Below are 286686 nucleotides of genomic sequence, written 5' to 3'. Positions count from 1 at the left end.
GAAGCGATACGAGTTTTGGGAATTCAGAGGGCAGCAGAGTTTGAGTCTCCTTAATGCGTGGATAGGTCGTGTTAGATGATACCCAGGCTACGCCGCACTACACCTCTGATGACTCTGCGCTCCTCTCTTCCAACCTGGGGAGTTATTAACTCATTTGGCACGAGGTCTATTGTTGCCATTCCGCAGAGAGCCAGAGAATCTTGGAAGCACGCAGATTTTGGAGGGACCTGCCGACAGCTGCTGTACGACTTGGGCAGAGTCCAGGCCCCTATCCTATCTTGTGGCCTGTGAACGCTCCTCCAAAGCCCTAATTGCACTTCAGATGTTGAGTGTTGTTTTCGCTCAGATCTCACCCAACATAAACCTGCCTAAGACTATCCCCAAAAGCCCATTTACAGAATAACCCCCCCCCCCCCCCCGTCTTCCTCTCTCCCTGTTAAGACTCTCTCGGTGCCTGGTGTCTTCATTTCCAATTAAAAGAATAAGGGCGTGCGACACAGCTCGAACGTTTGCACCCATCTTTTTGTAGCTCCAGTCTAGTAGTCGGAGCATGCCTTTAGGTCCGAGGGAGCCGTGTGTCTGTGTTTCAATGGATGCTTAACTAATTGCTTCTGGAAGTCCATGTGATGCCACACTGAAAGAAGTAATAAGTGTGCAGCCTCAGAATTCAACTTTTTTTTTTTTTTTCTAGGACCAGCTTGTTACAATGAAGGATTTTATGCTCGGCAACAGATATGAAAACGCCACATGGTTTACGTTACAAAATAATTTCAGTGTGAACCAAATCCATCCACATCCAGTTTATTACCAGCTTGTTGTGCTGTTCAGGCAAACCAAGGCTTGTCGGGAATAAAAGTTTTGTTTTTCCAGAAATCAAAGACTTTTTTCCTTGGAGTCGCAAATGGGGGAAGATTTATAAACAAACTGAAACTGTTGACTTGCATACGACACTGTGGTGGTTACAGTCCAAATAATGTGTCAATGTTGCTGTTTTATTTAGCTATGCTTGTTTGGTCCAAAATAAAGTACTGCAGCATCTAGAAGGATTTCCCCTAAAGACCAGTACAGCTGTTCACGGTCGCTACATGATGACCCCTGAGGTTGGTGATGCCCTGCTGTTTTCGCTATTACAATCACATTTGGTTTGGTAAGGAATTACCCTTTCATTTAGACCCAACCTCAAGCCAAAACTTTAATCAGCTCCCATCAGTCTCAGCTGTGCTAGTTTTAATGATGATTAGCAAAAGCTTGCACGCTGAACTAAGATGGGGGAACAAGGCAGACGCTTAACTTGCACGCTGTCTGCGTGTGGCTTAGCGATAGGAGATACTGGCTTGGAGAGGATAAGTAGTGCTGTTAAATGTGAAAACAAACAATACCTTTCTTTTTTTCTTCTCAGTATTGAGTTAGCGTTTAGCTCAAAGCACCGCTGCACCTTTATCTGCAACCTCACAGAGCTGCACAAGCACAAATGTAGGCTGTTAGAAAAAAATGTAGAAAAATGTCCACCGTTGTTCCGTGTGTGTGATTAATATTCCTCGTTTCAGTTTTTACTTCAGCTCATTTCATTTTCCTCTCATTGCCTCCATTAATCACTCTTCAACACCACAGTATAACACAACGAGCCTGAAGCGACCCATTGGTCTGAACAGTTTAAAATGCTCTCCGATTCACTGCGTGGAGATACTGCCTGGTAGTGAAGGGAAGTTCAGTTGGCCCAGAAAGTCTGCCGGGTGGGGGCAAAGGGTAAAAACCGAGTAAAAGGCAATTTTGAAAGTGCAACAATTAAAGTGTATCTCTTTGAAATCCCAGGCCAGGCTTGGCTACTTCATTCAAGCTTTCCGCTCCCTATCTGCCTTTTATCAGATCTGGAAGGGAAGTGAAGTTTACTCTGCTGATAGCTGCTCTGAATGATGCTGCCTGCGCACAACGTAGGAAGAGTGACGCTGATGACCTCAGTGACCACCATCCATTGAGAACACACGCACGCCCATGTGGAGACACCCGCGGCTACAGCGGCCGCTCCATTGAGAAAGACGGACTCGAGATGAGCTCACTGAGCACTGTGGCCACAGCTGCAGTTTAAGGTGCCTTCTCACTGCCACATGTTGGCAGTTTGACTGAGTCAAATGACCATTCATCGAGATCTTGGCATGGTTATTCTTAGTCTGAAATGATGGGTGTCTGTAATAACTATACAGCAGCTACAGCAACACATTAAAGAGTAAATGATCCACTTAAAACTGCTGCACATGAAACCGCTGCCTTTGCACAATTTCTCCCAAGTGTTCTTACGTACCTGTGACCCCTGCCCTGCAGAAATGTTTTATGGAGGAAGCTGGGGAAAGGGGTCTAATTGTGAATGAAAGGCTGTATTTAAACAGGTTTGTGACCTACAGCTGCCTGCGTTAATGATTTCGTTAACCCCCTTGAGATTTCTGAATGGGAAGAGAAAGCAGCTCCTGTGTGAAAGTTTGGGGACCTAGGAGCAATGACATGAGGTATTCTCAGGACCCGAAGCGCCTGTAATTCGTTACAACCAGTCAATCTCAAGAGCTAACATTTCAGTGACCCCAAGAATCTACTTGCTTAATCAGGTCCATGATACTGGAAAATGAGCACAAACTGTTGCAAATGGGTGGCCCTTAACTTCTTTAGCGTGTGATGTTGATTTTACAAAAGCTGGCGTGAATTGATGGCTCTTAAATTGATACGATGTTCTCTCCAAAACACGGTGCTAACTCTTTACGCCACCACAGGCCTGCACATGGAAGGCACATGGAGGGCTTTTCGACCTGCAACTCAGCAAGAATCCTGTGGCTATGCATCCTCCTCCCTTTGTAACTTTGAAACCTGTGTGTCAAAGTTACATGTAGCCTCTTTAATAACAACGCATGTTTGATGTAAACAACAGATGAGCCATAAATGAATGCGCCAGCTGATAGCATTTAGCTCCAAATGACTTCATATGGGACAAGGACCATGCTCAGACGACTGCAGCGATCTGACTAATCCTAACCCTCTGAGAGAAATTACTCTTAGAGACTGACAAAGCTTTCAGGACTGGAATATAATATATATGCTACTTAAAGTACTAATCATATATATATTCTTATTAGGTTAGTATCGTTTTACGGAAAAACAAACCATACATAACCTAACATATTCTAATTCTAGGGCTCTGTATATTTTATGTTATTACTTAAAAAAAAGACCATCTTTATTTTAGACAGTGAGTCTTAAAACACGTTCAGTCTCATCTTGGAGACAGCACTGGACCTGGACATTACTATGTGTAATAGCAGCTGTTAGTGTGGTAACATTGCATTCATTCGTATTTTCAGACCCACTTATATCTGGCTGTCAGAGAATACTCCCTTTCCATGGTTTAAAAGCAGATTTTGACCTTTTGCTGTGTAGTTAACATTAACGTGTTGCCTTGTACTTGTTGTGTTACTGTTACACAATCTTTGCAGTTTCACCTCATTCATCCATGAAAAAGGTAGGAGAACGCATGGTAGCTGTGATAAACTTGCCTTCAGTGAGAGACAAAGTGTAGTTTGTCATTGTTAATGATTTGTATCATTTTTGAAATAAATTCTATATCATCAAAGTTGTAATTAAAAAAAACTTCAGTTTAACTGCCATCATTTAGCCAAATACATGTGGCTACACTTAGGTTAGACAGCAGGGTACTGATCGTTTTGGTTATCTATAGATGTCCTTGTGAGATTGCCTTCATATTTAAGGGCATTGTTCAGCAAATCTTTGTATCAATAACCTTGTAATTGCTCATGAGAAGGATTATTTCTTGATCTTTGATGGAATTTTGAGAAATTAAATTTCAAATACGACTCTTCCTGGTTTTTAAGTTTAAGATACATGTTCATAATAAGACACCACAATGTGGCAAACTGAATTATTTTCTCAAGTTATTTCAGTGTGTGAATTTATATACATGTGCTAATCAGCAAAACTGTATCTGGTTACTGGTGGACTTGGTAATGACACATGGAACTACACAAGCTATGGCAAAGAAGAAAGGCGACAGTCAATCAGAGAGGTGCTGATAGATTGCACAGCCTAGATGCAATAAAACAAAAACATTGCTGGTAAACTTTTGTTTTTCACCAAGTAATTTTAAATACAAGACTGTTTTGGACGTGCCCTTGGGTCTTACCAATCACAACTGGACAGCTCTAAGTGCAGCTGTGGACACACCCAAGACACATTGAGGACACATTGAGGTCAATTGGAACAAACTGAGGTCTCTTACAGATAAAAATGTATCTGGTGCATGCATCGCGTCGAGTTACTGAGACTGAATGTTCAGAGGCAGTTCTTCTCACAGTCCGTTCTCATGACTACGTACAAAAATGGTGTTAATAGTTGTAGAAATTAAATACCACAACTTAGACTTTAACTGTGGTGCAGTAAGTTCATTCGGCGTAATCATTGCAGAATATATTTTTTTAATTTGCCATAGTAGAGGAACGACTGTGGCATTAATGAGGCATGCATTTCAGAGTTTGTCTTTATGAGACTAATGAGCGACGTCTACTGTAGCATTATAACGCAATATGGCAGTCTGTCTGGGAAACGTTACTCAGGTGTGAGTTGACCTCCAGCTAATGTTGTTAGGCATGGGCTGTAAACTCAAAGTCTCCCGTGGACTTATTCAGTCGACTCTTAAAATGAACTGAGTGCTCAGTTAAACCTTTTTCAGTTGGTTTGGATTTAGCGAAGTAGTGAAGAATTAAAAGAGTGAAAGGCTCTCCCACACTGTAAGTCATGTAAAGACGGGCGAATGACAATACAACAGGTATCATCCTCTTTGCCTCTTTGCACGAGCAGAACACCTGCAGCGCACGCATGCACACACACATCGTCCTGGGAGCAGTATATGCGCTTTGGTTTTGGTTCAAATCGGCATTTAAGTGCAAAACTGTTTTTCTATGTAACCAAGAGGTTTGAGATGGGTTCTCTGAATCAACCTTTAAGTGCAGACAGATACAAATCTGTCTGCGACTGCACAATCACATGTAAAGCCAAGAGTAACTGACTGACAGATGGAATGAAGGAATGCCTAAAAAAATAATGTTACCCTAGTTTTATTTTCTTCAAATTACCAAATAAACATTGAATGGACCACTAGAGAAATTTTTCAATAATTTACTAATTTATTTAGTATTTTTCAACCGATTAACAGTGAAAACCATCACAAATATTGCATTACTTTAGGACTATGTGCTCCTTATCCTGAAGCAGGTGTAAAGGACCAGTTTTCTTGACATTCTTGGGCAAACGATTCGGCAAACAAAGCACAGCAGGCAAAACCACAGGTGTGACAAATAGCAAGAGCTCGTGACATTTCTTTTATATCATTTTGCATGTCAGGGTCAAGGTTTCGTTGCGCGGCCGTTCACATGCCTCGCCGCACTGAGATATTTTATTGGGATACAGTGAAAATATTAGTGGCACCTGTGCCATTCCTGAAAAGTCGAAATGTCTCGTGTTTGGTGAGAAACGGTTCCTTGGCATGTGTGGTGAATGTTATCATACTCCTGATATTGGGCTTGCCGATGACGATACACTAATTTAAACTGTATTAGAAAATGCGTGCAGAAAAATTTGTGTATTCTGTCTGTAGCTGTGTGTGTGGGTTTGGGTGGGGGTGGCTTGCATTGCATGAATGGGGTAGGAGGCAGACTGGATAGACCACTCTTTGATCCTCTGCATAACAAAGGCACCTACAAAGGCTTCCATGCAGCCTGTTGCATTGTTCTGCTGAGGAGACTATAGCTCATAAAACCATTACCGTTATCCCCACACAATACCTTTTCCAGCACCTACTTAAGACCCCAGATCACGACTGTATGTGGCTGTGCTGCTTGCCAGTTTGAATTTTGTCACTCTGTGATCCCATGAACTTCTAAGTATACAGCCATGCCCAGATTATCTCACTTGTGGCCCCAGGGCAGGCATTTCCTACATGGGCCCCACCTCACTGTCATTGTGACTGATCTGCGCTGCACACTGCAACTGCCCAACCCTTCAAAATCTGAATTACCCAATCCTAATGAACTATGCCAGTGGGTCAAGCTGTATTACATGGGATATGTAATTGTAGATTTTCTGAAATTCCTGGATTCGCCGCATGGTGTGAGCTCAGCTTGAGCAACACACACCCGTATTATTCCTCCAAAGTGGGCATAGACTATGTGGCCACCCTTGTCACTATTCTATATAACGGAAGTGACTGGACTGCACTGTTGCAGTGTACCTTGCTTGGTTGATCCCGCCCCTCGCTGGGGGAGAGAACTGGTTCACTGGGGCTAGCGGAGCCCATCGCAGTTGACTGTTTGAGCAGCCCACCCCTCTCTGCAGTATGCATGTTCGCCAGGGAATCCGCGAAGCGCTCACGTCCCAGCAGTGTACTTCACCGGCCAGAAACCATCTACTCAAGAGCCGAGGATAATAAAAAATTGGATGTGGCAGACGGACCGGAGGAGGAAAGCCCAGAGTGACCGCAGGAATACAGTATTACTACAGGAATACAGGCTGCCTCTATCCTCTGAACGTGGACAATCATGCATGTGCTCTTCTGGGGCTTGGGGTTCCTACTATTCCCTGATTTCTTGAATGTAGTCGCATCTTCGGGGACACTGCTTTTGAATTCCAGCGCAGGTAAAGTATCCCGTTCTGACAAGCCCGCGTCTTTCACCCCGGGAGTTATTTTGTAACTCTGAAGGCAGAGAATGAATGAGTTTTGAATCCAGTCAAGCACATGACCTGCAGCAGTTCTAGGTGCCTAACGTTCACCGGCTGAATGCAGTTTATTTGCAAGTGCTGTACAGCTGCTTTTTCACATTATATTGTAAAACATCCGGATTGTCTGTTTGATGCTGTCGGGCTGTTGCTTGATCCCTCACCGCACTGTTATTCGTCTGCCTTTATTCCACAGTAAAAGAGGAGCTCGGCGCGTATGAGATTGTAACACCGGTGCGGGTGAATGAAGCCGGTGACAAGTTTCCAACCAGTGCGCACTTCAAGAGGAAAAGGCGAAGTTTGAGCGAGGACACCGGCAATACTACGGACCACTGGGCCTCGGCAAATATCCACTACAGGATATCTGCTTTCGGACAAAACTATCACCTCAACCTCACGCTGGATTCGGGGTTTATCGCACCTCTCTACACTGTGACAGTACTTGGAGTACCGCGAGGAAATAACATAACGGACTTTGCCACAGATGGGGAGGGAGAGGAGGAGGAGGACACGGAGTTAAGGCACTGCTTCTACAAAGGGCATGTAAATGCACATGCAGAACACGCCGCAGTCATCAGTTTGTGCGCCGGACTGGTGAGTTTTTACGCACAGCGATGCATTTACGACCGGGTGGTTTTTACTTGTCCACCACGGATGCTTGATGCTGTTGCTTATACAAACCTTGAAATGGTGCTCCTCAATTGTCTTAGGAGATAATAATAATACTAATAATAATACATTTAAAACTTTTGCGCGCAACCTGCCTCTGATATTGACCGTGCAACAAATAACATAGTTACTGCATTCAGTAAAGTTTCACTAAGAATAAAAAGTTTTAGCTATGTATATTTTGTACTCATTTATGTGGGCGCTCATTCGATTTTGACGATTCTTTTAGAAAAAAAAAACTTTCTGAGTCATTGAGGGGTTTATTTCCAGTAGGATCGTGTCGTAGGGTGCCGTCAGAGACTGAAGAACTTTCAAAACAAAAGAACAGCCGTGCCGACTTGCGATGACCACACAGTATCATCAAGTTTAATAAATACATACATCTTACTCCCATGCCCCCTCTCTGCTCTCTCGGTAATCGGTGACGTCTTTACGCACGCTGGCGGAGCGGTAGTACGGGCGGTACTGACGTCATCACAAACTCGTCCAACTCCCAGGCTGAAGCACGAGTTTCGGCACAGAGCAAAAGTGCACTTATACACAGAAAGTCTTGAGGTGACAGATGCGAACAAGGGGTCAATTCCTTCCCAAATGACAAATCAAATACAAAACGCCCTGAGTGCTCGGCTCCACAGAGGGCTTTCGGGAGCTGAGCTGACATTTATGGAGCATATCTCATTATTTATTCAAGACCTCTGCGGGTACATATATAATAAAACAGACTGCCTTTTATTTTTTTTACATCCTTTTTTTTTTTTTTTTTGAAGGAACTTGTTGAGAGGTTCTCTTATGCCTTGCCAACTCACCAGGTCAATCAAAGTGCAGGTCCTACCACAGTAATAGGAATTACTGATGGCAATGTTAGCCGGAAGCATCCCTTGCTAAACCACAGTCTCCCTTTCTGCACATTTTTGCACATGCAGCAGCATTCAACGCTTGCCTGATAATAAGTCTTGTCGTAGTTTATCATCAGGAAACACATAATATGGCTTTCCACTGAATTTTTATCAGACCCCCCTCAGCTGGCACGTTGGTTCTCCTCAGTCAGATGTGCTTGGCTTGGCAAACGCCTTATCTGGAACATCACAGACCTCCAAGTTAACCAGTCACGCTAAACGTGCCATGCGAAATACATAAAACAAGGATTTACGCCTGCTTTCCAAGGACATACAGTATGACTCTTGATAAACATCACAGGTCTCACTGGCATTATCCATTTTTGTACTTATTTCACCGATTTCTGAAAGCCCCTTTCGGCAAAATGTTGCTTACTTTCTCTCTAAATAATCAGTAAGCCATATTGCATTGTGGATTACACTGTGGACCCATTCCAAAACGATCTTTAAAATATGATTCCCTTGGACCTCTCTGTGTTGAAGTTCTATTTATGTTTGTGGAAACAGGAAAGTGATTGATGGAGACTAACTGCTGTGATTTTTTCCCCCCTCTTCTACCCAGTTTGGCACTTTCAGGTCTCCAGAAGGGGACTATTTTGTGGAGCCCCTGCACAGCTATCAAGGGGAACACTATGAAGAGGAACACACAAAACCTCATATTGTATACAGGAAAAGTGCCCCCAAGAAACAGACATCTGGGGAGACTTCAAGTTGTGACACTTCAGGTACGGTGTGTTGTGTGAAGAAACGATGTGTGTGCAGTTTAGACTGACAAGTTCCTTAGAAATATACCCACCATATACACGCATACTTGCAAACCACATCACGTACGTGCAGAGCTCTCACCCACTATCTTCCTCCTGGCAAAACAAATGTGCTGCTGCTTTTGAGCATGGATGTCCGAAACAGCAAGCGTACGCAGCCACACGAGTGTTTGAGGCTTCGCCCACATGTGGATTGCCAGCACAGACTTTTTCATATTTCATTCACGTGTCCGTACGTGCGCGCACCCTTTAAACTGGTTCCCACAGACGTAATCGGGCATTATCATTGCGTCACCCAAGTCTCCGCTATCAGTTGCAACAGGAACCAATTATGTAATAGTAACTGAGCTTATTGTGCTATTACAGTGATTGTACCAGGGTACTGCAGAATCACATGTCGCTTGTCGTGGTATTATGTCTGGATATTGAGGGAGGAAATTTACTCAGTGGTATTGATTTCTAACATGAAATGCACTTTTTTTTTTAACTATTTAGTGATTTTGTGCTATTTATAAATAAAATGGTAAACTGGCATTATAACCTACTTTTTTTCAATAAGTAGGCAGTGAGAGGTTTGCTGTCAGATATAATGTCAGAGCCTGCACGATGTAATCCCTACAGCCATTAAAGTGCAGCAGTGAGGAAGCCTCCCAACTCTCACTCAGGAAAAACCATTTGTAAGTTCACTCTTGTATCTTCCCCATCTCAGTTTACTGGCTGGACTTCCTGTTGACTCTTGCACTTCCTCTGCCTCTTTGATAAGAGAGCTGGGTAGACCCACTGCCATGAACATATAGTGTAAATTGTATACTGGCAGAGTGATGCCAACGCGAAGCGGTCAAATAATCAAACCTAACAAAATAAATCAGGGAGTATTTCTCTTTGTCCACGAGAGATCTCTCCGGAGATGTTTGCTTTCGCTGCTTATGTACAGTAAATATTTGTGTTTCTCTTTTGATTCCGCCGTACTGTATGTGTGTGGGAGCGCACACGTACACTTGAAACAAGGCGGCCACTTTGGCAGATTCAGCATTTTGTAAAGTTTCATTTAAGACACGTGTCTTTGCAGTGTTCAAAATCGGGAAATGAAAAACTGGTTTGTTGCTTTCTTATGCGTTTATGAATAATGTCCATCCTGGCTTTAGCATGTGCACCATAAATTGGGCTGTTCGATGCAATCTGTGCGTAGATTTTAGCCTAGCATGTGATTGCTGCAACTTCTCAAATGCCATGCACACAAAAGCAGGTAACTTCATAGCCATCTGATCGTAGTGTACATATACAAGTGGATTGGCCGCCATGCATGTCTATGTATTAGAGTGGTCTAGAGAGGGCGAGCTGCTGGAAAGAAGTGCTGGTGTTCTGCAGTTTTGTTGCGGATGATTAAAAGCAGACTAACATCTCTTCACTGTTGAGAAGTTTTGCTGCCCAGCTGTTGAACTGCCCTCCTTCGGAGTGTGCACAGCATTTGTGTATCGTTCATTTAATGGCCGGCTGCCAGGTTTACCTAGGCTGAACTCTATACCCTCTTCTCTTCCCTCGCCTGAAAATGGGGAGGGGAGGAAAAAGCCCAAGCAGCAGTGTTCATTTATCAATGCACGCTTACAGAAAGAGAAAACGTATTTTAACCGTACCCACTTCCAGACGCCCATAATGCGTCACCGACTTTGAAGGCACAAAGCACAAATTTGGCGTGACTGCAATCACATCCGCTTCATAAACAGTAACTTATACGTTGTCTTTTTTTTTTGACTGAATACACTTCGCTTCAGCCCTGTACCTTTGTGTATTTACCCATGCTCCGTTCCCTCTGGCTTCTCACTCTAGGACACAAACACAGACAAAAGAGACACAAGCAGAAGAGGAGGCCAGCGGCTGGGGTCACCGGAGTTTTTAATGCAGCCCCTGTGGTCAGCGCTGACATATTCAGTGACGTGGAGTCCCTGAGTGCTGGCCTGGCCAGATCAGAGAGCAGCAGCGCTAGACCGTCAAACGATAGCAGCGGTGACTCAGGACCTCACAGGAGATCAAAGCGCTTCCTCTCCTACCCGCGCTTTGTTGAAGTCATGCTGGTGGCCGACAGCAAAATGGTGGAGCGTCACGGCAGCAACCTACAGCACTACATACTCACATTAATGTCTATAGTAAGTTGCTCTATTTACCCATGTATGTAGACAGAGAGGCTGAGAGGAACCTAAGTACAGTACCTGCTCCAGTTTGCTGTTTGTGTTGCAAGCCGCTGCGCCTGCTTTTTTTTTTTTTTTGAGGAGGGCTGTGGGAGGGTAAAGGGCAGCCTGGGGCAGCGGTAAACACCACTTTCAAACGGCCAGGGTGAAGAGAAGGCAGCTTGAAGGAGAGCCTGTGTGACAGCTGTGATGAATGTTAAAAAATAAGCTCAGGTATGTCACATAGGCCGCATACTCTCAGCCACTTCAAATACCGGCTTCCTCAGGCGTCTGGAGCCGACAGTCCTCAGGGGGAGGCTGAGATGACCTATATTCTGTTCTTGCCAACGGCTGCCTTCTCCACAGGGGCTCGGGCTATTATCAACTTGATCCTCCAATCAACCAAATTCCTTTTTACTTAAAACTGCAAAAAAAACCTGCCTATGGGAGCTGACTTGGGATGGCATACTGATTCTGATATTGACTCATCCTTGCAAGTTTTCATTCAGAGGTGTAAGGTGATGTTTTCTTTCCGTTATTCAGGTATCTTCCATCTACAAGGACCCCAGCATTGGCAATCTGATCAACATTGTGATTGTAAAGTTAGTCATAATAAACAATGAGCTGGTAAGTCCGCTACTTCTTTCATTTAATCTCAGTGATAACAAGTTATTGGTTGCACCACTGACTATTTCTTTTTGCACGTTCGTCAGGAGGGTCCGGTCATTTCCTTTAATGCAGAGACGACTTTAAAGAACTTCTGCATCTGGCAGCAGAGCCAGAACGTCCTGGATGATAACCATCACTCCCATCACGACACCGCCATCCTTATCACCAGGTGCGAGAACAATTGTCAAGTTTTTTTTTTTTTATCTGAATGCAGAAGGTAATTTAAGTACATCAAACGATTGGAATAAGTATATAAAGCGATGGTTCAGAAGGTTCAAATGTGGTGCGAACACAGAGAATCCCCTATGAGAGGATAACCGTTATTCTGCTATGCAGCGCCATTGACCCTGACTCATTATCTTTAACTTCGCCACAGGCAGGACATCTGCAGAGCCATGGATAAGTGTGATACTTTAGGTAAGTGGATTTTAAAAATTAAGTTGATAAACTTGCAATGATTATAATCACGCCGTGAATTAGGGAGAACTTAAGTGCTCCCCTTGTTGTTCAGGACTTGCAGAGTTGGGGACAGTTTGTGATCCATACAGAAGCTGCAGCATCAGCGAGGACAACGGACTCAGCACTGCCTTCACCGTCGCCCACGAGCTTGGCCACGTGTAAGCATCGTCCATCACCCGTACTGTCAACACTTCTTGCTAGTGAAAGTTTTAGCTTAGGCTGGACCCTGACACACTGTCAGGTGTCTCTCCAAGAATCCATTCAAGTCTTACCAGCAGATGGAAACCAAGGCGAATCACAGCATTTGCTGTTTTCTCAGTATTTAGTGACACTTGTGTGTGTGTGTGTTCTGATCACATTTTCCAAAATATGTGCCTGCCTTTTAATTAGAGAAGAGATAGACTGTAAATTAGAGTCTCAGAAGTGAAGTCAAACCACTGCTTGAGGACACTTGCGTTTCAGAAAACTCCAAATCAGTGTCCAAAGTCGTTAGTCAGTCAGAGATGGGGGTGTTGGCCCTCCACAGTGGAGACTGTTACAGCCCTCATTCTTCTTACAATGCCAATACTCTGCAATATTTGCAGTGGCAACCTTGAATTAGTTTCAAAAAGCCAGTAACACAGTAATACAGTTGTGACAGAGGAAGTGTAGAATCACAAAGAACCACTATTTGTCTTAGTCTGAGAAACTCAATTAAAAGCGGCCTTTGTTCCATTTATCTTATTCAGAGCTGTCAAACAACAACGAGCAGAGTTATTGGAAAAATTAACAAAATATCAGTTCATTGTCCCACACAATACGTTTTCTCTTTTCTTTCTGCTAGGTTCAATATGCCTCATGACGACAACATCAAGTGCAAGGAGGATGGAGTTAAGATTCAGCAACATGTGATGGCACGCACGCTGAACTACAACACAAACCCTTGGATGTGGTCCAAGTGTAGCAGGAAGTACATCACAGAGTTCCTCGAGTATGTCATCCTATTTTCTTCATCATTTGACCCCGTAGGAAGTTGTAAAATACACTGAAACTGACCTTCAAAGCTCCAGCCAGATATGTTTTAAAACGTTTGCATTTAAAAAGGATGTGTGCGATTCCGTAAAAGCCACTTTTGGCGACAACAGCATCATTTCAAGGTAATGAGGACAATACAATGCCTTCGTTTCTCAAAGCTGTTGCATCCTGTAGTTTCTTTTCTTCCAACGGCTCATCTAATGGCCGGGAAAACAAGAAATCTATATAAAAGAGTAAATGGGCCAAACAGTATGTGGTATTATGGGTATTATGACAAGGTTTCCCTGCTTACAACACACTGCTGGCTGCATCTGCATATGTCAAGATTCATATGTACAGAGAAATGACCACTCCGGCTGTACTGAGTGTGCTTTCTGTCTGTTTGTGTCTCTTGTTTTTCTCTTTTTTTCTTTAAGTCATTTTATTTTTATTTCTTAATAGCACCGGATATGGTGAGTGCTTGCTCGACGAGCCCGTTTCTAGGCCGTACAGTCTCTCGCAGCAGCTGCCTGGGCGGATATACAATGTCAATAAACAGTGTGAATTGATATTTGGGCCGGGAACGCAGGTGTGCCCTTATATGGTAAGAGGAGCCGGCGTGTGATTATGAACTGTCATGTTGCACATGTGGGTTTGTGAGGGGAAGCCTCTAGAGTTGGGATGAAGTGCTGCAGGGGTCTGCGTCTGAGTTTGAAGCCTTTGAGATCACTTTGTGTGTTTAGCACCATGTTAATGATTCCGTCTGTGAAACAAGCAAACAGAAAGACATTTAATGGGCGGATAAACATGAAAATCTTTTCATCTTAAGATTTCTGCCAACTCCTTGAAATTTGATGACGCAAAGTGATTAAATTAAATTCTGTCTATTTATGTTGGTACAAATACTGCAGACGTAGATCTAAACTATGAGTGCCACTGTGGAATATTTCCCTGACCACAGGATTTATGCCCCGACTGAAAAGTCACTGGCTAAGGAACACATAGCAAATGAGGTGCTGGCACAGCACTAACACTTAGTGTATGTGCCCGTGTGTGTGTGTTTTTATTAGACTCAGTGTCGGAGGCTGTGGTGCACTAGTCCAGAGGGTGCCCAACGGGGCTGCAGGACCCAGCACATGCCGTGGGCAGACGGCACCGACTGCTCCCCTGGAAAGGTAAGCTGCTTAAAAGAGCAAATTTAATCGTAGTTAAAGGTAATCTGTTTTAACAACCGAATTCCACATTTCTTACGTCTTTTACTCTGAACACTCATATGGTTCTCTGTTATGCTCTAACGTCCCTCGCCACATTATTTTTTCTTGTTTTGATTTTACTCCTTTTCCAGTGACTCATGACCATCAAAATTGTTCGCAGGCGTTATAATCCGGAAAGCGAAATGACAAAAGGAAACAAGTTTCCAAACACAGACCAAAAAAAAAAAAAAAAAACATCCTGGTGTTGACACACGTGTAAACTGTAGTAATTGAACATGGCTGACATGTAAGTAGGTGCTGTAAAGTTGTGAATGATGGTTGCTCTCCAGGCCACTGTCTTAACGTAGCTTTTAATTAGGACTTTCTCACTAACCCGTCTCTTCCTGCCACTGAGGGTTAGAGGACATGAAAGCGACATGGGCTAAAGATACACACACACATGTTGAAACCTCTTGTGTTTACACCAACCTCTCGTCCCATGTCTTGCCAGAGTGCACCGCACTCAACACTTAAAATGAAGTGCGTTTTTTTTGAACAGTGTAAGATTATCCTCTTGTTTTGACTTGAGACATATTTATTGACTGTGAGCGTGACATTTTCTGCATTGTCTGCTCAACAGTCAGTTATGAAAATGGCTTTTTATAGTTCCTCCTCAAAGCACAGTTGAGTTGATAGATGTTGCCACTTTCATTGGTAACATTGTTTTTCCCCTTCTCTCCTTTTTATGCTCTCCTAACTCATCTGTCTTTCTTTCCCCTTGCAGCACTGCAAACATGGGCTGTGTATTGCCAAAGAGCATGACGCCACACCTGTGGAGGGAGCATGGGGAGTGTGGAGTCCTTTTGGTACCTGCTCACGGACATGCGGAGGAGGCATAAAGATTGCCATTCGCGAATGCAACCGACCCGTGTGAGCAGTCCATTTCTTTGTAGTCGTGCATGCCCAGTGGACCATGTCTCCATCTAAGCTGCCAAAGTCAATGTTCCATAGATCAAACCTCCTTGAGGGAATTCTTTCCATAGCTAGTGTTCATAAAACAAGCTCCCATAAAACAGGCTGATCTTACACGGTTGTTTCCTGGAGATATCTCAATGTCCCTGAATGTCTCCTTTCATCCCAGATTAATGGACAGATAAAGAGGAAAAATGGGGCATTATGAGAATGAAACAGAAAAAAACGTGGCAGTTACATACTGTAGGTGTGTGCGACGGTGGGCGGCAGGCTGAAAGGACGAATGGTCAGATAGATGAAGTACACCGGCATGCTTACTATAGCGTAAATAATTTCCTGAATTACTCCAGTGATGGGCCACTTTCATGTTTTCACTGTCAGGCCCAGGAATGGAGGAATGTATTGTGTTGGTCGCCGCATGAAGTTTCGTTCCTGTAACTCGGAGCCCTGCTCAAAGCAGAAGAAGGACTTCAGAGAGGAACAGTGTGCTGCTTTTGATGGGAGGCACTTCAACATCAACGGTCTACCTCCTAATGTTCGCTGGGTGCCTAAGTACAGCGGAAGTGAGATTCCTTTTCCTTTGTTTTTCACTGACACACTATACAAAGTGACTGATTCCAACCGGTACTAAGTACTTCCTTTTGTCTCCTCTGTCAGTTCTGATGAAGGACAGGTGTAAGCTGTTCTGCAGGGTGGCCGGCAGCACAGCCTACTATCAGCTCAGGGATAGGGTCATTGATGGCACGCCATGCGGACCCGATACCAACGACATCTGCGTCCAGGGCCTATGCAGGGTGAGCGTTGAGAACACACTTCCTGTGCAGTAACTGTCTCATGTTACTTCATCCTTACAGTGAATATGTTCCCCAAAAAATATTTCAGTCTTTTGCCAAACCAGACTGTTTATTGGCGCAAACATGTGAAAGATAGATTTTTAGCTTGAAAGCATGATTGCAAACATATTCTACACATCAGTATGGTTATGGAACGCATCAGTGGGCTGCTTTGTGTACATGGCGAACAACACACGGAGTCTCCTTGGCTGCTCCAAAGCTAAGCTCTACATTCTTGACGGATCACAAATGTGTCTCACTACAAGCAGTTTTCGTGCAGAGCAGCCCATGCCAGATTGGAGTGCGTTTGCTTGATGGAAATGTTTAGCACATCCGTGCCAGTGAAACTGCAGTACATCAATAAATTTACTTTAGATCAAGGGTCTTCAACATTTTTCAAACCAAGGACCCCCAAACTGATGGAGCGATTAAGTAGGGACCTACTATATGTGTTGTATATTAGACTCGGCCTACTGCTATTTATAAATATACATTTTTTATTATCAGTTTAATAAATAAACACCGTGAAGCTATTCCTATCCCTTTACTACAATATGTTGGATTCATTTAATGTGTACTGAAATGAGGGGGGAAATAAGAAAAAAATTATACAAAAAATGTCTAATCAACCAAAGATTTTGCGACCCCCATACAGTACCTAGGGGTCCCCCTGTTGAAGACCTATGCTTTGGATTATTTTTTTTTACATTTTCTATATTCTATTAGCATTAACTTTTCATGTGGCATATGAATATTGCAGTTTTGAACATTTGTGACCTTTATGAATATCAGTCAAATCTCCCCGTCCATCAACTTTTTCTGATATCGTGTCTTCCTCTCCAAACTTATTTTACGCTGTTCTTCCCTGCTGCCTCTCTGCCGAGCAGCAAGCGGGCTGCGATCACGTTTTGAACTCCAAAGCCAGGAGGGACAAATGTGGCGTGTGTGGAGGCGATAACTCCTCCTGCAAAACTGTAGCAGACACCTTCAACATTGTACGCTACGGTGAGCTACAGCCACTTTTGCTACACCATCACTCTCCATTCAGTACACATAACTGACAACAGCAGCTGTTATATTGCTTCAACACATTCGTGCCTCTCCTGGCTCATCAAAAGAATAGCACTCGGGCTCACTTCTCAGCGAAGGACCTGAGCCTGGTATGCTAATGATCTAAACACGCTGCATGCAATTTGCAGGCTATAATGAAGTTGTGCGAATACCCAGTGGTGCTACAAACATAGATGTGCGTCAACACAGCTACTCAGGGAAACCGGAGGATGACAACTACCTCGGTAAGGCATCCAAAATTTAGTATTGTGACTATGTATATACACTGATGCTGATTCAGGCCATTGCTGATGCAATGTGCCACTAATAATGTTGTGTCTCCACCTGTTCATGCGAAAGACTGTGTTCAGGCTCAGTTACCTTCCGTATTCCTCAGTAACGTGAATTTTATTTTCCATTTGCCACCATTTGTTGCGTAAGGGTGTTCATTTCGGTTATGGGCGGCAGTTTGGGGCCCAAAGTGGGGATGACTTCTTAGGATTTTAACGCTACTCTCCATGGCCATATTAGTGTAATGTGTGAAATGATGAGGAAAGTAAAGGCAGGAAATTAGCTCCATAATCGCATTAGGTTGAATAAGTGCAGAGCACTGGCTATTGAACAGAAAAGAATGTCTCTGGATTGGACTTCTTCAGGAAGAGAGGATTATTTTAGTCCATTAAAGCTTCCCCGTTGCCTACTGTACAATTAAAATGCCCCTGTGTTTCTAAGTACCATGTTACATGCAAAGTTAATGCTTTTTTTTTTCAACGTAGCTGGTTGCTCTCTTGAATACACCAAGATTTCTACCGGCTAAGCAGCAATAGTTTGATCTTGCTTCAGTTACTCTGTTTGTGTCCCTGTAGCCATATCGAATAGCCGTGGAGAGTTCCTGCTTAACGGAGAGTTTGTGGTCAGCATGTTCAAAAGGGAAATCAAAGTAGGAAATGCCATCATTGAGTACAGTGGCTCTGACCATGTCATTGAGAGGATCAACTGTACCGACCGCATCGAAGAGGAGATCATTATCCAGGTAAAGCGTCCATATCAATAATAATAACCAGTTTAAGACACAACATGAGACAAGAGGAGCTTAGGTGCTTCTACAGGCTCGGTTTCCAAAAACTCACTTTGGAGGATGTGGATCATCCGTGATATTAAAAATCTATAATCTCCCTGTATTGAAATGTGTGTCATATTGCCTGCGATTTCCCCAGGTGCTGTCCGTGGGGAACCTTTACAACCCAGATGTCAGATACTCCTTTAATATCCCTATAGAGGATAAGCCTCAGCAGTTCTTCTGGGATGCCTATGGGCCCTGGCAGGAGTGCAGCCGCCTGTGCCAAGGTGAGGGGGAGGCACATGTGGTTGGCAGGGTGGGGTGATGATAAACGGTGTGGTGAGAGTAAAGAGAATCCCCAGAGATAGACACGTAGAAGAGAGAGGATTGTTTGGCTAAATTTGACGGGCTCGTGCTAGACATATAGCTTTCAAACGGGTGATTGAGGTGCAGCTTTTTAACATGCTATGGTAGACCACCTTCTGTGGCACAGCTGTGGATGTGCCCGAGTGTGTGGATGTGCGGAGGCGTATTGCAGGTAAACTCGAAAACTTGCGTTACAACTTTGCTTTAAGCATCCCTTTCTGGATGTTTTGACACTGCTCCGAGGGATCAACCAACAGTAAATTCCAAAGAGAAACCAAGAACTTCACAGTTCAAAGCAGGATAAGCAGCTAATATGTAACACACCCAGCAGGGGCCCAGGTTCTCATAGCACTGAGCTGCAAAACTTGGTAACACCAGGTATTGATGTGTAAAGGTTTATATCTGTCTTCATGTATGCAAGCAGTAAAACATTCTGTTTTATTTGAGCAAGATGTCGACGCACATAATTCCTTGCACGGTCTCACAGTGTCTGAGGTCAGGATGCACTGTTTTATTTGAGGACGAAGTTAACCCAACTCAAGAATTTCATTACATTACCAGGTCAAATTAAACATGCAACATGAGCAGAATAAAAAAATTAAAAGCCCAAACCTTAATAGTCACTTAATAGTTGTGGCAAAAAAAAAACATGAGGGGGGCCTTGAGTTTTGAAATGTCCTTCATTTTTGTCTGTACAGGAGAGCGCAAGCGGAAGATTCTCTGTAGCAGAGAGTCGGACCGGGTGGTGGTGTCGGACCAGAGGTGTCACGGTACAGCTAGACCTTCTGTCATCACCGAGTCCTGCAACACCGAATGTGAACTCAGGTTTGTATCACTAGTTTAACCAGCCTTTAGCACCTGTATGAAGCTTATTTTCAGGGTTTAATCGACATACCTCTCTTGTCCCAGGTGGCACGTGGCTCGTAAAAGCGAGTGTACGGCCCAGTGTGGCCTGGGGTATCGTACCCTGGAAATATACTGTGCCAAAATCAGCCGCACAGATGGCAAGACCCAGAAGGTTGATGACCGCTACTGCAGTGGCCAGAGGAAACCTGACGACAAGGAAGCTTGCCATGGGGACTGTAACCCGGGTGGGTGGGAGTACTCATCCTGGTCAGAGGTACGATTGTTGTCTCGCAGGCCAAATGTTTGCCAGGGGTTTACCTCAAATTGTGTTCGTGTGTTTACACTTGCTCAAACGTTTGCATTGCAGTGCTCCAAGAGCTGTGGTGGGGGAACCCGCCGTCGAGGGGCGGTGTGTCGAAAGGCAGCTGATGCCGGTGGCGATGAGAGCAAATGCAGTCAAAGGGACAGACTGACCGTCCAACCCTGCAATGAATTCCAATGTCCACAGTGGAAGACGGGAGACTGGTCTGAGGTCAGTAGCGTAGTATTCTCTATTTCTGTTGAAGAAGACAAGACTCATTATTTACTGAGTGCGTGTAGTTGTAATAAGGAAGTGGGGACATTTTGATGATATGTTTCTTTAATTTCCTGTTACATAACATGTATACTGTACATGGTGTGTATATAGTTTACTCAAGTAAAGTTTACGTAAAGCAAAACAGACTCTTGTGTAAGTGCTATAGATTTAAGCCAGCAGGGTTCTGAGCCAAATGTTAATTGTGCACGTCTTAGCTTCTGGAGACTTACTCCGCTCTACAAATGAGTGTTGGGAAAGTGGTGATTGCAGGGTAAAATCGTACTTAACTGCTGCACAGTTTGCACATCGTAGAGCGAGGGGCTTGCAGAGCTGTGGGCTGCATTCCAGGAATTTTTTAGATCTCCCATGTGGTGCTGCCAAAACACTTACTGTACTGTATACATATGGACTGTACTCACACATAAATAAACACCGTGGACCTGGTTTTTAGTCTTGTACAACCATGGTTTAGTGCATACCAAGAGATCTTGGAACTTGAATGCTAGCAGGCTCCACGCTGCTAAAAAATACAGTTGCTATGTACTGTATCATGCTGCACACAGAAAGTATCGATGTATCATGAAATGTTCCTCCTTCAGTGCCTTGTGACGTGTGGGAAAGGCTACAAGCACCGTCAGACGTGGTGTCAGTTTGGTGAAGACCGCCTAGATGATCGCTTTTGTGGCTCGTCCAAACCCGAGTCAGTGCAGATGTGCCAGCAGCAGGAGTGTGCCTCTTGGCAAGTCGGACCGTGGGGACAGGTGAGCCACCCCAGTGCTTATAGAGTGTACAAGTATGCAGGAGACAGCAATGTATTCTTTCTTAACCCTCTGGAGTCGACAGACGCGCCGGTGCATCCAGATCACATGACCAATTTAAGACGATGTAGCAGCAAGATGCAGCGTCACTGAATCTCCATTTCAACTTTTGTAGAAAGTGCTAACTTCAAACTATAGACCAGATTTTAAATTGTGTTGATAGGCCAAGTAAAACTAGAATTATTAGAAATAATTTACGCCACACTTTTTTTCTGAATATTGCAGTCGTGTTTGGTGTGGGTCTGGTGCACAGAAGAAACAGTGAAAAGCAAAACGCTAGCAAGCCGAGATCGCTAGCCAGCTTTCAATGCTCGAACAACAAAAAAAGATACCCCTTTCCTATTGGTGGAAAAATGTATCACATCAACCAATCAGGAAATGATGTGTCAGTGGATAGTGTTGTAAATTGTCCTAAGTAGCTGTGCCAAAACGGTGGCATTTTAATAGAAATAGTTAACTTTTTCCCTACTCTGATTTTATGGTTTTAGTGTGGTTTTAGGTCCAGTGTGTTGATACAGTTTGTCATTTTTAAGATGAAATAGAAAAGTTAAACCAAAAGTAGTCAAAAACAGCCGATTATACTCTGGCCTCCAGAGGGTTAAGGTTTGTCAAACAATGTTACGCATGTAATTCATGAAGCCAGTTGGTGCTGAGATGCCCATGCATAGACTTTGTGCTGCTGTGATAGGACGTTACAGAGTGCATCTTACTGGGTACCTGTTTCCCGTTGCTTTGATGAGCGCGTTCTGTCAGTTTCGGCATGCCTGGATGTGGGGGAAATCATAACGGGATGATTACAAACAGTGACAAATTGACTAACTGTATTATTCACAAATCAATGCGTATACGTGATGTCATAAATGACATCTGCACCTAGTATAAAATTAGGTCAAATTGAGTCACTTACAATATCATAAACATTTAATAATTTCGGTTAATTTACTGCAAAAAATAAAAAATTAAGCTAAGTTCTTTTCCCTGGGCATTTAAGAAGGTGTCCTGCATATCTTGATCAACATGCGCTGCTTTCATGTACTGCATATGAGATTTGGGAGTCTACCCAATTGATGGAAAGCAGTGCAGCAGTTGTTTCTCGGTTTAATTCTCCCCAGATGTAAACCACGCAGAGGACTCAAATAAGCAAATCTCACCATTTAGCATTGACAAGTCGCTCTCCTGTTCAAACGCCAAAGCAATTCTTGGAAAAATAACAATACAAATTCTCTGGACGAATTATTACAAAGCTTTACACGAGAAGGCTCACGGCTCTCGATGTCTCGTTTGTGTACAGCATGTGCGCAGGACACCCAGAAATGTGAGATATTTTTGTCTCCACCGCCCGCCTCTCCCTAAAGGATGAGCGCACGCTAAGATATATTTGAAGCACTTTAATGAAGCGTGGTCAGATGGTAGCTGAAGTTGCTGCCACACAAGTTTGACCCTGTTTCGGTGAAGGCAGTGAACCAGAAGAAAAAGAGCCGGGCAGTACCCACTGGAAAACAACCAGTGCGATGTAGACGAGCATCTTCTTGTGTATTAGATCAGTGAGTCTGTTGTCTGTTAAAAACTCAATTGTCAAAACCTTTTTACTTAATTTATTTGAACCGGCTGTATTTTGCTTGCTTTGCACAAGTTTCTTTTTGGCTCATCTTTGCTAATGTTTCCCAACCACTCTCCCTCTCTTTTTTTTTCTCTCTTTGAACCCAGTGCACTACCTCTTGTGGGCCAGGCTACCAGATGCGAGCAGTGAAGTGCGTGGTCGGGTCTTATGGCGTTGTCATGGATGACACTGAATGTAATGCTGCCACCCGGCCCACCGACACCCAGGTAAGGAGGGGGGGTTAGCTTCCTTCCTTTCTCGCCCATAATCTCTTTATCTGCTCCATGCTGCGAGAGCAACGGTTTTTGCATGGTTCAGTGTGATGAAAGAAGAAAGCATCCGTGTTCACGCACACTTCTAACAGACCCAGATAAGCACACGTATTTCATTTCCACCTGGTCTCAATAAAGCTATTTTTCCTTATCTGATCTGGTAAGAGAAAGGCAGAGGGAAGGTATAGCAGCCTCACTGTCTTCACATAAAGACGCACAGATCTCACAGAGAATCCCTCAAATCTAGTGTGTTATTTTTCTTGCATGTTATTTTTCAAAATCACCTTACTTTCATTATGTAACAGACACTTGAAGCATGGCATGTTTTTGTCTTAAGTCTGGTAAAGCATAGACCGTCGACAGGGGGTCCGTGGAGGTACTGCAGGAGGGTTGCAAAATCTCTATATATTTTTTAAGTTTCTCCCGCAAATTCAAATTTCTTTAGATATACATTAATGTGAATCCCTCATATTCTATAAATGGAGGCAGAAGACGATCTCTTTCAGTCAGAACTCATTTAGCGATACAGGAGCCACTGTTTCACACAGAGCGCCACCTGAGACCTGTCAATCAAAGCCTTATATGCGTAGTAAGACCCACCCCATCACTGCTGAGCCAATCACGAGGCCGCATATTACATGCTAAGTCTGTAAGGTTCCCCACAATTGGCCGAGAGCCTATTTAGTCCCCAGGTGAAATCCCAGGGGCATGCTGCAATATTAGCAGAAACGAAGCTAACAGTGCACTAGCACTAGGCCAAGTTTAATATAGAACAGATATGGTAGGTAGGGTGTCCCTCCTTAATCTCATTTTGGGGGTCCTTGACTTTAAAAAACGGTGACAAATATGTTTAGCTTAGTTTTCAGCACATAAATAACTAGTATTTGAGGCTGTTTCCGTCAGCTAGCTTAGTCTTCGACTAAACCCAGGTAGGAGCATACTTACGCTACCAGTCAAAGGTTTGAACACACCTTCTCACTGAACTGAATGAGGTGTGCCCAAACTTTTGACTAGTAGTGTATCCCATATGCTAATTGAATAAGTTTAACACACACACTGTTGGGACCAACTAAAATGTGAAACAAACCATATATTTTAACATATGATGCAGCTGTTCTTTTGTCTCTGCTCTTTTGTCAAAGCAACTTTAGTAACACTTTATTTGAAAATGTAGGAAATATACCCAGTGTCAGCATAATGAAGCAAGCGCAAATAATATTGGCTGAAAATGGTGGTTGGCCCGATGCTTCAGCCAGAATAATGGTCAACGCAAGAGCCATTCTGGTCCTCTAAGGTTGAATCTTCTTTTCAAAATTTCACTTAGTTGCGACAGTGATCCACAGAACTCAGTAAAACATAATTCAGCGACATATTTCAAGTTCAAGCTCTTAATGGACCTTCCTCACACGTTCTGCTTAATCATTTGTGCTGGTATATCTGCATGTTAAGTGTGCGCGCGCACACACACACATACACAAAGTGACACAGAAACACCAAAGAAACTGTAGTTCCTTTGAGCTGAATGAAAGTTTTGTTTGGTCAGCATGGGGCGTAGAGCCATTTGAGAGGGCTGAGCATGCAGACCCAGGATGAGGCCCCTCTCTAGTCGCAGCAGCTCTTAATTCCGGTGCCTGGGTCGGCAGAGACCGGTGACCAGTGACCCTGAAGCAGTTGCCCCACCTCGTTGTGATTCTAACCAGCCAGCCATGAAGTGGGCCACCAGGCCACTAGTCCCACCACCACCCGCCACCAAGCGGGGCTTAGAAAAAGAAGGGCAGTTAGACAGAGAGATGGAGGGTTGAGTACAAGGAGAACAGCCGCGGAGATGCTTTCCTCGATATTTAAACACAGATACTGGAGAGATGTGTCCGAGTTCCTTATGTCATCTATAAAAGCCTTTGTTTATACATGCACAATATGAATACAACAGGAAGCGTGTCCAGAGATACAGAAATCCTATTTGTTTCTGTTAGGAGGCAGAGTGTGGAATGTGTAGTCTACTCAGAGCCCGTTCGACCTGATTAAGGCCCTTATTTCTAGAGACAGGGGGTCAGAGGGCATGAGAGGGCATGGGGGAAAAAAGAGGAAAGGGCGGAAGGTGAGAGACAAGGGGGTGGATTAGGGGTGGAGTTTACAACCACGCCAGCATGGGCATTGGAGCCCTGAATACCACTCCACTATGACCTGTTATGACAGGGATCAGGGCTTTATGCTGAATGGCTTACTGCCACAATCCATAGTTTGAACTGACGGGGCGGACCTTGTTAATGTTGTTTTGGTAAGGTAGGGGGAAGGGACTGATGGGAAACATGCTCTCAAATGTAGAGCCTAAAAATATAGTTTAAGTCGCTGACGACTGTTTCATGTTAGAAGAGCTATCTCTGATATTCATGGTATTTTGTGGGCAGGAGCAGGTGTTGTTACAGTATATTCATTTTGTTAATCGCTGCATGAATGAGTGTATGTGTCCCTTCTTCCACAGGACTGTGAAATAGCCCAGTGTCCCAGCAGCCATCCTATTCCCCCAGGAACCAAAGTCCCTTCCCACCAGGGCCACAAAACCCAGTGGCGGTTTGGTTCTTGGACCCAGGTTGGTGGTCCTGGCGCATCTTTAAATTTGATTGTATATTTATTGCTTTCCACTGACTCACCCTCTCCCCTTCCCACAACAGTGCAGTGCCAGTTGCGGCAAAGGGACGCGGATGCGCTACGTGAGTTGCCGTGACAACCAGGGTGGCGTGGCAGATGAGGCGGCATGTGCCCACTTACCAAAGCCTCCGGCCAGGGAGGTGTGCCTGGTGGTGGCTTGTGGGCAGTGGAAAGTGCTCGAATGGACAACGGTAAGAAAACCCCACACAATCAAGCTGTTGTACATTATCTCAAAATGTTATGCTGCTTGAGTCCAAAGTTATACTCACACTTGCACGGTGTTTTACAGGACAGATTTAAAGGAATGAAAACATCCTGTTAATCATTTCCTCTCAGGTCTGCATTGTGTTATTAAGACAGTCAACAGAGTTAATTAACCTAATTTGCATCATCAGTATTTCCATACAGCTGTTTTTCTTCCTTTAAAAAAAATTAACCCCCCCCCCCCCGATGCTGACAGTGGCTGTACATGCTATGTAGATGTTAGTGCGAGCAATGATGTGGAGACGGGGAGGCGGGGCTGGGGGGGCTGGAATGCAAGCGTGGATTGAGGACAGGAGGAGGGCTGCAGCGAGGCTAGACGAGGAGTGGGTGTTTGTGTGCATGCGAGAGAAAGAAAGACAGAGAGAGGAGAACTGAGGCTGAGGCACGAGTTTCTGGGGCTGGTAGATGTGAGGGGCTGCAGCGAGGGGCTCTGGTCTTGTTTACAGATGTTTCTCATCATACAGTGATACAGCACAGTCAGCTTGCAGGTCTGGTCACCATATACATGCACATGAGTGCGCGCAGACACACATGCATGCACGCCGACACACAACAGTACGGAGCCAAAGACACTCATTGACCCCCTCAGAGGAAGCAGTCCAATCCCAAGGCCAAAAAAGATTTCAGAGGCCTATCCCAGCCACACACAGACGCACAAGCAACACACACTAGATTTACTGCCTAATACCAAATATCCTTCTCTGTCTGGCAGTGACAGGACACTCCCACACGACAGGTTGTTACGGTTTGCAATATGTTGCCTAACAGTTTCTCTTAGTGTCACATCATATACCTCAACTTTATGTACGTGGAATCGCCTCAATGTATCTACAATCATGTGAGACGTTGTGACAGAGCTGTGTAAACCTCTGGATAGTGTAACTAGGCCAGGTTTTCGAGGAGAAGGCTGTTGCATAAACATAATAGATCATGTTATGCAACGCAGAAAGTGGACTCTGCTAGGGAGAAGCTAAGGGAGACACCATTAGGGCTTGATAGAATATCCGCCCTGGGTTATTTTCCCAAAAAATGTCTTAGTGCTTGGGTCCGTCGACCAGTGCAAGAGCCTGTTAAAGTGGAATGACAGATATGTCTGAATCCTGGACACCAAGTCAAGTGTTAAGTTGGTGATGGAGCATTTTCTGCTTTGGTTTGCTATGGTTATTAGTTGTAGTTGATCCTAGCATACAGTGAAACAGGTCACCAAGCTCAGTGTTGTTCCTGGTGAATTTCCTGGAAAGTACGGTGTTTCTGTATTTGAAGCTGTTTTCTAAAACTGAGGCGTATTAGGTCGTTGCCGTCCGTTTGGCCCTTGTCGAAGGAAAGGTATCTGAACCTGGATTTGAAGTACCTAACCAAGTGTCTCCAGTTGTCACAAAGATCCGTTTACATCCACACAGCTTTATCGATCTATGCTCAAAACTCGACTTTCTGAATGTGGTCATTGCCCCAGTTTACATGCAACGGAGAAAATCGAATAACTGACGGGAACATGTCCTCCTCCTCCACACTAGGTGGCGATATGTGTCTCGTCAGCAGGTTAATACCATGTTAATACGGCCCCCTTTCCAGTTGACCTATTACATCATACAGTAAACAAGAGTAGTTCATGTGGCAGACTGGCATTTAAACAACAATCAGATGGATAATAGTACTCTTTTTTAATCTCGTATGTAATGTTCACACTACTTGTGGTGCAGAGAAGATGTGCGCTATCCCTCAGGTGGTTCTATTACAGGCACTGTTTACCTTTTTCTTCTGTGACCGAATTTCTTGTATGTTTTTGTTTCGGGGTCATACGCCAGCAAGGTATTGTGGTGCATGCACACACGCGTTATCCAGTTCAAGTCTGATTAAGCGTATACATGCGGGAGAAAATGGATTTCTAATCGCATTATCTGGGTGTCTTAATCGGATAAGAAGAACTCTAATTTTAGCCGGAGTAATGGGTTTACATGCACTGAAGTTGTCCAGTTAAAGTTGGATTAAGGCAATAAGTGTTTTTTTTTCACTTGCATGTAAACGCACCGATAGAGAAAGCAAAGATAAAGCAAGATGTAGTTTGTTTCTTTAATAACATGTTTCAGTATCTGGAGAAAATGAGGCAAAAACAAAGTCATACAAATATATATTTTTTTAAATTTTGATTTGAGAAATAATCTACATGCTTGTGTTTTCAGTGCTCAGTAACCTGCGGCCAGGGAAAGACAACGAGACAGGTGCTTTGCGTCAACTTCAGTGACCAAGAAGTAAACGTCAGTGAGTGTGACCCAGACGATCGTCCTTCCACGGAGCAGGACTGTGCCATGTCTCAGTGCCCGTCCCGCTCCAGTGAGCCCCGATCTTTGCCGTCTTCACCAAACACCAGCACCAGGAGCAACCTGCCTCGTAGTCAATCCCACCAGTGGCGGACCGGACCCTGGGGCGCGGTGAGGCATCTTTCACTCGAAACGCAGTACATCTCTCTGGTTAATAAACCGTATGTGTGGGGTAGGGACCATTTGAAATGTTGCATTAAATCTTGTGCAGACAATCCTTCAAAGAAAGTAAGAAAATGAGGTGGCTGTAAACCGAGGCTGAGATGGAAGTTTGGGAAACTACTGTCCATTCAAGGCTGTTCTTTCCATGCACACACTTTTATTTGTGTATTTCAGTGAGCTGACTATATTTTCTCACAGGACCTTAAATCTAAAGAGCAATGTTCTGTCATGGTGAGGTCTTGGAGTTTTAAAGGTTCCTGTAGGTAGATTTTGTTACCTTTGGACAAAATGAGACGAGCTGTTTTTCCCCCTTTTCCATTTCTTTGTGCTAAGCTAAGCTAACCTTCTTCTGGCCATAGCCTTTAGCCATCTAAATATTCCTTTGAGATCCTAATGCAGTCTTCAGATGGGGTTGTACTTACCATGCTCACAAGAAAAGCCTACATGAACGGCCCCCTCTTGTGGTAATTATAACCTCATAAGTTGAAATTGTCCATGAGGTCCAAGTTGTGTTTAAGTCTGCTGGGGTTTTCAGAAATGGCGGATGGTTAATTATTATATTGTAAGTTTTCTTTCTTTATAATATAGAAAATGTTGACGTTTCCACAGGCCAATGATGCCTCTGCTCTTCCTTTGTTAAGTAACCTGGTCGGTTGTCAAACTGTTCAGTGGTTTCTAGACAACAGTCACCTTGCAGCAGTGTTCACACGACTTATAGCTCAAGTTACCACTGGAACGCCTTGTGATGCCAATATTTCCTCTGTTCCTTATTTTGTGTGGATGGATATATGGTAACTTAAGCACTAAATTGTAGATTCCAGCTGTTCCGATAACACACAGAAAATTAACAATATTTTGATGTGATGTGTTCATCTTGTGTTTTCAGATGAGCCCTTGACTTAGCTTCGCTCATTACCAGAGTCCATCCATGCCCAAATTCATCGCTGTGCCCTTTTTTTATTTATCTTTTCTTTTCTAGTTAGTTATAATTCTCTGAGAAAAAATGTCTCTGACCTTTGAATAATCCTGGGAAGTGATTAAAGCTATTTCTGGTCACCCTTCCTTCCTCCGTCCCGAGGATGTGAACTTTAATATAGCAGCAGAAATCTTCAGTCATTCGACACAATACGTCCGAGTGAATCCATTGTGATTCCGTTGTGAATCCGTTGCTACGTTATTTAATTAAATATGATATTCTCGTGTGCGCTGGTTTAAGTATTACCAGCTGGGAGTTTTACTTTGTTGTGACCGTTGTTGAGTCTAAATGGATTATATATTCCTCATGTACTCATTTACAGCCATGCACGAGCATCTGTTTTCGAGAAGCGTCCTTTTGAAAGTGTCTGTTTTCGTCTCTATAAAAACAGTGCTCGAGCACATGTGCAGGAGGCTTCCAGAGGCGCGTAGTCGTTTGCCAGGACGAGAACGGCTACCCGGCCAGCAGCTGTGAGGATCGCAGCCGACCCAATGAGCAACGGTCCTGCGAGTCCGGGCCGTGTCCGCAGTGGATCTACGGCAACTGGGGAGAGGTAAGACATACACCGCTTCAGACGGTTACAGACAGTTGGTTGCAGACAGCCGTAGGGCATGCCTTAGAAGTCAGCCATTATGCTTTATAATACACAGATCTACTTTTCTTAGTTTTCTCATACGCAAGTGGAACGCAAACGTTCTGCTCTCGCTGTCAACAGTGCACTAAGCCGTGTGGAGGCGGGATAAAGACGAGGCTGGTGGTGTGTCAGCGTCCAAACGGCGAGCGCTTCAACGACCTGAGCTGCGAGATCCACGACAAGCCACCAGATCGCGAGCAGTGCAATACTCAGCCATGCCCGTCTAGCCCCCACTGGAGCACAGACCCATGGAGCTCGGTACGCTCATAAAAAATACTCTATGCCTTGTTTCTCAACCTCACGTTTTTTTTTTTTTCTTCGAACACCTGTAGTCTTACTCTTACGCAAACTTTAAAGTCTTAAAGGGGCAGGATGAGTGTGGAGCTCTTAGGCTGGGGATGCTACACTCCAGCTTCTCTATGTTTACCTTCAGCCCTCTCCTCTTCCTGTTCCCTCAGTGGTGCGATTGGTGTCTCCGAGACATTCGTAAAGTTAATTTCTGTCGCACGTGAATTGCAAAGAAACGCTCACTTCTCATTACAAAAACACTTCAGTGACAGCTCTGACCATAAGAACGTTTTTGGGGTTTTTTTTGTCAGTCCTAGTTACCATAAAACTGTTGTTGAGCCTTGTGTTAGTTTTTGAAAAATTCAGGATCACTTTGTATCGCAATCAAAGTTAGCTTTGTAAAATATTGTTTTTAAAGATAATTTATTATTATTATTATTATTAAGATATTTTTTTTCCTTTTTATCTCTTGTATATAGCATTAACTTTAAAAAGTGATTTATTTTGTGTCTTAGCCTTTTGTATTCGCACATTTAGCCAATCATTGTTTATATGCAAATACTGATGAATGTTTTTGTATATCAGGAATATACGGTAAGATGCCTTGTTCTTTTATTATCCAAAGAATGGCCCATTATCTCCAAATATGTGGTGTAACACAATATAGTCGATGTTCTGTTCTGAACATTAGGGGCACCAACTTACGTACGGTAGGATTGTACTACGTATACATCTTTGAAATGGCTATTGTTTTAAGAATTCAATTTGTCTCAAGGCACATGTGGTTTTTAGAGGTTACTAATCTAATTTAGACACTTTATTTTACAGTTTATGCAAAATACCAAACATGCAATGTTGTCGCTTCAAGGTTTCGCTCACTTGAAAGCTCTTGAGACATCCGGCATCAGTAGTAGTAAACACCAACAAACAGCAGCAGTACTAGCGCTGTAAAATGAAGTGTCTCTCTGAGTTTGTGGTAGTTAGAACTAATAGCCATTGTATTCCAGTTTTGCGGAGGCCTATGACCCAGATTTCCTTAGTATGGCCAAAACGATAGTTTTAAAGCTCTCTGCTTCAAAGGTGCTTGATATGAGTGTATTTATACAGTGTTAGTCCATGTTTGCTTTGTACAGTAAGTACTTGGAGTTGCTAAATATGCTATGCTATGCTCAACAATACCTCACTTGGAACAAAACACAACTCAGCTAGCCATTTAACAATGAGAACATAGAGTACAGTGGTGCTTTGGCCGAACAAGGGAGATACAGGATATACAAATCAGAAATGTATCATCACCGTGGCACGATGCTCTTTCATGCTGCCTCTTTTTTTTTTATTTCTTTCCATGAGCAGTTTGTGTGTGTGCACTGATCGCACTGATCAGCTGAATGCAAAGTGTCCCAGAACTGATGGAACAATGTTGAATTTCTTTGACTGTCCATAAAATACGTTGCTTAACCTTTATGAGAATGGGCTGTTTAAATGTCGTACATTGAACATGTGATACCTGTGACCACAGGGGAAGTTATTGGTGTTTTGTATCCAGAGCTCTTACTCTGAGCCAACCTAATGTGTCTACCTCAGTCCCTGTTATGATTGCCCCCCTGCCGTATCTTTCTCTCCCTTGCACTGGAGGGATTTTGGCTGGCTAAGATTAAGCATGAGTTGTTGAGGCTTCCCAGTGCAATCGATGGCCCTAAACACAGATCTGAAGTGCGTGTCATTGCTCGCTTTGTTATCCATACTGCCCCTTTGAGGACGGTGAAAAACCAGGCCAGAATCTGTGGTTAGGGGCAACTTTGCCTGCAGCCCACCCAGTTGACTCCTCCTGGTCATAAATGTCTGTACTGACATCACACCTTATTTTAAGGGCCTGTTAACACAGCAGTGAGTACACCTTTCTACCACACATCATTTACTAATTCACCATAATGTCTCCCATGTGTGACTAACTGCAAGGGTGCATCAAAACTAATCGGTTGAAAAGTTGGAGCGCAGTGTCAATGCGAATTGCCCCCGTAATCACATTTAGTTTCACGTTCAGCCTTTCACTTTGACTCCTTGTGGTCGACCTCTCGGTGCAAACGGCAGCACAGCACAAACGCCACATCAACAGGCTCTTGAAATAAGCACAGTGTGTGTCTGTTCACAAATGGCAGTATTAGTCTATGTTTCAAGGACATTTCTGTATATTTATGTAATTACTTGTATTTATTGTTCATTCATTATAATGTTATGTCAATATTTAATTTTTTTATGGATTTGTTGGATTTCTGTTCATTTCCAGAAAAGGTTACGATTAAAGTGAAGTAGAGGTACTATCAAAGGCTTTTTTTCATTCTTACCTGAACCGAACATTTCGTCACATGCGGTGACCGAGGCGAGGTCGCTCAAAAAAACAAAAAAATCAAAAAAACAAAAACTCCAAACTCGCTGGCATTTTACATGGACTAGTACAAACAATCCAAGAACCGGCCTTTAACAACCGTCATTAAAGATAATAGCAACACTGTACCCTGCTGCTATGCCCTGTGTTGAAATGTTTAACAGATCACCAGCCCCAGCTTTATGGTAATTACAGTGTGTTTGTGGATAAGGATGTGGCGTGTCGTGCTTCACCTATGCATTTGGCTAAGAGATTTAAAGAGAGGCCTGGCAAATAGCTCATAAAGCTGCTTCATTCAATGGGGAGTTTTTCTTGAATGAAAGGCACAAATCAACGAGCAATAGCCACGTCTTTTTACGAGGCCGGGGCCTCTGTTCGACCCCTTTCAGTGACCCCTCCTTTACCATCTGTGTCAGGGGCTTCAAATCGGTTTCCGTCAAGGTAAATCTCCGTCCTATGCGACAACGGTCCGTTTGCTTCCCATTTCATTTTACGGTGCTCATTCAACTCTTAACGCATAGCCAGGCCTTTTCCGGAACGCTTGGTGACGTGTGCTCGGCTATGAGGTTGCTAGCGCCCGTTTTACTCCCGCTCTGGTCTAATGCAGGCTGATGACAGCGTACCATTGTGGGGGCCACTGACAGTGACTCGGATACGGTGAGGCGTCAGCAAGACAATGCAGTGGTGTATTGGCAGGTCAAAGGTCACGTTTTGATCTGGAGAGGGGCCCCTTCCCGGTACATCCCATCAGCACAGGCAGACTTCTGGGAAATTGCATGTGATCCCGACTTAAAAAAACAAAACTGAACAAAAAAAAGGCGCTCAATAGAATTCCCAAACACTGCACTGACGTCGGAGTGGGTAGATGTGGTCTGACTGTGTGCTTGTGTGTGTGCATAGAGGTGTTCGTTCCACATCGCGCAGAACTGGGGCTCTCCTCTGTGGAGGGATGTGTGCCTGATCATCATTCATAATATCACCTGCATGTTTTCTCTTGAGATGCTGGCTGAGGGTGCAAAACACCTTTTATTTTGTGTGAAGTGCTCCAAAACTCGGCTTGGTTGGGTGGTGACAATGTGACCCAGGATGCACTTTACGTTCGAACTACCAACAGAATGTCGTTGCAGACGGCCTACACCACCTCCAAAATTGTTCCCAGCAATCACATCTCAAATGCACTGCATCTCAAGTCTCACGCCTGAACTTACAGCACCCAGTTAGGACTCCCCCAAGGAACTCTTCTGATTTGCTTTCACATGTCAGTTATAAAAGGTCAGACTTGCATGCAAATAAAACGTTCCTTCGTCACTGCAGGGGGAATGTTAACAAGTGTGTGTGTGTGACGAGTGTGTGTAACTAATGATGTTTGTGCTTGTGCACAGAATAATCACAGAAGCCCAGGGAACTAGTGGGGAAAATGAATGAACCTCGCACAGGAGGGGGTCGTCATGATAAAAAACGCGGTTCGATTTAATTTGACCCGCCTGCGCGCATTCCCGAGGTATTCTGAGGAGATGACAGCACAGGGGAAGAACAGGGAAGCCCTTGCAACAAATGTATGAAGGAATTACCTCATATTTGAGGAGAACAGTCCGGATTGAGGCCTCAGACTGGCGTTTACTATCTGAACCTTTACTGGAAAGGCTGCCTTCCTATGAGGTTACCCACTTTGCCTCCACATCAATGGTACTTCTTCATATTTAGACCCCAAGTCACTCACTGACACATTACAACTACCATTAAGTCCCTTTATACGTGCTACTATTTGCCATGGTTGATGTCCCAGAAAATACAAACAAACAACACATTCAAGGTAATTTATTTATTCATATTTAACACAGTGTCCTCAAAACCATCACATGGTGTTGAGACAATTGACTAAAATGTTTTTTTTTTTTATTGAGGAGATAAATCAATAGCGTTGCCATAGCGTTTTTATTATTTTTTTTTGTATGAGCCGCCCTCCTACCTGATGGAGGTGAGAGGTCACAGCATTCTCCTGCCCTGTACAGTCCGGTGCTGGTCAGGACAGAACCACACGCTGGGCCTCGCACTCGTTCACCTCTGAGCCTGTCGCTTTCCATCCATCCCCACGTGCAACGCCCCCTTTGATTATCCAAGCAAAGTCCAGCCCTGCTCCACTCCTGTAATGCTGCTGCTGCTGCTGTGTGTGTGTGTGTGTTCGTGTGTGTGCATGTGTGTGTGTCTGCCTGTCATGCTGAGTTAGACTTTCAGTAACTCGGTGAACCCGGAGGTGAAACAAACTGCTGCCGGGGTGATCAGGCACGCTTTGCCATTGGACAAGCCCCGAAAAAAAATTCAAATTACTCAAATTACGTGTTTTTTTTTTTGTGCCGATTCTACTTTAAATCTGACTTTCAACAAATGAAACCCCAGAAAAGATAAAGAAAAAAACATTACTGTTGCAATTACTTAACAAAAGACACATTTCCTTTCTATTCATTTTCTTTTTGTCCAATTTGCAGTGCTCAGCCTCCTGTGGAAGAGGTTTCAAAACCCGAAAGGTGACCTGTGTGACCGGATCAGGGCGTCCTGTCCCAGAGGAAAACTGCCAGCACCTGTCCCCCAAACCCGGCAAGCAGAGGCGCTGCCGAGGTGGACGATGCCCCAAGTGGAAGTTCGAGAACTGGGGAGAGGTAGGACTTGCTGACCCTGCATAAAAAAAAAAAAAAAAAAAAAGCGCTATTCTTCTGTTCTCACGCTGCCAGACATGTTGCCTTATTTTCTCTCTTTCCACTTTAATGTTTACCAGCTTGCTGACGAGTGTGTCCATGTGTGCGAGGCATGTGTAGCTCAAGCTGACTGTATTTATGCGCCACGCCAGGCCACTAACTAAGGCAGGATGCTTTTACGCGTCACGTGGTGGTTTGCTTGGCTGCAAGGTTGCAGCTCGGGCCCGGAGTGACAGCAAACATAGAGCGAGAGGTGGTGCAGGCTGGGGTTACGACTCCACAGTACAGTGAGTTGGACAGTGGAACGGACGCGCACCCCTCTCTTTGATCTGAAGCCCAGCCAGTATAAATCCCCTCTCATCTCTTTATTTTCTCTTCCTCCGGCCCTCGCCGTCCTCTCCTCCCTGTCCCTTTTATCCTCCCTCTCGCTGCACCCGCCATCACGTTTTTCTTCGAAGCCCTCTTTCCTTTCTTTTTTTTCTCCCTCTGTCTTCTGCCACAATGCAATTGGAACCACGTGTTAGCCGTTTCTTTGAATGCCCTTCTAGAGGCAGTTAACTCACGTCACCATTCCAGACAAACTCACCTAGTGCACCTGGGCTGCAGGAGAGACTGCAGTTGTCTCTTTATTTGAGTACAGGGAGGGCCTTTTCTCTCTCTTTCTTTCTCTTTCTCCTCTCTCCCGTCCTCTTTCTCTAAATTCGCCCCACTGAGGCACATCTGTGCTCCATGCGTCACAGAGGATGTGTGTCTGCTCCAAACAGCTGTGGCGTAATGACACTCCATCAGAGGCTGAGCTGCTTCGGGATGTGCTGTGTGAATGAGAATCTAAACAGATATTCGCTGGTACAGATTCAATATAGCAATCTATATGAACTCCAGAACACAGAAGCAAATAATGCATGTACCTCAATGAGCCCTCCCTCATTATAATAAAGTATCATGCAGAACATGACGTGTGTAGTTCAAGGTATCCACTATTTAAAAGGAGTTAAAAATTAGAATTAAATTTCTGTTTCAAAAGCGAAATATATGATAATAAGCAGAAAAAAGCAAAGTCACAGTTCGGCCTCAGGTCAAAACAGAGCTGGCACAAAATAAAACCTTTATTCGTTCTTCACCCCGCTCTCATTCATTTTTGTTCTCTTCAGAAATGTGCTTTGCATTACAGCATATGAAACACATTTGAAGCGTCACTGCTATAGATTAGACACAGACGGATGAAACCGACCACTTTCCAGGCTCCAGTGTCATTCTCTCCTCATTTCTGTAAAACCAATATAAATATGAACCATATTAATTACACAAACACAGGCTTAGTTAAGGTAGTTTTAATGTCACAGTGTTCGATAGAAAATATGCCTACGATATGGAACTATTCATTAATATTGTGAAAAGATTCAGGCGAGACATCAGAGACTTGGTTGAAGAAACAAATGTAACGTTTAGATAAAAGCTGGCAGTTGAGAAGAAACTTGAAAAATGTGGTAAAATCCACAGCACAATTGAACATGCAGCATTAATGGCAATAAACCAGAATTCAAACTATTTTAATGAATAAAATACCGTGCCCATGAGGCTTTTCTGTGTCAGTACGGTTACAAAGTTAAAGGAATATAAACTTGGCCTTGACAGAATAATCTACATTAAATGAGTAATAAAGTGTTGAATTATTATTTTTTTTTACCTTTCAGTGTTCAGCATCATGCGGAGACGGCGTCCAGAGCCGGGAGGTGTTCTGCCAGGTCGGAGACCGACGGAGTCCTCAGGAGACCGCCTGCCCCCAGCGCTCCCGACCGGCGTCCAGCCAGAGCTGCCGGGTCGCGGAGTGTCCCTCTCGATACCGGTGGAGAGAAGGGGACTGGCAGACGGTGAGCCCTCAAAGCCTGCACGGTTTAACACTGCGTGTCGATTGAGACGAGAAGTTTCGCTTCGCCGACTCTCTCGCTCGGCCCAGGATGAATTAGCTCTGTCATATCTGGTGCGCTCTGAGAGTCGCTGCTTCCGCTGCCTTCCCGGAGGCCAGGGGGGAGGAGAGGGGAGATAGGAGACACATGCCCCTGATCAAATTCACATGAGCCGTTTTTTTTTTTTTTTTTTTTTTTTTCATTCAACAGAACCTAATTCTTGATTGGAAAACGGTTAAGTTAGGAAATGTACACCTGGGTGCAGAGGCGCAGCCGAGAAGGCGGTCAACTGCCTTGGGCCCCGTGCCAATAGGCCCCCCCACTAGGGCTGACAAGCTTTAACCTCCTGAGTCCTGGGCTTTTATTTGCTATGCTTTTTTAATTTCCCCAATGTATATGGGATAACACAAGAGGTATAAAAACTAAGCATCGTCTTTGAACATTAAGTGTTTTTTTGGGGGGAAAAAGTCTTCATTTGTGGACACAGGGATTATTTCACTCAATATTGTAGTAAAGTCACAAACATGTACTTGCTTATTAGCGAAGTTTTGACTTTTGAAATAATTTACATGTTATATTAAATTAGAAAAGTAAATAATACATATAAATGAACAAGTTTCAACAGTAAAATCTGATGAGGTTTTGTACGTTTTCCACTTTTGTCCGATGATCGGCTGCAGAATGAATCCAACGAAGTGACCGCTGTCATGTTTTTACATCAACTAGTATCTAGACAACAAGTTTAAACGAAGCAGAATAAGAAACTGCCTCAAACCTAAAACAAAATGTCCCCATATGAGGACACAGGATCTCAGGAGTTTAAACCAGGGCAGTGGCAATGTGTCAAGTTTCCAAGTTTGCATTAACTTGTCCTAGGGAATCAGTGGCGAGTGCAGGTGTGAACACAAGACACTGCTAAATGAAGCAAATGATGATGATTAATGACAATACTGTATAGCTGTATAACTGCATGCTGCCAGTCTAGGCTTAACTATGGGCTTATGAATAAAATAACTCACGCTAGCTTTACAATATTGCGTTAGTTTTTTCTTCAAACATTAGTTAGCTTAGCTAGCAGAGCTGGTCTTGTCTATGACCAAGTCTAGTCTTTGCACCGCCGGCAAGTCAACTTGTTAGCTTTGCTTGGAGGCTGGAAGAATGTAAATAAGCCAGTAGTTAAAGTCAGAATATTTATGAGATAATGGTGATGAATGCCGGTTGGAGAGGCCCACCTGGAATTTGCTTGCCTAGGGCACCGTAAACTCGAGAACTGCCTCTGCCTGTGTGGCAAACCTGTTAATTTAGGAGCCTACTGTTGCACTTAAAGCTGCGTAGGCTAGCCTAAAGGCCTGGGAAAAAAAGATGAGCGATGCAGTCCTATATGACCGGTTCTAATATTGGAGGATGATCTGTATCCTTCAGCCAGCTGACTGAAGGATACAGATCATCCTTGTTGATTCATTAGAACGGGCCCCTGCAGGAGGACTTTCTTCTTCGTCTTGTTCCAGTGATGTTGAATCTGGGTCACTGAGCGCCATGAAATGCTTTTGTGAGAGGGGAGTCTAATTAGTGTAGAGAGGTGTTTGCAGGTCCCTGCCTGTGTGTCCCAGTTAACAGCTGGATGTAATTAAACCAGCTCAACTGGCAAGGGTTAACACGTCTGTGTGTTTTATGCTTTTACACAGACCCCACAAATCTGATACTTGCATCTTACCCCAGAGCCCTTTCTTTTGCACACAGAGATTATATTGTTGTTCCGATAAACCTCGACTGTCCTTTGTGTCAGAATGCGAGTATTTTTTATTGTCTGCCGTTGGTCTTACCAGAACATACTAAAAGTGAAGTACCTGTCAGCACACCACAACTCAACAGAGCAGTCCTAGGTATTTCAGTGTTGTTTGACAGTGTTCAGCGTATTAAGAGCGATGAAGACCATCTGGAGCTGGCTGTTGTCGTATAGCACCACGTTCAGCAGTGAGTGTTCGTGACGCAAATCCTTTCCGAGCTCTTCCTAGACTGTTGAGCGCTTGCGTTATGACTCCGAAAGACCAGAATGTTGTAACATTTGAGATGCCACGTCAGTCTGGCTTCCATGAGACGATGTGATGGTGCTCCTTAGACTGTGGTACCGCTAGAAACACAAGCAGTAATCTCATAGTGTTATTCTTTGACTAAAAAACAATTGGAGATGTTGCGTTGTAGATGCGTCTCTCTCAAAGTTGTCTGGATATAAATAATGGTATTATTGTGATATTCTTCTGGTGGAAATGTCTGGGTGTTAAGTTTGGAGATTGTTGCTTACTGTTTTCAGGTCAGAAATTTCATTGCTGGTGTGTACACCATTTCAGGAGTTCTCAGGACCTGGCCATGTCCTTCTCTTAGGTTCTTCTTCTCAACAGCACACTGCTTTCCTCTCAGCTCTTATCAGCTGTTTTGACGTTTGTGCTCCATAATCCAGTGTAGTAAAAGCACAGTTTGATTACTCTCTGTTCTTGTTGCTGTGCAGTGCTATTACCTTAATGGGTAATAAATAAAAAAATAAATAAATGGCAGCCCGTCTGTAATTTAGACATGTCTCTTAATCTTGCTCATACATTTCTGTAAAGCTCCAGCCTTTGTCTTGCTTTCATTACAGTGCAGTAAATCATGCGGACTGGGCCACAGGCAGCGCTCCTTGCAGTGTGTGGACCACAACCAGCGGGAGGTCCATGATATGTACTGTGTGAATCTGATCAGGCCACCAGACAGAGAGAGCTGCAACGCCCACGCCTGTGAATTCATTTGGATCACAGGGGAATGGTCGCAGGTGAGAGTCAAGCTTAATGTGTGCCACCTAGAGGATGCAGTTTCACTTTCAACTTTAGATCTCTTTAAAAAAAAGTTAGTTTGGGTTCAGTGGGTGTTGCCTCACTCTTTAATAGGAGCACCCGAATAAATCAAAATCCTCAAATCCAATAATGCCTTTTTTTTTTTCAGAAATGTTTTTATCTCATGTCGGTGATTTATCTTCTCTTGCAGTGCTCTGCCACCTGTGGTCAGGGCTACCGCCAGCGTCTGATCTCCTGCAGTGAAGTGCATGTGGAGAATAACAGCTATGAATACGGCCATCAGTCTTTGTCCAACTGCCCAGGGACCCCCCCTGAGAGCTACATGCCCTGTAATCTGGAGCCGTGCCCGGAGCCGCTGGAGTGGAGGGTTGGAATCTGGGGGCCGGTGAGGGAGTCCGTGCTCCTAAATTTTATTTAGTAATTTATCAGCATTTTATCAAGAGGGACAGTTAGTTTTTGTACGAAAAATCATAAGATCATATTTGTTCAAGAATTTTTTTTTTTTCTTTTTTGAAGTTGTGGATTTGAAGTCCACTGTCAGCCCCTGCCAAATCTCTCAGGAGTAGCTGACTGCTCACTGTCGCTATAATGTTTAAGATAATCTGTTCAGTGGGTAAACTGAAACTGCACAGAAACAGAACAACTGTTTTTTGTTGTTCAACTGACTTAGCAATACCATCAGTAACCACTAGATGGCAACACCCCATAAATATGTTTTCCAAAGCTACAGACGTTGCAGTATTTCTTTGAAAAGTTCAAGACAGTCTCTGTATGGAGTTTATCTGGACAATGAATAGACATTATACGATTATTAATAACATAGGTTGGAGATTTGGACGTAAAGTGAACTAGTTTAGTGTTAATGAAAAATCAACTGACTCCTCACAGTCATCTCAATCAGTACATCAGCAAGTCCAGAAAAAACAACAGATGCGTGATCAGTTTCTCTTGCATTGCAACTAGGTAACTCCCTAACTAGTTCCCTTTCCATGAAAAACATAACCAGACTGATTCTTATCAGGCTGCCTCAGTGATCTTAAAAGAGGAACGCAAGTTATGCATGATCAAGTAATGTTAGGGCAAGCCCTCTTTAAACCCTTTCAGACTGCGTTGATACATCTGCAGCAAACTTTCTTGATAGTAGATCTATGAGAATAATTTGGGTGATTTGTTGCCATACTGAAACTTTCCCCATAGGGGCGTGCCAGCAGCGCTTTATGCAATACTTCTTAATGTTCACTGGACAATATTCAGAGTCTACAACAGCAACAATTATGTCTACAACAGCGACAGTCACTGTCATCACCGTGATTGAATGTGGTGAACTAAATACCTATTTTTTCCGTCCAACAGTGCGATACCATAAATCAGGGTTGGGGTTAGGCCAAAACAATAAAGAGACATTTCACCTGATTGAAAACTAAGTGAATGTGCAGACAGACTGTTGTCTGTCAACAGTGTTTCACACTGCTGCGTCCTGTTGCTTCCTTTTCAGTGTTCAACGAGCTGTGGGGATGGAGTGGTGGAGCGGACGGTTCAGTGTGTGTCGGCAGATGGTCGGGAAAGCGAAAGGTGTTCCCCAGAGGCAAAGCCAGAAGCCAGAAAAGTCTGCACAAATCCCAACTGTGAGTTCCGCAAGACAAGTCCGTTCTTTTAGCAAAGGTCACTTCTGCCAGGATTAGATAAAAGCCAAATGAAAGTATATCTAATTACAGTATGGCAGGTGTGGCCCAACATGACCCGTTCAACTCAGAGACGTGTCCTTCAGTTGAATATTTAGGATCAAAGATTTACTCATCGGTGTATTTACTTCCCTAGACATCAAAGAGTGAATGGCTTTTTTGTTTTCTTTGATTCGATGAAGTGATTTGTCACACCTGACTTAACTGACGAAATGTGTGTGTGTGCATGCGTGCACATCTGTGTATACAGCCTGGTGCCTTTCAAAAATGCACGTCTGAATACTTGCTTATTTCAACCTCTGTTGTGTCTCCAAGGCCGTTTGCCTTCTAGCTGTCAAGACGTCCGGAGCGTAAGTGGCCCCATTCCAGACGGCGAACACTTTCTCGGCATTCAAGAAAAAGCTCTCAAGGTGAGATGATATCATCTTATTGTTTCCCCCGAGTACACTAAGCACAGATTATAAAGGCATGGCAGGCATTTAATTCATGACGGAAAAACAGACACTTAAAAAGAAAGTAGGTTTCTTTTTTGAATACTAACTAAGATGTTACCTGGGATGGGTTGCATGTTCCTCTGTGTAGGGGCCTATATTAGCCTATACACCAATCAAGCATAACATTATGACCACCTTGCTAATATTGTGTAGGTCTCCCCTGTGCCTCCAAAACTTTTTGTGACTCTTCAGAGAATGGACATTGTCCTCTGTGGATCAGGCTTGTTCCAGTGCATTACAACAGATACTTGATCCATTTGGGATCTAGTGAATTTGGATGTTTTTTGAGTTATTATTTCACCACCACCATTATGTTTTCTTTGTTTTCTAATCCGTGCATCTTCTGCACTTTAATAATTATTTTTTTTACCTCTCCTTTTCACCTCTTTTCACGTCTTTCCTTTCTCCCTGCTTCTCCTTAATCTCATCGTCCAACTCTAAACTCCCTCTCGCTCCTCCTTTGCCTTTCTCCTTCAGGTCTACTGTGCAGGAATGCAGACGGAGACTCCACAGGAGTACATCACCTTGACGACCGGCGAAGGGGAGAATTTTTCAGAGATCTTTGGCTTCAGGTAAACAGCCAAAAGGATAACAATAAGAACCTGTTTCCTCCTGGCGTTTTTTGTTTTTTTCCCCTCTTTAAATGAACAAATTCCATTGCAGCTAAGGTATCTTTTGCATGTGTGTGTGTGTGTGTGTGTCTGTGTGTGTGCTTGTGTGTGGGGGTTTCCCAGGCTCAATGACCCCACCCAGTGTCCATCCAACGGCTCCAGAAGAGAAGACTGCGACTGCCGGAGAGACTACACTGCCGCGGCCACCACCACCTTCTCAAAGGTCCGCCTGGACATCAGCAAGTTGGACATCATTAGTGAGTTGCTCACACTCTCACAGACACGACGGGACACACACGAAACACACACACACCGGCAATAACATCCTGTGCCAGTGTAAACTCTACATTAGCCTCAAATGAGCACTTCCTTTGCCATTTAATTATGTCCATGCTCAGGGACGGTTAATGGGCTCAAGATGTCTTTTAAGTTCATTTAAGCAACACACAATTACAAGGCTGGAGGGAATGAAATTCTCTAACTAGACGGAGTTATACTGATATTGTCATTTGGCCGAGCCTGAGACGAAGGCCACATTTATCCGTGAATAACATCAAATTTGGTCATTATGGCAGATGTAAGCTATCATTATAAAGGTTCAGTATAAGTGATGAGCTTGTCGCTTTATCTTTGATGTCTAGCTACAGACTTGCGGTTCGCTACAACTCGTGAAGGGAAGAGCGTTCCATTCGCTACAGCTGGAGACTGCTACAGTATGGCCCGTTGTCCACAGGTGAGAACACAAACAGCTGTCAGGCGCGTTCGGGTTGTCATTAAAGAAAAAAGATTTTCCATCTGAGGTCGGGAAAGCCATTCAATATAGAACTATGACCTTATCAAGCGGCGTAGAAGGAATGTAGTTGTTATTAATTAGACATGTGCCTTTCTCGCTGAAGCACGTCAAAAGCTTCTGGCCTTTAGCTATGGAATATATGTCCTTTGAAAGCTCCTAAAAATAGTACAGTCTAGCACCAAGTCAACTGTATTTTTTTTTTTAAGAAAAGGAAGGTGTATGTGCTGCCTAGGCACAAAGATGAAGTGATTATGTGCTTTTCTGTATGTATTCGCCTGTTGTCACATTACATATGTCTATGTCGTATTTGTTTGTACCCCTACATGAATAAAGGTACTAAAGATGTTTCTTAAAATGAATAGCCACGTTAAAAAGACCTCGTTATTGATTACTAGAAGCACTTCTTTCTGTGGACCCTGCGATGCTGTGCTTCTTCCTGCAGTTTCCTCCTTATTGCGCATCAGGCTCTGAAAAGTCTCTGCATCTAAGCACATTTCAGTATCAAGACTTACCTTTTTTTTCTCTTTGTCTTTCTTGTTTCAGGGCCGCTTTAGGATCAACCTGTCAGGAACAGGTTTCAGGGTGGCTAAGGACACCTCCTGGATCTCCCAGGGCAACTATGCAGTGGCTAATATACAGAAATCACAGGTAATTTTTCACATACACAGTTTAGGCCTAACATTGTGTGTTACCGTGCCTCCAAAACAGTTGTCACTCATCCGAGAAGGGACGTGGTTCTTCTGAAGGGATCCTCCTATGAGTTGTGGTCTGTGGATCAGGCTGCATCCCACCAATACTTTGACTCAGTTTGGGATCTAGGGAATTTGTTGGCCAGGTCGAGCTTTTCCGTTTTGTGTGTGTCAGGCTGCATCCTGCTGGGGATGGCTGCTGCCATCAAGGAGTGTCATTGCTATGGGGTGGGGGTGCCTGGTCTGGTATAGGTGGGTTGTTCATGTCTAACCACACAAATGCCAGGTCCAAAAGATTCCTAGCAGAACACTGAATTGTCACAAGATGGTCAGAGTTATTTACTTCTACCATAAGTTGTCATAATGTTATGGCTGATTGGTGTGTAATAAACCATTAGCACTGACTGAACGGTCAATGTCAACCATCGTTTCTGTGACCTTAGGAGTAATGGTTGAGCACAATGACTTCATCCCTGATTCATGATGATAGATAATAGAATCTATTCACATTCCCACTTCATGTCCTCGGGGCGTTGGACCACCATTCTGGGTTCAGTATTCCCTGCTCCACTTTTGTCCTCAAACCTTCCTTGGATAGCTGCTCTCTCAAGTGCCCTCTCCCTCGACAAGCCGACTTTTGAAATGGAGATCAGCCTGGAGAGCGGCTCCTTGGCAAGGCAAAAACAGGAGGCAGCGGAGATGCCAAGAAGTGTTCACAGTCTGGTACCCAAAGCCAGCTGGCCCTCTCGGGGCACTCGATGCAAGTTTAAATAAAGCCTTGTTGTGACAGTGGGATGGAGACAGCACTCGAGTAAAGATCAGACAAACCACTCGCTGCACGCTGTGGCTTTCATGTCGTGGGATAGTGATTTCGGCGTACTCGGCTGATGCAATGTCTTTCTTGTTCCTAGATGTTTATTTGAAACCGCCATTTTGTTGCATGCAAATGATCATAGTGAGGGGCTTGTGAGCGATTAGCTCGCATTTCTCCGCTTGTTGATGAGGGTGCTTGCCCAATTCATACCTTGGGACAAACTCCTGGGTGGGCTTCGGTATTTGTGTGCCTTTGAAAAACAAAAGCAACAATTTCCGAGCTGCCAAAACACCCCGGGTGGCAAATAATTGCTATAAATAAAAAATAAATAAAAAAAGAATCTTGATATTCCCAAAGCGTGAATTCTTTAAAGATTCTTAAAATCCCTTTTTACATTTAACATGGAAAATATGACACAAAAACACAGTAAGCAGTGACACAAAGTAATTTTTTTCTTAATTTTTCTTTAAATGACAATTAACTTTTGAAGAAACAGCATCTCATTTTTTTTATGTTGTGTTCCTCTTGTGTCCACAGGATGGCAGCAGAGTGTCAGGGATGTGTGGAGGCTATTGCGGTAAATGTACACCGTCCTCTGGCCGCAGTCTACCTGTAACACTGGAGTAGATCTACAGACTTCAAACAGGTGTGGGATACTTTATATGTATGACATTTAACCAAAATATTGGTATATGAATAAGTTCATATTGTAAAATTATAAAGCTCAGATTTCTGCTCAGCAGTCTTTTCGTTGTGCACTAATTAGTAGTTTTATGAGCTTTTAGCGATGATGTGTGCTTGTATGTCTTTTTCCACAGTCTTCAGGTGCTCATCGTATGAACGAATCCCTCCTCTTCGTGGTGCTACAATTTCAAATCCATCCTTCCCTCAACCTCAACATGTTTGTATAGTGTAAATGAGTCTAGTGTAAGTACTGTATATAGCAGGAGAAATGTCTTATTTATTGTACTCGCCATTTATTTTTGTAATGCAGTGTAATTTAAGGCTTTCGCCGTCAACGGCAAACACCACACAGTTGGCATTTATCATTGGGATGGTCAGCAGTTCTGTGATTCTCGTGCAGTGAGGTGTCTCCAGGCAGTGGGTCTTTTTCAAACCCTTCATGGTTTATGGATGAACGATGGGAAATACAGCTCTTTAGATGGAACGCATTTGTTCTTTTTCTGAGGTGTTCTCTTTCCTTTTGACAGGACGTTTTTTTTTTGTTTGTTTTGTTTTTCCCTGCTTTGTTGATATTTCTGATTTGCAAAAATATGCGCTCCAGTCTATGCTGTGCTGTGCTTTTTTTTTATTGATATCTTTTTTGAGCTTGTTAGTTTAGTCTGCAGGCATTTAGGGAACATCGCCAAGTTCTTGCTACTGAAAATTATCCTCTCTGAACTGTACCAAAGTGCCACCCATCACTGCAAGTAAATTCTCAGACTGTGGGAAACACTGCAGTGAAATTCGGGCACAACAGCTCTCACCAAGTTGAGCAGTTGACGATAATTTTCTCATCATTTTAATGGAAATGTGTACAGTATTACCGCTGTTAGGTACTGAGCAACTCCATGAGAGGACGTCTTTGGGGCAGTTTTGTTCATTTTCTACTCCAAAGGTAGTTTTAGTTGGACGTCAACATAGTCTTTGTAAAACAGATGGATTGAAAGCTTGAAGTTTAACATTTGCTATTTAGAATGGTTGTTGTCTTGGATGTTTTGGGGCCAGGAGTGGAGGTGCTGTTACGCTTGTCTACCGTGTCTGACCAGACACAGCAGTCCAGCCAGGCATGGTTCAAAAACATACATTTATCTGGGCCCTAAAATCTACTTAACTGAGCAGAAGAAGTGAATTTAGCTAAAATTTACTTATTATTTCACAACAGAAGACAGGACTTAACCTCACTTCTGGCTACATCCATCTTTGATACTCAGTATGTGACAGTCTGGCTTGCATACATTGCAGCTCAGGCTACAAACTTCACAGCTTCCCTTGCAAGTACACTTGAGGTCTGTTTACTTCTGAGAGGCCGTGCTGGTAGCTGATCACGTCTCAAACCAACCGGTCAGTGCTTTCCAGCTGTTAACTGCAGATGGAAGTCCTGAGGTCCTGAGAGGAGCGTGCATGCTTGTGAGCTGAGGTTTACTCTCATTAAGAGTCGAGTACCGGGGTCAAGTGCATCAATTACACCATGTAGGGGAGGACCAGGTGTAGCTGCTATGCTGCTTTGCCAATTTGAAGTACTGGGTTTGTTGAATGAAATTAAGGATAGTTAATGCACATGTTACTGGACCATAAGGAGAAGGGTATAGGTCACAAGAACCATAGAGAATATGCGCTGCCAGACATCAGAGAGACCCAAATTCCTCGGTGCATATCTCTTAGGTAGCGTGCTGTGACCAGGGAGAGCCATTAGCCTTTAGCTTTTTACACAACTGTCAGGTTATCTTATCTGGGACAACTTGAAAGACAAAAAAAACAAACCAAAACAAAAACAGACTTCACCTCAGGCCAATAAAATTCCTCCGGATGCTCTGGAGATATAATGCAGTGGTCTGATCCCGGAGACCTGGAGGCACCTCTCATGCTGCTGATCTCACAGGCCCCGCAACGGGACTTCTGTCCACATGCTGCTGCTCGCAAAACCATTGCATCCTGAACCTCACGCCCCTTTTTCTCCATGTTTGTTCTTAAAGCGCTGTCCAAACCGTGCGCTAGTGTTCAGAGAATTCTGATTTGACCGTTCTTTGTGAAGATTTCAGGGTACTTTTTATGTTGTGTTTAAGTTTGTTTGTTTTTTTTGTACCTCTTGGCCACTGTTTTGCAGTATTATGAGCTGATTTGTTATTTTTTTTTCCAGAACACTTTTTTTTTTTGGTGCAAAAAGAGACAGAACATCTAGAAGGAAATGCAAAAAATATACCTATATATTCTTTGTATTCTTTAGTAAGTTTGGATTTGTTTAGGTTTGTATGTGTAACTGATTGACTAAGAAGCCATATTTGCTTTTATAAGCCATTCTGTAAGGTGCTGCGTCACTGCTCTTCGTGGTAGCTGTGCGCACTTCAACCAAAGGGACTTCAACACACAACCTGCAACTGAACGAGTACAAACAACACAGGGAAGAAAACATTTTGTGCCTTACTCACGCTCACAGCTGACAAATGCATTTCCCATTGTGAATGTCAGGATGTACTTACGTCGCCAGAGCTCTCAGGTGTCATTGATGAAGGGATTATTATATTTAAGTGTATTTATCTTATTTTACACACGTGTTTATCATGCGACCACACCTGTATTATTCGCATTTAACAATGTCCAATGCCTCTGTATTCTTCCTCTTATTTTTTATTTTATATGCAAATATTTATTTGATCGTTTCTCGTGAATGTACATAAGCCTTGGCCATAAATGTTTAAGAATTACCACACAGTATTGCCATAAAATGAACCATCTGGCAGCACATTTCCTGTCTTATGAATAAATTTATTTATACGTCTATGCGTGTCATATCTGCCTGGATTGCATAAGCAGAGTTGGGTGATGCCTCATGAAAGTAATGATTTATGTATGAGACCAGATAAGCCGACGATTGGAGAGAAATAAAAAGCCCGACGCCCGCCACATTTTCCTGTCTGCTTTTCACGCTGGTGTACAATTTTCACTCAAATGTGTCCTTGACGTGTCACCTGAAGGTGACGGTGGCTGTGAAAATATTAAGGAAAGATGATGGTCCGGTTAATTTCCGGACCATAACAGCCTCACTCCGTAACGCTAATGTGTAACTATGATTACACAGCATCACAGCAGCCTGGCTGTTCAGCTGACAGAAGTGTTTTATGACACTAGTGTCTGTCTGTGCTCATAACAGTTCATTATCAGACCGTTTACCTTGTGTCGCCCCTGGTTCTCCTAAATAAATATGACTCGCTGCTGAACGCGTCACATAAGAAAGTCGGATGGGATTCGTTGTTAGTGGATGTGTGTGCCTGTGCAAAAACAAATATTGTTTCATTTAATAGTAAGTGTAAGGTGACTGACTTACTGCCACATTTAAAGGGAAGCAGATACACATCTGTCCATTGATCTGCGTGAAGAAAGTCGAACGTCCCAACAATTCAATTTTTGACTGGAAATATTACTGTAGCATCATATGATCAAGATTCAAGATCACTCTATTGATCCCCACAGGGAAATTATTTTGTCCAAGAGTCACGAGATAAGAAAAGAACATATGTGAACATAAATGTATCTTTTTTAATTGTATTGTTTTAATGTGGAAGACTAGCAGTTCTAATAAAATATTAACAAGACATAGACATAAGAAAAAGAATGAGGTAGAAGTAAAAACTACAAAAAAGTACAGTCCATTGCATGCAATTTGTATGACATATACAGTATCATCATCATCATCATACTACACAAATCTAAAAAGACAATTAGTAAAGAAATGAGAAAACTGCTCACCAAATTGCACATTGTGCTTCTTCAGTTTCACTCTCTATATCTATGTCTTTAACATGCATCACAGCGCACCTCCAGGGTGTAGTGTTCAATGCATCTTTAAAAGTGGACGTCTTGAGCTTATTCAGCAGTCTCCCGTCACCTTGTAAGTAACCTAATGTTAATTTCCAGTGGAGTGTGGAATAAATTGCCAACCGCGTGGCAGGATGAATATGCATTTTGGCACACACAAGCTCACACAATCTATACTATCCCAGCAGCCTCAGGTGGGCTGTAGCAGCGCGTTCCGGTCGGTGAGTTTGAGAAACGACACCTCGAACGTCTGTCAACAGCTTCGGTTTAATCTGCTGCTTGAGAGCGGTTGTCGAAGAGGAACTGGGAAGGAGCGCTGGTGGAGAAGGGAGCTTTCAGCAGCTCCACGGGGCTTGACTAAACCTAAGAACCTGATTCAGATGTGGATCTGCAAACATCCCAGAGGTCAGCTTGCAGAGAAAAGCTGGTGTTCTTTCTCAGACTGTAGTTTTTCCTCCTGATCTCGCAGGTCAGGGAACTCAACTATGCAGCAGCTGATGATGATGAAAGACAACTTGCTTTTTCCTCTCTAAAAATCTTAAGATGTGTACGAATGAGATACAGAGGAGGGCCCGGACAGAGAGCGTTGGATACATTGAAAACAGTTGCTTTGCTAAAATACAGGGGACATCAGACATTTCCACTGTTGTCATTTCTGCGATAAATACCGCAAACAAACACTTGAGCGCTCGCATGCCCAGACTGGAGTCTCCGGGTATCTGAATGCCTAAATACTACTGACTACAGTATGGTAGTTTTTCCCACTCTAGTCTCACAGACTTCCCACAAGGATTACGTCTAAGCTGCCGCGGTTGAGGCTGTACTAGACGTTCCCAACACATCTGAACATCGTGTCCACCACCTTGTAAGCTGATGCCAACTGAACCCAAATGAGATCTGGTGGACTTCGGCAGGTCTGAGGTTCACAGGCAAAAATATTTTAGATGATACGAGGCAAAATACGCACTGAACTGAAGCAGCACTAGAGAAGGACCAACATCGGCTCTCAGCAAACTGTTGACCGCAACCAAAAAAGGAGCTTTTCATCTCATCTCCCACCTGGTTCTTGCATGGCTCTTCGCGGAAGCTGTTTTCGATTCTTTAGACTCCAAACTTAAGACTTAATGAGGAGAGTTTTGAAGCCTCGAGTCCCCAGGGTCAGCTCCCCCTGCCATCATTATCATCATCATTCCTGAAGGTAATCTGGGCTGACTTTGAACTGAGGCTCAGCAGTAAGCCTGAGGCCCAGCATGCACACACAAATAATCTGGACGCCCAGATACAGTATCCTGTGTGTTTATCTGAGTGTGGGAAGAGTGCATTAGTGTGTGACTACGCGTCTGTTTGGTGAGTACGCTCGAGTTGGTTTTTCCCCTTCGTTCCTCCGCCGCGCTGCCATCATTTCCCTCCAGGCTCGTCAAGCCTAACAAGGAGGTTCGTTTTGTTTTGTCTGAGTCTCATTTGTCAACCATCTCAAGGCCGCCTGTCTGTCCTTGAGACGAAGCAGAGCTCTTCCCACAGTTTGTCTGCCTCTTTTTGTGTTCAGTTTATTCCGTTTTGGTTTAGCAACACCTGCACTTTTTTTTTTCATCTCTGTGCTTGTCATTCCTAACGAGGAATACAAATTCATTGCTCCATGTGCTGGTAAAAAAAAACTAAACACATCTTGTCAGTAGAGGATTTTTAAGGAAGGAAAAGTATCAGTCATGGATAAAAACATTCAAACTTTTGACTTTCAGACACTGTCTCACTCTGGCCAAAGTGTTCATTTGACCAGCAGGGTTGCTGGTTATATGTCCAAATTAAAAGATGATGTGTTAGGCGGCACTGACATTTGTGCAATCTTCTTTCCCGGTCTGAAACCAAAAGGATAAAAATGCGTAGCTTTTGCCCAAAGGAAAAATGTAAAAATGTAAAAGGCAGCGGCAGTGCACGCATTCCACTTTAAAGTGGCTGACAGAGCTGCGTAATTGGGTATTTAGTAAGGCCATGAGAAAAATATGTATCTAGAAATTATAGAGTACATTTTGGTAAAGCCGCTGATGTTGAATGATGTTGCCCCTCTGATGCTCCTTTTTTTTTTAATTCTACTGCTGATAAATAAAAGGCATTTGCTGGAGGAAGTCAACACTGTCAAACCACAGGGAAGAAGAAAAAACCCATTGGGGATGGTGGCAGAAGTTTCTGATGAAATAAAAAAAGAAAATATGGAACGATTTTTTTTTCTGAAGGAGACACTGGTTATAATTATTTTAATAATGATGGCACTGCGAATAAAAAATGGTTTGGGATGTGTAATATTTTCAAACTGTTATTAACATTAACAGCATATTCATATTTCATTTCAGGAAGCAGCTTGAAGACGGACATAAAACATTTATTTCCTGAATGATGGGGTGGACACAACTCGTTCGCTCTGTCATTTACCAGTGGCTCTCTGGCCTCATCCAAATATAATTACAGTTTGTCTTTTTTTTCTTTTCTTTTTTTATTCCACCCATGTTCTATTGGCTGAGAGGAAACAGGGTGGAGCTGCTAACCGGAACAGTGCAGCTTCATTCATTAATGAGAGGGTTAATAGGACAGAGTGTAACCACGGCTCTTTGCGTTTGGACAAACTGTGAGGTTCCTTTTTTTTCTTTTTGTCTAAACGGACGAGTCTCCAATTTCATCTGTGCGAAGTATACGGCTGTTCGCTTCAGTGTCCTGGATTCAGCTTGTCATGTTCAGCCGCGTCTCCAAGAGGAGAGATTCTAGCAGATCGGTAGGTTGGCGAGTCAAACTTTGATGATTTCCATGGCGCATGTTTTAACTCGCTCCTACGATTACGCATGCGATTTATTCTTGTTTGTTGTGCGTCCCACCAGTCCCCTCCCTAGCTAAGGGGATCAAGTATCATCTGAGCTGTTAAGATTACTCCCTGGCACAAGATTCATGATGAAAATCATGATGAGAGATAGGTTGTTTTTACTTTACTTTAGTTTAGTTTAGTTTAGTTTAGTATTTGCAGTGAGTTGTGCATCTTCTCCTGGTGCTATAAACAGCAACAGTTTTTTATTGCATTCAGTTTTAAACACTCATTCCTGGTTTATTTTACAATGTCCTATATCATAGGTCTTCAACAGGAGGTCCGTGACCCCTAAGAGGTACACGGAGGCACTGCAGGGAGGTCGCAGAATCTTTGGTTGATTAGGCATTTTTATATATATATATATATTTAAAATTTTCCCCCACAAATTTAAATTTCTTTCAACACGCATTAACATGAATTCAACATATCTTTGTAAAGGGATAAGGGATAGCGAAATGCAAAATGATAATAATATTGTACATTCATAAATAGCACTAGGCCGAGTTTAATATAGAACACATGTAGTAGGTGGGGGTCCCTACCTTATCTCCTGTATCGTATATCGTCCTATGTCGTGGGGTTACATTAATTCAAAATGTGAGTTGAAGTGGCAACATTGCTGATGATTTGAACTTTTTTGTAGGATTTTTCTAAAATGACAATTAATTACTGACTGAAGCAGTCTTACTGTATCTAATTCTGCCAGTTGTGACCTCTTAATTCTGTGTCTTGTGTTTAACCCAAGCTGAACCCTGCAGATGAGCCACAGAGAGGACAGCCCTGCATAGCCTGTGGAGAACAGTGCCCCGGCTTCGCCCTGCACAAATGGAGGTACGGCACTGCTTCGCTCCGTGCACCGAAATCACACTGAGCACCAGTGTTAAAATGCACGTGCACACATCATTGAATTAAGTCACAAACAGAGTTAAAGTAAATTGCTGCAGCTAATTATTCCGCCACCAGTTTGGCTAAGATCCCATCCTCTATACTCCTGGGTTCCTTCTTCAAGTGGAGGGGCTTTAAGCATGAAGATGCTTGGTGCTGTGAATAGAATCAGCCACGCATGATACTGTGAGGAAGCCATTGTTCTGCTCTTGTGTGCTTTAAGATAATAGCTTTTACAGTAAAGACCATTCATTCAGGCTTTCTGCTTCTACCGGCTACGTAAATGTTCCTATGCTGTGAAACACATGATATATCAAAAGAAGTGATTGTGCTGCAAAGTGCATGTAGTTAGTTGGTTTAAAAATGTGAGTAATGTGTGCAACTCTGTTACAGGAATGCAACAGGAAAAAAAACAACAACATTGCATAAGGTGTAGGACCGCATTGAGTTAGTTTATCAGTGTCATCTGATTCTTATAGCTTCCAGTCACTCGGCTATTTTCTTATTAGAGAGCTACACCACATCTCATTTTATTGTATACTGGCTGATGGAGCACAATTTGTGGAAACGGCAAAACCCCAAAGCGTATTATGTACTGCTTACAAATCCTCGCATTGTATTCACGAAACAAAATAAGCTGCTTGACCCGGTCCGTTGAGGATTACTTGGTGAAGAGTGTGGTCCAGCTTTTTAAGCTCGGCAACACTGAAAACTGAAGAAAAGAAATCAAAAAGTTGAACAGAGTTTGAATTTTTGACCCCCGCTCAACACGCGACTGAAAAGGCCCACGCAAGGCTGTTGTGTGCTGGCGAAAGAAAAGTCAGGCAGGTTGGAGCCGCCTCATCCGGGAGCCATGGCAGCCGTGGATTTGCCAGGCATTTTGACTCTAGATGGGCATGCACAATAGGAGGGGAGTGCCTGAACCGTAAACTCTCTTTTTGCTGTAAAGTAAACTATTACAGGGGCAACAGCGGGCTCAGGAATGCGGCCTTTAAATTGCTTTCCTTTGCCGTCTCACAATAAAAAGTAAACTTTTCCCCTCCAACAAGCTGGGATAAAATGTCAGTGGACACACAGACTTCAGGAACCCCGCTTTGTGTGCTGAAGTGGTTAAAAAAAGCCATTTTACAGCTTCGACAAGTGTTTATTTCTGGGGAGAAAACATAGAAAGAATTTCCTGCTTCTTTCTCCGGAAAAATATAAATGTGTTTCCGTTCCAGCACGGAAGCATTGGCGTGTTGTGGAATGTAATGGACTTTAAGTGACCCTGAGGTCAGAGATAGGAAGATGAATGGAACAGGTGTACTGTCTCGTCTTGTCGCATACCAGATGCTGTTTATCTGTTGCTCGGTCAACAAAGGCAGCAGAGCGGTTTCAAATTGACTTGAAGTCATGGTGATGGTAGCTGTGGTCTGTTGCATTCTTTCAAAGTAACTAATGGCGTCTTTGGTACTGGTGAGCTCCATGTCAGCCTTGCTAGAGGTAGAACTGTGGATGGTGTTGATGATGTTTGCCTCTCTCATAAACCACTGGTTGAGCTGCCACTACAGTTGGACCCTCCTCCTCCTTGAGCACCACAAAGAGTGTGATGTTTGTAGTTTTGTGTGAAGTATTTTTACGGTTATTGGAAAGACTGCACTACTTTTTCCCTTTTTTCTTTACACAGAGGTCCCCTGGATGAACTGTAACCACTCTGTTAACTTTTCTTTTTCCTTTACTTGCCCAAAGTGTTGAGCATAGGCTCAGCTGTGTTTTATGGTTAGTGGTATCGGCATGTTCCCTGATGGTCGTCTTGTGCTGTTCATTCTTTTTTTTGTACTCTGTTATCACAGGTTAAGGCAATGTGACCTCTAGCTGCTGTTGTTTCAGAGACGTCCTTTGAGTCCTATGATGTTTGGACCAGTGGCGTCGTTAGGCCTGTTTTAGGGGGTGCTAAAGCCGCCCTAAAATATTCTTAAGCCCCCCTAAATAGTTTGGTGTCATTTTATTTAAAAAAAAAAAAGCCAACAAGTTCAATTTAAAGCGGCCAGCATATCAGTTTAAATAAATATTCATATAACCTCATTAAGGACTTAAATGTCATCATAAATCTGTCAGTTTTTTATTTTTTTTTTACAGAGATTTGTTTTATTTTGGACATATGTTTTATTGTTGGTTGGTTTCCAGTTGAAGTAGACCACACTCTAGAAGCAATACTGAATAACGAGGAGCAGCAGGGAACACTCACCAAAAGTCACCTCTCACAGTATTTTATAGATTGTGTATCATTGTGTGATATCCAGTGCTGCCACAGTTACCTTGAAAAAGTAATAGCTATAAGTGATTACTGATTACTCCTTTAAAAAGTATCTTAACAACTTTACTGATTACTTGATTTTAAAAGTTAGATTGCCAGTTACGTTATTAGTTACATTCAGCCGCTATCCCCTACACTAAAAATAAATAAAAAATCTGAATCAAAAATTCTTCAATTCTCCACAACTTACTGGTTTTGCTCTGGTTCTTTCCAGGGAGTTGAACCTCTGACCCTTTGGCCTCCAAATTGTGCCTCTAACCACTACGTAACCACCAGCTCGAAATCTCAGTTCATCTCTCTCCTCCCTCCATTGTTGTTTACGTTTTTGTCGCTGCGTGGTATTACACGTCAGTTGTAACGTAACTTGTCGCATACATGGCGTCACTCCCCGAGTAACGCACAGTATCTTAGATAAGTGGTTTGGAAATAGTAAAAATAGTTAAATTAGTAATTACTGGAAAAAAGTGGTCAGATTAGAGTCACTGGTGATATCTGAATTTACTAGCCTCACTAGTCAACTCTACTACTACTACTACTACCCTACTAGCCTCGTCACTAGGTTATGCAAAGTTTGTTGACATTGCTTGTTGAGGCATACGCAGGAGAGTCGAGATCTCACTGAATAATTAAGTTACAGTGAATGTAACCACACACGCGAGCACACACATCCACGCGTCTCCACACTTTTAACGTGGGTTTGCCACAGAATCTGCTGAAATATTAAAGCTCCTCTAAATATTCAACGTTTTTCTCCCCTCCATTTCTTCCTTTTCTCTCTTCTCTTCCGTACTGCCTCGAAACGACTTCCAGTAAGCCAAGCGCCTGCGTGAGTGTCACACTGGTCTTTTGTAATAAGTTGACAGAGTGTGTTGAGGCATTTCCCATTCATGGTGAAGACAAGACCCAGTCTAGTGTTGGGTATTTAACATCTCCCTGGCCTACCAAAACACTACTTTCAAGAATTTGATCTTAATCCTGTTTTACTTAAATGTTAATCCACATTTAGGGTTTGGTAAAAGATCCATGACGTCTCTGTGCCCTTTGGGATCTTTAAAGTGGTGGAAGTTGGAAAATGCCGGCCAGCTCTGCCTGCCCTGATGTGGCTACAAAACAGACAGATAAAGAAAGCGTTTGAGATTCCTGGCTGCCTGTGTTGCATTACTCGGTAAACTGAGTTGGCTGCTCTGGGCAGGTTAGCAATAGGAGCAGGAAATTCTCCATGCACAACATGCTCCTCCTAAATTATTAATTCCCGCCTTTGGCCTGATTGATTTTCCTTGTGCTAATGAGACTCATTACCAGACTTATTAACATGAGCCTTGAGTGCGAGCGCGCTATCTGATCGGCCTGATCACATGACTCCTCCTCCTCCTCCTCTTCTGCACCCTCTAATGTAACGCCTAAAAGCTTACACTGAACCTGTTTTGCTAGTGTCACGGTAGGCCAGGTCAGTCAGACATCCCTACGCTGGGGGGGATTTATGCAATGAGGGCCTGGCATTAGCAGTTTTTCATTTCCTCTGTCCAGCAGCAAAGCATAAAACTTAATTTAAGGCAGTAGGTTTGCTTCAGGTTTTTCACCGGAGCCGACTGGTTCCCGGACAAAGGCCGTCGTTGTGTGCAGTGGGGCTTTAGCTGTAACTTTAGCTGGCTGAAAGCAGCGCCGAGGGGGTTGAAGAGAAGGAAGGGGAGGATAGTTGCTGCGGAACGAGGAGGACGGGTTGAGTTTTAACCTGGCCCTGAATGGCTTACTGACGTCTGTCCCCTCGGTAACCCGCTCTGATCTGCATAACACAGGGCGGCCGCGCTATTCACCGTGTTAACAAGACGGCTTGGCAAATAAAACTGTCAGCGCGCCCAGGCATATGAATGGCTGCCGGCTATTGCGGCGGAGAAGAAGACTCAGTTTGAGGGCGAGGGGGGAGGGAGCGAGGAGCCATTGGTGGTCGGTGTCAAACAATTGAAACATGTAGATTTATCACTAAACCCCTGTCTGGGTATTAGCATGGCGACGGTAAGCCCTCCTTGCTTGATAGTTTCCAGGAATGACAACCTGCTGTGTTCTTTCACTCTGAGGGCCTGTTTGGAAGCAGAAGGCGGCGACCGCATCTGTGAAAGTGTTCGATTCAGGAGGCAGATGAAGTTTTTAAGCTTGGCTTTTTAGCACCTAAATGCCGCGTTTTGTCTTTGTCATTTAGAAAAGATTAATTTTGATGGGGGTGTATTTTGACAGGGCTTCGGCCCCCTGATATATGACTGATGATCACAGATAATGCAAACGCGGGGAGCTGTGAACCTGCAATATAAATCATAGTCTGACCTTTAGGTTCTCAGACGGTGTACGGCTGAACTTGTCCTTTCCAATCTCTTTGCTTTCTTGCTGCTAACTTTGTCTCCCATTTGTCCTCGTTTTCATTACATTCTATTTGAATCCCACATGCTGCGCTCAGGTGGAGAGCGTTTGACCTGACTATGATAAGTTGGCCTTGGTGGGGATTGTGCATGGCGGTCACAGAACCTAAGATGGTCTACGCATTAACCCAGCCGAGATCCCCAGGGGCCCTGTCGCTCGGCGCTGTTGAATACCAATGAAATCCCAGCATCAAAAATTAAAGAACGGGTCTGATGAGACACAAAGACACAGACAGAGGTTACAGATAGAGAGAAAGGACCACGGCTGAATTATTGTAGTATTCTTGAGTTTCTCTCTTTATCTGGGGATTTTAATAAACAGCACAAGTAATGAGAAATTTTGTTTAAATACCATGTGCAAGTAAATACTTCTATTGCTTGTATCTCTTCGTTTGAGTTGGTGCATTACAGCGGCACTACGTTAGATGTTTATCTTACCTGGCAGTGTATTTGAGGATGGTTTAGACATATCTTGTAATCATGTTTTCAGTCGGTGTACTGTATCCGGCGCCGGTGTATCAGATCATCGTGTGTTTATATGAATGATCGATATGAGGCGCAGCCTCAGACGGCGTCATCTCATCCACCAGGTGGGTTCTGGGCGTGTAACCAGACACCCAGCGAGGTGTTGGGTTCCTCTAGTGTTTTGTACTTGCAGCACTAATGATGGTAACAACATACCAGCAGCGGCCGTCATATCGACCTGTTGACTGAAAAGTTTTGGCTGCTCATTTATCTCAAAAAAGCTGCAAGTTAACTATATTTTTACTGAATATTTTTGCTGTGGTTCCTTTTGTTTTACATTTGTACATCTTATGTTTTGTCCTAGGACATAGAAACATTCTTAAAAACCACAAGTAAAAAGGGAGATAAAATAAGATAAGGTTCGATTAAAATAAAATAAAATAAGTAATATCTAGTGAAATGAAATAAACGGTGTAATCAATTTTATTTTCTATTTATCTATTTAAAAGTCAGTTTCAAATCATCAACATACTTTTTTCCCTTTTATGTTTCGAGATAAGATAAGATGGGACTTTTTTTTTATCTCCTTGTGGATATTAAGGTGTTACAGCAGCAAAGAACAACAGTGCAAAATACTTAAAACAGAATAAGATAAGACAAGAGAAACTGTGAAAGATAATATGTAGGTAGGGAGCTCAGTGCTCAGTTTTTTTTTCTTCTCTTGAGGTGAAACACACTAAAGTGGCCAGCAGAGGGCAAGCATGTTTAACTTAGACGCTTTATTTCTAGAAAGGTCACTGGATTGCACAAGTCCAAGATCACAACTGCTGCAAAGGAGACCAGAGATTTGATTCCACGGTGAGTCTAGAATGGTAAAAATCCCTCTCTTTACATATAGATTTCAGTATTGTCACAACCCAGCTCTTAAATAGTGACAAAATAGGAGACAACACAGACTCTTAGAGTGCAGACCATACTTTTAATTACAATAACAAAGTGCAAAGGCATCAATAGGATGGTTTAGTGAGTCAGACAGTGGCGAGAGAAAGAAAATCTTGTGGGCCTAGTTTATACTGTAGGCTCTTGCTCTTAAATACCACTCTGCTCAGGTGTGGTACATGTCAATTAAAGACTCAGCTCTGCTCATCAGCCCCCTGAAAGGAGGAAAGGGAACCCAACCCCACACAAAAAGACAACATGGGAGAAAGCCGACCCTGTGGCCGTCACGTTAAATTGACATATTCATTTCATACCTTAAGGTCCACCCTCTTTTTTGTTTCTACGGTAGCAACAGAAACACAAAGGGCTCCTCTGGCTGGTAGAAAAGACTGTTAATGCGAAAATCTGTATGCATGGATTTATAACCAAAGGGGCTCGATGAAGATGTATTGACGAAAACTGCTCTCATTCAATCTAAGAGCCCATTTAAAGATGAAGTATTGTGAATTGATTTAACGGGCATGCAGAAATACCCTGAAATGTTTGAAAATGCTTGATTATAATTTATTTATTTAATTTAATCTCATCTGGAACAATGGGGCTGAAATGAGGAAGTTTAAACCGCAGGCACACTTTGCCAGTGTAATCTCTTTCAGAGTTTAATTAATTCCTGCAGTTCATTGACTCATACTGAATCTATTTTTTTTTTTGAGTGTGCAATAATAAACCATAATACTGAACCCAAACATCATGAACCACATTGCAATCTATAAAAAAAAAATACATCTACTTAATCTGGACAAAGTGCATCAGGGTACAGCAGCAGTATTGTATGGTCTACTTTATCTCATCAGATCTCTGCATATTTTCTTTAATATGCAGAGATTTATTGGATGGGACAGCTGTATGAGTCTGTTTCCTGGCAACTTCTAAAGCCGGCAGCTTTACTCTGATCCACATCTTTAGTGTTTTCGCTGCCATTTTTATCAAGGTCATCAGTAACAGGTGCTCGTGTGCTTGGATCAAGACTGATAGGCATCAGAAAAGTCCTTTTAGGTCAACACAGAAAATGCCACGGTACACACACACACAAAGTCATTTGACCCCTTACTGAGTGACTATGACAGCAGTCCTTCACGTATGTCCATAAAATACTGTCTAGATCCAGAACTGCTCAGTCTTTAGACATTGTAGTATGTACTGCATGAGTTTACCCAGAATTGAGATGAGTGAATGAGGGTTAACAGACAAATCACTTTCATTATAATACTGTACAATAACTGACAAGAGGATAAATTTGCCCGGCTGTTTTGCACAACTGTGGCAGTCTCTGTTGTTGTAGCTCATCGTGCTTGTAGCCTTGTGCGGCTTTTAGCTTGTTTTTACCCTTCTCACCTAAGCAGACATCCGTAATTCCCCCTGACTTGTGCGCCAGCGATGCTAATTCACCCCGATTTTTACCCTGGTGCTGATCCATGCCTTAATGAAGGCTTAGCGTGCTAAGCTGCCTTTGAACTGTCTCTGAGAATAAAGGGAGGCAGGCTCAAAGCTGTCAGATGCACAGCAAGTTAGCCTTTACTGTGCACAGGCCTACAATGCCATCCCGCCCACCCTGGTTAGAGAGTTAATTCATGTCATCCTGACCGTTCCACTCGTTCGGGAACTGGGGTTTGCGTGAACTTTGGGTGGCTGGTGTGTAGCTTTAGACACAGCTACTGTAGCTGGAATCACTGCTCTGTAGAACTGCACGTGCATTTGTTCCCTTTCTTCTGTTCATTTGTGTTACATAAAGCGGCCTTTTTACCACCAACTTTTTTATCCATTACTGCTGTCCACATACGCAGTGAATTCACACTGCACAGCTCGTCAGCAGGCTAAATGGCCACACACAGATTCATGGGTGGCTTGCAAACCAACACCCGGATTAGATTTGAAATAGTATCATGAAAGGCATCATGGCTGCAATTCATGGATGAGGTGATCAAGACAACTTGCTGAAGTTCAAGTTGACTGTTAGAATGGGGAAGAAAGGGGATTTAAGTGACTTTGAACGTGATATGGTTGTTGATTTCAGACGGGCTGGTCTGAGTATTTCAGAAACTTCTGACCTACTGGTATTTTCACGCACAACCATCTCTAGGGTTTACAGAGAATGGTCTGAAAAAGAGAAAATATCCAGTGAGCAGCAGTTGTGTGGACTGTAGATAACTTGTTGATGTGAGAGGTCAGGGGAGAATGGGCAGACTGTTTGGAGATGATAGAAAGGCAACAGTAACTCAAATAACCACTGGTTACAACCAAGGAATGCGGAATACCATCTCTGAATGCACAACACGTCCAACCTTGAAGAAGATGGGCAACAGCAGCAGAAGACCACACTGGGAAACTGAGACTACAGTTCACACAGGCTCACCAAAACTGGACAGTAGAAGACTGGAAAAACGTTGCCCGAACAGTCTCGATTTCAGCTGCTACATTCGGATGTCAGGGTCACAATTTGGTGTAAACAACATGAAGGCATGGATGCATCCTGCCTTGTATCAACGGTTCAGGCTTGTGGTGGTGGTGAACTGGTGTGGGGGATATTTTTCTTGGCACACTTAGTACAAATTGAGCATGGTTTAAATGCCACAGCCTACCTGAGTATTGTTGCTGACCATGTCCATCCCTTTATGACCACAGTGTACCCACGGTGAGTGTATTTGAGCTGGCTATGGTGATATTGTATGTCGGTTGGTAGTGATAAAACAGAATTTAGGAAGACTAACTTATTACAAATGTTCTCTGACATACTGACCAAAACCCAAGGACACATTTAGGTTCATTTTTAATAAACATAAATGTACTGAAGCTGCATGATTACATACTAGGAATGATGCGGTAGTATTTAGTAGTAGTTAGTATAATTAATACAGGCAGGTCACAGGATCAAAACATCATGGCAATATATTCAGTAGTTGCATATCAGCACATAAGTTCAGTTAAGTTGAGAAACTACTTCATCTGGGAATCATGAGTGTCTGCAAAAAAAGTTGGTGCCAATCATCTAAGTAGATGTTGGGGGATTTCACAGGATGAGACGGTAGAGTGCATCTCACTCACTCCTCCCTACTATCCTTTCTGTCTCCACCCAGCCAGCCTCAGGCTTCACCCTTAAGTGCCGGGTTCTCGCCAAGGCGTCTGTTAAAGGGGAGTTTTATCTTTGCTGTTTGTCCTGGGGATTTTGCGCTTAGGTTACTGCAAGCCTCTCTTCAGACAGTTTGTATTTTTGATGATGCTGTATAAATAGATAACACTGAATCAAATTCTGTTCCCTTCCCAGTTTAAGGAAAATATAGGAAAAGATGATTAATCGATGTGATTAATCCTCTGGGGTACTTTGATATATGTACAGCGTTACCGTGTAGCTGACTAAGCGGATGTTCAGACTGATGCTATCCCTTTTTACAGTTTAGCTGGAGAGAGAAACCACAAGCATATTTCATTTAACAACTTGTTTCCAGCAAAAGTTTGCATTTTTGTTCTGTGGGTTAAAATGTTGATCGGTTGTTAGCAAAACATTCTCTGGCCTTCAACCTATGTGTTGACTGATGTATCCGTTCAGCAGATGGAAGATGAATAGATGGAACTTTTTTTTCCTGTTATGTTATTTTCTTTCAGTTTCTTTTTGGTGACTTGCTTTTATTTCCACTTTTCCATTGCTTCCAGTGTCATAAATCTCTGCCCATTCATTCTCATCACTGCTTCTCCTCAGCTCACTAACCCCCCGCCCCCATCCGTTCAGACCCCCACCTCCCCCCTTCTCTCTTCCTCCCAGCATCCTTCCATCCATGCATCTCCTCATCTGTCTTGTTTAGAGACTGCCAGGTCGGTGTAGCGGTGGTTTATGCAGTGCGCCACTTCAAAGACCTCTTTGATTCTCTCCTCCTCTTGTTTTTATCCCTCCCCGTTCTCGCCGTCCAGCCACCTGTTCCTGTCGGGGGTGAGAGTGGAAGAGAAAATCCTTGATCAGAGGTGTGCTAGCAGCACGGTTTGAACACACAGTCCTAGGTGCATTTCACGTGCTTTGAAGACGCTCTCAGTGGTAGGGATTTTGCAAAAGCAGGGTGCCTAGTTTTATGTTTGCAGCGGCCAAGAGAGGTCAGCACTGTGCAAGTGGTTTCATCCTTGTAGCCAAGATAATTATCAGTTTTTCCACAAGAACAGTGAAATGCTCAGACCCTCTTAGCTGTAGGGCACTGGGCATTCATCATCTCTCTGTGCATTAGGTTAAACTCATACATTGACAGTTTCCCTCTGACTCTCCTATTACTTTAATGACTTGTCCTGTTTTTATTACAGACCCAAAATCCCACTGGAACCCAAGGCTTCATTTGTCTAAACCGCGAAAGAGGAGCTTGATGACTTTGCAGTGTTAAAATATTTGATTGGTTTATTGATTGAGCCGCCCTACTGATTATAGGTTGTCTTAATTAGCGCGTTGACCTTAGAGAATTGACCGTCTAATATTGGAGAAAGGATCCAGACTAGGCACTCCATTGAACAGCGCTGAGCAGAAAACACGAGGCCTATTTGTTGTATCGACGGGGCTTTTAGACGCCTCGCTTGGAAATCTGAAACAAAGAATTGTAAAATGAACCTTGTTTGTCTTGCATGAGCTCATCATTTTGACTCAATTAAAGCACTGACCGGATTGCCTCATGCTGCCACAGCTGGGATCTTTTATTATCTTTCTGTATTCTGCAGCCATCTGCCTTTCTCCACCTCTTTTTCTTCTTCCCTCAACGCGTCTTTCTCTGTCTGTGTTTAATTTGCCGTCATCGGAAGAGTGGGCGAGGTGTCGTCAGCTCGCAGTCCTGCATGAGTCAAGGCTGAATCTAATAGGCTAGATCGGCTGTGATGCCGCTCTGCCTTGTTTCTGCACACTTTGCTGTGTACTTGTCTTTTTGTGTTCATGCGAGCGTGCTCGCCAGAGTGTATTAATAGCAGGGACTCTCTTTAAGTGACACCTGCATTTCATGGATGAGAGAGTAGGGTGGCTAATCAGTACAGGTTTCTATCATCTGATCTGGTGCCTTAGAGAATTTACAGAGCAGGAAGCAGGGAAGAAAAAAGGCTCACAGGCATGACCAGTTTCCCTTGATCAAGGCGTGAAGCTTCACAGAGACTTTGGGGCTGCACAATATAATGTTTGGCGTATTCAGAGTATTTTTAAAGTCTTTAACAGAACTGAAAATATATATAAATATCAAATCAAAACTGCTTCATTTGCCATATGCACTGATCAGCGACAACATTAAAACCACTGATGGGAAAGTAAATAACACCAACCATCTTGAGACAATACAATGTCGTGCTGGAAAACTTTTGGACCTGGCATTCACACGGATGTTACTTACATGTACCACTCACCCAGACCAGATCAGACACCCCTGACCCAAAGAAATGACTCTCATTCAGAGCTGCGCAGACACACACACATGAAAATGGTTTAGCAACAACTCAAAAAAAAACAAAACATGAAAAAGCTAAATTCTCTAGTTCACAAATGTATCAAGTATCTGTGGGATTCACTGGAACAAGCCTGATCCACAGAGGCCCCTCCCCTCAACCCATACGACCCAAAGGCCCCCGCTAACAACACTCTGTTGCCAGGTATCCAAAGCAACTTTGCGACCAAAGTCGGGCAGATCACTGTCAACACCAAATCGTTTTTTGAAGGAATTGTAAGACTCATGTTAGTCATTTAAAAGTTGCTGAGACGTTAGAATTTGGAACAAAGAGGACAGATGTGATTTCCCTCTGAAATTTCTTGTTGTGAGTTACGATGCACTGCTGAACCAAATTACACAGACCCGCCATGGTGTCTCGTGTTCTGCTGGATAATGGATCTCTGAAGGTGCTCTCTTGTATCTAACACCAAGTCATTAACAGCAGATGCTTTAAGTCCTGTAAGTTATCCAACTTGTTCCAGCGCATCCTCAACATTCAGCTGCTGGGTCGTGGTTTGTCCCTCCCCGGCGCGCCGTTCATAGGCGGCTGCCTCAGTTTCCTGGTCCTGCCAGTTTGAGTTTTAGGAGTTTGATATTTAGGGCTTAGATATTTGGGCGATGGATAGTTTCCTCTCAGTTAACACTACAGTGTCTTTGTTTAACTTATTTGCTTGACAAACACAAAGTGTTAGCTTGCTTATCGACAGGGTATCACAGGGAGGTTCCACCTATTTTGCTTCTCCACTTGGACCGTTTACCTGCCGGCAAACAAAGACTGCTCAAAGGTGATTGTTTAATACCAGACAGCAAACAGCAACCAGGAAACATCCCATGCAAAGTCTTGTCCCTCTCCCTGCAGCTGTTGCCTATTCATAGGCAGCAATCTGTATACAGAGATGATGTTATAGACATGACTGTATATGTACAATGACCCAATGTTGATAAGTTCTTGTGTTAGCGTCTTGTTCAAGTTTAGTTTTTGCTTTTATTTATCTGCCCTCCTCTTCAGTGAGGGAGTTCGGAGACATGCGAACCGGAAGAGACAGACTGATAGATTCACACTATATGACAAACTTTCAGGCTTAATTTAAACCGATCACGTCTCGCTTCCGGGCAGTTCAGACGCGAGGACGTCAAGCGGCTTGGCATGTGCTTATAAGGCTGCACGTTGCGAAGAGACAGCGTGGGCACAACCTAGAGGCACAGACACTGCGTCACGTCGATTAAGACGGACAGAAACAGGAGTCAGCGGAGCAGACGCCCGACAAACGTTACCACCGTGACTCAGCCGGAGGGACGTCGAAATGATGCTGCCGCTTCTCCAGCAGCACGTCGGAATCTTAGACTAACGCTCTCTCTGTTGTCTGTCTTCCATTGTCACTCGTCTGGCTGAGTTTATTTGTGCAGGTTGACCAGTTGCCAAGGTGATGAGTGTGCTGCAAGTTTGCTGCTGCCCTGACAACAAGCCACAGATTACTGCATTATTAGTACTGTAGAACAAATTATATTAGACAGAGTGAGCATGCATAGAAAGAAAAAGAAGAGGTTGGTGTGAGAGAATTAAAACAGGGTAATTATTATTTTGTGGTTCTTTTAGTTCTACAGCATATAATGCTGTGGGCCATATTGCACACAAGGCATTATTTGTGGAGTAAGACAAGAACATCATTTGGTTACTTCAGACCCCTTAAAAAAAAATAAGTAAATGAATAAATAAAATGAGGCCGTTAATATTGAATGCAAAATAATGATAATAATGTATATTAATAAATAGCACTAGGCCGAGTTTAATATAGAACACATAGAGTAGGTAGGGGGTCCCTACTTAAACTCCAGAGTTCAGACAGTTTCAAACAGAGCAGCTATTTATTTTCTTTACAGGTTCATTTATTTGTGTCCTAATTCTAATCAGTGGGGAAATCTTGTGCTTTCCTTGATACCAAATAGTTTGCATTTTCTGCTGACATTCGATCAGCTCCCCACTCTGAAGTACAAAACAGACCCATTCATCAACTGAGCAAAACTCAGACTTTTGTGGATTTTGTGTGTGTTAAGGAACGATTCATTTTTTTTTTACTGAGCGGCGTGGCCCCGAGTGTTCTTGAATGGCGGGGATATGCCTTCTATTTGTAACATTTGAAAATCTTGTGAAACCAGAGAGCACAGTAATTCACCAGCGAGTTGGCCGTTCTCTGCGAACCCCGTCTGTGATTTATTTCTCAACTCGATACTCTTGTAGTTGTGGCTAGCAGACAGCCTGTAACAGTTCTTGAACGCGATGTTGAAAGAGCTCATTTTAGCTTTGACTGTGATTAGGATACCCGACACTGGAAACTTTTAATGGTCTATTAGGTTAGGGTAAAGAAATATGCACATGAAAATACAATCGAAACGAGAGGCCGCGGACGAGTCACGTGAGCAGGGTCCGGTGTAATGCGCGGACTCTGCAGCTACCTAGACTGACAGCTGTCCCGCTAGTCTCCTGTCACATACCAGGCCCTCATATAAGCCCCTTGTTATCCTGTTCAGACATGACACTGGACGTGACGCCGGCTAAGTGACAGCCCGACTGCAAAGTCCAGAGGCGGAAAACCGAATGAACCGATCTGTTGAATCAAAAGGCCGTTGTATGCATGTCAGAGGTCAGCTTTTAACCAGCAAATCCGCCTTTCTCCCATCTAATCCCCCTGCCCTGGGGTTTTCCCACACCACAGAGCTCATCTCGGACCAACCAGAGTGCAGACAGACAGGCGTGACAGACTGTGACTTTTCCCGGTGGCTCCTTCAAGCCTCAGACAACATATACAAATAGTCACATTTCCAAAAAGATATTCTGGCCCGCAGGTAGAGCCGAGACGCCACGTTAATTAACTAGCATAGAATGTCTTTTTCTATTGTAATACAAAACTCAAGTTTTGCAACGAAATGTACACAGATACGGGCAACATTTGTGGTAAGAAAAGAATGTGCATAGCATGTCCCATGATGCAGTTTGTAATAAAAATAAAAATAAAGGCCCCATTATGTTTTTTTTATGTTTAGCTTGTATCTGTGGTTTCTTATTTGTGGCTCTGGATTCACAGATAGCAGCCACAGAATGAAACTTCTAGCCACGCAAGCTTTTTCAAGTATGTGAGCTAAAAGAGCGTCAACTTCATTTTTATTTTTATTCATTTTTTATACGTGTTCATGTTTGTATTTAAATTATGCAGGTAGTTGGCCGTGAAGCTGCTGAAAGCTGCCCATTTTAAGGCCGTGCTAACCAGCTCCAGTTATTTATCATTTTGCAGGCCGGTGCCACATTCACAAAGTTTTGCTCAGGCTTCCGAGCTGCCAGAATGTGGTTTACTTCATCCTCTAATAGTAATTTCTGATTAATGACTGGTTTATTTGTGGGGAAAAAAATACTACAAATATCAAACTGATAATATGTTATTTAAGCTGTTGCTGTATATAGTGTATGTAAGCACACATCCATTTGACCCATCTACTTGTTCGTATAACCTCCTCCATGAACCCCCAGTCTACAGCCCCGCCCTGCAGCTATGATAACGATGCATGTGATGATGGGATATTTTCTCGTCATTCTCCTAAATGTCATGATGCAGAAGGGCAAGAGAGCAACATCATGCGCGGTAATCCGTTTAGCACGAAACTCTTGACTATTCCTTTTGTGTTGGCTTCCACTCTGATACAATGGACAGTTGTCGTAGAGCTCAATCTCCCCAGTTTCCACGTATGGCAGTTATATCAGTAATTTTCACATATTTCAGTTAACTGTAATTAGTCTGGATGTTTGCAGCATTATTGTACGAGCTGCAACAGACCGTACGTTATTAAACTTTCACCCCTCGCTCGTGGGGATCCCCTTTAAAAACCTGAAAACTGCTTTCGTGCTCTTCTTCTTCTCCTGGCTTGACGGGAACTTTTGTACAAGAGTGCACACGCACAAACCCCAGCAACGAAGCTAGTATACATCTCTCTCCTGCGGTGTATCATCAGTCCACATTTGTTCACAGAGAGTCAGCAGTTTAGGCCAGTGAAGCTGACTGGACTTGCTTAGTCAGGGAGGCTTGTGATTTGCACTGTGAATCTCTGCATTCTTCAACAGTGAGCTTAGCTTCGCCTCGATTCAACCCCTTTCTGTAAAGCTGCGTTGCCTGTGGCAAACACAGTCTACTTTACACTCTCTGACACACTCATCATTTCCCCCCACAGACCGAATCCCTCATTTGGTGTTTGGATCAAAGGCTCCAATATTTATGAGTGGTCTTGGGGTGTAATTTGTTTCTCGTTTGATTCCGACGAGACCATTCCCCGTCCGCCCTTTATTTATCTGTGTGTTTATTTATTTATCTGTTTAAGCCAAACTCGGTCCTCCTCATCACTGCCGCTTTAATGTCCTCGCCGAGCACAGAGTAATTGAGATATAATGGACGCCGTGCGAGCAGTTTGGGAGTAAAATGTAAATTGTTTGCCTGCAGCTCTGGTGATGAAACAGGGAGGGGGGGAGACGGATTGGATAGCCCGCAGTGTATGGAAAGTCCTGTCTCCTGTCATGTGGGAACGCCAAGCTCACACTGCCTGGGTTTCGGGCCTGTGTATTTTTTATGGTGCTTTTTAAAACTTCCATCTGGTTGGCTTATGAGACTCTTGGCTTTGTTTGTTTGCTTATCTTCTAATGTGTTTTAAGGCCATTTTCATCTTCTCAGCCCTTCATGAGGCTGGCGTTTGATCCACATCTGTCACGGCTGTGGGTAATGAAGCCGCAGCTCTTTCCTAATGCCCTCCACAGCCAGTCAGGTTGAGGCTCTCGTCTCTGATTGACACATGAGAGTAAGCATCTTGCCATGACAATGGGTCCCGAGTGCGTTTCCTGACATAATGCGCGCGACAGCGGGGGCAGCAAATGGGATATTTGATACCCTACCCAGGTGGAATGCAGGGTTGTGTGTGACAGACGAGGTTGAGGTGACAGATATGGCTCGGCGTATGCGCGTAACAGCAGGTGCTACGTGCTGGACACTCATTGTTTTAAACTCGAGGGATGCCTGAAGCAGGTGTCAGCCCGCGCGCTCCTCTGTGTGTTTGTGCACGCCGCCGCCGTCGCTGCCACCGCAGCCGCACGTGCCTGCCTGTGCTTACCGGCATACGCACAACGGCTGCAGTGAAGTTTAGACCTGTAATATTTAATAGCTTGACACCCGAGCCAGAAAGCGTGCCTCGGTTTCTGTCAGCTGGTGTTCAGCCAAAATCTCATGTTCCAGTTTTTCTGCTGTGCAAGATGTGGCGGGAGTCACAGCAAGCACACGTGTGTTGTTAAGGAGGCTTTGTTCTTGTCCCAGCATCTTGACCTTTTTATTGTTTGGTTAAAAGAATCTGTCTGCACTTTTATTTAGAGCAGGGGTCTTCAACGTTTTCTAGGCCATGGACCCTCAAATTGATCGAGAGATTAAATAGAGACCCCCTACCCACTATACGTGTTCAATATGAAACTCGGCCTATTGCTGTTTATAAATTTACACTATTATCATTTTGCATTCAGTATTAAGCTATTCAAATAATACACAGGTTCAAATATATATGTTTTTTTAATTTCAAACATGCAACAGTAGGGTGGCCATCCATTAATGCGTATTAACATTTATTTATATATATATCATGCACTTTTAGCTTGTCTTCTGCTAATATTGCAGTGTGCATCTGGGATTTCCCACGTGTAATATGCGACCTTGTGATTGGCTCAGCAGTGTTGGGGGCGGGTCCTACTGTGCACGGGAGGCTTAGATTGACAGGTCTCGGCTAGTGTGCAATGTTCAGACAACTCCTGTATCCCTGAATGAGAATAATGCCTTCTGCTTCCATTTATCCCTTTACTAAAATTTAGTAAGTACCTCCGTGGACCCCCTAGAGGTCGCGGACCCCCTGTTGAAGACCCTATGATTTAGAACACATATACTCTTTTAAGGTTTACAGTTTGTTTCAGTCCGTCTCACTGTGTTTTGTCTGTGTTCTCTCTTCAGGTAAGCCCGTCACGTCTTGGTGTGTGTGGTTGCGTGAAGGTGCAGTTGAAGGTACGTTAGGCAGGCAGGTTGTGGAGGCTGGCCGCTCAGCTCCAGCTCCACCTCTGGCCTGTTTTGAATTGCAGATTGTCTCACTCAGACAAGCTGTGCTCCAAGTTCCCCCTGAATAATGAATCTCGAGCACAAGGAGAATGTTTGATGTGAGCAAGTGTGTGTTTGTGTGTGTGTTTCCGTGTGTCTTGTTTGTGGACTTTTGCCACTGCCCGCATGTGCTGGATGTGATTAGTATCCTGTTGTGTTTGTCACGCTGCCGCTGTGGCTGATGGTGCAGCAGAAAATGCCTCGGCGCTGACGTTTACGAAACTGAAATGTTTTAATAGAATGGCCCAAACTTAGACCTGTAGCAGTTACAGTTTTATAGTATTAAAATATCATATATTTTATGTCCACAAATCCCTCGAAAGGGCCAAATGCAGATGACGTTAGTCCCATATTATCTACGTGGCCTTTTTCTGTACACCATAGACCTCTATTGTTAAATTCTGGGAAATGCAAATATTTGCTTTTTCCGAAGAAGATTAGTATAATTTTCATAACTGTGCAATAAAGAAAAAAAAAACTTTCATGACACTAAATGCTGATGCTGAGAAAAACTGATCCTGGGCCATGTCTGTCTCACGACCTGTTTTTTTTAAGACATTACATATGAAGCTTTGAGATTTAACGGTGCTCATGAATTAGCTTCCCGCAGCCAGACTCAATTAATTTGAGGATATGAGTCCTGTAACACACCACTTGGATTTCATTATGTGTTTTTTTTTTTAAACTGATGCATAGAAAAAAAAAAAAAAAAAAAAAAAACTCTGCACGCAATCGGATAGTCCTACAATCAATCAGAGCTGTTTCGTTGTAAACAAATTCAACTCCATGGCGCTCAGATGACAGAATGACAGTGTTGTTGTTGCTCTTTTCTCCATCACCTCAAAAAGACCGCCCAAATGGTTTGATTGGCCCAGCAGTTCCCACCGGCGCGAACAACTTTTCCACCACATAAATTTAGAGGGCGTGGGAAGTCCGGCTGCCTTCCAGGCGTCTAATGGATTGGATTTGTTACCTTTGGACCGTTCAAAGCTAAACCAAACAGCGGCTTGCTCCAGCTACGTATTTACTATATGATTTTTTTTTTTTTTTTTTTTTTTTCATCTAACTCTGTCAGGAGTGAGAAGAACCCCAAATACCGAACCACTTCAAAGAAACATCCTGGTGCTGTAAAGACTCGTTGTCATCCAGGGTATTACTCAGCAGCAGTTAGCTGTCTCCAGCAAATTGTCCATTTATCCCATTTGAGTTATATTCATTTTAGGAAATTACCTGAACTTTCTTAACAGTGAATCTATACAGTCATGAAACCATACGCTCTGTATTTTATGAATGATTGCCATAGGAAAGTAGTTGGTGACAGATTAATACATTGTTGGGTTTGGTCTTTACTAGGGAGTGGTCGAGGGTAAGAAAATGTTTCATTTTAGAACCAGGACCACTGCTTCTTAAACAACTATTTTTTTTTTTGTATTTTCAAGATGAATAGATTAGCAAGAAACATGGCAAAAAAATGAGGGAGTTGCAAAGAAAGGGAGAAATAAAATCATGTATCCAAATCGTAACAGTATTCTACGTTCTGTGTGTGTTTACGGAGTGTGTGAGAAGTGTCATTTCTGTTGCCTAAGAGCCAGTGGTGCATATTATTAGCAGGGAGACTATCTATCGTCTGTCTTTTTGTCCTGATTAATGATGTGGGATGACAACAGGGAAAGTGGACGCGTCAAACACAATAGACCTGCACTGGCCAGTTGCTGAGAGACCCACACGTCCATGCTGCACCCAGTCACACACAAGTCATTTGCTCTCACCTCACTGCCTCCCTGCCTGATGCAACTGGATTTTTGTTAGTCGACACCTGTGAGCGCCAGCAGGTCATAATGGCGGGAAACTGATAAAAAAGGTGTACGAGGCTGAGAGAATCTTTGCTTTGCCACCTGCTTGAGAAAGATCTAGAGTCAGGGGGAGGGTCTCACCTGAGCATATGGTTGCACATGTAGATTAATCCCGAGATGTCTATCTGCTCTGAACTGGAAATTCACCCCAGAGGGGACAGAACCACAGTGTTGGCTGACTGCGAGTTTGAACAGTCTCTGTGGAAATGACTGGGATGATAACGGCCTGACAGCTGCGAAGCATCCCAAGGCTCTTGGAGGATTTGGCAGGGCCGATGGAACGTGAGCGTGCTTGGCCTCAAAAGTTGTTGCACAACAAAGACGGACCATTAATGCCTATACACGCTCATGTTCAGCATCACTTGTGTTGCGAGGCGGTTCTGACTCGCACTGTTGCTTGGAAGTGTCAGTATCATAATCAGGAGAGTTGTGTTTTTATTGTAGCTGACATATCTGTGTCAGTGTGGTTTGTTTTAGTAGTGCTACACTCGTGCTCGATAATACCTGAGACGGAGAGGTTTATAACAACATCCGTCAAATCAGCGCATTTTCCCAGAAGGTTTACCCTCTACTGCATAAACGGAACTCATTTGTCTTCATCATTTATCAGATGGTCTTTCTGTGGGCTGACATTGGCTGACTAACAATCTGATGACTGAGTTGCATCAGATAACTTATCAGTGAATCTCTTATCCGGCATGTACTTGGATATGATTGTTACAGTTCCCACCTGATATTAATATGCATCTCAAGTGTTCCCACTGGGATTAGATGGAGATTGGATACCTCTGTCCCAAAAACAAACCAGTTGACCTCTACGTCTGCTACATTTCTTACTGCTGTCCCCATGTACTCTATATTCCAATTCCAGTTTTCCATTTTTTGTTGACGTCGCAATGAGGATAAGTTACAGTCATTTTTCCACCATTTGCTTAGCCACTGCTTTATACATATTTGTAATAAATAATATGTTTCTGGATTAACGTTGAGAACTGCTTTGTGTTTCATGTACAGCTAATGGCTGCTGTTATGGAACATCTCAACCCAAATATGTGTATATTAAAGCGTTTTAAGATTTACCTGTGATTCACATGGAAAACAAACTCCCACTTTGAAAACCACTGAGGTATAATGTTGTCAATTCCATGATTTAAAAAGTTAAAATATGTGTCTTTTTTTATGAAACTTGAGTATAAATCAGGAATCTTGATTACTTATTCCATGGGGCAACATTACCTGATAGTACTACTTTGTGTGAGTGTGTGTGTGTGTGTGTGTGTGTGTGTGCGTGTGTGTGTGTCTTTGCTGTGTTTGACTAGAAGTTGACTGTGACACAGAGTCACACTAATCCTCTGGATGCCATCTGTTGTTTGACCACCTCCTTATCAACACACATCCAGCCTCCACAGGTCCAGTGTGTGTTTGTGTGTCCATGCCCAGTAATGAGGTATGAGCGTGACTGTCGGTCAGCCAGTATAAACTAGAAGAGGTTTGAGTAGAGGTGGAGGAGGGAGGGGGGTCATTAGCAAGACCTAGCACACAGGCCTTGTTTGGGGTTAATAGGGTCATGCTGCTGCCAAAGGTGCACATGTGGGACTTATTTCAGTCCATAGGTTAGCCTGGTAGGGGCAGGGGTGGGTGGGGGACTAGTTTTGGGTCGACTTGCTTAGTGGGCATCCGTCATGATCATATTTCGGAATGCACTCATGCACTGATGCAGGACGGTTTCCATTACAATTCAGGAAGCTGATTGAAATTCATTCCATGAATCTGTAAAACTGGCATGAAGAAATAATGAACAGCCAGCACTGAGAGATGAATTGCTTTTTTTGTTATGATCATGATGAAGCCTCATGACTCTCTCTTTTTCCTAACTGTTAGCTTCAGTTATTGTCATACTCTAGTGCAGTTAAAGCCTGGAACATTAAAGATGGAATATGAACACATGGGATCAACAGGAGGACTGGGTGGATTGCTGCCAAAACTGTAACGGTCTTAGCACATTCTATCATCAGATACTTTTCTTTATTATTCATGTTAAATTACTTTTGAATTATGTTGCAGTAGCAAGAACAATTTCATTGCCTTAGATGAAAAATGGCATATATAAAAGAGCAAGTGGTATTTATATATGTATACCAGTGCTGTGCCGTAAGGGCCTGGATGGCCTTCTGTGCTGGCCTAAAAAAACATCTGACTTAATTATATTTTCCATGAATACCTATTAAATAATTCCTAAAGGTCTGTTCTCTTCCTTTCATAGCTTTACCCCTGGTTGCGCTGCTTTCAAGCGTGTATTTTCATATAAAAGCTTTTATCCAATCACATTTCAGCCAAATTTGTTGCTATGTTCAAAGAAATCTGCCTGGAGGCCTTCGGAATCAGTTCTGCAGGCATAAAGTAAGGGCAGTTGGTTGTATAAAGCTGGAGGGCATTGAAGGCCCAGGTCAAAAATGCATGGCCTGCCAGTAATATGTACTCCAATGCTTTAAATAATACAAGTATAGTTAAATATGAGAAGATATAAATATATTTGGCCACATAGTTTCTTGACAATATTTTCGCTTGGACTCATTAGCTTATATACGTTTCAGAGGAAGTTTCCTCTGTGTTTCCCCAATCCTCTTTCCTGTTGCTTCCAAGACTATAGATAATTTTGTTATTCATACCACATGGGGAAAACAGAAAAATCCAGACCCACCTTCATGTACAATGTTATTATCAGTTATACTTGTACATATTTTACATAATATGTTATTTTTTTTTAAATATTTTTTACTTTGATGTGTGTATTCTTATTCTAATTCCCTACCTATTCCACATAGTCTTACTGCCTGGATTTCTCTTTGCTCAGAACACTGGTTTACACTTCCTGAGTAGGAGCTGCTGTAACCAAAACTAATTTCCCCTTGGTATCAGTAAAGTAATTCTGATTCTGACTCTAAAATAACACAGTTTTGTATTGCGTGCCTGTTGTTGTTCAAATTCAATCCTAGCTGTCCTATTTAAGCTGAAGAACAGTTTCATTTTGCTTAATATTCCATGCTCGTTCATACGTTCTCTGAATGGTCGGAAAACTAAGTTTTATGTGGTAATTCTCCTTAATTTCGGAGGCGATGCATGCTGCCGCCTCTTTTCCTGTACAGCTTATTTTACTCACTATTTTCCCATGCGTGTGTGCCTGTGTTCTCTCTGTTCTCTGTCACACTATGTCTTGTTTAATTTGTAAGGAAAGAAATGTGTAACACAGTGTATTTTGTTCTTGTCATCACTGTGAAGGTGTTGGGAAACTGTCAGAGATTCCGAGAATTGATTTAGCTTTGGTGGAATTTGTTACGTTTGGACAGACTTGTGGTTTCTCGCAGTTACTGGTCTGACTGAGTTTTTCAGACTGTGAGGGGCTTCTCCCAAAGGGGGTGTGGGAGAGCGGAGGCATGGGATGTGGGATGATGGAGATGTCAAATGTTCAGCCTGTAGTGCTGATCTCACACGGTAGTATTGTGCTGTGAGTGGACAAGCTAACACACTATTAGAACCCAGAATTGCTGTATTCTGTCTCATGACCCCTTACTGTAGTCAGTGGGTAATCAGTCAGTCCTCCAAACAAGCCTTTTCCCCAGTATACACGGTCTCCCTGTATATATAGATTTCACATTCATAGATTGAGGCGAGCATCACCTCATCACGCTGTAATAATGTGATTTCTTCAATTCAAGCTAATGTATTTTTACACCGGCACGGCTGCTGTTGTTCTCTCCTTTTGCACGTCTGCGTCACGGCATTTTGTTCCTCAGCTATTCCCGGTGATATTTCTGACAGCTTCTGTGGCATGAGTCATCCCATTTCACTTCAGTTTTGCTCTGAAATAGGTTTGAATTGCGACAGCACAAGTTTCTTTCTTTTTGGAGACCGTTTTTAGGTCCTTTATGGAAACTTTTTTTTTTTTTTTTTTTTCAGCAAAATGAGGTCTGGCCCTGAGCTGCTGTGTGGGATGTACTCTATTTGCTATTGGCACCCCTCTTTCACAAATCCCAGTCTTTATGTCCTGTTGTGCTTTTCAGTGTTGGGGAACACAAATGGTTTAATGGTTCTTTTTCAGGTTTTATTATTAACTGAAGTAAAGACTCATTCCTTTACATTTCCAAAATGCTAAACAGAGCATCCTGCCTTAACACAGCAGTCCTACAGTCCTGGCAGGTATGGACAGTTCCTCTCAGCATTGTTCAAATCCCACAGCTGGGGAAGCTTCCAAGGCCAGACAAACACACCAGACTTCCCAGTGATTTGTGTGGTGTCTAATTTGTTCTCCATATGGTGCATATACACACACATGAGCAGGCGCATACATACTGGCTAATGTTCCATATACACACATTTCACACACACATACATGCATTGTAACCTGTCTGACCTTTGTTCCAAGCAAATATTATCTGTGGATAATAACAACTGACTCTTATGGAGTGGTTTCTAGTGGAAGGTGCACTTATCAATGACTATTAATCTACTAGAGGTCTGTGCAGCATACAGTGGGAAATTCAGGAGGCATCCAGATATGGGTGGAAACCTGCCTGCTGGTTTGTCCAAGCGGAGCACCTCACAGCGGTGGGTCTTTGATGTGGCTGAAATTAGGTTCAACGGGGAGACAGACCATCACTGGATGATCTTGAGAAGATGCAGAGGCAGGGCTGTTCAGCAGGTTAAACTCTTGAGACCGGCTAGGATCTACACAAAAGGAAGGACGGAAGGACAAAAAGCAGAGAGAAAAAGTGTGATTGTATCTGCACTGAGTCTGCTTTGTACCTACGGTGGTGTAAATTGGCTGCCGGCCTGTTGCACCACCACCAGAAGGAATGATTACTTTTCCACAGAGCAACACTTTGAAGTCTTTCTCCGTGTTTATTCATCTTTTCTCTCTTGATCATCTCAATTCGCCCTCACTTGATTTACATGTTTTCAACCTTTGTAGTGCAAAAGGTAGGGCAGCCTCACCATAATTTTATCTAATGAGTGCTGAATTTGAGACGGGAATATTTCTTGGGGATGAGGCAACCTCGTTTTTCAGGTGAAAATTTGCAATGCAAGTGGTGTGGAGAGCAAACTGTGGAAAAATGGGGCGGCAAGGCGCATTTAGAATATTCTCTCCCAAAATAAAAGCACACAGAAAGATTTAGGGCTTAGTAAAAATAGCACCAAGTCGTCTGACTTTAAAATTATCACTTTTCACTTGTTCACTTTTTGTATGTTGCCGCCCTGTCTGTCCATCTGTCCTATATGAATACCTTGAGAGAATTCCTTCACTGTGGCACAAATATTCATTTGGAAGAGAGGACGAACTGATTAGAATAATTGAAGAATTAATGTGCCAATCATGACAAACTTTCAGTCTGTGACAATGATGCAAAATGCAATGTGATAACTGAAAAATAAGTTTGTAGTTGACTTGAGCTTCAAAGTTATGTTGTTTAAGAAAAAGAGGAGATTCATAATTATATTTAGAAGAAAAAGATGCATATTTAATTCTATCTAAAAAAAAAATGGCACGTTTGATTTTTAAACTTTGAGTTTTAGGCTGGTTTGCAAATCACTGCAGATTTATGTCATAATCACATCCTATGCAGTGTCACTGAAACCAATGTGATAATGATAAAAATGGGATTTAAAAAAAAGAACAGAATGACCACTGAATTTACTGCGTTCACCAGTTGTGACATGTTTGAAATATGCAGAGGTGGATGGAAAGTTAGTTGTTAATGGTCGGTCATTGTCTTCATAATTTTATGATTCATCCGAGGCCCCAGTGACCCCATTGAATACATAAGATGTTAATGGCCTTATTAGTGTTATATTCAAATCTTTTTTAGAAGGTATTATTCAGATAAGGATGAATAATAGGAATGTTTTAAATCAACTGTAGTCTTAAATGCACCTGTTCCTTTTCTCCTGTGAGGTGACTAATGTCTATTGTGGGTGTTGACGCTGAGACACTTTAGTCAAGCTAGAAATTAATGTTATTTGTTCCACATGTGCATTTTCTTCTATATCTTGTAATATCTAGCATAACATGTTATATGCACTGAAATACCATTTAAATTTAGATCTTTTTTAAAAAAGAGAGAAAGAGAAACAATTCTTATTTTTCCTCACATTTCCAGCTTACTTTTTTGTCTTCTGGTTTGTAGTCTGTCTGATGTAAGCGCACATGGCGGCTTTCTGTGGTCTGCTTCAATTAATTTTTCTTAACTGCTCCTGATTCAGTGGAGTTAAAATATTCAAGGCAGTTATTTCCATTTGTTCTACTGTTCAGTGGGCGTTCACAGTCTTTCTTTTTTAAGAATCTGCTCTGTCCAATATACAGCTGACACAACGCAGTAGGCATCATGGCATCACTCCAAATTACTGGTGGGTCTTTCTCTACATTTGTAATTTCTCCATGTCCAAGCTCGGCTGGGGCCGCTACGGTAGTCGATAGTAGACGATCCCTTTTTTAATGAGATTTTTTTTTTTCCCCCTCTCCTCTCTCCGTCTCGTGTCATGGCGCCACAAGGGAATCATCTTAGTCAGATGGAAGCCCTGAACCATGAAGAGAAAATCCTGGATGCAGACGGGACACCAGCAAAGGGGCAGACAGGGACGGAGGAACAGAGGGGAGGATAGGAGGATGAAAGGGGGGGATGCAGAGAAACACAGGGGCATTGAATGTGAAGGGAGGGGGAGAGAGAAAGCAGAAGTTCTAGTCATGCTATGTTGGCAGCCACAGACCTCCACTCATCTCGTCCAGGTCTTGATGTTCATTTCAGATTTAAATGTGAGCTCAGACTTGCACCGCGTTTTGTTGTTTGAGTTCACTGACACAATCTACTTTTGGAATAACTTTATATAACCGGTGTGCTTTGCTTCAGTACTTAGTAATTATCCTAGTAATCATGTACTGAACATTTCAGCCCTCTGGGTTGTCAAGGTGATGTTGAGACTTCATCTGAATACATTTACTGCAAGATGTTGGATTTCAAACACATGTCACGGCTCCACCATCCACCCATCCATTATTCATCTGTCACATTCAGTACAGATTCAGTCTCCTGCTGATGCACTTGAACCTTTATCTTTTCCTGCTGTTGAGCTTAGTCCAGAACCTAATCCAATATACATTAGGTGGATGTTTCTGTTCGCCTACAGCTACATGTCCACCCAGATACTATTAGGTGTAGCTGGTGTACAGCTGCTGCATTTTGATTGGCAATTAATGAATAATACATTTAAGTTATTTTGTTCTAATTCAGTTTGTTCTGTTTTTTTTAAGCTCTTTATCAAAACACATAAAATTTGGTATGTGAATATGAGATAACTCAGTACTTTGGGCTAAAATATGTCCGAAGATATGTGTAACTGACATGGCTTTAGGGATAGCGGATAGCGACCAGCCCAAAATACAGCACATCAACAACGGTTCATTGCTCCTGAATGTTGGACAGACGTCTGTGGTCCCAAGACATTTCATTGAGTTTTCGTTTCAATTTCATCAGGTAACCTGTTTGAACAAAACTTCAACATTCCCAGCTTTATTAACCATTTAGTGTTAATTAACAAACACTGGCACACTCATGAGCATTTAACCCGGCTATACGCTTGGTTTTTGTTTTGTCACTCCTATACTTTTAGCGCATAGGTCTTCAACATGGGGTCTGCGACCTTTAGGGGGTCCGTGGAGGTACTGCACAGGGGCCCCAAAATCTTTGGTTGATAAAACATTTTTCATATATATATTTAGAAATTTTCATTCACACACACACATTAACATGAATCCAACATATTTTATAAATGGAGGCAGAAGACGTTGTCTTTCAGTCAGAACGTCACTCATTCAGACCTGTCAATCTAAGACTACCTGTACACAGTAGGCCCCGCCCCTTCACTGCTGAGCCAATCAGGAGGCCGCATATTACACGCTGACTCTGTCAGGTTCCCCGCAATTGGCCGAGAGTCTATTCAGTCCACAGGTCAAATCCCACGCATGCAGTATTAGCAGAAGAGAAGTTAATAGTGCAGCTCGCTCCCATTCAGCCAACTACTAAATAAACAAATGAATATTTTAACCTGTGTTTTATTTGAACAGCTTAATGTTGAATGCAAAATTATGAAAATAATGATTTTTGTGAATGGCACTAGGCCGAGTTGAATGTAGAACAGATTTATTTGAAGAAGAAGAAGAAACGCTGGCTGCTGGCCCGTGGTTTAGCACATAACGCTGTAAATATATAACAACTGATTTTGTTATGAGATATTTCTCAGTGAATTTGCATCTGAATTTCATGCACGTCTCCCCTCTCTAATTACCCAGGCTCCGCGTTAACACCAGATGTATGGGGTTCATTTGTCTGTCTATTAAACTAGCCATCTATCTAACCGCTCCATGTACTCATACTGCCAGCCAACCCCCCATTTCTTTATGACTGATGGCTTCTGGTCTGGACCAACAAATCATAATGAGCCCATCTGACAACCTTTATGGGGCATTTTAGCCAGAAAGAAAAATCACAATGGGAAGTCTCTCAATGGAAAAGTGGGCTCACCGCAAATTACTTACTTTATTGTTTATCAGAGAAAGTCTGGAGCGATGGGAGGAAGGAGAGGAAAAGTAGAAGCAAGGACTGTGTGAGTGTAAAAAAACAAAAAAAAGTTGTAGGAAGGTTACATAATGGTGTGGTGGCCACATCCTGACAATTGTTACACTGTTTGTGTGTGCTTGCATTGTGGCATGTGGGGTCTGACATTAAGCTGCCTGCTGCTTTTCAAAAGCCTTGCTCATCGTTCCTTTGTTCCTTCTCCCCCCCTCACTCCCTTTCTCTCTGTCTTCGTGTGGCTTCCTCAGAGAGCGCTTGATATATGACATCTGTTTGACTGGAATTGGATTGTGGACATCCCTTGTGGCGCATGGAAACGCATCTCCGGTATTTCTCGATGCGTTGTGCATCTGGTGAAAAATGGGGCTTTCAGAGAAGGAAGAAAGTGGTTTGGATTGAAAAACTAAAAAAAAAAAAATGTACTTGCTCATTCAGCAGTGGCAAATGACTCCCCGAACCATTAGCTATCCCAGACAGGAACAGAAAAAGAGAACAAGCCGGTGAGATATAAAAACAGAAAACATGAGAGAATCAGTCAAACAGAAACGCAGGAAAAGTGAGGCCGTAAAGAGAGAGGAAAGCCAACACCAAGCCTCGTTAAACTGACAGGCTGCTGCCAGAAACCTTATTGTCCCGTTTCCATCCGAGTGATAGACCATCTTAAACCCTTGTCTTCCTTAAGTATCCACTTTGACTCCGTTTCCTGTCTCTGTGTTCATTTGCTGATAAAGTACAAGAATTAGGTACTTTAGTAGCTTTCTGTTAAATCCACTAAAAAGATGGGATTTCCTTTGTCACAGTGACTTTCCTGATCTCATTCTAGTCGCTGTGTTCTGCTGAGTGTTAAGTCGGAATACAGAGGATGTCGTGCCGTGGGCCATGAAAGCCTTTCTGATGGGACAAGTAGCTTGGCTTCCTCACAGAGAGGCTGATATGCAACACATGGCTGACAAAAAAAAGTGCATCATGCACAAGAGAGGAATTCGAAGAAGAGGGCCATTAGTTACTCCTTAGGGAATTTGACAATTTAAACTTTCTGCGTAGTAATCTGCCTGTCCTCCCCCAAGCGGAGCATTCCACTTGATCCAACTTACGACTTGGTGTTCGTTGATGTGACAGCGTCAGCACTTTAGTAACTGTGGAATCTTGCAACAGAGCGACATGATTAAGTTCAGCGAGCCCCACAAGTTGTCAGATGAGCATGCAAGTTGTCAACAATCTAACCAGATGATCAGAACCAGGGCAATAAAATTTTAATGCGCAGAAAATGTGTGTGTAGGTCAAAGTTGAACCGTGAGGTCTGTGTAAAGATTCATTGTCGCTTTGGCTTCCAGGGTCATAAAGACAGTGCTAAAACGTTGATGTCACACCCCGTCCTAGTTTAGCTAACATGTGCTTATCAGAAAATAATGACAACCTATATTTTACTCCGAGCTACAAATGTCAAGCTTATTGGCTAAAGCTGACATCATGCTGTGGTGCACTGTGGTCATAAATGGATGGACAACAATACTCAGGTAGTCTGTGGCATTTAAACCATGCTCAGTTTGTACTAAGGGGCCTAAAGTGTGCCAAGAAAATATCCCCCACACCAAGGCAGGATGGATCCATGCTTTCATGTTGCTTACACCAAATTCTGACCCAGCCATCTGAATGTTGCAGCTGAAATCGAGACTCATCAGACATGGCAACATTTTTCCAATCTTCTATTTTCCAATTTTGGTGAGTCTGTGTGAACTGTAGTCTCAGTTTCCTGTTCTTAGCTGATAGGAGTGGCCCCCAGTGTGGTCTTCTGCTGCTGTAGCCCATCTTCTTCAAGGTTCCACGTGTTGTGCTTTCAGAAATGGTATTCTGCATTCCTTGGTTGCAACCAGTGGTTATTTGAGTTACTGTTGCCTTTCTATCATCTCCAACCAGTCTGTCCGTTCTCCTCTGACCTCTCACATCAACAAGGCATTTTCGTCCACACAACTGCTGCTCTCTTGATCGTTTCTCTTCCTTGGAGCATTCTCTGTAAACCCTAGAGATGGTTGTGCATGAAAATCCCAGTAGATCAGCAGTTTCTGAAATGCTCAGACCAGCTCGTCTGGCACCAACAACCATACCACGTTCAAATTCCCTTTCTTCCCCATTCTGTTGCGTGGTTTGAACTTCAGCAAGTTGTCTTGATCTCTTCTACATGCCTAAAAGCATTGAACTGCAGTCATATGATTGGCTGATTAGCTATTTGTGTTAACAAGAAATTGAACAGGCGTACCTAATCAAGTATCAAGTCAGTGTATATCAAGACATTTCAGTAAAATCAAAAATGTCTGTTTGCTATGCTGTAAGAACAACATTCACTAAGGCATTGACAATCAGTCTTAAAGCCACAGTTGGATTTTATTTGTCTTGGTTTCTGGTCCTCATTTTGACACGCTCTTTGTAACAATGTGCTAATGTAAAGTAAGTAAGTAATGCTTTTCTTGTTCCACTTTAGAAACAAAACGGTATTTAAAACTAAATACAATGGAGCTATTAATTTGTTCATGAACCAAAATTGGACAAAGTCATCCTCAAGGAGGCCCATGAGGAAAAAATCAAGGGCCCACCAAACGATTTATCTTCTGGCGGCCGCAAATGTTTGTACAGATTTAATGATAATGAAGTGGTCGACTGACCAACCTCCCATCATTGCCATCTCTGGAGCCAGCATGGCTTGAGGAAAAAGCACTGGTGTACTTTTTAAACTTACCATTAACGTCTACACAAAGACTTATTGTTGTGGAGAAGGAATCTTTGCTTCCCAACACCACTCACTGCCCTCCGAATGAATGGAGATGATGGTCCACTTAACACATCGTCTACACCACATGTAAACCCTCCTTTGGATTTAAAAAAAAAAAAAAAAAAGAGGGATCGCTTCGAATTACTCAACCATCTTTCCTTTGTTCTGATTAATAGCTCGGAGGCAGACTTTGAGTCTGGACATCGGGGGTGCGCTAACACGCTGCGTTCTTATTAGCGAGTCATCGACTGTTAGCTGGTGCTATCTCATTTTCCATTTCATTTCCCCGATTTAAAACCCCTCCCTCCGAGGCTCATCCCTGAACTGTGTCTACATTATGCATAGACCAGAAAGTGTATCTAGTGGAATGAAATATGCATGAGCCTTTGTGCTCGACTCCCCTCCCCACCCCTGCAGTCCCTCTCCCTCAAAGGAAGGAATCATTTTGTGTTGTCTGATTGGGTTAGGGACTGGGATCAATGAGTTGTTCTTCGGGGCGATGCCTGTCTATCTGTTTGGTTGTGTGTGGCATTTCTTTAAATGGCAACAGGAATGAATGAGGGGATGGGTTTGCAGAGTGAATGGTGGTGACTGAAATACGGGATGAAAGAGTGGAAAGAAAATGGATAAAGACTTAAAGGTCGGTGTAAGACTAAAATGAAGGAATGAAGGAACCCAAGACAGGGAGGAAGACAAAAACAAGGGTGACGGATCATCAAACAGAAGGAGACTCTTCTGGGGACTGTCAATAGAAGCAATATCCAGTGATTGATCGTGTCACTGTGTCACACGGAGCTCGTCCCTGGAGACCCTTTGTATTTGTGTGTGTGATGAGGCGGGGGTCTCGCGGCCTCAGCTGTTAGAACGGGGGGCCACGCGCGTCTTTTGGAAACGCTCCAAAAAAAATCCCATATTGTGAAACCGCGGTCCCCGCAAAGGGAGCGTCTCCATTTTGTGGGAATGTTTTTGCTCCTCCGCCCTGTTCTCAATTTATGATTTTATTTGTTTGGGCACACAAGAAAGAGAGAGGAGATGGCTTTTTAATGAGGGCGGAGAGCAAAGCACGTGTTGTGTACACGGTGAGAGGTTTAGCTCCGGAGTGATACTCTTTGAGCTGGATATTGAGAGGAGTTTGAACCCCCTTTAATTTTTTTTTTTTCTTCCCAAACCTCTGAGGTCTGAAGAGAGCAGACTCATTTTTAGGATTTGCATGGCATGACGCTTTCGGCCGCAGTTGGGGCTGCGGTGATAAACAAAAGCATCATCTCGCCCACGCAGACCCACAACTGTGCAGATGAACCGTACACGGATGACACAGGCACAAATCCCCTGAGGAGATATTTAGAAAGATCGGTTTTAAAAGTGTGGTTGGGTTATCACTTACAGCTTGAGGGATCAAACAGATATCATTCAGAATGTGCTGACTGTAAATGTTTGTATATCGCATATACACGCATTTAAGCACACACGTACAAGTAGGAGCCCGAACACAGATAATACAAATGGGTTAAAAATCTTGAAGAAAATACTTTAGATGGACCGTGCAGTCACAGCCAGTGACTCAGTGCTGATGTGTGTATATGGTCTTATATTCTTCATGTTTTTTATGTCTTACACATCATATCATGGGAATAAAACACCTTCTAGAAACTAAGAAGCTTCCCCATAAAGTCAGTCATTACATTTTAGATTATGTAGTATATAGTTAGAATATAGTTAAAATATTTATGTTCCCTGAAGTCTGTGTGTGCGTGTGTGCGTGTGTCTTCAGGACTCCTACTAAGGAGATTCTGACAAAAACAGACCTTTAGCCGACGATGGATCAGATAGTTTTCGCGTGAGTTTTCGCACTAATTCCTCAATGATGTATTAAAAAGCATTCAAAGGTGTAAAGCATAACTGCACTGAGTTTGCTTCTTTAGCCCAAAAAGCAAAAACCTGACCTTAAAAGAACCAGTGTTGGGAATACATCATCGTCAATCTTTGTTTCAGACTCGGATCGGCCCATAAAAAACGTAAACACAAACAGCAACAGGAAGAAAAGAATAAAAACATAAACATGCGCACTGCCACTCTCCCACCTCCGTATTTATAGTTATGTAAATATGCAATAATAGTGGTTGAAGAATGGATCTCTGGGGCACACCATCTTGTACGAGCGTTTTGTGAGAAGGGGCAGCTGCTGTCTGAGCAGTTTTTAAAGGAGCCTCGCTAAGAGGACGCCACAGGTCTTTCGCCTTAGTGCTGGTTTAAGTTGTGTAAGTCTAAACGTAGTAATCTGCTGGGAGTCAGATATCCTCATTGGATGTGATATTAGCTGTGTTGCTTTTGCTTTTGCTTTTGCTTTTGCACTACAGAGTGAGCTCAGTATTATGAAAGCATATTCTTTCATTCTGGAAAACACGATTAAACTAAATTGGTTGTTTCCATCTCTGTCAGCGATAGAAAACTACTGAATTTACATTTATTCAGCTATTCGGGTACAACTACATCATTCAACTTTGCTTCCTTTTCAATCTTTTCCACTCAATGTATTCAGCGCCTGCAGAGAAGCGGGGCCTTATATCTCTCATCTCTTGTTCTATTAAAACCCCACTGGGGTGATTGCAGTGAACTTTTACCATTCCACAGACAGCTGCTGTTTGCTTTATTTTAATGTGCTGTCTTCTTCTCTCTTTTTTTTTGGGTTTGACTGACAGCTCTATCAACCACGGTGGACAGGCTATTAGCTAATGTGTGCTCTGCCGCTGATGAAGTGAACAGTTATTATTAGAGCAACTGAACTGGGAGAGCAGGGAAGTGCATTTGGGTGTGAATGTGCAAGATGCATGTGTCTGTCCACTATTCCCTCGAGCTTTCCCCTTTGAGTGGATGAGGGGAAGACAAATTGAAAGGTGAGAGGAGAGAGGAAGGGGCTGAGCGTGTCTCGGTCTCACCCTGCCTTGAACTCCTTCCTCTACATAAGCATTGTGTGTCAGTAAGTGTGTGCATCATAAGCAGGAATTTTCACGGGCTTTTCTTGTGCAAGTGAAACAGCTGTATGTTATGAAATCCAAGCCTCCCCCTAAGTAGTGGGACTGGCTATTGAGAGCTCACTGAGGACATTGTTAACTCCTGGAAGAATGTTAGTGCGTGGAGTTAAATGGTGATTGGCTGTTGAGTTATTGTCAAAGCGGCAGCCAGCATCTCGGCCCTTTCGCTTCTCCCCGTGCCTCTCTCGTGTCCTTCCTTCCTCCCTCCCTCCCTTTAACTTCCTCACGTTTCCAGTCCTCTCCCCTCCTCTCTTCTCCTCGGTCCACGTGAAGCGCAAACAGATCGGAAACAGCTGTGAAAATTATTCTGCCTAATAAGGGCCAATCATGGCTTCTTGGTTAGCCTCAGACTTAAAAAAAAATGAAGAAAAGCACCCTGCCTTGAAAATCCCCTCAAAGTTTGCAGTGAGGCTTTAACTTTTCTCCCTTTATTTGTGTGTGTGTATCTCTACAGGGCTACCCATTTGCAATGGATACCACATACTCTGCCAAAAGGCAGCCTGCCAGGCCATAGAGGAGAGAAAAAGGAGCACTACCTCTCTTCTCATCCCCCCCTTTTGACATCTCTCCCAGTAACACAGTCCATTAATTTTCTTCTCTTCCTCCTCATCTCTGTCTTCTCCAAACAAAAGCACACATATTTCTGCCTGTCTCTTCTTCTCTTCTTTTAGTTCCCTGTCCGTGTTTCCTTTTCTCCCCATGTCGTTCTTGGCTCATTCTGCTCCCGTGGTCCTCGGGCCTCACCACTCCTCTCATCACCTATCGCGCTGTATGAGAAAGAAGGAGTGAGAGAGAGAGAGACAGAGAGAGAGAGAGAGAGGGGTAGAGAGAGATGCAGCCAAGCTAATAAGCAGAGAGAGCTGACAGCCAGGAACCATGGGATGAAGAGTTCACTGCTGAGCTGTGAGGACATGCTCGGTCACAAGGCAAATTCCAAGCCTTTTTGTGGCTACGTGAGATAAGCGCGGCCTTGAAAAGTGTCTAGACGACTCTCGAGACTCACACTGAGGCTTTACTGATTTCATCGAGCAGTCATTCAGGGCACGGGTCTTCAACGTTTTTCAGGCCAAGGACCCGTGAACTGATGGAGAGATTAAGTGGGGACCCCCTACCTATTATATCTGTTCTGTATTAAATTCTGCATAGTGCAATTCATAAATATACATTATTATTATAATTTTGCATTCAATATTAGGTTGTTCAAATAATGCACAGGTTCAAATACTCATTTTTGTATTCAGTAGTTGGCTGATGGGAGCGAGCTGCACTGTTAGCTTCTCTTCTGCTAATATTGCAGCTCGGCCAATTGTGAGGAACCCGACCGGGTTCGGCGTGTAATATGCGGCCTCATGATCGGTCATGATCATGATCAGCGATAGGGGCGGGGCCTACTGTGTACAGGAGTTTCAGATTGACAGGTCTCATTTAAAGAAATTTCAATTTCTGAGGGAAAGTTAAAAAAATATATATATAAAAAAAATGTTTAATCAACCAAAGATTTTGGCCCCACTGCAGTACCTCCCCGGACTCCCTAGGGGTCTTTTGAAGATGATTATGGGTGTAAGTCTTAGTTTATATTCTGCAATGTTGTCTAAATCTGTTGACATACGCAAATTCCTTTCCACTGAAACATTTTAAGAGATGAGGGTTTAGCTGTGATTTGGACGCTGATCTCTTTAAGTCCCGTCTGTAATTAGCCAAAACCCAATTTCAGCATAACAATGACTTTCACAATTGACTGAAATAGTCCCAGCCCTCTTTGTCTGACAGTGGCCTTTCAGTGCCTCGGCAACACTTGAGACGGCAAATTGATTCACATAGGAAAGGTAGGCATGGCAATCACTGTATTCGCTTTATTTTGCTTTTGCATTTGCATGCATTTTATAATGTGCAAGTTCTGAACAGCATCAGCGTGTCATCACAAGGTTTGTGTCTAAAGTGTATAAGAATATGTTGCCTTTTGTTGCCATAGAGGGTGAAAACACAAAACTGATATCTGTGTGTGATCAGACTTACGTCTCTCCTACTGTGCAGCTTCCTTTAGTCCTTTTATTCTCTGCTTTTGGCCGATTCAGCCTTTACTCTCAGCCTGCCCCGGCCCTCACTTCCCTCTGTCCGTGGGACCGTGTGATTGATTGATAACTTCATTTGTTCCTGAAGGAAACAGGGAGATGAGTACATGACTTATCCTCAGTCTGCATGGAAGGAAGGATGAGGGGGCGCCCGCTCCTCCTTTCCCCCCCTTTTTCTTTGTATCCCTGGCCGTACCTCAGGCGCTCTTCACGCGCGTCTTGTTTTTAAGCGTGACAAATGATCTCATTTTGGAAAAGGCATTAGGTCGGTCGTTAGGAAAGAGAGGTGTGACGGTTTCTTTTTGTCGCCACAGCGCTTTCTGCATGCAGGGACGGGACGCCCCGTTCCTGGTCATTTCTGCGATCTTCTTCTAGTGGACAAATGGCACAGCAGGGTGATTCTCGGCACATCACGGGCATGACTGCAGGCTTTTTTAGCCGGCTTGACTGATGTGGACTGCGGCAGTTCAGTTTCCATAGTAGCAGGAAGGGAAATGGGAGAAGTTGTGGCTTGTTGACTGTAACTGATTGAAGATACATAAATACTGTCAGACATTGTGTGCCGTGAATCTGGCAGCGCACAACTGTCCCCACTTGATCATGTTGTTTTTTTTCCTTGCGCCTTTGGCTTCTTTTTGCTTTGTGTGCATGTGAAGTATAAGGTTTAGGGGTAAAGCTGTACGCACACTCCACCGTGACTGCACGAGTGTCGGTTGTGGCGCAGACGGTAGCCTCTTCTCTTGGCTGCAGCTGCGGCTGCTCCCCAGAAATCCCTCAAGATTTACAGCTGTAAATCTGGCCATCCCACACTCCCGAGAACAGTAGGTGCACAGTGCGTGCACCACAGTAGAAGTGATGACATCACCTCTTCATCAAACCTCCAGCTTGTACCGCGATGGGAGGAATCACTCTTTCCTCTGTTCCCTTTCTACCTCAGCGTTTCTCTTCCTGTTATTTATTTGACATATGACTGGCACTGAGGGGCGGGGTTACCTCCCTCCAGAGTCACGGGCTACGGTTAGTTTAGGACTCAGCATCTTGAGACCCATTACAAGGACACAGTCAGCCTGGGCTGATTTAAGTTATCCGTTGCTCACTGACTGAACGTTAGTGCAAGTCTGACGAAGGACTGCGCATGGAAAGTGCTCTAGCAGATGTTTCAGTTGTTTCCATAGACTGCTCCCCCTGTGGAGTGGAAGGAGGGAAAGTAGACTGATTAACTGCTGAACAGGGAGTCCTACAGTAGTCCTCTACTATAACAGTTATTGTAAACCAAAAGACGCCTAATTATATAAAAATTTAATTCGGCAAGGCACCGTTTTTATTCAGTCAGCACACTTTTTGGGCCCAAAATAGTGAACTGCTCTGTAGAAAAGACCAAATGCGTGACCACTCTGCAAAGTCTGCCCGGCTCATACGTTCATGTGCTGCCACATAACTCACAGAATCCCAGGAGACGGGCACGCTTACTTCCATTCAATCAAGAAGATATCAAGTTTATTAAACTTGAGGTTTGCTACGTCATGCTAACACAAGTGCTCCACTCTACAGTGGCAGCAGTTCATTGTCTTGCCCACGGACATGTTGACACCAGGATTTGCCCAAGGATCTGGTTGCCAACCTCTTTATTGTGTATTATCCAACGTATTTGATCATATTGAAATGCTAAAAATCCAGTGTTATCTTAAAACAGTACTACTCATTAAACGAATAATTTGATGTTCGAGCCACGTCCCATCACTAGCCACATGGAGACTTCCTTCTCACTCCGCTTGAAGGTTTCAGGTCAACTGTTTACATGTGAGGTGATCTGTTCTCATCCGATGTTTACACGCACCTCTACTTTTAATCGGACAGCCGCTTTACAGACGTGTGACATGCGCAGATCGATGAAAACATCATGTGACTGATCAAAGATGGAGGTCTCTCGTCTAATCACTAGTTGTTACTGTTGTTTTTACACTTTTATTATTAAGCTAATGGCTTGATTCGGAAAGTCTGTGGGGTTATATCCTTATAGTAGCCGGTCTTCAAGGTTTTCAAGTGGATCTGAATTTGTTCCACGTTCTGGCTTATCTTGGCTTGAAGTCATTTTTAATGGCGCGTTTTAAAAAGTTCAATATTGCTATATTTTTCTTTCTTAGCGGCGCCGCAGACCAGTTGAGGAAACGTCACTGCGCATTTACGTTGAGGCAGAGCATGCTCAGACAGGACGGAGCCTGACTTCATTCTGATTCCCCATTTACATGACTTTTGATCAGTTTGGGAAAAGGAATATTCCACCCCTGTGTGAAAAATGAAGTTTGGGCTTCTAAACCGATTATAACTGGAATATTTGGCTCCATGTAAACCCAACTACTGTTCCGAAATAATTTGGACATTTCTGTCCTAAAGAAGGGGACTTTGAGTCGACAAATCATGAAAACACTTTGGTATATAAGCTTATGCAAAATCTCCACTTGTCTCCGTATACTTAAAGCGCCATCACATCTCTCACTTCTTGAGTCGACCATCTTTTTTATTTGCCTGCTTTCTAAACAAAACATAATTTGCACACACTGCCTGGCATTTTTTATTTTAAAAATATTTGTTATGGTTATTATTCCTTCCACTTGCATTACAGTCCAACATTAATTGAGACCTAGCATGGTCCTGTGAATCTTCACACGTGGAGTCGAGCCTGCATCCTGTTCCCACATGATGTCAGCGCAGAAAACTGCCAGAACATTTACGGGTTTGGTGCAAGTGGGGGTAAAAAAAAAACGCTGACTGCTGCTGGCAGGCCGTGGGTGGGGCTAATGTTGTGGAGTGTTTGCCCCTCTCAGCAGCCAGGTTGGTGGTCAGCCCCGACTGCATTCGCCTGTTGAAAAACTCTGTCGTTCTGTCACTTCCTCTTGGTGTTTCACTCGCGCTCACCGCTCCCATCCTGTTGACTGTCCGCAGGCAGGATCGCTCGTCTCCTCCTCATCACCTCAGCTCAAGGCAATCATTATTACCCCCCCTCCAATACACACACACACCCCTTTCCTCTCTCTTGCACTCACTGATCAGAGGGAGATGAAAACAGACTTTTTCAATTAGGGAGTGCCGTTGAAAGTGTTTGCTCCAGGCAGCTCTACCGCTGCTGCTCTCTTTGCCCCCCTGAGATCTCCTTGTCGGTTAGTGTGTTTCTTCCCCTCTTCCCCTCCCACCTTATTCCCAGCACAGCCAGGGGGAGGGCGAGAAGCGGTGAGTAACTTTTAACCATTTTCATCCTTTTAACCCCGCTGCTGATTTGTCCGTGACGGATTCAGAGGCGCTGATTGGCAGAGAAGAGTTGTCTTTGGCAGGGTGTCAAGATATTTCCCCTGGGTGGTGTAAATTTGGCATCTTGACACCTTTTTTTTTTTTCCTGGACGCCTCATCCTCTTGGGGATTGGCTAGTTTTTACTTATGGATACTGTTAACTTAAAATTGAGGCTTTATGGAGTGGTTTAATACTAATACCACAACAAGCGATAGTGCACATGTTCTTTGTCTTTGAGCGTAATTTGAAGTGACTGCGCCAGGGAGTTAGTTAGCGTGGATTTGAAATCATGACTGAGTAGTGACAACTGAGCAAAAACGTCACTTGCATCTTGTCTTCCCCGCTCCCTCGGGTGCTGCTTTGTTAGGCTGCCAGTGTTCGGGAGTGGGTGGAGAAAAGACAAAAGTGAGGATATGTCAGGGGAGAGATGAATCAGAGCGGTTTAAGGTGGAGTGGTGGCTTGTGCTGCAGGGGCACGGGAAGTCGGTATTAAGTGAACGATAGAAGGGAGAAGAGGAAGAGGCAGTTGAGAGACAGCGCCTTGTCATCTCAGCTGTTGTGATTTAAGTGGGCTGACAACACACAAAGCTCCCAGCATCTCACAGCTGTGCGACATGCCTTTCCACATTTTATTTTTAACCCAGAGACCTATATTAGGCTGCTAGCTCCAGACTATTGTCTTCCAGGGTCTGTGTGTGTGTGTGGTTTCATGTGTTTGGGTGTGTGCATGTGCCAGGGTGGGTGTGCTTCCCTCTGCGTGTGCGGGTGACTGTGTCAGCAGATGCCTATATATGTCGGTTCTGCCAGACGCGTGCTCTGAGTCGAATCACGTATGATGTGACAAGTTTAAGAACAGTTTACATGTGCGAGATCCAGCGCTGGCTCAACGGTCTGCGTTGGCCGCGCGAGTGTGTCTGTAAATTGCCAGAGTGCATTCCACACAGACGTGCTGCCAGCTCTGCTGATGGCACCCTTGTGTGAGAAGGCTGGTAAAAGACTAACAAGAGGGGAGCATGGGGGGGAGCTTGGATTTAATGCACAGTGAGTCCTGCAACTTTCTACACGCAGTGTCTTGGCTGTGAGCCCTCACCTACAGCGAATACGTCTAAAAAAAAAAAAGGAAAAAGGAAAAAGAGAATGTTATCTGCGCTGACGGATTGAATGCACTGCTCACATATTGTGTATTTTTTGTGTTTGTGTAAGGAAATGGCACCCTCAGGGGAATGGCTGGATCAGATGGATCTGTTGACAGTTGTGGAAATGGCTATCCTCTCATTCTATTAACACTTCCTTCCTGAGCTTAAGACTTCATAGTTTCTCAAGAGTGGAACACTCTCAGGGTCCGCTTAGCTCGCTAAAGCAACCGGATGGCTAACATATGGAGCCAGCGAGGGTCGGAGGGGGATGGACGACTGAGGGATGAATGAATGAAATTCTGAAAGTGCATCCCGAGCTTCTCCTCATGCTGTTCAGTGTGGCAATTGATTTGGTAAGTGAGCTGTGCCTCATCCACCCCCTCCCTGCGTCCTCCTGCTGCTGCCAGTCCAACCGCCCGCGTTTATGCGCTGTGAACGGATCAATATCGAGGAGTTCGCTCACAGCAGTGCATCAGCTTAAAGCTGCATCGACCGCTGCCATCGATTCTAATCCTGATTGTCTTTCACCGTGTGAATTCCTAAACGGGGTTTAAATGTAATACATTAATGTAATCTCACCAGTGTAGACCCTGATTGAAAATGATTTCTATCTTTCTCGCAGCACTGCACGCAGTTTATCAACCACTATGCCATATTAATAGGTGACAGATTCAAAGATACGTTTCATGTTGCACTTCACCTGTGATTTTTCACCTTCCATGATGTTATGTATTATATATTGTATTATAGACGTCATCTTAGGGTGAGGTGGCATCATAGCAGTCTGGAAGCAAGGTGCATTTTTAAGAACAAGACTTGTGCAGCCTTGATAGGAGCTCTGCATCTGTTCACTCTGTCTACTTGGCACTTGGCCAGTGTATGGCTGGGCACCGTAGTAAGTCCAGTGTCAAGTTTAATGCCACTTGGATGAGGGGTTGTCATATTACTTGTGTTTTCTGTTCACCACGGTGCATCTCTGTTGCCAGCGTGCCTTCGTCATCAGGGGGCTCTGACAGTGTGTGTCCACAGCAGTTTTCAAGTACCGTAATTTATTAAATTAAGCTGCAGTCGATCCATTCTGAACAGGCACATGAGCGGGGACGACATTATTCAAGGAAACATGGAGCTCACTGAAGCCCCCCAAGTCATGCTTGCCTCTTTCGGTACTGCGCGAGTTGACTTTAATGTCAATTCAAGCATGAGCACATGCTCATAATCACTGTGCTAACATGAGTATGTTTAGCAGGTATGATGTTTATAATTTCTACTAGACTGCATTCAGATTTTAACATTTCCCACTTGGATCTTATTATGATGTTTTTATTTGGTATTAGAGAAAATCAGACAGTGGCCTTAGGGGAAAAGGTTTTTACCAAATTCATCCTCATCCCGAAGGGGAGGAGCTGTGGTTTAGTGGTAGAGAAGCAGCTTTGGGATCATGAGGTCACTGGTTACTGGGCATCTTGCATGGTCATAACATTGACCATCTTATGACAATTCATTGTTCTGGCATTCATGTGGATGTTACTTAGACATGTGTCACCCACCTAGACCTGACCAGACACCCCCACCGCATAGCAATGAACCACCTTGATGGCGGCAGTTATCCCCAGCAGGATGTGGACACACACAAAAATGGTTTAGGAAAAACAGAACATGGCCTCCAAATTCCCTAGATCACAAACCGATCAAGTATCTGTGGGATGATCCACAGAGGGAGGCCCCTCCCCATAGGACCCATAGGACCCAGAGGCCCCCACTGACTAACACTGTGTTGCCAGACACCACAGGGCACCTTCAAAGGCCCATTTACATTCTCGGATGAGTCTGTTTTGGAGGCAAAAGGGTGACCTACACAATATTAGGCAGATGGTCATAGTGTTATTCCTAAATAAAGATGGATTTGTTCTATGAATGTCTAGGCTAATCTGTCTAGTAGCTGTGTAGATGTTTGGCAGGATAAGGGTGGGTGGTTTATCACCAAAGTCAATGGGATATTGCCTCTGGGCACCATGATATTTTTCATATGCAAAAGCATTTCAAAGGTTTATGCAAGGATCCAAATTAAATTTTGTGCCAGCGCCATGCTCAATTTTAGCATCACGAGAACTCTGCTGCTAGTTTGGGTTATAAACAGACTGCAGACAAGATTTTTGTAAGGATGCGCCGAAGAAAAAAAGACAGAAAAAGTGAGTTCCCTCGTGTGCAGTAGTTCACCTGCTTCCTCTCCCTGTCTTCCCTTCCTCTTTGTAAACTCCCTGTTACAGAAGTTGTATTTAACTTCCATCCTGTACTGGTCGACATCACAACACCGTTCTTCTGATACATGGCCAGATGTAAGCTCTGAGCTCCGGTCAATCAGACAGCAGATGATAGACTGAGAAACACGAGAAAGAGGATAATGGGGTTGTGTTATAGTTGTTTGGATGGGGGTTGAATTAAATGTCCAATTTAAAAAAATAAATTTGCACGACTCAAATTTGAAACAACAGAATGCAATTATAATTCTTAATGTACCCAGACATTCAATCAGATGTTAACTGGTTTGGGGTGCGTCCGAACACACACACACACACACACACACACACACACACACACACACACACATGTATGTACACAGTGCCTTGGAGACTACTGCAGGTGAAGAGTGCAGCCAGAATAAACAAGCTACCACTCAGCTCTGCCAGGCGCAGCCACCGATAAGGCCAACCACGGGGAGATGTCTACACTGAGGACCTGTCCGTCAAACACAAGTGTCCGCTTTCCCCCACTTCACAAGAGAGTGATGGGAATGACTGGGGACGGGCGGGGGGAGTGTTTCAAGTGAGAAAGATGGAGAGGCGGCGAGACAGATATAGAGTGGCTTGGGAATAAGAGGATTGAGGCGGATGAGTAAGAAGAGTCACAGAAAGAAAACTAGAGCAGGACAGAATCAATGAACATCCATAAAAAATTGGCAAAATGAGGAGGACGAGAAAATAAAAGGAGTGTGTGTCTGTGCGGTTTTTGGGTTGGGGGGGGTGGCTCTATAAAAAGAATGCGCCCCTCTTGTCATGTGGAAGCCAAACCACCTATCTGCAATGACGCCCCATACTTTCATTATTGTCTTGCTGTTTCCTGCCTAAAGCCTTGATTAAGTTACAGAGATTAAGTCAATTACCATAAAAATCTCATGGAAATCAAGTTATTGTCATGCTGAGACCGCGGACGGAACAATAGCGCTTTGTTCGCCGTTCACAGCGCAAGACGTTCATGGTAAATACAACCCAGATTCAGAAATGTAAAACGAGTGACTGTGTTGTCACATTGTTACTAGGGTAAGGAGCAGAGGCCTGCAGTATCCTCTAGTTGAACTTTTTCTTTCTGTCTCAATTCTGCTGACAAGGGAGGAAATTAGTTTTTGCCTTTGCCATATTTTTTAACAGCGGATGGATGTGTCACTATTTAGACATTTCTGTCCTTGATGGCAAAGATACACAAAGAGAGAAACATGTTCACACTCGCGCTCTCTTTCCTTTTTTCTTTTCCTTCTTATTCCTCCGGTCTCCCACGTAGAGCCATCGGTGATCAAAGGGACCCCAGATGTTGTTCTTCACCTATCTCCTTTCACCATCTCTTGACATCGGTTGGGAAAGTGGCCCGAGTAGCGTTCATTAGGCTGAGGGCTGCCTCCACTCCTGCTAAGTGTTCATTACACGCGGGGAGATGGATTGGAGTTGCATGGGATGCGGGGCGGCTTTAGATCTCCTGCAAGGGTCAATAAGGAAAAGATACGCGCAGCTGAGCCACGGCATCGGTGACAATTTGATTTTGTGCCACACCTCCCGCTGTTTTTCCATCGTGTCCCGGTGAAGAACACAGAGCCCCGTAAAGGCACCAACACGCCGCCTCTGTCTGTGGGAAATTAAAAAAAAAAAAAAAAAACCCAGAACGTTCCATGGTGGAAAATTTGGCAGTGGAAATTCTTTGTTTTTGATCCATCTGCTGCAAGTGCCACACGAAACAAGAGTTATTTTTGGTTTCACAGCCAGCGCAGGAAGTGCCGGCTCTCGCACACTTGATTAAATCCCCAATGGAGGACTGAATTAAAGAGAGAGCAATGTTTGCTCATGCTCTTAGCTGTGTTGATAGCAGCTCCTTCATGTTTGCCAGCACATGACATGAGGTTTTCCTATGCGTTTAGTCTAAGGGCGGCTTCGTTGCACTGACCTCGGCCAGTGGGCTTGGGCTTATGTGGTAATGTATCAGTGTCATATGTCCTCTGTTCAGGTCACGTTTAGCTAGGCCCAGGGGTACGTGTGCTAATTTGTTTTGGCTCTCTCTGAAAGGGAAAAACTTTGTAAATGTCCGTACTCATTTATTTCCATCTTATAAAAATCCATCTTTATGACAGCAAGTCGACTGAGAGACATTGAAAGGTGAAATCACAGTCTTACATTACGGCGCCACTATTTACGGGCAAACTGTGAGCATGTACTGTGAGCTGGCATTGCTAGTTAGCTCTCGTGTTGCCTGGGAACTTTACTTCTGTCTCTATGGCAACGTGCAGAGAAATCCGACTTTGTCTCTGTTCTCCTTTTATCCTTGTTTATAATGCCAAGTTGCCATAAATACAGGACTTGGAGGAGCACTTATGGTAATACACCCAGTTTGTGGGGCAGCAAAAGCTTTCATTAGGCTGAATGCCAACCATATGGGACAGCAGGTAGGCTCCCCACTCGTGTGGTCTAAACACACACACATACACACACACACACAAATTTGCGTTTCATGCACGCATTCAGGGGGAAGAGAAAAGCAGTGTAAAAGGCCAACCACCAGATTCTGTGCTGTAGGCTCATTTGTGTGCTATGGAATTTATTAAAGCCTCCCCCAAGTCTGGATGATATACGATCTTAGGCAATTACCACACTAACCGATAGTTTGACACATTGGGTACTGCTTGCTTTGCTTTCATTCTTAGAGTCAGAAAAGTAAATTGATACCATTCTCATGTTTGCCTCACTATTGAGCTGTTGTCAGTAGTTAATTAGCCTTAGCACGGTGACAGGATGGAGAGCAGAAAAAAGGTAGTCGGTGTCTCTCACAGTCAAAAGTTAGCTGTTGAATATTTGCAAAGTTCACTTTTTAGCACCGAGGGAACACCATTGGGACAAAGCAAACCAAGAAATTGTTTGGGACCTTGTGGGAATAAAACGAAAAGGATAAACACACCAAAATAGCTACCTTTTGGCAAATTTTGCAATGATAACCATAAACCACCTTAATCCTATGAGGAAGGCCCTATAGATTAAATCAATCGATTTAATCTTTGCAGACACAGAAATGTAGAAGTGATACTTCCTATGTAGGGTTTCACTATGTAGTGCTCTATATAGTGAGCTCAATCCCAGCACCTTTCAGACACTGCACATATCATCATTGGACACGCAGTTATAGACGTCACTATTGTTGCTTCATTTTGTGTCAGACGTCCGTGCCTTCTCTGGTTATCCATTTCTAATTTACACATTACTAAGACGTGATTATTTTGCAAGCAAATATGTGTGTTGTTCATAAAATAAAAAGTAAAATTATGTTAAAAAAAAAACAGCAGCCATTAACGGCGGCACCGCTAGAGACGCAGTGCATGATGGGATATCCACCACCCGTTGAGTGACCATCAGATAGTCACTACTTTTTGCAATGCTTTATGGGAAAGTTTGAGTCCCCTGTGCTGGGTTTTTTGAATTTGATCACTACAAAATGCCATAACCCCTATATAGGCTGCCTTCTATTAATAATTTATTAACAGTGCTTGTTTAGACACAAGTAAAAAAACAGTTTTCATCTTTGTGGTTTCTATGGTACTAACCAGGCGGTGGCTCGGGTAGTTGAGCTGGTTATCCACTAATGACCACAATGACAGGGTTGGTGGTTTAATCCCTGGCTAACCAACGGCCTACCAAAGGTCCATGGGCAAGACACTGAACTTGAAGTTGCTCTTAATGGCTTAAAAGCGAGCATCCTGCATTGGAGAGAGGTACTCAGAGTATTGTGTACCGTGGGAGCCTTTTACCGTTTACCGTGGTCACACAGCAAGCAGTCAAAGAAATAGGTCGAGGCGCCTCATGATGAGGAAGGCCAATTCGGTCTTTTCTGCAAAATTTTGGGAACAATTTCTCTGATTCAGTGGAGGTCAATAGTAGGAAAAGGGGCGGGAGGAGTGCAAGGAATGACAAATGAACTGAGCTGATGGAAAAAGGGAGGATAGCGAGAGAGGGAGTTAATCAAAGCGTGGGAGGATGGGTCAAGAAAGGGGGACACAGAGGATTAGAGACAGTTAATTAGAAATAGAAGGGGGTATAGAGTGAAGGGTAGACAAAGGTAAGTAAGGCGAGAGTCGGAAAATACTGGAAAGGAGCAGCAAGCAGAGCAAGAGGAAAGTATCTGACCCGGAGAAAGAGGAGTAAGAAGCACAGAAAGTGTATTGATGGAGGAAGACGAGGTGGATGAGAGCGAGGGGTCTGTGCAGCCGTGTAGAGGTGAGGTTAGAGGAGGGTAGGAGGAGAAGGAGGGTAACTGAGTTTGGAGCCAAGCTGTCCCAGAGGTGATGAATGAGGCCATAATGAAGTAGCTGTGCTTCTCTGCCTCTGCCGCTGGCTGGAGAATAACCACAGGCTTGGCACAGCAGCAAGGCCTGCTCAATCATGCCAGAGCAACACACACACACAGAAAATTTACAAAAGTAAAGTTTGCATGAAACGCACACACACACGTACCGTACACACCAAAGTTTGTGACAAGCTCCAGCCTTGCAAAGCACACGCACACATATTTACACGCTCACTTTTGACAGATGATCTCTCTCTGCCTACCACCCACTGTGTCTGACACACACACACACATCCACACACATCCAAATTTTTTTACCTTCATTCTGTTTCTATCTCTCAACCCAGACCAGGGGAGGTAGGAGTGAGGGTTCTGTAAAACAAGCCATTGTTCAGTATAACAGGCTCGTAGTGCAAAGGACAGTGTGGTCGTCCACAGACACACACGCACACAGCGAGTGATGGAAGTCAAGACAAATGGTGAATTCCTCCCCTGCAGTAAACAAGTCATGCTGTCCTGCGGTTTCCACCGCTGTCACCAGAACAACGTAATGTCGGCCTGCCGGTTTGTCAGTGTGGCCAAACAATGCATCTTCAGTGTGCGAGGAGACAGTGGCTAACAGTCCCCGACCTCACTTGCATAGTGTACGTCTGCACATGCGTCTGCATGCTCATGCGTGAAAAGATGGGAAAGTATTTCTGCATTGCACAAAAGATGCTAACTCAAGTGATGGAAGAAATTTTGCTTTAGTTTTATATTGTATGTGAGAGAACTGACCATGACAGTCCATTCAGAAGGATTAAAAGCAGATCATAACTACTTCTCTGAAGCCCATATAGACACCAGAGTGGATGTTGGCAGATGCAAGTGAAGGCCATAGCAATACAGGCACAAAGCCAAAAAAACAAGCACTGTGTCCATGAGGAATGTACCCAATACGTGAGTGTGCGGGTCATTTTTTATGGAGGTACAACTGAAAAGCTCTTGTGAGCCATCTTTGTGTTGCCTCTCGGTGACGCATCCTACAAGAGAAGACCTTGACTTTAAGATTCAAATGAAATTCAGAATTCCGTGACTTTCCAGTGTGTTTCACCTGCAAAGATCTGCACGTAGGTTAAGATCAACAAACTCCGGGTGCATGGCAGAAGATCTGAATGTGTAACTTCCTACCAGTATCTCTGCTTGTGGTTGCCTGCCTCTTTGGTTGTGCAACACCCGTATCTAGGAACCTCTCATTCACCCCTCAAATGTAGTGATGATATCAAGGCAAACTTTGTTGCACAACTCAACGTTTGATACATTGTGGTGTTCTTCATCCTTGAATTAAAAAGAATCTCTTTTAAAATGACTGAAGCCATTTTTAGTAGATGCATGTAGGGCAACAATATGCTATTCACATGTATGGTTTGGGTTGACATGCTGTTTAGTTTTTGCAGTGACTACATTGGCAGTATTACGTATGGGTAGCTGTGGATTAGGGGGAAGCAGTTCTGGATGTACAGTATAGGCTGAACTTCACTGACGGGCTGTTTTTCACTGATACCTCCCAAAAGACTTGAGCCTAGAAAGTAGGACAGGGGCAATGGATCTCTCTCTCTATCTCTTTTTACTTTGCCCTCTTTGTGTAAATAACTATCTAAAGAATCTCTTCTCTGTGCTGGTGCTCACTTTGCATTGCAAGACACATAATCTTGTACATTTTCATGTAGAACTATTTGTAATTCATACCTTGAACTGGTAGCCATGTTGAAACTAAAGGCCTCCACAGAGTCAATACCTGAAAGTAACACAACTTTGTCTGGTCCTGATTGTCCAATTATAGAATGATGGGGAGTAGGTGGTCTCCAATACAGTACATCATACATGTTGTGTACAAACAGTAGCTGAAACTACAATAAACTAGAACAAGAAACAAACTCTGTTTCACTTGAAAGCCCCTATGATGTGTCGTATACTGCGTACTGCTGTTGGCTAGGCTAGTTAGCTGGCGTCTTCTTTTTGGTTGCTAGTTGGTAGCTGACGTGTAGCCTGTTGGTCGGTTTTTCAGTTGGACTGGGCTTCTAAATGTGTTTTGCCTCGGATCTTGGCACAAGGAAGGAGTGTTGGTTGAAATGTAGTCTTACCGAACCCCCCTACTGTCAGGGTGGTTTAAACGCTGGCATTTCCCACTCACACTCTTGGCACAAGGGATGAAACATCTTATCCTGTGTAATAATGACTGTTTGACATAGGAATCATGTTAGTCCATTTATTTTTATTCTTTTGGAGGACGTTGCCTTCCGAGTTATGAGCGGCAGTAGAGTGACGCAAATCATTAACATTTTAGGTTTTAAAACCAAAAGCCGTAGCTGAAAGAATCTATAACAGTAGAGTTAACCCTTTACGGAGTGAAGAATAATATTTGGTTACTTTTTACATTGCGTTCCTGTGTCTCTCAGTGAAGTTGAGAACCATGTGGTCTTCACCCAGCCAATCAGAAAAGATCAAGGAAACATTCTCAGGTCGAATTTTTTTGCAGGGTCCATCTCTGCATGAACGGTGAGTGTAACTGCTTTGTTAGGTTCCATGGAGAAGTGACCAAACGTTGTCCAATGTGGTAATGTGTATGTTGACAAGTGCCTGAATCAGCACTCTAATGGTCTGGATACATGTTTATATATTTATTATACCACTTAACAGAAAGGAACCATATATGGGAACTTCAGTGACCTTCTACGTGAAAATGAAACATTTTGAAAAATGTCACAGTTGTAAAAAAAAAAAAAAAAACCTCTTCTAAGTCTCCACAGTAACACTCTAGGGTTGACATTTTCCAATTTCCAAGCATTTTATTGAGTGCCCTATAAAGGGTTAAAGAGTTCAGTGCTAATTCTCTGTTGGCCTGTTGCCCTTTTGCAACCCCTTGCAAGCCCCTCGCTGATAGTCATTTGTTATATTTGTCTATTGTTATAAGTAAAATATTAATTATAGTTCATTCCTTTCTATTTTCTTGGGTAGATATGATTGTAAGTAGGGCACTGTAGTCCCCCACTGTCGTCTTCTCTTCTGGTCCACACTCTGGAACTTGGCTGGTTGCTGCTCCACTGTGGCATGTGGCCTATTTATCTATAAGAGCCTCTCTTCTCCATAATAGCAGTGGACGTGTTAACTCGCACACAGACATATACAGAATGAATCCCAAAATACAAACGTAATTCTAGCTCTTTCGGCTCTGCTGCTATACCCCCAAATAAATACATAAACACACATTCAGAGTCACAGTAGGGTGTGTCCTGGGTTATCGTGCTCAGGGTGGTGGCGGTCACTGGAGGCCTGTATGTGTGTATTTTGGCAGCGCTTCAGACAGACAGCCATTAAACTGGTCTCGTTCCAAACAAGTCATCTTTCCAGCTAACCAGCTTAGGTGCCATTCTCTGTATCTTGTCTCTTCACCACTGCTCCGAGTCGTCCTTTTCTCACAGGACTTTCTTTCTGTCGTAGCGTCTTACTGTCTTTCCCTCTGTCTTTCTGAAATATAGCCACTGATGGTTTAGAGCGTAATTCCCAGCAATCGGTGATGCGTGTCTCCTCCTGCCGTATTTTACCCAATCTGTGCAAGAGGAATGCCACAGAGCAAACACACACATTGACATCGCATTCTTGCGCTGTCGCAGCGAAGCGTTGAGGTTTTGTCGTGTCTCTTTCACAGCAAGAGTTTGCATGTCGACTTGTGTTTGATTTTTAAAAGAAGGAAGGAAGGGCTGAGAGATAAACATCAGCGGTGATCAAATACAAAGGAATGCGGAGCAGAGGCTGAAGAGAGTGAATGTGGTGGAAAGGAGAGAGAGGGGATGCTTGTGTCCAGAAATGTGTGTATTTGTATGTGAAAACTTTTGCGTTGCTACAGTGGGATGTCTGTGTAGTTTTAGTATCGCCATTGTGCACCCGTAACTTCCACATCCACAACTGCAAACAGACACATCTTGAGAACCGTGCTCCATATTTCTTCTAAACAGCATTTTAAAAGTTTCCTCCGTTATAAATGACTGCTGGGGGGTGGGATTTTATTAGGAACACGTGTGGGTGGTGCCCACCTGCAACTCACACGACCAAGGTTGTTTTTTGGGGGATGCCATGACCTGGATGACTTAGACTGAGTTGACTTGCTTTGTTAAGAACCCTGTAATCCCTGAATCTGTAGAATCTGCACAGTGCTGCAACTATGGTTCTGCAGAACGCGTGTGTGAGTGTGTGCGTGTGTGCAACCCCAGCGGAGCATATAACATTAATGAGAGGGCCGGAGACGGGCCTTATCACCAACCTTCCAGCCAGACCTTAATTAGCACGTAAATACTTAGCGCAGACCTGGCTGCAGCACTGCAGCGCCAAGCAGAGTTACATGTCTGCACACAGACGCACTCACACGCAGACAACAAACGTGTAAAAGCATACGCTTCACGAAGACTTGCTCAAAAACCTCAAAAATCATTGTCAGCGTGTCCAGTGGGGGGAGAATTTGGAGGACTTCCAAACCAAATAAACACCTACGGGTGTGTGCGTGTGTGTGTGTGTGTGTGTGTGTGTGTGAGAGAAGGGTTGGAAAGTTGTGTTTGGCATTTGGTGATATTTTAGCGAGTGCTTGTTGAGTGTGTGTTTACATTACGAATGAATTATTCATGCAGTTAGGAAAGGTTTTCAGTTGACATTTTGTATGTACATTGTGTTTATAATGGTGCTTGTACATATGCATTAGCTCCCACCAGACCAGCTACCCGGCCTATCAGTGAACCGCAGCCCTCGCCGCTGCATTGTAAGCCCATTATTATTATTATTAAGTCTCGGATGCCAGATTTCATTCTTTGGAAAAACTTTGGATTTTCAGACCACCGCTGAATGTTCCCACAGACTGTAACAAAGCCCTCACTGCAGATAAGATAGCCCCAGCCCTCACTCGGAAGGTTCTTATCTTTAGACGCCCACTACTGTGTGGCAAAACTTTTTTAAAAATAAAGCTCAAAGCGCTGCTTCTCTATCAGCAATGTCCTTTCCCCCCCTCTTCCAGGCTCCACTTTCTCACGGTTGCAAAGTTCTTTTATAGTAGTGGTACCCCTGGCCCTCTCGCACAAACACACACGTATGGCTGGTGACATTGACGTGTAAAAGCGGCCGCTGCCTTTAACCCCCAACCAGAAGTCAGAAAGGGCCCTACTGTTTGCTTCAGGTCAATGCTAGTTAGTGGAGAAAGTGTGGCTTCCCCTCCTCCTCCTCCTCCTCTTCCTCCTCCTCCTCCTCCGCCTCCTTTGCCCATCCCCCACTTTCCCTCCATCCATCCATCCATCCATCCATGCAGGAGCTTGCGCCAGACCCGACGCCATAGCCATGAAACACGCATGCTGCCAGAAACTTGATGGTGCCTGTCTGCTTCTGCATCGTAAAGTCTGAGGAGGTTTTTTTTGGAGGGGGGATGGGCGGGTGCTTTGAAGTTGGACAATGACCTCCAACTTGTTGGGTACTGACAACCCCCCTTCAAAAGGAGACACTTCCTGGATGCACTGTGTGTGTGTGTGTGTGATTGGCTCTGTGTGTATAAAAATGCAGAATCTCTTTAGTTCTAATTGCGGCCTGCTGATCTGAGATAAGTTATTGCTGCCGGCTATTGGGGCATCATGGAGAGAGAAAATGATCCTTCATGGCCCCCGCTTGGATGGAGCAAACCGCAGGCCCCCCACACGGCCCTGCATGTGTGCTGAAGGCCCCCATCAACAAGCATTCAAAGATAATAGGAAACAGATCCAAGCTATTAATTAATCTGGGTAATGCAGTTAGGCGTTCTGGTATCTGGTACAATAAGTTCCTCCCCTCTTCTAGACATAGACGCACACAGACCCAAGAGACAGTCACGAGAGTTCCTCCACTCCCCGTTAAATTAGTCATTCATCGTCTCCAGTCACAGGAGGAATATGACAGTGGGCCACACATCTCCAACAGAGAAAATCAATGTTGTAAGGAACAAACCAGACACAATGGTTAAACCCTCAGCGACGCGGAATACAAGCTCTCTTGTTTGGCCTCGGTTCGACGCGTTGGAAACACACTCGCATATCTCATCGGGGCTGCTGGAGTTTCCTCCGTTTGTCAGCGACTGTGTTCGCCCTCCCTCTTTCTCCATGTGTTCGGCAGCGTGTGCATGTGCGTCGCTGTCTGGCAGGTGGGTGGTCTCGGGTAATGAAAGACACTGAGATGGAGCGGCGGGGATGTGAATCTCAACTTCTCGGTTTTGTCCTTTATTTGTCCAGCCCCGCTCGCTGCGTCTGCCTCACCCTTGCAGTTTTCGGAATCCTGCACTCAATCACGCCGAGGCTGTTCCCCCCCCACGTACACTTGCTTGCACCTGCAGGCACAGGCATGTCCTCGGGCTGGCGTGTATCTTCCCTCCAGGCATCTCATTTAACCCAAATCTGTCACATTCCCCACTAAACTAAGATGCAACCACCTGGAGTTATTTCAGATCAGGCATTTTTGTCCTTTAGTCAAAAACCAGAGGAACTGACATTGCTGCCATCCGATACCCTGCTGTGCTGCGACATCTTCATTCAACGCCACCTTTGTGCATCATTTCTATTTACTGTTTTGTCATTTTCAACCAGGGACACACACTAGCACGTGCACACACTGCTCATGTATCTACTGATGCCAGATTTGATGTCTGTCTAGATATGACACATCAGCGACCACCTGCTTCCTAGCTTAATTGTTCACAATCTGTGCAGCGACACATTCCAAATCTGGTTGCTGCCTCTCTTGTCATTCTAAAAATACCCCCCTTCCACACAGTAATTCTGGCCTTTAGTCTATTTGTCTGTATAAGGTAAACCTCCACGTGTTTCTTTTCAGCTCACACTCACCAGGTAAGGTGGACGGCAACATGGCTCAAGTTCAGATTACGTATGTGAACTGCAACAAAGCGCCACAATACAAAAGTGCTGACTGTTCAAACAAACCTCATGCTCATATACTGTACACCTCGCAGTTTAATTTTTCTGTTGTAACGCCCCTGCCACCACGGAGCTGCGCCCCAGTTCCATACTAGCATGCTAATTCTGAAGAAAAGGAAGGCCCAGAGTTTCCTGCGTTGGTCTCAGAAGCGTGTGTGAACACGCACCCCTCGCCATGTTTTCCTCGACGATAGCACGTCTTCATAGTGGCGCTGTTTCTGAAAGCTGTGGGTGTACTTGCGGTGCAGATTGAAGGCTGAGGGATAAAGTTCATTCTGATGGTGACAAAACAGGCTGATGCTTGCTGTAGGTCTTTAGCGACTGCGATTGTGTCATGACTGCACATGCTGATCGCATTAGCACTGATTAGGATTAGATTCTGATTTGAACTTCACAGTCTGTAAGGCTCTTAATAATCATGTTCACATGTGGAGATGTTGGTTGCTGGTGTATTTCTTGCAGCACATCAATTGTGGTTTGCTCAACAATGGGGTCGCTAATATATTTATAAGTTTTTATTTTAGCATCGGTTCACTGACTCTCACCTCCTTTTTTTTATCCTCAACCTAGCCCACATAAATCCAAGTCCTTCAAAAAAAAATAGATAAGTGGCTATCTTTAATCTGGCATTCGAATGGGAACCTTGTATTTATTTAGGGCAGAGCACAACCGCTTTAAATTTACATCCAGTTTCTATTTCTGCATGAGGGGGTTAGGGGTGTGCACAAATAGACGAATACATACACACACTGAAGTACACACACACCCAGTTCTCTGGTTGTGTCCCCGACCTCTGAGGTTTGGCTGAACAGTAGACCACGGTGGAGCTCTAAGTGGGAGCAGGCAGACCAGATGTGTCTGTCTAACGCCACAGACCTAACAAGTGGCGGCTTGGCCAGTAACCTCACCGCCGCTCAGCAGCTTAGCATTCTGCCTAGAAAGCCGCTGGACACGGTAGCGAGCCACCAGTTAGGGAGCTGACTCCCAACAGAGGAGGTTTTCACAAATCGGAGGGAGATCTTAAATCTTCGCGTTAACTAGGTTTATTAAAGCCACGTCTTTATGTCTTTGTTGGTTTGTTTGCTGCCTGTTAGGATTTAATGTGGCTTTGGGTCAGTGGCTAAACCAGGCTGGTTCTTTGCATTCATGCTGTTCTTGCTCATTACTAACAGGACTGGATCGCAATGTGCATATGTTTTGCAAGGAAATTATAGCTTTTTCCAGCAGAGGCGCCTAATGAAATACCGGTGCAGTTTTAGTGCATAATCTCATAATGAATATTACAACTGAAATTCCACAAGAGCATCTCGTCAAAGGCACTCATTGTTTTCTTTCTTTTGTCTAGCGTAAAACGGCACCATCGTCATGGCAGATTTCTCAATGTTGAACATCAATTTTGTATGGTTCCTGATTATTCATGCGGCACAATAAATGGAAAGTAGTCCTTAGGTCTAAGTTGGACAGTCTTCATTTTATATGGTGTACAGGGACTAAAATTATGTTACTGTAATCTTAGTGTTAAAGGAATGTTATTTTTTAGATCATTATTGAATCTGACATTGGGTAAGATGTACAGTATTTGAAGTTAAATTAATAATAGACATTTTCAAGATTCCTACTGAAGCCAGCTAGCAGCCAGTTTTTTTTGCCCCACAGAACCATCCGGCAGGCAGTCCTTTCAAACCATAGCCTGGATATATATGGACATCAACTCGACACTTCCTTGCATTGGCCAAACTGACGCTATTTTCCCAGGGGGAATGCGCAGTATGGTCCAAGAGTTGAGTCACGCAGAGCCGCGTTATCGGTGACCCTCCCACTCTTCTACCAGACTCACTAACACGGTCCACTGTGCCACACTAACACTTGAACTTGCATCAACATCATATTTAACTAGCTAAAATGACTGAAACTATCCTTGAAAAATAGTTTGAGGTGTATTTTAGTCTTTTATTTTGGCCCGTCCGCTAACATGGAGGAGGTGGCGCTTATGACCTATACTGCAGCCAGACACCAGGGGGAGCTCTACTTGCTTTGGCTTCATTTTTGAGGAGCAGTTCTGCCGTCCACAGCTGTGCAGTCTATGTTTCAAACTGTTTGAAATAGGGCAACTGCTGATTTCTGTCTATCAAGGGTTAAACACATCTGCACAATGAGAAGCTATCAGTTAGTCAGTTTAGATCTAGTCATCATTTAGGAAGCCTAGAGTCTTTTTAAGGGTAGTTTGACATCATGCCTAAAACACAACCACAGTTACTTAGTCAGTTATTCTCAGGATGCTGACTGGTCTGCCATAAATCTTTTGAGAATCCTGCTGTCTTAGTAAGTAAGTTGCTGAAATTTTTGTACAGATTAAACAAACAAGACGTTAATTCAAGTGACAGACAGGTTAACCGTTTAACCCTCTTTCGGTTTCCTCCCGCGCTCCATCTACCTCACTGCCAAGTTAACCAGGGCTCCTCAAGTTGATGATCAGAGCCTGCAGGCCGACACAGGAACTCTAAAGTTTGCCCAGCCTGCCGACCACCGGGGTGCCGAATTTCACCCCTCTACTCTAAAATAGTCATTTGCAGCCGAGACTTTGAAAAGGCTGGTAGAGAAAAGGCTACAGGGGCTTTGTAGAATTGTTAGTTGATTTTGTTAGCTGACATTGTATTTTTTTTCTTGTAGCTTCTCCCTCACTCCCTCTTCCCTACTCCATCGCCCCTCAATCATTCTTTGTCAGCTCCTCTCAGAAAACTTTGCTGACCACGCTAAAGTCACAACAGACCAAACCATGAACAACAGGAATAAAATCCCATCAACAGATTACAGACTCAAGCGTGGCTTCGTTTCCAGAAATGTGTAATACGTTGCACATGGGCAGTAAATGTGTCCCAGATGCGAGGGGTTTATGTGTTGTTCAGGCCGTGACGCCTGCACCCCGAGATCCGTGCTGTGTCATCAAAAATTCTCTCGCTCATATCCACTTTCCAGTGCGGGAGACATTTTTATAACCTATTGTTTATGTGTATACATCTATCTATTCATTTTGTTCAACTGAGCTCCAGGGAAGCTTGTGATTATTCTCAGTAAAACCAACTGACTCATCAAAAGTATTGATCAGATATTGTTTGAGGAAATGAAAGTCAGTCCCAATAGTATCAGCCCTCTCTAGATTTTTAAATTTAATCAATAAAGTTCACAATAGTGAAGCGGTACACTGATCTCTTGGTGGGATCTGTGGCCTTTAGAGGATCAGATGGACACGCCATGGCAGCAAAATGCAAAATAGGCCATAATCAATAGAAGTCTGTCTCTGTCTTGTTGTCATGGAGTTGCCTTCAAGGCTGGAATCCTGCCACTGGCCATATTGACTTAAGACTCCGGGTGACTGAGACTGTGTCCATGCTAAGTTTGGCTTTTACGTAAATACATATTTCTCTCTCAATTTTGGCCCTCCATCAAGACTAAAACAACAAAAAGCAGAACTTGCCCTAAATATGCGCGCAAAGAAAAACAGCAGCTTGGCAGCTTGTGTACAGAGAAAAAAATTTGTGGCATTTCATTTTCTCTTTCAACTAAACCAGGAAGACAAAGAAGCACAAACACAATGACAAAAAGAGCACTTTGCCAAATTTATGCTCACTGGAAACTCTTAAAATAAGTGCAGCTTCTGGTTGTTCTCTTGCAAAGCCTCTATAAACTTTCCCTCACTAATTGCTGTAATCTGTTCACTACTCTGTGAACAACTGGGGCTTAGTCGCTCATCTGTACTTCAGGTCAGGAGAAGCAAAGTTACCCATTTTAGCCATTTCAGTCTGAATGGAAGTATTTTCTAACTGAAAATCGCCAGGTTTACTTGCGACAAATTAAATAATTGCTACTTAATGGTGATGATTTCAATCCTGCTGTTACCTGATGTGCAAGGGCAAATACATAGGACTGTAGTAAATGTACTAGTTCTTAGCAGGGCAGTAGCCTTGCATCACAGTGTATCATGAACTAGGCCAATGGGGAATTTTCCTAACGGTGCTTTCTTCATTGAAAGAGGAAGGAACCAGCACTTAGACAAATCCATAGGTTAATTCTAGTGAATGTATTGGCATGTTGCTTGGCTGCAGATGGATGGGCTTGGTGACACCGTGTTGCTCCCCCACTCTGTCTTGTCCTTTCCCTTCCTTATTGTGTTTCCTCCTCGAGCTTTGTCTCACAAGGCCTCCTGCTTTTCACACTCCCTTTTATGTTTCCCTCTCCTGCCCGCTTCATCACCCATTGATGTTGCTTTTATGATCTCTTTTTATGATCTCTCTCTGTCTCTCCCTCTTTAGAGAACCTCTCGGTGCGCTGGATAGAATAGCGGACTGATTCATGCTGACGCCAGCACCATTCTTGTGGCTGGCACAGCCTTGGCATTCAGATCCTGACACATTCACACACGCACACATACACAGCAGCAGCAGCAGCAGCAGCAGCAGCCTTTCCTGTCCAGAGTTTATTCTACTGCCTGGTATGCTGCCCCAGATACCAGAGAGGAGCCAAAACAGGCACCAAGCACATTTGCGCTGCAGTGCTGTGATGTGATTAGACACGGCGGATATCGACAGTGCTTTGCTACAGATTAGCATATCACTTTCTGTTATACTAACAGTAGCTCGTTTGTTTGCTCTGCTGTGGAGTATCACGCCTTTGCCCGTTCTCCGTTTATGTTTATATGCAACCAAGATGTGTATTTATCTGCAGCCGTAACCAGCAACGCAACAATGAGCCCAGCGACAGAGGAAAGAAGACTTAGACTTGGACTCGATTTAATTGTCATTCGGTAATAAACATCATGGAACCAAATATCGATGCACTGCTCTATAATAAAAATGTTATAATAATAACAACACAGAAAAAAACATAGAATAAGATCCTGTTAAAAACGGCTTACAAACTTTATATTAGGCATTGGCAAAGACTTCACGATACGATACGTATCATGATACTTGAGCCATGATACGATACACTGTTGCGTTATTGTGATATTACGATATATTGCAATATTCTACATAGTTCACTGAGAAATTTGTAATGCAGCTTAAACTACAAGTTGTATATATGTACATCAGATGACAGTGATAATTCATTGGACAAATAGAGTCAAACAACAGTATTAATCCAAATGTTCCATTTCCAATTTTTTGCACTTGTACAGAAAAAGTGGTGGTGGAGGTGTGGAAATCGTTCATGATCGTCCCAAAACATGACTTTTTCCTTTTAAAATCCATATTAAGACATTCAAATTCGATACTGCATCGGAAGAAGAAATATTACGATATATTACCATATTGATATTTTTCCCACCCCTACTGTATCTGCAATACAATACACAATAAATAAATAACTAAAGGCATGGGATATTGCACGTATGAAAATGCTTCAGAGAAGAAATTGCTACCAGATGCTGCAACGTATTCTATACTGCACAGTGCTTTTCTATCATTTTGTGTTTGACTGTCTGATTGGCAGTTGGATAAAAGCTGTCCCCGAATCTGCCGGTATTCTACCTCAGGCTGCGGTACCGTTTACCTGAGAGCAGGAGAGAAAACAGTTTGTTAAAGGGGTGTGAGGTGTCCCCGATAATCCTCCTTGCCCTGGCCAATTAGTTCTGCCAGTTCAAGAAGAAGATTTATACACAGTGATTAGATGATCCATGCTTCAGAGAGCAGCTGCAAGATTTTTGGCTGCAAATCAGTGGTTTAAAGACTCTCTGGATTAGCCATTCTGAAGTTTGTGTGCATACTTGTCAGGGATGCTGCTGATCTTTTTTTTTTTTTAAACTTAAACCGTGATTTGGCTGCCGCTTTTCGTCTAATCTCCCGTTCTCTTCTGCGTGTTTGTGCTTCACACACATTGAAATCTGGGTTTAAACGAGGCGATGCTACATCATCTTCACTGTCATTTTGACATGTTTATGAGCAGGGCTACCCGTGCTGCTAATTCAGCGCCACACGTACGTGAGCTGAACTGAAAAAGCGCCACATTGTCCAGCAACAGGTAAAAGAGAGGGGTGTTTCAGCACGTACCTGGAGCATTTAGTTCTCCGTGTATGTTCATTTTTTGAACTTTAGATGATCTTATTTCATGTGCATAAAAGTGTTTCATTAGAGGCTGCCTTTGTTTCCACGTCTGAAACCTTGGCAGCCTTTCATACTCCTTGTCGTCCTTCAAGTCTGTCTCTGCCTTTTAAACAGTGACTTCATTGATTCTTCTTATTCCTCGCTGCCGCCTCGGACAGTTTTACCCAATGCGACACTGACCTTCCTGTTCCCCGGTTTTGTGTGCAAGGTTGTCTAGAATCACCTTAGCGGCTGCTTTGAATGGAAATCCCTATACATGCATACAATTGCCTGAGTTCTTGCTCGTTAAGCGTGTGACTGCTTCGTAGCGGGGGTGTCTGCGCGCTTTCTGTGAGATACTGTGTGCGAGCGTATGTGAATGTGAGAGAACCGGGTTGTGACGTCATGCGTGGGTCAGCATGAGGACATTATTATTGTGTCTGGGGCTCCACGGGGGTGTAATAGGTCTGTTTTTGGCTTCGTCGTGGCTGAGGAGCGCGGCCCCGAACGAGCCGCACAGAGGCCCAACTGTGGCTTGGAGAACCCGAGGGGAGCCGGGAGCTCATGGGGCGAATAAATACGCCGTGAAAAGCGCGTTAGGAGAGGTGTGAAAGAAATCAGAGGACGAGACACTGGGTTTTGTGTGGAACCGTTCCCTCCCCGTTGCCTCTGCACGCACGCTCACACTTTTCCTTTCACACACACCTCACACGGAGGTTCACAGTTCAAATAAACAGTGGCTCGAGCAGCGGGCCAGGTCTGGTGTAAACAGCAGCAGGGCCAGGAAGATTCTCTCTCAGGGTACTGCTCTCTTCCACTTCTTCCTAATGGGCCGTGCTTTAAAGAGGGAATGAAGGGGATCAGAAGTAAGAGGAGAATAAAGTATCTGATGAAAACCCTACGGACTGGTAGAAACTTGACTGCCTGTGCTCTGCGTTTGTCTACACAGTACATTTTAAAAGTGACAGACTGAAGGCCTGTCTTCGCCCTGAGATGTATTCACAGAGAAGGTTTGACCTCGGTTCGATCAAAGTTGTTTAATGGGATTTGTCTGTGTGTGAATCGTTCGGTGTGACTCATCCCTCCTCCAGTGCTCTCCCCGCAGCCTCGTCTGTCCTTGTGCTCCCGACAGTCTCCGCTCTCCACACCAACCTGCCAATAAAGCTTCGAATTCAACGGCCCGTGATGAAACACACCGATGGTCTGTCACATTCTGGAAATAGCATTTTATCCTCTAATCCACAGCGACGACAAACCTTCAGGAACTAGTGGGGAGTAGACTGTGGTGGACCCGTTGACAGGGACATGCTGTGCAGTGTTACGACAGATCAAGTGTTCATCTGTCCCCATTCGTTGGAGTAAACAGAATAACAAGACAAAGTGGTTTATAAAGCAAACCAAGCCTGACTTTGCTGACTCGGTGTACGTTCTGGCATCTCAACTTTCCTATTACATGTAGCGTGTTCAAGATTAATCTGTTCATTATTTAGGGTCCGATCCGAAACCGGAAGGCGTTGATCGCTCGTGTTGGTTCATTTGGGCTTGTGTGAACACAGCAAATGCACTCCATTATGGAACAAATGACCCAAGCTGAGCCCGGTTGGAGAAAGTGATCTCAGCTCGATTGCAGTCGCTACCGAGAGCGATTTGTTGGCAGCATGAGCGCATGAATGAGCATCATGGCCCGATACGACTACCATATAATTATATAACCGGTTTACCTGACACTGGCAGCACATGGCCGTTCCTTGCCAGCAGCAAGTGTGCCCAGCTAAAGTTGAAATTCACATTGCAACAATATTGCATCGTTAGCTTCCTGAATCGGAACAAAATATAGGGTCTGAAAACCCTTAAATTATTATGTTTTTTTTTCTTTCTTTCTTCTTCATAAATGTATTTCTGTGCGTGTGTGTGACACAAAGGCTGCAGCAAAGTTCCAGTTTAATACAAACATATCCCCATTTAAATGCCCCAGAAGATCTTTTCTCAACCTTGTACAGACTATGAGGCACATTGTCCTACATGAACACATACTATTCTGCCAAATGAAAGCATAGAAGAAAACGATACAAACAAATTGAAGCCTTGTATTTGAGGACAAGTTTTACAGATGTCTTAACAAGATGCACACGCTTAGTTTCCATATTTTTCCATGTCTATTCAGGGCCCGTAACCATAGCCTTTCCATTTGCATGTACTGATTCGTTTAACAGGCTCAGTGTGTTTGTATTGTGTTCATAGATTGGTCTCTGGGAATGCGAAGCAAAGTCATCCCTCAAGTTTCAATTCCTAATTAAATTCCCTTCACTGAAGGACTAAGAAGCTTTGAACAATAGCAGCGCTGCTCCTCCCACCACAAATATGCTGCAACTTGTAGTTAGGCTAAACAAACATGAAGGTATATTCCTGTTGGCCTGCGCTGAAGTATTTTTGTTGTCATTAATTATTTTACCCAAAACCACACTCACAAACACAGACTGGTTTCCTGATGTGAAAACTCAGCCGTCCAGTTACGGTGTTGAAAGAATCTCCTTTTTTTGTCCAAACCTAACCTTTGGTGTAATTTTACAGACGTGCAGCCCCCTGTTCATGTTAATTTTTTGCGCCTTGTATCAGAGTGGATCGAACTCCCTCGGGGCCGAGCTCTGTTTGGCGGACTGATTGCATCTGTCGCTGCTCTACCCACAAACCCTCTAAAGCTAAACATTTAAACTTGTGATTTATTTAACCAAAAAATTAAATTAAGTTTAAACCATTACAAAAGAAAAAGAATCCAAACACAATCTAGGATTATTAGTACAAAGACATTTTGTTGTCTCTTTATTCCAAAACTTCCTTTCTGGGATCCTCTGCTTGTATCTGCCAGAACTTTGACTTTCATGTATTTCACTTTTATTGCACGCTATCTCGACATCGAATAGCCCAAAATCCCAGCTAGCACCAGGCCTTCTCCCGACTTCCCTTCTTTTTTTGTTGTACTTTCAAGCCTCAACTGGTTGTAGTCATTTTAAGGGCTTATTTTAACACTGAGTATAAGCCCTCAACCCTTTCTTTAAGGCTTGTATTGGCTTTGCATTATGTAGACATCTGATGACAAGAAGATCATATATCAAGTTCGTGGCGGCTCCTTCTGCAATTGTGGTGCAGCTAATTAGTATGCTAACATTCCTTATTAATGACTGAACATCTGGTCAGTCGGCGTGTGAGGGCTCAAAGGTGATTTGTTACCAGAAATAAAATTACCAGAGGAGATTAAGTTGATGGGGTGACGTGGTGAATGAAACAAAAACTCAGAGAGTCCACAAATCAGCATTAACACCCACGCCTCTCATTTGGGTCATGATGACAAGGTAAGGAGAAGGAACAACGGCGGAGGCTGAATGAGAGCTGAGTCAGAGGAATGACTGCACGGCGCTGAATGTGGGAGGCTAGGAAGTGGGAGGTCCATTCATGGTGCCACAAGTTCATTCATTGCCTTCTTGTGTTGTTCATGACTTCACAACAGCTTTTAATGTAGATACTTATTCATCATATTCACCTGTAAACCAGTATCTTCATATGAATATGCAGTATTTGTCTATTCTAATCTCTAGAGTCTGGTAATGTGTAGATTTTGGACACGGTTGGAAGTCACACAGTTGTAAGGTGGCAGCGTGGAGGGGGGTGACTCCAGGTCACTGGAACTCACAGTTTTGTCTTCTTGAGGTGTCGTGGGCCTAACTTAACAAAACATTGGTGAAGGGAGGTGCCCACTTGAAAACTCCAATGATGTGCCGTATACTGCCTACGGCTGTTGGCTAGGCTAGTTAGCTGGTGTCTTCTTGCTGGTTGCTAGTTGGTAGCTGACTGCTAGCCTGCTGGTCTGGGCTTCTAAATGTGTTTTGCCTCAGATGTTGCCACAAGGGCTTGTAACATCTAAACAGCTAAACTTTTGACTCATCAGAGTAACCATCTTTCACTAAGTTAACATGTGAACACTCATGCTTTCTTTCTAAAATGGAAATCAAATATTTTTCAGAGAGTTCTTCATCATAATTTTTTTTTGCAGAAGTTCCGAGACACGTGTAGAGCTAAGTAATCAGACAGAAAGCTCGAACATACCGTATCTCCTCTGCCAAACTGTCTCTATATTTCTATATTAGAGGCACATGAATAACAATAATGTCAACACTTATTTTTCATTGTCTCTTGTTCACCATATTTAACTGCTACAATATTTCTTCGCTTCTTACAACTGTTTCTCCCACTACATTCTTGAATGCCATGAACTGACCTAATTATGTTTTGAATCAAAATCCACATGTACATTATGGCTGAAAAACGGTCATTGACAAACCGCAGTTGTGGGGCACGGCCAGCTGGAAACGGAGCTGCATCGCTCTGGAGAGTGCTGTCTACATGGGAGATGGATGGTCTGATGGATAGACAGAAGTAGAGGGGTTAGAGAGTGTTTTTCCTCTGTGCTGAAGAGCCCTTGTGTAAGTGGGCCAGGAGGGGCAAAAATAGCGCAGAGTCCCCTTGAGGAGTCAGGCTGCAAGGTCACCTCTTTGCCCTGGGCCTTTATGCGTGAAACTAAGTGTCCGTACTTTCTGTCTCTCCCCCGCTGTCTTTTTCTTTCCTTCTGCCTCCCTCTACATTCCCTCTGTGGCTTAATGGCTTACACAGGCCTTCATATCAGCAAGGCCTCCGCAGCAAGAGTAGAGTTTGTGTGCTAACGAACCCCCAAGCTAATTAGAATTTCAGCTAAGCTGGCTACTCTCCTCATTTCCTTGCCATTTCCCTCCCTTTGGACAAATACAATTTCACCCCTCAACCCGTGCAGAATTAATCCAGTTAATGTTCAACACAGGGTGAATAATGGCTACTTATCTACTGGGAACATGGGTACTGAGGGGCTTTTGGGTATGGCACCCACAGTGAGCCCACAGACTTGTGTTCATTTAATTCTGCTTTCTGAGTTGTGGTGAAAGGGAGGTCACTGTGTTTGAACTGAACATCCAGCCTGTGAATCTTCACTCTCACTGGCAGCTCCTCTTCCTCCTCTTTTGTAACTTGATGCAAGTGTTCACATGAACCGTTACACGCCTAATGTAGCGTGGAGGCAGTTACCCAGCAGCATGTAAGCAAACAACAATAAAGGTCCACGGCCGTCCTAACACACTCAGGATTATCTGCAGTGGTTGACAAAAACTTCCACGTTGCCTCGAACGTGCCATTGACTGAGTTTAATGCCCTGGTTGTTGCGTCGCCCTGCAGCCTGGCACAAAAGTGTCACCAGGCTAGGCGAAGTGAAAGGTGGGTCCACATGACAGCTTCTAAAAGTGAAGCCAAAGCAAGTGAAGCTCCCCCTGGTGGCAGGTTGCAGTATAGTTCATAAGCTCCGCCTCCTCCATGTTAGTGGGTGGGACTTGGGCCAAATTAAAACACTAAAATACACGTTAAACTATTTTTGTTCAAGGATGGTTTCTGCCATTTTAAGTAGATAATATAATGCTGATAGGCCTACCTTCTCTTTTAGTTTCTTACTTGATGCTTTAAAAACAGGATGTGATATCATAATGACTGACAGTTCCCATTGACAACTGTTTTACGAAGCGACCCTGTAAGTAAGTAGGGTCATTGCTAATGTGACTCTACTATCTCTGAACTCTGCAACATAGCACTATCCGTATCCCCGGGATACTAGCGTCAGTTGTCGCTTTTTTTCTATAGTCTTGGGTCCAAACAACCACACATGAAGGTGGATTTGCTATCAGAGTATATCACGGGACAAAGTGCAACAGAAACAGTTTTTGTGAATAAATAACATCCAGCATGACCTGCAAGTCCACACGAGCTGCCCCCCTGCAGAGACGAGAATTAGGGGCAGACTTCAGGTCTGTGCAATGAGGAAACTGTAACATTATACTTCATATGTCATACTCCAGTGCTTTTTCTGCCATTTGAGCTTTGACTAGCACATTTTAATTACGTCATCTTGTTGTACCCTCATAGCGGCACCAGCGTTTTTTCCCAATAGATCCCAATAAAAACATAAACTGCTAATATTCGCGTATTAGTAGAGCATGCAAACTTATGTTTGCGTGCATAATGCTATGAGAAGAACAGGGCAGCAGAGGAAGGATGTGGCTCACACAGTACATTACATACGACGCATAAAATGAGATTCAGGTTTACTTTTCTGGCTTGTAGCGGAGACAGTGTCAAGTTTTGGCGCCCGTGCAGGAACAGAAACCATGAAACCATTAAAGTAGCCAGTGTTTTGCTTAAGAAACCTTCTGAAACAGTGGGAAGAAAAGCTATACGGGAGAGGAAGTTAGTTCCTTCCCTCCCTCCCTACATGTCTGAGGTATCAGCTGTTGGGGTGAGTCCCAGCTGCCTCGTGTGTTGACTCTGGAGTGATAGCCATCAGCATTTGCCACATGAAAGGAGAGAAGACTGGTGTTCCTAAAAAAGCAGATGAGAAGTAAAAACGGGGAGGCCGTGTTGGGATCCAGGCTACATTTTAAATCGAGATGAAGGCGCTGATTTATCCACAGTGTTTTTCTGACCTATCAGACAATATATAAATCAGTTCCTTCCCCGGTGAGACATGAATAATGTCCTTGTAGGATAAGATCCTCTGAGCCAGTACAACTTTCTTGCATACTTCAGATAGGCTCCTGGCCCCCGGGAGCATGTATTTACAATATAGCTCATCCTGTGCTTTGATAACGACAAAAGCCACAAAATGCTTATGCATGCTTGGGAAGGGAGTAAACCTGTTTGACTCACTGTCTAAAATTACCAAGCAGAGGCTCACTGAGCATGCCAAGAGTCCATGCAGGCAATGCTATCTGTGGTATGTCCCCCAAGCTGGCCTCTACGCTTTTATTCAGCCCTCTCGTGGCATTTGAAACAGCTCACTTCAGGTCTGAGAGCAGTTTATTAAGGGAAAGGGAATGACTTATTGAGCAAAATGGCCGGACCCAAACCCAGTTTACTGGTTCTGTGGTTGCTATGAGTTCCGGAGTGTCACTTAGGGCTCCTTGTAAAATCTGGTCCTGAGCAAAGCCTGAGCTGTAACTGATATCCTTATGTTTGCAAAGAGCCTGCAATTATACATTCTTACGCGAGAGTCGGCCACGCCACACCACGAGCGGATACTCTGGGTCAGAAAGACGGCTTTCAGTGAAAAGAAAAGCAGAGCTATGGTCCGACTCCAGGGAAGCCAGAGGAACAGTTCCTGAAAGGGGAAAATAGACTGCAGCGCTGTCCTCAAAAACTGAGCGGGACGTTCAGAGCTGCTGGCAAAAAAAGTCTTCCTCATGCAGCTTGGCAGAAATTTGAAAGCAGGCTTTTTTTTCCCCCTTTCCTCGTCTTTCTCTCTCTCTTTTTTTTGCTTGTGATTGACCAACAGGCAGCAGTGGGATTACTCTCTAACCCACTTCCATGTTTTCCATCCTGCAAGTTGCCTTTTTGAAACCTTCCACAAATCTGTTAAATTTTGACACATCGTGCATTACATAAACAAATGAAGAGCAGAAGTGGGATGATGTTAAACACTACACTTCTTTGTAGGAGGAGGAGGAGAAGAGCGATAGCTCCACAGAGCTTTGAGCCAAGAGAGTTTTCAACAGCTTGAGGGAGAAGTCAAATTTGCTGAGATTGGTGGCAGCATGTTAGGGAACAATGGAGTGTCCATGGATGGTAACTAATAGCTGAACTGTTGCTCATTTAATTCCCTTGACTGTATTTTGGATGTTATAACAATTTTCAAATAACACGAAATACCAGCTGCATTTATGCTGATAAATTGTTATCATCTGTGAATCCCTGCCCAGTATTGTACCCCGATGATACACTAGGTTAGGTTTTAATATCCTGCTAATTTAGCTTCACATTTGTTTTGGATTTTCTTCGGTCTGTAAGTCTTTTGTCTGTCCCCCAGCTAACATCAGTTTCTTATGTTAAACGGCTCTGTTTTGTTTACCTCTCTATTTCCCCACGCAGGTCAGCATCCTGCTGCTCCTCTCTCCCCTCCCCTCTCACCCTTCCCTCCCTTCTTGCCCCTAGGTAGTTGATTCAGGGAAGTGGTTTAATTCACATGCAAATCCTGCCAGAGCACCAGCCATTCACGCTGCTAATTACACCAATGCTGGGATGCTGACTTGCTGACATCACACCGGGATATTAGCATGCAGGGAGGACAGAGGAGAGTTTGTGTTTGTGAAGTCAACCAGAGAGGGCCCGGCGGAAGACAGGAAGCCGACAAAATGGCCTTCAAATAAAAGTTTTAACTGAACTTTGGTGGACTTCTGATTTCCGCTCTGGCCAAAATTCAACTGAAACCAAATCCAAACTATTAATGTGTGGTTTATCCGGTAATAGCCCCCACCTTGAGACAAATTGGAATCTTTTTTTAAGGCTGTATCAAGTTCAAATGGACGTCTTCTAAAAGCATACATATTTTTAATGTTTCAAAACTATTTGACTGTTCGCTCTTGTGTTCAAGTACCATGTCATTTCACACAAAATGCCTCTTAGATATATATATGAATGTTTCTTACGATTACCTATTGTCCTGAGCTTTTCACCAAACGTCATTTGCCCTCAGTCGGTGTCACAAGTTTAGTGTTTTTTTGTTTGTTTGTTTGATATCACAAGATAATAATTAATAATATACACATAAAACTTGAGTACATTGTGTGGATTGTGTGGGCTACAAAATACAATCCAATTTGGTAAACGAACGAATTTTATTTTGAAATGTCAAACCGGACATCGTTGCAGCTATTGATGCTCACTTGACGTCAGTTCAGGATTAAAGCGCTGCTGTTCAGTGGGTCAGTCACCAGCAAGCGGAGCAGCCCGAGCGCACCGAAAGTCTGGGACGATTCTCATTTACACGGCGAGAGTGTTTGACGTTACAAGCGAAGGGAATCTGTTCGTTGGGATTGAACGTATTTTTTGGTGGAACCTGCGCCCTCGTTTGGACCTGTGACTAACAACGAAGAGGAATCTCTCTCTCTCTCTCTCTTTTTTTTAAACACTTCGAGTTGGCTCTTCGTGTGCGCTATACCCCCCTCGCTTGCAGGACTCCTGAGTGTGTTTGCGAAGAGCAGAGGGTTGACAAACGGCTTTCGAGCGGAGGGGATAGATGTAGCAGAGGGGTGCGGGTCACGCAGCGGGTGAGACTGGTGTGTTTTCGTGGCAACTCCGTGGCGCTGGAGTGGAGTGACAAATTCTGCAATGAGGAGCACGTATTTTAAAACCCGCATCACCGCCACAACCGAGGACAGGGATATGACTTCTCCGAGTCGCGCTTTGTAAGAAGGTAAGAGCCGGATCATTGATCGTGCGTTGTTGTTTTTGTTTTTCCTTTTTCTAAAGCACAATCGAATACGCATTTTTGGGACTTCGTGCGCGTAATGGAACGGAGCGTGTGCCGCAGATTCTTTCTGAATTCGAGCTTGTGTCGAATTTTAACCCCTGCTTGCTATTTTAAATGACTGGACGTAAAGTGGCCACAAGACTAAATATTTGAGCGCTCTGTTTATTTTGCGGGCGTGTGTGTGTGTGGGCTTTTCACAAAGTTTTGTGCGCGTCGAGGTTCTTCTGGTGGGATCGCGCCGGTGCTTTCCTCATTCTGGGTGTTATAGAGCAATAAACATGCAGAGCAGTTGAGTTCGCCCCTCAGCTTTCTCTCTATGGACGTGTTCTCTCTGGTTTAAATCCCCCACCCCACCTCCCGTGGCGCAATGGTCAGGCTAATGTGTGCCGTGCACCGTGCGCCTCCGTGCCATATGGATCGTCTTCTCCGAGGTAAAAACAGATAGGAGATACTTTAAATGCCTTTGTATGGTATATATTTCCAAACATTAACTTGTTTATGGGTGTTTATACAGTTGATTGCTATGAAGTTCAGTTGTCTCGGTTAAATAAAGGAAAGGAAACAAGTGGCATAGCTCCATGCCAGTTATTTTAAATAATAGATTAGACTCAGTGTAGGCTAATTGACCCGTTAAGATAGTTTACTTATTACATACTTTTTTTAAAAAAAAGCTGTGAAAGGGGGCAGTGAATTAGCACATGAATGGGCTGAGGGGCGGTAATGAATAATGTGGTTTTAGCAGCTGGCTGCATGATCCAGTGGGCTCCTCCGGCCTGAGAGCAGCCCAAACATTAACTGACAGGAGAGTAAAAGCCAGACCAACATTATTTCTGACATCCTCAAATGCCTCTGGAAAAAAACTCCCTTTCTTTTATTGCCTTTTCCCGCTAAAAGGAAAGTCAACATACTTTTACAGCAAAGTTCCTAGAAGGCGCTGGCAGAAGCACTCAGATAATCTCCAGAAAGCATACCAGAGGTTAGCAGACCGACGCTGTTCAATATATGTCTTTGGCTCACAAATTTTACCAGTGATCCGTCACCAGATTGCAGGCACCTGATTTGAAATCTGCTCTGAGGTCGTACTGGGAGCCTGCCCCTTCCACGACCTCCCCTCACCCTCATCCAAAGTGGTGTTATTTTATGGAAGGAGTTGGCGTACAGTGAATGAGTAACGTGATCCAGACGCATGTATAGCATAGCTGAAAAGTGTCCCAGTCTGATGTTACATAGATATCTCTTCCTTCTTCAACTGCTGCTTCATTCAGTTTTCCCTGTGACCTTTTCTCTTTTCCATTACCCGACTAAAAAGCAAGCCTCTCGTACAGCTTCAGTTTGAATGCTAAGTGTAAAATAACCGCTGAGGCATGGCATTTTAGCAAGTGTGCATGTGCTTCTGTGTGTGTTACCCGTCTGCAGTCAGTAGTGACAGTACAGTAGGCTGGATCGTACAGTTGAAAGCCCCAATCTCATTCTCGGTTAGCAAATGTTCCACCACTTTTTGGATGTCATTATTGCTCCTTGGAAACTCTTCTGTAATGCAATCTAAAATCTATAACATTACCACAATTTTCAGTCCATATTACATGACTCCTTTATCAGACCACAAACACAATTTCTTTCTTCCCTTATCTTTGACGTGTCTCGTGAATCTTAGCAGCACGAGAGGGGACAGCTTTGGATTGCACGAGAAAACCGCAGCCAAAACCTAATATCAGTAAGAGTCGAGCTTCAAGAACACAGGCCACCTTTTCCCATAATCCATCTGAAAAACAACTGGGTATTCCTGATCTGTGTCATCAGATTTGAGTTTGCGTGGCACGAGTTTGACTCTGTAATTCGTTATGACAGCTGGATGCGAGCCTTATCTGTGTTTTCGGTAACATTACATTCTTGTTAAATGGCCACTAATGGACAAAGTTGTGTTCAAGCCTCATTCTAGACACGTCTGTAATTAACTCTTAATACAGCCATAAAGATACAAAGGCTGCGTTTGCATGTGAAAACCATGGCGAGTTCTTGAAGCCCTTGAAAATTCACCTTCAAATCACGGAACGGAAATATCGTATCCGCTTAACAAAAGGCAGTTGAAGAGAAAGGAGTCTGTGCTCTACCCCCACTTCTTCCAAAGAAAACAAAAGCAGAGGCAAGGAAAAAGGGTCTTGGCTGCCTCCTGCACCCAGCTGTTCTCTCCTCTGTGCTCTCATCGCTCGTCATCCAACCTCTGCTTTAGTGCAGAGCTGCATTTTAATTTGACCATTCAGGGTGATGCCATGGAAAAGCTGCAGCGGTTTTGGGAGATACTCAGGATTGAAAGACTTCTCCTTCAAAGCCTCCAAAGCACTGCAAAAGGCTCTCGGATGAAATCAAATAGCTTTCGAGAGTTTGAATTGAATTCTGGTCATACCCTAATTCTCAGACCGGGAGATTAGAATCCCACTCGATGAGACACCTTTTGCTTTTTTTTGAAGTTTTAGATCCTGGTGTTGAGAACTGGGGACCAATATTGATGAAATCTCGCAGCGTTGACCTGCCGCAGTTGAACCAACCCTATCTGTCTGTTTGAGGGATCAACCTAGTTACTCATTAAAACCCACAGTTACCTGGGTTACATGGCTAATCCTGAAGAGCAGGATGATGATAATTAACTCGAAACAGTGAATCATTGTCTGTTGATATCTATCGTGGTCACAATGAATTTCATCCGAAAACAGGCCACCAGGCGGGCCACGTTAAACGGAGAAAGCACGACTCTTAAATACCTTCTCTTTACCTCGTAGTCATTTATGAGGCGTCAGTGATTTATGTGACTTGTATTACCAGAGTCTCTAAATCTGGTCTAATTTAAATCATGTAGCGTACAAGGGGGAAACTCTGGGATTACGTTTCAGTGGAAGGGAAATCCCAGGCACGTATGTGAAGCTTGTGGTAAATCATGAGGATAGCAAGGGAAGGAAGAAGCAACAGGTCCTTGAGGTCTGCTGTATTTCTTCCTGCGCTGATGTTTGCCGTGTGAATCATTGGAGGAAGGTCTCATCTGGACAGAGAGAATGGCTCGGAGAGTTATGTTCCTTTACAGCTAACCTGCTTCTGTGCCTCTGGTCCACTGACTGTAAAGGGGCGAAGATGTTCTTGTTGTTTACTCTGAGAAGGAATGCGGTGTGAAATGGTTTCCTCCAGGTCCACTCAGCTCCGTTCGTCTATTTGTGTGCTCCTGTCTCCGGGACTCCTTCCTCAGCCCAAGGCAGAAATAACTTTTAACCACCTGGCAGCATGTCAGAAGAATGGAAGACGTGCCCTTAATCCCGTGTATCTCCTCAGCTAGGGCATCTGTGTGGAGCTTTAAATCGCCACCCTCACAGCCAGTCTGCATTTATTTGAGTGAGTTATCCAGCATATCTGCCTTGAATTGGTAATCATGGTGAAGGTGCGGGACGATAGCGAGGCAAGCTGTGCTGCCCCAGGCTATAGCATCACGCTGCCGGGACTGGGATTTCCTAAACGCTCTCCTCCAAGCCTCGACAGCTCCTTGATGTCTTTATCTGCATGCACCGCATCGCAGCTCTATTTATCATAGCCATCAATATTCATGGCAGTGATATCTGGCCACTTTGCGCATTATTCATGGTGTCTGTCAGTTTGTGAAGTCTGCGGCTTGCCCTTCCGCAATAACATTAGAAGTAGCAGAGGTCTGTCTTTTTGCAACTTTCTGGCGTTGAAAGCTGGAGCTGACAGTAACAGCATGTTAGGCCTCTGGCTGATGGTAAAAGATCTCAAGTGGTGATGGACAAATCTGCAGACTTACACGTTGCATGTTGGCGTATGCAAGTGCGATGTTTTCTCAGTGCTGCTTACGTTTCCAGTGTCCACTCTGTCATCAAAATCCATCAGTGCTAAGCCAATGAGACAGAAGCCTTTTGTTAGCTGAGGATCAACCTTTAGAGAAGAAATGTTCTTTTAAATAAGAAGCAAGATGAGACATGGCCAGCTCTCCACATGCACTCCAAGCACTTTGCACTAAGGAGCAGTTCACACACATGTATTCAAAAAAACTCATTTCATTGCGAAGGAGGCAGGACTTTGCAACCCTGTGGCTAAGCTACACTGAGAAAGGCTCAACTTTAAGGGAATATCTAGCGATGCATTGTGTGCCAATAGGGTGGCCCTGGCTCATTTAGAAGATAGAAATACCAATCAGAGTTGAGTGACTGGCAGTTATTGTGCGTCTAACATTATGCAAAAACGTGCTATGCGTGTGCAGCAACACGGCACACCACCAGAACCACAGGTTCGCAAGAGGCCAGATATTCCCAACAACATTTATCCACAAGTTGTAACAGATCCACGGCCGCCCAAGGTGTCAATCTGCCCAACAGCATCCTCAGAGTGCTTAACCTCTACCGTAGGGCTGTGTTTCTACTAACAGGCCGGCATCCATCTGGAAAGTTAATAGGATTGTCTCCGTGGATCGGCCGCCCAAGGGGCAGCAAGGGTTAGTGGGATGTGACCTTCTGGCCACACGGTTTTTCAGGGTTTGCAGAACTGTCAAAGACAAAGGCTTGCGTGTATGCTTGTTGTGTCTCCACCCTTAACATCAGAAAACAGACCTGAAGGTGAAGGTGGCCTACATTTTTTTAATTTAATGCTTGCACTCAGGTATTTAACCCACATCCTGTTCTTCTTTTCTGGGACACCTAATAAGTCCTCTGTCATTCTCCAAGGAGTAATTCTTGGGTGCTGAGCCAAGTATTTTGAAAGAAAACACTCCAGTCTATGAAATATAACAACCCTCCTTATGAGTCTCTGGACGTGTCTGGAGATGAAAGAGCAGCAGGGAGGTGGCGTGTCAGTGTCAAACACTCCCAGCCATCCATTCTGTGGAAACTCACACATGGATACTTTTCCATTTTGGAGGTGGGTGGGTCTGCCCGGGCTAACGAGCGGGGAGCACTGTCCTGGCAAATCATCTGCTTGGGTTTCTCACTAACCTTGTACATAAGGAAGCGCTGGTGTGTCGGCGTGTTTGCACAGCGCTGTTTTCCGTCACTGTCACTGACTGTATTCTGCTAATTTCCATTGCCTGTCTGCGATTATATCTTCATATTTCATACCCCGGGGGTTGTGGAATATTGCATGTTTGTGGCGCCCGCTTTTTAGCGTGAGGGCCGCAGTGGGAAACCTCGACCTTTCAACCTTGTGGAGTTAGCAAAGGCTCTGAAAACATGCACAGCAGAAAAGAGGTTCAACAAAACTTCCCCGGGTGGCTTCACTATGCTTCCAGCCACATAGTTTACATGATGGATTGAGGTTACCTTTAAAAGATACATATTCACTTTTTATTTTCTGTGATTAACGGCGCAGTTCAGAGGCTCAAAAAAGCAACGGCGTTTCCACGTGTCTTTTCTCTTGAAATTCTATCTAAATGTAGTTAAGTTCACTGGAGTAACAGTTTTTTTTTTATCTTTCTGTGTTTTCCCATGGCAGGAAGATCTGTGTGCACTGTAGGTGTCGTCGTGAGGAGCATGCAGTGACAGCCATGCCCGTAGAGATGGAGAAGACGGTCACCAAGCTGATGTACGACTTCCAGAGGAACTCTACCTCCGATGACGACTCTGGCTGCGCCCTGGAGGAGTATGCATGGGTGCCACCCGGACTCAAACCTGAACAGGTATGCTCGCTCTAATCCGGCCCTCATCACACTAACAATGAATGGAACTGCCGAGTGCAATTTTCCCACCTGTCGCTTTAGTATAGTTTGTAGTACTCTTTCATCCTTCGCTTGTCAGTTGCACCCAGTTGTGGTTAACAATCCACTGTTGAAGGATTTGAGCACGCAGCTTTGTGACATTCCCACAAATGCTCTATCCTTTAGTTTCAGAGCATTGATTGGTGCATTCAGGCGTGTCGAGACACTTGAAGGTGGATCAAATGACAATGAGAGATCTGAGATCGCATTGCAGTCCAACTCCAGAAGCTCTGGTCTGCACATTGTAGAGCCCGTTAAGTGATTTCAAATCCAAAGAAAAAAATAAAAAAGTTTAGCAAGTTTATGAAACATTATATCAGTGTGTGTGTGTGTGTGTGTGTGTGTGAAGGACCAGACAGGAAGGAATAAGGTTACCAAGGATGTGCGCAGGCAAGTTTTAACCATACAATGTAACACACAAAAGCAGAGTATTATGCAAATCTCATAAGTTCATTGTACAAGTGCTACTGTTACACTGCTGTTCACTTAGACCAGCATGTCGTAGCATACCCGTTATGCTGACTGTGCTGCTCTGCAGGCTAATGGATAACTAGGATTATGTGGCTCCAGCAGTCAAATTAATCTCCAATTTGTTCTGCCTGCAAACATGTTTACAGTGGGTTTCATTGCCCTCACAACTACTAAGCTAAGCCTGCGTTGTAAGAAACGAATTAAATGGCCCCATGCGCGCTGAACCCTCTTTTACAATACACCACTGAACTGTAGGTGTGCACACACGGGAGGCTTTTCAGTTTTATTGCACAATGGAAGCATTTATGGAAGCTGGTTTCATTTTGTTGATGATCTCAGCGCAGTGAGGTGGTCAATACATTGTTGGCGCAGCTCCTGTTTTTTTTTACTTCAAAGGACTGAGAGCAGCTATTATTCATTCCTCTCCTGGGTCACACTCACAACCCCGAAGTCAATTAGGTCCTTGTCTCGTCCAGATACAACCTCAGGTAAAGTCAGGCAATGACTGGAACTCGGCTGGGCAGCGTGACTAGAACACAGTCGTTAAAAAGAACTCTAAAATGAGATTTTTCATTCACTTTGACAGTCCTCATAGCAGGGAACAATCGATCCGCATGGAAAGAAGATAAATCAGCTTTATAAATTCGTTCAGTTTGACATTTATTACAGAAAATGTGCCCCAAATTATTTCAGTTCCTATTTTCCCAATCTGGTGCTGCAAGTCAGTAAGGCTGTGGAAATGTGTTGTGTGACCTTTTGTAGAGGAGTGGAAGTAAACACAGAGCTAATACTGAAGCTCTGGGATCTAACCGGCTGGTTTAGATTTCCCCGCTGGGAGCTGGTGCTCTGTATTGGTTTGCCATCCTGCCAACTCTGGTGTAAAATCACCATTTTGTAACCAGAGATTTCCAAGCAAGACTCCAGTTCTGAATCAGATACATCTGAGGGATTGTGAAGGTTAATTCAGCACTTCCTCTGTCAATGAAACCCTGCTTACAGGAATTTGCATTTCGTTAGCATATTGCTGAAAAGTAGGCTCAATAAAATAATCTTTAACATCGCTAACACATTGCTAAGTGTGCTGGACATGTTCTTGAGCTGCAGCGTGTGGAGGAACATGCGAATATCGCTTCCCCACTATTCTTCTCATTCTCCCCTCTTCGTCCTTCAAAATACAGTTCTTGGATGATGCCAAGTTACAGTTTCCAGGGCCAAGAATGTTACTCAACAGTGGCCTGTAAGTGGTGTTTTCTTTTTCTTTTTTCGCCGTCACGTAGCAAGAGCTTCGGCGTACTATGCGGACACTGCTCAGCATCTACATGGATCTGATTTTGATTTGCAGTCAAACATGAGGTATGCTTTTTTTAAGCGCTCACATGTGGGATATTTGAATAGAAATGCGGTTCAAGGCTATTCATGCAAACTAGAGGTCTTTCCAGGTTCTGAAATGGACCCGCGGCTCTGAAGTGGATGAATTAACTATCAAGCAACAAAGAGCCTGTCTGAAAGAGAACTGAGGACAGTTTGACCTGTTCCAAAATGGACCTGAGGACAATTAGGTCCATTCCAGCCCGAGTTCAGGGACAATAAAGCTGTCAGCCGCTGGCCTGATTGCAGTCAGCAGCTGTGAATGCAAGATAAATAATAGGTCACTGGATGGAAACTTCATTTGGGTCGCCTGTGTGACTTTGGCCTAGACTTTTGGATCAAACATTTCTGCAGACTCCTTGACGATTGCCCAGTGGGGAGCTTTCGCAGGCTTTTTTCGTATCCGCGCTTGCAACTGTGACACTGAATACTGAATTAATATAATAGCTGCTCTTCAGTTTGTGGAGCTACATTAAACATAATAGAACGCTGCATATAGACTCAATACAGCCCCATTCTGTAGATCCATATTTCTGCGTTGTTCCATTTTTAAGGCAAATTGTCAAAACTTGCTGGTCTTTTCAGAACACGTTGCTAGTGTTGCACTTGCTGTGTTTGATCATTCAATGTACATTTACTCCTGTACAAAGCAACCTACATCTAACGTCAGTAAAGATACCTCTTGTGGTGGGAAAGTACCTGCCCTTAAGTAGGAGCTTAAAAGACAAGATAATCCTTTGCAGTAATGTAGCAGCAGACAGAACGACACATCACCCAAAACCCGGGATCAAACCAGGGACCTTTAGATCTTCAGTCTCTAAACAACTGACGTATTACAGCACAAGGAGTGCCGATAAAAAGAGTTCAATGAACTATGGTTATTATAAGCTCCTAATTTGTTAAGTTAACTTAAGTGATCTCCTGCTTTTCCTTGTACCACCACCCTGAGTTTGACACTTGTAGTTTTAGTCTGAACAAACGATTATCTGAAAAACGTAACTGCAGACAGTCACACCTCCCTCAGGATGTTTTTTTTGATTTTTGACTTTAAAAGCCTTCCCATTGATCTCGGTTTCACTTTGTGTTGCTTGCTAATTAGCAAACGTTAGCATGCTAACTGGTAACGGTGCTGACTACAGCGCCAGGTCGTGGGCATTCGCACTTGCCGGCAAATATGTGAGAATAGAAGGAAAAAAGAACGAAAGCAGCTATTAAATCCTCTATTTTTTCTTTGAAAACACCGGGACTGTAACTACCAGCGCTTTCTTTATGATATCTGTGTCCACTAACCATTGCAAAGTGGCTTGTTGAGAGAACGTCAGAACTGGTGCCTGGTGGTGTCTTTTCCTCTGGCTGTCTGGCCATTAACGGCAATAGAAACCAGCTGTGAGAAGCAATCTCTCTTGTCACTCATTTGCAAAGTCCTACCATTTGCTTCAGCTCTTAAAAAGCTCTCCCTTCAGTACAGTTTGAGATTTCTGCCCTGTCTTTATTCTCGTCTGCTTTCGATTACAGTTATTATCACAAGCTGCTTCTCCGGGCCCTCGCTGAAAACTTGCGTCCGTTTTATGTGCGCATGTTCGTGTGCGTATCTGTCTTGTGATCTTTCCCTCAGGGCAGTGTGCCTTTCACCTCCAGATTACAGCCCTGTTGTTGTTGGAAGCACAATTCATTATTCATCATTAGCAGTGAGTGTGTGCGTGTGTGTGTTTTTCTTTGCGTGTGTGCGCTTCGTGATTTATCAGCGCTTGGCCACAGTCAGCCTGTCATGAACTATCCCGAGGTTCCGCCCCACCCCCGGCGTCCGTCCGTCCGTCCTGAATTGTGCTGCTGGACATGAATCCTGGGTCCCTCGCCAAAACTGGCGACGGCCAACAAAAGCAGAGCGCAAGGAATTAGGTTACACCTCCGACAGGAGACTCCTGCTATAAATCCATCCCAACAACGACCGTGCTTGTACAAGGCCTCTTTAAGGAAATACAGGCTGACTTTGATGCCGCATGTGACGCTCCAGGACCATTAAATGTCTGAGTGTTTTTGAAAGCGGTGCAGTGTTAATTTGGGCCTTCACACACAGCACGACTCCATTATTCAGGTTAATCCGTTTGTGTGCATCAGACTCTGTCTTATTGCCAAGGACGAAGCTGGTGGCTTCTAACCAGTAAATCCATTCAGTAGACCAGGAGGTCATCGAGAGAGACCTCCCCGAGTCAGCAGGTATCGATCGTGGATGTTACCTCTGCTCAGTTCTTAAATTTGATCAAAGAAGGCATTGCTTTCTGTTTTACTTATTTACATTTAGTTACTGTTTTCATTCATTCCTTTTCCTCACCTCTCCCCTTCCACGCTTTCTTTTTTTTGTCCTGAAATTTTCATTTAAAACCCTGTAGCCCTGCTCTTGGTGTCATCCACCCCCACCGGCCACATTCATATATAACTGCCTGACCTCTGATGTACCCCGGCCCCCCCGTTACAGTGTAATAAAAAAAAGACTGCAATAAATAACACGGAGATGGCACTCATTGTCTGCCGTGGTAATGTAAAGATTGTCCAGGTAATGTGGAATGTCCAGATTAGCATAAATCCCTCTGCGTGCACACTTCTATATGCATAAAAATGCGTAAAAGTGGTAATTGCTGTTTTATCTGTGTGCGTGTGCGAGCGTGTGCGCGCACATTTGACAGGTCAGTAATGCATTCCCATGTCAGTGTGCAGAGATGGAGAGGTGAGGTTCCATTAAGTCTCCGCTGGTGGGCCGTAAATCAAAATGGTTTTAACTGCGTTTTGTGTGCGTTTGTCTGTGCAGACTCGTAGTTTTCAGCCCAATTAATCCAGGTTCAATGGTTTAATGATTTGAGGTAATTTATTAAATAAACAGGTTTGTTCTTTTGTACAAAAATAGAGCTACTTGAAGATAGCACCTTTTCGCTATGTCACAGACATGATAGTAGACAATAATAGTTCAAGGCTCAACTCATGAACACAAAGAACAATGTTTTCAGACTCCGTGAACATGTTTCAAGGACGTGGTTACCCATCGCTGTCATCCTTTCTCTTTCCTCAGGTTCATCAGTACTACAGCTCCCTGCCCGAGGACAAGGTGCCCTATGTGAACAGCCCAGGAGAGAAATACCGCATCAAACAGCTGCTCCATCAGCTCCCGCCCCACGACAATGAGGTGAGAGCCTAAACTCATACCCTCCCCCACCTCCATCCATCCATCCATTTATCCATCCATCACTCCCTCCCCTCCCTCCCTCCCTCCCCTCCTTTAGGGCAATACGGAGATAAGAGGGGAGCAGGGAGGAGACAGACACAGATATAAAAAAAAAAAAAATGAGTGAGGATGAGATAGTCAAGCGTTCGTTGCATTAATAAATCATTAATCTCGAGTTATCAGGTGACATAGGACAACCCCAGAGACGATTGGGAGCTTTCAGCGCCTTATGCTAGGATTAGAGTCAGCACTATCACGCACTGATGAGCTATTTTGTGATGGGTTATTATTTTTAATTTGATTCTCCAACTGAGCACATTTAAAGACCTCCTGAGGTGTGATTTCAGAACATTATAAATCATGCTTCTTCTTTCTTTCTTTTTTTTTAATTCTTTGGCTGAAACGTGTCAGAAATGATTTTCTGTTTTACCTCTTAAGATCTTTAGGTCTCACTTAATTGGACTGAAAAATGATACTAGTATACTATGTTAAATGTATGCTGTGCACGTGTGTCCAGGTACGCTACTGCAACAGCCTGGACGACGAGGAGAAGCGAGAACTGAAGCTCTTCAGTAACCAACGGAAGCGGGAAAATCTGGGTCGCGGCAACGTCCGTCCGTTCCCGGTGACCATGACGGGGGCGATCTGCGAGCAGGTATATGACAGACATATCGAGAACTGAACCCGTCAAACGACAATGAGAAGCGGGGTTCACTTTTTAAATGTCACACTCTGCGCCGCGACAAGACGCACGACATGTCAGGGGTGCGTCGTATGTTCCGGCGGAATGAAAGCAATGAATCGTGTGACAGACATACCGAACAGCCCTCTGGCATTTCAGGTATTTGTCAGTGAGAGGTGCTTTATGTTGACATATAAAGGGCAGTTGTGCATCAATTGCCTGCTTTTCTAACGGCGCCGTGACCTCGTCAGTCTCACCTCAGAGTCTCTGCCTTAAGATGATCTTGAGATAGTGCGCGTCGTCTCATTTTTCCCTGTAGAACGCCAGCTGTCAGACGATCGCAGCGCTTGTTTGATTTAAAGTGCGGCATCACGTAATACCTCAGAGAACTGAGTCAGGGTCGAAGGCGCTCTGGATATCCCAAAATCCCAGATCTTAGATATCCTGAAAACACAAACTTACACATTATCCATTTGTTACCGTACGTGCAGGCTCAACAAGACTCTTTGTTTACAGCCTGTGTTTCTCATCCAGTTAGCAGACAAACGCAAACACACACACTAACACACACACACACACATGAGGGAGCAGATTGTTGGGAGGGTGTGTATTGATTCAATTCCCCATCCCCCTTTGGCCTTCTTGCAGCAGCAGGCTTTTTTGCCTGAGATAACCTGATTGCAACTCCCTACCACTTTCCCCACCTTCCCACCCCTCTAAATCTACTTTGCCCACCTGACCTTCCCCCCCGCCCCCTATCTCCTCAGCACTCCCCCTCGTTTATCTCTCCAGCTTCTCTACCTTTACGCTCTCCCTTTTATCGTCCCATAAAACTCTCACATTTTTATTCCCCCCTATCTCGCGCCTCCCAACGTTCTCCTTCAGCCAATCACCTTCATCAGTCATACGTGGCTGGGGAGAGCGTGCACAGTCAACTTCTTCCCCCCCGTGTAGACTTGTTTTCTGGGAAAGTTGCATCAGAGAGAGACATTTGTAATACACTGAATCATATCAGAGATACCATGAAAAGGTCACTCTAAGTTCTTGGACAGTTCTCAGTTTTCTGTACCTCATGTGATAGTTAAATGAATCTGTCTGGCTTTTGGACTTCTTAGTTGCTGCTGTTATCTTCTACAGCAGGAGTCTTCAACATTTTTCAGGCCAAGGACCCCAAACTGATCATAGGGACCCCCTACCTACTGCTGTTCTATATGAAACTCGGCCTATTTATAAATATACATTATTATTATTATCACCATTTTGCATTCAATATTAAGCTATCCCTTATCCATTTTCTAAAATATGTTGGATTCATGTTGAGGCGTAAGGATAGTGAGCTAGAAACTGGGAGTTGACTTGTGGCACATAGAGAAACATGCCACGCCAAAAACCGTTGCCTTGCTTCTCTTTCGTTTTAGTGTGGAGGCCAGATAAATGGCGGCGACATCGCTGTGTTTGCTTCCCGGGCGGGTCACGGCGTGTGCTGGCACCCTGCCTGCTTCATGTGCAGCATGTGTAATGAGCTCCTGGTGGACCTCATCTACTTCTACCAGGACGGAAAGATCTACTGCGGCAGGCACCACGCTGAGAGGCTGAAGCCACGCTGCACCGCCTGCGACGAGGTAGGCACCCCCTCACACGCAGACCCCCCACGCTCGCTCGCGATCGTGTGCTGATAGATGCGCATGTCGCCCACTTGAGCACACTGGGCCTTTAACTGTGTCAGCTGAGCTATTTATACAGGACAGTATTTACACACATGCATTCTGCGCCCACGTAGACACCAAGTCGCCAAGTTATATGATGCTGATATCCTTGCAACGCACGCTGTCACAGTTTAATGCATGCTGAGGTTTTACAGTGTAATGGAGTCAGCTTTCAGTGTCCCCATCTCCCAACCATTAACACTGATTTACTCTCTTGCCATGCGAACGGGGACACGGACACTTTTAGTATTTGAAAAGCACCCTGGTGGTTTAACAGCAGCGTAATTAAAAGCAAATGCACCATCTAGATTTGACCCCGCACACATTAGCCTCCTACTCACAAATGCAATGATCAAAGAATACTTAACTGCAGAGGGGACGAGAAGGTGGCGAATATGGACGGGGAGGGTGGGCGAGTCTTTGTCCTGTCATTCAGCACACGGTAATAACCCAGCTGAAGTTTTACCTCTGTGGGCCCGCGATAAACGATACTCTTTGTTGTATCTCCTTTCTTAGATCATCTTAGCGGACGAGTGCACGGAGGCGGAGGGCCGTCACTGGCACATGAAGCACTTCTGCTGTTTCGAATGTGAGACGGTGCTGGGAGGACAGCGTTACATCATGAAGGAGGGTCGGCCCTACTGCTGCTCCTGCTTCGAGTCCCTCTACGCGGAGTACTGCGACTCCTGCGGGGAACACATCGGTGCGTAGCTCAGACAAGTGTTAATACAAACTGCAGAAATCTAGCAAAGAACCCTAATATTGTAATGCTAGATTGGGCTGCAAAAGTAAAGGGTGACCTCATTTTTTCAAAGGGTAACACAGGCGAGGAACTAGGAAGGATAAGGCCTGGTTTCCTGCAGTTTATCATTAAATGACGTCATCCACGGTCAGGCATTGGATGGCACAGCTGAGGGCCACTGCGACCTCAGTTTACAGAGCATAGAAATGTGTAGCGTATACATCATTTAGCGTGAAACCAACCTGGGGCAAAGGCACAAGGGTATCAAGTGACTTTTCAACATCAGGATCTGTTTTTGTCGCAGAGGCACGCACCGCATGTCAGTTAACTACAAATTTAAATATCACCCAACCGTTAGCGTTACAGGCAAACCCACCGAGAGGAGAAACTGGGCTAGTATTCAGCTGGAAACTCTCGTATTAACGCCTCTTGGCCGAATGCCACCTCCTGTGTGTGTGTCTGTGTCTGTGTTTCCCCCCGACAGGATGCCCAGGTGTGATTTTGGCGGATATCTCTCAACAAATTTGCTCTGTAATTATCTGTCAGACAGGATACAGAAAAGTATTTGGCTAAAAAAAAAAAAATACAACTGATTATAAATTAAAACCATCAGAAAACACTCTGAAACCAGATGGCAACCATTAGCAAATAGCTGGTTTTCTTTCCCCCCGCGACAACTGGAAACATTCTCTAAATGCTATGTGTTTATACAATGCCGGGCAAGCTCTATAATGACTTTGCCTCAAAGCATAGCTAAGTTACCGCCTCTAGCTCAATTTTCTTGACTCAACAAGCTACTTGCAGTGTGCTAGTTTTTCCCCACAAGACAGCATTTTTAAATAACACCAAGAATTTTAATTCCAAAGCATTTGATGAAGACACAATTTTAGTTGTACAAGTATTTTAGTTGCCCCGCAATCTGTCATTTTACCTAAACCCTTTGGAATCGTGCGTTGTTTGTCTTTCCTACAGGCATTGATCAAGGCCAGATGACATATGATGGGCAGCACTGGCATGCCACAGAAGGCTGCTTCTGCTGTGCACGCTGTAAACGCTCCCTGCTCGGTCGGCCCTTCCTGCCCAAGCAGGGTCAAATCTTCTGCTCACGTTCCTGCAGTCTGGGGGAGGAGCCCAACGGATCAGACTCTTCTGATTCTGCCTTCCAAAGTGCTCGCTCCACCAGAGAGTCGCGACGCAGCTCCAAGATGGCGAAAAGTGGAGGAGGGGGCGGCGGCGTGCAAACTGAGAGGTTTTCAGGAGAGGTGGACCCTCTGTCTTTACAAATGGACCTTCTGAGTCTCTCCAGCCAAACACCCAGTTTGACTCGTGAACCGCCTTCCTGGAAGAACCAAGAGCATCTGGGTGATGGATATAGTTATGATTCCCAGTGTGATCCCTCGTCTAACCCCACCCCTCTCCAGCTCCTCAGCCAGTGTAATGTCAGGAGTGCTTACAACCCTGCCTGCTCTGGACAGAGTAATCAGCAGGACCACAGGATCAAGGAGAACGGAGGTTTAAAAAGACCCCCTATCTCTGCTGTGAAAGGCCACTCTCTGAATGAGACGTGGTTCCAACAGCCACCACCAGAGGATTTCTATCCGCCCAAACTGAGGACTCAAAAGAGCTTCACTGAGGCGTCCCATTGCACTCAGCACCACAACGGCTTCTCCTCGGACAAGCGCTCTATTAGTTTGCACGGTTTTCAGAGGGACAGAGATGCGGGACCTCCAACAACTACCCAAGTGGCAAGAAGCAGGAACCCGATTAATGCACTTAACTTCCCAGAGCAACTGACCCCGCTAGAGCAGACCCCAAGAGGATCTATGGAGTCCTTGGCTCTGTCCAATGCTACAGGTACACTTTTAGCTATTATACAAATACTAATAATAACATGTAAATAAAAGCTAATATTCATACCTAACGCATATGTGTTTCCCCTTCAGGCAATTCAGCAGATGGTGGAGGAAAGCGTCAGGAGCACCTTTCTCGTTTTTCTATGCCTGACCTTAGCAAAGACTCTGGAATGAATGGGTCAGAGAAAAGCAACATGGACACACTCAACTCCTCGGTGCAGTTTCGTAGCTCTGAGTCGATTCACAGTCTCACTGCCACTCCGTCCTACATGGAAATGAAACCCACCAGGTCCTCTCAGTACCAGGTGCAGTACTGTGACCCTCCCGGCATGGGCGTGAATATGGGCATGGCTCATTTACCATCTGGCTTCACCTACCAGGAGGAGGACAGAATAAGTTTGGTGAGCAGCTCCAATGCTGCACGCCTTCCACCCATCAATGAGCGACGGGTGAGTGGTGGTGGCAGCGGCGGCGGAGGTGGAGGGAGGGGAGCAAATATTCGGGTAGATCCTCCAGAGGAGACCCCACAGAGGCGTCGGCACCACCATCACCGTTCCCGGAGGTCCCGTCGTTCTCGTTCAGAAAACGCTCTCCACTTGGTGGCAGAACGTAGGGCAAGACCTCAAGAAAGGCCCCAGCTTCGTGTCCGAGAGGATTACGACCGCTTCCCACCCCCAAGGAGTGCCAGGGATCAGTATGGAGCCGGAGGGCCAGGGGGAAGATACCAGCCACAACTTTTCAGGCAGTGCCCTAGGACAACTTCAGAAGTGACTCTCCAGAACCCCGGGGCCAGCAGACGCACTGGCTTGAGCCAGTACTCCTGGGATGATTATGACGACGATGACTGGTGCTCCACTTGTTCTTCATCCTCCGAATCAGAGGATGAAGGGTACTTCCTGGGTGAGCCAATCCCCAGACCCATCCAGCTGCGCTACCTCAGCAACCAGGAGCTGGTCCATAAGTACAACAACACGGGAATGGGCGGACCCAACCGCAGCGGACAGTTACACACCCGCAAACGCAGAAAAAGCAAAAACTGCATTATTTCCTAACACCCTGTCCTTTGGTACAGTAAACTACTCTTCTTTTAGCTCATGTACACTAACATCCATCTGGAACAAGTCAATTTTTACAGTGTTGTTGCGTGTTGATTATCATGTAATAAAAGTCAGTGATGAAATACGGTTGGTAAACAGATAAAAAAGCAACAGTGTTTGCATGTTTGTTCATTTTAATGTTTCAGAATATCTCCTAAGTATTAATGCTAAAAGGCACGTGTCCGATTCTATCAAGACACAACGAATATCAAAAGCTGATGTGATTTTTTATTTTATCATGACTTCATTTTCCTGCAGCAAACAAGTGTACCACATATTTGGTTTAGTATTTTTTTTTTTTTTTTGCTTTTTCATGCAATGTGATTTAGATATAAAATATACTGTACAATTGAATTTCGTTCATAGTTTGTACATAGCTAAATGAAGTAATAATATCACTTAAGTTAAAGAAGTCAGTGTAAATATGGTTGTAAATGAGGCCCCACATATTTTTATATTTTGTATGGATAGAATCATTTATGTATTAAATATCTATAATGTAGACATAGAACATGACGAGAACAACGTATGCATGTGTTATTGCAATTGGAATAAAGGAGTATTTCAGTGAGTTCTGTGATTGACAGCTGATGATTCTCTCCAGGGTGTGACAGCACACGTGTGATGAGGTGTGCAAAACAGTCACTTTCTCCATCTGCTTAATGCATAAATGAATGACAATGTGGTGCAGAGGTTGATTAGAGTCATCCTCCTGTGGACTGATAGAGGGTAAAGGGTGCATTCCCATTCAAACACACAGAGGGCCATTGTCCGGGAAGCAGATGTCACTAAAGATCTAGTTTATTGCATCAGTCTCTGCAAGTTGGAAACTGCTGACAAAGGTCTAAGGATTTAGTTATTGGAATCTGGTGATGCTTAAAGTGTTATGCTGTCCATGCTAGCCCATGCTAGACATTCTGTGTGTTAACGATACCCTGGCTTTTAATTTATTGGCATCATCATGTCATTTTTAATTTAACCAATACTTTGGCTTTTGACCAGTTACCTGCAAATAAAATAATAAAATCACAGTCATTCTGAGCTGACTTTTTCTCTTTTACTGGTATTAACACTAACATGCTGACGTTGAACTTGATAGAAGCATTTTAACATTGTTATTCTGAGCAAACTGCCATGCTAATATTATCTTTAGACTCCCTTATGTTCCCCATTACTGCTTCAGTCACTTTCTACCATTGCACCTCTTCAACAAGATGACATCTGCCAGTGTAATCCGCAAATGCCTCCGGTAATCGGCGACCGAGGACCGTATTTCGTCTTGTGATTCATTCATTTTTTCCATTTAAGCACTCAGAGCTACTCAGACTGCTTTAACAATGCGCCGGCATGATGATAATAAGTTGTACCTCAAGCAACCGATGATGTTTTTGTGTTATCCTCTAATCAAGTCATTTAAAAAGCAGAACTGGAGCATGAGAATGACGGTAATTTGGAGCACGTATCACATGCTCTGCAAACGGCATCGAATACGTCCCAAGCGAAAGTCGGACTGAGGAGGGAATTTCATTTAGTCATTCAGCAACTGCCTGAGTCCTGATCTCATAAAGACACAAGTAGTTTTCCAGGTCAAGCCATTAGATCTCACTAGTGAGCACACTTCTGGAAAGTACGGGGCTTTCAGCTGCTTATAGTGGGAGAAAAGATGGACATGACTGTCCCGAGTGCCCCAACTCTCGATTTTACTGCATAAAATCGTATTAAATGGTGCCAGAGTAAGGACCCATGCATTTGCGGGTCATTTATTGGCATACACTGTTAAACAGGTTGTATTGCTAAGTGTTAAGCAGTGTCATAGTGTAAATTGGATTGCTTCTGACGTCCATGTGGTCAGGGGATTACTGCCGCTAGTTGCCACAATCCACACACACACACACACACACACACTCGTGTATATATATATATATATTTGGCACAAGGTGTGTGAGTGCCAATCCCTTGATTAGACTCACTGAAGCTCTAATGCTGTTGACACAACTGCTACATTAGTGTGTTTACTTCACCTAATCTCAACTTCCAAGGTGTGTGTTTCAGTTTTCGTATTTACAGAACATAATCTAGAAGACAAAATTAAACCCAGCTGCGTAAACACGTGAGACAAACTATGTCATATGGCTGACGGCCTTTAACGTCAATATGGACCTTTCAATATTAGTTTTCTGTCTGTGGCTGCAGATCATTAGTCACATCATCTGAAATGTGGAATTTGCATCATTTTGATTTGTCTTCTCATTGTCTTCGAGGGTAATGAGACATACGCCGCCCCGTCTAAGTTCGGTAATGTGGATGATCCCTGACACGTGAGGTCCCTCTACGTCAGGATTTCCAACCGGTGTTAGTTTGTTTCTTTATTAGTCCCCCAACCGAATGTTTGCATGTGTGTGTGTGAGGTGTCTCCATGTGTTTAATTAAAAGCGAATGGAGGCCGTACAGCGAGGGGTGCCACAGATTGCAGCCATATGCTTCGCAGGCTGTGCCATACTTAAGGCAGCGGATGGTGGGGAGATAATCCTCGAGTCGTGTGAATGCTTCCAGTTGTGCCAGTCACATTGTCAGCCAAGCCAGTGTGTCAGAGCCACGAGTGGCTGTGCTCCCTCACTGCACAAAGACCTCTTCCTGTCAGGAAGAAGTAGCCTAATTATCTCAGAATTGTCAGTCTTATTGGCCAGTCTTGTAGAATTGTGTTGTCCAGATTATGTGGCTAAAAGAGTTCTGGATTAACATGACAATGTACAATGGTTCTGGTTATAATATAGCATAGCTGTTATAAAATATGTTAAACGAGGGGCTCCAAATTCTGTTGTTCCAGGTCTGGTTTTCACTTTTTTTCTACAAATATTTCAGTCAACAGCAGAATTAATAAGACATTTACTTAGACATAAAACTTGTAATTTATTACTATGATTTTTAATGGAGCTGAAAGCAGAGCCTTTTCCTTTTTAGAGCAGAATAAAACTACTGTTTTTCTGAGACCTTTCAATGGAATTAGCAGCAGGTTAAGTGCATTATAGATTTTTGCATCCTTGCCGATAATTGCAGCTGCCTCTTTAGAATGATGGCGGTGCTCTTGTTACACTATGGTCACAAATCATAAAAAACATTAACTGCTCTGTGCTTCTTTTTTTAAAATTTTTTTTTAAAGGCCTGACAGAACGGCCATTGTCCTGACAGCCATACTTCCATTTACTCTAAGGAAAGTGTGTGCATTGGAAAAACATTGTGAAAGTTCAATTCCATTCAATTTCATTTTATTTATATGGTGCCAACAACAATCCGGATTCTCACAAGAAACTTTACAGGCCTTGTGAAACCCGCGGAGCAAAAACTAAGGCGGCGGTGGCAAGAAAGAAACTTTGTGCAGAGCCAATCTCATATGAGGGGACATATCTGCTCGAGGGCCGGCTAGAAAGACAGAAAAAAAGACGGAAAGAGAGGGAAGCAGATGGAGGAGATAGATACAGACATAAAGTAGTAGCATATTATTGTATGGATAGTAAGTGAAAGAGGAGAGTAAAGGATTAGTTCTCAGTGCATCATGGGAGGTCCCCAACATGTGCTCTATAGTGAGCTCAGCCTATAGTGCTGTTTATAAATGTACATTATCATTTTGCATTCAATAATAAGCTATTCAAACAATACACAGGTTCAAATATTCATTTTTTTATTTCAAATATGTGCAACAGTAGGTTGGTCATGCACCTGACGTAAATATACTTAACTGGCATGTGTGTGTATATAATAGACAGAGAAAGAAAATAATTGACAGATTCAGGTTTCAACTTTAAACATAGCAGTGAAACATGTGTAGTATTTAAAGAAATTTATAGTTGTGGGGGAAAATTTAAAAAATGCATATAAAAAAATGTCTAATCAACCAAAGATTTGCTCTGCAGACCCCCTAGAGGCCGCGGGCCCCCTGTTGAAGTCCTATGGGTTCAGGTGAAATGCTTACATCGTATTTAAGATCCAGTGTCTTAAAGTATCACCAAAAAAACTGCACACGAAAGCAAACACGACAAATTCATAGTCGTTGTATCCATTTACCAAAATCCCTCTTTAATCTCACTTTTACACAGGCTGACATTTTATTCCCAAAATAATCTTGATTGAAATTTGCATCACTCCTTCCTCTTAAAGCAAAGTAACGTCTAATACAACGTTATAAATCTGAGTATCCTATATCATCATTGTCATGTATCGTACCTGTGTACTGGAATCCACTTACCAGCCACACGTACCGTGCACTGAACGTGTGTGCACGTGAAGGCCCAGACGCCCAGCTGTCATGAGTCGAAGCCGTTTGAGTTGTTTTAGGAGACTCTAAAAGCCACAATTACTGGTCCTTAAGAGCAGAACGGCTGCAAATTACAGCTGCGCTCAAAGCAAACTAAAATAGCCTGATTCAATTATTCACAAATGAAGAATGCCGGCGGTGTGTTATCGCACGTGCGCGCGCAGCCAGCTCGCGCTCCGCCCATGGCCACGCAAGTAGACGTGAACTCTCACGCCACACACACACACACACGCACACACACTCGCGCGATCGCTGTCCCCGCTGAGGAACGGACGCGTGACAAGGCCGGCTGTGGCCGTACCGGCAGTCTCTCCTCCTGCAGACCCGTCATGTGTGCTCAATTACCGTGACAAGAATGCACAAACATGGCTATCAACTGAGCCAACAGCCACTTTGTCAAAGTCCATGTAGCATTTTTTTTTTTTTTTTTTTTTTGCTTTTTTTTTTTGTTTTTTCATTTTCATCTGAGATTCATTATCTGTGTTTAGAAGTTTTTGTTTTATCTTCTCTGGTCCTTAATCTGCACAAAAGGGCAGCAGGGGATTTCTGTCCCTGATCCACCTCCCCTTCTCTCTCTTGCGTGACAGGCTCACTTCTCTCCTGAGGTGGATGTGTTAATGTCATGTGACAGTGACCGTGCTCTCCATCTGCTTCTCTTCTCTTCTCTTCTCTTCTCTTCTCTTCTCTTCTCTTCTCTTCTCTTCTCTTCTTTTCTCTGCCACTCCCTCCAACACCTTGCATACGTCTGGAAACGGTGCCAAATAGCGAAAGACTTTTAAGTAGCCAGTCTCAGCATTAGAGCCGTAGTGCTTGACTAAACCCACTAATCTGAAAATGCATTCTCACTCACTTAAGTGTGACCTTTGCCCCCCCCCCCATTGGCCTCAGCTGCGACCCCTGAAGACTTCATATCCGACCTCAATTCACTTGTCGAAGTAATCCCCTGCGTCGGCAGACGTGAGAGTAAGTTTTTGAAAAGCAATTAAACATAGTAAACAGGACTCATGACACACGCTGAACCATTAATTGGAGCTCTTGATAATACCCCTCTATGGGGGCCCTCATTAGGTCTGATCGCTGTCTTTCAGACACGGTGAGAGAAAAACAATATTTCATTTCCGCCGTTTGCTCAGTCCGACACGTGGCACAGGGCGAAATGCTGCCAGCCTCGGGTTAATCCTCGGATCCAACAGCTCGAGGGGCACCCCGCCACAACGGAGAACGCCATGCTGGGTACGTCGATGCTGCACTGCCAGAGGGCTCCGTCTGGTTCATGATATCAGCCCCGCGCTAACCCTCCTCACCACTGTGACTCATTAACAAGCTCATTTCCCAGGAGGGGTCCCATCTGCGTGCCACCTGCACTGAATCACCAAGGCTAGCAACGTTTAATGCAGGACACCGTTCACATTTGTTTCGGCATTTCCCGTACGCGTGTTACCTGAGCCCACGTTGTGTCTATTCGCCCAGTTCCCACTTTTTCTTCCCTCTGTGCCCTTCCTCCAGTCTGCTGGATGGACTCATCAGCGCTCCAGCTGGACGTTGACTTTGCATCGACGCACTTTTAGAACAGTTTCCAGGTTCTACAAATTATTAAAACACCAGGATTTATATAAAGGCCAAGGGCCTTTTTGTCTCATAACCTTTGCAGGGCTGATGTGTTTAAACAATGTAATGGAGGAAATATATGAACACGTGCACTTGGAAATATTCTATATTTATTTAGTGACATGGTAAACGTTTTTTTTCTTCTTAGGATTCTTGCTCATGGGCACTTCTGCTGCGTGTGACATGTTCTGGGGGTCGACCCACTAACCCTTCTTTCTACCTCATTTGTATTTTAACGTTCACATTTGTCGATACATTTTGCTTCATATAGGGGAGGTTATTTCATCAGCCTTTCTTGGCTTCCATCTCTCCTGCGTAAACCATTTTTATACCATTTTAATGTTTTCTGTCTTCAATTCGCAAATAAACCAATAAATAAACAAACAGTCGCCCAATGATATGATTAAACATTACATGTAACATGTCATCTGTGGCCTTTTCGTGCGGGTTCTCTCCGGGTGCCCGGCTCCCTCCCACTGTCCAAAGACAGACAGCTCATCAGATTCATTGATGATTCTAAACTGGCCGTGGGTGGGAGTGTGATTGTCTGCCTCTTTGTGTTAGCCCTGCGATAGACTGGTGACCAGTCCAGGGTGTACCCCGCCTCTCGCTCGGTGACAGCCTTCATAGGCTCCAGAGGACGTGCGGTTACAGAAAATGAATGAATGGGTCAATATAACGAAAAAGTTTCCAGTGTGGAGGGGATTGGTGGCATCTATAGTGTATTGTAAACAATTGAATCCCCCTCCTTGTGGAAGAGGTTCAATTTAAAATCTTAAAAAAAGGTCTTCTTTAGAGTCTTTTTTGGGCTACAGTAGAAACATGGCAGAGAAACACGCTGGATTCTTTGGAAGAGCAAGCATGCCCTATGAGATACGGAGGGCTGATTATAAGCTTATGAAAACACAAGAATTTGTAATTACAAGTGATTGTAACTAATGAAAACATTATTATGACTAAGATATTCCATTTCTGCTCTGATTCTAAAATCTACACACTGCTCTCTTTTATTAGACCTTAAGTGTTTCCTAAGGTATTTGCATTCTTCACTGTCCTTTATACTTTGGTTTCACTGGTGCAGTTTTTTTCCCGTAAGATTAAATTTTACACAAGGAGTTGCAGAGAACCAAAAACAGAACGTACGTCACTTAACACGGTGGAAAACCTTCAGTCATAACATCGGCATACCCGTAGCGATGGCCATTTTTGTCTTTTTTTTTTTTTTATATATAAAACTTCTCCACACATTTGCAAGTTGCATATACAAGAGACGGAACATGCAGCTGCACAGGGCATGTGTGCCGTTTCACGATAAGCATCATCTCAACAGAATTCTAGCCACAGTGTTATTAAAAACAATGTGATGTTAAGTTTTATATTGTATATCTTCAGCCCTCCACCATCTACTTCCCAGACCAGGCGGGTGGGGAAAAAGGCTGAACAATAGGACACTAAACAAAAACCAAATAGTGGAAGTCGGTATAGAAAGAAGAAAACGCCTTTCAGACTAACAATGCTGGTTTCCTCCAAGGAACCGTGTGTGTGAACCAAATTTTAGCTGATGACCCGGCTCCACCCTTCTCCTGAGCGGAGACCATGAAGGGAAAGCCAATAAAAAATAAAAATAAATTAAAAAAAAAAGAGGCTCATTACAAGCTCTGTTCTTTCTAAACTTGTCCTCACTCTGTATGTATTGTCTAGTGGCAGAGCTCAAGTCAAGTGAATTAAAGGCCGTTCGGTCACAACATCAGGATGTATGGTTATTGGTTTTGTGCTAGAGCAGAACAAATGTTACAACTGTCCTTCACTAAACCTCACTAAACTAGTGTCAGTATGACCCGGTAATTCCCCTGACATCTGCTCCTCATTCTCCTCCACTTAGACAGAGTAGATAATCTTCAGACACAATGCTCAATTTAATCAGGTGGAATTCTTGTGCAGCGTGCGCGTCAAATGACATCGTGTCATTTAATAATCACGTTCACGTGGCTTACTCAGAGCACACACAGCATAGCATGTGTGGGCCAAGTCACCGCGATAAGACGGCACGTCCAGAAATCTGCAGACTTAGAAAACAGTGACTCATTTGATCTGAAAAACATCGAGCCGCGTTCACCCTTCTCTGATTTGCAACGCTGCCGGTGAGCTCAGTGTTGCCAGGCGGAGGGACGGAAGAATAATTGGCCCTCATTTCACCTTTTCTTTGCTTTGCATGGGTTCACCGCTGGAGCGGGATCTGAATGTCTATTTGAGTCTCAGTGAAAGAAATATAAAAAAAATATATAAAAAATATTTTTGAGGAGGGAGCCAGGGAAACAGCACTAACGCTCATGGATTTCTTGCATATGAAAACATCAGTCTCTCCACGATGGTAGTTATCAGTGTTAAGATATTTTAAAACGCAACTGTGACTTTTGTGGACACTTTAGAGTTTAAATGGGTCTGAGCCGGTTGCTATGGGCTACAGTCATTATTATTATTATTATTATTTTTTTGTGTAGGTGTTCACGCTGCGATGGCTCGCCCACTCTGAGCAGAAGGTCAACAGCGCCATCTACTGATGACGTCAACACACCTGAGGCCCCTTAACCGCCAAATCAGATCAAACCAGCTTTATTTACCACCATCTATACAGAAGGAAATTGTTCAGTGCATATAGCTGTGCCATGTGCCACGAAAGGACTGTGGATGCAGTTTGGGGGATTTAGGTGCTCGCTCAGGGGGACCGCATGGTCAACAGGATGCATCTCTAGCCACCAGTCCACACCTTCCCTCAGCCTACACTGCACGGTATCATAAAGCTATTATTAAAATTCAATATTTCTAAACAATATAATTGATCCATCTCGAAACCAGGAGCAAATATAATAAAGATACAAGGATCAGTCAGGTGTGCAAAACTTCACATAATCCAGTAGCACATCGCAGGTGTGTATCAGTAAAAGATGATCACTGTGTCCTAAATACTGCCAGCCACTGCTGGTATCCTCGTGTGAGTGTTGAACTGTTGGCTGAGTGTGCTTAACAGCTAATGAAGACCCTGCACTGCTGGCTGCTGTTGGCTGGTGATAAGGAAGACCTTCAAAGATTAGTATAGTGTATAATCGCAGTCCGGAGCCAAAGAGCCAAATGGAGTTGTATGTAGTTTGCATAATTTGCAGTCATGAGAAGAAGACACGAAGATTATGATGAAAAATATCCCCAGACTAAAAATGTGCAGTATGCAAATCTGATTCTTGTTGTAAAAGTGTATAAAATGCTGACACAGGGTATGCAAGCACAACACATATTGTATAAGAAATAGAGCTGTCAAACTATTAAAAATTGTAATCAGATTAATCACAGGGTTGCTGTGGATTCATTTCAATTAATCACAATTAAATATCATTGATTCTTAATCTATATTAATCACGTTTCATTTTGCATGAAAAAACAGACTCAAGGAAGAAGGGGATATATCTATCTATCAAGCTTAACGTGTGGATTAAACAGTTTCAACAAAACAACTTGAAACAACCGAACTGCTTTTTTGTCTTTTTTTAAACCAACATTTGTTGACATTAATGCGTCGCTGCTGCTACTAAGACAAACTAACTCGTTGACATTGTTCAACGAGAGGAGAGCTGACCTCTTCTTATTTCCAATGTTGCTGCAACTGTGGCCAGTCTCTCCCAGTGAACAATGGTTGCAGGAGCGGACACATATTTGCAAGCCAGCATTGCCAGCTTGTCTTTGTCTTGATGCATTAGCCAAAGAGCTAGCAGAATCACTGACTAACATATGCTTGGTGTTATTGTGCTATTTTAAGCTGGAAGTGCTTCGGTGAAAAGAAAACTCCTTCCTGTTGACTGTACATAATACTTTATGTTGGTCCACTGTTCTGTCTTATTTTTTTTGTTGTTGTTGTTGTTTTTTTTGTACTCAAATGTCCCATGTAGAGGACGAGCATACTGTTTAGTGTCTTCCATCTTTATCAGTTGGTTCTGTTGCCTGTCACTCCTGGATCAACTGCACATTTGCACATGCGTGTTGGTAACTGTACTTGGACAAACTGCATGAAATGAGATGGTCAGAATCATTCTGAGCTGCAGATGGATTCATTGCGTTAAAGTTTTTAATCAGATTAATTAGCACGATGGATTAATCCAAGTTAACACGTTCATTTTCACAGCCCTAATAAGAAAGCAGGGCTGTAATGGAACATGATATTCTGAAAGAAAGAAAAAGACTTAAGAGTAAAAATAAAACAAGATAAAATATGTTATGGAAGCCCATTTGTTACCAGAAAAGTCTATTTTAAAGTATGACTGTGTATTGTTTTTGCTGAAATTATTCTTCCTCAAAACAAATGAAAACCTCAGTTAGTCTGACGTTAGCACTGACTTATGGTGGCTAATGTCAGAAAACCCTAATGAACTGTGTAACAGGCATTAATGGGCCAGTGCACATTTTAATGTGCGACTGGCAAAGGTTGCACCTGCCTCCTTTTGAGGTGATGGGATAATTTAAAAGAAAAAGGAACAAGTTGAACTTCAGCGTTTGTGTGACGAACGTTAACACAGAGGTCACCGACATGTCTCCGGGAACCCTCAGAAAAAAAGCCCACCTCCCAGTGAGATCGATCAGCGGGACATGAGACGGACAAAAGAAATGGAAAAGAGTGGTGTTCGGTCGCGTTGTGAGACTTTGCGGGACAGTTTCCATTAATTCTGTTCACTTCAGTGCTCCACGGACAGACAACAGAGTCCAGAGGGACCAAAGGGTGCAGTGGATGATTTATTGCTTTAGAGATGGCGGTAGGAAACCACTGACCTCCTGGTGACCACTACATTGCGGTTGCAGGTGCATCGGCTATGGGCCACCTATGTGTCAGCTGGAGAGAGGATTAGATTAATACTGAGCTTCAACACAACTTCAGGGGTTTATTCCAAGTGAATGTATCTGTGGTGAGCTCTAGCAGCTTATTTCATAAATCAGTAAAATAAAATAAGATTAAAAATAGACATGCAGATGCTGTATGTATGACAACTGGTATAACCAACTAGGCCCTGTTTATTTTACTGTGTTTACATGGTTTAGGTTTAGTCTTTCTATGAACAATTCATATTGTTCCAGGTCCTTCCCTCCAGTTATAACATCTGACTGCTAGTTCTGCCCTGATGGGTTTTAACGGCAGCTTTATACCAATGTCATACTCTCCTTCTCTTCCAATTGGTCCCAGTATCTCCTTGTGTTCAGTACTCAAGGTTTCTACTCTTTTGGCCTCTAGTCTACTCCTTGTTGTACTTGTTTGCTGGAACAATGGATTTACTGACCTATTGTCCCTGGTAAAGTATTTTTATAGTTCACCTGGTCCAGCCTGGTGTCATGCATTTGAAGCCTTTGTCTGTTGGCCTGGCAGTATGACCAGCCAAGGTCTTAGGGTTAGGGTTAGGGTTAGGGTTAATTTTTCACACTTTTTTCCTCTTTGCAACAGTCCGTAATCGTGTGCACTGCCTCATAACCTGGTCTCCAAACTATTTTCCTTTACGAAGGATTTCCCACAGACTGTGATGCCTTTAAACTCCTCCGAGATCTCCAGCAGGGTCTTGGCTTTGGTCTCAGGCAGAAGAAAGAAGGTGTAGAGACAACCCAGCAGGCACACACAGGCAAACAGCACAAAGCAGTACGAGCTGAGGATGCTCTATGAGAGGAGATAAAGAGATGAAGCTTTAGCAATGTTAATTGAACTGTGTGAGAGCCGGATGTGGATGCCGTAATGTGTCTCCTAATTTTACTTCAGTTGGTGGCACTCACAATAAGGAACGGAAAGACGAGGCCCAGTACCGCGATCATGAACCAGCGCTGCATCCCCCCAAGGGCTAGCGCCGTCACTCGATTAGACTGGATGAACATCTCGCTGGTAAGCGTGGCTGTAGCTCCCGCTGCGTGGACCACAGGGAGAGCACAGGGGAATCAAAGTCATTTTCTATGCAACATCTTCTCTGCTGCCATTTTTGTGTACAGAATTCCCTTTTTGTTTTGAACTCAGCGACTGTAAAAGCACGTACCAGGCCCTCCACAGAAGAAGATGATGAAGATCATGAGCAAACTTGTAGTAATGTACGGGACCCAGTAGCTTACATCCTGCAAAAATGACAATTTTAGGTGAATCCGCTTTCATATTTTCCCTTTAAAAAAATCAGCAGAAGGTTTTGACTATATTTTGATTTTGAGTTTTAATGGGCCTACAAAATAGTTTTGCTCACTTTACTGATGCTGCCAGTCGCAAACATGCAAGTGCATGTACTCAGGAAGTGTAACTCTGAGTAATGCTTAAATGTTTTTTTTTCCATTCTATGCTCTGCAATTATTTAGCGGCTTTTGATACTAGACTGCAATATGAGAAATTTCACAAAACATTTGATATACCTCTGAATTACAATACAGTGCAAAAAAAAAAAAAAAAACTGTGATCGTGTGATTGTAATTAGTTTTTAATGTTTTTTAATTCTAGGACAGACCCATGCCTTATTATTTCTGATTTAAAGCTAGAAACTTGTGCATTGTAAGTAGATGTTTGTATACACCGATCAGGCACAACATTATGACCACTGACCACAGGAGAAGTGAATAATATAATGATCTGCTGGGAAACATGGACATGGCATTTATGTGAGTCTTACTTAGGCATGCACCACCCACCAGACCAGATGCCAGCACCCTACACCAATTGCAGCAGCCATCCCCAGGATGCAGCCTGACACAGGAACTCACACCAAAACGATTTAGGAACGAATTAAGAAAAAAGCATGAAGAACAGCACGAGGTGTTGACCTGGCCTCCAAATTCACTAGATCTCAAACTGATCAAGTATCTGTGGGATGCACTGGAGCAAGCCTGATGCACAGAGGCCCCTCTCCTCGCCCTCCACTAACAACATCCTGTTGCCAGACACCGCAGGACGTCCATGTCCATTCTCTGATGAGTCACAACTGTTTTGGAGGCACTAGGGAGACCTATACATATTAGGAAGGTGGTCATAATGTTATGCCTGATGTGTAACAAAACTCCATCAAATTAGTGTTTTTCTGCACTTTGTCCAGTTCTAATAGTGATTTGGGTACTTCTTCCATCACTGGCAGCAGGTTCACCTTCAGGTTGAGTGTGACAGTGACCAACACCAAACAGGCGGACATGGCCCCGTAGCCCCCATATAACAACGGCCTCCTTCCTGTGTGCTCAATGATAAGACCCTGGTAGAAAGTACAAAATAATGATTCGAATAAAATGGTTTAAAAAAAAAATCCAAAATGTATATAATTACTGTATTACTGTAGCTCAGCTGTAGCATCAGTGAAAGCTACTGACTGGAGATTTTAAACGTACAGTGGGGTGCAGGCTGAACAATTTACTCACACAGGAGACTGAGGTAATAATTTCAGATACTCCAATACCAAGAGTGACATAGCGGATCTTGTCTCTAGGTATGCCTGCCTCCAGGAAGATGTCAAAAGAGAAGATAGTGATCTAGGATGAAGAAAAGTACTGTTAGAGTTAAAGAGTCTTCACAGTTGAAGGGCTAAAGTGAGAAAGGAATCTCTTTTCTACATCAGTTTGTCTGCTCTGCTGATTAAGGTTTGGTGTTATACTGTATGTATAATGCTATCATTGTTATGTACTGTATGTCTATGGAAAGTGTTATATGTGTAACTGTGATTAATCATTGTAGAAACATTTTGAAAATATCTGTTTATGGATTGAAAATCAGTTTCATGGAAAGCTGGCAATGAAGTTGCATGTTACCATACTGTGTCATAGCTTTCCATATCTATTCTTATCGTGTTGTATCGCATTATTTTGTATCGTATCGTATCATATTGTGTCATGTTGTGTTGTCCATCCTTACCGCAGACATGCCGGACAACTGGTTGCAGAAGTAGATGGTTGACATGGTGATGATCTGCCATCGCACCGTCCTGTCCCTCAGAAGCTGCAGGAGGCTCCTTGGTGGGGCTGCTTCAGTGGTCATCTGCTCCATCAACATCTCGTCCATTTCCTGGCTGTAGTCACCTTGGCCCCACAAACTCTGAAGAGCTGAAGTAAGAATAAAAAAAAATAAAAGAATTAATTTATTGTTGAATGTCTAGGATCGTAGTAAATAAGAACATTTTCGGGGCAGTTGAACATTTCTGGCACATGGGTGTATAGAGTAGTGTGTGATACCAAAGCTGTAACCAACCTTTTTTGCATGCCTTCTCATCACCTTTATCTATTAATAAATAGCGGGGAGCCTCAGGAAGAAAAGGCAACACAATAATCTGAACTACAGATAAACATGCAGGGACACAGAGGAGAATGTTCCACAACTCCTCACGACCAAGGATCTCACTGAAAAGGGGAAAAAAAGAAGAAATTTCTGTGGTATGGTTTGATTTATTGTTTAATTGCTATTTAAGAGTTTTAAACACTAGGGCCGGGACTTTAACGCGTTAATGAAGATTAATTAACTACACAAAAATTAACGCGTTAAAAATAATAATAATAACGCATTTTAATTAACGCGGAACGTTTCTCACTGGACGAGTTTCAGGCGAACCGATTATAGATCTACTAAAGCGCAAAAACAGCCGCCGACACTGACCACCGCCTGAGGAGTTTTAATGTAGCCCGAACGCAGCTCAAACCGACCTCGTGCCGCAGCAGGGCAACCAAGCCTTGATAAATACACCGGAACCACGCCAGTTTACAGTATCCTCCCGTGTTTTAGCCGCTCGCTACCGGAGCTTCATTGAAAAAAAAAAAAAAAAAAGCGGTCGTTACTGTGGCGGAGTTTCCTCTACTGCAGCTCAACAGCTGACATGTGATCAGACACAGGTACAGACCTGTCACTGTCTCATGGTGCATTTCATTATTATAGGACTTCAGCCTCAGAGCTCCGTACCTGTCCCAGAACATCACACAGGGACATGGAGCTGCCCTTGTGATTGGTTACTGAGTTTTATTATGTTAACATCAAGCTGAGTTCAAAATCAGTTTATGCTACTGTGATTTGCATCCCTAGTCTGTTGGTCTTGGTTAAGTAACCTAATATCAATCGAATCAAATATATCAAATATTTATATGTGATTAAAAATGTGATTAATTTCGATTAATAAATTACAAAACCTCTAATTAATTAGATTTTTTTTCTTTAATCGAGTCCTGGCCCTATTAAATACACTTCCTGACTATGGGTAACAGCTTTTTTGCGCACTCAACTTTTCTGCATCCTCAGCTGTCATACGTGTTTACACTAGGTACGTACCTCAATCCAAAAAACTGTGCAGAGAGTTTGCCAAGTGACAAAAAAGTTGCCGAGGTCAGAGTCACTGTGCCTCTAATCTTTGTGGGTGAAATCTCTCCGAGATAGATCATATGAATGCTCATTCCCAAACCTGCAGGTCATATAAGGTATGTGTAAGAAATATGCAAAAACACAATGCATTTATGAGCAGCATGCACAATAATGGTGGCTCACCTGACGAGTATCCATACAGAATCCTTGCCACTATGATCATCTCATATGATTTTGCCCCTTTACTTGTAAGCATGATCCCTGCAGCCACAATGGCAACAAAACTGTTGCAGATAATTGCCTTTTTTCTGAGGAAGGAACGTGTTTCGCTTCAGAGCCTTTTAGGCTACAAGACTAGGCACAACATTGAGTCTCATACTCACCTTCCCAGCATGTCTGAGATAAACCTGACACTTACTGCACCAAAGAGTGCCCCGACAGCGTACATGGAGACAATAATAGACCAGATCATGGTGACGGTCTGCGGAGAGGGAGGCTCTGCATACCTGTCATACCAGCTGCTGTTGATGAAACGCTGTATGTACTGCAGGGGGGGAATTAAAGCTTTGTTGTGTTACGGCCTTAAATTACAAATTTAGTCACCAAATGAGGATGGAATGGAAAGGTGAGATGAGGTTTTTCACCGGTGAGGGAGAGCTCAGCCCAGTGAGATGGTAGCCAGTGTGGAAACTTCCTCCGAATCCCAAAATAACAATGAGGACCAGAGCGTTGCCGCGAGTCTGGAAGAGCAGAAATAAGACTCAAAAATCAGACATACGTAAATGTTGAGGTACGTTGAGAATTGCAGGTACTACTATAAAACTATTTTTGACCAAATCAAACACATATTGGGCTTTGGGTTTAGATTCTTTAATTCACTATTTCTTACACTTGTAGACGCAGAGAACTCTACTCAACCTTTCATGCCAACTGAAAATGCTTCATGTGTGATGATGAAAAACAATAAAAAACTAAAATACCAAAACAAAATTAGATTTTTTATTATTAGTTTATTGAACTGGGATAATGCACTTTAATCAGCGTTGATGCATTACCCATCAGTGTAAATGCTCCAGACTTTTAGCATGAATGTTAAGACTTTAAAACAACAATCATACAATAGACAATTACAGCACCAGATACAGATAAACAATGTTAAAACAAACTTATAACTTTGAAAATGAGACAGACATTCATAAAGATTTGGTAGCTGTCTAGATCAAGAATATTATACTTTTTTATTTTTTTTATTTAGGACATTGCAATAATGAAAGTGAAGAAGTTTCCTGTCTAAAAATTGAACTGCCTTCTTAAAGAGAGACTTGATTTCTTTTCACTGTGTCCAGGATGTAAAACAGTGATTTATGTGCGAAAATATCATGGCATGCACATGGACTAAATAGCACAGTCAAAATAAGAATAAGAAATCCAAACTATGTCTTAACGTCCCTTATCCAACAAATTATAGTGGTGTCTGGCAGACAGAAGAGAGACGTTGGTTTTCCAAACCGAGGGACGTGGAAAGTTCGATGAACAAGGCCACAGTTGTTTAATGCTAATTTTCTACGTGTGTTTCTGTGATTCCAGAAGCAAAGGATTTGAAGGATCTATCACCACATATCTGAGAAGCATGTCTGAGGCTGCTGCCAGGACACTGATTGATTTAAAATCTACAGTACGTGGTATAAAAACCTAAATTCTACAACCAGTAAGCAAATAGTGCATAGTCAGTAGTCAAGCCAATTCAAGACTCGTGGCATAAGATGATACAGTGGCCCTGGGTGACATTTGTTATGTTGTTCAAAACTCAGGATCCAGGATTTTCAACCTGCTCGATTAAAGGTGCACAGACACTTGCTGCTATACTGGGATTTTGCAAAAAACAAAACAGAACCAATAAAAATGAAAGTGTCACTCTTTACATTGAAAAGTTGCTACTCACCTGAGTCCTGGATTGCAATGAAACTATCAAGGAAGGAATTCAGTTTTGTTTGTTTGCAAAGAAATCTACATTACGTCAATTAAAAAGCCTTTTAAACTGGTATTTGTTATGATTGCTCATCCCCTCATGAATAGAGTTTCGCACTCAGTTCTGTATCCAAAGAATAGTTTTTAAAAATTAGTCATAGACCCACGAAGTGCAGTGACTCAGCTATAATTTGGCTGCGTGACTCACAGCACCCAGACATACTGAGAAACAACCTGCTCGCCGGAAACAACGCGTTCTGTTTTTCTAACATTTTCCGTGTTATAAAAGCGCGTCAGAGCAAAAATCGTGATGTTAGATTTGCTTCAACAAAATGGCCCCGTCACAGTTTGACGCTGCCATATTTTTCTGTCTTTAACATTTACACGCGTGAGCGAACAGTCATACAGACAGTAGAAAATACATCAAATCTTACCAGCTGTTGAAGCAAGGTCACCATTCTGTCTTTCCTGACATGTACTAATGGTACATTTGTTCAGGCTGCACGGACTTTGTTAAATGTTTCACGCTGCTTATGATTAACTTTCCTAACTAGGAGTTAAGACAATGACTCCCCCTACACGAGTCACTCATCTGTCCAGTGATCTGAAGTTACTCTGCAGCACCGTGGATTTCATCAGGTTTGCGTCAACGTTTGATTTTTAGATCAGATCAGTGTGCTTTGCAGTTTGACGAATGTGAACATCCGACAGTTTAGGAAAGACTGAATCGTCAGTATTTATGCGATTGGGTGGTGGAACATATCAGGATGGTGCCAGTGCTTTTGCATGTTATACATGATTTAAGGCACATCATGTACAATACATAACACCTACCAAGGTCCGAGCACTGAAAGTGTTGACACATATTTACATATACACATATTTATATGCAGTCTGTGGCACAAGTGTCAAACATATGGCCCAGAGCATGGATTTGAAAAAAGTGTTTCAATGAAACTATTCCTAACTTGTGAACTGTTTTAGTAAAAGAAGTGGACTGACCACAACATTGAGACCCAGGATTAAAAAGCAGACAGCAATGAGCCCAAATTACACTTATTTTTCTTAAGGAATTAGTTTTTAAGTTTATTTTATTAAACGTAAATGTTCTACTAATTTACTTGTTCTTGTTTGCACTAAACGAAATGGCAAAAGTCTGGAGTTTGACACCCTTGGTTAATGGCATTTCATCAATTTGAACGGAGGTGCTGTTCATACGTAAGTCCAGCAGGGGGCAATAATCGTCAAGTTGTGAGGTTTTTTTTTTTTTCCTCCGCTCTTTTTTCTCGTCGTTGACGTTCGCTCAGGCGGAAACAACATGCGACCGTGTTTTCCGTAGTCATCGTAGACTAGCGGGCAACGGCGAGAAGTGGAGATTGTCTACACAAAAGAAAGTCTTCCGTTTGTGTATTAGCTTATACACTTTTGAAAACAAAAATGCCGCTAGAAAATCTGGAGGAAGAGGGTCTGCCCAAGAACCCCGACCTGAGGATAGCACAGCTGAAGTTTCTGCTCACGATGGAGGGACACCGACATGACGCTAAAGTGAAGACGGAGCTCATGGATGCTATCAAAGCTAACAGTGAGTTAGCATTTTACTTGGCAACGTTAGCGCAAATATTATTTCAGCTTATGCTTAAATCGGACGGCGGTGTGTGTAGCTGTGCAAATAAATGCGCTGGGTACATAAAAGCTACAGAAATCCAGACGAAGTCCTTAAATATTAAGTCTGTTTAACGAGCATTGACATGCTAGCTAACATTGTGAGCTAACGTCAATTAAATGACAAACTCGTAGAGGGCTGGTTTGCAAATTACCCAGACATAAATAGTTTAGACATATTTACTTTGTCAATAAAATCTAGCAGTGGTACAAAGGCAAGATGAAACATGAAATGAGATCAGAAAACGGATTTTCTGTAAATGACTTTTTAGGGAAGATTTTAAAACCTAAAAACTGATGACGTAGAAAAATAACCGACTTCAATTGATCAGGAGGTTAACCTGCTTCTTTGTGCTACAGATATGGCCCCGTACTACGAGGCTCTGTGCAAGGAGCTGAAGTGGCAGCTGGACAGCGACCTGCTGAGTAAAATGAAAAAGGCCAACGAGGAGGAGCTGAAGCGTCTGGACAACGTGCTGGAGGATGCAGAGAAGAACCAGGGAGAGAGTGAGATACGAGACGCCATGATGGCCAAGGCTGAGTATCTGATCAGGATTGGAGACAAGGTACGGTGTCACACAATTCAGTTTGAGGGGGAAATGTAGTAGAATGGACACTGTTAATATGCGAGTCTGTGTGAGAATCAGGTGCAACATACAAGCCAAGCCAGGCGAACCAAAAAGAGACTGCATGGTGCAGTCCACTGCAAGAGATTAGATTGTGCAACAGCATAGTTTACAAAACAGATCTACAGAGTGCAGGAGAAGAGACACAGCCTGTATGTGATGGTTTATAATTGAACTTCTGGTGCAAGGGCTGTGATGGGATCAGTAAGGATCGAGGAAGATTTTTTGATTAAATTTCTGATATATAATTCAGACAAACTCAGCTGAGGCGTCCCTGTGATTTATGTTGATGCATAATGAAATGATCTGATAATATAGGTCTTTACATAACGAGCTTCGGCGGAGTCATAAAAAGTGTAAAATTTCATAATCCCAATTTAAGGCCTTAAATGCGAGCATATTTTGCACCGTAGGTCTCTGATTTTCCTTATTTTTTTACACTTTGTAAAGGTCTTAAGTTTAACCCATATTGACCTTAAAGAGTTTTAAATTTCACCTGTTAAAACCTGCAGAAACCCTGACTATTCTGCTAATTCTGCTTTTTGGCTTGTGTAAAGTGGCTCATCCAGTCTGGGGAGCATCGATTCTTCTTCACATGAAGAAAACACGAGCAAAACAAGTGTATTCATTCCAACCAAGAGGGAAAGGTTTGGATCAATTGTGTGCGTAGTCATTAGTCACAAATATTTAACTATTGATTGGATTATCAAGTGTTTACTTCTGCATTCAGTCTGATTGGAAGTTTCTTCAGATCAGGGTAGTCTGTTACTATCCATGTCCAGCAACAGATGTCCTTTCTAATGCTATCCACTGCTGTGTATCAAAGTCAATTAAATTCTCAGATGGATTACTTATAATATCAGTTTCTGAGTGTTGGATAATCTCAGATTTCTCAGGTGTGCCCATGTTTTAGCTGTGATTGCTGCTTTACTACCTTGCTAGAGTGATATTATGGCAAAGTGGTTTATTCTGAACACTAACTATAGCTAAACTAACTAAAAATGACTATCTGTATTTTATGTGTTTTATTTTTAATCTCTTTAATTTGTACTTGTATAAAAGAAAGTTGAGCGTTAACAATATTGCCTGTCTTTGCTGAATGTCTCCACAGGAGGGCGCTCTAACGGCTTTCAGGAAGACCTACGACAAGACGGTGGCTCTGGGTCACAGACTAGACATCGTCTTCTACCTGCTGAGGATCGGCCTCTTCTACATGGATAGCGACCTCATCACGCGCAACTCTGAGAAAGCAAAGAGGTGAAAGCTGGTTCTGTAACACGTTCTCCGACGTCTCTGTAATCTGATTCTGATCGCTCAACCACCTCCTACTTGTGTTTTTTCGCCGCAGTCTCATTGAGGAGGGAGGAGACTGGGACAGGAGGAATCGTCTGAAGGTTTACCAGGGCCTGTACTGTGTGGCCATCAGGGACTTCAAGCAAGCTGCCGAGCTCTTCCTCGATACTGTCTCCACCTTCACCTCTTATGAGCTGATGGACTATAAGACCTTTGTCACCTACACAGTCTATGTCTGCATGATCGCCCTCAAAAGGCCCGACCTCCGTGAAAAGGTAGAGAGTGATAAGATTGAGAGTGTAACTTTTTTTAAAATATCGTGCAACTGCTGTTGAATATGCTAAATATGTTTGTCTGTAGGTAATAAAAGGTGCAGAGATCTTGGAAGTGCTGCACAGTCTGCCTTCTGTCCGCCAGTATCTTTTCTCGCTCTACGAGTGCCGTTACTCAGTTTTCTTCCAAAGTCTGGGTAAGGACGACTTTTTATTTAGATTTTACTTGGTGTCATCAATTTTTTTTTTTTTACCGGATGTTGTTTCTGCACGTCACTAATGACCGAAACTTTGTGCCACAGCCACGGTGGAGCAGGAGATGAAGAAGGACTGGCTGTTTGCTCCACACTACCGTTACTATGTGAGGGAGATGAGGATCCAGGCCTACAGCCAGCTGCTAGAGTCCTACAGATCCCTCACCCTGGGCTACATGGCCGAGGCCTTCGGTGTCAGCACAGAGTTCATCGACCAGTGAGTCTTCACAAACCACGTTCACACACCTGGAATCTGAAATTCAGATCCTGCAAAGCAAAGCTTCAAAGGTTGTACTGCAGAGGTTGTAACTGTGCTTCACTCTGCTGCTTTAAGGATTTTTCTAGCCAACGTTTTATTATCTCAAGGTTTAAATTGCATCAGTATGTGACTCCGATAAAACTACTCGATAAATTCTGCTCACAAATGTGCAAAACCCAAATATCATAATAAACAGGTAGTGGAAACACGTACATTTTGAAAAAACCTCTTAAACATCGCTAAAACACTCTCATGAGGTGGTTCCCCGTCACTGGAGATGATGCAGGGGGTCATGTGATCAGTTTATTTGAAGTCCATCTTCCTCAAAGTGAAGTCTCGTGATGAGAATTATGGGAAGTCACGAGAGTTACAGCTTACACACAAAACACTGCAATGGAAACACGTACAAAGCTTTAGAGAAACTTCAGAATTGCTGCTTTTATTTGGCGGAAAACACATAATAGAAGCGTAGCTACTAACTGCTGAGCAGAACTCATTGTTTGAACACAAGCATCTCCTGGGTTTTTGTTTCATGTGCTGTCATAGTTTGTCGTTCTGACAAACCTATTTAAACTTTCTCTCCTTTTCACAGGGAACTGTCCCGATTCATAGCTGCTGGCCGTCTTCACTGTAAAATTGATAAAGTCAATGAGATTGTGGAAACCAATAGGTAATTCTTCTGATTCATACCAAAACTTGAGTGAAATGACTCCATAACCAGACACTGAACTTTACGTTTTCCTTTCCTTTTTTTTTTTTTGCAGACCTGATAGCAAAAACTGGCAGTACCAGGAAACCATCAAGAAGGGCGACCTGCTGCTCAACAGAGTCCAGAAGTTGTCCAGAGTTATTAACATGTAACCAGCTGTGAGGCCATCATCTTTTTCATTACAGCAAAGTGGATTTGCATTATTCTTCTTGGTATACCGGAACCTATTGTTTGTCTGACAAATGACTCTTATATTGTGTAAATAATAAAACCTGTTTAACTGTTGCTGCAGCATTTCTCAAAGTGTTTTTTTTTTTTTTGTTTTAGGAAAGAGGCCGACACATGATTTCATATAAATAGCAGTATAAATTATTTTATTTACAGAAACTTGTTACAAAACAAATATACTATACAATCTTTTCTTTAAATATTAACTCTAACCTATGTTTTGTTCATGAATTACATAGCAGCCAATACATAAGTCCAGCTGAAAATGATTCTGATAATGTATACAAAAAAAAAAATCTATACACGCTTTTACATGGATTTAGTTTTTTTTCGTCCCAGACACGAGCTGTATTCTCTCTTTCACATTCCAAGTCTATGGTGCTAATAAAGAAAACATCCCTTGCGATGTCTCCACATACTGGAAATAAAGTCAAGATGTTGGAGTTTGAGGGTAAACAAAACACTTAAAAGTTTTTTTTTTGTTTGTTTTTTTTACATATAAATCCCAGTAAACCAGAAGAGGCTAAAACCACTTACTGAGGGTTAAAAATAATTTCAACATCTTGTCTGGAAAACTCGAAAACCAACTAAAAACAAGTGTTTCATACTGGGCAGCTGACAAGCTAAGGTTTTTACCATATTTAGAGTTCATAGGCAGATTTCAAACCAAACTCCTAAATACTTTGAACATTCAAGTAAGGTAAAACAACCCAAAGAATACTGTCCTCAAAACAGTCAGGGTGAAACAAATTCAGGCACTTTCTTAATTGGATATTTCTTTTAAAAGCTGCTAAACTCATTCTTTAAAAGCTGTGATTCTAATTACTTGTTTGGCAACGATGATGCAAGCAGTTGGACTGTTTGAAGTGTTCCTCTTCCTTGCAATGATTGCTTGAGTCCCTTCAGCCTTTTAGAAAAGAACAGAAGTGTTTCAATCATGAAATGTGTTTAAGGTCTACAAAGGGTACGACTGGTTTCGAGCACTGAACGGGCGCAGCTTTCGCGCCCGCACGCCATTTCACAATCGCGGGCTAAACTGGGTCGCGGAGCTCGTGTTGATTCGTAGGCAACGTAAAAACGACGTCTTGTAAAAAGCACGTGTGATCGAGACCTTGAAAAGTGAATAAAGGTATCCGCCGTCGCCGTCGTACAGACACATGCTACGGTGGCAACACTTCCGCCCTCAAAAGGATCTCAGTGCACGATTCATGAGATGCTTCAGCTTCTACACATAGGCGTATTGCATTAGAGAGACTTGGCAGTGAACCACTTCAAATAGTCTTTGTTCTCCGACTCATCTTTTTTTGTCCTTTTTTTTATTTTTTTACTAAATAAATAATGATTTTTTTTAAAATTGTACCAAAAATTCAGCATGTGTGAAAAATGCCTGTGCAAAAATACATATTTTACTATGTACAATTGGTTAACAAAATATGTTTTCTCAAATAGGGATACTTATTTGATACATAGGCTACAAGCTAAATTAAGATTCTTTCAAAAAAAAAAAAACAAAAAAAAAAACAATGGTCTCCTCTACTTCCCTACTATCTGACATCAGTGGAGGTTCCACAAATCAACACGTGTTGCCAAAAGTTCAAATATATCCCGTGAAGCCATCTCCATGAATCCCGCACCTTTAAAACTCACCCCGGACTGCTCCGACATCCCGACCAGATGGGCACTGCCTGATTTAAGACTCCATTTTGACAAAGGAATAGAGTGTACCGCCTCGCTCGCTGTGACAAACGCCTTCCCATCACAACCTACTGTTACAGCAAGGCGTTAAAAACTTCGACATCCAGAGCTTGGATAGTGGTTACACACACGGAGGGACAATCATACCCACAGAAGACAGGTGACGTGCAAGTTTGCTCCAGTTAAGACGTACCATACCTGATTCCCTGCGCAGGAAAAATAAAACATTACAATTCACACCTGCCCGTGCAGCACACAGCTGCACGAGTAACAAGAAGTTGTGGCAATAACGATCCAGCTCGCACAGGTTTTCTTGGTATCCACAACGCACCATCACCGCTTCATAAGCAAGACATCCCACCTTTTACTCGGAAACAAAAGTAGTTGGCAAGGCTGATAGCAGCTTTTGGCTAGCTTTGTGGACAAAGAAGCTGTGCCTGTGGAGAAAGTAGTTACTTAGTGCTGTTCACAGTTGGGGGTAGGTCTGCTCTGGCTATGATTTTTCACAGAGATTCAGAATATCAAACAGGTGTCCTCAAGACCAAGCCCTCTCTCTCTCTCTCTCTCTAAAAAGATTCAATCGGATGGGCACGTCAGGTGTCCTTTTCACATTTAAAAGCACAACCGTCATCACCAAGTCTACAGAGACTCTTTGTAGTTCAGTGTAAAAAGCTCGTAAGAAATCATAAAAAGGTAACACTTGCATAATTATTCTGGGTAATGAAACGAATAGATCCGATCATCTCTATGGGCTCGTCCCAGGCTACTGCATGTTAAGCCGAGGTCACTCAATGTCTCACCAGAGAGTCACCGACCGGCTAAAGTGAAACCGCTAGGTGATAGTGTGTTTGCTTTAAGGTGTTTTGCGAGTGTCACTTTGATCCTCCTGCTGCTCTCCTTGCAAAAAGGCTTCTGAGATCAGGCGCTGGGGGTGTAATTAAGTTGGAAATTCCAGTAGTCCAGCAGAATCTGACATGAGAAAAATACTTGTACACACGCGCACATTCACACACTCATTCTTTATCGACAAACACGGAAGAGATCGGCTTTTTGTCTCCCCAGTTGCTCAGCGTCGCGTCGGCTCGTTTGCGGCAGCCCTTAACCTGAACCCATGAGCTTTTAACCAAAGGAACGATGGCTGTTGCAACAGTTCGGCCTACCTCCAACCAGACAGGAAGACCTCTCAGAATAGCGGGACAGCACTCGCGTTGAGGGATCGTCGGCTCGCTCGTTTAGACCCCCCGGCGCTCCACGCTGTCCCCATCCAGTGTCCCCGTCCACCCTCCCCCTAACCCGCCCACCCACCCGCCCACACATGGCTTTGGGAGAAATAGTAAGGACCACATCTACTTCACTGGGCAGCCCAGATCATCTCCACCCTGAGGATTGTGGGAAGCTGAGAGTAATGTGGGTTTGATTTTAGAAGGCCTCGTGCAGACCAGAGCAGCAAGCGGACCGCTCCGGACTATTACCCGCCCGCCTGCCAGTTTCATACACCGAAGCCAGACACCGCTGTCAGGGACGAGCCTTTGGCTGGGGAAAGAAGAAGAAAAATAATCTGTTAAAATGTCAGTAGTTTAAATTTTAACAGCAGTTAGCAAAAGTAACTAATTATAAGCAAGCACAGGGGGAGGTAGAAATTTTATGGATGTAAGATATTGACATGCTGTTATTACATAAAGAGAGACCAGGTGGAAAAACTTTTAAAATATCTGAGCACATATGTACGGGTGCACTATTAAGCATTTTTGCAGCCAATCAAAAAGAAGAACGCTGAACCTGAATAGTTGACAAAAGTCGAATGTGCTCAGAATAAAACGCCAGCATACACAGCATGAAAGGAACAAGTTCATGCTACTTTCTATGTGGGTGCTCTGCTACTTCCTTGCACCAGATTCACTGATAAATAAATTAATTTACTTATTTACTTAATCACATGTTACAGTGAGAATCAAATACCAACACCTTGCTATCCTGTTTAATCCTGATCTGTTTAAAGGTGTCAGGAACCTCATAGTGCAGCTACCTCCTCCACTTTTATGAAGTGCATCCTATCTGGTACAGCACAAAACCAACCTGATGTAAATGGGAGTTGTTGGGTAGACCCGGCGCCCCTGGAATGCTCCGCCCATGCTTCCCGTGGATGTTGCTAATGGCAGGAGACTTGGCCACTTTAGGTCTACCTGGTCCACCTGGTCCCCCACCTCCTCCTCCTCCGAGGCCTCCTCCCCCACCTCCACTGTTAATGCCAGCGGAGGCAGAAGAGCTTTTGCGCTTCTTGGCCTCCAAGCGCCCGTCTGAGGAGTGGTGGCTAAAGCTGGTGTGGTGGTCAGATGAGGATGAGGACTGATGGTGGACAAAAGGCCCCAGGGAAAGGGTTGAGTCGCTGCTGTTCATTACCACACTCATACGCTTGATGGACTCTGCGGGGCTGCCCGAGGGAGGACCTCGCGCAGGCGGCCCAGAGGAGCCGCCCGCTGAAGGCTCGGCCTTGAGACTAAGCGAGTTGGTCCGCACGGTAGGGCCACAGTTAAGCCCCACGCTGTGAACTCCACTGTGAGAGGAGGATAATGACGATGAGGATGGACCTAATGAGCCGTGGTGGTAGGTGCTCCCTGAGCTGCCGACATTTGCACAGTTCTTCTTGAAAGAGGAGGAGGAGGAAGAAATGTTGGCGTTAGAAGAGGAGGATTCAGAGGAGCTATGGGATGAAGACAAGACAGAGCTGTTCTTCCTCTTCTTCCCCGAGCTGAAGCTGGTGCTGCTACTGTTACTGTTAGCTCCAGAGCTTCCTCCGCTAGTGGAGTTTGGGATGACAGGAGTAGAGGAGGCGGAGATCTCCTTGGGCCTAAAGGACGAAGATGACTTGGTAGTGTTGCTGCTGGAGGAACGGGACTTAAGCGCCCGGCCTGAGGCTAAGGAAGGAGCTGAAGAAGAAGAGGATGAGGACAGGTGGGCTGAAGGCATCTGCGGCGACGAAGACACTTGTCGGGCCTGCATGTTGCCATAGGCCGGGTGCTCAGCACCGCCCTGTGGGGAATTGCGGGCATTTAAGGTGGTCCCATAGGAGAGCACTGACTTGCCCTCGTAGGATTGGCTATAAGGAGTCTGGGACAAGGTGGCAGGGGGGCCCAGGAAGCCTGACGAGGGAGTGCTACCGTGGGAATTTGTGCTTGTCCTATGGGTAGGTGCAACGGAGGAGGAGTTCTCCAAGGCCAAGGGGATTTTCCTGCAACAAGAATAAACATCATCCAGTTTAGTTATAAAGTCAAAAATTCTCATAATGAACAAGACAGTCGGGTATTAAAATGCTTACTTCAGCAAAGGTTTTGGAAAATATATACAGACTTACTTCCACATCTGAGAGTTGACATGCTTGTCCATCATCGTGGTTAGGACACATCGCACTCTGTCCCATCGCCGCTCAAAGGAGTAACAGCCTCTCCCGAACAGTCGACTTCCAAACGTACAGTACTGGGAAAAAAAAGTGGAGCTCGGATAAGGGAAAAAAAAATCTACAGTCACAGACTATTTATTTTCTGTATCAGAGAGAAAGGCTGTCTGTGGCTAACAGCTGACGAAGTGCACTTACAGCTGCCGGTCGAGGGTGATAACCTGAATAGTGACAGTCCAGTTTGTCAGAGTTGTCCTCACGTTCCTCGTTCTCACCCTCATCGCTGGAGGGTCTGGAAAAACCATCGGGGGTAGTTTGGGGATGGTGTAGTGACTCGTGGACTACTGCAGGGTCTCCGGAAGCACCACCTCCGTGACCACTGTTTAGTCTGATGGACAGATAGTGTTGCTGGTTACTTTCCCCTTGATAACATGAGCCACTTCAGAGACTCACAGTTCACAGTGAGAAATATTAGCTGGGTCGGATGACACTATATATAAATATATATATATATAGTTATATATATATAACTAGAATGAATGAGTTTCTAAAATCAAAACAACTGGACTGGTGGTGAGTTTAGGTTTTGGTGTTGGTGTGTCAAAGAGCAACACTCACCGTGGAAGACCAGGGCTGTGAAATTTGGACTTTCCAAGTGTCAAAGGCTTAGTGGCATCTGGGGCAGGGCCGTTGCCATGAGCCACCTGGTGGGCATCGTGGCCAGCGGTGAGATGGGAGGTGGGGTGTGGGTCCCTGAGAGGGGGGGTTTGCTGGGAATGGGGTTGGTGGAGTTCACGCTCCCTCTCCCGCTCCCTTGCTCGGTTCTTGTGCTCCGCCAGTAATGTGTCAAAGCGCTTCCTTCTCCCTGGCACCGCTCTCCGTTGGCTTAAGGAATGTGTCTGTCGGGATGTTGATAATGTGATAATTGTATTCCAATTTGTCTATGACAGATGCATCTCTGACAGATTAGCATAATATGTAACTTTGCTTCTGAGCTACTGGTCAAACTGTGAAGAGCTAAGTAAACAAAAGACGATTTCCAAAGTTACCTTCGTCTTTTCATATCGTTTCAAAATATCAAAAGAGCGAAATGGCCCAAAACAAAGACTTGGACACCCTGCATGGTCATTACTTCATAGCACTTCCTTTGGGAAATTTACCAGTTGGTAAATCTTTTTTGCAGCCAGCTAAGCATCTTTAAATTCACATTTGGGGGACTTCTGCCCATTCTTCCTCCAAAAAGTGGAAGGCAGTGCTGTGATTAAGCCGTGCATGACTCTTTGGAGGTCTATTTAAAATATCAATTGTGCCCTGATTAGAGGACTAAGAGGGCTACGAAACAGCTTCACATCTTGTGGTAGTCTCATCAGCATTTTGTTATTGACGCCATTGTCTTTTCATCGTTATCTTTTTATTTACGTCTATATTTTGCTGGTATTTGATTAAATCCATTGTTCCGTTTACGAGTGAAATTTCCACTATGCCACTGGCTTGAACAGAAGCCCTAAGCATCATTAATGCAATACACCTGCTTAACAGCTGGAGAGGTATTTTTTTCCATTACAGTCTGTCATAATTATTTTTTTTAATTACTGAATCTTCTTGTAGCCCTCTCCTACTCTGGGGGGATAAAATAATTTCATTTCCAGAGTACAAGGCAGCTGCTTAGAGGAACCATGGCTGTTGACTGTTTGAGGAGTCAAGAGTATTAATAAAACTTTGATATTATTGACTTACAGTGCCCAGCAATGTCACTGCAGTTTACACTTTCAGGTTATACAGAGCTGTGCCTCTGCCAGTAGCAAACTGCTGAAGCTGACAACATGTATTCTAGAAACAATGCAACTCACTTGTTAGTCGGCCACAAGAGATCTGACGATACCCAAAAATTATCTACTTTCCTCAAAAACTGAGACCCTTTAACATGAATCATTGCATATAACTTTAGAACACTACCAACCTCAGGTTTAAATGGTATACATTATAGCTGAGGAGCACGACACAGGATAGAGACCGGTTACCTTGCATGTTAGCGATCTTGTGCAGGGTTTCCGAGACGTAATATCCACAACGCCACAGTGGGCATCTGGATTGAACTCGCGTTCTGAACGAATGAGAGAAAAGACCATTGGTTACGTACATACACTGTTACTTGCTAATGAATTTAAAGTAATAAATAAATTGTGTTGTGCAAAACATCAACAGAACTAGCACTGTAGATGATGTAAGAACATTCTGAGTTTGTGTTTACTAGAAAATAATTAGTACAGTCCCAGTGGTTCATTGGACTGTCACAATCATGGCACCATCATTGTCAACAACTGTGATCAGTGATTTAATTGCCCACGTTAGCAGCATTTTGTTAAAGCTTGTTTTTCAAGTAGCAGAGAACTGATAATGTGCTCAATCTAGTATTATCAAGATGTATTCTAAAAGGTTCTGCAATAATTAATTCCCAGTTTCGCCACATTTTGCAGTAATTGCGGCAAGCCTAATGGTGGACATAATACCCTGTGCATCAATCTTTGAAAAGTTGCTCAAATGTTACCTGGCCTGGAGTAAACTAACAATTTTAGATCTAAAACTATTTATGCTGTATAAGATGAGACTGAAATATTTGTAATCTGAAGATTGTTCACACAACAGACCCAAAATACAAAATACTGAAAGCACAAAACCGCAACCATAGCACCCATCCCAGAGGTCCCCCATTCAGCTGACCTGTCAGTTTCTTAAGGTGGCGTCTGCTACTGGTGCTGCTGCTGTCCTGCTTCTTGTCTGAGAGGACAGAGAGGTGGCCCTTGCCATTGGGAATCTGGCCTGGTGCCAGTAATGGAGGCTTTGGTACGGTGGAACAGTTAAGGCTTGGTTTATGGACTGATGAGGAGGTCGTGATGGCGGTAGTGTTGGAGCTCACAGTGGTGCTAGAGGAGGATGTAGAGGAGGATGAGGTGGTGGTGGGGGCAGATGGAGCCTGCACCAGCTTAGCTGACGAGTCCACCCTCAGATGGATCTTCTCCACCTTGACAGCCGGGGTGAGGCTGGAAGAGAAGGTTACAGAGATGAGGAGGGCAGCGAGGAGGAAGCTGAGAGTTAGAAACACTGAGGCAGTGAGAAGCGTATGGTAAGAGACGGATGTGGACGTAAGGATGGTGCTGTGAGGACAAAACATAAATCTAATATGGTCATTTATCAAAGGCTTGAGTTAAAAACACACCCATTAAGAGAAAAAAAATACTATTTTCCACTTAAACACAGTTCTAGGTTGTGTTTTAGGTAGTAAATGAAAGTAAATGTTAATAATATAATATAATATAACATTAATAAGAAAACTAACATTAAAATTTGAGAGAGTTCCGGGATGTTAGATAATATAACTACTCTATATGGGAATTTATAGACGAAAAAATAAGATACTTCATCACAAGGCGGTTGACATTCATGTTGTTTGTCAAACCTTACAAATACAGTGCTACTAAAAAGAGAGCTACTTCAGCAGAAACTGACATCATACAATAATTACGCTCTATCAAAAACAGTGGCAATTGGAGCAGGTCAAATCAACTTGTTACTGGACACAATCATACACGTCGCAGAGTGACACCTACATCTTGTCCGGCTGGATCCTGATAGGGGCAAAGGGGGGTCTTCGCTGAGTGCCTGGCAGCTTCTCTTTGGCTGGTTTGAGGAGTTTAGGATTGGAGGAGGATGACAAAGCAGAGGGTAAGTTGGAACCAGCAGTGGAAGGTCGGCTAAGGATGCCTCCGCTTGCCACAGACCCCGAGCCCAGCCCAGGCCCAAGCCCGCTGCCGCCACTCCGGTTCCTGCCTGGCAGAGGGAAGGGCGAGGTGGAGGCTGCTTTATTGGCTGAACTGTGTCTTCTCTCTGGAAAGAAAGCAGCAACCGGGGTGGCATTAACACATGATAGCAAATACGGTGTGGTAATGAGTCAAAAACGACTCAAGAATAAACAGGAACATAAAAATCTCCCTCTCACAGACAGTGGTGCGCAGGTTACCTCAACAACAAATACGCAGCATTTGTGATTCATGCCAACGCAGCCTGAAATAGAACGAGCCAACAGGTCAAGAGCTTTATTTCCTGACTGAGCTTCTTAAAACAGCTGCTGTGCAAACTGATAAAAGGCAGCGTGACAGCAAAAAAGGTTAGGACGATGCTCAGTTGTGGATAGAAAGATAAAAATAGAAGACTCATCACTAAGAGCTTACATCCAAAACTTAATATCTTTAGTTGAAGTATAATTTGGTTTCCAAAAAGAACACGCACAGAACCCTGTTTGCTCATATTCATAGAAGACGATCACATAAGTGTTGGATTTTCAACATTGATTGATTGCACCACTGCACACATTTCGTACTCCGACGAACGTAATTTGCAACAGACCAAACAACTAAAATGGACAGCAACATCACGACGGCATTTTGATTCATGAGTCACCGCTCTTTGCAACAGCAGACAGGGTGGGCCCGCGGGGTCAGACACACAGACACACGCCTGCTGCTCTGATAGTAGGTGGAGAATGACACACACCCACAGCGATACAATCGAGGTGTCGAGAAATTGTTGCCAACACTTTCATGTCGTGAACAGCAGAGAACAAGCGGCTGAAAAACGACAGCATTTATGATGTGAATGAAAAAGAACTGTTTTTTTTTTTTTTAGCTGGCTTTTTTACAGGGACAACCTCATGGTATAGCTGGGGAGTAAACCGTAAGCCAAAACTCAATCTCAGCAGGTGATCAGCAAAGAGGCTTATAGCTGCGGAAACAGTGGAGGGAATACTAACACACATGCATGCTCACTGATGCCACTCCCCATTTCCCTCAGCTGCGTTCCATAGAAAAACACACACACCTAACTGCTCAGCCTCCTCTAATTTCTCTTTTCACAAAGAAAAGGGCTTTTAAGAGTGCTCTTTTCCCACCTAAGGGCCTCCCTGCGCGCACCCATTCACTACGCACTCCAGATACTTTCCCTCCCACTCCTTAGCGGCTGAACAACCCAAAGGCCTTTCTTTCACTGCCATCCTCCCTCCCGCTTTCCTCTACTGACTTGTCCTGTCCCAGGTGACCGTCAACAGGCCAACCTGCGCACAAACTCACACCAGGAAACCCCTAGTTGACAGTCGCTCTGTCCACAAAGTGCTAACACCGAGAGAAGAAAGCCAAGACCGGCTCCAGGGGTAGAAGACTACACCAGGAGACACAATGGTGTGTAGGGGGAAACACAAACAGCAGACACTAAAAAAAAAAAAGGAGGAGCCTTAATATCCTCTTTCACATTGTCAAACTATTGGCTTAGTAGTGTGGGGAGTCTCTGGCTGTGAGAGTGGGGGAAAAAAAATAACATCTGACAGCCTTACTACTGTCTCCACAGACACCATGTTCAAGCATGTCCTATCATCTAAAATATTTGCAATAATAACCTTGACGGTAATAATAAATATTAAAGAGACAACAGTGAAGTTTTTTTCTATCGGAACTGAAGGTAAATGATCAAAAAGTCAATCTGTATTCGCGGGATCCATTAGGAGTCAAGTCTTTCTCTGGTAAGTCCATAAATGAATTAATAAAACGGCAGACGAGCTGGAAGTTTCCCATTCTGTGGTGAGAGCCACCCCTGCTGGGATCAACCTCAGTCGAGAAGCGTAAACACCTAACGGGAGACAGATGGGCTCAAAGAAGCGCGCTAAAATCATATTGCGACTGTCTCAGTGGTGTTGAGATCAGTGCCTTTGCCCTGTGTTAACACTACATGGGGTCTACCCATTATGGCATAAAAGAGAGGAAAACATGGGGTAAAACACAGCGGGAGCACTGCCACTGAATTTCTCTTGGATGAGGTGAAACATCTGATTAACTTTTTAAAACATTAACCAGAATATTTTCCTTTGGTTCCAGTCTATGTTGCGACCCATGTTTTAATCATGTTAATACGTTTTACTGGAGAAAAAGGTTGGATTGTTACCGCAATACCTCGAATAAACAAATGGAAATAAACATGTTGACATCGTTCCATAACCGCTGCTCGTTGTGGATCAGAATTTGCACAGACTGCATCAACTTTACCACCTTATTCAAGACGTCCGAGGCCAATGTCTGCATGGTTTATTTTACAGGCACCGCATTGCCCTCTGGTGTCATTTAAAACCCCCTGGCAGCTTTGCATCAGTCTATAACATTTAACAGAGTGGAAGGAGTCCATTCATTCAATGTTGGGGACACTTGAAAGGACGGTTCTTCAAAGCGTGTACTGCTGCATCTCCCTCTTGTGGCTGACCCTGATAACTGTAATAGATATCACACCACAGTGAACAAGCAGCACTGAAAAGGATCCTGTGACAGTTAGAAAAGCTAAATTCCTACAGCCATAAAGAAATAGCTCTGCTTAACAAGATTCAGTAGATGTCACTCATACCATCTGAAGAAAAAATGTGCAAGAGTGAATTGACAGCTCAAATCTTTCAGTGGTTGTGGGAGTGACTGTAAACTGTGGATACTGTCAAGTTAACAAGATGTGCAATCATCATATTCACAGATATATTATTTCTTGAGCTGAGGCTTTCACTGCTGTGCTAAACTACCAAGCAGGAGAAATCCGTCCAATGAAACGCAAATGTACACATCCCGTGGAGTGTGAGTATAGACCCCTTCACCGTTTGTTAACAATGTGACGCTTTCTGAGGGGCGGGGCTTAACTGGATGCAAAACATGTCAAACACCATAGCTTGTAAACTGTGGTTAGCAAGTTTCAATGGACTATTTTAGGACAAACGGATGACGAAAATGCATATTTTAGAGAATATACTAATACTGATACACACTCCCTGAGACCGTGATATTTTAAAAAGTTGACTCTAACTGATGGGATTATATTCACCGACCCCTACACTCTCACTCATTGGATGGACGATTTGACCAAAGGAGGAAGCAGAGGGGACAAAGTCTGGTCCGTCTTTATCAGTGGAACCACTGTGGGGGGAAACGTAGCAAATGCAATTTCTGCTTCGACACCCTTGAAACACACAGCTAACATTGCGTTACCCAGTGGTTACCATTAGCAATAACATGTAATAAGAATCCCCCAAATAAGCATGAACGTCATGTAATGTCACAATTCAGTTTGACCCATAATCTTATCCAGGCTGAAACTGATGATGTATTACATATTAATCTTATCTGATAAGAAGTGTGCGCGTTGTTGATTGTCTCACTCCAATACTTTCTTGTAATCACCAAAGCCAAAACAAAGTTGTCTACAACTGGCAGTGGCTGGTATGTGATAAAACTTCAGTGTTTTTCATTTTTCGGTTTTGGCACCAAAAAATAAATTTTCATGGTTGAAAGTGTTTTTCCCTCCAGCTAACATCGTGATGTCACATGCATGGTTCCTATCATGTTATTTTGTATAAAGTATGTTGGAGGAATTAGCCTACTTTTACATGTCCACACTGCAGGAACCTAGAAGCACTGCAGTCCTTACAACTCAATTCCTCGATGAACCTTTAGTGACGTATGTGTGTGCTCCAGTTTAGCCCTGGATCTCGAGAAGGTAAAGTCAAGGCACGAAAGATTATGAATGCAGTTGCATAATTAGCGTAACAACATTGTGTTTTCCCCAAACTTGTGAGATTAAGATCAGATTACATATTATGTCCAGTTCTGTGAAATGAACAAAAGAACTGTGACGCGTTCATTGTTTCTTAACATTGCTTACTTTTGCAAAATCATCAACTATAGTAGCAATAATAATGTCGACTGAATCAACAGGAAAATAGCATAAATACTATGCCAGCATTCCCCTACATCTCAGGGGTTAAGATCTGTTGTTGTTTTTTTTTTAATTTGCACATTAGGAAATTGTATATCTTTAATTTTTTGGGTTGTTGGTCAACTTGAGCTTTGGGAGCTCTGTGATAGGCATATCAGAGTTTTTCTGTCCTTTTCTGTGTAATGATTCGTCCAAGGCCATGATGATTAGATGGTTCACATGAATGTACAAAAAGCAACTGGTTTCAAAAAGCCAAAGTAAAAATTAGTAACAAAGGCCTTTAATGTTGGCATCAAAATAATTGAATGAAAGAAATAAGTAGCCCAACAGTGCCAGACGTCCAGGCTTTATTAAGTGTATGTGCTATACGAACTACCTGCTGGTTGTTAACGTCATCTCAAGGTTCCTACAGGCAGTGTGAACGCAAACAGAAAAAGGCAGGTTCGTGGTTTTTAGAACTCCCCATAGAGTCGTTTGAACCAGGGAGACTTCAGAACTGTTTCGTCCAAACGTCTCTTAACAGTACCCAACCTCTGTATTTGCATTAAAGATTACCTGAACACACTGAATGTATGCACACATATGTGCACACAACAAAGCATACATTGTCATGTGTGTGTGTGTGGGTGTGTTTGTGTGTGTGTGCTGTCACACTTACCATAATGTGCTTGGAAGGCTTGTGGCTTCACGACGTGACCACAGTGGCTGCACATCACCAGGTAGAAGTCGTCCTGCGCGGGACACTGGCCAAATATGGGCATATCTGCAGACAAAGGAATAGTTAGCCAGCCAGGACAGAACTCAAGAGGAGGCAAAAAAAAACCTGACATGCATTCACCTGGTGTCCCAGTTGACAGCAGACTCTGCCAGCTGCGATCACCCACTACTTTCAGTCAAAACTGAAACATCCATCATTTGTTGTCCTAACACTGTGATAGCTAAAGATAGGGTAATTCCAGCTTGATTATAGCATATTTTATTTTTCATAAACACAACAAACACAGCAGCTTATGAAAAAAGGTATTTCTTGTTCGTGTAACCTGAAAGCAATTCAGAATTGTTGTGTTGCATAATACGTTCTTTGAAACACAATCTTCATTCATATTCAGAATACTCAAATTGACAAGTTTGTTCAAAACAACCTGGTGAGAAAGTCTGCACTTATATAGAGAGCATGTTAAGTGACAAAGACCAGGAAATAGGCCAAGCCAGATATCTAAAGGTTACCTGCTGTCAAAGAATGAATGTGTCTCTCAGATTTAAATGAACAGTATTAACACAGAGTAGACTGTGGCAGGTGTGTATTTATATTAGTTTCGACTGAGGAACAAACTTCAAAAACAAAGTTATTTTTTCCCCTGGGGCTATCAGAAACAAAGAAACTCAGCCTTTTGCAGTGGCAAGGTCTGAACTCAAGCCAACAGAGCTGTTCACACCAGAAACCCTACATATATGGCTGAGCTGAAGCAGTGCTGCAAAAACATCGTGTCCCAAATTCATCCTGAATCTTGTTCAGGTTTGATCCCCAGTTACCAGCAATGCTAATTTAAGGTTTTGGCTATCAAAAGAGGCTCAACCAGTTATTCAAACCCGTTTTCCATCAGCATGAGGAATACTTATTCTGGGAGTTGAAAACAATGCAGACGTTCTGTAGTTCTGCAGAAAAGCAAGACCAAAATAGTTTTCCTTGCTGTTATATATATATATGGAATAACTGTTACTATAGCAGCAACAGTTATTCCATTAATTGATAAGTGAATCGACTGAAAAATGAACAGCTATTCATGAAAACTATTTACGACTACAATCTCCAGGTTAACATTTTTAATGTGTGAATTGAAAATTATCTACCGGTTTCTGTCCTTTCACAGATCAAACTTTTAACTGAGTGATAATCTAAAAACATGTACGTCTATAAAGTCCTGAAAGCTGAATGTCACAAATTATTACAAATGCTTAAAACAATTATTTAATACAGCAGTAGCCCAGGAGGTCAAGCAGACGTTCAATAACCGAACGTTTGGCAGTCCGATTCCGCCCTATCCCTAGTCTGTACGTTGTGTCCTTGGGCAAGACACTTGCGTGATGTGTGGTGGTGGTTGGATTGGCAGCCATGTTTCCGTCAGCCTGCCCCAGGGCAGCTGTGACTACTGAGGTAGTTTACCACCACCAGGGTGTGACTGTGTGAGCGAATGAATAATGCATCCACTTGTAAGCACTCTGAGCATCTAACAATGGAAAAGCGCAATACAAAGTAATGAAGGTAACCTCATCCCCGAAGGTCAGCTAAAATGTGGAGACACCCAAAATCACTGACCATTGATTGATTGACAAGAGCGCTGGGTCTCCAACTAAGATGAACTAAAACTGAAACTAAAACAGATGTTTGACGTCATCTTTAATTCTAAGTGGAAATGGAAAGATGTGGGTTTTCCTGTAATTCCTCACAGGCACATAATCATAAAAAACAAATCCTGAATACCAAGATGCAACACCACGTCTTCATTATAGCATCTCTACCCGCTAAATAACCAAGCCTCTTGCTTTATAAGGCACTTTAAAACAAATCAGAGGAAGTGCCGCTTCTCACCAGAATGTGATCAAAATTTACCCTGGCGCAGAGAACCAGAAACCACCTAATTAAGAAGGCTAATTAAGCGATTGCCTAGGGCGTTATGATGAGCTGAGCTGAGGAGAGGATACAAGAGGAGAGAAGTGGAGCCCCTCTCCAATATGCACTCTGCCAGGGCTGTCAAGAGTTCTCCAAACATCACTGGTAGAGTCTGGAAGGGCTAAGGGCCATTAAGCAAGACCATATAAAAGGATCTACCTGGTGAGGGAGGTCAGTGGCAGTCTTGCGTGGATAATTTGACAAGCCTGATGCTACTTAATGTGTGTCAATTGTCTGAAGCCACTTTGATAAGTGTCTCCTTCAACACCGGTGGAATAGAAAGACTTACTTTCACGGTGTCTGGAAAAGGCGAATGTCTTTGGTTAATGGACAATGGCATGTATATTATATAAACCTTGAGTATGGAAGCACGCTGCTGCTATGCACAAGCAAGGGTCTGACTGCTAAGAAAAGAGAACAAGCGAAAAATAGCATTCACTGGTTGCCAGTTGCAAAAGTGCGAGCCATTAAAGCAACAGCCTAAACGTTCTGGGCAACTCTTGTCCTCTACGTGTCAGTTTCATGTCTATGAGCCGTTCTCCTGTGCCAGTAGTAAACTGAACTTATACAGAGAGGGCGCAAACATTTGCTAAATCAATAACTTCCCATGCATTCTTCATTAAAACTCCAACCATCTCCGAGATCTTTTATTGAAACGGGCCAAGATCTGCAGCATCCGCTGGGCAAACCACCACATTTCCTTTCGGGATCAATAGCAAGGTCAAACAAGACTCATTCCGAAACAACTGCTGCTACCGTACACTTGGAGCGTTCTCCAAACAGGTTGCTCAACTAAGAAAGCGGCCAAGCTATATAGCCTTGCTACTCTAAATTCAGCACACTGGCACCAACTGGACTGTACCACTAAAATGGCCCGACTTCAAAAGTGGTCTAACGCCACTGTGTCTGCTCCATTCTCAATCTCCATTTTCTTCTTTTGCACGGAGGATGTGAAAATGATAGAGAGAAAGGAAGAAAGGAAGTCACCGTGGAGAGGAATGAAGAGATGGAACAATAGAGAAAAGCCTAGAAACAAGCGCAAAAGAAAAAAAAAAACAGAAACAGAGCAGAGAAACAGGCCGAGGCCTCAGTGAGATAAAGACAGAGCAAGCAGAGGACCAGTGCTTAAGGAGGAGGGAGAGAGCCTGTGAGCACGACAAGAAAATGAGAGTCCAGTTAATTTCAGCATCCTTATCCATGGCAGTGATGAATGATCCAGGTGGAATCGTAGCGGCTCTGGCTGCCTCTGAGCACCACATATGCTGGCTGCATCTGACCCGCGGCTGACAGTGGCACTACAGTCGCCAGCGTCCCCCAACTGTGGCAACGGCGGTGTAAAATTTAGAAAAAGGGTGACAGAGTGATGAATTCATCAGTCACTAATGCCAAGCGCTTTTACATTGAACGCGTGCGTATTAATCATCTTCTGTGTGTTAGAATGGCAGCTACGCCACAGGAGGAATCTGATGGTGAGTCATGGTGAAGAGGTGTAGTCATCCACTTGTAATACCCCTACTAGAAGCACACACAGACGGACTGAGAGTGTCTATGAACGCAAACTTCTGCCACGAGCAGTATGTGTGGATCAGCCCCACGAAACAAACAACAGTCACCGACAGATGCTATGATAAAGACATGCTTATCAAGCGGCCGGGCAACGTTGAATTTTAAAAGTCAGTTCTGTCTGCTTTCCTTTGAAAACTCTTGCTTTGATCTGGTCTATATATTCATCTTAATCGCTTTCAAACGGCATTTCTCTAAGACAAAGAAAGGCTCTTTACACAAAGCTCTGTAGGTCAATCACAAACCACAATGATCTCAAACATCTTTTGTTCCACCGTGTGCGAGCCACAAATATTATATGCAATATTGACGCTGAGCTTTTCTTCACCTCTACCAGAATTGTGCAAGGGTCTTAGTGTATGAACACGTGTCACACTGTTGACCAATGCAAATGCAGAATTAGATAAAACACCTGACAGGCAGGCTGGAATTAACCCCGTCTGTTACAGCAACACGACAAGAAGGAAAAAAAAGTGACGACACAACGGTGGCACCAAAATTATAAAACTATAGAAGCTTGTCATCTTTCCTGATAGACCTCTTCCGTGCGATATGACTTCGTACAATCTGCAGACACATAGACATAGCTTGGCACGAAGGCTGAGATTCAGGAATGACGTGCATCCAAAAAGTGCTCTATATTAGAAGTCACCCAAGTCGATATCCTGTCAAATTCTGGGACGGCTATTCACAGCACAACAATCTCTTTGCCGTCGGCTGCAGAATTAATGCCTGCGTCTGAAGGAGATCCTTGTGGTTTTTTGTGTTTGATTAGCATATCTTATATCTGCCAAATGATATAAACAAGAAGAACTTCTGAACAGAGAATATGATTACTTTCAGTGTACGTTTAGCACCGACAATAACAACGATGCCACAAATGATGTGGCCTGCTCTTGGGTCTTTGAGCAAGAGATAAAAATGTTTTCTGAGAAGTGGTTAAAAGTACCTATGAATGTTTTTTTGAAATGTGTAAAATACAAGAAAAATGTGCTGTTTTTCCAGCTATACACTTTAAATAAAAAAAAACTTCAAACTAAAACCACTTCCTTGCCGTAATAACAAAACTGATTCATAATTTACATAACACTGAGTCAAATTAATAAGCTTGCCCTCAACTCTTCTTGTCATTCTTTAAGTCTTGTGGCCCTGGGAAATGGAGCTCAATTATAGCAAATAAGATGTCATTTTATTGGTATAACAATTTACCCTTGTGATGTAGCTTGCTCTAAATCCAGGCCTGCCAGCAGGGTAAATCAGCTAAAGCTAATCGAGGTGTTTCCAAAAATACAATTGCAGCACGATGTGCTCTGAAACGTAACCCTGTGGCTCAGAAGCCAGGTGACGTGTGCTTCTGACGTTGTGGGTTTTAGATGCCATCCCCTTCTCATTATTCAGTCAGAACTGTCCCTCAAAAACTCCCATTAGTCTACAATATGTTCCAGATTTAAGGAGAATACTGGAATAGTACGTTACTACAGTAACATAACCATCATCGCTTTATCCTCAGAATTGTCTGTTCGATGGCGTTTTTATTGTAGGTAAACGCTGACATTCAGGGCTTCGTTTATGTGCCTGTTTCTAAAAGTGCACATTTTTCATGCCTCTGTTATGTCGATGCTACTTAAGATTACTTTTATGATTATTTTATTGTTCCTCAAACCTCAATAGATCAGATGTGGTAGTTGGTGGGGAAACACTTCCTAACAGATTAAAAAGTTCACTCAAATTTGACATCGTCTTCGATTTGTTAACAATATTTACATATTATGAAATAGTAGCAAGGCATATCATATTATTTGAATAGAACTACCACCAAGAAGGGGGACCCACAAAAAGTCCCAATGTTTTGCTTGTGTTGTTCTGATATTGAGAAATCTTGCAGAGCAACTTTTAAACTCGTCGCTACTTTGCAACTTCACAAGCAACAAACCTCTGCCTGGTGTTACTGTTATGAGAAACACAGTGAAAGTTTTCATATGTAAAATGGCACAAATGCGAATGCCTAAAAATAAAGTTCATTAAATACACCTTCCAAAGATAAAAATCAATATTGTTATTACCACGTCTGGGCCTACACTCAAGTCCAGCGTGTCTAAGTTGTTAAACGCCAAGTTATTTTAGGTGCAGGCGTAAATGCCAGCTACCGCACGAATTACAGACACGTTTCACTGATTATATCCGGTTGTTCAGCCAATTCCTGACGTGCATTATGTACAGTACATTTTGACCGGACGACGCGTGTAAAGTGTTTGAATCCATGTGAGTGAGTGAGTGTGTGTGTGTGCAAACCCCCAGAACCAAAATACACCTTTGGCCCTAAAGGGCGAAAAACACTCACCTTCTCTGCACAAACGCATGGCTTCTCGATTTTTCCCGAAGTCTTTGAAACTTTCCTCCGATTCAGCACCTAAAAACGAGGCGATCCGACACAGAGACAAATAAATAGTTGCACTTGCTCGCCTGCCCTCGCTGTTGCTACCAGTAGCGTTTCTACATATCCAACCAAAAACTGCATGCAATCGGCCAAAAAACAGGACAGGACTGGCAACTGTCGCGCTCTGCCTCGCTTCGCCGCGCACACTGGGGACGCCGAGGGACTCACCGTCGTTGCCGTGGAGTTTGGCGGCGTCGACCCAGCTGCTCCAAGGCTGTCCCAGCATTATTTCTGGACTAGGCAATGATCTCCGCTCCGCAACAGTCGCCATTGCTGTGGAGCCTTCTCCCCGCTGGATCTGCTGCTGCTGCTGCTTCAGCTGCTGCCTGGCCGCTCGGCGCTGCTCCCCCCTGACGTCATCCTCGGCCCTTTCCGACATTCTTTCCGCTACAATGTAACAACATGAGAGTCAGCGTCGGTACAGGAGCTCGGGATAGGAGGACTTTTTCACTGACTGACGCGTGTTGTTCCGCCGCACCCGCCCATCAAATAAATAAATAAATATATAAATATGTATTTTAAAAATAAAAAATAAATAAAAATCTGTGCTTTGGTGGTCGCTTGACAAGCAACAAGTACCGGGCTTACACAACACTATCTATACCGAATAAATTGGCTTACTGTCAGTTCACCTGAAGGTGTCTGGATCCTACCATGGCTTTGCTTCACTAACTGTCTGTCTGGTTTATTCACATACATATTGGATTATAAAGTAAAAAAATAAAGCCCATTCCGATTCAGAAACTAGTTTAAGAATATATTACTGCGTATAAGCGTTCATTGCGAAATGCATTAAAGCAGCATTGATTTTTGGAACAGGATGTGAAAATGTGTCTGTAATGATTTTTCCTCATTATTTACCAACCTAAGCTTACTAAACAATAAACGGTACGACTGGATGGCCGCACTGTGGTAGACGTGGAAATGGCAGCTTTTATGGGCAAAGCTGCAAAGACAAATTAAGTACAAACATTTCAATACAATAGCGTTTGGTCTTGTTACCATTGCTGTCCTTGCAAAACCATTGTATCAAACAAATTATGATCTGTATTTAGTGAGTTCCACACACTTAATAATATGGGAAAAGCATATTTCCTCATACCTTAATGGATATTAACTGAACAGATGTATCCACCTTTCATGTAAACCTTAAAGACATGTATGACTGACTTCAAGTCAGTTATGAACAGCTTTACTTTCACTTTCAACATGACACACTTCTGATGATACCCACCACATCCAACTGACAAAACTTAACAGACAAGAAAACAAGTAAGGGAAGCTCTCTTTGTTGTCTTAAAAGAGATTTTAAATAAAGACAGCTGATTCTTGTGGAACATGGCCTTACATAAAAATAGCATAAACATTTCTAGGCCTCAGCTGCTGCTTCCTATATTTTGTGAATGACTGAGTGTGACTTTTTTTTTGTTGTTGTTGTTGACATTTTTAAGACACAAATTGTCAGTCTGACCTAATAATGAAGTAAGCTTAAGCACCCTTCTAAGCAGTTTCTGATACTTAATGAAATGTGTCATTCTAATAAATCACACAACAATTAAATGGACCAAGACCAGGCATAACATTACGACATTACAGCAGGAGACGTGATTAACACCGATTATCTCTTCTTCACAGCACCTGTTACGGGTCGGAGTATAACAGGCAGTAAATGAAAATTTCATCCTCAAAGTTGATGTATTAGAAGGAGGAAAAATGGGCAAGGGTAGGGATTTGAGCAAGAGTGACAAGGGCCAAACTGTGATGCAAAGACGACTGGGTCAGATGATCTCCAAAACTGCAGCTCTTGTCGAGTGTTGCCAGTCTGCAGTGGTGACTATCTAGGAACAGTGGTGAACCGACGACAAGGTCATGGGTGTACAAGGCTCATTGATGCATGTGGGGAGTGGTCAGATCCAATAGACGAGTCACTGTAGCTCAAATTGCTGATTAAGTTCATGCTGGTTCTGTTAGAAATGTGTGGATATCACAGTTTGTTGAAAATGGGGCTGTGTAGCCACAGACAAGTCACAGACAAGTCACAGACAAGCCCATGCTGATCCCTGTCCGCCGCTGAAAGCACCAACAATGGGTACGTGAGCATCAATCGACCACGGAGCAATAGATGAAGGTGGTCTGGTCTGATGAATCACATTTTCTTTTCCATCATGTGAATGGTCTGGTGCGTGTCACTTACCTGGGGAACACATGGCATCAGGACCCACAATGGGAAATAAGGCAAGCCGGCAGAGGCAGTGTAATACTTTGGGAAACTAGGTTCCTGCCATCCATGTGGATGTTACGTTGACATGTTGTAATTACATAAGCATTGTCGCAACTTCTGCTGACATCTTGGAGTCAGATACCACAGCACACCTTCGGGGGTCTAGTGGAGTCCATGCTTCGATTAGTCAGGACAGTTTTGGCAGGAAGAGAACACAATATTAGGGTAATGTCATAATGTTATGCCTGATCGCTGTTTTCTTTCTCTTGGAATTGCATGTACGCTGAAGTGTTAGGAAAAAAATTGCGATGGCCTTCTGTTGCTGTTGCTTCCGTGTAACTGTTCAATAACATTGCTTTACATTAAATACAGATATTAAAAATTAAAAAGTTCAACCTTATGATGCACAGTTACTCATAGAGAAAAAAGAAAAATATGTTTTACTGCCTTTTAGAGTCCTGCTTTTAGGCAAATGACATTACCTCAGTCACACACTGATTTTTAGCACGATGATCAAAGAGGTGCATACACTCATTTTCACTGTTGACTTAGAAACGCTAGCTGAATGGGTTCGTAGTATAAGGCAGTTGAATCAGACTGCAGCCTACATAATGAAGACTTGCTAGTGTAGGAACTGTCAGAATCTTCAGGCCACAAACTGTACAGAAACATAAACTTAGCATCTCTGGCCGAGGTCTGTATTTGGATCATTTATCAAGAGAGAATGCAAGTACAATACATGGTGATAGGACTAGGAATGGGGGGCCTGTCTGCCATCTCACTTTAATAGCTGTATATTTACATAAACATCTATCTATCTATCTATCTATCTATCTATCTATCTATCTATCTATCTATCTATCTATCTATCTATCTATCTATCTATCTATCTATCACAACCAGTGAGTAAACACAAAGTAAAATGCCTCTTCTGTGTAAAACCAATGTTATGCAAAACTGTGACAGACTACCAACGTAATGTAATAATATGTAGCAACAGAGGTATCTCCCACAATGACACAACACATTGACATTTATCTTCCCCAAGGACATACACAGCAAGTTCACCATGTGTGAAAGCTATCCATTTACCCAATACAGTAAATTAGAAGAATTTGTGGTCAACATTTTTATGTAGGCCATTTTTGGCATTTTTCTTTTCTACAATGAGCTAACTGACCTTAATTCATGACATATTAAAAGTATTGGTACTCAGTCCACAATGAATAGTAGTAGACAGATAGTAGTGACACCACATTTGACCACATTCTTTCAGGCAAAATGTCCTGGCTCACATTGACCAATTCAACTGACATCCTTTGCGCAAGTTTTGCTTCATTCATTTTGCACTACAACTTCATTAAATTACAGAGCATGAATAAGCTATACGTAATTCTGTCAAAAGACTGTACTGGTATGGCCTCAATTAGCCACGTTGATTTATGTTACCATATATTCTCAACAGAGACCGTGGCTTATTAATGTACATTTTTCCCTTTCACTGCTGTAAACAGCGCATGTAAATAACAACGACATCAGCAGCAGCAGTGATCCACTGACAACAGCGGCTGTTTGCACAATTTTATACTGTGCCCTAAATGACTCGTGTGCATTCTTGTTTGCATACAGAGTGCAAAACTGTGGCCCTGTTCAGATCTGGTATTCCTATAACAAGTGGCAAGTTTTAAGTACTGATGTGAAGACACTCACGACGCATTTGAGAGCCAATCATTCAGACTATATTTGTAGGTGATCTTGACCACTTGCGACAACATTCTTTTAGCAGTGTGAACACACACTGCGTTCTGGCCACATTAATGAACCTCCTATTGAACTGACGTCTTGCGTAATTGGAGTTAAGCCTCACTCAAAAAAGCATGTGATGACTACTATGAGAGAGCACACTAAGTGTTGTCTTTTTCTTAGCCTTTTGACATCATTTGCACATGTAGCTGTCAATGAGCTAAATAATAAATTACTCCAAACAAAAATGATCAAAAATCTTAAATATGAGTAAGTTATGTGTAATTTCATCATGAAAAACATATTGGCATGTGGTCAGGTAGCTATGTATTCATGTTGGTGTATGCAAGGTAGCTATGTGGAGTTCAATTACATATTTACTCAAAGATTAGCGGGGTGCATATTCGCCTCTATTAAGTGTCATTTTTCATTTACCGCTGGAAACAGTATGTTAGACACAGCAGCTGTTTGCACCATATTACTCCAAAGGACGTCAAGTGGTGATTAGAGACGTTTGTGTAGACGTGTTACCAATTTGTGATTGGATCTATGCATGTTAAAGACAGGTAAGTGAGTGTATTTTTGTGTATTTTGTTTTTGTTATATGTTATATACCAGCTAACTTTTCTCAAGCACACCCACTTAACCACGATAAAACACAAACAGACGAAACACTGTATGCGTGTTCAAACTAACAATGATCATACTGAACTCCAATGTGCCTCCATGAAGGCGACAACTGTAAGAGATGTACTTGTTCGGCTACTCATGACAAATATCCGTGAGATCTTACCTCGGTAAAATAAGAAACAAGGAACTTATTTTTAACTCAATCAGTCGATCCTCATCAGTTTGGGAGATTGCTGGCTGCCACACACAGTTGAGAGGAAAGCTGGAGACACACACAAATTAAGCGAAAACAAGTCAGAAAAAAACAAGTGGAATTATTAGACAATTAGACAATAACATGCTCCCTGGGTCTTGTCATGGAGATTGTCTACACCATGTGGTAATCCATCTAAGACTTACACTAAAATAATCATTTAATTCAGTACAGCCATCTAAGACTTACACTAAAATAATCATTTAATTCAGTACAGCCATCTAAGACTTACACTAAAATAATCATTTAATTCAGTACAGCCATCTAAGACTTACACTAAAATAGTAATTTTTGTTGGCCCACAGAACAATCTGACAACCCTGAAACAGTGAGTAGCCTAAGAGTAGAGGGTAATAGCATGGATAATTACTACTTTCTACAGTGACTTTTAAAATCCTTAGTGTCTTACAAGTTAATTACAAAGTTATTTATTCAACGCCTTTTGAATTAGTTAATTATTTGAATACCCTGCAACAAAAGCGTGTCAACACTTAAACTACGTTAGTATTGCATATCAGGACTTGACAATTTTACAACGAGCAGCGACTATGCCAGATACGATCTATATAGACCATAAATAGGCTCACTGAGTGGTGACTGCTCTGTAGTCATACAGACGAACTCAATAGCTTGTTTGTGTTCTGACTATCACCCCATTTATCACAAGACAGGGATTATTTGGTTAAAATAAATGTCACAATATCATAAATATTGACTGTGCGTGACTTTTTCCCCCCCAGATGTCTGACATTCTTAAGACAATACTAAATAAATGGTGCCCTCCTAATAATCAGATATGACTTTATGATGTTACAGCAGGTGAAGTGAATAGCACTAATTATCTCCTCATCACAGCAGCTGTTAGAACATAAATTGTTCATCCTATTTCTTCGACTATAAGTCGTCGTCACAACAAAAAACAAATACATTAAGATTCATTTGAACGGACGCAGGTCTTCTGTTTACTGAGCCAATAGAAACAATGCATGATACAAATAGCATTAATTACCATGCAAAATTAGTGGAAAGTAGTTATGAGGACGACTCAATTTAGTGTAATTTTTATAGATAAAATTATCAAATTATTATGCTATTATTTCCCTCTCAGATCAAATTTCTTCTCTACAATGTAACATGTAATCTAAACCGTGATTTGGGATCTGTGAAATCAACATGTCAAAGCCAAGACGGCTGATAATAACATATTTGCTTTCAAAACAAAAGTACTTGCCATTGACAAGTGAGTGCAACTCTGATAACCAGCCAGCAGTAGTTAGCAGAGACTTACAGGAACCAGCAGTTTTATTGGCTGGCGTTTCTCCACCTCCTCTACTCATTTTTTTTTTTTTTTTTTTTCAAACACAGAAAAGACAAAGTCACCATAAACCCGAAATACGGAACGTGACAAGGCGACATGGTGTCTGTGGTGGTTTGTGTGGTTAAAACAGGCTCCATTAAGTGGGAGGGAGGGGGGGTCTGCGACTGGCACAAATGTTATTTAAGAGCAGAGGTGGCTAACTCACATTAGCCTGCTAGCTGAAGCCTGTAGCCAGCCATGACTAGCCTGAGCCTGACAGCACAGCAGAAGTCATTAGCTGCCGTCACATATCGACAGCAACTTAACGCTTACCAGGGCGCTGGATGCCGTAGACTCGACCGTGACACCAGGCTGGTATATATCAACTGGATGCACTGGGCGAAAAAGACAGGAGACGGTGGGAAAGAGCGAGTGCAGTGCTCAGCCTCTGTGGAGGTCTTCACCTGGTGCGTCCATGTCTGTTTACCAGACTGCATTCTGGGACGGAGACGTCACTGCGCACTCACGCAACTTAACGCACGGTACAGTGAAACTGTCTAATTTTCATAGCCAACTCCTATTATCTTGGGCAATGATGTACACACACACACACACACACACACACACACACACACACAATGTCTATCTCCACAAATATTTCATTTGGAACAATCAAGATATTAAATTCAAAAACAAATATTTATATATTAAGAAGAAGAATAACTTTAATGGCCATTGCACACAAGTTACAACAAAGTTTGTTTGGCATATGCACGTAGCGTTTGTTCAGAGAGTTGAATAAAAAAATCACAGGAAAGACATAATTCTATTAAAAAAAAGGCATACGTCTGTATACATATATAAATTGTGCATAAAACCTGACATAAAAGGGAGGAAGATTAGATTTTTTCACACTGCAACAATCCAGGAGACAATTTAATGTAATACACTGCAAAGGTCGATCTGAGGAGCTCATATATATACTGTACACATTATATTACACTATTCACAATTATTTTGTGTTGGCCAAGAGCCTGTGGCAGGGAAGAAGCTATTGTTTATGTTTGAGCAGGGAGTGAGCTGGATGTCCTGTGTCTCTGATAATGGCGCTGCGTGTAGATTCTGTTTGTGTTCATCTTTTCTGCAGCCGTGGGAGAAAAGCTGTGCTTGAGTCTGTTGGTCCTACAGCTGTTTTTTCTCCACCGAGGTGCAGCTGGCGTACTACATCATACATCCGTAGGTTAGCACAGTGTTTCAGGAGAGGTGGAGGGAGTTTGTTCTTCCTTAGGGTTCTCAAAAAAACAAAAGAGACGCTGCTGGGCCTTTTTAGTAATGTGGATGTTGTTCACAGGCAAGCCCAAGTCCTTACTGGACAGTCAACTATTGAATGACAATTGTCAGTTTCTAACATATGAAGAATTTCTTTCAATCTATGGTTTCCATGTTGCTGTCAGAGAATATTCAGTTGTGCTCGATGCAATTCCAGATTGTGCTATAAGATTATTGGTGCCTGTTCTTAAAGGTAGAAACTGTATTGTTTCAAGCTGATTCCTGACAATATAAATATTTGCCTGTTTCTAAGTGGTAAAGCCACTAATCATTGTAATAGGTGTATTATGAGATATTGTTTCCAAACCTTCAGCAGTCTTCTATTGGAATGACTTATATAATGATAATGTACTGGAGTCTAAGTCTAGACAAAATGTATGTAACTTGTTTTTAAAGCCATATTGATGTCCTATTTAGAAAATATTGAGAAAAAAAAAGAAGTTTAAAGCCCAAAGCTACCAAAACAAGACATGTGTATGAAAAATACAACATTGCCTGAACTTTATTCAACATCAAGCCCTTTTATTTTGTTTTTGGTTTATTGTATTTTTGTTTTATTTCTGTTTTGTAGTTTTGTAACTGCATTTTATCCAGACATTGTCATTGTCGTTATTGTCATCGTTATACTGTCTGTCAGCTCTTTGGCCTGGGAGCAAAAAGTAGAAACTATAGCAGCATAAAGATTAAAAAACCTGCAGCAGCTATACACAATAAAATACAATATAGACAATAAAAGCACACAGTAGCACATAAATGAATATAATTGGTACGCTGAGGGAAAAAGGCAGCATTTATGGAGTTATTGGGTTATGGGGTTATTGCAAAGCAGTCTATGAAGGAGAGGTTGAAGGTTGACGTTTGACAGCAATGGCCGTTGTTATTAAACTTCTTTATCTTTAAATGAAAATAATTCACAATACCATAAAACAATGATACTTGTAATTAAGCTTAAATAGGAAATGATGAATTAAAATGTTCAAATTCCAACCCCAATGTTTCCCTTTTGAATCAAACTTAAAGACGAGCTTACGACATGACTTAAAAAATGCAATGTTTAATAAGAAATAGAACGCAAACTGTATTATTGACTTTAAACTGTATAAAGTCAGGCGTTGTGTTGTCGTCTATAATACGTCCCCCCTACTTTGGTCATTTTGCGACTAATTAAAGCCTAATTACAGTAGTTTGTGAATGTTTTGTATGAATAAAGGTTTAAAAACAAAGCATGCTCTCCGCTGCAGCCAATCACTGCCGACCGTCTTTGGGGGCGGGGCCAAGCGTTTTGTTCACTTCCTGATTATCAATAAAGTTTATGTTGATGGTTCCGCGCAGTACAAACATGGGTGCTGTTACAGATGGTAAGTAGCTCTTCTGTTCGCCGATTTCATTTCTCTGGTAAAAGCTATGAATAGTAAAAATGTGTCTACGTTATTCAGCCATCAATATATATTCGTCTATAATGCTAAAACGAACGTAGGATCCTCTTGTTTTGAAAACAGGCAAAACACACAGCAGCCATGTTAGCTAGCTAACAGTTAGCTCAGTTGCTCTTTGAGGTCACTTGATCTATGTAAAAGGTTGTATGATGCCCCTTTCGCATTATTTCAGATGAAGTTATACGGAAACGTCTTCTTATCGACGGCGACGGGGCTGGAGATGACCGAAAAATTAATGTGCTCCTGAAGAGTTTCATCAAATGGTGCAACTCGCCCGGGACTCCGGAGGAGGGGTAAGTGGGCTCTACAGAACCAGCTACAGAACCAAGTATGTCTATCAAGGACTTTGATTGAGTCGTTATAACGGACCTGTATTTCTGTTTAGGTTTACGCAGTATCAAAGGATGTTGGGCACACTGGCTCAGTGTGAATTTTCCATGGGGAAAACGTTGATGGTTTACGACATGAATCTTCGAGAAATGGAGAATTATGAAAAAATCTACACTAACATAGGTAACAATGAATATTCTCACCCTAGCTATTATTATTTCCAGCTGCGGACAGCTCATAATTTGTATAATCAACTTTTCTAACCCACTTCAACTTCCACAGAACAAAACATCACGTCGGCACATGAGAAAATAGCAGAATGTAAAAAAGAAATTCAGAGGGCAAAGAGGATACGAAAGAATCGCCAAGGTAAGAACATTTTCCGGTTTCACAGGTACTGTATTTACTGGTATATTAAATATACTGTTGTAGGTGCGCCAGGGTGAGAGTTTGATCAAAAATATTGTGCAGATTCATATTAGAAAATAAAAGAACGGATTTTCTAGGATTGTATGTGAATTTGGGGTTAAAACAAGCAAAGTGTTTTTGGCAACTTATTCTTGTTACGTACGCAAAGGTAATCATTTATTTTAGAAGGTGGTTCTTTTCAGAGATTATGAAAAATATCTACATTTCCACTGTTGCTTCCTCCTTCCAGAGTACGATGCTCTAGCCAAGGTTATCCAGCAACACCCTGACCGCCATGAAACACTAAAGTAAGTTTGCCTGTTTTTATCCAAGTAATGCATTCACTACTACTACAACAACAAACAAACAGCGATAATAAAAATAAAAAAAACAAATTCAAGATTCTATTTTGCTTTTCTCGTTTCCAGGCAGTTGGAAGCTCTTGACAAAGAACTCCAGCAGCTCTCTCACATCAAGGAGAATGTGGATGCAAAGGTAAGACAAAATAAATTCGTTATCTCCTCTGTTGTGAACGTTTGATGTGGTCTATTAATATTTTTTTTTTCCTTTTCTAAACTACTCTTTGTCTTATGTAGTTGGAGCTGAGAAAGAAGCAGTTCCACGTGTTGCTCAGTACTATACAGGAACTACAACAGACCCTTGAGAGTAAGTTATTTTTTTCTTCTTAATAGCTGCTCAACTGCACAAGACACAGATGTTTTATGTTAAAAGTTTAGGGAAGCCTTGTGTCAACTTCTCCTGTGTCATTCCTAGATGACGAGAAATCCGACAATGACGATGCCAATCAGGAGAGCCCCGCAGAGAATGGAGAATGAACACAAAGAAGGCTGGAATAGATGTAGTGAACCGGTTTTAAAGTAGTTTAGTTGTCTAAGAATACCTTTTATATGTATTTTTGAATAAAGCTGAATAGTCTGCATCATGTCTTGTTCAGTTTATTAATATGGGAAATATAAAATTGTAATTTTAGTGTCTCCATACATCTAGAAGTCAGAAAAATAACTAACCACAGTTTCCATCCTGACAACAAATATGCATCAGACTGATAACATGGGGTAGATGTTTATGGGGAAGAGGAAAGAATCAAAAATGTGTATGTGTAAAAATCATCATTAGCAGCAGCAATAGCTGCTGGGAGCTCAGGGCTGAACTTTAACTTTAAGGTGGAAGACCAGGTTTATTAAAAACACGAAGGAAGTGAGTTTATGTTTAGGAACTTGCGTTATGCGTTGTCCTCAAGCCCTGAGCTTTTTGCTTTACTATAACATGGTGAAGAGGGGGAGGTAGAATGTGTCATTTTCTACCTGAAACTGGTGTTTTGAGAGTTGTCTTACATGTCAAGTTTTTCCTTATCCAACAACAGAACAGCAGCACTTTTTCGCAAAGCTGACATGATGGCTTGCCCTCCTATGGAAAGAACACATGCATCAATGATGGCTCACTTCTAATCCATGATGCTTAACCAAAATCCAAAGCAAAACCTCCCCCAAGTGGAATGCAATTGTTATGAAGACACCTGTGCACTTTGGGGGAAAAAAAGAAATGCCTGTTACAAAAAAGGTCAAAGGTGTAGGCAGATACAAAAATCTACCTTTCTTCTCATAATTATCTTTTCATTAATTTGCTACATTTTCATGATAAAACTATTTAATTAAAGGCAATGAAGTTTTATAGCTAATCTTTACTTTAAGATCCAGATGGAGTGAAAGTGCACAAAATATTTTCATCAGTCATATTTTTTTATTTTAAAAATTGAACAAATGTCAATAAATATACATTTGGCTTAAATTTTATGTTTTCCCTTATGTAAATAACATACAAATTTGTATTAGCTGGTAATGAGTGCTTTAGGTGTCAGTGGTTTTTTTTGTTGTTTTTTTTTTTTTAATGACAACGAAAGTATATGCTCATGCTCAGAATCCATTCATATTCACTGTACTTAATAAACCGGCAAATGAGGTATATTACAGTACACACTCTTTATATGAACTGAGTTTGTCCTGTTTTGTATCACATCAAAACATCAAAAGTAAATCTGTCCTTTCTAAACTGGACACACCAAAAAAAAAAAAAAACATGTAAAAAATCATCAACTACAACTATAGCTGTGCCACATGCCAAATGAAAGGGATACAGTGCACAGGGCTCCAAGGTCTTGACTTCTAGAACTCTAACAGGCGCGCGCGAGCCTGCATGAGTCGTTTGAGACGACTCTGAAGAAAAACTCTCTTGCTACCGATGTCAGAATCCTCCTTCAACAAGTTCTCCAAATTCTCCTTCTCCTGAAGTATCTGCAGCATCTCCCTCTGCAGCTGGATGGCAGACTCTTGCAGCATCTGGTAGCGGATCACCAGTGGGATTTGGTCAGCCAAACGCTGGCTAGCAATCTGCAGGGGAGAGTAGAAAGATGGAATTAGCAGACAAGGTTCAAAAAAATATACCCTCTGACTAAACCACAATGTCTGATGTTGTCCCCTCTCAATTAAAACTCACATTGTAGTATGACTTGAGGTGCAACATCAGCTGCTCAAGAGTTGCATGATTATCCATTCTGTACACGAAGCTTCTTTCGATAGCCCGCTTGCTTTTGTGATTTTGTCCCTGCTCCTCCTCTTCTTTCTGTTGTTCGCTCAGACTGCAGCTGTAGGTCCTGTCCTGGGAGTAAACGAGCAGCTCCATCTTGAACTGCGTCCTCAGCGTGGATTCAGCAACAGCCTCTTTCTCTCGTTTTATGGTTTCAATCTTTGCCTGAAAAAGATCCTTGTCAGTCAAATGATATTTTCAAAGCCAAAAAAAAAATTAAGACTGCAAGAGTGCCAGAGGCTTAGCTGATATAATATGGATACCTTGGCAAATTTTATGAGGTTGGGAAATCCTTCGAAGCTGCTTTGTGCCAGCTGTATGAACACCTTCTTAACAGCATCTGTAGGAAGTACAAAATACAACTTCTTAATTTTCACAGAGCACTTAGATTTTGCTGTAAAGCTGTGCCATGACAATAAAGGAATTACCGGATAACCAGTCAAGCATTTTTGTGTGCCTGCCTTTTCAAAAAAAAAAAAAAACTCTGCAAGCATTATTTCTCGTGATAGCAGATGGTTGTTCTATGTAACAGCCTTTGCTGTCTCAGGTTAATATTGTCTGGAATTTGACATTAACATACCTGCTATGTCCCGAAGTTTCCTGACAGCTGGTTCTTCCAGTTGTTTGACCTGCTCCTTGACCATGTTCTCAAAGGTCTTGTAGTTGATGAAGCCCGGTAGTTCTCTTCCACGGTATCTCTGATCGTATTCCTCCACTTCTTTTTCAATTCTCTTGTTAACTGCAACAAAAATTAGTCAGTGTTACTATATGACAGACGACTGACAGACGACTGCACACCAGATCAAGATTATACTCTCACACTTTTGTCCTGAAATTTCCAGGATGGCCCTCCATTGCCCAAACTCTCTTCTGAGCAGAGAGAAGACATTGAGCATATCTCCACACTTGAGTTCCTCTCCTATAGTCAGACTGATGGCATCCTGGGTGAAGGCTGTCACTTTCTGCAGCAAAAATATGTCACAAGTGCTATATGTTTATTAAAACAGATATCCAGCATACAGGCAACGTAGCAAGGTAAACGTAAGGTAGAGTGAGGGGGGCTTACGTCAATGAGGAAGACGAATCTCTCAGCTGCATCCGGTGGGGGACCATTGCCGTATTTGTCCAGGTCTGTCTGAGTCTGTGCCAGTTTCTCCTCTATCTGCTCGGCCAGCCGAGGCAGAGATTTCTACAGAAACACAACAGGGGTCACGCATCTGCCAACTTATAATTCATTTATTCAGTTAAGATGGAGCAATCAGAAGCATTCACCTCAATGTGATGCACCAGCTCAAGGGTGAGCTTCTCAGCCAGCTTGGGAATAGTGGCATGGCCTTCATCGTAGAGAGCGCTAGAGCACAAGAGATCATACCATCAGCCATAGAACACATGCAGGACAGCTGTCTTTGCCAAATGAATTGCTAACACGCAAGGAGAATGAACCTACTTGAAATGTGCATGACATTTAAAGAAGTCGTTCTCTGTTTCTATAGCTTCAGTAAGAGACACGTTCTCTGTGATCTCCTTCTGACCCCTGCACCTGACGATCATGTAGCCCTTCGTCAGGGGGATCACCTCATTGTGAATGATTTTAACCACCGTCTCTTCTGTGCCTTTGTCCACCAGGTCGGGCTTGGTCAGAATACCTGAGCAAGATGAAGTGGAACGTCTAAGAATTGAGTAACCTAGCAACACAGTAACATTACGGATGGCACATTTACAAAACTACCTACCTAAAGTTCTCTCTCCCTCAGGATCCACCTGCTGTGCCATCTTCAGAGCCTCCGTGGTCGCTATGTCCACATTGCATGGAACAACAACCAAGCTGATGGTTTCTTGCTTTGTTATGAACTTCTCGATCAGTCTCTTTATCTGAAAGCAACCAAACACAGTGCTATGAAGTTATCGACTTTTATACTTGCATAGACCACTGTTCAGACCTGGCATTAACATGTGTCCCCAAAATGTCTCCAGTCAGTTCTTTAGATCCAATTCATGAGCACATATTAAGTTGTTATTTATTGACCTCCGCCTTTATGTTAACTATTTTCAAGACCTGTGCATAACTCCTACCCTGGAAGCTGGCATACGTACCACAATCTCCACCAATAAAGACAAATGAAGATAAATAATTTCTTGTGCATTTATTGTGTTTAATCGTGTACTCCTGAATACTTTCAATTTTAATATGACTCAGGACACCTTGCATGTTCACACTACCAAAGGCATGCAGACAAATGACCACCTACAAATGTGGTTAGAGATCAGATGTCTAGAATGCATCTTCAGTACTACTTAACGTTGATCACACTCCCCAGGACGGATGTAAATGCCAGGTCTGAACGGGGCCATAGATGGCGAGAGCCAATATGTCCAGTTATTCAGTGAGGAGTTGTGTAGCGATGGCGGCACCGAGCCAGATTACCTGTTCACCGATGTTCTCGGGCTGGCCCTTCACAGCCACCCTGGTGATGCCGGGCAGGTCAATGAGCGTTAGGTCTGGAACATCAGGGGAGGCGACCTCCAGACTGATGAGTTCACTGCTGATCCCAACCCCGTTCCCAGCCATTTCATCTTGAGCTAAAGAGAGAGGATATGTTATCACAAACGCAGGTAGTTCAAATCTAAAAGACTCAGTAGTTGCATCAATACTTGCTTCTTCAATCATCTGTACTGTATACTGTACCTTCCCTAATCTTTTTCTCCACACTTGCAGGATCTTCTATCTCTTCATCGTGGTTCCCGTAAATTATCTTCCCATACCACTCCTGGCCTTCTTTTGTTCTCTTCATCTTCAGTTCCAGGGGACATCTTGTTACAATGCCTGGGGGGGAAAAAATCAAAAATGAAATGCAAAATATGTTCCCGGAATAATAATGTGCAAAAAAAATCTAACATCAACGTAAATGTTTCCATAAATAAATACATGGTTTTCTCCGGTGACACCAGCAAGTTAATATATTTGCTACAGACAACTTGGGAGTAAAATGTCATGGGATGCTGGAGGGAGAAGTGTAGCGTGTTCTCTGGCTTTTAATTTGGCACCACCATCTGGTCAGAATGAATCATGCAACCATGCCCACTTTTCTACAATTATTGACAGTGAACTGGCCTGTGTATGTTTTTGCTTTGGCAAATGGGTGTGGTGAGAGTGTTTACAGCGTTAAGTAGACAGCCCTAAGCAGCAGGCTGACAAGTTCTAATGGTCTTATGTATTGTCTTAATTTTTCCTTCATTGTCCAATATTTGTTCATTATAACATCCACTGCGAGATAGACTTATCTTATGTCAAATAAAATCAGTGGTGTCAATGGCGAGACATACTAATATAAACAAGAAAAAAAAAGAAAACACACACACACACACACACACACACACACACACACACACACACACACACACACACACACATCAGATCAGTGCCCAGAAATGCAAAGTGCCAAGCTTCACAAGACAACACTGATGAAATGACAAATCTAAGCCATAAAGAGTTTATCCCATCAGAGCAGGTAGGTAGGAGGAGATTAGCTGGATCCATAACCCTTTTTTTTCCCCATTAAAAATAATAAATAAAAATAGATAGATTGAAAGAAACGTACCACTTCCTCTTGGCAGGGCCACCCCGGACAGCGCCTCCAGCACAGAACTCTTCCCGGAACTTTGGTCTCCTATCACGGCTATAGCAGGCAGCGCTAAGTCCTTTTCCACACCCAGGGAGCGAAGAGAGTCTATGAGGTCGATGCAGGGGCGCACCTTCTCTTCATACTGTTGGTTCAGAGTGTTCATAATGCAGCTTGAGGGGTCTTCTATTAAATGGGATGCACCCTAAATCTTAAAGAGCTGTGTGACCTGCACTCAACCTAGAGACACACTGCGAGTAGATCAAGTAGCACCGGTGAGGTAAAGACTGGTGTTCGGTGGTTAGGTTTCGTTTCTCTCGGTTTCCTTCGCTTGCTAGTGTGTTCAGTTTCACAGGAAAACAGCAGAATTTGAGCCGTCGTTTGCTGAAACCCAGTCGAGCCGGCCGCGGTTAGATTTTTCTTGCGCGTCTAGCTGTGTATTTAGGGTACAGATAGACTACATGTGCGGGCTAAAAAGCTACAAAATATAAAGTATATAAAGTAAACGGTTTCATTCATGGTTTAGCACAATTACGCTCTTGATTATTTTATACTGCTGCACTTGATACGATTACTGTGCAATAGTTCTCGTCACTTTACCGTATAATTTTAAGAAAACTGATGACATAGTCATGCAACCAAAAGACGACCTTAAAGTTAAATAACTTACATGCAAACGGTCATAAAACATTTTCTTTCAGAGTTGCTACATTGTTGACTTAATTCTTATTCACAGTGACCCTGGTTATTATTGTACAATATTTCAAGCAATTTTACTGCACAATGTGGTAGAAAAATAATGGCAATATTGCCCAACTTATCTAAAAGTGTCCTGCCACTTTCAATTTCCCATATGAATATGAGAGTTTTATGACTGAATTACTTCATACAATCACAAAACTCTTTCCTTCTCAGTGACTCACAGTGACTCTGATTATTATTGTACAATTATTTTAAGTCATTTTACCATACAATGTTGACAGAAATTACAGGGACAAAGTCACCCAACCTAAATGCACCCCAGCAGTTGAGTTCCTTGTTTTTTTTCTCCAAACAATTATAAAAGGGTCATTCCTACTATTCGGTGCCATTTGAGTCCCCATGACATAGTATGGCATATTTTGAGTAAAAATGGGCTAATACTTATTTCTAAAAGCTTTGCTTACGTGGTTAACTGTTCTCTGCCATAGCATACAATGATATGTATGCAGGAGTAGTTCAATTTAAAATACTCTAATTTTACGTAAAAAAGCTAAGCTGTCATGTCTCAAATCAGGTTTGATCAACTGAAGTTACAGTTGCAGGAGGGCCACGCCTAAAGAAGAACCCAACACCACTCATGATTTGTGCAGCCAAACCACTGTTGGAAAGCTTAATTTAGTACGAACTTTGAAAGGCAGAAGAGAATTTTGGAATCTTCAACTTCCCCCTGCCTTTATGTGCTGACACAATATTCACCACTATCAATGATCTGCATGTCCACCTTTGCATATTGATCTGGTCAACAATGAGGAGCCAACAGTCATCAAAGTGGAAAGTGCCCGCAAGCAGATTTTATATCCCCCCAGACATGAAGACAAAAGAATGTCAAATTTAACATCAATCTTGTGGAACTGAAGTGGCAGGATGCTTTTACATACAGGCTGGGTGACTTTGTCATTCATTTTCTTCAAAACTGTACAGCAAAATGTCGAGAAATATTGTATAGTTACAGTCAGGGTCGCTGTCAACAAGAATCAAGTCAGCGTTTGGGGTAAACTACGAAGGAAACAGTTTTGTTGTTTGTTTTTTGTCACATGTATTTTAGTCTCTCCCAGCACATGTACCATAAGTATAAAAGCAGACGCGCAAGAAAAATCTAACCGCGCCTGGCTTGGGTTTGACTGTGTTTCCACAAACGACGGCTCGCGCGGTGATCCACGGCCTCTTTCCTCGACAGACCGAAGAACCAGCTACGGAAAGACCCCCAAAACAGTGTGACCAGACGTCCCCGATTTCTACTGAGAGTCTGCGTGAATGAGAAACAAAAAACTACAACATAAGTTATTACGATAGCTGGTCGAGCTGCTATTGACATTACAGACATGGCAGTTTAAATATGTCTAAAAAAATATGTCAAAATAAATGAAATCAGGTCGCTTTATACTGAGCGACGACAGAGAAGGCTGTCCAGTTCATTCATGTTTCGTTGTGTGGCAGCAGATAGGAACTGCGCAGAGCAGAACGAAATCGAAACTTCAATTAGGTTTCTATTTCGCGTCGTTCTATCATCTCCCCTTTTCATTTATCCTGCAGTTGATAGGAAAACGCAACACCACGCTGTTTTCTAAGTTTCGTGCCGATTACGCAATTTTTGTAAGTGTGGTCCGCCACCGACATGCGTGAAGTAAATATCGCATTATTTACAGCGCTGTATATTTTCATATTTGTGATATATATATATATATGTATATATGAGCACACACCTGGAGGCAAGGTGGGTTAAGTGTCTTGCCCAATGATACGACGGACAGACTAGGGATAGGCGGATAGTTATTGATAGATATTGGCGGAAGTTGAAGGAGATCGGGAGTCAAAAGCCAGTTCCTGGAATTAAAACTTGGATGTGCGTAGTGCTATGCTGTTGCACATTTTAATTGAGATTTTCGTTTGTACGTTTTGCCTATGACCACAGTCGAAACATTTTATTTGATGGTCAATGTCACCTTACAAAAAGCAGTATACAACATCAAAATAACAACACAAACAATGCAATAAAATAAAAGAAGATTTAAAAGTATATAGAATTAGAGAGAAGAAAAACAGATTAGCATTTTATAAACTAAAAATAAAAATAAAACCACGGGGCTTGCAAAAAGAAGAAGAAAGAAAAGAAAGGAAAAACAGGAAAGCTACACTGAACAACGATATAAACTCAACACTTTTGTTTTTGCTCCTATTTCTCTCAAATATTGTTCACAAATCTGTATAAATCTGTTTTAGTGATTACTTCTCCTTTGCTGAGATATTCCCACAGGTGTGGGATATCTAGGTGCTGATTAGACTGTATGAACATTGCGCAGGTGGGCCTCAAGCTGGCCACAACAAAAGGCCACTCTAAAATGTTCAGTTTTGCTTTATGGGGTGGGTCAGGAAACCAGTCACTATCTGGTGTGACCACCATTTGTGCCTTGCAATGCAACACATCTCTGCACAGTTTGTGGAGAAATAATTCGGTTATGCAAACCGATTGTTGCAGCAGCTCTGGGCGGCTGGTCTCAGACGATCATGGAGGTGAACTCCCTCAGAACTGGCAACATATGTGGCATTGCGCTGTGTGATAAAACGGATCATCAATTGAAAATGAAACCGATGAAGTCTCAAGGTCTGGATCATACAGCTCTGCTCAGCTGAACGCTGTCTGAAGTGAGTGACTTTTATGACAGCCACACCAGATAAAGAGCAAGAGACAACTCGTTTTAAAGATAAGCTCAATAATCTACTGCCACAGTAGTCCAAACTAACCAACAGCAGCTTTTTACTTACAATTTATTAGTCTCATTAAAACAATATTTATTGTTACTTATAATGCAGCGGTACATTTATAATTAGAGGCCTATAAAATACACTCTAAACTTCATAAATGAATCATAAGTAATCCTAAGTATTGTTGGACAGAAATATGCAGCCATAACCCTCCCTCCCTGCTATAATAGGACCAAACGGGTCGGGTGTCATTCACTTTAGTCATGTTTGTTTTACTTTAGCCAGCTTTCATGAAGCAAAGGCTAAAGCTGTGTTTATGGACATTCACATTCTTGCCAGTTAACCAACATTTAAGAGATTCTAGCAGAAGAAATAACAAACTTGCTAAAAACTTGGCATTACATCTTCCTGCATTCACCCCACCTCACCAGTGGATACTTTACCTTTATCCTCAACCATTTTTCTTCCTCAGTTTTCTTCTTCTTGTGGTTTTCTTATGCAGAAGGATAATTTGTAATGTTTGTCATTAATATCCTCACTAACTAACTAACTAACAGGAATGTCTCAACGATATTGACTTAAAATACTAGCCACGGCTCATCATTGCAGCTTATTTTATTCATGTCTTAAATTTATTTTTAGACGGGATATAATAAACAAAGGAGATGGTTACAGATAAAGAGTTAAGTCATTTTAATTCTCCTCAGATGAGGCTTAACTTGCAGCTTTGGGGCCCCCTGGTGGCTAAGGGTCCTCTGAGCGTAACAGAAGTCTTTTTCTGAAAAGTGTTATTAATGACATCGGTTGTTTGGAGTCCAAAAAAAAGAAGAAAAAAAAGAACAAATGTAAACAGCAAATTTTAAAGTTGGTATTTTATGCATTATATAAAGACAGCCTGTGCATTACCTGACACACTTAACTAATGCTGTCTACTTGATCTCCTCTCCTCTACGTTTTTAAGTCAACTTAGCGCAGTGCTTCATTCACAACATAACACCGAAAAAATGTTTACAAAATTGATAATGTTGAATAGACTGTCTTTGAAAAGTTTGTCTATCGATACACAATGATTTGAGATAAATAGAAATCTGCAAAGAATACAAGTAATTCAAAAACAGTTTTCAGCTTGTGCTAAAGTTGTATATGTTCATACTGAATTCAGTCAACAGAGAGCGTGCATTTGACAGGCGCTTAAGGCGATTCTGAAGGTAAATTCTCCTGTTTTTTATGCCACAGTCCTCTTGGAGCAGGGACCCGTTTTTCCCATCGTCCTGAATAATCTGCAGCATCTGCCTCTGTAGCTGGAGGGCAACCTCCTGCAACATTTCGTAGCGGATCACAAGAGGGATCTGATCAGCCATGCGCTGGCTAACGATCTGTGGTTTGGAGATACGAGAAGTAGGGGTAAAAAAAAACTTCATTTATCTATTCCTTTACACAATTTGATCGGTGTTGTCTGAAATATCTGTATTTATGAGGTTGCAGTATACGTGAAGTAAACATGATTTATTCCGGAAGCTATCAGAGAGGTTCGAACATTCTTCAAACTGAGCATTAAATGTTTGTCTTTTACTTCTATTTATATTTAGCTGACAAATACTAGAATATTTTAAACTTGTAACAGGTTTGAACATTACATCCAAAAAGCAGAGAGAAAAAGTGACCCTCATTTGACGTATGATGAAGAGCCCTATGGTAGGTTCTCATAGAAAAGGAGCCTTCAGATACTGGAAAAGGTGGCACAGTTGATTTGTAACTGAACTGTGAAAAATGTGCCGATTTCTTCCGTAACTGTACACCAGACTATGACACTGAGCCTTTCCTCGGTGGATTTGCTTGTGTCTTTCGGGATTTGGACAGACACAGTCTCTCAAGATTACACATCTTGTGGTACAATGGTATTTTTTGGTCCACATGCTGAAGTAGCCAGTCCTAGACAACCTGGCAGTCATTTGAAATCTTCTTGCATATGACTTTCCTCACAGTGAAGTTCTTTTTAAATCCTTTGCCGGAGTCATAGGCGTCTACAACCCTACCTTGTGCACTTCGCAGGACTACATGTACATAGCACTTTAAGGACACTTACGTGGTAGTAGGACTTGACACGCTCTTTATATTCTTCCATGGTATCCCTGTTGTTGTTTTTATTCACAGTGCGCTTAGTCATAAAGGTGGTGGCGAAAAACCCATCTTGTTCGTCATCCCTCTTTCGCTTCCCTATCATCTTGTCATATGTGCTGTCCTGAGTGTACACGACCATCTCCATCTTAAACTGAGTCCTCAGCATGGACTCTGCCGCAGATTCTCTCTCACTTACGATGGCTTCGATCTTCATCTAAATCACACACCAAAATCGTTAGCAAATATTGAACATGTGTGCGTATACAGGTACAACTGACAAAGAAGGTACCTTAGCTGTTTTGATGAGGTTAGGAAATCCAGCCAAGCTGCTCCGTGCCAACTCAAACAGCTCTTTCCTTATGATTTCTAAAGGGAAAAGAAAACAAATCAGATGCAGAATTAAAGTCACCAAATACATTAATAACTAGGAGGCGTCACTTTAGTATCATGAGAAGACATACTGTACCTGTCACCTGCTTGAGTTTAAGCACAGCAGGTTCCTCCATTCGCTCAATCTGCTCCTTGATCATGGTTTCAAAAATACGGTAGCTGGTGAACCCTGGTAGTTCTCTTCCTCTGTATTTCTGTTCGTACTGAGGACTCTCAATAGTATCGTTTACTGCATGTAATTGCAATAAAAGGTCACTTTATGTTTGATAATACAACACGAAAGTCATGGCATATTTCAGTTTTCTCTCTCATTTACTTACATGTTTTTCCAGATGTCTCAATGGTTTCCTTCCATTCTGAAAAAACATTTCTGAGTATGAAAAAGATACTGGACTTGACTCCACATTTTAGTTCTTCCCCCTTTGTGAGATAGATGGCGTCTTGTGTAAATGCTGTCACTTTCTAAAATACCAGAGGTTAAAGTAAAAGAACGGGACAAATTAGATTTTTGCAGAAGATCCACTTCAGGTTAGCAGATGCAAAAATGGTCAGACAGTAAACTCACATCAATGAGGAAAGTGAGTCTATCAGCTGACACTGTTGGGGGTCCGTTGCCATGTTTGTCCAGCTCTGCCTGAGTCTGTGCTAGTTTCTCCTCTATTTGTTCTTCCAGTCGAGGCAGAGATTTCTGAAAGTCACACGGGGGTTAGGCAATTGGAGTAGGTAAAGTTATCAACCTACTTTTTGAGCACTGAGAAGCTTTCACCTGGATATGATGCACCAGTTCCATGGTCAGTTTTTCTGCCAGCCTAGGAACAGTGGCTTGACCTTCATCGTAGAGAGTCCTACGGCAAAGAAATACAAAAGGATTCAAAGTACAACCTGACACAGTGTGTCGCACTTATCTAACACTAGTTTGGATAGGAACAGACTTACTTAAAATGTGCGTGATTTTCGAAGAAGTCGTTCTCTGTTTCTATAGCTTCAGCAAGAGACACATTCTCTATGATCTCCCTCTGACCCCTGCACTTGACAATCATGTAGCCCTTCATCAGGGGGATCACCTCATTGCGCACGGTTTTAACCACTGTCTCTTCTGTGCCTTTGTCCACCAGGTCGGGCTTGGTCAAAATCCCTGACAGAGAGACAGAGAGACAGAGAGAGAGAGACAGGTTGTTTTTTTTGGAATACAGATAAATAGTAGTGACAGTTTCTGACACTAAAGCACCCTGAAAGAGAGTATGAGAATGATCTCCGCAGCATAAAATTCGTACAGGTCATTCTAAGTTACTTAAAATACTAAACAGAGCTATCTCAGATTTCTGCAGTATTACTTAAATTAAACAGGCTTATTACACAGAACTAGAAACAGAACTTACAAAATTAAGTTATGCAACTTCCTGTCCACTTTCTGGTGGGAAGAGTGGACAGTGTAAGAGCAAACCTTACTTACGAGCTGTGTGACTATTTTTCAGTATTTACCCATAGTTCTCTCTCCCTCAGGATCCACCTGCTGTGCCATCTTCAGAGCTTCTGTGGTCGCTATGTCCATGTTACATGGAATAACAATCAAGCTGATGGTTTCTTGTCTTGTGATAAACTTCTTGATCACTCTCTTGATCTGAAAGGAAACAGTCACAGTCCTATGACAATCTCATTCTAATGAATTGAATTCATAAATTGTGCAACTGTCCAATATCTGCAGTGTTGGAACACTTCACATCAAATCAACAATTACGTTATAATCACACTGAAAATCGGAACCATTTGAAGGATGACAACGGAGTATACCCTTATGCCCTTACCTCTAGAGGCCTAAAGTATAATGGCCAAAAATTATGTTTACCTATTAGTGATTAGCTTAACAGCAACCGTTGTTAAAGGTTAAGGTTATTTTTTAGATGTAAATTACAACGTTCCACTGGGTGGAAAGCATCCAATAGCACACTGAACCAAAAGTATTGAGTTTGAGCTTACTTGTTCATAGATGTTCTCGGGCTGGCCCTCAACAGCCACCCTGGTGATGCCGGGCAGGTCAATGAGCGTCAGGTCTGGAACATCAGGGGAGGCGATCTCAAGACGGATGAGGTCACTGCTGATACCCGCACCAAACCCAGCCATTTTATTTTGTGCTGAAGAGAGAGGATATGCTATGTGGTGTGATGTTTCCCTAAGCAGATAAATGGAACCGTCATTTATGTCCATCACTTCTTGGCCTAAATTAATGAATTTATATTCTGTATGCAATACCTTCTCGAATCTTTTTCTCCACATGTCCAGGATTGCTTATCTCCTCCATGTGATTCTTGTAGCTTATACTTCCAAACCAGTCCTCTCCCTCTTTCTTTCTCTTCATTTTCAGTTCCAGTGGACATCTTGTCTGGATGCCTACATTTCCAAAGAGAGAGTTAAATGAGGGCTAAGTGTGTTTAGATGAGGTCAGTTGCTCTCAGACTACGTTGTCAGTAACTGATACACTGAAATGGTGGAGGTGTGGAGTTATGCATGAAAACACGAAAAAGGTTAGCCAGCTAGCTACAGGTCAGTGGTAAGTAGTGTAGGACTTACCACTTCCTCTTGGCAGAGCCACTCCTGACAGCGCCTCCAACACAGAGCTCTTTCCTGAGCTTTGGTCTCCTATCACGGCTATAGCAGGCAGCGCCAAGTCCTTCTCTATACCGAGAGAATGAAGAGAGTCTATAAGGTCAATGCAGGGGCGCACCTTCTCTTCATACTGTTCGTTCAGAGTGTTCATAGCGTCTGCCAGTCTCCTGAAAAAACAAACAAGCGAGCAAAAATCGAAACAAAGCAAATAATGAAACAACAACAAAAGGCTAAGTAAAGAGCTGTGTGACCTCCTCTCTATTAGAAGTACACTGTAGTCTTGACCCGGAATAGCAAAAAGAGTTTCTAACCCAGGAACTGAAATGGTCAAAGTGCATGGGTGTGTCCTCCTTACTTCACAGTGGGATGGTCTCAGAGTAGCACATAACATGTTATTGGTTCTCTTGGTCTGTCTGTTTGTTCATCTGGATACAAGTGATTCAGTTTCTGTGAAGGATTTTAGACCACCATGCACTGCTCCCTTAGACAAAGCTAACTCTAGTTATAGCCAGGATTTGGTGCAAAGACTTAGTTAAGGCTCAAGTTGGGCTTTTAAATTCCGTGTTTGTCACTATCATACTTCATGTTCTCCTGGCAACCACATTTAAAACAAGGTCCTAAACAACTAATGGAAGTCTGACATTTAAAATCTGAATTAACATCACAAATTTGCCAGTTTGATTGCTCACTTACAGATATTACACAATCTGCAATATGTTTTCTTCTATTTAATTAGCAAGACGGAACGTGTAACCCACTCCTGGGTAAGTACATCTTGCTCTAGGTTAATTAGGAACGATGCAATATCAACAACAAAGTTATTCAATTAACTGTATATAACAGTGACTTTCACAAACGAATAGAAACTGTCTTTTGGATGAATTGTCCACAGTCCAGTCAGTTTGATGGTCAAAGTCCGATGACAAGAGAGAGGTAAGTCCAAGTCACGTGTTAGAGGTTGAGACCTGATGGAGGTCTGATCTGTCAGAGTTGAACGGAATCAGAGTGCACTGTTGTTCAATTGTGTGTTCGGCTGGTACTAATCTGGGTGACTGGCACAATCCCACCACAAGGGAGATAGAGACATAAAGACTCAAAACACCATCCCTGAGAGAAATATTTTTAGGTTAAAGTCCTCATTGAGACCAGGATGACTGGTGGCCTTAAGGGCATGAATCCAATATACCTCTCTTTCTTTGAGGAGTTTGAGTTTGTCCCTTCCCCTGCCATCTGAATTTATAACTTTTATATCTATAACTATGACACTTGAATCACATCCTTGCTGAGCTTCTAGGAAGTGTCAGTGTTAGTGTTAGTGGATAGCTCAAGTTTCCAGTCCGAATGACATATTTATGTTCGACTACCCTATCTCCTATCACCTCCTTTTGGTGAGGCTGACATAGAAACAGCCGCAGATGCATTCAAGTCGGTACACAAGATGGACGGTATTACAATTTATGGAGGTGGTGATATGCGGTTTGTGCTTAACAGGTATTAACAAAACTCACACAAAATCATAACCATACAAATCTTACTGCATCTGTGGAAGTAAACCTGCATTTCCCACAAGAACACACAGTACTCCTTTCAGGATGGAGTAATGTTAACACACAATCACACATTGTTATTTAAAAACAATCACTCGCTAATCCCAAGTTGGTATAGAAAGTAACTGAAACTGAAACTAGACATTACCACAATTCGGTTTTAGCACTGCTGTAGCACTTTCATGAATGGCTGTAAAAATTACACACACCAAACTTACAACAACTTACAACAACAACACTCCTGTTCAAAGTCACGACTTCTCCCAAGCATGGCAACTCTTTTCTGCATCTCATCAAACTTCCGTCCAGTAGTAATGTGTCATGCGCAAAAGAGCCAATGTTTGCAAGTGAGTCAGAAGAGCCGATTCCCATCGAGGGGGGAGCCTGCTCCCCATTGTTTTGTTTTCCTCTTTGCTTGTTCATTAGTGTTGCCATGAGGAAGGGGGCAGGACTTTGTTTTGATGGCCACACCATGTAGCCAGTCACATGTGAGGAATCATAATCACACCACTAAACGAAACAGCATCTGGATGAAATTTAAAGACATTGGGGGATGGCAGAGCACTGTCTTCACTACAATGAATATACCCGTTGTTTACTGAGCTTGGTTCTGTTTTTATTCATATGGATTTGATTTCATTTGTTGGCACAAGTATGCATGTTTTCCCTATGTCTGCATGGGTTTTCTCAGGGTACTCCAGTTTCCTCCAACCCTTCAAAGACATGCTCGGTTAAGTGGTGATTTTAAATTGACCATAGGTGTGAGTGTAAATGATTGTTTAGGTCTGTGTTGACCTTGCAATAGACCCTGCGATAGTTGATGACAGCTGGGATAGGTTCCAGTAACCCCCACAACCCCCACAACCCTAGTGAGGATAAGTGGTTGTAGAAGATGAGATGTGTTTTGTCAGGACCGTGGTTATTTCACTGGTAGGAATTAATGTAACTGGGACTTAAGATTATACTCCACACACAAACTGATGTTTCTGTCTCTGAAAGGCCTTTCTGTTGACATAATGCATTCCTCAGACCCTTAGCCTAACCGGAGTCTAGGCAAATAAATGCCTAACCCTAAGCATGATCATAACCAAATGGTAACTTATACCCCAAAATAAATTCAGATTTTAAACTTCTATATTTTGCAGGGGCCAGAACAATGGCATCACTAACATCCATTTTTGGGAATCCGATCACAAGTGACCACCTGTGAACACATTTAGGACACATTGAGGACTGCATTTCGAGGTGGTCTGGGTCACATGTGTCTGCATTTGTTTGGTTGTGTGAATACAAAATGCATCCTAAGTTACATTAAGACCATCTACACAACAAAGGTGTTCTTGCATCAGTGGAGATTTGACTCAATTATTCAGAAAAAAGTCACAATTATTGACTGCTATCATTATGCTCGCCTAAAAATTAAGAAGCATCTTAAGTAATGTCTATTCATTAGTAAGGACAGCCTCTTAAATGATTCTGTCTTCCTAGCTGTTAACTAACTAAAGTAATTAATAAATCTAAAGATGATTTTTTTTTAAAAGAGTGTGTGTGATTCTGTCATTAAATATGGTTATCATATGATCATGTTGATTGAAAAGGAGATATGTGGAGTTATTTTGTCTTTATTTTTTCAAACATTCCAGCAAAGTGGTGATGTCCTCACTTTCCAAAATGTCCTCACTGCAGTGGTCTTTAACTCCCACCTAGTCCTCAGAAAGACGGCTGTACAAGAAAATAAACACGCACACACATACATGCAAAAAGGACAAAAACTGGGCCTGGTTACAGTATTCTTATAGTAGTATATGAGTTAATGTTTTGATAGAAACCATTTATCACTGAGAAGAACCTACTTTGTGATGTTTTTCGCCAGTTAGATGCCTCTTCATATCTGAACTTGTGCTGTGTATGCAAATATCTGTCTTGGAGACAGTTTCTCTGTGGGGACATGGTCCACCTTGACATTTGTACAAATTTTTACAGGTTTACTAGCATGAATCCCTGTAAAATATCATCCACACTCACTACGTGGACCTGTACACATTTGTCATGGGTATCAGACTGTTTTACATACACGGATGTTCAATCTACTTTATTACACTGATGCAGGCCACATGCAAAGAAGGTCAAAAACAGGACTGCACACGTCATATCAATCTAAATAAATAGCAAACAGGCATAATCTCTGGTTCATGACTGCACAGTACACGCCTTGTGCAAAAATTAGTAAAATAAGTAAGATAAGGCTCAGTACACATACAGTATATATACAGATGAGCCCATTATTCATTATCCGTGTGGTGCTCATGTGCTTTTTGCTGGGCTTAACCAGTGTAAATGAAAACTATGAGCGTACTTAAAAATGCAATGTGTAGAATTTGCCAGTAGTCATAGAAAAAAACAGTCACAGTAATTTATAGCAGGAGCACCCCCAGTTTCTCTGTGGGGACATGGTCCACCTTGACATCCTACACTGTAAACAGTGCTCAGGACAACAAAATATTATGCAATCTTTATGTTTCCTGTTAGCCCAAAATTGATGCTGTAATAATAATAAAAGTGTTTTCTGGTTAGTATCGTCATTGTCAGAGTCTGTTAGAAGTGTGTGGTGTGGATTCCAATAAGTAAATTGCATTTAAATAGTAATATTTGCATTGCCACATTCAGTATAGTTTATGTTAACATTTGTATGGGTGACCCCAAGCATCCTGGTCTGTGGTCTAGTTCTGATGCCCACCTGTCACATTCAGCAGTGGACAGGGGTCAGCACGAGGTCCCCCAACTAGTCTGTGGCTACATCCCCATACAAAACAAACCTTCTTTCAGGTCCAGCAGGATTTATTTCAGCAACTGCATCTACAATGGCCAAATGAAAGAAAACCGAAGTTCCTGGATGGGCTGATCTATTTTAACAGTCGTCCATTTTTTTTTACCCAGTTAAAATGATAATGGCACATGGCTGCTTCAGCTACAAGATGGCCTCATTGATACTGCTGTTTTAAGCTTCAGCTGTTAGTAATAATAGTAAAACATACATTTCTTGATCAAAGTACTGGTAACAAACAAATTCACTCTACACATCAGGGTTCAGTTTCTTTCCACATGTTATGTTGTGTATTTTAGGAGTGTGTCAGCCAACAGTGAGGCGCTGTTTGTGCTTTATTACACGTCGTGATGCTGTTCCTAGTACAAGTATTGGCATCTACGGACGTTATGTTCATTATTTGATGCATTTAGGAGTTTAATTTCACAGTTCTATCTCAGAGGGAGTTCAGAATCCAGTATATCTATATATAGGTTGCGTATTTTGTGTATAAAGGCTTGTTGGCTTTGTTGGAAAGTTGTGCACATTTCTGACAACAAACCGAAAGAGAGCACCTGGTTTCTGTTGAAACAATGCTGGCGGGTCAAAGGTCAGAGTTCACTCACATAGATCAAACAAGGAGATTTGAACTGATACATGAAGACGAGTCATTTATGGACAAATTTGTACAGGTTTACTAGCATGAATCCCTGTAAAATATCATCCACACTCACTACGTGGACCTGTACACATTTGTCATGGGTATCAGACTGTTTTACATACATGGATGTTCAATCTACTTTATTACACTGATGCAGGCCACATGCAAAGAAGGTCAAAAACAGGACTGCACACGTCATATCAATCTAAATAAATAGCAAACAGGCATAATCTCTGGTTCATGACTGCACAGTACACGCCTTGTGCAAAAATTAGTAAAATAAGTAAGATAAGGCTCAGTACACATACAGTATATATACAGATGAGCCCATTATTCATTATCCGTGTGGTGCTCATGTGCTTTTTGCTGGGCTTAACCAGTGTAAATGAAAACTATGAGCGTACTTAAAAATGCAATGTGTAGAATTTGCCAGTAGTCATAGAAAAAAACAGTCACAGTAATTTATAGCAGGAGCACCCCCAGTTTCTCTGTGGGGACATGGTCCACCTTGACATCCTACACTGTAAACAGTGCTCAGGACAACAAAATATTATGCAATCTTTATGTTTCCTGTTAGCCCAAAATTGATGCTGTAATAATAATAAAAGTGTTTTCTGGTTAGTATCGTCATTGTCAGAGTCTGTTAGAAGTGTGTGGTGTGGATTCCAATAAGTAAATTGCATTTAAATAGTAATATTTGCATTGCCACATTCAGTATAGTTTATGTTAACATTTGTATGGGTGACCCCAAGCATCCTGGTCTGTGGTCTAGTTCTGATGCCCACCTGTCACATTCAGCAGTGGACAGGGGTCAGCACGAGGTCCCCCAACTAGTCTGTGGCTACATCCCCATACAAAACAAACCTTCTTTCAGGTCCAGCAGGATTTATTTCAGCAACTGCATCTACAATGGCCAAATGAAAGAAAACCGAAGTTCCTGGATGGGCTGATCTATTTTAACAGTCGTCCATTTTTTTTTACCCAGTTAAAATGATAATGGCACATGGCTGCTTCAGCTACAAGATGGCCTCATTGATACTGCTGTTTTAAGCTTCAGCTGTTAGTAATAATAGTAAAACATACATTTCTTGATCAAAGTACTGGTAACAAACAAATTCACTCTACACATCAGGGTTCAGTTTCTTTCCACATGTTATGTTGTGTATTTTAGGAGTGTGTCAGCCAACAGTGAGGCGCTGTTTGTGCTTTATTACACGTCGTGATGCTGTTCCTAGTACAAGTATTGGCATCTACGGACGTTATGTTCATTATTTGATGCATTTAGGAGTTTAATTTCACAGTTCTATCTCAGAGGGAGTTCAGAATCCAGTATATCTATATATAGGTTGCGTATTTTGTGTATAAAGGCTTGTTGGCTTTGTTGGAAAGTTGTGCACATTTCTGACAACAAACCGAAAGAGAGCACCTGGTTTCTGTTGAAACAATGCTGGCGGGTCAAAGGTCAGAGTTCACTCACATAGATCAAACAAGGAGATTTGAACTGATACATGAAGACGAGTCATTTATGGACAAATTTGTACAGGTTTACTAGCATGAATCCCTGTAAAATATCATCCACACTCACTACGTGGACCTGTACACATTTGTCATGGGTATCAGACTGTTTTACATACATGGATGTTCAATCTACTTTATTACACTGATGCAGGCCACATGCAAAGAAGGTCAAAAACAGGACTGCACACGTCATATCAATCTAAATAAATAGCAAACAGGCATAATCTCTGGTTCATGACTGCACAGTACACGCCTTGTGCAAAAATGAGTAAAATAAGTAAGATAAGGCTCAGTACACATACAGTATGTATACAGATGAGCCCATTATTCATTATCCGTGTGGTGCTCATGTGCTTTTTGCTGGGCTTAACCAGTGTAAATGAAAACTATGAACGTACTTAAAAATGCAATGTGTAGAATTTGCCAGTAGTCATAGAAAAAAACAGTCACAGTAATTTATAGCAGGAGCACCCACTTGTAAACATTAAGGGAAAATTACTCCCTTTTTTCACTATTCAAAAAAAAAAGAACGATGTGATTAGTGCGAGAGAAACAAAAACACACAAAATCATGCTGCAATGACTGCATATATATATTTGGATTTTTTTTTTTTTTGCTCCGACAATGCCCAGATACCAATGTCAGAAAAGAGTCGTAATGTATTTGTAACAAATATACATAGAAATATCACAAAATTAAATTCTGTCTCCGCATTTGAATCAGAAATACACATTATCAAAATAAATTCCCTGTCACGATGAAAAGCGTCGCATGTCGCAAACTTTCAGTAATGATTTGGGGCAGTGTGGGTCAAGTTTCAGTGGCAAAATGAACATTTTGCTTCCCCCTTGTTTTCACAGACATCGTTTTGGCACACGTATAAAGTCATGCACTTAAAAACCCGAATTATACAAACAAACCAGTTTGAAAAACACATCCAGTGAAAACAGCATGTGTGTCAAATTACAAGCACAGAGAGAGTAACTGTCACTAATGTGTTTTAAAACTACAAGAAATACAACAGTCCGCAGACAACACCTGTGAAGTAAAAGGAGTAAATGACTATATCTAATATATATATATATATTATTATTATTTTTACAATACTCAGCAACACCTGTATATACAATGTGTACTTTGACACCTTTTTAATGACCACATTTTTTGCATTTTGCACAGACAGATTGATTAGAAATTCAACACTCCTCTCCTCTCCTCTCCTCTCCTCTCCTCTCCTCTCCTGTCACCCGCTGACTGACGCATTTAAAGATGCAGAGGTGAAAAGGCACAGCTACATTTGATTGGAGTAGGAGGTGGGCCCTCCCACCTGGCTGTACTCGGACGGCTGGCCGAGGTTTCCCTGGGTGTTGTAGCTCCCTGACTGGTCAAAGCTTCCCTGGTTGTAGGGCTGCTGGGTGAAGGTGCCGGCCTGTTTCTCGGACGCCGCGCCTGCCAACCTTGTGCCCTTGTGCCAGCTGGTCTCTTTAAAGACAAACCAGATGTTTCCAGCCCACAGAACAAAGTTGAGAAACCCAAAAACCTGAAAAGAAGGAGAAACAAAACAATTTTAAACACGGGCAGATTCTTGTGTTTTTATGTCTTTGTTTGTTTTCTGGACACTGTTTTATTCTAAAGTACTCTTCCAACTAAATGTTCTCCAGATTCGATTTCATTTTCCACTTCATATTGATCCAGGTTCCTTGGCCTTCGCCTTTGCACAACAACAAACAAAATCCACTCAATCACAACTTTGTCAAGCCGATTTCTGGGATTCCACATCAGCTGACATCACATTTTAATTTACACGCATGTTTAAGCTTCAGCTTTAACGGTTAAATTTTAATTTCTTCTTTCTTGGCAGAGGGAACAAGTAATCTTTGCCTTTGTAGGTGATCTCTTTAATTATTCCCTGTACCCCACACAACCCACCACGGAGGTGTTGAGTCCGGACCAGCGAGGGCCGTGAACAGGACCACACTTGTTGGTAGGGACTTTGCAGGCAGAGATGAGGAGCTGCACCTCATCTGGATCCGTGGCCACCTTGACGTCAGACAGGGCCTTTGCCCAAGCAGACGAGCTGACCAGCCACATGAAGGAGAACACTACTGTCACTACAAAATCCTGATGAGAGAGAGGATAAAAATATATATATATATATATTTAGTTCAAGAAATCAGAACATTACTGTTGTCAACCAGGAGATTGGAGTTGCATTGTATTGTTAAGTAATTCTACTTTGAACTGAAAAAAGCATCCGGTCAGAGTCCAGTTGTACTCACAATGAGAGGTCCTCGACTGTTTTCGCGGTATTTATTCTGAAAGAAGATGTAGACAACGGTGGCCATGAGGGAATACAGGAAGGCAAAGACCGCAATGGTGACAAAGAACTCTGCAGAGGAGGAAAAGTCTCCGATGAGGAACACGCGTTCCTGCCTCGTGGCCTCGCACATGGGTGCTTCAAAGGACACCTGGTGCAACCTGACAAACGCAGAGGAACAGCGGTCAGTTCCTATTTACCACACAAAATGGAGACTTCAGCATTGTCTTGACAAGTGTTTTGCGTTTCACCAAAGGAGCTCTTGCTGCTGATGCAGTAGCAGTAGTAGCAGTTGGTTGTTTTCTGACATTCTTAAATAGAAGAAGTTTCCACTGTGACTCTATCAACTTAAATAAACTTAAAATTCTGGAGGGAGGCTCATCAGTGAAATGGTCCTGTTCTAAATGCCAAGAAAACTGAGGGACCTCTGAACTGTGCATGGATCAACAATATGGCGCAATGTATGGCTAATGAGAGAATAGCAAAGATATCGTTAGCCTAATAGCATAATAAGTCAAAATAAACTTTTAGCACAGGTACATTATAAGTATTTTTATTGCTATAAGGCTAATGAAAAAAAAAACATACTGGGTAACCTGGAATCAATTTTGGAGTTCATCAAAAAGTGAAGGAGAAGTCGCAGGTTACCTAAAATAAACTAAAAGGTCAAGACTCAGAAAGTCCAGTAACAGAGTTGTATTTTTTATGTAATTGTTTTCAAATTTATTTATCTGCTGAGAGTATCTGTAAACTTATCGATCTTAGTATGTTCATTCATTTATTTTTCATAACTGCTTGTCCTCTAGATGGTCTTGAGGAGTGGGTCTTTTTCTATTTTTCCACTAGGACCGATGCTCCGCAGCACTTTGCACAAGTCAAAAAAATACACATTATGGTTTGAAGCATGTTAACACATGCCATATCTTATCAGACACTTTTATTCAGGGTTCATGTAAAAGTTAAGTAGGGATCTCTAATCATCGTTGTACATGTAAATAACAAACAGATTGCCCAGAAATGTGCAGTTGAAGCTCGCTCACCTGAAAGGATAACCAAAGTCAATGCCGATGCTGAGGTTGCTGCTGGCCTTCTCCATGCAGTCCACACTGACCCGCAGCTGCCCAGAATAGCCACCACATGTTGCAAATGCAAAAATGGCAAAGAGCTGCAAGAAGAAAAAAAAATCGTACTCTGAAAAAAAAAAATAATAATGCAATAATTCATACAAAGCGAGTATGTTGCCGTGTTAACACCTCATCACAGTTGCTTCGCGTGCACACGCAGTCACAAGTTCACATACAGCTACCTACTAGAGGATTCTGTAACAATGTTCTTTGGAAGAAAGACTTCTCTCAAAGTCCATCAAGAGCTGTTTCCACGTACTGTTACTGGGAGGTTCAATCTGAGAACAAAACCGTCGGCTCAATGAAAAACATCATCAGTCAGAGCAGGGAGAGCAGAGCCTGCTTTGGTCTTGGGGACTTTCTGTCAGAGTTGGTTCAAGGTTTCTTTATTCATCTCCTGTAGGAGAAATTTGTCTTGGACGAGAGGGCATTGCTGCAGTGGAATACAAAAAATAAAAAGGAGTGAGTGGGCAATCCTTTAGTATTTGCGTGTTCTTTTAATGTTGCATGTTTTTTTTTTCAGTTTTCAGTTGTCTAAAAGCTTGACTGAAAACATACAGCGCACAACTCTTCTGGAAACAGAAGTTTCAGTTTGGTCTAATAAGACACAGAGCTAAAAAGCTTAAAATTATTCGATCCCCTCTGAAATTTGACTAAAAAAACATAATGTTTTTTCAACGTGAACCAAATCAAATAAATGAAATATTGTGTTTTGGTGTTAGTTATTTACCTATCAGAACTTGGTTAAAAATCTGCTTAAGTTTTGAGTATTTTTTTATGTAAAAATGTCAAAGATTCTGATGGGTACAAATACTGGAAGGTGGTGTAATCGCATAACGAATACGGTCTTAAAGTTAAGACTCTCAGGGTTGTCATGGCCAAAATTGAAGAAAGCTAAAGGAGTTACATTTGTTTTTATGAACGGTCAAAATGACTTGGTTGTAATTTCTACAGCCTTTGACCAATTTGGATTTTAATGGCCTCAAATTAAAGCTGCAAGTTTTACATCAGCAAAAACTGCGTACGTGTCAAACCATTTAAAGGTCTGTACGTGGCTCTTGATCTGCTGAATGCTTTGCAACAGAACAACTCTGGAAGTTTGCCGTACCGTTTAAAACTTGGGAGTGAGAGACAGAGACAAAACAGTAAAGTTGTTGGCTGGTAAACCAAAACAATGAGTTGAAAGAGGTTAAAACTCTGAAATGTAGAGTAAACACTTGGACATATGACAGCACACATTTTTAATGGATGTTAGTGACTGAATAGGTGTCTATGGTTACTGTAAAGGCTGACACTTTTCACTTAATAAATGAGTCACAAAATTAAAATATTTTACAAATTTAAATCTGAAACTGTAACTTGAGAGTAGGTATTATGCAACATTTAACTACTATGGACCAGTTCAACACCAGCTGATTGCATCGCACTGCAATAGCTGCAGTGAGCACATGGGCAGGGCTGAATAAGGACAAGCAGATACTGCTGATCTGCTTGTCCTTGCTGATGAATGTGGAGGAAATGACAAGCGTGTGCGCTTCCTACACACTCCATTTAAGACTCATCTTACAATGCAGGCTGTGACAGCAAGAAAGCAAATGAGTGTGCAGACACACAAGTTCAGTATGATCAGTAGCGACCTTTTCTCAATATAATTGCGAGTTAGTTCAAAACATGTCACGTCAAGGGTCCTCAGTGCACGTTTTGAAGAAACAAAACCTGCCCCTCAGCACAATTCCCATCATGCATTCAACTTGATGAAGGTCTTTTTAATTAAGTTTACGAAAGATGATGCATATTTTTTGACCTCAACTCCATTATCCGGAAGTCAGATAAAATACGAAAAACGATAAAATGTAGTTAGCACTGAGGTAGGTGACGGTGTATTGTAGATGATTAAACAAAGGCATAAGAGAACCACTGATCTAAATCATTCCTATATCACAGGAGGAATAATTATATAGTTAATAGTTATATCTATATTGCAAGGGGAGGTCTGGGCGGATGGATGGGTCCACAAAACATCAGACCCCCATTGGTTTGACGTTTACATTTTCCAATAACCTAACTCTAAATGAAAGTTATCAAAACCTACAAGGCAATTGCAATTCAAGCCCTCTATTTTAACTTAAAGCCTGGTCATTCTCCAACCTCTAATCTTATTCACATGCACCCTGTCGCTGTCTGATGTTGCCAGTAGGTCGATGCTAGTGACTGTGAGCAACCATTTACATTTTAGTTCCTGTTGATGTCTGTCTGTGATATATATGAGAAAATGCAAAACAGCTCTGAAGCGGTCCCTCCAAGAGACTGATATATGGAAGGATGTATAAAACGGTTTACAGTGAACCTGTTAATTCTTAATCCACACATTTCATTGATGCAAATTCATGTTTTTCTATAACAGAACTGCATTTATTTGACTTACTGCTCATGTGCTAAAAACCCCTTTATAGTAGAATCTCCCTGGTTCTGCTCTACGTGGTCGGGGGTTTAAGTTCATTTAAAATTAATGAGGTAATTGAATGCCCTGGAAAGAATGTCGCACACTATGAACACAAACCCAGGTCCGGATAAGTCAGATGAACTGGCTGCTCATTAAAATCATCACATATCAACGTGCAGTAAACACACAATCATGAACATGCGTCCTTTGACCTTTATAGGCTCTTGTCCATAGCCTATATAAATCCCCCATAGCCTGAAGAGCTCTCACAGCCATAATTACCATAATCAGACCTGACGGCTGGTTAGCACAAACCTCCCCTCTCCCATATTACGGGCAGCTGTGCGTGCAGCTTGCCAGCAGCAACTGGGGAGGATGTATATCCCTCCCAGTTTGAAGGAACCACAGCCTCTGGAGGGCACTATCAGATCACCGAGCTGGACTGTTGACACTGATCCAGAGAATATGTGAGAGCATGTACTTAAGAGCTGAGAGATTAATCGTGTGCATGGCATCTCGCAGGACAGGAATTTCGTCAACGGGAAGCCCCAGTCCCATAGAAAAAACATTTTAAACCAAATCAACTTCTGTGATTCATGGCAGGCCTGAGGCAAAAAACAGTGTACAGCATTGCATCTCCAACAACAACAACAACTGGTGTCTCCACTAGAATCACCTCAAAACAAAAATGTCAGAATATTAAAGGAGTGAGCTGACGGACAAACTGAGAGAAAGAATCTGGTTAAAACACTGTTACACAATAACACCTTTATTTATTCCATACATCTGGTATGTTCCTGTCTTAAATTTAAGTGATAACATTTCAGGATTTTTTTTTACAGCAGTTGGTAAGTGTAACATTCAGTACAATAGAGAGTTTCTTTTAATTTCACGAATTCTCAGTGAACCACCTGGACTGCATGGCCAGCTAGTTAATGCTCCCTTCTGGCTGAATGTGGTAATTGCACATTGGGTGTAATTGCACAATTCTTAAGCGTTGTAAAGGCTAATTTGGATCACAAAGAACCCACAAAGCTTATCCTGGCTGGGTTAGCTCCGCCCAGGTCGAGGCCGAGCGCTGTGCGATAAACAGGGGGCTCCAGTTTCCACTCGTTTCCTGCACTTTCAGACCTCATGTGGAGGCTGACTGATGTTTACCTGGCTGTCATGGTGCACAGCTGGAATGTCTGCTTGAACTCCCGCTCCCAGAGTGTTTTTCGGTGGTCTGCTCTCTTTAGCTCCGGTCTGTTTTCCGAGACAGGAAAACCACGAAATTCGTATTTGTAGCAAAAATAGCACACGGCTCAGAGACATGATAAATACTGTATATGCGGACGGCAGAGCATGCTTTTCTCAACAAATAAACAGAAGGAGAAAGTGACCAGAAGAGCGATGGAATCGATACTCCCTCATAATTATCACAAACACGCCCAGATAAACGTCTCCCTCTCTTTCTCTCTGTATGTTTATATGCTGCCTCCTGCAGCTGCCTTCTCTGCCTGTGATTTTCGGCTCGGGTTTAGCCCCTCTCATTTCTGGATGGGGCCTTTGAACAGGAGAGCGTGGCATTGTGGAAGGAGGGTGGATGCTAAGCCCCGCGCCCCCGTGTGTTTATCTGCCTCTCCCAGCTGGGCTCCTCGGGGAACAAGCGATAGAAGAGAGAGAGAGAGAGAGAGAGGGGGAAAGCAAAAAGGGAGTGATAGATAGAGAGAGAAAAGCCAGAGTAGAGGAATGAAAGCCATCTGCAATTCAAACAAAGCTCTGAAACATCTCACTGTTTGCCTTCTTCTCTACTGACCTACATGGCATTGGAGAGCATAATATTATAGTGCTTTCACATCTGTTTTAAATTTTTTTTTTTTTAGCAAAAAGGCACAAAAAGCAGCTTTCGGTATTATCTTACAGATTTGAATGACGTGGGTGCGAGTGCAAGGGTTCTGTGTGAGAGTGTAAAAAAAGAGGTGACGACGTGAGCGAGCGCCGTGGAAGCGCGGAGGCCAGCAGAGGATTATGAACTGATCCAGTGGCTTCAGGCTTGACCACCAGCAATCAGACCTGCTGTCCAGAACGTACAGTCTCAGCAGAGAAGCAAAACAAATAGGGTGTGAACAAAAAATATTCAGAGAAGCAACAGGGGAAATGCAGTGGAAGCAAAGACAGAGAGTTTTCAAAGGTATGTAAAATTTAGGGCTGGGCAGTACCAGTACCAGTTCATACCAAATACCAGTATTTTTTTTTTTGTTATGATATGAATTTTCAATATACCATGGATCCACAGACTGGACCATTTTTAATGTAGCGCTTCAAAACATGCATGGTGCAACTGTGTCACTGCAAGGTGTGGTGAAGATGAAAAGCTCTGAAAAATGAAGGAGCGACAGAACGAGGGGGCGGTGCCATGTTGATTGTCTGGGTTTTTGTTTTTTTTTGCGTGACCAGGCGTCCTCGATTTCTGCATACAGTCCCCGTTTTGGATGAGCTCTCCCACACCTAAAGCTGTCCCCAGATGTGAAATGAGAAAAAAAAAAAAGTTGCACGCAGACTACAATTATTACGGTAGCCGGTCGCGCTGCTATTGACATTAGACACATAGCAGTTTAAAATAAATTAAACTCTCTTCTTGATAACATTTAATTCTTCTTTCTTTCTTTTTTTTTTTAATCTCCGAATTGTCCCCCGATTTCCACATCAGCAGGCAGTGCTAACATGCAAACCAGTTTTACTACTACTGTGGGATTATTCTACAATATTTAGTCATAACCTACTGCATTAATTCCTCTCTCAACCAGCAAAAAATGTTGTGAACTAGTGAGTATGCATGAAAAAAAAATACCGTGATGTACCGTGATACCATTAGAATTTTGAAAAATACAATTATATACATTTTAATTTATACCGCCCAGCCCTTGTAAAATTAAGGATGTTTGTCTGTAAAGTGAATAAAATGGAGGAGCTGCTCAAACACAAGCACGGGATGAGAGGGCAGAGGAAGCGACATATGTCTCTCCAAGCAGGGAGGTGAGGATCATGTTAAGAGGCAAATGAGCTAAAAGATGCTCTCTCTGATGAGCCGCACTTGACATTTTCGATGCTAACCATACACACACACACACACACACACAAACACACACAAACCCTCCACCTGCTCTATTCAGACTGATAGGGATCGTTATGTGTCGAGTGGCTGCACCAGGAGCAGGAAAAAAAAAAGCGCCTTAGACGTTCACCCCTCTCCTCAAGAGGGGGGAAGAAAAGAAAATCTAGGGCACTCTATGAATCCAGAAAGAAAGAGAAATGATGAGACTGAGGTTGACAAAGAGAGGCATATCTCATCGGAACTGCTTACCCTCAGCTATATTTTAGAATTAAACCCCTCTAAGATCTACACTCTTTAGATTGCGTGGTTTGAAGACACTTAGCCTGAAGAGGTTAAAGAGAACATTTTAGGAACAATTTAAGGCTCAAGTGTGTACAATATGGAAATGGATAAGTCTAAAGGTTACATTGAACTAACCATTTCAGCTATACAGAAATAACATGAACAGCCTGCATTAGCACAAACAGTGGAAAACATCTCAAAGCTTTCCAAGATAACATCTCAACAACCATTCATAGCATTTACAATGGAATAAAGCCTCAAACATCCACTGACCAGCCACAACATTATGACCGGAAAATAGGAAAAATAAATAATCTTGACCATCTTGTGACAATACAGTGTTCACTTTTGGACCTGGCATTCATTGCTTGGACATGTACCACCTATTTCGACCAGACAAGGTAACCCCACCCCATAGCGATGACAGCAGGAGCAACTCAAAAAACATGAAAAACAGCACAAGGTGTTGACCTGGCCTCCAAAATACCTGCATCCCAAACTGATCTGTGGGATGGACAGAGGCCCCTTCCCCACTAAAAACATCCTGGTTGCAGACACCACAGGATACCCTCAGAAGGCCCATATCCATTCTCTGATGAGTAACACCTGTTACAAGGGAGGCACAAGGTAGACCTACGCAATATTAGGAAGGGGATTCTGGGGTTATCTTTGGCTGGGCTCAAATTGCAGGTCTTTTGGAAAGCATGCATATTTTTATTTATATTTTAAGATGTGACAGGGAACAGTTACTTAGACCAAAAGTCAAACTAGTCATACCTGTATGTAATATGTAAAAATATTGTAATTTTACTGCAATTTTAAACAAAGTGTGTGAAAACAAAACTGAACTGCACTTTTATACACGTCGTAGTCACGAGACTGAGGTGTCTTCCAGAAAAGCGGTTCAGGTGTGAAAGATGCTGCCAAGTGAAACAGTTGTGTTTTGTGTCATGAAAAAACAAAAAAAAACAACATACAATTCAGGTCCTCGGCATAAAACACATGCTAAAAATTCATGACTATTTCATGAAATGAGACTGTACTGGAAAAAACAAGGAAATTTCCGTTCTCACGGTCTAAAAGCCAATAATGTTCAACAAATGTCTCCCAAAGTGGAAACGGAATATTCTGCTTCACAGCCCGGTGGTCCAAATCCATCTGTCTGAATTCGCTGTGTGTTATTTCCTGCTTGTGTATTCATACAGTTGTTCCAATTACATAGATGTCCGTGTTTGTGTGTGCATGGCTGCACGTGTGACTCCGAATTAGCTTAACCGCTCGGTGCATGTTAGTGTTTAAGGGACTGGGCATGAGCGCGCGATGTGTGTACGTATGTGAACGCAGAGTAAAAATATCTCACCCTCTCCACTCAGGCAGAAGCATTGCCCACAGTCCACGCACACACCAACAGGCAAGCATGCAAACAGGCAGCCTCCCAAGCTCTTGCTGCTGCAGCCGCAGCACTGTTATAAACATGAGCAATTTTACGCCAGCTAGTTGAGTACAAAACAAAACGACAAACACGGAGGAGAGATGACAGCACGCTGGGGCGAGCAGACAGAGGCACATTTGAACTGAACTTTTGCTTTCGCTGATGATGGACATGAATTTAAATTGAAAAAAGTTTTCTCTCCCAAAAGCAGTTCAGTTTTAGTAATTATACTTGACAGAATTATTGTTAGAATATAAACTTTTACCATGACATCCTTAATTTCATACCAAAGATGAGGGTTTTCCTACCTATACAAACAGATGTGGTGATATTTAGTTACACTACTTAGGAAATCCTCCTACTTTATTGACTGCAGAAGAAGTAATACACAAAAGTAGGAAAAACAAGGCTTCAGTGGAAAGCTGTTTGATCTGTGGTTCAGTAGCAGCACCCCAGAAGTAAATCAGTAGCTCATTTAGCGGTGGCTAATCCCTTCTTTGCACAGGGAGCGCTTTGTGCCAAGCACAACACAGATTCATCTTTCCCTCTATCTCCCCACTCCCCCCTCTGTAAGCTTGACTGAACACAAGAAAATTTCCATTTATTTTTGTAACAGTGTCCCTTCTTGGCGCTCTTCGTGTCCCTATGGGGTTTCCATGACTACTCTGTCGGGTGGCCTATCTGGAACTCGGCCCCCGTGTCCTGCACCTATGAATCTGGGCGTACCCAATGGAAATGGATCACAAATCTTTATACTGTGCGTGATGGTGGGCTCATATTAAAGCACAAGAGCACAAGAGTTTACAAGGGTTTAAGTGAAGGTTAAGATGTCCTGACTGTGCAAAGTGATGTCCAATCACATCTAAATGCCACAGTGTTTATGATGCTTGTAATAGCCTACTCACAGCGTTGCCCTCATTGGTGCAGACAACAAAACAAAATTGTAAACCCGCTTCACTTTCTTGCCTCTGCTCTCCTGGTCAGATGTGTGATTGAGTGAAGTTGACATGCTTGTCAGAATTCTAGTCTCAAAATAGTGAAATTGTGAAAAGCTGTTTGAAGATCCCACGAGCAATTCACCAGGAAAACATTGATACCTTTTGGTTGAATAACGAACATACAAGGCTTTGGAGCTAGGGAATAAATGAAGCGGTGTTACTGCATGATTAAGGGTAAGGCGGAATGCCTGGTACCAAAGCACACGGCAAAACAACTTTGAAGTAATATAATCCGACGTGTGGTTGTTTGTCTGGAAACATCTGAGAAAGATCAGACAACCACCTCTGGAGGAATTTTCTCCGCATGCTGCTTACCACCCACATTTGACATTTGTTCAGCATCCGGTGTAACTTGCTGGAATGCAGGAAGTATTTTTTTTTTTGTTTAGCAAAACAGCTTTTGGATGATTTCTTCTGTTTGTTTGCCTCATCCTTGGATTTATTTTACATTTTAACTAGGTTGCCATTTTTGGTTCAATTATAGTGAATAATTTCAGCGTGCAGCAATATGAAAACATAGTCTCTTTGTGATATTTAAATGTCTTTAAGCTCTTTGGCTTTTTGTGTACATAACCTCAGCACCTGTGCTCTTCCATGTACTGCATGTGTGTGCGGGATGTCTTTGAAGCGGACGTGTCAGCCTACAGGAGAAGACAGGTTAGCCTTTTCCTGTCTGAGACACAGATGTGAGACCGCCGTGGTACCCATATTAGTCTAAGAAAAAGAGGCATTATCCAGCACATTTTCATGAAGCAATAACCCAATGTCTGTATTCGAGGTCCAAGCTACTACATATCCATTTGAGATTTGGTTAATTAAATAACTGAACATGGCAGATAGCAATGTGGATGCAAAGCCCCTTGCCTTAATCATGCATGTGTTATATGATTAGTTAAGCTTTTTTTTTTTTTGCTTGTCGGGGAAACAAAAATGTCCAGAGTAGCCCATAAAAGACACAATTCAGACTTGTATATATGCCAAACACTGAAGACAGTAGTTTATCACAGTAACACACAGGATCAGGTTTCAACATCATATTAGGTTTTATTTTATGGGCAAAAAGTTGATTGAGTGAACAAAACCTGGACTGGTTTTGACCTCATCAGATTCCTGGTAGTCAGATGTGAGTAGTTGTGATGGTTGGCTACTGCAGTTTGTCAGTTATTTCTATGCTTTGACTGTATCAATTTTATGATTGGGCATTTTTGAGCATTTTGCTTGGTATTAACCAGAATAAGATGCACCAGCTTTGGTTGGTTTAAACGTTGGTTATCAGCTCTGGCCTGATGATATGTTATGATGTTATGATAATGATAAATAAAGGACATGAAAAATTGCATGAAGCTGGCAAATATATCCAACCGAGGTATCAGGACCGGTGATCATGTAATTGTTCAGATTCAAACACTTTTTACTTTTCTTATACAGAGAAATGATTGCATGAATGGACTCATTAAGGAGTGCCACCCAGCAACAGTACCGTACTACTAGACAGTAGGATACAGGGCTAGGGTTATTACAAGGTACTACTATATCATCCAAAGGTTGTTGGTACTCTGATTCGCCTATTTGCTTAAATGGATAAGCGTTATATAATTTCTTACAGCATTTAAAGGAGGTATTTCCCCCATTTCTCCATGTCCTCCTGTCAAAAGCAACTGAGTTATTTCAGTGCTGAAAAACAAATTTTTGACTTGACAAGTCTCTTGCGATATCTGTCAACAGCTGTCGCCAATCTCCCTTTCACTTGTTTCCCTTTGGTGTGTGTGTGAGTACACACCTGTTCTAATCATGTTGTGGGGACACACGTCTGTATAGTCAGTCACAGAGCGGAGACCCATTTCCTCATCTCATCTTGTAATACCGCTTAGTCTCACTGGGGTCCTGGGGGTTGCTGTAGTCTATCCCACCTGTCGTCAGGTGAGAGGCGGGGTACACCCTGGGCAGGTCGCCAGACTATCGCAATGCTAACACAGACACAAACACCCTTCAAAATCTTTGGAGGATGGGAGGAAACCGGTACCCAGACAAAACCCACGCAGACACAAGGACAACATTCAAATTAAACCCAGAAAGACCAGAGCCGCACTCAAACCCGGACTTCCTTGCTGGGAGGCACCAGTGTTAGCCACGTAGCCACTGTGTCGCCCCCCGATTTCCTCTTTGAGCACAAAAAGCAAAAATTATTATGGTCATAGTTGAGGTAAGTCTGCAGGAAATGGATGAAGTGACGTGTGTATGTGTAAGTGCTTATGACCCTGCACAAATGTATATCATGAACATTATGCAACAATCTATCAAAGTCTACAACATAATATATTGATAAGATGATAGGCCAGTGGAGACATAACACAAAATGAGACTGAGAGGAATAGAGAGGAAGAGAGAATATAAAGTAAGAGAAAAAGAAATTACAAGAAAAGCACCTGATGTACAAATCTGTTCTCGTCTGTATGTAGTTTACTCATATGATGCTTTGTTGTATTAAAATAACTTCAAATAACTATGGGTAATTCTAACTGATTTCAGTATTGCAATAAAATGTGTTCATTTAGCATCATGTTTGAGTAGTAGGGTCCCACTCTATGGTTTATTACTACTGCTCTCTGACAAATTAACATCTACACAGGAACTCAGTCACATTATTTTGTATTAGAACGCAGTGTAATATTATCTATCAAGCTCTACGCTGCAATGCATGAGACACAGGCCTGATAACTGCCACACCTGTTCTCAATCACAAAATCACTTTAATAGGACCTGTCTGACAAAGTGAAGTAGACCAAAAGATCCTCAAAACCTAGACATCATTCCGAGATCCAAAGAAATTCAGGAACAAATGAGAAAGAAAGTAATTGTCTGGAAAATGTTTTAAAGCCATTTCTAAAGTTTTGGGACCACAGTGAGAGCCATTATCCACAAGCTCACTTAGCGGCATAAAGGCTTGACTCAGTTTTGCCAGAAAACATCTTAATGATCCCCAAGACGTTTGGGAAAAAAACCTTTTTGGAAGGTGTTTGTCCCTTTAGATCTGGTATAAAAGTAACACTGCATAAAAAGAACATCATACCAACATTAAAATATGTTGGTGGTAGTGTGATGTTCTGGGGCTGTTTTGCTGCTTCAGGACCTGGAAGACTTGCTGAGGTAATCGGAGCCATGAATTCTGCTTCTACCAAAACATCCTGAAGGAGAACGTCCATCCATCTGTTCATGACCTCAAACTGAAGAGAACTTGGCTTCTGCTGCAGGACAATGATCAAAAACACACCAGCAAGTCCACCACTGAATGGATGAAGACAAACTAAATGAAGACTTTGGAGTGGCCTAGTCAAAGTCCTGACCTGAATCCTACTGAGATGCTGTGGCATGACCTTAAAAAGGCAAGTCATGCTTGTAAACCCACCAATGTGGCTGAATTACAACAATTCTGTAAAGATGAGTGGGCCGAAATTCCTCCATGGCGCTGTAAAAGACTCATTGCAAGTTATTGCAAACGCGTGATTGCAGTTGTTGCTGCTAAGGTGGCCTAACCAGTTAATAGGTTGCCAATCGTAGCTACTCTGGTTGTGCTTTTAGAATGGAAAACACAAACCAATGCCATCTTTATGTATATAGTTATTTCCTCTCAAGCTGGCATGCTAGTCAGACATTTGCTGTACTCCATCAGGTGTTTTCAAGAACAATTTCTTGGCCCAAATGCAAATGGCATGAGCCAAAATCAAGGTCGGCATCCATCATCTAGTAACTGGATGTTAGTTTGGTCACTGGCCATAAATGAAAAACCTGCATTTTTACACCTGTGTCTAATCCAGACAATGGTTGATGCTATCATTGTAGATTGCAAAAACTTCTTTAGATTAAAGGCATTTTATTTGAGTATTTACCCTGGTTAGGCTAAGCAGCAATAGAGAAATCATCCATCTAGCACACATAAACATACAGTACACTGTGCACTGATCAGCCAGAGGCAAAGTAAACTGGTGTACAGTAAAGTACTGAAGATGACATCATAAGTCAGTGGTTCAGTCCTGGGATAGGAAGAGGACCCTTACTCATAAAAAAGACTCATGATGGAGGCTCAGGCAGAAGAGCCTTTGTGACTCACCAGCTCAAGTTTTGTGCACAACAGAGCAGGAAACTAGTGAGTTGTTACAGTACTTGGAAACTGTACTGTGTGAGATGGTAACAGAGTCTGACCATGCTCCAGCGCATAACAAAAACGCATGTTTATCATTTGCATCATGTGCTCAAGCAACTGTACATTTTTCTCTATTTTTTCCCTCCTCCCATCTTTCCCTCAAACACACACACGCGCAGTGAAGAGTTTTGGCACATCTCAAGGGACAACTTCTGCATGACTTAGTCCACGGTGGAGAGGAGGGGACCTCACAGCTGTTTGCAGCAGAATATGCCAGCCACTGACAGTGTGCCAAACAGGCCAAGAGCCTGGACACACACACACAGACAGACACACACACACACACACACACACACACACACACACACACACACACACACACACACACACACAGACAGACACACACACACACACACAGGAGCAGTAAAAACCATCCTCCAGAATCTCCTGCAGACATGACTGATTATTAATGCTCCTTCTCCTTGTGGAGATCCAGCTCTGACTGATGTTGTAGGAACCTTACAAGTCCACTGTAAGATGTTGACTAATGTTAACATAACCTTTAAAGAACCTTCTGTTTGTCTACATGACCAATCAGCCATACAGTCAAGGGTTCAACGTTTGCAAAGTAAATGTCAGTCGCTGCTTAAACAAAAGGCTTTAATGCCAGGGGGCACATGAAAAAAAAAACAACAAAAAAAACAAACAAAACAAAAAACAAACATGTGTTTCTGCTATTGTTATACTGTGGGTATAACTGGCAGGCCATTAGATGGACATTAAACATATGGTTATAATAAGTAGCAGACATTATTGTCGAGGTTTTACTGATGCTATCATTGCTGGTATGTCAGTCCAAAAGGACGTTCCTGTTTGAATTACAATTTCAAAACTCACTGTCTAGTAATATTTTTTTTGCCAAAGAACTCAAATAACATCTGAAGAATGTATAGCTACCGTATGTTTTTGTACATACATATGAATCTGGCCTCATAGCTACTGCAGGAATGACTGTGCGGTTGCAGATGCCATGCATCTCTAAGTGATGACAAAATCAAAGCAGGTATACGTGTTGGTCAGCAAAAAGAATATCATACTGAAGCAGCAACACAGCCAGTCTAAGTAGAAGCTATCATAAACTCAAAGTGAGTGCATCCGTATCCTTTAGCGTATGATGATACGCAGCATCAGGTCTCAGCTGGAAGTCAGTTGGCGGGCCACAGCGGGAAACTGTGCCTGCTGTCTTCTCACTTCTTACATCCACCTAATACCTCAGTTAAACCAGTACAGTGTACCACCTTGTTAAAAAATAAAATAAAATAAAAAATATATATATTAATTGTTTTCATTTTATAGCCATATTACTAGCATCAGTGAAGCACTTAGAAGGACAAGCATGAGATAAAATACCACTAAATTTTCGAGCATCCTTAAAAACTACATCTGCCAACATCTCTTTCAGCTGGTGAAAAAGGTGATCTAGAGCCAGAGATTGTGAACTCCAAATGGACACAGGACAAGAAATCACAGGACAAATGCACCACTGCTGGTGCTGCAGAATGAATCAGAATACCTGGGTCATATTTTGAACTGTTTGCATTTCTATGTGCACACTGGCCAGCAAAAGACGCTGGTTTCTTGTTTCTCTGGGAAATAAAAAACACTGCACCAAGGAAAAGGTCAGCAACACTTCAACGACAGTGTCATGAAGGTGTTGCGGGGGAGTGTAAAAGTAACTGCAGCTTGCATAAGAACATGTGCGACTGCATCTGGGTGCACAACGATTAAGTAATGAGTGGATCAATACGCCACTGGATGTCACAGGATGTTCACACCATCGCACATGCTTCCCTCCGTACACGCACACGCCAATGAGCTACAAGACAACGCACGGAGCTGTGACAGAGTGTTATCTTCATCACACAGATGGTGCTTTGGATCATCTGCTCGTCCTTTGGCCGTGGCCCACAAATATCACAGTGAATCTGGTCACACACAAACAGCCGAAAGGGACGCACTTGGGAACTCACCTCCCTGATAGACATCTGCGGTATCTCAGCTAAAATGTCCTGTGTGTGTGTGTGTGTGTGTGCGTGTGTGTGCTCAGAGTGAGGTCTTGAACATTTGAGTGTCACAAAAACAAACAGTTTTTCATTAGATTTTTTTTTTTTTTTTGGAGACACAGGCTGCTGCTTTGGGATTCTCTGCACATTTGATGGTATTTTCAAAATTGGGGAAGACAAGCTCAGACACACTGCCATGCATGCATGCATGCACACACACGCGCGCGCGCACACACACACACGCGCGCGCACACACACACACACTATCAGAGCAAAAGCTGAATGCCCTCAGGGCTATTGTAATTTCTCTAAACTCACATCAAAGAAAATCATTTATCATTTATGGCTCAGGGCTGCTCTCAACTGTACAATAAACACCCAGACAGAATTAGGTAGTAAAGGTTTAATTCAGTCATGAGCCAGAACACCTCGTTCTTATGGTTGATTTCTTCAATATGATTTCACTTTGGGAACAACGGAGCATTTCTATGTGGACTGGCGCAAAACGCACAGGGCTGCCACAAAATACGCATAATTGAAAAGCAACGTAGCGGTTTCCCCTGGCGCGTAGTTCTCACGGAGCTGGAAATCCTTACATAAACTTAAGCCATTTAGTCACGGCGAAGCGGATCAAAGACGAGATGATTGCGGGCAAGGTGTGGAAGTCACACAAACACCACTATTCAGACGGAAACCCTCCAACAGATGCGCAAAAGTTCAGGTTTCACAAAACGGATACATTGATATTTACTCAATGTTGGAAATGTGAAGCTTCAGTGATTCCACCCCAGTGCAGACCCCCAGCATTATATAATTTAGGATGTGTTTACATTGCAAAAATGAAGTTACTGAATGCAAAACAATAACTAGCAACTTACCCATTCCAAAACACGGATAAATCCCAGAGGTAATTTCAGCACCTGGAATGTCCCCACAGATGCAAGCTGCAGAGCACAGAGGAAAAAAAAATACTCACATCCATTTCTATGAGCAATTAAGCACCCGACGGCCAATTGAGCGGCAATTATACACATCCCCAGTGATAAAAATGATTGGTCTGCATGTGGGTTCACTCACCTGGTTAGCGGTGTCCATTTCAGCAGCGAGGTACTTTGTTTCTTACTTGTTGGACTGGATGTGGACCGCCTCAAACCGACGCCAAGATCCGATTGATGTGTCTGTCGCGCGTTAACAAACAGCGTCCCTGAGCGGACGATTCCGACTGCGACCGGAAAAACCCGAGCCTCTGTCGATGCTTTTCTTTGCTTTGTCTTTAATGGCAGTGCGATGTGGTTGAGCCAAGGAGACAGGCAGGTCAGAAAGATGAGTGATGTCTTCTCTATTCGATGTTTTATTAATTTAGCACCTTAATATATTATTATATTATATTTTTATTCTTTTTAAAAATGTTTTAAATTATTATTATCGTTATTATTCTTTGGGTTGCCAGTTTTGGTATCGCTTCCAAATCCCACTAAATAAACAATAACCTAAAGTGGTTTCAATTTTTAATTTTTCTGGGCTGAAACAATCTTCATGTTCATGAAGTTCACTCATTTAGTCAAAAATACAGTTTATTGTTTATTGCATAATGCTTTTAATATAGTTATGATGTATTTTGTTATTATTGCATGTATTACGCCAATCCATTGGCTGACTTACAAAAACATAATAATAATAATGATACTACAATACTCCTTCTCCTCCTCCTACTACTACTATTATTAATACTACTACTACTATTCTTGCTCCTACTACTGCCACTACTACTGCTGTTACTACTATGACTACAATTTTTCCTTGTGCTCTTACAACAACTACTATTACTACTACTAAGAATAATACTATTTTTACTACTTCCATCCCTTCTTCTACTGCTACTACTACTCCTACTTGTACAACTGCTACTATCACTACTACTATCACTATCACTACTACTACTATTACAACTGCTAGTATTACTACTACTACTACTACTACTACTTAGTTTTGCCTATTACTACTACTACTCATATTATGGCTACTACTACTAGTAATAAAAACAATCTTTTGTAGAAGTTCAGCTTACTATTTCACTTCAACAGTTCGAATAAGTAGGGATGTCCCATATTGATTTTTTGCCGATATCCAACAGGCGATATTGTCCAAATTCTTAATTTCCGATATCAACCGATATGGTATACCGATATATGCAGGCGTTTTTGATTTTTGTTTTTTTTTTCGCCCAGACTAATTTTAGGTAGCAGGCAACCTGTTAGCCACACTAGCTACATTCTGTTGTTGTTTTGGCTCCGGGTGCAGTTTGTTAAAGTCATCAATCGCACGCCTGTAAATGTCTCAGGACCCCACAAGGAGCAGCACCAGGAGCGCGCAGCAGCACAACCCGGGCATTATGTTATCTGTTTTCATTATCGGTGGTAAAAACCGATAACGATATGAACAGATATTACAAAAATAGGCTAATATCGGCCGATATTATCGGTTGGTCGATATTATCGGACATCCCTAAGAGTAAGTATTACTGTTACTGGACTTTTTTTCTTTTTTCTTTTGGTACACACAAACCTCTAACAAACAAGACAAATTCATCACTGAGTATTAGAGGTGTTGGTAGGTCAGAGTTTTGCTAACAGTGCTCTGTTGCTCTCGATCTTAATGCTAAGCTAGGCTAATTCCCCGGGGTTCTTGCACCATATTTATCAAACAGCCAATAAATACACGTTTGCTTGTTTGCAGAGCTACACTCTACCATGAGTAACAGGCACACTTGCCACCACCCAAAGTAATTATTCAGAAGCAGCAGCGCCCACAAAATAAAGTCCTATCATTTACCCACTGGAAACCAATGCTGACTAATATTACGCAATCTGTGTCAGCCAGGAACAAACCAGGACATCATTAATGCACATGCAGGTAACTTTGTTCTGGTGGTGTGTCATTTTTATCCAAGTCCACAACCATCTAATGAGAAAAGAGAGAGCAAAAGCCCAAGTGATAGAGAGCGTGGGGGGGCTTCCATGAGTCTGCTGCACTGATGACAATTCCTTTAAAGCCAAGTGCAAACTGCTCTGACAGCGTGGCTAATTTTACAACATCTCTCCCACTGTCCCTTCCTCTTTCATTTTCTCCCTCCACTGCCTCTTCCCCCCTCTCCCTCTATATCACACACACACTGGCTGCCTGAAGGGCTCTGTCCATGCAATTAGGGAAACGTAATCTGATTGGCTAATATTTTCAACACGGGAAATCAAAAGGATCTGAACAAGAGCAATGAAGCCTCTTGCGTTCTTCATCCTCAAGTGAGGCATCCGTCTCATGTAATGAACTGCGGCCTGTCCACAGGCTGGGCACAGGTTGAGGTTGTAGGAACGGTGCTCGGTCAGTAAAACAAAGAAGTCCCCCCACAAAAAGGCTTTGGGAAAGGTGCCCTGTTTTTCGCAAAACTGATGACGTTTGCGTGAATTGTGTCCAAGCAGCAACACTATGATTACCCAAGACTTCTCCAGCCAGCTGCTTTAATCATCTTGAGGTGATCTAGCTGAAGTGGGTCAAGGCCACAACGATGAACACAATTAAGATGAAGTACAATGTGCACACTTTTTATTACGAGTATTGTTGTGCTTACAATAAATTGACTGGTTGTAGGAGTATCCAGTTGTGTGCAGAGGTATTTCTTTCTCTGCATCAGTCTAAACACATCGTAACGAAATCTAAATAGCGCGTGATGGATAAGCTAGGCCATAGTTGCATAATAAATAAGGTAGTATCAAACTACTGCTGGTTTGTCTAGCTTACAGAAAGCAGCTTGAAGTTTGCTGCTTCTCCAAAGGAAGTAAAACCTTAGCCTGGAAGTTTGTCCAACTTCCTCACCCACAATTTGTTTGAGGCAGAAGGTTGTTCTGGAGCCCCTCCAGTGGGAACTGATTATGACCCCGCTGGGCAAATCAAATTATTTGGGTTTGAGGTTTTTGCTGTGACGTAGCGTGAACGCCACTTCAGTCGGCGTAAAGGGATGTGAATTTGAAAATATGTCCGACTCGTTGTATAACTATCCAGTTGCATGTGGAGGATTCTTCTTTCAGTATGAGTTCACTGTTTTTTTTGTTGTATTAATTGCAAATATTTGCATACAATGTTATCTGCCTCCAGTACTCTAATTACCATCCTAGCATAGTCATATGAATCGTCTCATATTGGCCCAACTCTCAGTTCTCCAAGAAAACTGTATTCAATTTTTTTCAATGCTCACCTACTTACTCTATGCTGCCTGGGACCACTTTTGGCTCCTTAAAGCCCTAGTCACTGTCAAGCCACCCGTAGTGCAGAGCTGCTGGCTCATCTTCAGACATGCTGGGACATAAGAATCCAGAAATAGACAAAAAAGCACCCAAGGAGATCCCAGATGTAGCCAATCATCTCTCAATTTTCTCTCAGCGTGCCACTGGTGTGACTTCCAAAACAACGGCAGCATTAATGTGCGCAACCGGCTACGCGTTTAGCCGAAAAGCCAACACTGTAGTCCCAAGCTTCACTGTATGTGAATGTGCTGAACCGAGCTCATTTTATTATTGCCTGAAGGAGAAAAAGAGAGTAAACTGTCACCGATAATGACAGGTGTCTAGACGCATCCCAAGAATCTTGACATGCACTGCTGACCTAAAGAGAACCCACACCTGGGTACAGTAGCTAAAGGCCATTGTGTGTGTGTGTGTGTGTGTGTGTAAGACAGGCCAAGTTATGGAGGAAGTGGAGCGGCAGATAATAAGCATGGAGAAAGGTGCTGGGTATGACTGCCGCGTGTGAATGTTGGATTAGATTTCAGCAGCACGTTTATTATTACAAAACCTCTCAGGAGCGCGAGCGTAATGATAACTTCAAATTAGCTGCTGTAGCTGCGCAATGAACGTATTTCACATCCGGGGGAAATCTAACTGGCTGGAGCCACTCAGGTGCTGTCAGAGCAGAAGATAAAAGAAACGGAGCAGAGAGAGACGGCAGAGCAAGCAGTGGGAACAATTGCCATCCTCCTCCTCGGCTTAAGCCTCTTTCATATTGTGACACACAGAGGAATTGTAGCGCAGAGACTGGGTCAGCCACTTATCCATCTCATCCAGCGCAGCAACAAGCCGCGGCTCCACAGCAATTACTACTCAGCCGGAACCGCTGCCAGCACACGTCCACGTCCCCCCGGTGCCGATGCAGTCACAAATGCAATAACAAATCATGTACTGCAGAATAGATAGGTAATGTGGAAAAACCTCCAACGACTGTCACATAATGACACATAATGGTGTTGAATTTTTGTTTTGTCAGTCATGGGAGAGTGAGGAAATGACAGAAGGGGCTTTGCTAAATATATATATATATATATGGTATAGAAAATGTTAAGATATGCAGCTATTTAGGTAAAAATGAGAACCCTCTCTGCCTGAGGTTCATCCCTGCTGCTCATTTTTCTGCAGTGAAATGTCACAGTCGGCCGCATTCGGATGGATTCATATATTTCCACGCTCACTTGTTAATTAAACCTATCCTCATGCCTGCGTCAACACAAAGCAACGGAACGTGATTAGATGTCGGAACAAAAGGCGGGCTCTGGAAACGTCTCCGTGTAAAATGGCATTAGCCTGGGCCTCATTTTGAACCAGTTAGACGGCGTACATAATCAGGATTAACTTTAGCGCGGTGGGGAAAGGGAGAGGAGAGGGAGCGACACAGTGAAAGCGAGACACTGAGAAAAAAGAGGGAAGAGGGTGTCATGGAGAGAGAGGATTCGCCCGCAGAGTCACACGTCTTGCTGGCAGGGTTCAGCAGCGGCGTACTTATTACCGTGCAATGGATAGACAAGACGAACACTTGTTTTAGATGCTTCCTTTGTGTCTGAAAATATCCAGGTAGACATAAATACCTAAATGACTCTTAATGTACACTGGAGATTTCTCTTTGAAGCTGCAGAACTGTTTCATTTTAGAATTAAGGATTATTATAGGAGACAGGAAACATGAGCTGCTTTACATTGCATGTAAACAAATACAGAATGTATAGTATAGAGTGGTGTATAGACATGGCTATGTAGCATTGTTTCACATGGCCTGCCGCTTTGTGGCTGAGTTGCTGCTGTTCCCTCGCTTCCACTTTGTTACAATACCGCTGACAGTTGACTCTGGAATATTTAGTAACCGGGAAATTTCACAACTGGACTTGCACAGGCGGCAGCCTCTCACAGTAGTTCGCTGGAATTCAATGAGCTCCCGAGAGCAGCTCTTTCTTTCACAAACGTTCGTAGAAGCGCTCTGCGCGCCTAGGCGCTTGATTTTATACACCTGTGGCCATGGAAGTGGTCAGAACACCTGAATTCAGATGTATGAATGGGTGAGTGGATGCTATTGGCAATATAGTGTAGAAATACTGCTAAACATAAAAACGACCTTAATCCTAAAATATGCTCAAAGTGACATTATACAGGAAACACCGGCTGGAATACCTGCAGCTATACTGTGAGGTATATTCAGGTCTGCAGCTGGATCACAAACTGAACTGCTCAGCCAATATAGACTCTGTATAAAAATAAATAAATAAAAGGGTCAAGAGCCGTCTCTATTTACCCCGGAGGCTATTGTTTAATGTCTGACGGAAGCTGCCGGGCATGTTCCACCAGACTATCGTTGCCAGTGCCTTCTCCTATGCTGTGATGTGCCGGGAAAGCAGCACTAAGAAAAAGGGAACTATGCAGCTGGACAAGCTGATAGAGAAGATGGGCTTTGTGGTAGGGGGGCAGACATCGATGGCAGATGCAAGGACTTTGAACAAGACCTGGTCCATCATGAACAATGTCGACCACCCTCTACACGACACCACAGTCACGCAGAGAAGCTCACTCAGTGACAGGCTGCTGTCGCTGTCCTGCTCCACGGACAGGTGGAGAAGGTCTAAATAAATAAATTCTGTTACATGGTAATCTTTTAGTAGTTGACATAAGAACTGGGACATTTGCGCTGATCTAATCTGGGAACCACGTTTGGCATTAGCGCGCTCTTGCTTTCTGCCTCCAGTGTCGTGCAGGACAGAAGGGATCTTTTCACGCCCTCACACATTGGAAGTTGCTGTGAAGTGAGAACACGTTAGGCGGCGGAATTACTTCTCCATTTGGTGTAATCTGGGCAGCTTTCAGCAAAAGGAAGTGTTGATTGTAAAATAAAAAAAAATAAAAAATCATTATCCAAGTGTGAAAAGTATCAAATTATAAATATAATATTGGTACATTCCCACAGTGTTTATTGACTTTATGAGTCGCACACGCACACAAGCTTGACAGGGTCACGTACACTTCTCTGCCTCGAGTCCCTGCCACTTGTCCATGATACTTTGAAGGACTCATGTGAAGGGCAATGAAGGAGAACGGACACCAGATTTATCCTATGTGTTGCTAGGCAACATATCCAGCACTGTGATAGGCAATTGTCAGCCACCTATATTGTAGTGAATGCTTGTCACATGTCTCACCTGCTGCACACTGGTTACCTGTGCATGGTGTTTAGTGGATGTGTTTGAGTGTGAATCTCACTTTGGCATTTGGACATTCAACAACCAAATCACTCTCTATTTAATCTTCATGCATTGCGGTTCTTGATCAGAGTGGACAGGCACCACATGCTACACGTGTCCATTGTGTCGCTATTAACGTTGCCGTATTTATTCTGCTCAGGGAGTTCGAAGAATACCTGACAAACCAAGTGAGGTTTTCCTTTCTTTCACTAACTTTTTCGGTCATGAACTGTATTGGAACTGTGTGGTTTTCAGCTCCCTCTGTGGTCCCTTCAACAGTATGACACCACATGATACGGTTGCTCTGTGAAACAGCAGCTTCGTTTTTCTGTACCCACAAAACATCACACTTCAGAGAGTAAAAGGCCTTTGTGGGACTCATGTTAAATCGAGATATTACTGTTACTGTATTACTGCAAACTTAAAGACATTGTAATATATATCATATCATCTTATGGGTCAAATGACTGTAGAACAGATGAATCACTACAGGTATTTGGCTTTGGAGAGCAAGGCCAACACCTTTTTATAAACCAAAAAAAAAAAAGAAGACAGCTCATCATGACTGATGGACTAATGACTTCTGAAAATTCCTAAAGAGTTCTAAGGAAAGGGCTTAAACTCCTCAAAGTTGCCGTAGATGCCCGACAGGCACTTAGAATAAATAAATGCTCAAGTACAATGCTTGTTTCATTAGTTTGATTAGATCACGTTTGTCTACTTTCAGGACTTGTGGGAAAATTTAATGGTTTGACTCCTTTTATGCAGGACTGTGGAAAATTCTGAAGGGCGCAAAACTTTTTAAAAAGCTCTGTAAATATATATGTACATACGCGTATGTATATACGACGAACACAAGGAAAACTTAAATGACATGAGAAATATTTTCAATATATCAATTAATACAGAAACATATTATAAGCAGAAGATAGTCCTTTTATTCTGATATGAACACATTAATATTTGACATTGATATGTGGATATATGTAAATGTAAAAAATAAGCCTAGGTTTAAAAGGTATTTTAAAGTGCAGTGCAGTATACACAAAGTAAACTGGTGGTGCTTTCTGATAAGATGTGACGCATCCAGGGATGTTCAGAGAAATCCTCAATTCACATTGAATCACTTTTAAGCTTTTTGTTGTGGCTGAGGCCATACCCTTTTACTGCTGACAGGTGGAGGACACAAAGGCTGTGGTACGGTCTTAAATACATTTCTCAGCATCTCAAAAACAGCTGTTTTATGCCCATGAGCTGACTGAATAATTCTATTGGTTCTCCAATAAAAGTAAAAATAAATTAGTTCGATTTTCAGGAATGGTTGCTTTAAAACATAGACAGTATAAATATGGATAGAAAGAAGAGCTCCCCCTAGTGCCTGGCTGCAGTATAGGATGGCATCTGTCATTTCATGAAGTTAATAGGTTAACAAATGTTCAAGTGACAATTTTTTGGATACATTTTGTTTTAGTTACATATTTGATGCCATAGAAACAGGATGTAACATATTGGCGACCACCCGTTGCCATGCCAACATGGGAAGTGGGGACACACCGTCCATATTTAAACAGTCCGTGCTTTAAACGCAGATTTCCAGTTAAGGGAAATTCTCATCAGCAATATTTTATATTTAACAGTTACCGTTTTGTGACTCATGTCGGTTTTAGAACAATGTTAAAAATTTAAACCAACAACTGAGTAAACGTTGGTCAAACCATTTCTCTTGCACCTTCCGATGCGCCTGTTTCTTTTTGTTTTGTTTTTATTGAACTTTTTTGTAGATTTTATATTTTTATTTATTTAGTTTTGTTAGTAAGAGATGCTTACAAAGTAATAATTTCATTGTATGGTCTAAGCTGCACATTGCGCATACGACAATAAACATCTTGGATCTTGAATCTGATCTGGCTTGAGTTGTGCTCATCAAAAAGAACATTTCACTGCTCCATGTCATTGTCATTCTGCAGGGTTTTCATCGCCAAACCCCACAGAGTTACGCTGGAGATAAACTGGCCTTCATTGGACCTGTAGGGCCTGCTGGACCCTGTGAGGGAACTGCAGTTATTGTCTGTAGGAGGCAGGTAGGGCCTCCCCGCCAGTCCTCTGTCCACTGACATATTCCCGTTCTCCACATACGGACCGTAAACGGCCTCTTGAGATGCCTGAGGTTTGGCCAGCTTCATGCGGTCGATGGCGGGTAAGGCCGCACTCCTCTCCTGGTGGTTGGACGAGAGGAGGTGATGGGGAACCAGCGTGCGCAGCTCCGGAAGCGGGGTGGACGTCGGGCTAATGCGCATGCTGGGGGGAGGAGTCTCTATATGAGGCGGCACCTGTGACGGCGAAGAAGTAGGCGGGGAGGGTTTCTCCAACCCTGTGTGGGGCATCGCGGCGGAGAAATGCTGCTCCGCGGCAGCAGCGGGAGGTTTACTGGTGCTGACGGGTTTGGGGAACGCGGCCGCTCCGTCTGAGCTGTGCTGGGCCACGGGGCCGTCAACTGGAGGCCCCTTGCAGTGCATGTTGCTGTGGCGCCTCAGCATGGCAGAGCGGGTAAAGCACTTTCCACAGGTATTACAGATGTAGGGTTTCTCGCCGGTGTGCGACCGTATGTGACGCTGCAGGTCTCCTGAGCCAATGAAGCACTTGCCTGAAGTAATTTATGACAAAATACTGAGCGTGAAACACTGTGTGGACATTATTTATCACCCATTAACACAGAACCGTACACTGAAATGTGGAGAAAATGGCTTTAAAGACTTAATAAGATGAGTTCACATTATGCTCTCAAACATTTATGACTTACTAGCACTAAATATCCTGTATAATAAATATTATTCACCCTACATCACAAAGTAATAAAGATCACCTCAGCTTTTTATAGGTACAATGAGAACAACAGCGTTGAATTCTCAATCACATCTAACACCCAGATCGCAACACACAGTCTCTGTATCAGTTATCCATGCAAAACATCTGAAACAGACCTGAAGTGTTAAAAAAAAAAAAAAAAAAACACCTCAGCTAGTGTTGACAGGCGTGGAGTATGAGTAAAATATGAGCTGTGACAACACCTGTCTCAACAGCTGCACTGACGTGTGACAGCTGAAATCCTTTCTGTGAAGACACAGTGTCAGGACACTGACGTCCATACCTGATAGCCAGGGATTTCTCGTACGGCTCGGGGAGCCAAATATGGCAAAATTAAACCAACGCCAAAAAGGTCTCTAAGCTAACGCTGTCATGAACAATGGAAAGAGGTGCGTACCGAAAGTGTAAATCGGTGGAATCGGTGCAGATAAATCTTTCATGCTAATTTAAAGCTGCAGGGACATGATGGCATGCTGAGTAATTAACCTCATAACCCTGTAATATTCAGAGTAGAGGTGCAAATTATATCTGTAATAACACTCTGCTGCAAAACCAAGTCCATCCACACTCCACACTACCCTAAGTTTTACTGTATGTGTATGGGAATACATTTTCTATCAAGGCCATATTATGCAAATTAGCTTTAAGGTATAATCTGGTACGATGCATCAAATGACATTTGAACTGTACACTGTCCCTTTTTAAATAAAGTAAAGTGATGGTGATGATGATAAAGATATTATCTGGAGTTATTTAATGTAACACGTTACATGAACGTCATCTACAAAACCCGAACGTGAAAAGCAACGTATAACAAAGTAAAGACTGTTCCTCACCACAGGTGGCACAGCTGTGTGGTTTTTCTCCGGCATGACGGGCCTTGTGTTTCAGGAGCTTTCTGTGCGTGTTGAAGGACTTTCCGCACTGGTCACAGGTGAATGTCTTGTCGGTTGTGTGAGTCCTCTTGTGCTCCTTGAGATTGCTTAAGTTGTTAAACCCTGAACAGAAACATGACAAGAGAGAGTTTATTTTCCACAGTAACACCATAACAAGCTGCCTATGGACACTCCTTCAATGCATGTTTTTTTCTTCCAAACACCTTATTTTTTTATTTTCTATTATATTTATTACCAATACCACCTCTGTAATAACATGTAAATATATATTCCATGTAATTCATGTTTAAATTTGCACTTTACTCTTCTGTTTACATGTTTGGATAGTTAATACTATTTATGGCATATTTTTTTCTTTTTTGTATATATTTTGTATTTTTCTATTATGTTTTTAGTTCCTTAAAACTGTCTGGTACTTGGGGGCCAAGCTCACTTGGGCCTTAAATCCCCCTCCGAGGGACAAATAAAGATTTCTGAATCTGAATCAAATTGATAGATACAGATTGACAGGAAAGTAAAGAGAAGTGCTGCTTATGTCACGTACCTCGACCACATATGTCACACAGATGTGGCTTCTCTCCGGTGTGGACCACTTTGTGGCGATGAACATCTCCTGACGCAGTAAAACTGGAAAATACAAATGAATGTTCAGCTTAAAGTCAACTACTGGAGCTGCAAACTAGACAATAGCAGACCTTACTGTATATAGGGTTATATCATACTTGAGGCAGACATATAATGCATAAATTAAACAAAAAGAAACATAAAATAATACACGATTAGAAGAAATAAATAAGAATAAATGTATTGGATAAGGGGAGATGTTTTACCTTTTGCCACATAACTCACAGATGTACGGTTTCTCTCCAGAATGTCGCCTCAAATGGGTCTGTAAATTTCCTGCCTGTCAAAGAAAATCATTAAAATATCTCAATGGAGTAAAAAAAAAAAAAAAAACATTAAAATGTCTCAGTAAGAATGAAACAACACAAATCTGTGCAAAGCTACACCAGACGATACCTGTGAGAAGTTTCTCCCACAGATGTTGCACTGAAAGGGTTTCTCGCCTGCAACAGAAAGTGTAGGTGTGTATATGAAGAATTAGAATGGATCCCTGTGGCTCATCCCAAATCTGTGATCACAAAACAATAAAACAAAACAGGACATACCAGTATGTGAGCGCTTGTGCAGCTCCAAGTTGCTCGGGTGTTTAAAGATCTTCCCGCACACGTCACAGCAGTACTGCTTGTGTCCTGCTTGCTGCGGCGCCTCCGGCCCAGGCTGCAGATTTTGATCCTCCTGGTTCACAGCTGGAGGACTGGGCAGTTGAGCGTCCGCCGCGGCCTCAGGAACCTCTTCTCTATCCGCAGTAGTGCCTTCAATGGGAACTTCTGGTGCTTCCGTCTGGGCCACGCTCCCCCCCTGATGGCTCTCTTTGGGACAGCTGAGGATGGGTTCAGCAGCGGATTCGGTGCACATCTCCTCCAAAGCCTTCTGAGACCGGAGGTAGTTGTATTTCTTTAGGTACACAGCTTTCTTTGGACGAACCGTCTTGTTGAGCATTGAGTCTGCGGGGTCAGAGTTGGGGTTGTTTAAGTTGTCTGAGGGTGTTAGAGTGGAGACGGGGTTCTTTTCCACAGCTACGGATGCGCACGGGGGGATAGACTGAACTGTGTTTCCTGAGTTGACGGAGCCACTGTTGCCCCCCTGGCTCATCCCGAGCTGACACTGCTGCTCTTCCCCCACAACCAAGGGGCCCGGGCCTTGGTTTGAAGCAGCACTATTAGTCTGAATTGCACTTTGTTTGAAGTACTGCTTGCTGTAGAAGTTGCGGAGCTTGTATCCGTGCACTAGTTGTTTTTCCACGGGCGCCTGGGAGCCGGCGGCAATGTCACAGTTTGAGCTGCTGCTAGAAATAGAAACCGGCATCCTTCGGGTGTGGTCCAAGTCACCGCTGAAACCAGACTTCTGGGATTCAGAGGGACAATGCAGGTCAACGTCGTGAGGGAGACTGGTCCCCAGGAGGCAGTCGTGGTCGGAGCCCAGCATGCCCGGGAGAGAAAATGACGGTATTTCCACCGGCGGAGGGCACGGCTTGAGGAACGCATTACACATGCTCTGCACGTTTGGAACCTGCAAACACTGAGCAATGTCCAGGAGCGCCTGCACGTTGTCTTGGTTGATGTCGAGGTGGGAGGTATACATGTAGTCCAGTATTTGGCCGATGCCACTGACGTCCTGGATAACCAGGTTGAACACCTCATTCTTCTGACTGGGGGAGTTTTGGAATAAAGACCTGGGGAGAACAAAATCATACATCCAGCTCATTAACAGTAACAGCTACGTGATAAGGACACGTAGATTACAGTACTGAGCATTAGTACAGAAATACTGGGAGTTGACTCAACTGTTTTCATTTTAGAGGTTGTGGTTTGCGCTATTATTGACCTGTATTGTGTTGTACTGACACACATCATTTTAGTCTTTGGTGTTGAATTTAATATAGTTTAACAACACCACGAACTACATCCTCTATTGTGACCATGCAGTTGAACCACTGTTATATTAGAACACAATTGTTTTTACCAGTGTACCTTATGTTTTGGCAAGTGAGTGTATGTCAGCGTATGCATTACGTGTAGATTTAGATTAGATTATTGTCATTACACAAATCTAGTTTAGCATCTAACCAGAAGTGCAACAAGCAGTTAAGTGCATGTAACATAAATAGTGTGGTATATAAGCAGTGTGGTACAGGTTGTTTTTATAGCATATGGACAATATTTACAGACAAAACGTATGTACAGATGAGACCACATATACAGGCGAGTGAGCAAAACACACACAAAAATGGATTGAACATATTAAATGTAAGTAGAATATAAATTATAACTTAATTTGCATGGGCAGGTGACAAATACACAAACACAGATAAAGTGAGCAGTACATGTCCTATCGCAGTAACATTATAGAGGCAAGCGGGCACCTGAAATAGGAGCTGAACGCGGCCAGGACGTTTTTGTGGGCTTTGAAGCAAACACCTTTGACCACCAGCATGCAGTCACAGAGCAGACCCTGGATCCTCTGCTCCTGGAGCTGCTGCAGGAGGTAGGAGCTGTGGCTGGACAGAGTGTCCATGGTCACTCCGCTGCAGACCCGCGCAGCTCCAACTTCTCCATCAAAAGGCTAGACGAGTTAAACAAAACAAGCAAGCAAGTGGCTGGTTAATACTTGTTGTTGTTCCCGGAGACTGATGTCAACATCTTGAAACGACAACGTTCACATCGTGAGCGTCTCAACAAACCGCGCAGAAACCAGTGCGCCTGCGCTTGCGAGACCGCCCAGGCAAAAATTGGACGAAAACTGGAAAGCTAATTAACAAAGCTATGGCAACCAACCGCATCTTTATGTGGCGCGATCGATGGAGCACAAAAATAGAAATCCCCAAAGATGACATTTACACATGAAAATTATCACTACATATACTGTCAGTTTACCAATGTTAGCCACAGGTAAGTCCAAACCTACTTTGAAGGTGTCCGGCTTCAGTTTGGATGATGGGTCACTTTTAAGACACTAACAACATTACATCACTTCCTGGTACAACCTCTATCTCGAGCTGAACAGTGAATAGATAGTGTGAATAAATATTTAAATAAGATAAAATAAGGCAATAATTTAATTATCTCGCATCGGGTCGTTCTACACGTCACTACAGTAAAATATTTAAAGTGCATGCGCAGTATTCAAAGCTTTGTACATTCGTAATTTCCAGTCCCGGAACCTTGCTTCGGTCAGATTGCCGCACGGAAGACTAATAATGTAGCTCCCACGTGTTGCCGTGATCACGTGTGTTTTGAAAAGTTTACACGGATGGAACGGAGCGGGCGAACGTTTGCTTTCAAAAACGATTTTGAAGCAAAGCGAATTTAACAACGAAGCGACTAATAACGATTAACGAGTTGCTAAGTCGTCTGTGGCGCCGCGACACGGGCTTATTTATAACATTTGAATAGCTTTAGATCACGTTAGCCGGTCTTCCTTAGCTAGGGTCGTAGCCTGCATCTGTGTGTCAACATGGTGTTTTTCACCTGCAACGCGTGTGGTGAATCCTTGAAAAAAGCCCAGGTTGAAAAACACGTGAACATTTGCCGGGGGTGCCAGGTCCTGTCCTGCATCGACTGTGGAAAAGACTTCTGGTAATTACTGCCCCTACGCGTACTTTGCTATTTTACGTTCACTGTGTAAGTTTTAGTAGTTTGGTCCTGCCGATCAGATTGCTAACGATGTGTGTGCACTGATGTTTGCTTGTGCGTGCTCCACAGGGACGATGACTACAAAAACCACATCAAATGTATCAGTGAAGATCAGAAGTATGGTGGCAAAGGCTACGAGGCTAAGGCGAACAAAGGAGATGTGAAACAGCAGCAGTGGCTCCAGGTACAAATAATAATCCTTTATTGATCCTTGAAGCTAAGTTTGGGTGCTCTAACCACACTTCCACAGCTCCTCAAAGCACATAGAGCTCAGTTTGTATGTGTATGATTCAAGAATGTTTTTTTGTTTTAATCTATGTATCTTTTAACTGCAGAGAGTCCACGATGCTATGAACAAACCAGGAGTCAGTCCAAAGCTGAGAGATGTGCTCAGACAGGTCAGTTCGTATGACAACGTACCGAGAAAGAAAGCCAAGTTTCAGGTCGGCATTACTTAAAACCACAACTGTTTTCTGATTTCTTATTATCATTATTGACTTTTGGTGGCAGAATTCGTTCGCATGAACTGCTGTGTTTTTGTCTCGCTATTCTCATTTAGAACTGGATGAAAAATAGTCTTAAAATTGCCAACACCAGCCTGCATGATGAAGTATGGGACATAATTGCAGCAGCTGACAGCGTAAGTTACTTTGCTTAATGTTCACTTTAGTTGTTTATTGTTGTGAATATTGATGTGTCAGCATAGCAATATGTGAGATTCAAAGTAATGAAATTCCTTAAGAAGTGGTTTCCAAAGGCCTTGGCCACTTGAAGAAAATGTATTTGTCTTTACTGGATAATAACTTATCCAAGTAATCAATTTTTGAAACTCTTTCACTGTTTGTAAATGCAAAGGTTTCCAAACAATATTCTGAGAAACTGGAAGGCGATCTACTCTTTCGTGTGATTTTCTGGTTGTGATATGTTATTTCAAGGAAAGAATAATTGTTTTTATTGCATGGTAGGCTCCGGAGACTACAAAACCATCTGTGGCTGAAGTCAAAATGGACACGGATGTAAATGAAGAGCAGAATGGGCAACCAAATGCAGAGAAAAAGAAGCTGAACAAACGGGAGCGTAAAGAAGCCCGTCAGCAAAAGAATGGGAAACGTGTGAAAAGAACTGAAAAAACAGACACACAAGAGCCGGAGGAAGACCAGGGTGGGAAAAAGGGGAAAAAGAACAGGAAGAGAAAGCATGACTCTGAAGCAACTGGAGATGAGGAGGAGAATGGCCATGATGCTGCCAGTGAGAAGTCCTTCAAGAAAACAAAGAGTGAGTCAAAGTTTTCTGAAGTAATTTTCATCATGTGTCAATCGGTCGCTGCAGTTCACTGAAAGGTTAACATATATGCCTGTTCCCATGTTGGAAAACATACCTCTGTTTCCCCCTTTTATGAAAAGAGCTGTATTTAAGGATTTATTTACTTTTGCAGCTGACAAAACAGCGGCTGGTGACATTTCCATGTCAGAGGAGACTGAAGATCAAGCTGTTTCAAAAGGTAACTTTGTCCTCTGCAAGACTGAGACCAGAGATCGCAAATAGGCGGCCTGGGTCCAGCCTGGACTTATAACTAATACATTTATTATTATTATTACTAATAAAATGATTGTGAACAAGCCTTTAATGTGCTTGTTTTGCAGCTAAAGATTAAATGCACTGTAAATCATCCCTGCGGTGTTACTCAAACTATTAGACTCTTTTCTTTTTTATATGTTTTATATTTATAGAATTTTTATAGGCTAAACGCACATATGGCAGAGAGAGGACAGAAATCCTGGCTGATCAGTAAAGAGCTCGATTTTCTCACTGAAAAAGAGCAAAATTGTCAGCTATTAATGTTTTTCAGTTGTTAGGAAGGGTTGCAGTTGTTTGTTATGGAAATTGGTTGAGTGAAACTGAATTTATGGAGAAGAAGAAAGAAAATTTTAGCCACTCATTAAAAAATGAATTTGTCTTAAAGCGCTTTATTTTTTTCCCCCAAAAGCTCTTTTTTTTTTAATTAATTTTACTTTTAAATGCTTCTGATCTTAATTTTATTTGAATATCCGTGATGAACCTCAGTAAATGAATGATGACGTTAAATGAGCCACCAGAGGTCAGTGTTGCTTCTGTTGTTTCCAGTGAGGAAATGAATATTTTCCATGAATGAATATTCTCCATACTTGAAGCTAATGCATGTTTTTGATCTACTGACAGGCAAATTCAACTGGAAGGGAAACATCAAGGCAGTACTGAAAGACTCACCTGACCAGGAACTGTCTGTAAAGAAACTCAGAAAGAAGGTGAGGGGATGAAGTGTTGTGTGTTGTGACATGATGTGCGCATACGTTTTTTTATGTTCTTATTTGTACACTGGACTTCTAAACCCAGGTTGTTGCTTTTATAAATATGATTTCAACATATTAAGCGCATGTCTGTCTGTTGCAGGTTTTGGCTGCTTACTACTCTTTCACTGGTGATCGGAATTTTAAAACAGAGGAGGAGGTGCTTGTAACTTTCAACCAGAAGGTCAATAACAATCCCAAGTTTAGAGTTTTGAAAGACAGAGTAAAACTCATTAAGTAGAGTTGTTCCACTCTCATAGAAGGCATGATGTTCATAGACTTTTAACATTTAAAAGTCACTGTTGTCTGTCTTGCATGTTTTTATAGAGATGACATAATCTTTAAGATTAAACCATTTTATGACTCAATTATGTGTCCCGTTCCTGTTCAGTAGTTCCACGGACCGCCGTGGGTCTGGTAGCATGACTGTGAAATTACCCTTGAACGTGTCAGTGTTTTTTAAAAAAAAAAAAATTTTAATGTATAAAATGACAGTTGTGATAGATGGCTGCTTTGTTACACATTCCGTGCTCACGGTAAGGCTGGGAAGTGGCACCTTATCTGTGGGATTGGATGTTCGAGTGGAGGATGGGAAGCGGGAGAGGTGCACCTGAGGTGAATTTGACTCTCACACGGGACGAAGTTAATGCACATTCCTCGGCACCCCGAACGGGGTTCACTTGGCCAGGGACACAGAAGCTCCATAGAAGCAAGACGCTTGGTGTCAGCCTCAGGTGAAGTTTTAATGCTGTCTGATTTTCCACGGCTAGAATGAGTAGTCTCTTTACTCTGTACAAGCGCACACACATTTACACACGAACAGGAGGAGCTACAGGAGGAAATCTGCCCAGCTTTATGAAGCTCCGCTAATCCCGGCAGGTTTAACACTGATGCTCATTCATCATGCTGCTTACCTGTAATTGTATATTGCATACTTTGGGTTTTAGTCAAGCTGTTACTCAAGTTTGCTAGTATTAAAATGATGTTTTCTAGTCCAGTAGGGCTCAACAGTGCCTAATTCTTTTGTTTCAATCCGGACCCCACAGGATACTGAAACTAACCCTGGTTTTACTCTTGTAAAAACAAGTGAGATCAGCATTTTCTTTTTGCCATTAGATATTCAAAGATATGGCCTTTTGCATCGTTATTAATGGCAGCCATAGATCTTCAAATGATAAAAAATTTATTTTTACTCAAATTTTACTTTTGGTATTTAAGTCATACTGTGTAATATTTAACGTGGCTGAAATCCTGGCTTGTTCCTATAGCCATTACCTCGGATGTTGTATAACTATTTGCCAATTTTCTGGCATGATTGTCCCTGCAGTTGTATGGTCTCACTTTAATGTTGTCATTACTTGGAAAACATTGCACAAGAGCGATTTAGTTTGTGCATTCATTGAGACGTGGTAAAAACATGACCGGATTTGTCACTTTTTTAAGTCCATTTTTAACAATTGTGGTTTTGCTTGTAGCCAATGGCTTTGTAGCTAAATGTCAGTCAATAGTGGTCGTTCCTGGCTCTGATTGCCTAGGTACACAACTTGCACGGTTTCCACCTGACATGAAAACCAAAATGCTGCTAAATTATAAACCGAGCGAGCTCTTCTTGCGGCCAATGCTCTACATTTGGAAAGAAAATGCCATCAATGACTCCATCGTGATGAATTTGGTGGTAAGGACCGAAGTCGCAGACAATGTTTCCTTTAGGTAAATGTTTGGGGAGCATTGTGTTTGTATCAGTTGCTCCCATTGATTGTCATCCCAGTGACCTCAAAGTTGAGATCGGTTCAACTAGTACCTTGGCATCTCCAAGTTTTTTTGCCTGCCGTTGCTTCAGCTAGTTTCATTAACATTTCATGGTCTTGTGTCACCACATTGTTGCTGGTTGCTGTCTTAGGGTTTACTTCTAAGCAAAACTATGACACATCACGTTTATGTCACTTCTTACTAACACTCTTTTAACTCTGGCGTTTCAATTCAGGGTAACGCTGTTATTTGTAAAATGAATGAATGAAGTGATGCACGTCATAGTAAAATGAAAACTAAAAGAGACATGTTGGAGTACATTTACCCTATTCATTAATATAAACATAAAACATTATATTTAAGTGCAACTTGTCCACAACACAGCATAAATGACAGACTCCACTCTTCATAATGGCACTCCTTGTTGCAGGACTTTTAATTACCTTATGATAATCATTTTTTGTACATGTCCATGTATCGAGTAACCCAACAAATAAAGCTACGTAGACACAAGTAGGTAACTGTGACTAGTTTCAACAGAATGAGAAGTTGGCAGTGAATTGTGAAGTACTACCTTTTCTTCTCTGCACATGCCCTGTGTTCGTGGCGTTCAGGTTTTAATTCAGAGAGTTCGGAAGGACTACACTATCAGCAGTGTCACATTCTTGCCAGCAATATGTAAAGCTATACATTCAGGATGAGTCTTGGAGTACAGCCAGCTACATTCTGCAAGCTTCATGAGAAGGAGTAAAAAATGTATATTGTCAGTTCTTTTTTAATGCAGATATCCATAATTACTCCTGAATGTTTTTTAATGTTGTTGTCGTTGCTGTTGTTGTTGTTTTTTAAATCTTACTTGATAGTCCAGATTGACCAATGCTCTTTGTGTTAAAATGGACTTTGTAGAATATGCAGTCATACAAACATGCTTTTATTTATTTATTTATACATTTATTTATAAACTATAATATAAAAGAGACTAAATAATCTAGTGTCGTGACAACTTAACGTTTCTGAAGACTTGAAGTGCTCTGTTTTTACATTTTATTTGAACAATATACTTTTTATAAATTACTTTTAAAGTTAAATTATTCAATTATCCCGTGTTTATTCTTTTTTCTGTGATGGAGCCCGTCATTTCACAGAAACTACAAATGTCACCTTCAAGTGCGTCATAAAGACGCGACGCTGTGCCTAAACAGGAAGTGCCTTCCAATCACTCCTTAGCTTCTAGAGCTAATGTAAGTGACTGGTATCGTCAACAATGCTTAACGACAGTGAGCTGGCAACGCTGAGAAATCGCTTTAAGAAAAATGCAGAGTTTCTTATGCAAACGACGACGGAAGACGAAGATGAAAAGAGTAAGCGTCCGAGGAATTGATGTCCGCCAACATTTTTAGCCAGTTTTTCATTATTTTTACTAACAGCTGTCATAAACACAGTAAATGTCGGGTGTGTTGCTTTGTGTCTAAACGTTAATAACATTACTTACTTTACACGCCGCCAAGCCAAGCACACATATTTGTTAGAAGTGTGGTTAACGTTAGTCCTCCTGCTGCAACTTATAAAGCCATAGTTAATCAAATGCTAACCCTTTCAAAATGGTTATTGTAACTGCATCATTTTTTTTTCTTCTCTCTTTTCTAATATGGTGTCTGGTAGGCAGCTTGTACAGTGGCTAGTTGTCCAGCTTTGAGGCCCTCCCTGGCACAAATCCAGCAATTCTTGATTGTTTTGACTGTGAACAAACGCCGTGTCAGTTGAGCAACATAATACAGGGAAACTCTACCCCTTCACTGCCCCAACCCAAGGGGTCACATCTCTGCCAGTGTAAACTGATGATTGTAATATAACCAAACATTTTCGAGGTGCGTGTGTGTGTGTGTCCCACACATACCCATCAGTGATCCTTCTGGCAGCAATGATTGCAACATAAATCCACCAGTTTGCCGGAGTCCTGTGTGTGCTGAGCAGAAGACCGACATATCTTTGATTCAAGAGGAAGGACATCTTCTTTTGTAGGTTGTCGAGTTCATTGCGAACTCTGCACAGAGTAGACCAGCGTGCTGAACCATTTCAGCAGCCAACAACAGGCTCTGATACGTTTAATCAGCCAGTAAATTATAGAGATTAATAGCTCTCTGAGAAGCAAGATTATCCCAAAGAAACCTATCAGTTTCGCCTCAAAAGCTGCTTAAATCTGAAAGGCGAGGATTTATTACATTTTCCAAAGGCAAGGCAAATCTCATATTTGGTAGTCAAGTCTATACCATTCTGTAAACCCTTTCAGTGCCTCTTATTAGTCGCTTTTCACTGAGTCATGCAGTATGTTGGTGTTAAAGGTTGTCAGTGTTTTTTTGTATTTTTAAGCTAACATTTAACACAGTAGACACATTTTGTGTCCACTTCTCGTGTAACGAAATGTGCTCTTTAAGTTAAAAACTACATTTTTAACTCTTTGCCAACTTCCTTCTTTCCTGTTACCTTTTAGGTCAGAAGGAAAAAGATGCCAAACCCCTCCCTCGCATTAATAAACATTCAGTTTTCTGGATCGTGGCATCTATAGCTGTGACGTACTATGTGGAATTCCCCCGCAATATTATGGAAAATGATGAAATTAAAAGGTAAGTGAGCTATGAGGGAGACACAAGTTTTTAGGTTTTGTGGACTCTTTTTCTTCTGTCTTATATAGTCTAAATGAAATCGTTTATCCCATTATTGCGTGTCAACTACTGGTGGGCATTGGCAAGGAATTCACGATACGGTACGTATCACGATACTTGAGTCACGATACGATACATTATTGCAATACTATGATATTGCGATATATTGTCTACATAGTTCACTGAGAAATTTTAAATACAACTTAAAGTACAAGTTGTATATACATGTACTTCTGATGACATTGATAATTCATTAGATAAACTGAGTCAAAAAACAATATTAATCCATATGAGCCATTTCCAATTTATTGCACTTGTGGTGGTGAAGGTGCGGAAGTTGTCTACGATTCGCACAAAACATGACTTTTTCTTTTTCTTTTAAAATCGAATCGAAGACATTCAAAATCGATGTTATATCGGGTAAAATATATCGCGATATAGTGCCATATCGATTTTTTCCCATCCCTATAAATGACCTATGCGCACAGTAACCATTGTTCTTGAAAAATCTTTATTGTCACGGAAAAGTGCTTGGTCCCGGTCAACAAAGACAAACATGTTTTGTTTTCTCTTTCAGCTGTATTACGGGTACATGATACGAATGAAAGCACTGACATCTGATAAACCTTTTGTGACATTATACCTTCTTGCACATTTGAATGGACTGTTTTCACCTGTTGTGTTAATGTTCCTCATTTTAAGCCTTGTGTTTCCAGTTGGTGGTTCAATGTCGGTCTGGTACTGCTTGGGGTCTGCCTCTCTCTAGCCATGTATTGCATCGTGTACCTGGAGTGGTTCAAAGGCATCCAGAACTATGACCAAGTGTACCCTGCCATTCCTCCCATCACCACTGCAGCATTTCTTGCTGCGTCAGGCAGGTAATGAAAGAAACTAGCTTCACAACTGCTTAATTTGCTGATCAGCATCATCCGTACTGCAATAACAAAATATATAGTGGTGTAAAGCATCTGCTTGTCTATGTTTTAACCATAGACTGTATATAAATATGGACAACGTGTCCCCACTTCCTTGCATTGGCCAACTTGGCACTATTTTTGCCAGGGATATGGGCAGCGCCATCTTGCCACTTTGTTGCCAGAGTCCGATCAGTACGGTCAGAGAATAGAACCTCGCAGACCCGTGATATCTGTACAGTCTGTGATCTTAGACTACAATCTACGCACAATATCGATGACCCGACCACACTTCCTCCAGACTCACTCGTGTTCACGTTTAATTAATACTGCGCTCTGCTCTACCTCCAACAGTTACCAGGAAATGTTGCATTATATACTGTTCTCGTCCCACTGGACCGCTTTACGGAGCGGTTGGCATGGCAACTGGTAGTCGCTGCATGTGACATCCTGTTTCTATAGCGTCAAAAATCGGAAGAAATTGACATTTGAACATGCATCGCCATTAAATTAACTGCCTAAAATGACTGAAACCATCATTGAAAAGAAAAAAAAAAAAAAATTTGTTTTAGTGTTTTAGTTTCGCACAGGTCCCATCCACTAACATGGAGGTGGTGAAACTTATGACCCACACTGCAGCCAGACACCATTACTTGCTTTGACTTTTTAGGAGCAGTTCTTTGGTTCATATTTGTACAGTCTTTATACAGTCTATAGTTTTAACTGTAGACTGTATATAGATGACTTAGAATCTTTACAAACAGTTCAGTGTATTAGATATTCCAGTGGCACTTACGGGAGTCGGAAGAAAGCACAACTGTCCCTCACTCGCCTTTGTGCGGTCAATCTTACTTGCAGCAGGTGCAGTTCATTGCCCAGCGAGTTATGCGGGCCAGACATAGTGAAGAAATTGTCAATAGCTCAGTTTGCAGCCTGGCCTGAGAGCGTCCGAACATGCTGCTTCCTCTTTGACTTTCACTGTGCCGGCTGAGCTTGTTAAAATGATGATTCCATTTTAGAAAATGTCCAATTGCCCAGAACGTAACCACAAAAATTGTAGTTCAGATATGCCAATGATATGTTTCACAGTTGTTTACAGCTGTGTAATATACTGCTTTGCCCTGTATTGGTTTAAAAAAAAAAAAAAAAAAAAAAAAAAAAAAAGGATGTCTCAAAGGGGATAATAATAGTTATCAGCCTCAAAAATCTAATCCTGGTCAGGCTTTTAACCGTCATGTGGGTACACAAACACGCTGTTCCCAAGCTGCTGGTATCATATTATATGATTCGGATTTCTAAGAACTGAAGGGCTTAGCCCAAACAATGGGGGGGAAAAAGCCTTGACCAAAATGCACACATTACATTACTCATTACGTAAGTAATAAGGTTAAAGACAACAAGGGTGTAGTTCCAAATGATAGATAATTTTTTATAGATTTGATTGTTTGCCTTTTTGGCTTTGAGCATTTGTTATGTCTTTCCATTGTTGAACTGGCAGTCTTTGAAAGAATACCATCTTTTTCTAGGTCAGACTGCTAGTGCTGGCAAGCCATTGCTTTGTCAAACAATCATCATGAATCATGAATAGAACAAAATTAAGCTGTATAATGTGGTTTTGACCAACTCTAATAATCAGGAGTTTCTTTAACTCTGATGCAGCTGCCTTTCTTTGAAAAGTTACTGCTTGTAGTTTGGCTCAGTGTCCCACCAATAGCATTAGATTTGTTGTAGATCTACAAGCAAACATCCAGTGAAGGTTATGTTCTGTATTTGTGGAGGACACGTCGGAATAAAAGGAAAGACACATATTGCTGAAGTTAGTACGAATATCACAACACAGTATGCTAACTTCACATAAGCATTAGAGTTCTACGGTCTGTTTCCATGGTGACATTTCTGCGCTTCAGATTTTGTGGGCTAACGCCAATCCACTGAAAGGGCTTGTTATGCTTTAGTGTAGCACAAACACAGCCGCAGAGAAAAGCTTTCAGTATCCCATCCTTTTTTACTAAAGAGGAGAAATGATAATGCAGCTGAAACGGTGATTAATGCCGGCGCTCACTGACTTTATACAGCTTCATTTGGTAAAAGCCAGCGCTAATGTAGCACGAGGCAGCTAATGGTCCTAGTATGATAACCGATAATATATCCATAACAAGAAAAAGGCAAGGCCAGCGCTCCTAATAATGATTAATATTACCTGTCTGTGTGTGTTATTGTTTTATAATATTATAGCATGTCAACTTGTCAGACACACACATATTCCAACCCTATTTTTAATTAACTGATGCTTGATACAGTCTGATACTGTCTCCCACACAGACGGTCCATAAACGCCTGCAAGAATTATATATTCTTTTAAATCCAGTTTACATACCATTACATTAAAATAACTGAGACAAAATGAATCAAAATGAATTAATAATCTGTAATTAAATAGTTTAAAATGTGCTGATCTGTTATGTTGCCTTTTACGTTTTACCCAAAATCGAGAATTATTTCCACTTTTGCAAATCCATCCCATTTGTGTATCACAGATGACCAGGATGGACCGATCAGGTAAGAGTAAACACTTATTAGTGTTTACATTCAAGTTTGTACCATTTACAACGTTCACACAGTCGTTATTATGTGTGAGGGGATTGTTTGATTCTTCACTGTCAGATCGTCGATGCTTGATGAAGCACTGTGAGTTGAAAATGTCTTGTTTGTGCGTTAGTAGATTATTCCTGACTAATGGTGTTTATTTGATCTTAAGTCTTAATGATTACATTAATTAACGGCCCGCTTTTGTTGTCGTGGCTGAATGGAGCCGTGTTCATAAGCAACACTTAGTAATAGAAAAGGCAACATATAGGTATAGATTCAAAATACTCATATTCTTTTTCAATCTTTCTCCTGCAGCTTTAACATTGCATTGTGGCCGGTGTGGTCGTTCTTCACCCCGCTCATCCTCTTCACGCAGTTCATGGGCGTCGTCATGTTCATCTCTTTGCTGGGATGAATGTGAAAGGTGGGGGACGGTACGGTTTTTCATTTGCTTTTTGAGATTTCTCCATCGCTTACACACATTTCCTTACACCAAGCCCAACCTTATTTCTTCACACAAACAGTTACTACAACTTCACATACGACTCCCCCACTGAAACAGCCCTATTTCTCACCCTATTAAAAGTCAGCAACATTTGTTTCTTGATACATTTTATGCATCTGTAGAAAACATTTTGGTTGCATACTGCATACGAATGGTCTTTCATGTGAAGATGTGTTCAATTGTAGACGAACTGGAAAAATAAAATATAATAAAAATAGTACACTACTGCACTGTCTAGTGGCTGGATGTACATCCCCCTGCGACCATATGTCGCACATGCTCCACCATGCTGATTTATCTGTGGGTTCCTCACACCTTGAACAAACTTCCATCTGCCGTCTATTGGTGTAATTCTGTATTCATCTGAGCCACAGCTGTTGTCGGCCGTTAATGATGTTTAACGCTGGTGCTCGTGGATTTGGATTCTTTTAAGTGACATGTTTTCCCATATAAAGCGAGTAAATGTCTCATTTGGTGATAACCTCCTCATCCACATCCACTCTCTCCACCGTCTAGGACCGAGCAAAACAGAACAGAGTGACGGGGCCTCATCCGTGTGGAACACTCACCCCAAACACATCCGCGACAGCACCAACGTTCAAGACCTTAATCAAAACTCACCGAGCTACTGCTAATGTGTCCACTTGATTTGAGTGTTTAACATGTTTTTGACTTGTTTTGTATTTTGTTTAAAGCGCTCCATAGAAAACAGACTTTAGTTTGTCTGTTGTGCTTATCTTTAGAGAAATTTTATATATTTCAAACCGTGCTAGAAGACAGCAAAGGTGTTTGCTGATACTCTGCACAAGTCTTTCTACAATAAACCTTTATAACTAGTTGAAATGAATACTTGAACTTTGCCTTACTGCCTTGTCAAAGCAAAGGTGACCCGTGAGGCATCACTTTACAACTGCAGCGGTACATGACATAAAGTTGGGCCTGAAACTCACTGAAACCGACAGTAAATCCAGACTGCATATGCTCAGCTTGATTAAAGCATTGTTGAACTGTTGCATAAATTCAGATAGAAAAATGTAAACATTACTGAAATAATCTTATTGTATCTTCAGTTTGACTTGTTTATTGATAGTATACATTCAACGGTATGGCCAATTTTTATTTTTATTTAACCTTTATTTAACCAGGAAGTCCTACTGACATTAGAAATCTCGTTTACAAGACAGACCTGGCAACGGTAGTGATATAAAACAGGTGTATGATACATAAATGAGCAATAAAACAGTAAAACCAGCTCAACTACAGATTTATCCAGAACATACATCTGAGTATAAAAAACTAACCCTGTCATTGTTTCCTTATGATATGGGTCAGTATATACTGTAATAGCGGGAATTTTTGAGTTTAACATAGTTGACAGGTATCATTGTTAACATTTTGGCTGTTTCCAAACATCAACATGGCTGCATATAACCACATGGCATTTTTACAGAAAGATTCTTCTCAATATTTTACTGTATATGCAGTTGAGGAAATTGAAACTGAGAGTTATTTATGAATATTGGAGCAGGTCAAGTGATTTGGATTTACCACACTTTCTTGAGAGGTGGGATGTGATGTGTTTGTAGTGGGTAACTCTCATTTTAACAAAAACAACACAATCAAAACATATTTTGAATGAGCTAATTTTATTATTGATTAGCTAATTAGCAAGTGGTTATTATTTAATTCGGATGGTTATTTAGTGACATTTTAGTGATATCTAATCTAGTAGTTTGTTTGTTTGTTTTAATAAGTGATTGTTTCCTTGATAAATAATTACGGATTTTGTAAAGACATGATCATAAGGAACAAATACGTTATTTTATTTATTTTTTTGTTTTTTACTTTTAATAAAAATGTATGCAAGGCAATATCCCACGGACTTCAGTCACTTTATATATTGACCCATATACTAATTGTTCACCCGGGTAGTCAATCAGAGCAGAGCTGAAACTATCAACGTGTTCTTTAACTTCTTATTTTCGTCATCATTTAAAAGATCTTTGCACCACTCTGATGCCGTAATCGGTGTCCAAACACCTCAAATATTCGAGGCTCTTTCCTGAGATACGAACGATTTTACACGTTATTTATTAACTCGCCCACTGCCCTCAGACTAGAAATGTGCTTGTTGTTCTGCTTGTGTGAATGTTCCTAAGGCGCGAACAATAGGGCCAAACTGGTCTCTACCGAATTCAATCAAAACGTTCAGGTCTAATCAGGTAAATAATGGTGTCCTGATAATGAATCGACATCTTCCTGGTTATCAGTGATCATGAAATAGTCTGCTCAGCGAATGCCGTCGAGATTGAGCGCAAACCTCATGATGCAGCTGGGGAGAATCATTCTATCTTGCTAAGGGAAGACGATCCGCTTTACTCTTAATTGACAACACAGCGACCCTTGTCGCCGTGTTGTCTGAAAGCAACGTGTCACTAAACGTCCTGAGATGTTATTAAGCTGGTGAAACTATTTGTTCCGTCTTTCGGCTTTTGGTTGTATACGTGCGTAACGGGAAATAACACGGAGAAAGGTCATATTTGAGAAATATTTGGCAATGCACCGAGACCATTGTTATTCAAAATTAAGGATCAAATTTCGGTCTCATTGTCCCTTTCTCCGCGTTTCACGATGACACATCTCTTCTGTGTTAATTTTCTTGTAACGTGGCAGCGTAAGTCAATATGGTTTGCGATTTTCCCTCTTGATTACCTAAAGTTTATAAATAGCAAAAACCTGTTGAACGAGAACACCAAATTTGCCGCTTATAACAATCTTTACGATTAAAACAGGACCTAATTCCCTTGAAACTCCGCTTAAATGAGCTTTTTTGTCCCAAAGAGCAAACACCAGAGGGCTAAATCGACCACTTCCAAATTAAATCAAAACGCTCAGACTTAATCAACAGCCCATTAAAGTGTCCTGATAATAAATAGATCTTCTCTCTCTTTTTTTAAGTATGCTAACGATTATAAGCGATCAAGAAAGCGATACGACGTTAAGACGAAGCGTCAATTGATCATCTTTCCAATCCTCGTAATGCTTTTGTGGGGAACTGAAGGTCCGTGAGGTTTCTTTTCAAGACTGATGTCTTCAAAACTGATTGGATGCGAGCATCAATTATCAGCAGGGCTCTGTTGTCCCTTCCGTGTGCTATGCGCAGATCTAAAAGCCGCTTGTCAGGAAGAGCAAACTAACAGAAACAAACAGACTGCGCGTCTGAATCAGAACTACACACGTGGGAATATGGGAATCTAAAGGGTTATTTTTAAAAAAACAAAAACAAAAAAAAAACTAGGGTTCAAAACAGATCCACTGCAGAGACCCATGGTCTGTGCTTGATGGCACAGGGTGCTTATAGCGCAATGTTACCCAAAATCACTTAAACTGTTAAACTGACTTGGTGCATTTTTTTCTGCAGTTAAAATAAACAAACTACACTAAACAACATATCATTAAACTACAGTAACTCGCGCTCGCGATCTGATAAATCCTATAACCTATTGTGCGCACTATTGATAAATAGCCATGCATGTTTCAAGTGATATTTGTTTTTATAAAATAAACCAATGGTCCAAAGCCACTTCTCCATCTTCACATCAAATCAATCACCCCTCAATCTACGCCTGGCCGTGTGAGCAGTCGTCCTATTGTTATGCTGATCGAGCGCTTCCTCCCAAGCTATATATTGAAAAGGCAGGTCAGGCGGCCGTGGTGCAGATGGCATCTTTCTTTTGACGTCCACTCACAAAAAAAGCCATTACCAATTTGGCAACTGGATTCGGAGTTTTCTTTTTCTTAGCTAGAAAGCGAATAGTTTAGACACTACATCTTGACAGTTGGTACAGATACAGATTTGAACTGGTGGGACTTGGATTTGAAGTCGGTGATTTTTAAAATGTCATCTTCTACTTCATCTCATCGAGGCATGTACGCGTAACACCCGATAGCCACCTTGAAAGGATTTCAGTAGATTTGGAAAGTCTGCTTGGCAGCCGCGCGGAAAACTTGGATTTGGGCGAAACCCTTTTTCCTTTCTTTCTTTTTTTCTTTTTTTGTCGTTGTTGTGGATCCTTTTTTTTTGCGTCTTTACGCGGCACATGCTTGGCGCAGAAACAAGTTCAACTGTTTATTGTGTGGTTCAAGAAGACGGGTGTCTGGAATCCCAAAAGACTGAAACGAAATCTCACATTTTCAGTGACTCAGCGTGCCTGATACGCGGCCAGATATTTCAGTTTCAGGGTTACAAGATGACAATGGCACCTATCAAGCCCATCCTCGACAAGGCTGGACATTGAAACTGTGCGTGGCCACTGAGCCGGACCTTGAAGATTGAATGCATGTTTGGCACGGTACCTATTCGTCTGAATCCCCACCTTGTAGGTTACGCACCTGGCCTCCCTCAAATGCACTTATAGCGCGCGGCTTTGACTTTACTCCTCTCTCAGCTCTACTGTTTTTACGCATGACTCCCACCATGGTGGAACCCAGCGGCCTGGATATTATGTGCCTGAACAAGTATTGTCACAGCTCCTCGTCGTCGTCCAGCTCCGAGCCCGACAAGAAGATTTTCGCAAAACTAAAGCTCAACTTGTCAGGGGACTATCCGAGGAAGAACGCAGAGATCCTCAGCGGTCAGTACGGCACCAATTTGCTTCTGATCGGGGCGGCGCTGATGCTGGCCATTGCGCAGCCTGACTCGTCTGTCAAGGAAGAGCACTTGTTGTCCTTTGCCACCTGCCTCATGATCCTCCAGCTGTTCTGGATGCTGTGGTACATTCTGGTGCGGGACAGGCAGAAGAACGCGCGGACTGAGAAAGATGTCCACGCAACCACATGCTGGATAAGAGGTGAGTTTGTGAGTTTATAAAAGTAAATGCGTAGAATATGTATTCTGCGTGTTGTGCTGCTGCATTTCTTTAATGCAAAACCACCGTTTTTAGTTAATGATTTGTTTCGCCAGAGTTCAAGTAATAACGTAATGAGTGTTTGTTTTGTTTTGTTTTTTTCTGTGTAGGTGGGCTGACTCTCCTCGCACTCCTTTCACTCATTATGGACGCTTTCCGAATCGGGTATTATGTCGGCTATAAGTCTTGTGTGTCGGCTGTATTCGGGGTATATCCTGTCATCCATGTAACTCACACCATTGCACAGGTAAGTTTACAACCTCAGTTTAATTTCAATAAAGTGATAATCTTTCAGCAGCGTTAGAAACCGTGCCTTTTTTTTTCTGTGCGCCACTTAAGTTCTTTGAATGTGCTCTTTGTTGCTGCGGCAAGTACAGAGTTGCCGCAACAACATAATCCTATCATTGTCCACGTTATTGGAGTGTAACTGCATATGATATGGAAAATCTTTCTGGTTAACACATCTCAGTATAATTCAGTACGTAAAATATTTAGTATATGAAACATTTTTCCTCAAACCCATATTTTCATATTACACAAGTTTATTAAGCTTTTGTTCCCCTTTGGTTTGATGTAGGTGCATTTTCTGTGGTTTCACATCAAGGATGTCATCAAGAGCTTTGAAATTTTTGAAAGGTATGTGTTCACTTTAATAACACAATATTTAATTACTAATATGTCTATTTTTAATTCAATAAATTGTTATATATATAAGTATATATACAGTATATATTTACATGCCCATGAAGAGAGCTGAATCCTGACACTTCATCATGGTATCAACTCGTTGTGGACTGCTTATCCCCTCAGATTCGGTGTGATCCACGCGGTGTTTACCAACCTCCTCTTGTGGTGCAGTGGCGTGATGTCTGAAGCTGAGCACTTTTTGAACAACCATATAAGAAGACTCTCTGCCCTGGGCTACGAAAATCTCACTATAGGTAAGGGCCACGGGGTCGATTGCTGGCTTGTACCTGGAAGACGAGTACAATAGTCCACTTGAGAGCTCACTTGAATGGATGAAAGAGAGGAGGGTTTGTGAGGGGAAGGGAGGTTAGCTCGGCCGACCAGCAGGTCTTGTTTGTGTCGAACGTCTCTCTATTAGGTTTCAGGAGACACGCAGCCTTGCCGGTGCTGGGGCCCCCTCTCCGGGCCCTTTCCACACACTTCAGCCATCACCACCCTCCTTGGCAACCCCCCGCTTGACCTCAGACGGCTTTGTCCCCAGGCTGCTTAGTCCCAAGGGTGCTGCAATTACAGTAACTGATACATCTAAGCCTAAGGTTGAGGGGTTCGGCTGCTCCTCCTCATATCCGGCTGACTGTGAGGCTGGCTGCACCCTGACTGCGGTTCCCTTTTTAATTAAAGGGTGCAGGACCATAGTGGTGGCCTCTGGGGGGTTGGAGGGGGTGAGTCGGGAGGGTGTATACGGCGGGGTTTTGTTGAGATGATCTCTAGGGGGCAACAGTATAATTATCGCATGGCGGGCTTACAGGGAGTGAAAGGTGCATTCAACATCTAAGATTTGTGTTTGGCTAATAAGTGAAATTTCAAATGAGCAGAATATGACTGGAGAATATTAGATACTGGGCAAATTTAAAACTTATTTTGCAGTAATTTATGCATTAAGACGACAATTATGGTGCTGAAAAACAACAACGTGACTTAAGTTTTGGTTTCAGAGGTAGAGCAAATTATTTAAAGGTGCACTGCTGTAAAACATACCCCCCATCAAGTTTTTTTTTAAAAGAAGTGCCATCTTTTGTTCTTAATCTGATGAAATCTTACAAATGCCCTCTGTCTTCAGTGTCTCAGTCTGGAGGTCAGGACCCCGAAAAATGATTAGAAGTCTCAGGGAGCCACAGATTCCCGCATGCATTTCAAAATTGTTAATCAGAAACATTATTGAAACAACTGACACAATCACAAGATCAGAAAAGGTTCAGAAGTTACACATTTACCCTTGGGGCTTTTGATGTATTCATGTTTAATCAGAGAAACGAGCTCAGCTCAGATTCAGTCAGTCATTCTGTGAATGTACCAGAAAGTTCATGCTCCTTCTTATGTTTATATTTTATGTCATATGCTGCCAGTTTTATGTCCTGACAGAGGGGCGTGATTCGGTAACGTGAAATAAAATACCATTCATTAAATTTTGTTTTCCAGAACACGTACAACCGGAATGTAACTGCACCACCAACACATGCTCCATGTTCTCCAGCAGCCTCTCCTATCTCTACCCCTTCAACATCGAGTACCACATCTTTGTCTCTGCCTTGCTTTTTGTCATGTGGAAGAACATCGGACGCACCATAGACCTCTCCTCCAACCAGAAAAAACTTGTTACCAAAACCCAGGGCTTGACCGTAGGCCCCATTCTGGGTCTGCTTACACTGGCCAGCACCATTGGGATACTGGTGGTCTACATCACACACATTGAGCAGTCCTCCCAAATGCGTCAGTCGGCCATTTCTATGTTCTACATTTACGGTATTGTCATGCTGGCGGTCATGTGCTTTGCTGGAGCTTTAGGTCTGCTCATATACCGAGCGAACCACATGCCACTGGACACCTCCAAGAACCCGTCAAGACAGCTGGACACGGAGCTTCTGGTAGGATCCTCGATCGGTTCCTGGTTCATGTCCTGGTGCAGCATAGTGGCTGTCTTCAGCACCGACAGCAGCCCTCCGTATCGCTGGACCATCCTGGTCTACTCTCTGCTCATCGTGTTGGAGAAGTACATCCAGAACCTCTTCATAATAGAGTCCCTGTATCGCCAGCAGGAGGATGGAGCAAGGGGAGACCCAGAGTTGCCGGCTTCTCCAGAAATCTTCTCGGTGACGTCCTCTCTGGCTCCGCCGTACAATGGCATCATCAACAGAGCCTATGAGACTCCGGACAGGGCCTGCGTCACCATGGAGAACGAGCAGGAGGAGAGCGGACAGGTGTACGGATGTCCGCGGAAACCCTCGGAGGTTCCGCTGCCGGTGGGCAACAGGGTGGTGGAGCACCGCAACATAAAGAGGCAGATCCTGAAAAACATCGCCGTTTTGCTGATAATGTGCAATGTTTCGGTGAGCATGTGCATTTACTGAAGAATGAGAGTACATTTTTATTTCACTGAACTTGAAGGAAGGCAGTCAGTGTAAACGACAGCTTATTAGTTGCAACTATACACTGATTATCAGTGGAACAAATAACAATAGTGTCTAATACGAAAGTGAACTTTCACTGATTTCCCTTGTTTGTACACAGTGTTTTAGCTACTTTCAGCACCTTGGTGACAAATTCTACCAAATTCCACCTGGCAATTATCAAAGGCTTGATAGACAATGTTAGTAACTAGCTGGTGAACATTTGGCTGTTAGACAGTTCCCCCAACAAGTGACAAAAGCATTAGATTTACACTTAACAGATGAAAAGACACAAGACATGAATAAAGGCTAATGTTGCACCAAGTGTGCTGGATGTTAGCCACAACATCTTCACAATGTGATGTGTCAATACTGGTGTTGGCATCTTGTTGCACTGCCCCCAAGTGGCCAAAGAATCAATTCAGGTTGAACTAATTGCATGTCCTTCTCCTTTTTTTTCTTTCTTGCAGCTGTGGATCCTTCCAGCCTTTGGCTGCAGGCCACAGTACGACAACGGGCTGGAACAGGAGACGTTTGGCTTCAGCATGTGGACCACAGTTCTCAATTTCGCCATCCCTTTGAACCTTTTCTACCGCATCCACTCAGTCGCCTCCCTCTTCGAGGTGTTCCGCCGAGTCTGACAAGAATAGCAGGTGACTGACAATGCCAGATAACATGCACAGGAACACTTGTCACCACCGGCTCCTGGGAGTGTCTCACAGCGCAGGTCAACCGTTCAGGAGGCACTCCGGGTCACACTCCAGCAGACTTGAAAGTAAGCCGTGGAGACAAACAAAATGTAGGTCCCTCGGTGTGGGGATTATGAAGGAAGATGAACCTATTAGCCTGCGTTCCTTGAAGAATTACCTTGCACGGCGCAAGGTTTATTAAAGACGGTGATGAAAAGAATCCTCGCTTTCATGAATTTAGAAAGGCCCCTTTGTACATTTTGTTCTGTAGTCACATTGCAGTAGGTTTTCCAACTGGGGGATGGTGTACATTATCGGCTTATACGTTTATTGTCAGACTCACATTTTGTACTGTTTCATATTAGAGAATGAAACTATATAATCTACTATTGACGTGATTACCATAGCTGGAAATACTCGAGTGAAGCCACAGAAATACCTACTAGTCTAAATATCCAGTAAGTTAATAGTACTGTATTTACCAGAGCCACATATGCTTCGGACTTGACCAATATTTGTTCTGCACTCGAAATGTGCATACTGTTTATGGATATGGTTCTCATTCACTTCTCTCAGTAGTTCAGCAGTTCAACGCGTGAACTGCAAGGCAGGTGACAACCTTAGCACTATATGTTAAATAATCATTGAAGTTGGATTTTAGTTCTCAGAAGTAGCTCTCTTTCTCTCAGTGATTCAAGATTCCTCAGTTTCACCTTGCATGATGACCCTCTGCTCTCTGAAGCTGATGAAAATGTTTTACTGGAGCAAACCTTTCTCTCGATTGTACAGGTGTGCACAGTGCAATGAGAAAGGCAAGGTGACAACTGTCAGAAATGCTCTCAGAAAACATTGGATTCATGAAACATGATCATGTATCAGGACGGTTTCTGGACAAACACACGTTTCTGTGATAACAAATGCTACACCACCCAAGAGACCGACGCCTCAGCAGTAAAAATCATCACAAGTGACAACACTTGTTTCTTTTCTTTTTTTTATGTTAAGCACAAATAGATATTTGTACTGTACGAGTTTATAACAAATCAATGACATCCAGCAGGTTCTCAACCTGGTGCTATCATCTGCATGTGTCCTCAGTATGTGCCAAGTTGCAGTAAAATCCTTGTTTTATTTAATTATTATTTTTTTGAATTTGTTTCTCAGATTGCAACATTACTTCCTGCTTTGTAAATACCGCTCAACGCTGATCAAAATCACTCAGAGGTCATGAAATGATTTTGTGTAATTCCAGTTACATGGTGCTGATAAGAAATTAAGTGTATGGCAGTGATGGATGTGTATCTTTTGATTATTGAAATAAAGCATAGTTTACTTTTTTTCATATACAAGACCTCTTGTCTCGCTTACGTGATCTATGCTTATGTTGCCTGGAGAAAACTTAACAAACCATTTACCTTTCACCTCTTAATAGACTGCAGTTGCAGTAGCCATTTACACCACAGGATGGCGTTACGTATTTAGGTTTTTCAGACTTTTCTCTTCTTTGTGCTCTGCTCAGCACTACGGGCTCCATACTGGATCGTAACTTCTTAAATACCTGTTTCTTAGGAAAGGCAGGTATTTTAAGAAACATTTAAATATTACACATGTGTACTGCAAAACACGATCAGCATCATCATCATCATTATAATTACAACAATAAAGGTAACATAACACGAAATATGACCGTGCTTATTATTCTTATTATTTTTAGTATTTAGTATTAATAATATTTTTAATTACACATTTACAGCAATATACATGTGTAGCAATGCATGTCAATTTTTGGTCTGTGAACAATATCTGTAGTAACATCTGCATGTAAAGAAGTAAATGCTCCAGAATCGTTCTGCTTCCAGACATGGCATCCCGGAATTATGGGTCAGGTACTTCAGAGAATTTGGTGTCGGGCGTCGGGAGATTACTTTATCGTAGTGTCAGAATGGTTTGACAGGCGCTCAGACGCGTCTAAAAATATCCGTGACGTTACAGAGACGGAAACGGCGCCTCCGCTGCACGGACGCACGACGGCGCTCCTGGCTCCGCATGTCCGCTGGGAGTGTGAATGTTGGCTCACCTGTCCAGACAACACAGAAACAAGAGGTGGGCATTGACCTCTAGTCGGCCGTCGTTGGAGGGAAAAAAAAAAAAAAATCATTTGCATATATATTATGGTGCATGGTGATAAAAGTATAGGCTTTTTATATACTCTTGGAAACGTGTTGAAATAGTTTATTATTCATTGGGACTAGTAATAAAAGTATGAATCAAACTTGAGCCAGTGATAGATAGATAGATAGATAGATAGATAGATAGATAGATAGATAGATAGATAGATAGATAGATAGATAGATAGATAGATAGATAGATAGATAGATAGATAGATGGATGGATGGATGGATGGATGGATGGAGATGCACTCTATCCTGCTTGTTGAATGGAATATGAATGGACTATCCCTCAGGCTGGTTGTATTTTCAGCACCGTGGACAGCTCTCTTAGTACTTTCAATGAAGACTGTGACTGGGGCTCAGTTCTATGCACAATTACAACACTGCCTCTTGATAAGATTTGTGTACTGTATATATGTACTATATATATACTGTATATTTAATATATTTAAAAATACAACGTTGCTGTTTAATGTAATTCATACAGGCTACTGTTCACCCGTGCACCGTCTTGTCCCTGCGGTCACTGCATATGGTATGATGTCAAACACAGATTAACACAATCCACCAATTGGAGAAAGCTCTCCGCCGATTTGAAGTTTGTAATTACGCACTTTGGAGCATCCTCCAACGAAATCTCTCAAATTATTGAAGGCTTCCTCTCGCCGGTTTCCTAATAACGCTGTTCACTGCTGTGCGTAACGCCACGCACAAAGAAGGCGGGATGCGCCCTGCCCTGTTTAAGTTAGTGTGTGTTTGGCTGCAGGGACTCCCTCCTCACTCACACCGAGCTGAGGATATCTGGGACTGAGAGATTCACAGAGGCAGCCGGGTCAGTCGACCGGACCGGCAAGGTTGCAACATGCGCTCGCCACTGTGTGCTGCGTTTCAGCCCCTCAGCGCACCTGGCGCGTCGCTCGGCTCAGTTTTAACGTGCTCAATTCTTCCTTCCCGTCTGTTTTGCACTCCACATCAGGCTGGCAGTTTACCCGGACATTGGGGACAATATGGTGACTGGCTGATAACTGAGCCCGTCTCCGCGCAAGGATCAATGGACTGTAGTTTTACTTGAAGAGACACATGGAGAACCCAGCAAAGTACCTCTCATCGGTGCAGGGGGTTGACTCTGTGCCGGCACCGCTTGGAGAGATTATGTGGAACGGCACCGAAACGGAGGCAACAAGCGAAGGGAGGAAAGATATGGTTGTGCGCACAGTGACGGGCTGTCTGTTGTCGCTGCTAATCCTATGGACCCTGCTGGGTAACATCTTGGTCTGCGCCGCGGTGCTGCGCTTTCGGCACCTGCGGACCAAAGTCACCAACATTTTCATTGTCTCCCTGGCACTATCGGATTTATTTGTGGCCGTCCTGGTGATGCCATGGAAAGCTGTGGCAGAGGTGGCGGGGTACTGGCCGTTTGGTACTTTCTGTAACGTCTGGGTCGCCTTTGATATCATGTGTTCCACTGCCTCTATACTCAACCTCTGCATTATTAGCGTGGATAGGTACTGGGCAATCTCGAGCCCCTTCCGCTACGAGAGGAAAATGACCCAGCGAGTTGCCTTTGTTATGATTAGCATCACTTGGACGTTGTCTGTGCTCATTTCATTCATACCGGTCCAGCTAAACTGGCACAAAGCCAGTGATGACGACATGGTTGGGGAACACAACTCTTCCAGGAGTCGGCAGATAGAAGAAAACTGCGACTCCAGCCTGAGCAGAGAGTATGCTATATCCTCCTCGTTGATAAGTTTCTATATTCCCGTGGCAATTATGATTGTAACATATACCAGAATATATCGTATTGCACAAATCCAAATTAGAAGAATAGCCTCCCTGGAGAGAGCGGCGGAACACGCGCAAAGTTGCAGGACCAACAGAATAGAGTGCCAACACCACAACACCTTGAAGACGTCTATAAAACGGGAAACCAAAGTGTTCAAAACTTTGTCGGTGATTATGGGTGTCTTTGTGTGTTGCTGGTTACCTTTCTTCGTTCTAAACTGCATGGTCCCGTTCTGCGATAGGCCTGCCACGGACCGGGACGCGGGCCTGCCGTGCGTAAGCGAAACGACTTTTGACGTGTTCGTGTGGTTCGGATGGACCAACTCCTCGCTGAATCCTATTATCTACGCCTTCAACGCTGAGTTCAGGAAGGCCTTCTCGAGCCTCTTGGGCTGCCGCCATTTCTGCTCGAACACGCCCGTAGAAACTGTCAACATCAGCAACGAGCTGGTCTCATACAACCAAGACACCCTCATCCACAAGGAAATCGCAAACGCGTATGTCAACATGATCCCCAATGTGGTCGAATGTATTGAGCACGAAGAGACTTTTGACAGGATTTCCCAGTTTTCTCACAACAACGAAAACGCCACGGACTCGGTTTGTGACCTGGAGGACTGCGAGGCCGACATCAGTCTTGACAGGATGTCGCCATTCACACCCAATGGATTACACTGACTCCACACCTCGTGTCTCCCCGTGCGTAATTGGATGTATTGATAACAATGTCATGTCATGGTCCATTTTCATCAGCTTCAGAGAACAGAGGATCTCCACTCAGAGGCTCACAGGAGGCCAGAGTTTTCTGAGTTGAGCAGACGTCCTTACACCTGGTGGGAGGGTCTATTGACTTGCTCATGGACACTTCAGCAGGGCGTATGTCTCTGTAGCCGCGTAGGCCACCCTGTCACCGCTTTGCGTCATATATGAGATGTGATGTTGTTGTCCTGTTCTGACAAAAGTGATGTGTAGGTGTTTATTTACATGACAAGTGAAGTCTGTGTTCCTTTGTTCAAAGGTTCGGTGTTGCTGAAGCTGTTGTTTACTCAAAGGCTTTACTTGGAGCATCAGTGTCTAACGTCCGTCCACTTGGAGGGAAAATGTTTGAAAAACCTCGCTGAGGATTCGTGATAGATTTTTTTTTTTTTTTTTTTGCTGCTTCAAAACCTCATGTGTATCCAGTGCCCACTTTTCCACTGAGTATGAAAACTGAGGCCAGCCTTACAGACAGTGTAACCGAGATAGTCAAATGCAGTCGTTTCAGCGCCTTATAGCTTAATCAAAGAAGAGTTCTGAGACAGGAATGTGCTCTATGGAGTTTAAGTTATATGATGCCAAAATGCAGTATTAAAGTGTTTCGCCACTGCACCCACCCTCGCACTAACTCCTCAAGCACACCTTCTTTGCACCACATGGACTATTATGCAGGTTCATCCAGACAAAGATGATTGAATAAGACATGGTGAAAAAGCACAAACTTTAATTCTACGACAATAACAAAAAAAATTGAACAGAATTCGCAGATTAATTTAAACAAATACATCTGTAACTATTTTCTCTGATCTTAAATTTCTGCGTTCACTGAGGCCAAAACTACAGTAATTGTTCTGATTTGTCGGTCACAGTCAACTCTTACTGAAACACAAAAACAGAAAAAGAAAAATAGTCTGAACTGTCCTAAATGACCAAAGACTTCAAGGAGTGAATCGGTAACTCAGACACAATAAGGCTACAGTGTTTGTGGGATTTGCTATAGATTTGCTATAGACAGCCTGCACATGTTTCAGGCCACCGGGCAAACACCAAGTGGAAGTCATTCATCACCTCTCCCACATCTCTTTTATCTTTGTACTGTACAGATGACCTGATCTGAATGTATACTGCTGTCCTTCAAACAGTGAAGTGTGTCATCATTTGTCTAATAAAATGCTGTCATGCTGAGAGGAACAGAGTGTACTGATATTTTCCCCGGAGCCGGCATCCACGAGTTTCATGAATGGGCAGATTTTTGCGGGTTGGAGACTTTCCACCTTTGGTTTGAGTTTCATTTGTGCATATCCACTTCTGATCTGATCTTTTTGGCATTTTGCCGTCTGTGGACATTCTGACAGTGGAGAGTGACAGGGAGTGTTGGCAAATCAACAGAGAGTCAGAGAGATGACACACACCACAGGTCCCCAGCAGACTCCAACTGGAGGATATTGTAGTACCATGGTGTGCATTTTATAGGCAGCTATTCCTGATCCTCCTTAGTCTGAGCTGTCCTGCATCCAGCTGATATATTTTCTCTGGCAGATGGAAAAAAGTGGCACAGTGGTATGTATGCGTATATATATATAAAGCAAATAAAACAAAAAAGATCACACAGAAAAGCACAGCACAGGGCCATGGATATTGTTGTCGTACAATACACATATTGTTTTATGTTCTTTAAAACAATTATGTTGAAATTTGCCGGTGCTCAGCGCCAGTGAAGCAGCGCACCAGTAGCAACACTTTGTTGAAGTGCCAGCAGCATAAGTTCAGCCTTTCTCCCAGTGAAAAATGAAATCCGCTGATTGTAAATCCCCTCACTGTTTCGTCATCGCGTGTTGGCACGCTTGGGCAAACAGGGAGAATGTAAAGCTTTTTACGCGGATGCAAATGAATGCATTTGTATCAACTTACGCATTCTGGATGCATCTTCGTTCTTTTAAAAAGAAAAAAAAGACTGAAAAATAAATGAATAAGTGACGAGGGCCGAATTAAAAATGCAATCTGTGTGGAACTGTGCAGAACACAGACCAACAAAGTCTGTGGCCAATTATTTCAGACACCCAAGCCAGGATAACGTAAACATTTACCTCAACATGTTCAACAGGAAAACAAGAAAAACAAGATAATGGACGCTCAGCAAAATAACTAATTTTCCTCGTGTTTTTGCCTGGAATTTTCACATTATCTCGTGGTGTTCTGTTTATCTGAATGCAGGAACAATTATTCAGGGTCTGTATTTAAAAGGAAACTGCGCCAGTGTTGTGTCTTGGTGAGTAGCACGCCACTGCACGCTGGTAAAACGTTGCAGCCTGTTGGAGTTCCAGAGGGATCCATGAGAATTCTGCATGAATTCTGTGCATTTCTGTTTATGATAAATTTGGGGGGGGAAAAAAATAGAAACTGGGTGCTGCTCATCTCTTTTTAAAACTACATCAGCTGTTATTCACATCCAAATATTTGATCAAACTGATGGAGGTACTGGGGTTTAAGATAGAGGAAGACTGTGCAGAGTAAAAAAAAAAAACATCTCTGGTTCTCCAGCACTGATTTATGATCTTTTTTTAACGTGCCTATAAATATGACAGTATTCCAGGGGGCTGTGCCAAATCTGTAGAATATTTAAGTGAAATACAAGAATGGATCTTACATCCCGAAGAAGAATATGCAAAATATTCTTGAAATGGAAATGAACTGAAGTCCTGAATATGACACATCCACACTTCAAAAGCTACACGGAAATGCTCTTATATGCTAATTTACTTTTACCTTTAACGTTACATGGTACTTTATATACTATTACGTGCCGTAAGTTGGACCAGTCCACTGAGTTGTATTATGAATGTGTAATTTGGCCGTGAAACGCAGTTAAATGAAGCATAAAGATGCAATCAAAGAAAACTGTCAGATATAAGGAACTCCAATTTGTGTAACTGTGATGCAAGTTGAATTATTATCACGGGAACATTACTCATATTCATACAAAGGGTTTTTGTCCTGCTGGCGAATGAAATGGAACTCATTTAACCACTTCATCCTTCGTCAAGGTTGTGAGCATCCTGCACTGTAAAATCTATTATTTTATCATGTTTCACATGGCAGTTCTCAAAGCAATTACAAACCCAGAGAACTGCCTGTAAAACCTCAGTATGGAATTAGAATTAATGAAACCCAGAGGTATAAATATATACATATAAAGGATTGTAATTCAGATCAGCTGTTTGCATGAAGTGTCTCCCTTCACTTTTTTTTTTTTTTTTTTAAATAAATTAAGGCAATCTGTTATTTTCTCTTTCCCACAGCCTCCAGGGGAATTACATCGAATTACACTTGGTAAAAAGCCTGTTAACCAAATCTTCAAGGCTGTGCCTCAGTGTTTTCACCTCCATCCGGCGCCTGATCAGGCATAATGGATGGGATGGTACTGAAGAGCAGATGAAGTGGTGTCTCTCAGGATTTAAATGTAAGCGACAGCTCAGCAACTCCTCAGACTGATTAAACTGGAGGTTGCCGGTTTCCCACTGAAGAAGGTCTCATCTCGTCTTCTACTACCGCTTAATCCTCACTGGGCTCACGGGGGTTGCTGGGGCCTATCCCAACGGGCGAGAGGCGAGGTACACCCTGGACAGGTCGCCAGCCATTCGCACTCACATGCACACCTAGGGTCAATTTAGAGTCATCAATCCCCTGTGTCCCATGCGGACACAGGGAGTGCTGTATCGGCCCAATGAAGAAGGTGATCATTTTAAATATCTTATCTTATCTCATCCAACTAAACTGAAAGTGGAATGACGGCGCTGAAAACCTCTAGGATTATGTTTACTTCCTACATTTTTTTTCTTCGTCTTCTTCTTCTTCTTATGTGTTAAATGAGTGAAAAATAGGGAAGCAGCTGCACTCCCGGGAGAGGAGGTGTTTACTTGTCTTTTGTGTTGTGTCCTTGCAGTGTGGAACAGATATGAAAGGTGGTTTGACCTCGATATGCAGCCATGGTAGGGGAGCTGGAGAGGAAGTGGAGGCAAGCTTAGGGGGGGTTACACCATCCGTCAGGACACATTCATCAAAATCACTCTCTTTCCTCCTGCACTCCCACACACACATGCACGCACGCAAGCCAGCACATGCAACGCGCATGCACTAAAAGGAGCTTCTAGATGCACCGCTGTTACAAGAGATCTGTCTGAATCTGCGTGCACAGTCTCTTTCCTCTGTTACACAGAGACACACACTTTTTCCTTTCACCGCTTCCTCTCAGTTCGTCTCAGCAGGCATTCTTCCCTCTTTATCTTCAAATAATTTCAATCGTCTAAGAAAAAGCAGAGAGGCACCTAAGCCTTCCCATCTCCATCACCTTTTAAATTGGTGTCACACACCGAGCAACACAATTTGGAGCTTATCACAGCTAATCAAGTACTGGATAAAGGTTCCCTTTACTTTGAATTAAGATGGGCCTGTATTATCACAATATGGCTGACCTGTGAGGGCTGCTTTCACAAAGAAATGCTTTGATTATGGCATAAACCAACCAAACCCAGGATAAAGGTCTCACACAAAGCTGTTTAGTTCCTTATTATCTTAAATTGGGGCAGTTTAATTTTTTTTCTTTTTTTTTTCAGAAACAAACCACACAGGACTGTTCTTTTTGTCCTCTTTATAATTCAGCGGAGAGTGTAGTAATGAAAAGGCTGGTGCTTAACTCATGAAGAGTAATGTTGGAAAAACAGGGACGGCTGCAGCTAGTGCAGTCTAGTAGGAACTCGGTAAAGTGCCGCTCGCATTAATTCTCGCTCCATTGAGCTTTTTAAACCCTGGCTCTTTTGATACCTCCATCACGTTTCTGTCCCTCCTGACACCGTCTGATGTTTACCACACAGGGGGAAACCATCCTCAGAAGGAATTGGAATTGAATTTTATTTGCCAGAGAGAAATTAGCAGATCAAAATATTACATTAGTATTATTATTATTATAGCCACTGATATTTTGTTATTTAAGGGATCATCAGAAAAAAACAAAACACCACCACACTGAGTCAGCTGTAAAAAAGCTTCAGATCACGCCAGTCTGTACTTACTGATGTGACAAAAGAAGGCGGTTATATTCTGAGTGGGCTATTATTCTGGTTATTAGAGGAATGCTAGAGTGTAATTCACCAAGCTCAGAGTACATGACAAGTGACAGCTGCAAGGTTAAAGGGGAATTGAAACGTGGATGTGTTGGTCCTTGTACTGCGACAATATCCAAAAGAACACCTTTGCTGAAGTCAAATATTAAAAAGTTGCTAAAACCAAAGTTTTACGAAGTTTTTTTTTGTCATTTCCACTTGACTTGCCTGCTACAGACACTGCAACACCCCGTTAGCAGCAGCTAAGCCGAGCTAGCTGTAACCGCACGTTAAAATAAAACAAGTACACGATACGTGTGTCTGACTAAAACGATCTATCTTCCACTATCACCATCCGTCTTTCTCCATCTCTCCCTTCTCTCTACCACCGTCTACCACTATGGGAATCGCCAACCCCATGACATCACAGGCCACAATACGGCAAGATGGCATATATATATACAGGTCGGCGTATTTTCTCCTGATATACTAACATTTTTATACAAACGTTTTCTATATTGGGTTGGTGTTTAGCTCAGTGGTTAGAGCACCCTCCCCATGTGTTGAGGCTACAGTCCTCGTCGCAGGTGAGCCCGGTTCCAATTCCTGCATGTTGCTCGCCCCTCTCCGCCTCCCCGTTTCCTGTCACTCTCCACTTTCCTGTTCATTAAAGCCCCCCCCCCACACACACACACAAAAAAAGTCCAAAACAATAATAAAGGTATTAAAAACGTATTATACATTGTTGATACGAGCGGAACTAAAATACGGTTTATTTGATTGAGTGCTTCATTTCCCCTTTAACAGCAAGAGGCAGCATTAAGCAGGAATGTTTTTTATTGCTGTGTTAAAGGAAAGACAGTGTACCTAGAAAACATTTAATTAGTGGGTAGATGTCACTGATTATTACCATGGAAATCTAGTTCTCAGATGCAAGGTAAAATGTGGGTAGAGTGAATGTCTTTATCAGCCTTGTCTAATTTGCATTAGACTATTCTAAGCCACGTCAGTGCGAATGGTTGTCTGTCTCTCTGTATTAGCCCCGAGTTAGACTGGAGACCTGTCCAGGGTGCACCTCGCCTCCAGTGCCAGCCGGGATAGGCTGCAGCCTCCCTGCGACCCTCCCTTAGTATTCTAAGCCATACAGACGTATGGTTTAACATGTAAAACAGCCTTAATAGTCTTCAACAACACTCAGCCTCATGTTATTGCCATCATCTCGCCTCTCGCTTCACGTACACCTGCACGTTCCACTTTCAACTCCACCTAAATTTTAATGATTGCATGTTTTATTCTCAGGATAAAAGAAACCGGGTGAGTGAGGCTCTGTGTGTGTGTGTGTGTGTGTGTGTGTGTGTGCGTGTGTGTTTTTTTTTTTTTTTTGACCTGCATTGTTAAAAGAGAGGCTTCTTTCAGATCAGAGACACTGTTGCATATCTGCATTAGAACAGTTCAACTTTGAAGATCAGACGTTTTGCAGTTTGGAACTCTTCTCTCGCCTCCTGTTGCCATCCCATCCGCTTCCTATCTCTGACGCAGTCAGGGGTTTTGAGTTACTTTCAGCGAGCTTGAGCGGAGAGAAAGGCCGGTGTCTCTTTCCCCAAAAGGCCACTGGCCCACTCTGAACGTTGTCGCTCGGCGTGGCAGGCACACTCTCTCTCACTTGGGCAGAACAAAGCTCTCAGGATTCCCGAATATTCAAAGGCTGTGTATGCAGAATGTGTTGCTTCATCCCAAGCCATTCCTCTCTTATATATCTCTCTATAATCCATAAAGGAAAAGAAGAAAAAGAAAGCAAAATAAACACATTTCTTTGGATTCAAGTCATACAGGTACCGTTTCAGAGCTAAGATTAGACATGTTCAGCCAGAATGCATCTAATTAGGGAAACATGCCCGGCTCCATTCATGATTTACAGTGTGAAAAACTAGTGCTATGTGCAACAAAATGAAGACGAAAACATGTGAATGGAAACCTGTGGTTAAAGCAGTCATCACCATGTCACTCTGCTAATTAAAATATAAGCAAACGTGTAAACAAAATGAAGTCAAATGCTGTGATGTGATGGATGCAGGGGTGGATGCGGTGAGCGAAGCCAGCGCCGGCGTTTGCATCCACAAGTCTGTGGAATAGTTTTACAGAGGGACCACTGTGAAAATCACCTGCACAGAATCAATATGAGAGCAAAGTCAATGAGACAGGGGTTATTTGGTTTTGTGAGTAGGATGAAAGTGTTGACTGGATGCGGCGTAAAATGTTCCCCTCTGACAAATGAAAGCAGCCGAGGAGAGATCAATTGTGCACCGAGTCTGAATAGCTGCACAACTTCAACACTTAAGGTGTAAAAATCAATCGTCCTGTGGATGATGCGTGTGTGTATTTTTCCCGGTAACGCCGCGTTCCCTCCCTATCGGCGATCACCATGAGGTATCAGCCACAAACTGCTGCTCTACAGGAAATCAGAGTTCATATGACGGGGCCACGCACGTATTTGTCACACTTAGGAACCTGAACTGCCACGGTCCCATCTGTCACCTCGGGCCGATTGCTAATTACGAACTCTAATAGCTTCATTTGATTTGCCTTGAATTCAAAATATCTCGCCCATACCATAAATCGACTTGAAAATGCTTTGCATTTGGCACGCTCAGCTATTCGTCTCCATAAACTTCACCTAAGCAGGATATTTAACTTTAAACCGGGGTTTTTAATCCAGCTGAAAGTAGTGGAAAGAGGTGGGTGTCCCCTGCACTGACATTAATTACGAAACAGCACAAAAGCAATCATGGATTTACAGAACAAAGTGAGGAAAATGGCCTTCAGCTAAAACACTGCTGGTCCATCACGGCACGCACTCCCAGACTTATGAGCAGCTTTATCCCAAAGCCATTACCGCACTGAAAGCGCCCTCCAAGGACAAAGAAACAGTAACTTGCGCAGTAAATCTGTCTTTTCATTTGTTCTGGGCCTTAAACACATTTTAAAATGCACAACCGAGTCACGTGTCTCGCTACAGACGGGTGCTTCACCCAATTCCCCGCAGAGCACATTTTGAAATATCCAAAGAAGGCTTCCTATATGGTTCTATGAAAGAAACCAGGGGAGAATTTAAGGATTAGCATGATAATTTAAGGTTTCATCCCAGGTTTTCAGGATCTGCCTTTTCGTATGGCAGTGACCACCACTGAATGTGACTTGGCCTGCCCTTTCAGTGGAGCTCTCCATCTGTGACTGAAAACGCATAATTCCATCGCGAAACACGCACACCTAAATAGGTTAACAATACGTGCCCGTAAAGAGAAGGACTTCAAGGAAAAACATAATCCCGACTATCATATGTGTTTACCCTAAAGGGGTGTAGCATCATCTGTCATCTTGTCAACATCTGGGCGCTCCCCGTCAGACAGCGTATTCACTTCAGATTTAAGGTCAACATGCATGATGGCTCGCTCCTGAAACGAGACAGTGACAAATGTGGCAGCTCAGCAACTCATTAACATAAAAGCTATTATTCCAGAGCAGACCTTTATGAGTCACTGCCTCTTTCTGGGGTGGGTTCACCCTGTGTCGGTGGACAGAGCGGATTTCACTGCAGAGACTTAGTTCCGGCTGATGTGAATTGACCAAAAGGAGCGCTGCTCTGCTGAGCCTGTGTAGAAAACGGACTCTGTGCATAGTAGGACAGTTTGTGAGTGATTACATGCTCGGCTGCAGTTGTTAGTCTTTCAGCTAATATTCATATCGGCTAACAAAGTGCTTGGGATTTCCCATTAAGCTTTCAGTCATTCAGTGTCACGGCAATTAAATGACTTGTAAATGTTTTTACATGTCTGATTAATAGCAGCTATCAGTTTATTGTCCTTTAAATTTGGACAGCATTCAGAGATAAACTAGACCAAGGGACTACATCCACACTAGCAGCTCTAGGCTGTAGACAGCTAAGCTAAAAGGTTTGATGTTTAACATGATCATTGTCTTAATTTAGCATGCCCACATTTGACAAAGAGCACTTTAACAACAAAACGGCCATAGTCTGAGAGGCAAGCTTTTAATAGTTTTTATATCCTGTCTGTTATAAAAGATACTGACCGTAAAATAACTCCAAAGGGCGAACAGTTACCAGCGATGAAGGCATTTGCCAAAAATTCCTTAATTGCTTATTGTAACGTACTTTGCTGCTCCGTTTGCTTGTAGGACAGTCTAATTGCACACAGTAGTATAGTTTTCTCTGCATGGGGTGAAACACCATCATGAAATCTAAATTGTGTGTTACCAGACTTACATCCTGATAAGAATTCAGTCAGTCTGGATAGGCCAGGCTATGAAAAACTACACTATGAAAAACTAAAACGCTAAACAAACAGTAGACAAAGGTCAGGAGGTAAATAATTCTGTGGTTTACTGGAAATAAAAGTTCCAGCCATTGAGATATGTTTATGGTCCTAGGGTGGTCACTTTGTATTTAAAACGTAAACCGCTGTTTGAATGTGGTAAAATAAATAAAAATACGCGTGACGAGAAGATGTGTATGTACTGCATGACAAGCACATAACTTGGTTTGAGGACTTTGTCCAAAGCTGCCCTCACGAATAAAGTCCTGCGACAAATAGGAATCCTTTTTCTGCTGCTTTAAGGGAAACATTGTCAGCTTCCCGCAAACCTACACGCGGATATTTTCACTGACAAATATATGAAAGTCTAATCCCGCTGGTGCTCCTAATAAGGCGAACCCCGTGTCTGTCAAAATTATTCAGCTAAAGTCAATATTTTCCTCCCCCAGCCGTTCGCCCTCCTGCTTATTACGCCGCTAAGTGCGTGCACAGAGCGTCTGTCTTTTTCTCTGGAAGGGAACTCAACTAAAAATTGAATACTTACATTTTAATGGACATTTAAACCGATCAATTACTGAAGTTCATGCGAAACGCTCAATGGATGCTGCCGCTGCACGAAAGTGTGATGAAGGGTCTTTAAATAGCTGGGGCTATTATTGTCAGCCTGGCGTTCATCACTCTGACGTAATAACTTCGTGAGATTCCTATTAAATATAATTGTCATACAAAGATCTACTTCTTGCATGGGTGAGTCGAAAATTTACATGGGGCTGTTTACTTCATATCACTTGCCATAACCGTTTATCATCACACTATTTCTCATATTAGTTTATTTCTCATCATATCAGAAACTGGGGCAGATACGGTATAAAGCTACACTTCATTAATCTTTCAAACAGTATGGCTTGAACCCGGCATAGACTCTCACGATTATTTCCAGCCTATGGCCTCCAATGGAAATGTTTACAATATGAGTTTGAGGTAAAAGTTGGATCTGAATTGACTTGGTTTTAGTTTGATTTCAGTAATTTCCAACTATACGTGCTCTACATGCATGTGCCTGCCTGGAGTATTGCTCTGGACAGATACAGGACGGAGTTTGGCCACGATGCTATCTCTAGTGTTGAATATACTCTGTGCTTCACGGGCCTTTAGCAGCCGATTCAGTGTAACAAGCAGCGATTAGACTGTCAGGCTTTCAACCTTGCTTTCTTTTCTCTTTGCTTTCCCAAGTGCCTTAAAAACGTACACATCCATACTAGATATTCTGCAGATATATATCTCTAGAGGGAAATGACAGCCATCGTGCATTGTGTATTATCAGGTTTGCCTTCTGAATACGTGCATTATTTCTGTTTGTTTCTAATTACCATTCAGTTCATGATGACGTTATCAGTGTGTAAGGTACCAATCAAGTTGACAATAACATTGTATCCCGTCTCTGCCGGTCCCCGGAGTGATCAGGTAATTACAATCAAATCTGAATCCACACAAAGCAGCGTTTCCAGATGATATTACGTTGGATTTCATAATGGCTGAATTAACCATTAGTCTTAGCCGGGATGCCTTATGTAATACGATCCTGCAACGAGCCAAGCAAACAACCAAAGGTTAAATCACATGGGACGTCTTTTGCTATGTCTGAGATAATTGTCTCATCCAAGCCCCAAGTGTTCCTTGAGTCTGCAAGGTTAAAAAAAAAAAAAAGCCTGTTCATCTTTTGTTGAGCACATTCAAATGAACTGAAACTGGTACGTAGAGGAAGAAGGTATTTCATCCTGTGCATTTACACCAGCTCCTGGCATGGCGAGAGCATGACAAAATACCTATGAATAATTCATTTTGGTTCTGCATCTTGGGAGCAAATTAAATGTCCAGTCGGCAATAATGTAGGAGAATCCAGCCCCAAACCAGGCAGGCCAGCCTGTCTCTCACACCGAATCTTCATTTGAAGCAGGAGCAGGGCGGTGGAGGTGGGGCGCTCGCTGAGCGTTCGAGGCAGTGAAACTGAATCCGCAATGCTGTGCTGTCTCTCAGAGTGCTGACCTGTGACGACACGGGGAGTAAGACACGTTTTATCTGCAGCAGGTTGGTGGATAGTGGACGGAGCTTCGATGCCTTCTGAAACCGAGGACTCGGATTGCAGGTGCTGTCAGCTGACACAGCAGAGGATATGTCAACGTGTGTGTGTGTGTGTGTGTGTGTGTGTGTGTGTGTGTGTGTGTGTGGGAGTAGGGGGCGAGTATACGTTTGGGTCTTGGTTTGCTCAGTGAGAACGTTGTGATTATTGCAAAATGTGCAAGGTTATGCAGAGGGTGGGCAGCAGTGCAGCAGCAGCAGCCTGAATATTGGCCGTAGTAGCCACCTGCTGCTGGCTTCAGGTCACATAAGTCAAAGGAATACATTCATATGTTTGCTACTTGTTTGGAATTGGAAATTGGAAAAAAAATGGAAATCTCTTATTAAGCAATCAAACCTGTACAACAGTCGATTAAATTAGCTCTAAAATGCTATGTACTTATCATTTATCATACTTTTGGATCTTCATTAGCTTTGGCCTTATCGATGCAATAGTATTTAAATAATGTAATTCATGAGTCTTCAGCAGGGGGTCCGTGACCCCTAGGGGGTCCGCGGAGGTACTGAAGGGGGTCGCAACATCTTTGGTTGATTAGACTTTTATATATATATATATATAATTTTCCCTCACATATTTAAAAAATCTTGAAATACACCTTTACATGAACCCAACACAGAGCCAATCACAAGGCCGCATATTACACACTGACTCTGCTTATGTCAGGTATGTTTAGGTGTATGGCAATTGGTAACCCTACTGTTGCACATGTTTAAATAATAAAAAAAAATGAATATCTGAACCTGTGTACGATTTGAATAATTTAATATTGAAAGCAAAATGATAATAATAAGGTATATTTATAAATAGTACTAGGCAGAGTTTAATATAGAACACATACAGGGAGTCCCTACTTAATCTCTCATCAGTTTGGGGGTCCTTGGCCAGAAAGACGTTGAAGACCCCTGATTTAATTTATAGCAATATAACAGTCAGTTTTTTGTTGTTGTTGTTGTTGTTTTTTTGTTTTTTATTTTGTTTGTTTTTTTACAAAATTAGTTGGCTTTGTTAGTTTTTATTTTTGTTGCATTTTTATTGTAGTACTCTTACTCAAATTGGATGACTTGTCCTGGTACAACATTATATGTCTGATTAAAGCTAAGCTAACTGGCTGCTCTTAAGTTCTTAATTTGAGGGCTTAACTAAAGGAGGTTATCTTCCTTCACTGCACACGGTATTGTTTCATCACATCCATATATTCATGTTTCATATATGAACGGTTCAAATCCGGGTCACCTGTGAAAAATTATTTTTTCTAAAATTCAATAAACTAAATATGAGATCTGACTGAACCCATATAAGTGCATCTTAGGGTATCGGCGAAAAGGCGAAATGTCACTTTTTCTCAACCTGTGCTGGAAAAAAAAATATTAGTTTCAGGATCGTATAAGAGAAGAATAAGCCAAAGGCAACATCAGAAGAAAAATTGAAAACTGTACGACTCAATGGAAATTGCATCTGAAAGAACTGAAACCGTGGTTTCAGTAAATAAGATCTGTTTCTCATCTTTGACACTACAAAGATTACATGCTTAGTAGTGCAAAGCCTTTCCTTTACAAATGGAGCTTGATATTACTTTGCCACCCTAAAATGTTTCCATGAAGCTGTCACATAGTTTTATGTAAATTATAGACATGACCTAAAAGGAAATATAATGTGCATTTCCACTTGGCTCCTTGAACACTGGAAACAAACGCTGGTTGTTTTATCAGACAGATCATACAGAGACTTTGTGCACTAACTAAATGGCTAGACAAATAAGATGGGCAGCTAATAAATGGGAGAGAGGGGGCAGGTTTGACATTTGTATGAGGTTAAGTTCCTCAGAGACGTAGATGTCAGATGACAATTTTAAATGTCCATGCAAGTCATTGTCATGTCTCATAATGCCAAACTGCCACCCACAACCCCCGCGCTGCCCATGTATCCGACTAATACAGTTTATTGCCACTGCCATGTGCGACATCGTTTGTGGGAGAGAGACCCATTTTCCATATCACTTTGCTTCAGCTTAGATATGTTAGGTTGTCAGTCATGGCATTACCATAATGGGTTGTAGTCTAATAGTCTGGCCGCGAAGATGAGCTTTAGAAATCCACTTTGCTGTGAAAGTAGCATGTTACTTTCACAGCTGACGCACAAAGGCCCTTGAAAGCAGGGTGTAACCAGCACCAACGGGGTTAAAAAATTCCAGTACAGTACAAGAAACCAATGAGAAATACCATATAAGCACACACTGTTTCTAGGAGGGATTTAATATTGAAAATGTCAAGAGGAATCTGTTCCTATTACAGGTTAATTTTTTTTTAAAAATGCCTTGTTAGTGAGTAGCGCATCCATTTCATAATACTTCCCCCACATCTGGTAGCTGGTTATGGGTTCTGTCAGAGGAAGCAGAGATTGGGTTGGCACTCTTATTTTATTTTTTTTACCAAGTTTACATGGCAACAATATCAGCTTGTGCTAAAGTAGTGTTAAAAAAAATACAACCATGTGTTAAAGCTATGCAGCAAAACAGGACTTCATGCCAACAGCCTGATTTTACTTCCTTTCATCATTCCCATAATTCCAGTTTCCTGCCATATGTGCACGATTCTGTCTCCTTTTTTTTCTTCATTTGTGCTTAACAGACCGTGAACTACACAGCATACAGATTAAATTATTATTTTTTTGCATGCCACATGCTGCTTTATTGGTGATATGCTGCACGCTATACAGGCATTAATTGAACAATGATCGGGCCTTTTACAGGCTTCACAGTTCAGCTGGAAACGTTAATATGGAAGCGTTAAAGGAGCAAACTTACCTAAATCATTAGTGGCAGCTAATATGAATCAAACTATTATGTCGGGCTGTCTTTTTATTTAATTATACGTTAAGAAAACCTTTAAAGATTTATGAGTGGCCCCTTGTTATACCAAATGCCCACTCTATCCTTACATGACTATCCTTCCCATGACTCAACACGTGAAAGCTGAAACCTCTGCAGGTTAAACCTTTGTAGTGCCACGAAAGTTGATACACTTCGTTTTCTTGAGGATGTCAAAGGATAAAGCCTCCAGCCAAACAACAGCAACACAAAGTTCGGTAATAGTTATTGCTTAAAACTCATTTGAAGATTTTACCGGCATTTTGGTTCCCCAAATGCCCCCCTGCACTCTACACAAATAGCTGTCACTATTGATTTGGCATCAGCTTTGACAGCTTCCCATCATAGGTCTTATCTAAGGACCCAGACATTTCGCAACATGGTGACTGGTTTGGCTTTCGGTGTGTTCCAGGAACAAAACATCAAGCGGTCTTGGCTGGCCTGCCCTTCCAATACAAGACTAATTTGAAAGGGTTTAGAACATATGTGTCCCGAATTTGTGTAGAGACACACAAATGATCAGAAAAGACCATACCATTGTTTCTGTTGTACCACTGTCTCCATTGATCAGAGGGAAATGTGACACCAACAATGATGTGTTGGGGTCTAATATGCAACCTTTAAGGTTGTATCGTTGTTGAAGAATTGAACCGACATACACATCACTTCCCAAATATACCCTTTATTCTGCTACAGTCTGCATTTAATTTAATTTATTTTATTTTCTCTCTATACAGACGTTTCGCCAGTATGTGCTGTTGTACTGTATTCTATACAGGGGTGTTGCCTCCTTATCAGTTCGACTGATTGTCTAAGCTGTATATCTCATCAACTCCCAATTTTTGTCAGCAACATTGAATTATCTTGTCAATTTTCAATCAAACTGCCATTGTCAATCTTCACCTGGGGGCTCCTTCAGGGTGTGACGCTTGTTAACTCATTCCTCTTGTTGAAGGGGAATCTTTGCTCTTTTCTTTGTGTGTGGCTGGTACAATGCTCACTGATCAACACAATGAATGCATATAATTTCTGCCCTTCATCTCATCTGAGTTGTTAGAAGGCATACAAATATGGCTTTGGTTTAAATACAGCTTTAGTTAAATGCAATTCACAATGTCGTCTTTTAAACCGGCACATTGTCACATAATCTTCTGGCATGTCTCCAGTTAGAAATCAATGTTTCAGCATTGTCAATCAATGTTTCAAGGTGATGCTGCATTTTTGTGACATTGACTAAGATGTTGTTATCCCCAGAAACAAAAGAGAATACTTTGCCCAAGGCGTTTGGTATCTGGTGATACTTGAAAGGCATTCGTCACTGTTGATCAGCATCATCGCAGACGTGCTTTCTTTCTGCCGACGTGTGCTTTTCTTGATTTCCCAAAAGCCGTTTTCACTTGGATATTTCTCCTGGAGTCGTCCAAGATGTCTAGGTTCCAACACCGATCCTCTTGCTACTTCATGTGTTTGTAATTTCCTTGGCATTTGACACTTTGGTAATCAATGTGCTGCTGATTCCCTTAATCCCCTTTGACTGTTTTTTCTTTGATCTTGTGCTTTCAGCTATTTGGGCCTCCCTCATTGCCAAGGGACATCTTGAGCTTCACCAGAGATTTTGATATTCATTGATTTATTTTTTTTTTTGCTTCAACAAAGCTAAGCCCTTGCTGTCTGTTGTTGCAGTTCAGAGCTATAGC

General features: G+C 42.6%; 14 protein-coding genes and 1 long non-coding RNA gene across 20 annotated transcripts; 8 read left to right on the top strand and 7 right to left on the bottom strand.

Annotated features, from left to right (window-relative positions):
* The first annotated feature begins 6309 nt into the window (after positions 1-6309).
* LOC125007072 (A disintegrin and metalloproteinase with thrombospondin motifs 9-like) lies at positions 6310-48657 on the top strand. The gene is made up of 40 exons (XM_047583644.1): positions 6310-6687; positions 6965-7362; positions 8896-9058; positions 10925-11241; positions 11806-11889; positions 11976-12100; positions 12308-12348; positions 12443-12548; positions 13214-13360; positions 13846-13987; positions 14454-14558; positions 15361-15506; positions 15930-16111; positions 16206-16342; positions 17269-17386; positions 17581-17676; positions 18298-18464; positions 18649-18778; positions 19556-19682; positions 19767-19977; positions 20071-20235; positions 20880-21041; positions 22806-22925; positions 25453-25560; positions 25643-25810; positions 28064-28312; positions 29731-29892; positions 30055-30231; positions 35134-35304; positions 37035-37211; positions 39883-40053; positions 40266-40460; positions 41571-41700; positions 42073-42167; positions 42729-42823; positions 42986-43119; positions 43504-43595; positions 44199-44303; positions 45696-45804; positions 45977-48657. Exons 1-39 carry the CDS (start codon positions 6591-6593, stop codon positions 45783-45785), a joined length of 5805 nt encoding a protein of 1934 aa, XP_047439600.1. The 5' UTR covers positions 6310-6590; the 3' UTR covers positions 45786-45804; positions 45977-48657.
* Positions 36399-37167, bottom strand: LOC125007073. Its single transcript, XR_007112647.1, has 2 exons — positions 37028-37167; positions 36399-36607 (listed from the first exon to the last, which is right to left on the bottom strand). It is a non-coding gene; the product is annotated as an uncharacterized LOC125007073 (long non-coding RNA).
* A 3384-nt stretch (positions 48658-52041) lies between the features above and the next one.
* prickle2b (prickle homolog 2b) lies at positions 52042-140908 on the top strand. 2 transcript variants are annotated; one of them, XM_047583659.1, is made up of 9 exons: positions 52042-52458; positions 53291-53376; positions 128470-128653; positions 133635-133748; positions 134305-134442; positions 135888-136091; positions 136692-136878; positions 137890-138771; positions 138861-140908. In XM_047583659.1, the coding sequence occupies exons 1-9, from the start codon at positions 52417-52419 to the stop codon at positions 139820-139822; spliced, it is 2799 nt and encodes a 932-aa protein (XP_047439615.1). In that variant the 5' UTR covers positions 52042-52416; the 3' UTR covers positions 139823-140908. The 2 variants fall into 2 exon arrangements, with proteins under 2 accessions (XP_047439615.1, XP_047439616.1); XM_047583660.1 differs by lacking the exons at positions 52042-52458; positions 53291-53376 and adding an exon at positions 122431-122931.
* Positions 140909-150550: 9642 nt separating this feature from the next.
* slc2a9l1 (solute carrier family 2 member 9, like 1) lies at positions 150551-157534 on the bottom strand. Its single transcript, XM_047583589.1, has 12 exons — positions 157506-157534; positions 155748-155843; positions 155487-155647; positions 155287-155411; positions 155074-155203; positions 154009-154157; positions 153676-153863; positions 153186-153296; positions 152921-153022; positions 151838-151913; positions 151584-151711; positions 150551-151470 (listed from the first exon to the last, which is right to left on the bottom strand). Exons 1-12 carry the CDS (start codon positions 157527-157529, stop codon positions 151285-151287), a joined length of 1476 nt encoding a protein of 491 aa, XP_047439545.1. The 5' UTR covers positions 157530-157534; the 3' UTR covers positions 150551-151284.
* An 851-nt stretch (positions 157535-158385) lies between these two features.
* Positions 158386-162431, top strand: psmd6 (proteasome 26S subunit, non-ATPase 6). The gene is made up of 8 exons (XM_047582924.1): positions 158386-158653; positions 159094-159299; positions 160471-160616; positions 160708-160927; positions 161013-161121; positions 161227-161395; positions 162030-162107; positions 162202-162431. Exons 1-8 carry the CDS (start codon positions 158509-158511, stop codon positions 162296-162298), a joined length of 1170 nt encoding a protein of 389 aa, XP_047438880.1. The 5' UTR covers positions 158386-158508; the 3' UTR covers positions 162299-162431.
* A 2950-nt stretch (positions 162432-165381) lies between these two features.
* LOC125006663 (ataxin-7) lies at positions 165382-188618 on the bottom strand. Its single transcript, XM_047582923.1, has 13 exons — positions 188403-188618; positions 186683-186781; positions 182094-182312; positions 181830-181898; positions 175913-176017; positions 171072-171348; positions 170185-170504; positions 169485-169567; positions 168082-168362; positions 167662-167851; positions 167422-167543; positions 166146-167298; positions 165382-165602 (listed from the first exon to the last, which is right to left on the bottom strand). Exons 3-13 carry the CDS (start codon positions 182302-182304, stop codon positions 165585-165587), a joined length of 2829 nt encoding a protein of 942 aa, XP_047438879.1. The 5' UTR covers positions 182305-182312; positions 186683-186781; positions 188403-188618; the 3' UTR covers positions 165382-165584.
* A 2014-nt stretch (positions 188619-190632) lies between these two features.
* thoc7 (THO complex 7) lies at positions 190633-192512 on the top strand. The gene is made up of 8 exons (XM_047582851.1): positions 190633-190756; positions 191007-191127; positions 191220-191347; positions 191447-191533; positions 191823-191880; positions 192001-192067; positions 192169-192238; positions 192347-192512. Exons 1-8 carry the CDS (start codon positions 190711-190713, stop codon positions 192406-192408), a joined length of 639 nt encoding a protein of 212 aa, XP_047438807.1. The 5' UTR covers positions 190633-190710; the 3' UTR covers positions 192409-192512.
* Positions 192513-193311: 799 nt separating this feature from the next.
* Positions 193312-198169, bottom strand: LOC125006625 (interferon-induced GTP-binding protein Mx-like). Its single transcript, XM_047582850.1, has 12 exons — positions 197776-198169; positions 196863-197000; positions 196602-196756; positions 195910-196048; positions 195624-195822; positions 195449-195527; positions 195243-195365; positions 194997-195138; positions 194757-194915; positions 194440-194516; positions 194087-194341; positions 193312-193980 (listed from the first exon to the last, which is right to left on the bottom strand). The coding sequence occupies exons 1-12, from the start codon at positions 197960-197962 to the stop codon at positions 193756-193758; spliced, it is 1878 nt and encodes a 625-aa protein (XP_047438806.1). The 5' UTR covers positions 197963-198169; the 3' UTR covers positions 193312-193755.
* Positions 198170-201791: 3622 nt separating this feature from the next.
* Positions 201792-208240, bottom strand: LOC125006624 (interferon-induced GTP-binding protein Mx-like). Of its 3 annotated transcripts, XM_047582847.1 has the most exons (13): positions 208152-208240; positions 206341-206543; positions 206023-206160; positions 205750-205904; positions 205255-205393; positions 204709-204907; positions 204539-204617; positions 204338-204460; positions 204093-204234; positions 203849-204001; positions 203672-203748; positions 203348-203596; positions 201792-202637 (listed from the first exon to the last, which is right to left on the bottom strand). In XM_047582847.1, exons 2-13 carry the CDS (start codon positions 206525-206527, stop codon positions 202383-202385), a joined length of 1896 nt encoding a protein of 631 aa, XP_047438803.1. In that variant the 5' UTR covers positions 206528-206543; positions 208152-208240; the 3' UTR covers positions 201792-202382. The 3 variants fall into 3 exon arrangements, with proteins under 3 accessions (XP_047438803.1, XP_047438804.1, XP_047438802.1); XM_047582848.1 differs by lacking the exon at positions 208152-208240 and having other exon boundaries at positions 205750-205942; positions 206341-206808; XM_047582846.1 differs by lacking the exon at positions 208152-208240 and having other exon boundaries at positions 206341-206807.
* Positions 208241-211384: 3144 nt separating this feature from the next.
* synpra (synaptoporin a) lies at positions 211385-232020 on the bottom strand. Its single transcript, XM_047584307.1, has 6 exons — positions 231880-232020; positions 231681-231746; positions 216263-216387; positions 215185-215383; positions 214835-215026; positions 211385-214445 (listed from the first exon to the last, which is right to left on the bottom strand). The coding sequence occupies exons 1-6, from the start codon at positions 231895-231897 to the stop codon at positions 214197-214199; spliced, it is 849 nt and encodes a 282-aa protein (XP_047440263.1). The 5' UTR covers positions 231898-232020; the 3' UTR covers positions 211385-214196.
* A 7242-nt stretch (positions 232021-239262) lies between these two features.
* zbtb49 (zinc finger and BTB domain containing 49) lies at positions 239263-245805 on the bottom strand. 2 transcript variants are annotated; one of them, XM_047584026.1, is made up of 8 exons: positions 245637-245805; positions 245095-245294; positions 243278-244404; positions 243129-243175; positions 242939-243012; positions 242653-242735; positions 242049-242210; positions 239263-240991 (listed from the first exon to the last, which is right to left on the bottom strand). In XM_047584026.1, the coding sequence occupies exons 2-8, from the start codon at positions 245244-245246 to the stop codon at positions 240285-240287; spliced, it is 2352 nt and encodes a 783-aa protein (XP_047439982.1). In that variant the 5' UTR covers positions 245247-245294; positions 245637-245805; the 3' UTR covers positions 239263-240284. The 2 variants fall into 2 exon arrangements, with proteins under 2 accessions (XP_047439982.1, XP_047439983.1); XM_047584027.1 differs by lacking the exon at positions 245637-245805 and adding an exon at positions 245507-245631.
* A 137-nt stretch (positions 245806-245942) lies between these two features.
* On the top strand, positions 245943-249059 carry lyar (Ly1 antibody reactive homolog (mouse)). The gene is made up of 8 exons (XM_047584028.1): positions 245943-246307; positions 246434-246548; positions 246700-246807; positions 246924-247004; positions 247330-247639; positions 247800-247865; positions 248564-248649; positions 248795-249059. Exons 1-8 carry the CDS (start codon positions 246186-246188, stop codon positions 248930-248932), a joined length of 1026 nt encoding a protein of 341 aa, XP_047439984.1. The 5' UTR covers positions 245943-246185; the 3' UTR covers positions 248933-249059.
* A 2581-nt stretch (positions 249060-251640) lies between these two features.
* tmem128 (transmembrane protein 128) lies at positions 251641-257958 on the top strand. 2 transcript variants are annotated; one of them, XM_047583238.1, is made up of 5 exons: positions 251641-251801; positions 252932-253064; positions 253820-253981; positions 256922-257030; positions 257628-257958. In XM_047583238.1, the coding sequence occupies exons 1-4, from the start codon at positions 251705-251707 to the stop codon at positions 257019-257021; spliced, it is 492 nt and encodes a 163-aa protein (XP_047439194.1). In that variant the 5' UTR covers positions 251641-251704; the 3' UTR covers positions 257022-257030; positions 257628-257958. The 2 variants fall into 2 exon arrangements, with proteins under 2 accessions (XP_047439194.1, XP_047439193.1); XM_047583237.1 differs by having other exon boundaries at positions 251643-251801; positions 256922-257040.
* A 151-nt stretch (positions 257959-258109) lies between these two features.
* otop1 (otopetrin 1) lies at positions 258110-267187 on the top strand. The gene is made up of 6 exons (XM_047583234.1): positions 258110-261961; positions 262129-262265; positions 262596-262654; positions 262829-262959; positions 264185-265092; positions 265623-267187. The coding sequence occupies exons 1-6, from the start codon at positions 261448-261450 to the stop codon at positions 265791-265793; spliced, it is 1920 nt and encodes a 639-aa protein (XP_047439190.1). The 5' UTR covers positions 258110-261447; the 3' UTR covers positions 265794-267187.
* Positions 267188-268706: 1519 nt separating this feature from the next.
* drd5a (dopamine receptor D5a) lies at positions 268707-271738 on the top strand. The gene has a single exon (XM_047583236.1). It carries the CDS (start codon positions 269093-269095, stop codon positions 270473-270475), a length of 1383 nt encoding a protein of 460 aa, XP_047439192.1. The 5' UTR covers positions 268707-269092; the 3' UTR covers positions 270476-271738.
* Positions 271739-286686: the final 14948 nt, after the last annotated feature.

This window comes from Mugil cephalus, chromosome 4 (genome assembly GCF_022458985.1).
Source record: "Mugil cephalus isolate CIBA_MC_2020 chromosome 4, CIBA_Mcephalus_1.1, whole genome shotgun sequence".
Taxonomy (NCBI): Eukaryota; Metazoa; Chordata; class Actinopteri; order Mugiliformes; family Mugilidae; genus Mugil; species Mugil cephalus.
This window is presented reverse-complemented; position numbering and strand designations above follow the sequence as displayed.

Bases quoted from the DNA above. Each gene is read 5' to 3' on its own strand.
- LOC125007072 (XM_047583644.1), top strand. From the start codon at position 6,591: ATGCATGTGCTCTTCTGGGGCTTGGGGTTCCTACTATTCCCTGATTTC. The intron at 20,236-20,879 runs GTCAGTAGCGTA...TTCCTCCTTCAG, and splicing joins AGACGGGAGACTGGTCTGAG to TGCCTTGTGACGTGTGGGAA. The intron at 21,042-22,805 runs GTGAGCCACCCC...CTTTGAACCCAG, and splicing joins AAGTCGGACCGTGGGGACAG to TGCACTACCTCTTGTGGGCC.
- prickle2b (XM_047583659.1), top strand. From the start codon at position 52,417: ATGTTCAGCCGCGTCTCCAAGAGGAGAGATTCTAGCAGATCG. The intron at 52,459-53,290 runs GTAGGTTGGCGA...GTTTAACCCAAG, and splicing joins GGAGAGATTCTAGCAGATCG to CTGAACCCTGCAGATGAGCC. The intron at 134,443-135,887 runs GTATATGACAGA...CTTTCGTTTTAG, and splicing joins CGGGGGCGATCTGCGAGCAG to TGTGGAGGCCAGATAAATGG.
- slc2a9l1 (XM_047583589.1), bottom strand. From the start codon at position 157,529: ATGGTGACCTTGCTTCAACAGCTG. The intron at 155,204-155,286 runs GTGAGCCACCAT...TATGACCTGCAG, and splicing joins TCTGTATGGATACTCGTCAG to GTTTGGGAATGAGCATTCAT. The intron at 154,158-155,073 runs GTACGTACCTAG...TCCCCTTTTCAG, and splicing joins GCACAGTTTTTTGGATTGAG to TGAGATCCTTGGTCGTGAGG.
- psmd6 (XM_047582924.1), top strand. From the start codon at position 158,509: ATGCCGCTAGAAAATCTGGAGGAAGAGGGTCTGCCCAAGAACCCCGAC. The intron at 158,654-159,093 runs GTGAGTTAGCAT...TTTGTGCTACAG, and splicing joins GGATGCTATCAAAGCTAACA to ATATGGCCCCGTACTACGAG. The intron at 160,928-161,012 runs GTAGAGAGTGAT...GTTTGTCTGTAG, and splicing joins GGCCCGACCTCCGTGAAAAG to GTAATAAAAGGTGCAGAGAT.
- LOC125006663 (XM_047582923.1), bottom strand. From the start codon at position 182,304: ATGTCGGAAAGGGCCGAGGATGACGTCAGGGGGGAGCAGCGCCGAGCG. The intron at 169,568-170,184 runs GTCAGCTGAATG...TCATTCGTTCAG, and splicing joins CCACCTTAAGAAACTGACAG to AACGCGAGTTCAATCCAGAT. The intron at 167,544-167,661 runs GTAAGTGCACTT...TTTTTTTCCCAG, and splicing joins ATCACCCTCGACCGGCAGCT to TACTGTACGTTTGGAAGTCG.
- thoc7 (XM_047582851.1), top strand. From the start codon at position 190,711: ATGTTGATGGTTCCGCGCAGTACAAACATGGGTGCTGTTACAGATG. The intron at 191,128-191,219 runs GTAAGTGGGCTC...ATTTCTGTTTAG, and splicing joins CCCGGGACTCCGGAGGAGGG to GTTTACGCAGTATCAAAGGA. The intron at 192,068-192,168 runs GTAAGACAAAAT...TGTCTTATGTAG, and splicing joins AGGAGAATGTGGATGCAAAG to TTGGAGCTGAGAAAGAAGCA.
- LOC125006625 (XM_047582850.1), bottom strand. From the start codon at position 197,962: ATGAACACTCTGAACCAACAGTATGAAGAGAAGGTGCGCCCCTGCATC. The intron at 196,757-196,862 runs GTACAGTATACA...CTCTCTCTTTAG, and splicing joins GGAGAAAAAGATTAGGGAAG to CTCAAGATGAAATGGCTGGG. The intron at 194,517-194,756 runs GTATGTTAATGT...TACTTCCTACAG, and splicing joins GAAACTTCGGGACATAGCAG to ATGCTGTTAAGAAGGTGTTC.
- LOC125006624 (XM_047582846.1), bottom strand. From the start codon at position 206,767: ATGTTATGTGCTACTCTGAGACCATCCCACTGTGAAGTAAGGAGGACA. The intron at 205,394-205,749 runs GTAAGCTCAAAC...GTTTCCTTTCAG, and splicing joins CCGAGAACATCTATGAACAA to ATCAAGAGAGTGATCAAGAA. The intron at 204,618-204,708 runs GTAAGTCTGTTC...TCTTTGCCGTAG, and splicing joins GAAAATCACGCACATTTTAA to GACTCTCTACGATGAAGGTC.
- synpra (XM_047584307.1), bottom strand. The intron at 215,384-216,262 runs GTGAGCGAGCTT...TGCGTTTGTCAG, and splicing joins GACTTTGGTTATCCTTTCAG to GTTGCACCAGGTGTCCTTTG. The intron at 215,027-215,184 runs GTGAGTACAACT...CTCTCTCATCAG, and splicing joins ACAGTCGAGGACCTCTCATT to GATTTTGTAGTGACAGTAGT.
- zbtb49 (XM_047584026.1), bottom strand. From the start codon at position 245,246: ATGGACACTCTGTCCAGCCACAGCTCCTACCTCCTGCAGCAGCTCCAG. The intron at 243,176-243,277 runs GTATGTCCTGTT...TTTCTGTTGCAG, and splicing joins GCACAAGCGCTCACATACTG to GCGAGAAACCCTTTCAGTGC. The intron at 243,013-243,128 runs GTATCGTCTGGT...TTTCTTTGACAG, and splicing joins GTGGGAGAAACTTCTCACAG to GCAGGAAATTTACAGACCCA.
- lyar (XM_047584028.1), top strand. From the start codon at position 246,186: ATGGTGTTTTTCACCTGCAACGCGTGTGGTGAATCCTTGAAAAAAGCC. The intron at 247,640-247,799 runs GTGAGTCAAAGT...TTACTTTTGCAG, and splicing joins GTCCTTCAAGAAAACAAAGA to CTGACAAAACAGCGGCTGGT. The intron at 247,866-248,563 runs GTAACTTTGTCC...ATCTACTGACAG, and splicing joins AGATCAAGCTGTTTCAAAAG to GCAAATTCAACTGGAAGGGA.
- tmem128 (XM_047583238.1), top strand. From the start codon at position 251,705: ATGCTTAACGACAGTGAGCTGGCAACGCTGAGAAATCGCTTTAAGAAA. The intron at 251,802-252,931 runs GTAAGCGTCCGA...GTTACCTTTTAG, and splicing joins GGAAGACGAAGATGAAAAGA to GTCAGAAGGAAAAAGATGCC. The intron at 253,065-253,819 runs GTAAGTGAGCTA...TTGTGTTTCCAG, and splicing joins GAAAATGATGAAATTAAAAG to TTGGTGGTTCAATGTCGGTC.
- otop1 (XM_047583234.1), top strand. From the start codon at position 261,448: ATGCATGTTTGGCACGGTACCTATTCGTCTGAATCCCCACCTTGTAGG. The intron at 262,960-264,184 runs GTAAGGGCCACG...TTTGTTTTCCAG, and splicing joins CTACGAAAATCTCACTATAG to AACACGTACAACCGGAATGT. The intron at 265,093-265,622 runs GTGAGCATGTGC...TCTTTCTTGCAG, and splicing joins TGATAATGTGCAATGTTTCG to CTGTGGATCCTTCCAGCCTT.
- drd5a (XM_047583236.1), top strand. From the start codon at position 269,093: ATGGAGAACCCAGCAAAGTACCTCTCATCGGTGCAGGGGGTTGACTCT.